Source organism: Pleurodeles waltl, chromosome 3_1, assembly GCF_031143425.1.
Source record: "Pleurodeles waltl isolate 20211129_DDA chromosome 3_1, aPleWal1.hap1.20221129, whole genome shotgun sequence".
Taxonomy (NCBI): domain Eukaryota; kingdom Metazoa; phylum Chordata; class Amphibia; order Caudata; family Salamandridae; genus Pleurodeles; species Pleurodeles waltl.
This window is the reverse complement of record NC_090440.1, coordinates 543,867,030-544,155,387: the sequence shown is the minus strand read 5'-3', so window position 1 is coordinate 544,155,387 and position 288,358 is coordinate 543,867,030.

Sequence of the window (288,358 nt, the reverse complement as noted above, 5' to 3'; positions counted from 1 at the left end):
CTTCGATGCTGGGGATTGAAGTACACTGTGGGGAAGAAGGGACTGCTGCTCCCTTTAAGAAACAAAAAGGAATGAACTATGGCCAGTAACTGAGGCTGGATATATGATCCCACAGCGCCTCATCTTTCCCTGCAGCCGTGTAACGCCATATATTAAGCACTTTTAATTCTCATCATACGTTATAAGCTGATTTCCCCTCCATAGGCAGACGATGATCAAACCGTCCTAAAAACCTCTGAGGGTGAAACATTATGATGATCTTGTTGGCAAGAAATCGAATTGTGGCTGCACCAAAGCTAGTTGGAGTTGAAAGCCACTAAAACTGGAGTTATATATTTTAGCACCAAGTCATGCTTCTTGAACTATAACCAACCATACTGACATCTTGAATTCGTGTTTCAACCAAAAATGATCTCGGCTCACAACTAAATAAAACTGTTTTTTGGTTTGGACAAAACTCTTTCCATAGATTTTCATTACAAATATATTGCCATCATTTCTTCTACAATCTTTCATGACTGACATAAGTTTTCCCATAAAACTAACCATCCTCAACGGGCCTGTGGTTCACTCCTGGCTTCACGTCACTGATGCATTGTACGTGGGCACTCCCAAAGGTGCATAAGAAATAAAAACCTGCCCCAAGACTTTGTTTCATTACCCTCTTGAGTAAAAGGGAGCAAGCACAGAGAGCTCTCATTTTTTTTTTTAGAATATATTTTTATTAACATTTTGCTATTACAACGTTACATATTTATTCATTTCACATGCACTTTTATATCTGCTTCTTATTTTGTACTTTTTCGCTTATTGCTCAATCTTTATTAACAGTCGTTTTATTTCTCTTTATTCAACCCGTTACTCTTTTACTTATTCAATCACTTTTCTTTGTTACAGCTCTTTGTTCTGCATAAGCAATAGTCAAGCAACAGGTTTAAACCCCTTCTTCCTTGTAACTTGGAATAATGATATAGAGGGTTAGGTGCCACCCAATTGGGTGTGGGAGGAAGGAGGAAGAGGCGGGAATAAAAAAGAACAGGCCACACAGGGCCAACCATGCGGCTATGTGCAAATGATTTTTATAGTTGTTGAACTGAAGGTGCTATGTCAGATCCACTTTTTATTTTAATTTTAAGCAGGGGGTGATATCGACCCAGGGCGCAGGGACGCGCCGTGTAGGCGGAGGGGCACGCACACTGCCTATCATGTTCGATGGCGAGGTGGGGATCCACGGCCCAGCTGTCTTCAGGCCTCTACACTTAATGAAAGCCACGTGGAGGTCGGGTTTGTTCTGGGCGCCTATCTATGTGCTACAATCGCCTGGCTCCGACCTCGGCGTGGGTTGGGAGTCGCTGGTTTCTCTTGCTGGGTTCACCAATCTCCTAGTTATACTCTCCCAATTCGTCACTAAGTTCTCCCACCCCGGAGCTATGGGAACCCGGCGGATACTCCTGGCTTCTTCTGCTTTTAGGACCTGTAATTCAGCTCTAGCCCACGTTAATGTATCATTCTCCCAGACAGTCAGTAAAGGACAACCCGCAGCTTTCCAGCCCCTCGAGATTAGTCTCTTATATAGTGCCAGGGTGAGGTCCAAAAAGCGCCCCTTCACTTTTCCACGGAGTGCCGTTGGTCCAAGGCCCAGCAAGCACATCTCGGGGCTGGGTCTTAACTCAACCTCAAGCAATTCAGTTAAGGTAGTCAACATTTCCTTCCAGCCAGTCTGGATCACCGGGCAAGTCCAAACCATGTGGTCGAAATTCGCCCCACCCCCCCCGCACCTCGGGCAGGTCGCTGGAGATCCACCGTATATACGGAACAGCCTGTGGGGTGTGAGGTATGTTCTATGCAGGTAATTATATTGAAGGTACCTTAAGCGTGTATTACGGGACACCATCCGGGGGTAAGCCAGTATCTTTTTCCACTCTGAGTCTGTGAGTTCTCGACCAACCGTGCCCTCCCAGCCTCCTCTCAGTGAACGTAGGGGGTCTAAAGCTGCCTCAACCTGGGACCGATATATCTTGGTGATGAGACGTGTTTCCTCACCTAATGTCATCAGTGAGTGCAAGACCCCGTGTGTGTCAGGTTCCGCATTTGCCGTGTCCCAGTGAGCCCTAAGGGTATGTACCAGTCTCCCGTACAGTAGAAACTGTCCACCGGGAACACCCTCTTCCATCAAGTCAACAAATCCCCTCAGGACTCCCTCTTTGAAAAGTCCTCCCACTACTTCTATTCCCGCTGCTAGCCAATGACTGAGTCCCATACTTCCCGGCCCCCTCCCCCTGGGTTCTATAGCAAGTACTGCCAGCGGCAGAGCTGGAGAATACGGGTGACCAACTCCTACTCTTTTCGTGCATCTTTTCCAACATCCTATTGCCACTTTTATCATTATGTTGTTCCCAGGGAGAGTTATCTTCCTGTTTGCCATGTTTGCCGCAATCCACGCCGTATCAATCACTCCTTGGGCCGTATATAAATCCAATTGGCCCCGACCCGTAAGCCACCCGGCTATCCACTGCAATTGGGATGCAAGGTAATATGCCTCAAAGTCAGGTGCCCCCAGGCCTCCCGCTTGGGGAGGCCTGCAGATGGTCACGAGAGTGGTACGTCTTCGCCCACTATCCCAAATTAGTTCTCTAAGCAATGTGTTCAGATCACGGAACCATGCCCGGGGTATTAGCAGCGGTAAATTGGCAAAGTAATAGAGCAGTCGGGGGAGCATGATCATTTTGGATAGCGCCACTCTAGCCATCACTGACAATTTTAAAGAGCGCCAGAATGTTACTGATGATCTCAGCGAACGAAGCACTCCACCTAGGTTACCCTCTCTTAGGTCAGCCATACCATGGTAGATCTGGATCCCCAAGTATCTAAATGTACGCGGAGCCCATTTCAGGTCCACCGGGCACGCTATGGGGCGACCATATCCAGACGTCAGGGGGAACACATATGTTTTATTACGGTTAAGTCTTAATCCTGATACTAAACCAAATTCCTCAAGTACGTTCAGGGCCCAGGGGAGTCCACTCGCCCCGTCTCTAAGGTATATCAAAATGTCGTCTGCATATAGCGAGATAATGTGATCCCCTGGTCCCCACCGAATCCCTCTGCCCGCTCCTTCACCTCGCACCCACGCCGCTAAGGGTTCCATCGCCAACGCGAACAACAATGGGGACAGGGGGCATCCCTGTCTAGTTCCCCGATGCACTGGGTAAGCAGCTGAGACCGTCCTACCCGTCTTGACCCTTGCCAATGGGGACGAATATAACAGGTCCACCCAGGCAACCCAGCCACCACCCAGGCCCATTTTTAACATTGTCGCCCTCAAGTAATCCCATCTGATCGAGTCGAAGGCCTTTTCAAAGTCCACAGCTAGCAAGGTCCCGGCTGGTGGCTTCGCCTCATCAGGCATATGCATTATAGAGAAAATCCGCCTAAGATTCAAGGAGGTGCTGCGACCAGGAATAAAACCATTCTGGTCAGGGTGCACCAGGGTCGGCATAAGGGGCAGTAACCGATTAGCTAGTATCTTACTCAAGATCTTAAAGTCGCTATTTAGCATTGATAGTGGTCTAAATTCTGTTACCGATGGATCACTAATGTTTGTTTTTGGGAGCGGCACAACCAATGCTTCACGGAGCGTGGAAGGGAGCACCCCATTCTTTACCGCCTCCATATACATTTCCTTCAGTCTGGGAGTTAATAAGGATTTATACTTTTTATAAAAATCCATCGGAAGACCATCTGTGCCCGGGGTCTTCCCAGGAGCCAGCTGCGTGATTGCTTCGTTTATCTCTTCTGCAGTCACTGGACCCCCCAGGCCGGCCCCGTCCTCCGGGCTCAAAGCCGGCAGAGACATCCGAGTTAGGAAACCATCAAGGATCCCCACCTCCAAGTCTGTGGGCTTCCTATACAAGTACGTATAATAATCTTTGAATGCGTCGTTAATGGATTCTGGACTAATTCTGCGTGTCCCACCCCTGTCCAATACACTTGCAATAGGACCACTATCACCATTCGGGCGCACTAGCCATGCCAAAAGTCTACCGGATCTCCCCTCCTCTGATTGCATGGATACCAAGTATCTTTGCACACTGTGGCATCTAAGACGCTCTTCTATTCGGGAGTGCTCCCTACGCGCACTCTCGTACACTTCATCCGCTTGTCTTGTGGGGCCCTGTCTCAACTCCCCCTCGTGGATGACCTTCTCCAGTGCGTTTAATTCTCTCTCAAGTGTACGTTTTATCCCCACTGACTGTCCCAGACAATGACCCCGCGTCCCCACCTTGAGTGTCTCCCACTCTATGCCTCTGGAGGAAGTGGATCCCCGGTTATCCTCTATGTGTTCCTCTAAGTAGCTTTGTACCCCCTCCCTGTACGCTTGGTCCTCCAAGGCCGACGGAAGCATTCTCCATGCCGGTATAGGAGGTCTGTCCCGAGATACATTCAATGTCATCAATAGAGGATTATGATCAGATATTGTGCGGGCAAGGTACTCCGCGTGGGTCATATTTCGGGCCAGCCCTGCTGTGCAAACTATTCTGTCGATTCTAGTATGTACCTGGTGGAGGCCCGAGTAAAACGAATAATCCCTGGCAACAGGGTGTTGTAGCCGCCAAGCATCCACCAGTCCCCAGGCGTCCAGCCACTCTGCTAGTTTTTTTGCTGCTTTAATTGATGTTGCTCCCTGCAGTGGGGGGTTAGACCTATCTAGGTCGATATCAAGCACTGCGTTAAAGTCTCCTCCTATTAGTACTTCCCCCGTGCATTGACGAGTGAGATGCCCAGACAGGCCCGTCATGAATAATGCTTGTTCCTGGTTGGGGGCGTATATACAACTCAGGGTCAACTGGAGCCCCTGTAGTTTCCCTTCTAGAATGACAAATCTTCCCTCCCTGTCTATGTTGGAGGAATCTAGCACAAATGGAACTCCCGCTCTAATCCAAATTAGGGTTCCTCTTGCGTAAGCTGAATATTCTGTGGCAAATACCTGACCCCTCCATCTCCTCCGTAATTTCTCCCCCTCTCCGGGCGCGAGGTGAGTCTCCTGTAGCATAGCTATATGCACCCCTCTTCTTTTTAAAAAGGAAAGAATTCTATGTCGCTTACTCGGAGTGCCCATCCCCCTAACGTTCCAGGTCATAGTGTTGTAGCCCCCCATCGTATTCTTAGAACCCGTTGTACATGGAGTCTACGCGCCCCCGGCCCCGGCCAAGCCCCCCAGAAGCTTGCACCTTCATTATGATCAGCCCACATCGCACATATAGCCGGTATAACTAATAACAAAAAAACCCAACTCCCCTTCCCCAGGGCGCCTCCAAAACTGTAGGCTGCCCAGTAAGTCCTACAACACTGCAGATCACACAAACACATCAAGTCAATACTCGCCGGTCAGGGTTGACAGGCGAGAAACAGGTCCGGGGGGGCGGCCAGGTCCGGAGGGGCCACCGTACTTCTTATCTTGACTCGCCTTTCAGCGCCGGTGCGGGTTCTGTTTAGATCAGTTCATCAGCCGTTTGTGGGGTTACCTCCGGCGCACTAGTCGATCCCCCAGAGCCCTCGGGCGAGGACACCACTATGTCTTCTGATTCCTCTTCAGAGACCGCCGGCGGAGACGATTCCACTCCCATCTTGGCTGCCGCTTTTAGGGCTTCTCTCTTTCCAGTCTCCCTTTGTGCCTGCGTGGGTGCTAGCCGTCGGCCGCCCCCTGGCCTTCTCCCTCTCAGGGCCCGCCGGGACCCCCCCCCACCGCGGCCCCCCGGCGCAGGCCGCGCCGGGCCCGACCCCGAGCTCTCAAGCCACTCCCATGCCTCCTCCGGAGTCTGGAGGAAAGTGGTTTTCCCCTCCACAATCACTCGTAGTCTTGCTGGATAGAGCAATGAGTACTGTATCCCTTCTTCTCGTAAAGTTCTTTTAACGGCCAGGAAGGAGGCACGCTTGTTTTGGACCTCCAAGGTGAAGTCAGGGAACAGTGTTGCTTCGCCATTGGCCACTTTAAACGGACCCAATTCCCTGGCTTTCTGCAGGAGGATGTCTCTGTCACTATAGTGCAGGAGTTTAGCAATTACAGCCCGGGGCGGTCTGCCAGGGGCAAGCGGTCTAGCCGGCACCCGGTGTGCACGTTCCAATGAATAAAAGGGGGTCAGGCATCCTGGTGCCACAACCGTACTTAGCCATTTCTCCAGAAACTCCACCATGTTAGTCCCCTCGACCCCCTCAGGGAGACCCACCACGCGAATATTGTTTCTCCTGTTTCTGCCCTCTGCGTCCTCAGCTCGCCGTTCGAGCTTCGCCACTCTATCTGCCAGAGAGGTCACCTCCGCTGATACTTCTGCTTGTTTTGGAACAACTTCCTCTAGTGTTGCTTCTGCCTCCTTTACTCTGTCGGCCAATTTGTGGTGGTCGGCTCTCAATAGCCCAACCTCTATCGCCACCTGATTAATGTCACGCTGTAGAGTGGATTTGGTGTCCTCAATGGCACCCAGTATCTTGTCCAGGGTGTCCTGAACCTTGGTTTGTGACTGGCTCTGTGTGGTCAGCTCGTTGTCCGCCATTGGTATCAGTGTCATGGGTTCCATGGCTTTGTTCTTGTGTCTGCCCTTGGAGGGCATTGGATATGCAGAGGAGGGCGTCTCAGCGAGGCCGGCGAGCTGCGCAGGTAATTATGCTGCCTGCTGTTGGCCTGCTCGTTCACCCAATCTGTTGCCGTCAAGATCTCAGGTTCTGGTCGCTCTAGGAGGAGTCTCAGCCACCAAGCCAGTCATCTCCAGCTCGTTGGGCCACAGTAAGCAGGTGCGCCCAGGATCCTCGATGTCGCCGTGTAGCTCGCCTCCGCCGAGCGTCCCCACCAGCGGCGCAGTCGGTAACAAGGTGGTTTGGATCGGGTCGGGGGTGGCGCCTCCCCCAAGACCGCGCCGCCCTGCGCGGGAGGGGCAGCCGCGGCAGGCCCCCAAGGCCGCGCCGTCTCCAGCAGCCAGGAGGGACCCCAACCCCGGGCAACAATGGTGCGCAGTCTCAAATTTCGGATGATAACAGCAATCAGCACGGGGCGGACCCTCGCCGCCACACACCGCGACGGGCGATCAGCGTCCAACTTGAACCGTCCTAGGCACAGGGGGCCCCCCCGCCACCATACAGGGGGCACCCGGGCAACGGCAGTCGTACGGCCCCCAGGGGGCACAGGAGAAGCGGGCTCCCTATCAGTCCTCCTCGGGGCGCCTCTTGTCCCCTTGTCTCCTCACCGTCCGTGCCCCCGCAGCCGGGAAGCACCAGGCCCCGTCTCCCGGGTGGGAGGCCAATTTCACTCCGTCCGGCGTCCCCACTCGGCACTCCGATCTGCCCCTCACACCTCGGGGCGGGCCCGCGCACAGCCTCCGCGCCCAGCGCGGCACGCCACATGTCCCAGGACCGCGGCCGCAGCCCGCCAGCAGGCCCCCGGGCACGATCCCCGCCGGGCCACACGAATCCGCAGGGGGCCACCCCCGGGGCAACGGCCCCTCGCCAGTGGCCCCACCCGCAATCGCCGCTCACCTCCTCCTTCGCTCCGAGCCAGCGGCACCTCAATTCAGCGCGGGGCGGCCCCGCCCGTCAGCTAGGCCGCAGCCGCTCCGCAGCCCCGATCGGCCCCGGGAACCCAGGCGCTCACCCCGGGGGCCAAGCCGCGCCGCCACCGTCTCCCCACGTCTTCAGCAGTCGTTCCGCTCCACTTTGAGCGCGACACTGCCCGCCCCAGCGCGTCTAGGCATACGTTTGAAGTCGGCCCCTCCGGAGCCGAGCGGTTAAGCGTGCGCCATGCTCAGCTCCGTGGCCACTCCTGCACAGAGAGCTCTCATAAAGCACCTTTGGATCCCCGCAGAGACCAGACTTAAGCCACAACTACCCCCAGACATGCATTTACGCACTCATGATATACACATCCACTGCACTGTCTATTTCTAATTTACAGCCAGAGCTCAGCTCACACGTACAGTCCCAAAAGCAATGCATGGGAGCTAACTTCACTCATTATTGGAGACTGGCACTTATTGTTTTCCGATTGAATACTTTCTGTGAGCAAGAGAGGGAGAAACAGACAAAGTGGAAAGACTGTGTAACAGAAAGATGGAAAAACCATCATAAAGGTAGAAAGCAGGAACCTGCACGAGTGAGCTAAAGGGCCAGGACGTGTCTTGTAGTGGATTACAGAGGCATGAGGTGTATTTAAGACTCACCAGCCCTGGTATTCGGTCCATGACATTTAGTTGCACTGGCCCTGGACTGTTGAGCGGAACTTTGGTCCCCAGCAGTAATTATTTTATAAATTATGCACTGCCCAAAAGACCAACAATCCTTTCCCAGCTCTTTAAGCATTCCACACATACCAAGAAAGAGACATGGACATTTCAAAGTTGACAGTCCACAGAGGGTAAAGCATCTTCATCAGCGAGCTCTGGTCTACAACTCTGCCCTGCGTGCAACTATGCACTGTCATGACTGTGATGTACACTATGAAAGTGTGAACACCTCTCCCTTGGGATGCTAGAAACTTTTGAATTTTTGTTTTCTTGATGATTATCACAACGTTATATGTTGATGGACTGTATTACCCTGTTAGGAATGCCACAGTTCAGCAAGGAAACCAGGTTCAAAGGATTTGAAGGTTAGTCTTACAATCTCCCTGAATGGATGTCTCCAGAGGTAAATGACTGTATACAGCGCCAAGTGAGAGTCCCGTACAGGTACAAAATGGGCACAGGTTAAGGGAAGGGAGAGAAGATAGAACTCACCTGCAGTGTTCCATCACAGGAGGGACCTCTCAGCACTCGTGCAGATAACCACGGTATCTGAGTAACGTTGGGGCCTGAGCTGTTCCTTAAGTTAACGAGTATTATAACGCCACTAATGAATAAATTAGCCCAGAACACAACATATATGCAGTGCAAAGTTGTTAAGTGACTTGTCAGTTCCTTCAGAAGAATAAACAATTCTGAACCCCAGCAAGTACCATGAGATACTCCAGGACCTGAAGGGAATAGGCACTATAGATGCCATCAGACCACTGCCACGCAGTCCAGAAATTCAGAATCTTTGTAGGCAAGCTTTCTAACTGCCTTCCTTTTACAAAGTATGATGAATGTCCGTCAGACTGAGCAAAGGCCAGCCTCACAGACACTCGTCAGGTCAGGGTCAGGCAGCCAGGCAGTGGCGTCACGAAACTGGAGGGTGCCTCCCTCCCAATTCACTCAGGCCAAGTGCTGTGCAGAGGGAGGCCCCTGGAGCTCAGGGCACCCCTGCACCACAAGGGCTGTGGGGGCCTTTGTTATACCACTGCAGCTAGGCACTTTAATGTACCAAGGCGCAGGCCCCTGGCATCCTGAGCCAAGTTTTGTGGGGCTGAAGACTTCACAGCCCTCAGTTCTCATGACAGAATCAGACCTGTGCTCTTCAGGTTTAAGCCTCAAAGTGCCCAGGGCTGACTGTCTATTAATGTCGGCTTGTCACAGAGTGGGGTGAGGCCAGCAAGTCTCACTGACCCCATACCACTTTGAGAGGAGTTGCCATCCCATCAATGACAAGTCTGACCCACCAGTGACAAGGCCAGCCAACCCTCTAATGACAGTCAGCCAATGAGAGGAGGAGATGGGATCTTCTGTGCAGCCTTCCCAATCTCCAAAGCCTTTCTCTTTCCCGCTGTCACTCGGTAAGTGTTGTTGAATTTGGATGCATGTCTGTATCTATGTATCAGTGTATGTGTATTTGCACATGTGCCGTGAATCGATCTGTATAAGAGCTTATGAATTGTGGGTGCATGTGGTGCGCCTGTGCATAAATGGGTGTGAGTGTGCATGTGGATGGGTGGGTGTGGGTATATGTGTGCAGTTGAAAGTGGATGGGTGAGTGTGCACTTCTGTACCTCTCCCACTGCTCTTCCACGTTGCGGGCTGCCACTGAAGTTAATGGGTAAGAAAGGCTCTGAATTCTCAAGAATAGGGGAAGGAAAATATATACATGAACTGAGAAAGGGAACCCAAAAACAATAAAAGTGGGGAGCGCAAAGCCAGTGGCAAACAAAACAAGACAATACCCCTACAACAAACGCAAAGGTGCAAGGCATCATCTTCCTAGTTCTGGCTGTATTTATTGGAACCTAGAACCAGTATGAGTGCTGTTCTGCCCATACTGCCTTGCCCGTGACAGAACATGTCTCCAGCTTTGCTTATGTATTACCCTGCTGCCGAGGGCTGATCCTCCGTATTCTCCAGCCTCTCTTAAGAACTCAATCGTTTGTTTCCATCCTGTATCTTGCTGAACCCATTTCTTCTCTTTTGTGTTCTTCTAAATGAAAATCTGGGATAAATATTTACAGGGAAGCCAGGAACTACATGGAGGTGATTTAGGCAATATCAGTGGCTATAGCCGGTCAGTGAAATGAATAGTCATGTCATTTCTTGTGACGCAATTAGGATCAAAGGTCATGGGAAGTCACTTCCTGTTATGCCACCAGGAGACCGAAGAGCGTAGTATGCCGCGCCTGCTATTCCTATGTTTTGACAAAAAGGATGTAAATGATGAACTAAGAAATTGTCGAGCGTTCTTGGACAGCATCGCCTTTGGGATAGTGGTGTTTTTGTTCTCTGTTTACTGTCCCCAGAGTACATCTTAAACAGCAAGACCTTCAAACGGGGTTAATGTTCCTGCCTCAGATCTGCAGTGCGATACAAAAAGAAGAATTCTGATGACATTTCCATAGCATATCTACCATGCTATAAAAAGACTTCGAAGGCTGGCTATTTGTGGAGCACGGTTACCATTGACCAGAAGGACATGGTAGCAGGGCCTGGTGTCCCTTTCACATAAGAGCAGTAAATTAGCTGCGATGTTTTACCTCCACTGGCCAAGATAGTGTTGGCTTTGTCGCCGGGTCCTGAGTTCTTTACACTAGGCCAGCCTGAGCCACAGCTCCTTCCCCAGCTCTGCTTTCTGTTGTGCTTCTGTTGCTGTGGAAATTGTGAGCTCACGTTTGACTAAATAAAAATCTACAAATTACCCTGTCAGATGACCTCATTCTCGGGAGCCAGATTTACAGACCCTGGTGTGACTGGAAGGAAAAGTGTGAAAGCTGCTGGAATGCTGTCTCTATGCAGGAATGTTATTCTTGGACCCTTCGTCTAAGACTTGCACCAAGGAGGGGGCCAGCACGCCACAGCCTCACGCCATCCCCCAAGGCCTTCCGTACTTCAAGGCGGTTTGTGATGTCATGGCTGACAATGGGGATACTTGTGTGCCCGTGTGTTTCTATAGCGCTTATCTAGTCAAAGGCACTTCAAGGTTTCTTGCAGCTGATTCAAACGCGACAAGATGGCAATATGAGCGAGTACACTTCCACAGCCTGTTAACTGATCAACCTCGACACGTTTCAGGGGTAATACTTCTTTTTCAAATAGCATGTATCACAGGTGAGTAGTCTGCTTCTTGGCACTCCAGAATTTGGCAGATTCATTAACCGATGGACAGGTAGCTAAAGTGCTTTTCTCGGGGCCACATAATTTAATCAAGTGTTAAGGTTAGCATGGGATCAGAATTTAGGATTCTTGTTTATATTAACAGACATTTATCCACTAGAATAGCTCCGCTTCCGTCTACAGAGATTAGGTCATGTGGGAAGTTCAACTCGCTTGATTAAACTACCAAACTATTACAGAAGTCCTGCAACATTCAGCAGTCTGATTAACAGGTTCGAGATGTAACCTTTGAACCATATAATGTCATTAGCTGATTTAGGAAGGCGTTTGTCTAAAGTTCCCTCATTCAATGCTTGTTGGATAGTTCAATAGGCACCTGCTTGCGGGAACACATGTGTAACTTGATGGTACCGTCCTTCTCTTTCCTGATATTCCTATAAACGTTATCACTGAGGTGAGTATTATTTTGAGTTCCAAGAGACAATCTAGTTTGCAGCTTTTTCATATATATATTTACTGCTAACGAGCAGAAATTATGTGTATTAGGGCCAGATGTATCATCACGGCCCGTTGCGATTCGGAAATAGCGATTTTTAAGAAATCGCTATTTCCGACTCGCAAAGTGACATGTATCACATTTGCGAATCGGTAACAGCGATTTCTAAAAAATCGCAAATGCTATTACCGAATCGCAAATTGCGATACCAGCCCCATTCGCAGCTATGGACCCATTGGCCCATATCTGCAAATTTTTTGCATTTCCAAAATTGCGGTTTCTGAACCAGAAATCGCAATTTTGGAAATGCAAAACCCCAGGGTGCCGGGGGCCTAAGGCCCCTCTGCTGCACTCCCAAAAACATTTTTGGGGACATGTAAGGTGCACAAATGCCAAAAGGGCATGTGTGATTTACATGTACAATTTAAAAATGCATTTTAAATGCATTTTTGAATTTTGCACCAGGTTACCATCTGGTTTCTTTTCATTGTATTTTGCATGTGCAAAATGCCATTCTGCAAAAAATAGCAATTTGCGATTTTTTGCAGCATCTCCTTGCAATTTGGATTTTGCGAATCGCAAATTGCGACTTGCAAAACCAGGTCGCAACGCAAGAAATCGCAAATTTTGCAATTTCTTATTTGTGGTCTGCAAATGCCTTTCATGCATCACAGACCACTTTTTTGCACTTGCAAACGGCCGAATTTTGCGATTCGCACCATTTGCGAGTGCGAAAAAATGTCATACATCTGGCCCTTAATGTTTTAAGTGGTGTCTGAGAAGTAGGTTTGTTTGAGTCAAGGAATTAGTGAGCAAATTTACAAGTTGTCACTTTCGATTTTAATTGGGACTTTGCAGGGGTGGCCTAAATATCATTTTTAGAAAACGATGCCAAATGGTGCATTCTTGGAGTATTTGGCTAAAATGTGATACGTTTGGATATTGCGTTATAATAATTTGGGGAATGCATGAATACTTACCTCATAATGGCCTACATCTATATAGCACTTACTCTCATTTTGTAGAAAATATTTTCACAGGTAAGATTATAGAAATATTTGAGTTGTTTTGAGAAAATGTACTGCAGCTTGAATTCATTTCTAGTTAAAGAACCTGCATGTACTCAGAGAGAAACAAAAATCTGTGAATCAAATGGCAGGTTTAAAAAACACACAATTTGCGGATTTGACTAGTTGCAACAACAGTTCATCGCATAGAGTGTTGCAGAGTATAGTGGCATAGAGTGCAGTGACATTGAATTCATTGGCGTACAATGTTGCGTCATTGAATGCAGTGGCGCAGATTAGAGTGGTGCAGAGTAGAGTGGAGTGGCTTAGAGTGGTGTAGAATTCAGTGATGCAGAGGGCAGTGGCACAGAATAGAGTCGAGTAGCATAGAGTGCAGTGTCGGAGCGTGCATAGAGTTGTGTGGCATAGAGCACAGACGCATAGAGTGGTGCAGAGCAGAATAGCATAGAGTGGTGCAGAGTAGAGTGCAGTGGCATAGTGGCGTAGCATAGCGTGGAGTAGTGCAGAGTAAAGTGGCGTAGAGTTCAGTTGCACAGAGTGTATTGTTGTAGAGTAGAGTGCAGTGGCATAGACTGCAGTGACATAGAGTGCAGTTGTGTAGCATGCACTGGCATAGAGTGCAGTGGTCAAGAGTACAGTGGTATACAGTGCAGTGGCATAGAGTACATTGTTTCAGAGTAGAGTGAAGTGGCGTAGAGGGGAGTGGCACAGGGTAGATTGCAGTTGCATAGGGTGGTGTTGAGCGTAATGGCGTAGAGTAAAGTGGCATAGAGTAAAGTGGCATAGAGTGCAGTGGCAAAGAGTGCAGTATTGCAGAGTGGTGTTGATTACAGTGGAGTAGAGTGGAGTTGTGCTGAGTAGATTGGTGTGGCCTAGACTGGAATGGCATACAGTGCAGTGGTGAAGAGTGCAGTGGTGTAGAGTAGAGTGGCAAAGATTGCATTGGCATAGAGTAGAGTGGTACAGGGTAGAGTAGAGAGTTGTAGCATGAAGTGGAAGAGTGCAGTGGTGTAGAGTGGAGTGGTGCTGAGTGCAGTGGTGTGACGTGGTGCAGAGTAGAGTGGAGTGGCATAGAGTGGAGTATTCATGGTGTAGTAGCAGCACACTGCCATACAGACAACATAATTTAATTGAAATGGCCATTACATTTGCACAGACATACAGTTTTACTAATAAAACTATACAGTGCACGGACAAAATTGTGTGGAAATTGCATCACCTAGTGTCTTGATTAGTTTTGATCATGTTAAAGTATTTGTTTCCAACACACTTCAGAAATAACAAAACATTGTGCTTCATTTGTGATCCTAATTCTGATATATTCTGTAATACTTGCACATTTCATTTAAATGTTGTTGTGTGCTAGAACAAAATCTCTTTCCTACCCACAGCATCCAGCAAGATTGTCACATAAAATCCTCTTAGATGTTGCAGAAAGAAAAGTAAATAAGCACCCTTGGAAGTCAGCGTCTGACATTTGACCTTGTTGTTTGCATGCACTGCAAATGTGACGAGATAACAAGATTTACAGGCCTGTTTACAGAAAGGGAGCACTTGGAAGAATACTGTAAATAAGGTTTGGGCAAGGAAAGGTAAGAACTCAAGCTGGACAGCCTGAAACAAATTAGGCCAGCAAATGGAAAGCAAGAAAATATGAGTTACAAACCACAAAGCCAATGTAAGGCAATTGGCAGAATGCATTCCTAAGTCAGCTTTCTGAATGTCCCCAAGATATCTTTAGCAAACTGCCAGCTACACTGTCTGGTAAGCTACGACCCAAGGATTTTGGCCTTGTGTATTGTAACTGGTGCTCATGTAAAGAACTCCAATACCTGTGGTTCGAGTTCGTGCTATGTATAAAAATGCAAAAAAGTAATATGTGAATGAAATGAATCAGGAATGGGTGTTATGCCTATTACATTTTATTTGCATGCAGAATGTCAGTTGAGGGCAAAGTCAGCCTACCTACTCCTAATTTATCATAGAGCCTTTAATAGCTTAGAGCATGAGTGAAGTCACCACATCCTGTTAGAACAGAGAAGTAGGATCATTATGTTTATTCAGAAACTTCAGCAAAATGTAGAGATTCCTCTTTTCCAGAATACCAACAAATTAAATATATCTACAGGGATTCCAAAGAGGGAAGGACCAAGGGGTTAGCAATTTGATGGGAAAGGGAATTAATCATGAAATACACGATTTTTGTATCCAGAGACACTGATGCAAAAAGGTAAGATATTATTTTCAACATACTAACAACATGGCACCAGTCAAAAAAGTATTTGTCTGTTCAGAGCATAGATAGTAAACTATTGGCAAGTGCATACAGGAGGAAAAGCTACAAATTGCTACACCAAATGTAAACAGCTCAAGCAAGAATACTGCAACCATGGACCTACCCTGGTTCAAAAAGAAGTATTGGTCATGTAGGGTTGGCAAAAGATGAAGCCATTGCACCTGATTAAGAAAAGGTATTTAAAAAGGACTTCATTCATTCTGTTAAGTCGAATGCATAGAAGTCAGATCTATTTAGAGCTGCAAAGGATGCAGCACATACATAGAGAACTATGAAATAACTTTAGAAATAGTGGCACAATTAACATATCGCACCAGACTAATAAAAGGAAGTATTTGTGATGCTTACCTATTTACTTGAAAATACTTTACCAATATTTCTTTTATATTTCAAAATTGGAAAGTGTTCTGCAAACTTATGAATAAGGAGGAAACACTTTATAACCATATTAAGAAGTTAATATAGCATCGACTCTTTTAGTGCACCGTTAGTATTCTACACAATCAAGAACAAGTATTATACTAACCTTTATAAGATTCATTAAACGTTTTGAACACTTCAGGGTAAACCTATAGTGCAGATTTGATCAGAATAAACTGACATAGTCAATCAATGAATTAATCGATCCATCAAAGAGACACTTTAGTCAAATTGCCTCCCTCGGGCCTGCTAAGTACTATACAATAAGATCTAATAAAACTGTATACAATAAAATGAAACCCTTTATATTCGATCTGTACCTCAAATACTAGTTCAAAAAACCGTAGAGAGGCCTGTGTTGAAACAAAAAGACAAATTGATTACCTCACACGTCCTGCTGCCATAATGAAAAGATGACAACAGTCGTTGACAATCACCTACACAGGATGTGGAGAGATGAGACGACCCCACCTCAAGTATTCTCCTGTGCAGTTAGCTGTTGGTTGAAAGCTGATTATGAACCTCCCTTCTTTGGGTCAGTATAACAGTACTTTTAATAGCTTAACATTCTGCTTTCAGTGTAAGTGTGTGTTTATCTAGGCAAGTAGTATCAAACCCATAATCAAACTAAACCCTCTTAGTAGCTCTCAGTTTGCTTAAAGAAGGCACTTTCTTTGAGGCCACAAAATTGAATTCTAAAAGTGAAATCTGTATTTTGAGATTTTGAGATACTCCGTGGTAATAGCACGGGGAAGGTCCCTCGATGAAGGAAGAAATTGAGAATATGATTACATCTGTCTAGATAAAAGAGGGTGCAATACCACAGGGAACATGGAGCTGACCCTAGAATTCTTTTCCCCATTATACTGAAAAGATGAACAATGCACCATACTTCTGTATATTTGCAGCCCTTACAGTCCCCAATTACCTTACCATGACAGGCATATGTCTTATTAACCGCTGATTTTCCATAGCGCTACATAAAATGGCCTAAGGAATATTGGGTAAGGAATTCAGTTATCTCAAGTACCCCAGTGTGAAAAACAATTGTTGGTTTGTTGTGACTTACCTCTCATTCAGTGAACAAATTAATGCCAAGGCAAAGATCACTACTTTTCTGCTCATAGTGTTGAGAACGTTTTTATCTCTATTACATCTGGACCATAACAATGAGCTCATAAGAGTCCGGTCTAGGCTGGACTACTGAAAAGTAAACTAGATCAGCACTCCAAAAAAGCCAAGCAGTAGGACTGTCTCAATATAATGAAACTTGACTACATATCTCCAACCATGACTTCCAGTGGAACAAGGGATAAGATTCAAACGTATGAGCCCAGGTTTCATTTAGTTCGAAAAGATACCTGGAGGTCATCCAAGCTGTGAGCTCTCCCAACACACTAGGCCTTGACCTCCGGTACAGCAATGAACATTTGTCTTCCCACCTACAAATACAAGAGTAAACCACTAGAACTTGCTGGATCCTCGTCTGAGATTAACAGCCACCTTAAAATGTTTCCAAAAGGCTCGGAAATCCTATTTTTTCAAAGAGACATTCAAAATCATAATCAACCGTCTTTGTTCCCCTTGTTTTTAGGTCTTGCTTAGCACACAGCTTAAGCTGTCTGGCTGTGAAAGACCTTTTGTAAGCTTACCAAAAATGTACAGTCGGCTTAGAGCCTACTGTGTGCTTACTATTAGTTGGCTTTATTACCAATTTGCTTTCTTCTTATTCTGTATCTTGCCTTCTTCTTGTGTTTGTCCAACTACTGGAGAATAGCCTCTTTACCATCCTTTTGATTGGCTGACTTGTATCCTTCTACCACTCACTTTTCAGGAACCATTTTGTTTCTTTTTGGTTAAGCACTCTTTGAGAGTGCATGTGTTTCCCTTTCTCTATCTCATGTACTTCTCTCGTTAAGCAGTCCAAGAGAGTGCCCGTGTTTTCTAACTCATTCTCAAGAGCATCTTCCCCGGCAACGCTACCTGTTTCTTTGCACTTTCGTTTTTTTTTTTTACGATGGGGCATAGATTTGGCTAAAAACATTGGAATATCCAATAGTTCTACAAAACGAACAATGCATGTTTGGTTAAAGCGTGACAGCATAGCTGTCTGCAGTACCTATTGTTAAAATTTCTTTGAAATATTAATTGAGAGAGCTTTTGGCTCCACGCACAGGAGTATGTCCCTCTCACAAAAATGGTATTGGATGTTCGGTTTCTTATTCTGCCTCTTATGGAATGCTCGCTTTGACGCCTGCTTTATTTGTGCTCCAAATATTCAATTTTTTTTCCAGCCTCTTCCTATTGAATGTAAAAATTTAAATTAAATATTGCAAAAAAGTGTAGTTTTTCCAGTTTTTCACCTGCGATTAAAAAAGTGGTTCTTTGCTTACCTTCTCGGAATAACCTGAGGTTTGGTTTTTGCATAATTATGTATCACATCGCTTTCAATGATGAAAATACAAAGGTGGTCATTATAACCCTGGTGGTCGGTGTTAAAGCGGCGGTAAAACCACCAACAGGCCGGCGGGAAAAAAAATGGAATTATGACCGCGGCGGAAACCGCCAACATAGACAGCCACTTTAACACTCCGACTGCCACGGCGGTACAAACAAACACCGCACGGGAACCGCCAACAGACAGGCGGAGGACAATGTACTGCTCACACTTTTACAACCCACCAATGCGCCACCTTTTCCGGGGCGGATTCACCGCGAACAAAAACACGGCAGAAACAGGACTTCAAAGGGAAAACGCTCACCTCTACACACCCCACGAGGAACCAGGACGCCATGGAACCGGAGCTCCAAATTCTGTCAGCCTTTATCTTCCTGCTCCTCTACCAGGAGCATGAACGCCGGCGGCAAAGACAACGGTGAGTACTGCACCTACAACACAGGGGAGGGGGGAGGGAAAAAACAGTGACAAACACACGCAACATACAAACCCCCCACCCCCAACATCACCCACTACAACACACACACAAGTACATGTTGATACATCACAGTTACACCCCCCAACCCCCACTGGAAGAATGCAAGGACAAAAGGAAATGAGTCGAATAATTGTGATATATTCAAAGACATGAATGAAAATATATACAAATATATACATTTATACTATATACAATTATATACACCAAGAACACAAGTCCAAGGGATTCCACCATCATAGTCCGTGGATCACTGGGCCCAAAAGGCATGGGCGAGGCCCACACAAGATACCCGAACAAGACAGAGAGAACACTGCAGGGGCATCAGTTGGAAATAAAACAGGCACCTCAGGGGGAAGGGAAGGGGGAGCACCTCAGCCGGTTGAGTGCATGACGCCAGATCCACGAGGGGGCTCCATGCCCGCAGTGCAATCCTGGGGAGTGCAAAGCCGCAGTCTCTCAAGTCTCTACAGTGGGTGGTTTGCCCACTGTTCAATCCTGGGGAATGCAAAGCCACAGTCTCTCAAGTCGATAACATTCTCCACTGGTTCTGGAGGGGGCTTTGTGCCCAGAGTGCTTCATCCTGCCAAGGACAGAGGTAGTGGATGTAAATCTCCACTGGTTCTGGAGGGGCTTTGTGCCAAGAGTGCTTCATCCTGCCAAGGACTGAGGTAGTGGATGTAAATCTCCACTGGTTCTGGAGGGGGCTTTGTGCCCAGAGTGCTTCATCCTGCCAAGGACTGAGGTAGTGGATGCCTTTCTCCACTGGTTCTGGAGGGGGCTTGGTGCCCAGAGTGCTTCATCCTGCCAAGGACAGAGGTAGTGGATGCCTTACTCCACTGGTTCTGGAGGGGGCTTTGTGCCCAGAGTGCTTCATCCTGCTCGTGGCGGTCTCAGTAGCGTCAGAGATTTTGGCGCTCATTGTCCTACGGTGCTGGTGGCGGCGGTGTCCTGTTCAGCGGTGCTAGTGGCGGCGGTGTCCTTGGCAGCGGTTCAGTTGGTGGCGGTCTTGTCCTGGCCTGCGGGGCTGCTGGCGGTCTTCTCCTGGGTAGCGGGGCTGCTGCTGGTGGTCCTGTCTGTGGCAGCGGGGCTGCTGGCAGCCTTCTCCTGGGCAGCAGGGCTGCTGCTGGCGGTCCTGGTTGTGGCAGCGGGGCTGCTGGCGGTCCTGTCTGTGGCAGCGGGGCTGCTGTCGGTCTGCTCCTGGGCAGCGGGGCTGCTGCTGTTGGTCCTGTCTGTAGCAGCGGGGCTGCTGGCGGTCTTCTCCTGGGCAGTATGGCTGCTGCTGGCGGTCTTCTCCGCCGTGCTGATCTTCCCAGACTTGCCGGTTTTACTGTGTCCCTTCCCCACCTTGGATGGTGTCGCAGCTGTCTCCACACTCCCAACTGGACCCCTGGGAGCAGCTTTGGTGGCTGATTTCTTTCCCCTCTCCCGCCGGGCACTGGCCAACTTTTGATGCTTGACAGGTGGGGGACTGTCCATGCTTTGGCTCCTTGCCACACTGGCTGCCCTGCTGCCTGGTGCACTCTATAATCCGGTGACTACTGGCACCACTGGTCCCGCCGATGTTGTGGCTGAGGTGCTAGGTTGGGACCTGTTGAGTCAGGCCCTAGGAGACTGAAGGGGTGGGGGAGGTGAGGGAAAGAGGTCAAGGTTGGACAGGAAACGTTTTTTGGACACACTGGGACGGGTAGCTGGAGGGGGTTTGGGAGTGGAGGAAGAGGTAGTGGTTGTAGGAGGTGTTTGTTTGGTGACTTTGGGTGAAGGTGCATGGGCTGGAGGGTGTCGTGAGGTGGATGGCTGTTGGGTGGGTGTGTGGCTGCGTTTGTTTACCTTGGGAGGTGGCCTCACAGACACACTGGGAGAGGACACAGGGGATGTGTGAATGGTAGTGGGGGTGGTGACTGCACGTGAGCGGGGTGTGGTGGTGTGTGTGCTGGTGATGGACGTAGTGGCTGAGGATGTAGTGCATGCAGGTGTGAGTGGAGACGAGACAGGGAGGGAGGAGGGAGACGAGGAGGAGGGGACACAGTGGAGGCAGTGGATGTTGGTTTGTCTGCATGTGTGTGATGCTTGCGTGAGTGCCTGTGGGATGTGTGGTGCTTATGTTTGCCAGAGCTTCCCTTGTGTGTTGAGGTGTGTGCATGCTAGTCTGATGGTGTGCTTGGCATAGGCTGAGGTACAGGGGTGCGGGTCTGGGTGGAGGAAGTTGGAGGGGGGAGGCTAGAGACAGGGACAATGGCTGCCATCAGTGCTGAGGCCAGAGTCTGAAAAGCTCGCTGAAGGGCTGCCTGACTAGAGTGAATGCCCTCCAGGAATGCATTTGTTTGGTGCAACTGCCTCTCTACACCCTGGATGGCATTCAAAATCGTAGACTGCCCAACAGTGAGGGACTTGAGGAGGTCAATGGCCTCCTCACTGATGGCAGCAGGGGTGATTGGGGCAGGGCCTGAGGTGCCTGGGGCGAAGGTGATGCCCACCCTCCTGAGTGAGCGGGCACAGGGCAAAAGCTGAGGGGCTGCTGGGAGGGCGGTGCTGGTAGGGGGGGGTGGCGGCTGTACCTGTAGATGCGGGGGGCACAGATGGGGCCATCACCGCAAGGGGGCTCCCATCAGAGGAGGAGTCTGTTTCGCTGGTGTCAGCTCCTGTCCCCGCCGTGGAGCTCCCCTCGCCCTCTGTCCCACTGGTGAATTCGGAGTCTGTAGTCTCGCCCTCTAGGGCCATGTGGGATGCAGCTCCCTCCTGCTCCGGTGCCACTGCTCCTCCGCCAGATGGTGCTAATGCACACAAGAACAGGGAGACCACAAAAAGGGGGGGGGAAGACAGAAGAAAGGCATGTTCAGCAGTGCATGCAATACCGCTACCGTTGGCGGACACGACAGACACAGAAGCCCCCTGCACTACGCCGCGCACTTGGGGGCCACTATATAATCCCTGGGACATGGCTTACAAGGCTATAGCCGATTTCTGCACACATGGATGTCACAGGAGCCTGACTAGGTGTAGTTGGCACTGTACACAGGTGGGGTGGGGTGCCACAGGGCCTGGCTGAAGAAGGGAACTTAACTATCAAACTCGCCCTGGCCTAAGGGAACCCATAGCCCACCTCCCCCACCCAGGCACCTCCAATGCGAGCTGAATCAGAAGAATGAGAGTGTACTCACTCCCTTGTGGCTGCTGTGATGCCCTCAAGCGCCCATCCAACTCTGGGTACGCTACCGCCAGGATCCTGAACATCAGGGGGGTCATGGTGCGATGGGCACCCCTCCCACGTTGGGAGGCCATCCCCAGCTGGGCCTCCGCCGATTTCTTGCTCCAGCGGTGAATGTCCTCCCATCTTTTCCGGGAGTGGGTGCTCCGTCTGTGGAGACCCCCAGGGTCCGGACTTGGCGATGTCCTTCTTCTGGTGGGCGCTGACCTACAGGAATTGTACAGGTGAAAAAGAGTAGTAATTACCAACTGCACCGTCACAGTCATTGACCCGCATCCCTACCCTTGCCATAACGCACATGCACTCACCGTCGTTTCATGCACGCCTCATTCCCACCCCCCAATCTTTCATCCACACCACTCCACACAGGCATTGCCCATACACCATGCTCACAGTGTACTTACCTGTTTGTCTGGAGGACCGTAGAGTAGCGTGTACTGGGGGAGGACCCCATCCACTAGCTTCTCCAACTCCTCCGTGCTAAAAGCAGGGGCCCTTTCCCCAGACACACGAGCCATTGTCTCTTCCAGACTGAGGTCACAGCAGCACTTGCAGTGTAGGTCCTCTCCTGTCGAAGATCAGGTATCGAGTGATTGAACAGAGAGAAAATGGTGGTCACGTCCACGGCTGGCGTACATCGTCATTGGCTCCTGGGACCCATAGGGTCCAATGTTAACCAATGCAGGATTGCGCTGCGGTCTTCGACCGCCTACCGCGACGGTGTACAACGCCAGCGCAGTTACCTCATATCCCCTGTCCCACCTTACAGGTCAGGCAGCCGCCATTTCAGGGGCCCACATGGCTTTATTTTTGACTGCATCACACATACCTAGGCCTTGCCTTACCACTCATACAGGCAAATTTCAATTTATGAATATGTTCAGAGTAAGCTGTGTTTCCGTACCTCTGATTTGGTTGACTCTGTGCTTGCTGTTCTCCTCCATAGGCACCATCCGCTGGGGCATCCTCCGGTGTACAGACGGCTGGTGGACCTATCGGCAATGGAGGAAAGACATGTGATTATCACCTACAGGCTTGATCATGCCACAATCCAGGAACTGTGTGCCCAGTTGGAGCCAGACCTGATGTCAGCTATCCGCCATCCCACAGAAATCCCCCCTCTAGTGCAGGTGCTGTCAGTACTCCATTTCCTAGCAAGTGGGTCTTTTCAAACAACAGTGGCCATAGAATCAGGTATGTCCCAACCTATGTTCTCAAACGTGTTGTCCAGAGTGTTGTCTGCCGTGCTGAAACACATGCAGAGCTACATCGTTTTCCCTCACGAAAATTTGCCTACAGTGAAAGGTGACTTTTATGCCCTGGGACATATCCCCAACATCATAGTTGCAATTGATGGGACACATGTGGCCTTGGTACCCCCCCCCCCCACCCTGCAGGAGTGAACAGGTGTACAGAAACCGGAAGAGTTACCATTCGATGAATGTGCAGATGGTGAGTTTGGCAGACCAGTACATCTCCCATGTGAATTCCAAATTCTCTGGCTCAGTACATGACGCTTACATCCGGCGGAATAGCAGCATCCCTTATGTGATGGGGCAACTACAGAGGCACCGGGTGTGGCTATTAGGTGACCACCTGGACCCAAATCAGTAGGAATAGTTGTCTGGGTCTGTGGATGTCCCTATGAGTTAGTGTGTGTCTAACAGTTGTCCCTCGCCATTTGCAGTTACCCCAACCTGTCATGGCTACGGACCCCAGTGAGGAATCCCAGGACATGGGCAGAGGAACGCTACAATGAGGCCCATGGGTGAACTAGGAGGATTATATAGCGGACCTTCGGCCTCCTGAAGGCCAGGTTCAGGTGCCTCCATGACAGGTGGTTCCGTATTCTACTCACCAAAGAAGGTGTGCCAGATCATCGTAGCCTGCTGTATGCTTCACAACTTGGCTTTGCGACGACAGGTGCCTTTTCTGCAGGAGGATGGTCCAGATGGAGGTGTTGTGGCAGCTGTGGAGCCTGTGGACATTGAAGACGAGGAAGCAGAAGAAGAGGACATAGACAACCGGAACACAGTGATCCAGCAATACTTCCAGTGAGACACACGTAAGAAGACAAACCTACCTGCTACATCTAATTTACATCTACTACCTCTCTACTGTCTGTCATTTTCACCCAGTGTATGGTCACTGAGTTGACACTTTCCCTTACGATTTCACAGATGTGGTCCCACTGTGTGACATCTGCTTCGTTTCCTCATGGACTAGAGCTGTGTGACATAGGTATGTTGACATTACATTTGAAAGAGCATTTTGGCACTGTAATTGCTAATACAATATTTCGAAATCACAGACAGACTCCAGATTGTTTTGTGCTGTAAGGGTGTTTATTTAAGTGCTCAATATTGGAGGGGGTTGTAAAATGGTGAGGGGTGATGGCAGAGGAATGTCCATGGCAGAGTCCAGTCTATTAGTCTCACAGGTGCATTGTCCAAAGGGGCACAGGAAGTGGAGCTGGGGCAGTTTAAGTATGGACAGGGTGACAAGGTGGGACAGAAGGATGACAATTAGGGTGGTCTCATTTCTTGGTGGGTGTCTTGGCATCGTTCTCTGTCTTTATCCTGGATCTCAGGGACCGCTTGCGGGGTGGTTTTCCCTCTGCAGGGGGTGGGGTGCTGGTGTGGTGGTCCTGTGGCGGTGCCTCCTGTCCAGTAGCGCCGGCGGAGGTGGTGGGCAGTTCATCGTACAGGCTAGTGTCAGGGGCCCCTTGTAGTGCCACAGTGTCCCTCCTGGTGTCGAGGAATTCCTTCAGCACCCCTACAATGGTGCCCAGGGTGGAATTGATGGATTTGAGTTCCTCCCTGAAGCCCAAATACTGTTCCTCCTGCAGCCGCTGGGTCTCCTGAAACTTGGCCAGTACCGTTGCCGTTGTCTCCTGGGAATGGTGGTAGGCTCCCATGATGTTGGAGAGGGCCTTGTGGAGAGTGGGTTCCCTGGGAATGTCCTCCCCCTGTCGCACAGCAGCCCTCCCAGTCCCATGAACTGTGTGCCCACTACCACTGCCCCGAGGTCCCTGGTGTTGTTGGGGTGGTGGGTTAGCCTGGGTTCCCTGTAGTGGTGGACACACTGCTGCTTGACGTGTCCTGGGGACAGAGGTATGGGCCCGCTGGGTGGGTGCTCTGCTGGTGTTTCCAGAGGGGGGAAGCGCTGTAGTGGCCTGTGGCTGTGTGAGAGGAACCAACTGTCCCGAGGTCCCAGATGGGCCGGGCTGGTCATCTAGATCCAGTTGGACAGAGCTGCTGTCATCACTGTGGGCCTCTTCTGTGGGTGGAGTAGACATGTCTGGACCCTCCTGTCCGGTGACGTTGGGTAGGGGTCCTGCAGGAGTGTAAAAGCATGATTATTGCATCTGTGTGTGCCATGGTGTGCAATGGGTGGGTGACCGTGTACCCCAGTGCTTGCATTCCTGTGTAGAACCTTGTGTGATGATGGTTTAGTGGGGTGTATGGGTATGTGCAGTGGCCATGCTTTGGTGATGGGTGTCCATGCTTTGGTGTTACATGCAGGGCTTGATTTTGAGATGGGTGGTTTGTGATATTGGGACATGTGTGTGAAGTAGGAGTGATGGGGTGAGGGCGAGGGTGGGGGTATGTGATGGCATGCAGGTAGGGTGGGGGATGTAATAGTAAAGATTTGACTTACCAGAGTCCATTCCTCCAGCTATTCCTGCGAGGCCCTCAGGATGCAGAATAGCCAAGACCTGCTCCTCCCATGTTGTTAGTTGTGGGGGAGGAGGTGGGGGTCCGCTGCCAGTCCTCTGTACCGCGTTGTGGTGTCTTGAGACCACGGAACGCACCTTCCCCCGTAGGTCATTCCACCTCTTCCTGATGTCATCCCTATTTCTTGGGTGCTGTCCCACTGCGTTGACCCTGTCCACGATTTTTCGCCATAGCTCCATCTTCCTAGCTATGACGCATGTTACACATATTAGTTTTGTCTGGGATACCGTTTCTGGGGTGAATGGTGTCCGGGTGAGGGTGTGGGGGGCGATGTTTGGTAAATTCGGCAAAACATTCAATGGCTCTGCAACTACTTTTGTTTATCTGTTAGTCCGGGGTCCCTGCTTCCTTAAATGTTAGTGGGGAATATATATCCCTGTTCTGCCAGACAGCAGTATCTGCTGTACAACAGTAGCGGAGCATACTTGGACATTTTTACCTAGGGCAAGCCTCGTGCAGTGAGTATACAATACCTTTCATTCGTATGTGGTGTGTCAATGCATGAGTACTAATGAGTCTGTGCGTATGATTAGCCAGGTGTGTATATGTGCGTGAGAATCAGTGTGTTGGTGTGTGTATGTCCAGAGATGTAAATTCGGATTTCACTATTGCCAGGCCTACCTCTCCCATTGGTTAACTTAGGGATTGCCTTGAAATATTTTTTAAATGTAATTACCCATTGGGAGCAGATAGATATTTGGAATTTGGGAGTCTCTGAACTCACAATTTTAAAATACATCTTTTGGTGAGGTTGGTTTTTGAAATGTAAGTTTAAAAATGCCACCTTTAGAAAGTGGGCATTTTCATTTCTGTGCCTCTACCTGTCTGTGAAATATATGTCTTGGTCAGGATGACACGTGGGCTGTTTGTGAATTCACTCTAGACAGTCACACAAAGATAGCTGAGGAGTGCCCTGCATTTCCTGATGGGTCTTCCTGAGCTAGCGTGGTGGGAGGAGCTGACACTTGCACCTGAATAGGGCTCTGTCTGTCCTCACACAAAGCAATCTCCAACCCCCTGGAGTGTGACTGGGACCAGGGCAGGGAAAGGAAGGGTCTTCTGGACTGCAAAGGCTTCTCTTTGAAGTTTGCTTATTTCAAAGACCGAAAGGGGGTATACGTACTGAACCTCTGGCACCACATAGTTAGAATCCCTCAGGACTGATCAAATTCTGTCAGGAAGAAGAGCTGGATGCTGTAAGATGGACTGCCACTCTGCCTGTGGCTTTTTTGTGCTGGCCTGATGCTTGCGGCTTCTGTCCTGGAAGTCAAAGGACTGGGCTTGGCTTCTACATCCTGCTTCCAAAGGTTCTGCAAGGGCTTGGACTGAGCTTGCCTCCTGTTAAGAAGCCTACCAACGCCTGAGATCTCTTGCTGAGAATCCTGACTTGCCAAGTGGTGCCAAATCCAGTTCCTGGGCCCTTGGGAGTGAGTTCTGGTGCAACAAGGAAGAAACCAGTGCATCGATTTCCAGAATTACTTTGGGACCCATGCCGCTCTCCAACTCCACCCCGTCACCTGCACTGGAGCCGTGGTCCCCACTGAATACAACAACAGCGACCTACAACACAGCCCCGATGCCACTGCAGCACCTCTGAAGTCCCACCACAGCGTGAGTCCTGAGTGCCGCGGCCCCAGCGTCTAGGACACTTGACTCTGCCGCAGCACCTGTGACCTGGTGGTGTGAACATGAAACTGCAAGTCAACGCCTTGTATCTTGACCTGCTGGATTGGTCTACCCCGTCAGGTTGTAAGGAACTGACACCTCGCCATCACCGCATCACATCCCCTGCAACTGTAAGGAACCAATGCCTCACCTTCCCTGCCTAGCAGTAAGGAGCTGACGCCTCACCTCCCTGGCAGCAGTAAGGAACCGACACCGCACCGGCTTTGTGCAATGTCTTTCTTTCATCATTGTTTCCCAAGGTACTGTACCTGGGGTCCATGCAACTACATGACTGACCTGCAGTCTCTCGCGAGTGGTGTTGGACTGTTGGGAATGACTCCGTCAAAGCACCATGTTAGCCTCAGTTGGAGCTATTGTGTTTCTAGGCGCTATCCTACATTTAATCTTTAAAGGTTTGTATCTTTGCTTGTGTATGTTGGATTTTTGTTGCTTTGGTCTCGTTTCACTCAGATAAATATTGGCTAGTTCTCTAAACTAGTGTGGAGAACTTTTGTGGTGTTTTCACTGTGCTACTGTGTGTGTGTGTACAAATACTATACACAGTGCCTCTGAGATAAGCCAGGCTGCTCATGTCAAGCTACCAAGGGGGTGAGCAGGGGTTATCTTTGGTATGTGACTCCCTTGCCCTGACTAGAGCAAAGGTCCCTACTTGGACAATGTGCAAGCTACTGCCAATTAGAGAACCCATTTCTAACATATGTCAATGCATGTGTGTTGATGTTTACACAGGGATCTGTAAACATTGGCTGGGCCTAAGTTCTACATGTACATGGATGATATGGCTTGCACACGACATTTCTATGACTTCATCACTTTGTCCACACTCTACACCTTGGCCCAGGTTTATAACAACTTTGCTTCTGGTTTGTGTTACTTTTTTAATTCAGACCTCTACACAAAGTCTGGATTGGCCTTTAATGTCCAACACAAAGCACAATTTGCATTAGAATATAACACAGAACACCTGCAAGGAGGAAATTGCCTTTCAGCATTGTTTTTGTGCAGGAAGGACTCCTTTCTGCATAAAAAACTACAGCTGAGAGAGCTTCTACACTTTTGCCTTAACGAATACTGCTTGCAGCTTTCACTCATACCAGACCTTTTAGGGAAATAGGAAAAGGGCATGTGACAGGTGGAATTTACTTCTTTGGAATGGTTGAGCCAGAGAGTTATTCAGACCTCATGCTTTGCAAAGGAGACTAGTTCTTGCACAGGACTAACCTGGTGTCTTCTGATTCAAGTGGTTGCATTAGGATGCAGATCATCCGTCCTTAAAAAAAACACAGAGCCACTACTTGGAAATAGACTGTGTGTGTTTCACTTGTACTATCCCTGCAATGACCCATGATGGCAAGTATAATGTGCCTTCACAAAGATGGGACCCACTGTCCGCCGGGAAAGCTTAACACAGGCCAATTGCGGAGTTTTTGTTTTGTAGACAAGGGAGACTGAGCATTCGGACAATTGGAGACATCCCTGCAGATCGATGGCCATGGCAGAGTCTGACACATTTGGCTTTGTGTGCCTAACATACTATATATAGACTCTGCCGGACCCTTCCGGCGTTTCAAAGGCCCGTCCCTTCTTTTCGGGAAGTCTTTGTGGGCAGAAGAGTAGCAATGACGCTACAGGTCGTAGTGCAGGCAAGGAAAACGCCCTCTAAGTGCCAGTTTGATACTAAAATACACCCAGAATCACCGATCCCCGATGCCACTGCACCTGCTTTACAATCTATAACCACGCCCCTGTTCATGAGCCAGTTCACCATCTGATATTGACAATGGACTTTGAAAGCAGAGCGTTAGACCAGCTTAAACCCTGGGCCTCAAGCGAAACGCAGCGGCCCATGCATGCTTTCTGCCGAATTGGGTTGTGGAAAAGGGGTCCTTCGGACGACCTTTCATTGGGGCCCTGCTTTCACCTGCTGAAATAAGGGGGTAAGATATTTTCAGTCACTTCCCCCTTTTTTGGCCCAAATCCTCCTCGGCAGCACACGGCCCAGCTTGTCAGCCCAGTTTCTGACACCCTGGGCAGTTCCTTTAATGAGCACCATTAGGTAGTTCTGTCCACTAATGGGATTGAGAGCTGGAAATGCCATGTAATATCACTTCATCAGCTAAATATCAACAAACAGCCCTGCACAGAAACCTCCGGCTTCTTTTGATGTGGCCAAGGGCGGCTGTCACTTCGGAATGGGACTTGACAGGCCGCACGCAGGGGGACAGGCTTGGTCTCTGCATGGGAGGGAAGCGGCCCGGGCCTTTCCGGGCCCTCTTGCGTCAGGCCTACTAAGATCTCTGACTGAAAGGCAGGGCCAAGGCTGGGTGTGGAAAGTGAGTTGCTTTAATGTCACCCGTGGTGTACAAAAATGATTTATCAAACTAGGTCTGGGGTGCCGGGGATAGGGCTGTTTTGAAGCTTCAAAAGAACTGCGATCCAGGAACAGAAATGAATCAAAAAATAAGTAGGCAGGGAAATAAGTTCGGAAAGAAGGGAGAAGCAGAGCAAACAGAAGAGCAAATGTGCAAACAGGAAAAACTCTGGTGCCTTTTCAAAAAGGTCGGATTCAAACGAAAATTTCTTTTTTTACGACTACCAGGATTTCAAAAAAGTTGTTCCAGACGGGTGTAAATGCACTAACTACCGTGGATTTTTCTGCCACTAGTCGAAGAGCTCTCTGCGGAATTACATCCCAAAGGGTGGGAAGTGGGTCTCACAGGGTATGAATAGCCTTGTGTTTGTGAACACCCCAAAACATGTAAGTTTGAGCACTCTGGAAATGGTCAGAAATTTACCCTAGCCATGAGCGGAAGTACTTCCTTTTCAGGATGTGAAGTCAAACTGATCAACCTCAGATGTGGTAGGAAGGTGAGGGCTTTTTCCAAGGGAAAAATGTTTTCACCAGACAGAAAAAAATGGGCGTTTACACAGTGGGCTCCATATCTCTGTGCTTAAATAAACTCAAATGGGAACAGGAGCCTGTTGGAATTTCACTTGACATTCCAGGTATTGTACATGTAAACCTGCATCTAGTGCATCTTTCCAGGTGTACTACTAGAAATATTTGTAAAAATTGAAAAAAAAAAACAAAGACACATTCAGGCAGAGATGTGAATCTTTGCATGTACTTTAACAGTTTTTTTTGGTGAATCACCGTTTTGTGTTATGTGCACATTGCTAGGAAATATAAAACATAATTGTCAAAGCAAATTTGCATTTGTTCTTTGTCAGTAGACGTTGTCAGCATTGGTAAAGCATGGCCATCCCCAGTGCAAGCCTCATGAACACAAAGACCAGAAGCAGTGCACGTTGACTGTCTCTCTTTCACACACACGCCTCCCCCCCAACACACACATTTAGTACCGCATGTGCAGCAGCAGGGCAAACCGCCCTCACATACTCGGGGCTATACATCAAGTTTACCAGCAATGTACGTTTTCCTAAGCCAAAGAACATGTACGGCAGAGGTGGCGCCGCAGCAGAAGTGTAAGATTGCTTCATATGCACAGAATAGGAACAACAAAGGCACAAGGGCATGTTTACTGGCACACAAAACACAGTAGTGGAATCTTTCAACACATATTCAAAACAGTTACTGCACAGGCAGAGCACTGCACACTTCCGTTACAGAGGCAAAACAGTCTAGCAAAATCAGCATCAGAGTCTATCCTTGTGCTTTGGCATCTTTGAATGTCTCTACTGGATGACCTCAAGTGGGGGGACACTATGACAAAACAGCGGGAGCAAAAATAATGTTGGGGTGGAGAGCGGAAACAATAAGACTGTCAGGAAACTAAGGGCCTGATTTCACAACGGTGATGAATTTCCCACCCATGGAATTATAAATCCCATTATATCCTATGGGATTTATATTTCGGCAGACGGGATATCCGACACTGTTGTGATGGAGTAACTCGTCCGCCAAGATCTAAATCAGGCCCTAAGTGTGTGTTTCAGCTGTGCAGTTTACACATCAGTAATAACTGTACTGCATAGCGCTCTGAGGGTCTTGTTCGGAACATTGTGTGCAGTTCTCAATTTCTTACCTGGAGAGTTGCTATTGCATTTAAAGGCCACTTATGTTTTTTGCATTTCAATCAGGAGATCACATGAGAGGTGCTGTGTCCAGTGCTAGAAAGCTCGTTTGGGACATTTGTACAAAAATACCCAAGACATATAGGGCAGTCATGGCTCACGGGTGTTGGAGGGGCAGGGTGGGGTGGCGCACATGGGTGGGAGGGCAGGGCAGTGCAGGAGGGTTATTAATAACATTTAAAAAAAATAACAAAATAAACTTACCTTGGTGCCCGCGCCGCTCGCTGGTCCTCTGCTAGCTGGAGGCAGGCACAGGCTCCCAGCCTGCCCCTCAGCCAATCCTGACGATGCTCAAAGCAGCATCAGGATTGGCTGGGAGCGCCCAGTCAGGACGCTCCCAGGCAGACTGAGAGCCTGTGCAGGCTCTCTCCAGCCCAGAAACAGTGTTGCTGGGCTGGAGAGAGCCCTGTATGCATGTATGTTTGGCCAGACTGAGACAACACGTCTCCCTCTGAACACGTCACCCCATTGTCCCCCGCCCCTTTACAAGGAAAAAATAACAAACACTGTTTGTGATCGTTTCCTTGTAAAGGTTTTGCAGCTGTCACTGATGGCGGGGGGATGGGCAACGCTCCTCCGCCCTCATGGAGGAGCCGGCTCTGATATAGGCTGTGGTACAAGAACCCTTATAAGTGTTGCATTCAGTTCTCAAGGACAAGGCTTCTCTATAGAACATATTTTTATGTCAAGTTCTGGAGGCTACCTCTTTTGCTGTGTCAGAATGGATAATCATGCATGGTAAACGAGTGGTGAATGGTGAAAGATGGTGATGTCTACGTGGTAAGTAAGCACCATGTTAGTGAGGGACAAAGGGAAGAAGGGGACCAGCATGATCAGGTGGTGGGGTTAAATCAAAAGTTACATCAGCAGCAGAAGGACACTGGATGGAAAGAAACATGAAGATGTTTTTGCTGAGAGTAATTGTGATGTTGAGGAATGGTAGTGAAGCAGACAACCAGCATGAGGTGCGACGGGGATTAACTTAACAGTTGCATGCTCGTTGGGGGAGGAGGACAAAAGAGAAGAGTTGTAGGTGAGAGTGAATATAGGTGGGAGGGATGACAGGTACCTCGTGTCTGAGGCCAACTCTGAGTCATGAGGCAGGGCAGGGTGACTAGCATGTGTTGTGGCGCTGGAGGTCTTAGGAGCTTCAGGGACTGGGATGACTTAAAGAGCCAGTGGCAGAGAGAAATAAGATAAGGTGTAAATGGTGAGGAACCAACTACTTGTCAGGGATGGTCAAGAATTAGGAATTTCAAAGCCTGGAGGGCACAGAGTTGGAGCAGCACTTCCAGCATGAGGGCAACATCCAGCTGGAAGACGGGCAGGTTTATCAATGGAAGTCACAAGCAGTTGAGAGTGATCGTTTTGGTCAGACCCCTTTCCTGGTGCTCTGCTATTGAAACCCCGAGTCCTAATAAAAAGCTAAAATGCTGCCTTCTCTCACAGAATGTGGCTGTGCCGGGACTCCTGCTACTGGGGCACAGCTTCAGGCTTTTGCATTTTCCTAGGCTGATGGCTACATTTGTCGAGAGAACTATGGGGGTCATTACAACCTCGGCGGTCTTTTAAAAAAGACCACCGAGGCTGCAGGAGTCAAAATACCGCAATTGACGGCGGTATTCCTGGCTCCCTATTATGACTTTTCCGCTGGGCCAGCGGACGGTAACAGTGTTACCGTCCGCTGGCCCAGCGGAAAAGTCACATCAACATTGCTGCCGGCTCGTAATAGTGCCGGTGGCAATGCTGATGTGCAGCGGGTGCAGTAGCACCCGTCGCACATTTCACTGCCCGAAATTCGGGCAGTGAAATGCACGACGGGGCTATGCCTGGGGGCCCCTGCACTGCCCATGCCAAGTGCATGAGCAGTGCAGGGGCCCCCAGGGGCACCCCAAGTCCCCTTTCCGCCAGCCTTTAAATGGCAGTGTTTACCGCCACGGACAGGCTGGCGGTCGGGGACTCATAATCCCCAGGGCAGTGGTGCTTGCACCGCTGCCCTGGGGATTATGACCGCCAGGCGGAAGCCTGGCGGTATGGTGGAGGGGCCGGCGGTATGGCCGTGGCTATTGCACCACGGTCATAATAGCTGGCGGAACACCGCCAGCCTGTTGGCGGTGTTACCGCCAACTTACCGCTGGCCGCCAGGGTCGTAATGACCCCCTATGTCTTTCCAAAGCTGATGCAAGTTTCAGACATATGGCAGCTCCAAAACACACCTTTTATTGATTAATCACAAACGTTACAATTGCTTTCAATCTTTAAATATTGTTTCAACTTAGAATTCCATTAGAGATTTCATTGTATCTTCATGCAATTGCCATATTGTTCAGAATTGCACTGGTATGATTCTGTTGCAGTGAGCTCGCTTATGAACATAATGTGGTTTTAAGAAATTTCTTATGTGCTCCCTGTTAAATTAAGTACTCGGCTATGTATGTGTAGGTATTTCAAAATATACAGTCAACTTTGCTGAAAGCAGCAGAACACTGTAAATTCAGATATCAGCATGCAAGAATTGGGAGTGGTCAAATGTGTACAAAGTCAAGAATAAAGAGAGGCATATCCACCACTCCAAGGGAAGACTGCAACACATGCTACTCATCATTGCTGTACGATGTATGGGTTCTTATAGCTGATGCAGTTGCCACCTAGTGGAGGGCCCTCAAGGTGGAGCAAAACATGGTAAATGTCTTGAGACATTTGACGGGAAGTACTGGAGTGGTGATGAGGCTTGTCATCAGTGCTACAGTCGAATTAGAGTTCCTGTGAGCAGGACATTGCTATCATGTTTGTGCGAGAGGATCATGTTGGTAGGTAGTGTATACCATTGTGCAGGAAAAAGTTGGCACTATGCCTGTATTTTCATTTCAATGTCAGTGGTGGATCGCGGGACAGAAAAGGGGCAGGGTGGCACGGCACGTGGAAGGGGGTGGGACAAAAAACAAAATATAATAATAATAATAAAAAATTATCCTCAGTCCTTGACTGCAGTGCAGGCACAGGCTCCCAGCTTGCCCTGCGTCCAATCCTAATGCTGCTTTCATGCTGCTGGAAGCATGAAAGCAGCTTAAGGATTGGACAGAGCACACTTTCTGGGCGCTCCGAGTGAAAGTCTCTGCCTGCTGTCTCCTAACCAGCAATGCAGGCAGTGCGCATGTGTGTTTGGCTGGCCAAACATACATGTGCACTGAGGGGGAATGCTGTGCACTCCTCCTGTGTGCTCGTCAACAGCCCGTGGCCCTGCCCCTTTTACAAGAAAAGAATAATAAACACAGTTTATTATCGTTTTCTTGTAAAAGGTTTGCAACTGCTGCTGCTGATGGGTGGGGCGAGTGGGGGGGAAGGGGTGAGTCAGGGGTGCGGAAGTTGGGCGATGCTACTGCGCCATAGTGGAGGAGCCACCCCTGTTCAATGTGAATATGGGGATGAAGGACCAGTACAAACAGGGCCTCACTTTGGTTGGAGTCTTTGGGGATTTAGGCAGATATGTGCTTACTGATGTTGACGGTAACTAAGAGATGAAGGTGGATGATTTTAGTTTTTGTGCTGGTGTGTGGTCTCATAGGTTTTGAGTCTTAAAGAATTTGTAGTTGTGATCTATGGATATGGTGCTGGACTGGTCAATCAACTCTTCAGTAATAGTATTAATGTTTCTGGGAGGCCTATCAATGTGATTAAAATTGATGTTTTGTGATGCATAGATGTGGATATATAATTTGAATACTTGTCTGGAGGAGGGTTTCGAGTTTTTGGATCATGCAGTCTTGTTGATGACCGCAAATTATTTATTTTTCTTCAACTTTCTTGGAAGATTCCAAGGAATGACATACAGAATTGACACAATCCTCCAGATGCGGCCTTCCAAACCGTCCCAAAACACCAGCTGAGATAACCAGAACTGGACACTAGATTCAAGATAAAGCATTGAGATCTTGACAGATCACTCCAGATGTGGCCTCCTGAATTGGAAAAACAACACTCTTGTTGATGTCTCTAGAACTAGACACAGTACCCAGAGGTACCATCCATAATGGTACACAATACACCAGGCAAAATATTCAGAACTCAAAAGAACACTTCAAGCTAGGCCTACAAACCTTGACACAAAACTTAAAATAGGTCCTCTAAAAATAGCTGCAACACAGTTGGGGTAAATATTGATGATGTGGCTATTAAAATTAGGGGTGTTTCTGTAGTCTACACAGGGTTGGCAGCAGGCTTCTTTAAAAGTGGTGCCTCTTTTAAAGTAGTCTTCTGCCAATCATTCAGACCTGTGTTGGTACATTTTTCTGTTGCCTTTCTCTATCAAAGTCCAGGAAAATACAATCAACAAACAGTTGTCTAGGGACAAATCATATCCTTGCCATAGCTCAGTTTGGGTTTCCTCATTTCCGTTAATCAATCAGGGGTTCGTGATTCTTCTCTAACCTCGATACTTGATGACTTCTTCAATTCTTGTGGACCAGGGCAGGTGCAGTGCTTTAGTCCTTCTTGATCTCTCTATGGCCTTCCATACAGTCTCAACAACAGACTCATTGACTTCCCTTGTGGAATCTGAGACTCTTGTCTGGATAGCCTCTTAATTTTCCAATATGGCTCTGGCTACTCATCTTCCCCCCTTTTGCTCTGATTTAAACATCTTTTATGGGGGTTCCACTGTGTAAATCTATAAACCTTACTCTTTTCAATGTCTACATTCTTGCCCTTGGCCAACTCATCCACTCTGCCACGATCTATCTCAGGTGCTACTCAGTTGACTTTCAGATTATGGTCTCCCTTGACAAGCAGTCATCAGCCAGGGGTGTATCGGAGGCCTTCGCAGGCCCTGTGGCACGTTGGGGCCTGAGGTCTCCTAGTTTTGGAATGTGCCGTTCAGCCCTTAATCCATACTTTTGCATGTCTGGCAGCATGTGTGCAATGTCATGGAATAAGAAACAGTTAAATACTTGGGAAAGCCACTTTGCTTCCCCAAGCAGAAAGGAACAGAAAAGCAGCACTGTTCATTTAATATCACCGGCTGACAGAGGCCCACAAAAGTTACCTCATATCCTCATGGCAGGGGCGTGAATGCAGGGCCCTGTGGCCTACAATCCCGAATCCATCAGCCCCCCCTCCCCCTCATTTGAGCCCCAAATTAATAAATAACTGTGTGACTTGGGAGACACTGGAGCCCTCATCACATTCTACAGGTGGGCCTGTCATTTTGCGTTACGCCACTGTCTTCAGCAGCCAGGGAGAAATTCAAAAGTGTATTTTTTTTTTTACAATTCTGTTTATTATTTTCAACATGAGAGCAACACTGCCCAAGAAAAAAACATAAAATAAATCATATATTGCCATTCAATATTGTTGAAAGCCAGAGACATCAGTCCACTCCTTTGCAGTCGGTTATACATTGCCCACTTCACATCCGCCCACCACTCCCACATTTTCAAATATAGCTGGACTATCACAGTTGCATACTATTTTACATTGCCCCTGCAGTCATTCCACTTACTTCAGATCTTTTCCCATTTCTGTGGGCATCCTCTCCCTTCGTAGAACACCCTCTCAGCAGACATGCACCAATTCATGTTGTTTTCCCAGTCCCGGAATTGTGGCCGCTGTTTCGCCCCCATAAATGTGCGCTATTCCATTTAGCCACTAATAGTCCCTATGTGACACATAGTTGGTATATGCAGTTCAAGTCTGATGCGTTCCAGATATTGAGAAAACACCACTTAGCATCAGGTTTCAAATTACATTCACAGACAGTGCTTATACATTCAATCACAGCAATCCAATATTGTTGTACCACAGGGCAATCTGATATAATGCAAAAAAAAAAGAACTCATCTGACTTCAGCATCTACGACACTAATCACTGGAGGCACTGCCAGTTTTCGCCAATGTAGTATAGGAATAATCTCTGTGCAGTATTTTAAGTTGCACTAAGTGGAATCTAGACCGTATCGCCACTTCCCTGGGAGAAGACAAAGCCTCCTGCCAATCATCATCCTCAAGATTCTCAAGATCCCTCTCCTGCTGGGCCTTCAGGTTGATCAGGGTATCAGGTGAATTATTGAAAAGTTTCTGGTAAGTAAGGGAGATATGCAAAAACAACAAGTGATGGACGGAATGCTGAACATTGTCGAACATTCACCCCCAGTCACAGATCTGGGTTTAATCCATCGTTTTTTTGCTGCCCATGCCATTCCAGTTTGGACCCAGCCATATGCAAATCAGTCTTGACCCTGTTCCCGATGGGAACAGTCCAGCCCGAACTGCTAGGCCAGGTCTTCCCTGGACTGGAAACAAGCATCCTGGGACTGGTTTCGGGGTTTCACCCCCTCATCAGCCAGGCTAGCTTGAATCCAGTGGCATGGGAAGCACGGGACCCACGTCTGGGCATACCCTTCCCACTTAGGGCGAAAAATGCAAAAACAACAAGTGATGGACGGAATGCTGAACATTGTCGAACATTCACCCCCAGTCACAGATCTGGGTTTAATCCATCGTTTTTTTGCTGCCCATGCCATTCCAGTTTGGACCCAGCCATATGCAAATCAGTCTTGACCCTGTTCCCGATGGGAACAGTCCAGCCCAAACTGCTAGGCCAGGTCTTCCCTGGACTGGAAACAAGCATCCTGGGACCGGTTTCGGGGTTTCACCCCTCATCAGCCAGGCTAGCTTGAATCCAGTGGCATGGGAAGCACGGGACCCACGTCTGGGTATACCCTTCCCACTTAGGGCGAAAAATGCAAAAACAACAAGTGATGAACGGAATGCTGAACATTGTCGAACATTCACCCCCAGTCACAAATCTGGGTTTAATCCATCGTTTTTTTGCTGCCCATGCCATTCCAGTTTGGACCCAGCCATATGCAAATCAGTCTTGACCCTGTTCCCGATGGGAACAGTCCAGCCCGAACTGCTAGGCCAGGTCTTCCCTGGACTGGAAACAAGCATCCTGGGACCGGTTTCGGGGTTTCACCCCTCATCAGCCAGGCTACCTTGAATCCAGTAAGGGAGATAGCCTTGCGAAACATGTATGTGTCAAGGAGTCTGTCCTCTAGTGGCAAGGACTCTGGAAGGATCATGCCTGCTGACAACCCTGTCTGTAAAGCATGTCTGATCTGTATATAGCGACATGTCTCAGTCGGCGCAAGCTGATAATCATGTTGCAAATCTGTGAAAGGTATAACCCATCTCTGTACCCAGAGGTCTCCCATTCGCGACAGGCCAATGAGGTCCCATTTATCAAAGCTGGGTTGTGTCCCCAGGGTACCTAAACTCACTGTAACCACACAAGGGGTGGCTTGGGTTATTGTATCTTTCCATCCGAGAGTCCGGATAGTTGTATGCTATACACCTAAAATTACTGCAATTGGGCCTTTAAAAGTTGTGTGTCTGGTTTCGCCATAGAGTTAAAAGTGTTTTTTTTATGTAATCCCTGGATGGGAAGCAGTTCCCTTTAACTCAATAGAATAACAACTGAAAACCTGATCAATATCCTTTATAAACCCCAGGCCTGGTGTTTTAACTTCTGCTCCTCTCATTTTGACCCTTCTCTTCTTCCTGCTTTGTCTTTTCCCCATATTGGGGTATTTGTCATCAGGGCCCCTCTCTTATCACTTAGGTTAACCAGTCACCTCCTATTGCTTTCTCCATATGAGGCTTCTTTGTAATATCTGCAGTTTCTTCTTTTTGGTTCATGCCATTTTCTAGTACAGCAGTCATTTTAAGATAGATTGAATATTGCAGTTGTTTATTTCTTGGGTCGCCTTACTTTTTTCTGCTCCATTTTTAAAGCAATTTGAATACTGTGGTGCCTATAAGCTCCAATATGCTTTCCTGTTCCTCTCCCTTTCTTCACATGAATTCTCTTCACTGGTTTTCTGTCCCTTAAAGGATAATCTTCAAATTCTTGTGCATGGTTCACAGGGCCTTTTATCAAACCAGAGCACTCTATTTTCAATGCCAGTTTATACATACATTCCTTCCCTTTCTTTGAGATCTTCATCATACAATCTGTTTGTTAACTGGTATTCTCGTGCAAGTAGTTGAGCTTTCTCTGTGTTAGTGGGCAAACATTATAATTCTTTCCTTCAGGATCTCTGCTTCATCAATCACATCCTACCCTGTGAAGCATTTTAAACCTGGCTGTCTTTCTCCTAGATACTGCCCCCTGGTTTCCGCAGTATAGCGTTTGGTTCTGTTTCTGTTCTCTTCCTTAGTGCCAGTACACATTTTCAGGTCATTGGACACTTTACAAAAAACCTCAAATCCATAATAAAATCAGATGAACAACAAGAGGTTAACAGATGGGCTTTTGGCACTTGATGCAATGTTCCTGAACTAGGCACAATACGCCAGGTGTAGCTTCTTATCTGGACGCAATACACCAGAGGTTGCCCCAGGACATGACACAATGGGGGTCATTCTGACCCTGGCGGTCCATGACCGCCATGGCGGAGGGCGGCGGAAGCACCGCCAACAGGCTGGCGGTGCTTCCTGGGCGATTCTGACCGCGGCGGTAAAGCTGCGGTCAGAAAAGGGGAGCCGGCGGTTTCCCGCCGGTTTCCCGCTGGCCCAGGGTATCCGCCATGGCGGCGCTGCTTGCAGCACCGCCATGGGGATTCCGACCGCCTTCCCGCCAGCCTGTTTCTGGCGGTGTCCACCGCCAGAACCAGGATGGCGGGAACGGGTGCCGTGGGGCCCCACAAAGATTTTCACTGTCTGCTTTGCAGACAGTGAAAATCGCGACGGGTGCCACTGCACCCGTCGCACCCCTGCAACTCCGCCAGCTCCATTCCGAGCCGGCTTCATTGTTGAAGGGGCTTTCCCGCTGGGCCGGCCGGCGGTCTTCTGACGGTCGCCCGCCAGCCCAGCGGGAAAGCCAGAATGGCCGCACCGCGGAGCGGTCTTTCGGCGGGAACCGCTTGGCGGGCGGCGACCGCTGACCGCCGCGGTCAGAATGACCGCCAATGTTCCAATGGGGTGTCTCTAGAACTGTGAATAATTGAAACCTCCTGAGCTGGTCACAGCAATACAGATAAAGGTTTCAGGACTGGACGTAATACCCCAGAGGTGTGTTACATCTGTTTGAAGGCCAGTGCCAAGAACATAGCAGAGGCCATGTGGATTCAAGAAAGGAAGAAGCTCTGCATGCCCCAAGTTGCTGCGCTGAGTAAGATGTTCAGACAAAATATCGATTCAAAAATATCAAGGTACAGAAATATTGAGTTTTTAATATCGTGACACAGAAATATTGTGCAAAAATATTGTTTACAGAAGTATCGATGTTTTAAGGTAGGATATCATTTTGTAAGATTCTTTTTGTTTCTAAATTATATTTTGTCTATGTTTTATATTGTTTGTATAATTATTGTTAATGTTTGTAAATATAGTTTGTAATTTTAAGTTATTAAAATTTATAATTTAATTGTAAAATAGTAATTTATAGTTTTGTAGTGGGTTGTTAGGTTTGTAGGAGTACAGGATGGAAAGTTAATTAAGTATAATTAATTTATATATTTTTTCAATTAATATTAATTATTTATATGATTGTAAGTAAGTAAATTGTGTAAATATTTTTAAAGTTATATTTTGGGTGCAGGTTGTTGGATTTGTAAGGGTATAGGTTAGGAAGTTAATTACATTATAATTAATTAGTTATAAATTAATTATTTATAACTAATTATTTGTTAAATTATAATGTAAAATTGTGTAAATATTATATTTTTTGAATTTACATATATGTTTAAAGTGCAACAATAGTTTGGGAATTTAATTAAATAATTATGAAATGCCATTTGTTCTTATATTAACTTTAAAAAATATTTATTTTCTAATTGTTTAAGTTTTTTAATGTATATATTTAATTTTATGTTAATAGTTTTATAATTTGATTAAATTTATACTTGTATTAAAATAAGGTATGCGTTTGAAGTGAAGTACTTTCCCTACTGTTGCACAGACTGGAGTGGAAATAGTTAAATTTGATCTCTCATGAGCCCAATGCTCTCCCTACTGTTGCACCAACTGGAGTGGGAATAGTAAATTTTACCCCTCCTGATTCCAACGCTTTCCCTACTATTGCACTGACTGTAGTGGGAATAGTAAATTTTACCCCTCTCGAGTCCCACGCTTTCCCTACTGTTGCACTGACTGGAGCGGTAATAGTAAATTTGACCCCTCCTGACTCCAACGTGTTCCCTACTGTTGCACCAACTGGAGTGGGAATAGTAAATTGTACCCCTTCCTAGTTCAACACTCACTTCTGTTGCACTAACTGGAGTGGGAATAATACATTTTACCCCTCCTGAATCCAACGCTTTCCCTACTGACTGGAGTAGGAATAGTAAATTGTATCCCTACAGAGGGCCACTCATTACCTACTGCTTCACTGACTGTAGTGGAAATAGTAAATTTTACTCCTCCTGAGTCCAACACTGTCCCTATGTTTGCACTGACTGGAGTAGGTAAAGTAAATTTTACCCCTCCTAAGTTCAACAGTTTCCCTATTGTTACACTGACTAAAGTGGAAATAGCACATTTTACCCCTCCTGAGTCTAACGCTTTCCCTACTGTTGCACTGACTGGAGTGGGAATAGTAAATTTTACCCCTCCTGAGTCTAACGCCTTCCCTACTGTTGCACTGACTGGGGTGAGAATAACCCCTCCTGAGTCCCACGCTTTCCTTACTGTTGCACTGACTGGAAAGAGAATAGGACATTTTTCCCCTCCTAAGTCCAACGCTTTCCCTACTGTTGCACTGACTAAAGTGGAAATAGTACATTTTACCCCTCCTGAGTCTAACGGTTTCCCCAATGTTGCACAGAGTGGAGTAGGAATATCACATTTTACCCTTCCTGAGTTCAATGCTTTCCCTACTGTTACACTGACTGGAGTGGTAAAAGTAAATTTCATCCCTCCTAAGTTCAACGCTTTCCCTACTGTTTCACAGTCAGGAGTAGGAATAGTAAATTGTACTCCTCCGGAGTCCTACACTTTCCCTAATGTTGGACTGACTAAAGTGGGAATAGTAAATCTTGCCCCTCCTGAGTCCCACGCTTTCCTTACTGTTGCACTGACTGGAGTGGAAATATTTAATTTGACCCCTCCTAAGTCCCATTCTTTACCTACTACTGCACTGACTGTAGTAGGAAGAGCAAATGTTACCCCTCCTGAGTCCAACACTTTTCCTTATGTTGCACAGACTGTATCGTGAATAGTAAATTTTACCCCTCCTGAGTCTAACGCCTTCCCTACTGTTACACTGACTGGAGTAGTAATAGTAAATTTTAACTCTCCGGAGTCCAGCGCTTTCCTTATTTTTGCACTGACTGGAGTGGGAATAGTGAATTTTACCCCTCCGTAGTCCAACAACTTCCCTACTGTTGCACTGACTAAAGTGGGAATAGTATATTTTACCCCTCCTGCGTGCACCGCTTTCCCTACTGTTACAATGACTGGAGTGGTAATCGTACATTCTACCCCCAACTCTTTCCCTACTGTTGTACCGACTGGAGTGGGAATAGTAAATTTTACCCCTCCTCAGTCCAACACTTTCCATACTGTTGCACAGACTGGAGTGGGAATAGTACATTTTACCCTCCTGAGTAAAACACTTTCCCTACTGTTGCACTGACTGGAGAGGGAATAGTAAAGTTTACCATTCCAGAGTCTAACACTTTCCTTACTGTTGCACAGACTGGAGTGGGAATAGTAAATTCTATCCCTTCTGAGTCCAGTGCTTCCCCTACTGTTGGACCAACTGGAGTAGGAACAGTACATTTGACCTCTCCTGAGCCCAATGTTTTCCCTACTGTTGCACACACCGGAGTGGGAATATTTGACCTTACTGTTGCACAGACTGGAGTGGAAATAGTACCTTTTACCCCTCCTGAGTCCAATGCTTTCCCTAATGTAGCACCGACTGGAGTGGGAATAGTACCTTTTACTCTTCCTGAGTCCAATGCTTTCCCTAATGTTGCACAGAGGGGAGTAGGAATTTAAAATGTTATCCATCCTGAGTTCAATACTTTCCCTACTGTTGTACTGACTGGACTGGGATTAGTAAATTTTACTCCTCCTGATTTCAACGTTTTCCCTACTGTTGACCAACTATAGTGGGAATAATAACTTTTACTCCTCTTGAGTCCAAAGCTTTCCCTACTGAAGCAGACTGGAGTGGGGATATTATATGTATTATGGGAGCCGAGGCTAATGCAGAACACCAGCACGGCACTCAGCACCCTCAGAATGCGCACGGTCTGCGCATTCTGAGGATGCTCGCAAGGGGTCCCGTGTACTGCCCACAACACGGTTGGGGGCAATGCCGGGGCCCCCTGTGGCCCTCAGCACTGGCTTTCCGCAGCCTTTCCATGGCAGTGCCTTTGGCCATGCGCAGCAGGGGTGGGCCCCAGGGCATGTCTCTCTGGGTGTAAGAGTAGGTGTGAGATGGTGTCTCTGGGTGTGAGAGTGGCTTTGAGAGTGTCTGATTGCATTCCATTTGACGAAAGATGCATTCACCTCCACGAAGAATTTCAGATCGTTTTTCAGTATGGAATCATGGAGTAAACACACTTGCTTTCCCTTCCCCAAGCCTAGGAGTTAGGATCATTTGTCCTTTCCAGAAGTGGAGCTTCAAATGGGACACCTGCTATGTTTATATTTGTAAGTGCTTCCTGTTGAGGTTTAATTTCTGAAAAATGAGCATCATGGCCAGAATGGAAGCTCACCTGTTCATTCAAGAGTCCACAGTTTTGCACAAAATGTCTATCCAATTGTAGTACTTTCTACTGGTTAGTTAGTAAGTGTTACTGTTGAAGGAATGGCCTGTGTGGGGGAAGGCGGCCATGCTGCCCCCCTCCTCTTGCTGATTTTGGCCCCGGGGACCCCATCCTCGAAGGCTCACTACAATTCATTGGGGGGCGTGGCCCCCCTTTCCCAGGCCGATCTTGGTTCCAGCTACCCAATCCCTCAGGGCCAGGCCATCAGTAAATAGAGGCGGGCCATGCTGCCACCCCACCCCTCACCAATTTTTGCCCTGGGGACCCCATTCCCTGGCCTAACAATATTTATTTTTCAGGGAGGATGGGGCATGCACGGCCTCCCTCTGTGGGCTGCTTTTAGCCCAGGGGATCCCATGCCCCAGGGCCCGGCCATCTGCCTTGTGTGCCTAACAGGGCACCCAGTGTGCAATGGGACCGCGAGGGAGCTGGAAGGTTCCTGTGGTACCAGCCAGTTCCCCACCTCCTGCAGGAGCAAGAATTGCTCTCACAGACAGGGAGCTGCTAAACATGCAGCTACCTGTCTGTGAGAGCAAAGGTTTCCTATGTTTACCTGCCCGCTTCTCTGTGGCCAGGAAACAGAGTTTTAGAAATGGTGTCTCTCGTTGGCAGTGATTTACACCCTATCCAAGTAGGGACCCTCACTCTAGCCAAGGTAAGGGAATCACACAGCTAAGATAACCCCTCCTCATCTCCTCGGTAGCTTGGCACAAGCAGTCTGGCTTATTTCAGAGGCAATGTGTAAAGTATTTGTACACACACACACACACACACACACACATAGTAACACAGTGAAAGCACCACAAAAGTACTCCACACCAGTTTAGAAAAATAGCCAATATTTATCTGACTAAAACAAGACCAAAGCAACAAAAAAACAACATACACAAGCAAAGATACAAATTGTTTAAGATTAAGGGGGTCATTATGACCCTGGCGGTCGGTGATAATGTGGCGGTAGTACTGCCAACAGGCTGGCGGTACGTTTTTTTGGTATCCGTAGCTGCGGTGGTAGGCGGCATTTACCGCCAATCTTAAAATGAGGGCCTATATGTAGTATAGCAGTTAGAAACACAAAAGCTCCAACTGAGGTTAACGCAACACCTTAACGAAGTCATTCCCAACAGTTCGACACCACTCGCGAGGGAGTGCAGGCCAGTCATGTAGTTGTATGGACCCCAGGTACAGTACCTTAGGAAACAATGAGGGAAGAAAAATGTTGCATGAAGTCGGGGAGGTGAGGCGTCGCTGGTGCGGTGCTGGTTCCTTACTGCTACCAGGGATGTGAGGTGTCAGTTCCTTACTGCTAGGCAGGGGAGGTGAGGCATTGGTTCTTTACAGTTGCACCCTGTCCAAGTAGGGACCCTCACTCTAGTCAGGGTAAGAGAATCACACAGCTAAGATAACCCCTCCTCATCTCCTTGGTTGCTTGGCACAAGCAGTCTGGCTTATTTCAGAGGCAATGTGTACACATACACACACACACACACACACACAGTAACACAGTGAAAACACCACAAAAGTACTCCACACCAGTTTAGAAAAATAGCCAATATTTATCTGACTAAAACGAGACCGAAGCAACAAAAATCCAGCATACACAAGCAAAGATACACATTTTTTAAGATTAAGGGGGTCATTATGACCCCGGCGGTCGTGATAATGTGGTGGTAGTACCGCCAACAGGCTGGCAGTACATACCGCCACATTATGGCAGCCAACCCACCAATTTTCCACTCCAGCCGCCATTGCGGTAGCAGTCGCCGGGCCAGAGATAACAATCTCCAGCCCGGTGGCCGCTAGTGTACCGCCGGTGGTATTTTGACCTTGCCTACCACTATGGTTTTTGTGGCATTCACAACACCACGAAAACCATGGCAGTAGGCCCTACCAGTGACAGGGAACTCCTTCCCTGTCACTGGTAGGAGGCTCACCCACCCCCCAAACACTCCCCAGACGCCCCCCACATCCCTCCATCTACGCTCCCCATTCCAATCCCTCCCCCATTCACGCATACTCGCAAACACGCACCATGCATATACACACTCACACAGACATACACGCATACATTCACACATGCATCCATTTATTCTCGCACACATCTGTACACACATTAACACTGACACTCAGACACGCATTCACATTTCCATTCTTAAACGTATTCTCACACATGCATACACCCACGCACACAACACTACACACACAGTTGTATTCACGCACTCACTCACACACTCACACATTCATGCACACAACCCCACCTCACAACCCCCTCCCCTGTCTGAAGCCCAACTTACCTGAATCCAGGGGGTCTTCCAGGAGGGAATGGGACGCTGCTACTGCCAGCAGCGCCTGCCAGCAGAACACTGCCAGGCCGTATTATTTGTCATAATACGGCCTGCGGCGGTCTACTGGCATGGCTGGTGGTAGCAGCACCACCTTAACACCATCTGCCAGTATGGCCACAGCCAGATTTTTGCCCTTCTTGTGTCGGAAATCCATCTGTGGTCATAATTTGGCAGACGGATGTTAGCTGCGGTGACGGTTTTTTGGCAGCTGTCGCCGTGGCGGTAGGCGGCATTTACTGCTAATCTTAAAATGAGGGCCTATATGTAGTATAGCAGTTAGAAACACAAAAGCTCTAACTGAGGTTAACTCGACGCCTAAACAGAGTCATTCCCAACAGTTCAACACCACTTGCAAGGGAGTGCAGGCCAGTCATGTAGTTCTATGGTCCCCAGGTACAGTACCTTAGGAAACAACGAAGAAAGAAAAATGTGGCACGGAGTCAGAGAGGTGAGGCGTCGCTGGTGCAGTGCTGGTTCCTTAGTGCTACCAGGGAGGTGAGGTGCCAGTTCCTTACTGCTAGGCAGGGGATGTGAGGCGTTGGTTCTTAACAGTTGCACCCTGTCCAAGTAGGGACCCTCACTCTAGTCAGGGTAAGAGAATCCCACAGCTAAGATAACCCCTCCTCATCTCCTTGGTAACTTGGCATAAGCAGTCTGGCTTATTTCAGAGGCAATGTGTAAAGTATTTGTGTACACACACACACAACACAATGAAAACACCACAAACGTACTGCACACCAGTTTAGAAAAATAGCCAATATTTATCTGAGTAAAACGAGACCAAAACAAAAAAAATCCAACCAAACACAAGTAAAGATATTAATTTTCAAAGATTAAATATTAGTATAGAGCTTAGAAAAACAATAACTCGAACTGGGACTATCACGGCATCTTGACGGAGTAGCTTCCAACAGTCCGACACCACTCCAGAGGGAGTGCGGGCCTGTCACGGATTCGCACGGACCCCGGGTACATTACCTTGGAAAGTGATGAGGAGGTAAAGATGTTGCACGGAGTCGGGGAGGTGAGGCATTTCTGGGACTGGCTTACTACTGCTAGGCAGGGGAGATGAGGTGCGAGTTCATTACAGCTGCAGCGGAGGTGATGCAGCATTGGTGGTGAGGCATTGGTTCCTTACAACAAGGCGGGTCAATGAATCCAGCAGGTCAAGATGCAAGGCATCAACTTTGCGGTGTCGCGATCACACCAGGGGGCCACAGGTACTTTGGCGGAGTTGGGTGTCACGGACATTGGAGACACGGCACTTGGGAACCATGCTGTGGCGGGACTTCGAAGGTGCTGTGGTAGCGTCTGGCGTGTGTTGCAGGTCATGGGTGTTGCACTCAGAGGGGACCGCGGCTCCGGTACAGGCAGCAGCGCAGAGTCGGAGAGCAGTGCCGGTTCTGGAGTCACTCTGGAGGCGATGTGCTTAGTTTCCTCTTTTTTGCACCAGAGCTCACTTCCAAGGACCCAGGAACTGGATTTGACACCACTTGGCAAGCCAGGACTCTCAGAAGGAGAGCCCAGGTTCTGACTGGTGAAGCCACTGATGGCCCAGATACTTCTTAACAGGAGGCAAGCTCAGTTCAAGCTCTTGGAGTACCTTGGAAAGCAGGATGTAGAAAGCAAAGTCCAGTCCTTTCACTCTTAGGACAGAAGCAGCAAGCAGCAGGCCAGCACAACAAAGCAACAGGCAGAGTGGCAGTCCCTCCTACAGCATCCAGCTCTTCTTCTTGGCAAAATGTCCTCAGTCCAGAAGTGTTCTAACTTTGTGGGGTCAGAGGTCCAGTACTTATACCCATTTCTGTCTTTGAAGTTTGAAAACTTCAAAGAGAAGTTTTTTTAGTGTACAATACCCTACCTTTCCCTGCCCTGGCCACAGGCACACTCCAGGGGGTTGGAGACTGCTTTGTGTGAGGACAGTTACAGCCCTATTCAGGTGAAAGTGTCAACTCCTTCCACCACCCTAGCTCGGGAAGACCCATAAGGAAATGCAGGGCACACCTCAGCTTCCTTTGTGGGACTATCTAGAGTGAATTCACAAACAGCCTGTCCTGGGGTCCTTTCCTCGGGATCTGCACATTGCTGGACAAAAGGCCCACCTCCCGGCGTCACCAACTCAGAAAGCTATTATAGCACAGAGTTATGGTGAAGCCAGTTGGGGGGAATGGAATTAGGGAAGGGAACAGCAGGGAGAGAGATCTAAAAAGGAAAGGTTAGAACAATATGCATTTACTCATTCATAGAAACGTAAATCATTTATGGACTCCTGACTAAATGTGTCTTCGAGATATCAGGTGGAGACCTCTTCTGAAATGAGGGCGAAGCCCCTTGTAAAACACAACCTCAGATTCAAGAGATGGCAGGAACATTGAACTATGATTATACACAGAATATCAATCCTGTAACATTTACGTATTCACAACATAAACCTTTGATCATGACCTGGAAAATCTCAAAGACTTAAATATACTCTACATATCTTAAGTTATTCAAAGAACAATGAAAACTTTGATTGTTTTTATCTCCAAAATACTTTCACATTCATATTAAGAATGCCAAAAGGGTTTTACTCATTAAACCTAAAGCACCTTACTTAATGACACCAGGAAGCACTTTTACTCAAGTCTAAATCACTTAGATTATTGTGCCAAGAACCTTTTCCTCCTGTGAATTCAATCACTTTATATCTGGGAACTGAAGCGCCTGAATTATCATGCCAAGAGCGCTTTACATCTAAGAACTGGAGCTCTTTGAATTACTGTGCCAAAAGAGCGCTTTACATTTGTGAACGGAAACACCTTGAACTACTGTGCACAAAAGCGCGTTAACTCTGTGAACTGAACCGCTTTGAATTACTGTGCCAAAAGAGCGCTTTATATCTGTGAACGGAAAACACCTTGAATTACTGTGCACAAAAGCGCGTTACATCTGTGAACTGAAACACTTTGAATTACTGTGCCAAAAGAGCTTTTTACATCTGCGAACGGAAACACCTTCAATTACTTGTGCACAAAGCGCGTTATCTCTGTGAACTGAAATGCTTTGAATCACTGAGCCAAAAGAGCGCTTTACAACTGTGAACGGAAACACCTTGAATTACTTGTGCACAAAGCGTGTTATCTCTGTGAACTGAAACGCTTTGAATAACTGAGCCAAAAGAGCGCTTTACATCTGTGAACGGAAACACCTTGAGTTACTTGTGCACAAAGTGCATTATCTCTGTGAACTGAAACGCTTTGAATTACTGAGCCAAAAGAGCGTTCTACATCTGTGAACGGAAACACCTCTAATTACTGTGAATGAAAGCGCGTTACCTTTTAAAAGTAATAACTTCCTCCAAACTTGGATTCAGCAAGGCCTTACTGCTACGAGTACGACCTACTCGTTTTAGAATGCACCATTGACTTTAGTTAGACGATACTCTGCCATTCAGAAACTTGGAAATTCTCCAGAGAAACCTCCATGCGGTCTGGCTGCATCGAAGTCTTCAAAATAGTGAGCAACGTGCTTGGGTGTGGCTGGGCTTTATAGGCCTGCCACACCCCAAGATGGCCCCCACCTCTAAAAACATGGGAAATGTAGTCCCTTCATAGGATAACAGTGATAAGTGCATCTTGTCCACCAATGCCCTGAACCTGCAGCTACGTGAGCTTTGCCACTGGGCAGACGACGCTGATGGCCATTCTTGGAACAAGCGGGGATGACCAGTGGTGCGCATAAAGCGCCGCAGATTTGCGCAGCGGAATTTCGGGCGAGACCTGGACCGCGCCTGGCCTTATTCCTGACATTACACCCCTCTCCCAAGCGCCGTCCATGGCCCGGTTTATTAGGATGGAGGAGGTGAAATTGTCGCACCAAACGTGGTGCATGGACATGTCTTGCAGGTTCTCAAGAGTCATTTTCTGGTCCGTATCCTTTCCAGGACACCAAGTACCAAAGGGAAGAACCCCTAAATTTAGAGTCTAGAATAGATCGCACCTCATGCTCCCAATGACCCTGAACTAATAGAGGAGCAAGTTGTGTGACGCTTGAGGGCAAAGCTGGTTTAAGAAGCGAAGTATGAAACACTGGATGAATTTTCAAAGATGATGGTAATTTTAGCTTATATGTTACTGGGTTCACTTGTCGTATTACTTCATAGGGACCTATGAAGTTTGGATGAAACATATTTTTGTGTTTGAATAAAAAGTTTTTTGTGGACAACCAAACTCTATCTTTGGTTGTATACTGAGGACCAGGCTGGTGTTTTTTGTCATAATGAATTTTATATTTTTTCTTTTCTTGACAAAGATTTTTCTGTAATTGTGCATGTATCTTTTGCATGTGTGTTAGCATGTCCTGACTGCTGGAGTGGCTTGAGTAGATGTAGGTAACGTAACTGGCAAAGTATGCGGATGACGTCCATATAAACCATAGAAAGGAGTTGAGTTTATTGAAGAGTGGTGAGAGTTATTATAAGCCAGTTCGGCAAGCCATAAAAGATCCAGCCAGGTTGTTGGAGACTTTGTTGCATAACATCGTAAATATTGTTTCAGAGTTTGGTTTAGTCTCTCTGTTTGACCATCTGTTTGTGGATGATACCTAGTAGATAAAGTTGAATCAATTTGTAGAGCCTTGCACCATTGTTGCCAAAAATCGTGCAGTAAATTGTGTTCCTCTATCAGAGAGGAACACTCTTGGAAGTACATGAAGCCAAACTATATTTTTTAAGATGATAGTCGCTAAGGTATCAGAAGTTGGGAGTCCTCTACAGGCAATGAAATGTGCATATTTGGTAAGACTGTCTATTACCACTAGAATAGTTGTAAATTGTTTTATTTGCGGAAGATCAGTGATAAAATCCATAGAGATATGTTCCCATGGATGATTGGGAACAGGTAGAGGTATCAATAGACCTTTGGGCTTGCTATGTTCGCTTTTGCATCTTGCACATACTTCACATGATTGTAGCATTTGCTTAAGGTCGTGAACCAATGTAGGCCACCAAAAATACCTTTTCATGAGTTCTATTGTTTTTTGAGGACCTGGGTGACCTGCCAGAGGATGCTTGTGTAACCAATGAAAAGCTGTCTCTCTTAACTCTTCAATAGGCAGAAATACTCGAGATTCATGTAGAGGTAAGCCTTGTTGAATAGACCTCTTGGTGTCTTGTTGTAACCACTCTTGCCACTTAGTGATGTGAAAATGATTACGAATGAGATTGAAAAATTTCTCGGCAGCTACTAAATACAACACTTTTGAAGATGTTATAGTAGGCATGGGTTTTTGTTCAGTAGGTGTGATTGAAGAATCTTGTATAGATAATGCATCGGCCTTACGATTATCTATTCCTGATCTAAAAGTCACTATGAAATCAAATTGTGCAAAAAAGAGCATCCATCTTAGTTGTCTTGGAGTTAGTAGCCAGGCAGAGCTCATAAATTGTAAATTTCTATGATCAGAATATACAGTTATGGTGTGTTTCGCTCCCAACAGATAATGTCTCCATTCTTTAAAAGCATTACGAATTGCTAGTAATTCTTTTTCTGCTATGGTGTAATTCTGTTCCACTTCATTCAATTTTCTTGATGCATATGCTACAGGGTGCAATTGTCCAGTTTCTCGATGACGTTGAGACAGGATGGCCCCAACGGCAACATCAGATGCATCAGCTTCCACGATGAATGGTTCTTCCACATTAGGGTGAGCTAGAATGGGAGCGGTAGTAAAAGCTTTTTTTAAATCTTGAAATGCTTTTTCTGTCTCTTGGGACCAGTTGAAGACGGCCTTTTTTCTTAACATCTTGGTGATTGGGGCCACCTTTTGAGAGAAGTGATGGATGAAACGTTGATAAAAATGTGTAAAACCCAAAAAACATTGAACATCACTTACTGATTTTGGTGTGGGCCATTCGGATACAGGTTGAATTTTTATTTCAGTCATTTGCATGCCGCCAGGTGTTAGAATGACTCGTAGAAATTCAACTTCTTTGGTATGGAATTCACATTTACTCAGTTTAAAAAACAAATTATGTTTTTGCAGAGTTTTTAACACTTTTTTAACATGTTCTTCATGTATATTTTCAGAGTTTGAATAAATCAAAATATCATCAATGTAAATGATGACAAAGATGTCTAGATATTCTCTCAGAACATTGTTTAAGAAATATTGAAAGGCTGCTGAGGCATTACACAGACCAAACGGCATCACTAAATACTCAAAAAGGCCATATTGAGTCTTAAAAGCTGTTTTCCACTCATCTCCCTCTCTAATTCGAACTAGGTGATAAGCACCTCGTAAGTCCAGTTTAGTATAGATGATGGTGGATTTTACCTGGTCTAACAAGACTGGTATGAGAGGTAGTGGATATTTATTCTTAACTGTGATCTTATTAATTGCTCTAAAGTTAATACAAGGTCTCAAATCGCCATTTGCTTTTGGTACAAAACATAGTGGAGAAGTCGCTGGAGATCGTGATGGCCGGCTTAGCTTGTTTGCTAAACATTGATCAAGGTATTCTCGTAGGACTTAATTTTCTTTCTCTGTTAGTGCATAGATCCTACAATTTGGTATATTGGCACCAGGTACAAGATCGATCTGACAATCGTACGGCCTGTGAGGTGGTAATGAGCTTGCTTTCTTTTCACTGAAAAAATTGGTAGATTCAGCATACTGTGATGGTAAATCAATTTCCTTCTCAACTGCAGTAGCTATGGAGTGTTAAAGATTTCCTTCATTGTTTCGTTTTGATTGAAAACATTTCTTTGCACAAGAAGAAGAAAAACGCAAAACCTGGTTGCGCCAGTCTATACATGGATTATGTAACATTAACCACGGCATTCCTAGGATAAAATCATATTGAGGTGCTTGGATTATATCAAAACAAATTATCTCATAGTAGCTCTGATTTTTCTCAGCTTTACAAATCATTTGTATTTGTGAGGTTTGGTTAGTAATGGGGCCTCCTGCCAACTCACTTCCATCAACTGCATACATGACTTCTGGAACCTTTTTCTTGACACTGGGTATATGCAGTTCTAGTGCAGTTTGTTGGTCCACAAAATTTCCTGTTGCCCCTGAATCAATTAGAACTTGAACATTATGGTGGTCATTACAACCCTGGCGGACGGTGTTAAAGCGGCGGTAAGACCGCCAACAGGCCGGCGGTAAACATTTTGGAATTACAACTGTGGCGGAAACCGCCAACAAAGACAGCCACTTTAACACTCCGACAGCGGCGGTCACCGCCAACAGACAGGCGGAGGACAATGTACCGCCCACACTATTATGACAGGCCAATCCGCCACCTTTTCCGGGGCGGATTCACCGTGGATAAAAACACGGCGGAAACAGGCATTTCGAAGGAAAAACGCTCACCTCTACACACTCCATGAGGAAGGAGGACGCCATGGAGCCGGAACTCCATTTTCTTCCTGTGCTAGTCTTCCTGCTCCTGTACCAGGAGCACCAACGCCGGCGGCGAAGACCACGGTGAGTACTGCACCTACGACATAGGAGAGGGGGGAGCCAAAAAACAGGGACACACACATGCAACACCACAACCCGCACCCCCACCCTCACCCACTACAACACACACACCAATGCATATCCAAACATTACGGTAACACCTCCAAACCCCCCGGAAGAATGCAAAGACAAAAGGAAATGAGTGTAACCATTTCAATATATCAAAATTCAGTAAGCAAAAATATATATATATACACTTTTAACAAAATATACACTACGATTAGTAGTCCAGGTGTTGCACCATTCATAGTCCGTGGACCACTGGGCCCAAAATGCATGGGCGAGGCCCACACAAGATACCCGAACATGACGGAGAGAACACTGCTGGGGCATCAGATAGAAATACAACAGGCACCTCAGGGAGAAGGGAAGGGGAGGCACCTCAGCCGGATGAGTGCACGACGCCAGATCCACGAGGGGGCTCCATGCCCATTGATGTATCCTGGGGAGTGCAAAGCCACAGTCTCTCAAGTCTCTACAGTGGGTGGGTTGCCCACTGTACCATCCTGGGGAGTGCAAAGCCACAGTCTCTCAAGTCTCTACAGTGTGTGGTTTGCCCACTGTTAAATCCTGGGGAGTGCAAAGCCACAGTATCTCAAGTCTCTACAGTGGGTGGTTTGTCCACTGTACCATCCTGGGGAGTGCAAAGCCACAGTCTCTCAAGTCTCTACAGTGGGTGGTTTGCCCACTGTTAAATCCTGGGGAGTGCAAAGCCACAGTCTCTCACGTCTCTACAGTGGGTGGTTTGCCCACTGTACCATCCTGGGGAGTGTAAAGCCACAGTCTCTCAAGTCTCTACAGTGTGTGGTTTGCCCACTGTACCATCCTGGGGAGTGCAAAGCCACAGTCTCTCAAGTCTCTACAGTGGGTGGTTTGCCCACTGTTAAATCCTGGGGAGTGCAAAGCCACAGTCTCTCAAGTCTTTACAGTGGGTGGTTTGCCCACTGTACCATCCTGGGGAGTGCAAAGCCACAGTCTCTCAAGTCTCTACAGTGGGTGGTTTGCCCACTGTACCATCCTGGGAAGTGCAAAGCCACAGTCTCTCAAGTCTCTACAGTGGGTGGTTTGCCTACTGTTAAATCCTGGGGAGTACAAAGCCACAGTCTCTCAAGTCTCTACAGTGGGTGGTTTGCTCACTGTACCATTCTGGGGAGTGCAAAGCCACAGTCTCTCAAGTCTCTACAGTGGGTGGTTTGCCCACTGTACCATCCTGGGGAGTGCAAAGCCACAGTCTCTCAAGTCTCTACAGTGGGTGGGTTGCCCACTGTACCATCCTGGGGAGTGCAAAGCCACAGTCTCTCAAGTGGATGCATGTCTCCACTGGTTCTGGAGGGGGACTGGTGCCCAGAGTGCTTCATCCTGTGCAGGACAGACGGAGTGGATGCATGTCTCCACTGGTTCTGGAGGGGGACTGGTGCCCAGAGTGCATCACTCACCCCGTGACGGTCCCAGTTGCGTCACTGCCCCTGCCGCTCATGGGCTAGCGGTGCTTGAGTTGGCGGTCCTTGCCCTGTTCAGCAGTGCTTGCTCTGTTGAGCGGTGCTTGACTTGGCGGTCCTTGCCCTGTTCAGCGGTGCTTGCCCTGTTCAGCGGTGCTTGACTTGGCGGTCCTTGCCCTGTTCAGCGGTGCTTTACTTGGCGGTCCTTGCCCTGTTCAGCGGTGCTTGCCCTGTTCAGCGGTGCTTGACTTGGCGGTCCTTGCCCTGTTCAGCGATGGTTGACTTGGTGGTCCTTGCCCTGTTCAGCGGTGCTTGCCCTGTTCAGCGGTGCTTGACTTGGAGGTCCTTGCCCTGTTCAGCGGTGCTTGCCCTGTTCAGCGGTGCTTGACTTGGCGGTCCTTGCCCTGTTCAGCGGTGCTTCACTTGGCGGTCCTAGCCCTGTTCAGCGGTGCTTGACTTGCCGGTCCTTCATTGCCCAGCTGGGCTGGGGCTGGCGGTCCTTCATTGGTCAGATGGGCTGTGGCTGGCGTGGTCCTTCTGGGCAGCTGGGCTGTGGCTGGCGGGGCCCTCCTGGGCAGCTGGGCTGTGGCTGGCGGGGCCCTCCTGGGCAGCTGGGCTGTGGCTGGCGGGGCCCTCCTGGGCAGCTGGGCTGTGGCTGGCGGGGCCCTCCTGGGTAGCTGGGCTGTGGCTGGCGGGGTCCACCTGGAAAGCGACGATGGGGCTGGCGGTGGCGTCCTGGGAAGCGATGATGGGGCTGGCGGTGGCCTCCTGGCCATCGGGGATGATGGCGGTCTTCTCCGCCGTGCTGCTCCTCCCAGACTTTGCGGGTTTCTTCTGCCCCTTCACCACCTTGGGAGGAGTCACAGCTGAGTCCACACTCCCCCCGGGACCCCTGTGAGCGGCTTGGGTGGCTGGAGTCTTCCCCCTCTCCCGCTGGGCACTGGCCAACTTCCGGTGCTTCACGGGGGGGCTCACTGGCTGTGCTCTGGCTCCGTGACACACTGGCTGGCATGGTGGCCGGTGCACTCCACATACCTGTGACAACAGGCACCACTGGTCCCGGAGATTTTGTGGCTGAGGTGCTAGTACATGACCTATGAGTTGGACTGGGGGGGGTGGTGGGAAATAGGTTAAGGGTGGACAGGAAAAGTTGTTTGGAGACACTGGGACGGGTAGCTGGAGGGGGTTTGGGGGGGTGGAGGAAGAGGTGGTGGTTGTAGGAGGTGTAACTTTTGAGGCTTTGGGTGCAGGTGCATGCGCTGGAGGCTGTTGTGAGGTGGATGTATGTTGGGTGGGTGTGTGCCTGCGTTTGTGTATCTTGGGAGGGGGCGTCACAGACACACTGGGAGAGGACACAGGGGACGTGTGAATGGTAGTGGTGGTGGTGAGTGCACGTGAGCGGGGTGTGGTGGTGGGTGTGCTGGTGCAGGACGTAGTGGCTGTAGTGGTGGTGCATGCAGGTGTGAGTGTAGACGAGACTGGGAGGGAGGAGGGAGACGACGAGGAGGGGGACACAGTGGAGGCAGTGGATGTTGTTGTGTCTGTATGTGTGTGATGCTTGCGTGAGTGCCTGTGGGATGTGTGGTGCTTATGTTTGCCTGAGCTTCCCTTGTGTGGTGAGGTGTGTGCAGGCTGGTCTGATGGTGTGCTTGGGATAGGCAGAGGTACAGGGAATTGGGTCTGGGTGGAGGAAGTTGGAGGGGGGAGGCTGGACACAGGGACAATGGCTGCCATCAGTGCTGAGGCCAGAGTTTGAAAGGTGCGATGAAGGGCAGCCTGGCCAGAATGAATGCCCTCCAGGAATGCATTGGTTTGTTGCAACTCCCTTTCTACACCCTGGATGACATTCAAAATGGTAGACTGCCCAACAGTGAGGGACCTGAGGAGGTCAATGGCCTCCTCACTGAGGGCAGCAGAGGTGACAGGGGCAGGGGCTGAGGTGCCTGGGGCGAAGGTGATGCACACCCTCCTGGGTGAGCGGGCACGGGGCGAAGGCTGAGGGGGTGTTGGGAGGGCGGTGCTGGCAGGGGGGGTGGCGGCTGTACCTGTAGTAGTGGGGGGCACAGATGTTGCTGCCAACCACAAGGGAGCTCCCATCGGAGGACGAGTCCGTGTCGCTGGTTTCAGCTCCTGTGACCACCGTGGTGCTCCCCTCGCCCTCCGTCCCACTGGTGTATTCAGAGTCCGTAGTGTGGTCCTCCCTGGCCATGTGGGATGCAGCTCCCTTGTGCTCCGGTGCCACTGCTCCTCCGCCTGATGATGCTAATGCACACAAGAACAGGGACACCGCAAAAAAGGGGAGGAAACAGAAGAAAGACAGGTTGAGTGCATGGCTTACCGCTACAGTTGGCGGACAAGACAGACACAGCAAACCCCTGCACTACGTCGCGCTGTTGGGCTCTACAGTGCAATTCCTGGGAAATGGCCTACAAGGCTATGGACGACATCTGAATGTGGTGCGGGTCCCTTCTTGTGATACAGAAAAACAGGAATATTAAGTGAACACTTCACAAAAAAATATTAATTTCAATACATCAGTCCATAATATATCACAATGGTCCTGGAGTCAACCAGTCAAGTTAATTGATGAATCCAAAGTTTTTATTCCGAATCTGATTCACATTTCACAGTCTGTAATCCACAGGTTATAATCCTTCCAGCCAACACGTGTTTCGTCTTGGGAAATAATTATATCCCTTACGACTTCTTCAGGGCTTCTTAATTCAGGCACTAATCATCAACAGTCAAAATTGTGAATTCCTCCACTCCAAATTTTGATCCATAACACCGGTAGTGTTTCAATAACCCATTAGTCCGCAACTCCTTATTTTATGGCTACAGCGTCTTCCAGTACGGACGCCTTGCGAGTACGCTGCGACATCTGCACACATAGATGACACAGGGGCATGAATACATGTACTTGGCACTCTACAGAGGTGGGGTGGGGGGCCACAGGGCCATGCCTTACAAAGGGGCCTACCCTACGGAACTCACCCTGGCCTAGGGAAACCCAGAGCCCTCCTCCCCCACCCAGACCCCTCCACTGTGCGCAAAGTCAGCTGAATGAGAGTGTACTCACCCCCTTGTGTCTGCTGTGATGCCCTCAAGCGCCCATCCAACTCCGGGTAGGCTACCGCCAGGATCCAGAACATCAGAGGGGTCATGGTTCGACGGGCACCCCTCCCACGTTGGGAGGCCATCCCCAGCTGAGCCTCTGCCGTCTTCTTGCTCCAGCGGCAAATGTCCTCCCATCTTTTCCGGCAGTGGGTGCTCCGTCTGTAGTGGACCCCCAGGGTCCGGACGTCCTTGGCGATGGCACGCCAAATATCCTTCTTCTGGTGGGCGCTGACCTACATGAAATGTACAGGGGAAGAAGAGAAGTCATTACCAAGACGCACGAGCCATTGTCTCTTCCAGACCGAGCAGCACTTGCAGTGTAGGTCCTCTCCTGTCGAAGATCAGGTATCGAGTGATTCAACAGCTAGAAAATGGCGGTCACGTCCGCGGCGGTGCGTACCATCACCGCCGGCCTACATCGTCATTGGCTCCTGGGACCCATAGGGTCCAATGTTAACCAATGCAGCATTGCACTGCGGTCTTCGACCGCCAACCGCGACGGTGTACAACGCCAGCGCAGTTACCTCACATCCCATTGTCCCACTTTAGAGGTCAGGCAGCTGCCATTTCAGGGGCCCACATTGCCTAATTACCAACTGCATCACACATACCTAGGCCTACTCTCAACACACATACAGGCCAGATTTTGTGTATGAATCGTGTTCTGTGTAGACTGTGGGTACATACCTTTGACTTGTTTGACTCTCTAGTCGCTGTTGTCCTTCATAGGCACCGTCCGCTGGGACATGTGAGGAGATGGCGGAATCCTCCGGTGTACCGAACGCTGGTGGACCTGTCGACAATGGAGGAAAGAAATCTGATAATCACCTACATTGCCACAATCCAGGAACTGTGTACCCAGTTGGAGCCAGACCTGATGTCAGCAATCCGCCAACCCACAGGAATCCCCCCTCAAGTGCAGGTGCTATCAGTGCTCCATTTCCTTGCAAGTGGGTCTTTTCAAACAACTGTGGCCATGGCATCAGGGATGTCACAGTCTATGTTTTCCAACGTATTGTCCAGAGTGTTGTCTGCCCTGCTGAAAACACATGCGTAGCTACATCGTTTTCCCTCAGGTGGAGGACTTGCCTACAGTGAAAAGGTGACTTCTATGCCCTTGGACATATCCCCAACATCATAGGTGCCATTGATGGGACCCATGTGGCCTTGGTCCCCCCCCCACAGGAGTGAACCGGAAGAGTTATCATTCCATGAATGTACAGATGGTATGTTTGGCCAACCAGTACATCTCCCATGTGAATGCCATGTTCCCTGGCTAAGTGCATGACGCCTACATCATGCTGAATAGCAGCATCCCTTATGTGATGGGTCAACTCTAGAGGCACTGTGTGTGGCTATTAGGTGACTCTGGTTACCCCAACCTGTATTGGAATCCCAGGACCAGGGCAGAGGAACGCTACAATGAGGCCCATGGGCGTACTAGGAGGGTGATCGAGCGGACCTTCGGCCTCCTGAAGGCCAGGTTTAGGTGCCTCCATATGACAGGTGGATCCCTATTCTACTCACCAAAGAAGGTGTGCCAGATCATCGTGGCCTGCTGTATGCTTCATAACTTGGCTTTGCGACGACAGGTGCCTTTTCTGCAGGAGGATGGTCCAGATGGCGGTGTTGTGGCAGCTGTGGAGCCTGTGGACAGTGATGAGGAGGAAGCAGAGGAAGAAGACATTGACAACAGGGACTCAGTCATCCAGCAATATTTCCAGTGAAAGACAGGTGAGAATACATTCCTGCCTACTACAAGTACTTTTACACTTCTACCTCTATCCTGTCTGTCGATTTCACCCAGTGTATGGTCACTGAGTTGTCACTTTCCTTTACGGTTTCACAGGTGTGGGTCCCAACGTGTGTCATCTGCTTAGATTCCTCAGGGACTAGAGCTTTGTGACATAGGTATGTTGACATTACAATTTCCTGAAAATTTTGTCACTGTAATTGCAAATACACTATGGGGGTCATTCTGACCCCGGCAGGGTCGGCGGGAGCACCGCCGACAGACCGGCGGTGCCCCGCAGGGCATTCTGACCGCGGCGCTTTGGCCGCGGTCAGTGCAGGAAAACCGGCGGTCTCCCGCCGGTTTTCCGCTGCCCGTCAGAATCCTCCAAGGCGGCGCAGCATGCTGCGCCGCCTTGGGGATTCTGACACCCCCTACCGCCATCCTGTTCCTGGCGGTTCGCCCGCCAGGCACAGGATGGCGGTAGGGGGTGACGCGGGGCCCCTGGGGGCCCCTGCAGTGCCCATGCCAATGGCATGGGCACTGCAGGGGCCCCCGTAAGAGGGCCCCGCTTGTATTTCACTGTCTGCATAGCAGACAGTGAAATACGCGACGGGTGCAGTAGCACCCGTCGCACCTTCCCACTCCGCCGGCTCGATTACGAGCCGGCTTCATGGTGGGAAGGTCGTTTTCCCCTGGGCTGGCGGGCGGCCTTTTGAAGGCCGCCCGCCAGCCCAGGGGAAAACTCAAAATACCCGCCGCGGTCTTCCGACCGCGGTACGGTATTTTGGCGGCTCCCGCCGGGCGCGCGGTGACCGCGCCCGGCGGGAGTCAGAATGACCCCCTATTTCAAAATCAGAGACAGACTACAGATCTTTTGGTGCTTTAGGTGTGTTTATTTACATACAAAATATTGGAGGGGGAAGTTAAATGGTGAGGGGTGATGGCGGAGGAGTGTCCATGGCAGAGTCCAGTCTATTTGTCTCATAGGTGCATTGCCCGTATGGGCATAGGAAGTGGAGCTGGGCAGTTTCAATATGGACAGGGTGACAAAGTGGGACAGTGGGTTGACAATCAGGGTGGTCTCATTTCTTGGCGGGGGTCTTGGCATCGTGCTCTGTCTTGTTCCTGGATCTCAGGAACCGTTTGCGGGGTGGTTCTCTGTCTGCAGGGGCTGGGGTGCTGGTGTGGTGGTCCTGTCCACTAGCGCCGGCGGAGGTGGTGGGCAGTTCATCATCCATGCTAGTGTCAGGGGCCCCTTGTAGTGCCACAGTGTCCCTCCTGGTGTTGAGTATTTCCTTCAGTACCCCTACGATGGTGCCCAGGGCGGAGCTCATGGTTCTGAGTTCCTCCCTGAAGCCCAAATACTGTTTCTCCTGCATGCGCTGTCCTGAAACTTGGCCAGGACCGTTGCCATCGTTTCCTGGGAGTGGTGGTATGCTCCCATGATGGAGGAGAGGGCCTCGTGGAGAGTGGGTTCCCTTGGCCTGTCCGCCCCCTGTTGCACAGCAGCCCTCCCAGTTCCCCTGTGTTCCTGGGCCTCCGTCCCCTGGACCGTGTGCCCACTTTCACTGCCCCCAGGTCCCTGTTGTTGTTGGGGTGGTGGGTTATCCTGGGTTCCCTGTAGTGGTGGACACACAGATGATTGACGTGTCCTGGGGACGGAGGTATGGGCCCGCTGGGTGGGTGCTGTGCTGGTGTTACCAGAGGGGGGAAGGTCTGTGGTGGCCTGTGCCTGTGTGAGGGGAACCGACTGTCCTGAGGCCCCCGATGGTCCGGGCTGGTCATCTAGATCCAGGTGGACAGAGGTGCTGTCATCACTGTGGGCCTCTTCTGTGGGTGGGGTGGAGATGTCTGGACCCTCCTGTCTGGTGACGTTGGGTAGTGGTCCTGCAGGGGTGGAAAAGCATGATTATTGCATCTGTGTGTGTCATGGTGTGCAATGGGTGGGTGAGCATGTACCCCAGTGCTGGTATTCCTGTGTGGGGGCTTGTGTGATGATGTTTTAGGGTGGTGTATGGGTATGTGCAGTGGTGCATGCTTTAGTGATGGCTGTCCATGCGTTGTTGTTGCATGCAGGGCTTGGTGTTGGGATGTGTGGTTTGTGATATTGGTACATTTGTGAGGAGTTGGAGTGATAGGGGTGGGGGTATGTGATAGCATGCAGGTAGGGTGGGGGATATGGTAGTTAAAGGTTTGACTTACCGGAGTCCATTCCTCCACCGACTCCTGCGAGGCCCTCAGGATGCAGAATCGCCAAGACCTGCTCCTCCCATGTTGTTAGTTGTGGGTGAGGAGGTGGGGGTCTGCCGCCAGTCCGCTGAACCGCCTGGTGGTGTCTTGAGACCACGGAACGCACCTTCCCCTGTAGGTCGTTCCACCTCTTCCTGATGTCGTCCAGATTTCTTGGGTGTTGTCCTACTGCGTAGACCCTGTCAGCTATTCTTCTCCATAGCTCCATCTTCCTTGCAATTGAGGTGTGCTGCACCTGTGCTCCAAATAGCTGTGGCTCTACCCAGACGATTTCCTCCACCATGACCCTGAGCTCCTCCTCAGAGAACCTGGGCTGTCTTTGCCGTGCCATGGGGTGGTGTAGGTGATGTGTGGGGTGGTGTGTGTGGTGATAAGTGTGGTGATATGTAGTGGTGTGTGGTGTTTTGTGCGTGGAAGTTGTGTGGGTGATGGTGTTGTGTGCCTGTGGCTGCTAGTTTGTGGATGGTGGTGTCTCTCTCTGGCCTTCTCTCTGTAATAGTGGTCGTAGGGATTTGTGGGTGATGTGTGTGTGTGTTTTATATTGTATTGGGTGTGTGTATGTGTATCATGTGTGTGTATTTCGATTTGTCCAATGTGGCGGTGTTTTGTAGAAGTGTGTGTATTTTGAGCGCGGCGGTGTGTACCGCCAATGGAATACCGCAGTTGAAAGACCGCCGTGTGGATTCGTGTGTATTGATAGTGTGGGCGTATTTCTGTTGGCATGACGGTGTCGGTTTTGTTATCGCCAGTTTATCACTGACCTTTGGTGTGGCGGACTTGTGTGGGTGTCTGAATTTTGTCCGATTTCGAGATGTGGGTCATAATAGCTGTGGCGGATTTCCGCGGCCGCGGCGGTGTGTTGGCGGTCTTCTGCACAGCGGTAAGCGGCTTTTACCGCCAATGTTGTAATTACCCCATATGTCTTTGTCCCCGCACAGTCATTTGTACTAAGATTCGGAAAAGTTTAACATAATGATTTGTGCAAGAGCATACTGAAGGGATTGTCCGTTTGCCCAAGAGGTCCCCTTCATTTTTTCTTGGGCACTTTAGTTTTCCTGTGAATTTTCTAAAACAACTACTATCTTTTTCTTTGCCACAATTGTTGGATCAATCTTGCCTTTGGGTTTCTTTTGGCACTCTCTTATAAAATGACCCTTTTTTTCACAATACAAACACTGACCATTTTTTCGTTGCATGTCTTTCTCCTCTTTGGTCAGTGGTGGGCGAACAGTTCCGATATCCATCGGTTCTATCATGGAATCTGAAGACAATTGAAAGTGTCTGGATCTTTCCGTTCGCCAATTTGTTTTTTCCCATTTTTTCCTTGCTCCTTTTCTTTCAGAAAGTCTGTGATCTATCCGTAGGGTTAGATTAATTAAATCAGTACAAGTTTCTGGTTGTGATTCAACTTGGGCCACTACATCTTTTAGTTCGTCTTTTAGCCCCTGATAAAATACTGCTGACCTTTTTTCCTCATGCCAAGGAGTTTCCACCACTAACCGGTTGAAGTGGGACAAATACGTTATCAGGTCTTTATTTCCTTGACGTAATTCTAACCACTCTTTGTCTGCAGTCATAGTGATTGCGCGTCTGTCAAAAACCTTTACAAATTCTTCTACAAAGCAACGCTAGTTGTATAAAAGAGGACTGTCTAATCGGACCAATGGCACTGCCCAAGTAGCTGCATCACCATTCAGATATGATATAAGGAATGCAATTCTAGATTGTGCATTTGGAAAAGGACTAGGCCGACATGCAAAATGTAATCCCACCTGTGTCCAAAAAAATTGAACCTTATTGGGGTCCCCAGAGAGTGCTTGCTCTGTTCAGCGGTGCTTGACTTGGCGGTCCTTGCCCTGTTCAGCGGTGCTTGCCCTGTTCAGCGGTGCTTGACTTGGCGGTCCTTGCCCTGTTCAGCGGTGCTTTACTTGGCGGTCCTTGCCCTGTTCAGCGGTGCTTGCCCTGTTCAGCGGTGCTTGACTTGGCGGTCCTTGCCCTGTTCAGCGATGGTTGACTTGGTGGTCCTTGCCCTGTTCAGCGGTGCTTGCCCTGTTCAGCGGTGCTTGACTTGGAGGTCCTTGCCCTGTTCAGCGGTGCTTGCCCTGTTCAGCGGTGCTTGACTTGGCGGTCCTTGCCCTGTTCAGCGGTGCTTCACTTGGCAGTCCTTGCCCTGTTCAGCGGTGCTTGACTTGCCGGTCCTTCATTGCCCAGCTGGGCTGGGGCTGGCGGTCCTTCATTGGTCAGATGGGCTGTGGCTGGCGTGGTCCTTCTGGGCAGCTGGGCTGTGGCTGGCGGGGCCCTCCTGGGCAGCTGGGCTGTGGCTGGCGGGGCCCTCCTGGGCAGCTGGGCTGTGGCTGGCGGGGCCCTCCTGGGTAGCTGGGCTGTGGCTGGCGGGGTCCACCTGGAAAGCGACGATGGGGCTGGCGGTGGCGTCCTGGGAAGCGATGATGGGGCTGGCGGTGGCCTCCTGGCCATCGGGGATGATGGCGGTCTTCTCCGCCGTGCTGCTCCTCCCAGACTTTGCGGGTTTCTTCTGCCCCTTCACCACCTTGGGAGGAGTCACAGCTGAGTCCACACTCCCCCCGGGACCCCTGTGAGCGGCTTGGGTGGCTGGAGTCTTCCCCCTCTCCCGCTGGGCACTGGCCAACTTCCGGTGCTTCACGGGGGGGTCTCACTGGCTGTGCTCTGGCTCCGTGACACACTGGCTGGCCTGGTGGCCGGTGCACTCCACATACCTGTGACAACAGGCACCACTGGTCCCGGAGATTTTGTGGCTGAGGTGCTAGTACATGACCTATGAGTTGGACTGGGGGGGGTGGTGGGAAATAGGTTAAGGGTGGACAGGAAAAGTTGTTTGGAGACACTGGGACGGGTAGCTGGAGGGGGTTTGGGGGGGTGGAGGAAGAGGTGGTGGTTGTAGGAGGTGTAACTTTTGAGGCTTTGGGTGCAGGTGCATGCGCTGGAGGCTGTTGTGAGGTGGATGTATGTTGGGTGGGTGTGTGCCTGCGTTTGTGTATCTTGGGAGGGGGCGTCACAGACACACTGGGAGAGGACACAGGGGACGTGTGAATGGTAGTGGTGGTGGTGAGTGCACGTGAGCGGGGTGTGGTGATGGGTGTGCTGGTGCAGGACGTAGTGGCTGTAGTGGTGGTGCATGCAGGTGTGAGTGTAGACGAGACTGGGAGGGAGGAGGGAGACGACGAGGAGGGGGACACAGTGGAGGCAGTGGATGTTGTTGTGTCTGTATGTGTGTGATGCTTGCGTGAGTGCCTGTGGGATGTGTGGTGCTTATGTTTGCCTGAGCTTCCCTTGTGTGGTGAGGTGTGTGCAGGCTGGTCTGATGGTGTGCTTGGGATAGGCAGAGGTACAGGGAATTGGGTCTGGGTGGAGGAAGTTGGAGGGGGGAGGCTGGACACAGGGACAATGGCTGCCATCAGTGCTGAGGCCAGAGTTTGAAAGGTGCGATGAAGGGCAGCCTGGCCAGAATGAATGCCCTCCAGGAATGCATTGGTTTGTTGCAACTCCCTTTCTACACCCTGGATGACATTCAAAATGGTAGACTGCCCAACAGTGAGGGACCTGAGGAGGTCAATGGCCTCCTCACTGAGGGCAGCAGAGGTGACAGGGGCAGGGGCTGAGGTGCCTGGGGCGAAGGTGATGCACACCCTCCTGGGTGAGCGGGCACGGGGCGAAGGCTGAGGGGGTGTTGGGAGGGCGGTGCTGGCAGGGGGGGGTGGCGGCTGTACCTGTAGTAGTGGGGGGCACAGATGTTGCTGCCAACCACAAGGGAGCTCCCATCGGAGGACGAGTCCGTGTCGCTGGTTTCAGCTCCTGTGACCACCGTGGTGCTCCCCTCGCCCTCCGTCCCACTGGTGTATTCAGAGTCCGTAGTGTGGTCCTCCCTGGCCATGTGGGATGCAGCTCCCTTGTGCTCCGGTGCCACTGCTCCTCCGCCTGATGATGCTAATGCACACAAGAACAGGGAGACCGCAAAAAAGGGGAGGAAACAGAAGAAAGACAGGTTGAGTGCATGGCTTACCGCTACAGTTGGCGGACAAGACAGACACAGCAAACCCCTGCACTACGTCGCGCTGTTGGGCTCTACAGTGCAATTCCTGGGAAATGGCCTACAAGGCTATGGACGACATCTGAATGTGGTGAGGGTCCCTTCTTGTGATACAGAAAAACAGGAATATTAAGTGAACACTTCACAAAAAAATATTAATTTCAATACATCAGTCCATAATATATCACAATGGTCCTGGAGTCAACCAGTCAAGTTAATTGATGAATCCAAAGTTTTTATTCCGAATCTGATTCACATTTCACAGTCTGTAATCCACAGGTTATAATCCTTCCAGCCAACACGTGTTTCCTCTTGGGAAATAATTATATCCCTTACGACTTCTTCAGGGCTTCTTAATTCAGGCACTAATCATCAACAGTCAAAATTGTGAATTCCTCCACTCCAAATTTTGATCCATAACACCGGTAGTGTTTCAATAACCCATTAGTCCGCAACTCCTTATTTTATGGCTACAGCGTCTTCCAGTACGGACGCCTTGCGAGTACGCTGCGACATCTGCACACATAGATGACACAGGGGCATGAATACATGTACTTGGCACTCTACAGAGGTGGGGTGGGGGGCCACAGGGCCATGCCTTACAAAGGGGCCTACCCTACGGAACTCACCCTGGCCTAGGGAAACCCAGAGCCCTCCTCCCCCACCCAGACCCCTCCACTGTGCGCAAAGTCAGCTGAATGAGAGTGTACTCACCCCCTTGTGTCTGCTGTGATGCCCTCAAGCGCCCATCCAACTCCGGGTAGGCTACAGCCAGGATCCAGAACATCAGGGGGGTCATGGTTCAACGGGCACCCCTCCCACGTTGGGAGGCCATCCCCAGCTGAGCCTCTGCCGTCTTCTTGCTCCAGCGGCAAATGTCCTCCCATCTTTTCCGGCAGTGGGTGCTCCGTCTGTAGTGGACCCCCAGGGTCCGGACGTCCTTGGCGATGGCACGCCAAATATCCTTCTTCTGGTGGGCGCTGACCTACATGAAATGTACAGGGGAAGAAGAGAAGTCATTACCAAGAAGCACGAGCCATTGTCTCTTCCAGACCGAGCAGCACTTGCAGTGTAGGTCCTCTCCTGTCGAAGATCAGGTATCGAGTGATTCAACAGCTAGAAAATGGCGGTCACGTCCGCGGCGGTGCGTACCATCACCGCCGGCCTACATCGTCATTGGCTCCTGGGACCCATAGGGTCCAATGTTAACCAATGCAGCATTGCACTGCGGTCTTCGACCGCCAACCGCGACGGTGTACAACGCCAGCGCAGTTACCTCACATCCCATTGTCCCACTTTAGAGGTCAGGCAGCTGCCATTTCAGGGGCCCACATTCCCTAATTACCAACTGCATCACACATACCTAGGCCTACTCTCAACACACATACAGGCCAGATTTTGTGTATGAATCGTGTTCTGTGTAGACTGTGGGTACATACCTTTGACTTGTTTGACTCTCTAGTTGCTGTTGTCCTTCATAGGCACCGTCCGCTGGGACATGTGAGGAGATGGCGGAATCCTCCGGTGTACCGAACGCTGGTGGACCTGTCGACAATGGAGGAAAGAAATCTGATAATCACCTACATTGCCACAATCCAGGAACTGTGTACCCAGTTGGAGCCAGACCTGATGTCAGCAATCCGCCAACCCACAGGAATCCCCCCTCAAGTGCAGGTGCTATCAGTGCTCCATTTCCTTGCAAGTGGGTCTTTTCAAACAACTGTGGCCATGGCATCAGGGATGTCACAGCCTATGTTTTCCAACGTATTGTCCAGAGTGTTGTCTGCCCTGCTGAAAACACATGCGTAGCTACATCGTTTTCCCTCAGGTGGAGGACTTGCCTACAGTGAAAAGGTGACTTCTATGCCCTTGGACATATCCCCAACATCATAGGTGCCATTGATGGGACCCATGTGGCCTTGGTCCCCCCCCCCACAGGAGTGAACCGGAAGAGTTATCATTCATGAATGTACAGATGGTATGTTTGGCCAACCAGTACATCTCCCATGCGAATGCCATGTTCCCTGGCTAAGTGCATGACGCCTACATCATGCTGAATAGCAGCATCCCTTATGTGATGGGTCAACTCTAGAGGCACTGTGTGTGGCTATTAGGTGACTCTGGTTACCCCAACCTGTATTGGAATCCCAGGACCAGGGCAGAGGAACGCTACAATGAGGCCCATGGGCGTACTAGGAGGGTGATCGAGCGGACCTTCGGCCTCCTGAAGGCCAGGTTTAGGTGCCTCCATATGACAGGTGGATCCCTATTCTACTCACCAAAGAAGGTGTGCCAGATCATCGTGGCCTGCTGTATGCTTCATAACTTGGCTTTGCGACGACAGGTGCCTTTTCTGCACGAGGATGGTCCAGATGGCGGTGTTGTGGCAGCTGTGGAGCCTGTGGACAGTGATGAGGAGGAAGCAGAGGAAGAAGACATTGACAACAGGGACTCAGTCATCCAGCAATATTTCCAGTGAAAGACAGGTGAGAATACATTCCTGCCTACTACAAGTACTTTTACACTTCTACCTCTATCCTGTCTGTCGATTTCACCCAGTGTATGGTCACTGAGTTGTCACTTTCCTTTACGGTTTCACAGGTGTGGGTCCCAACGTGTGTCATCTGCTTAGATTCCTCAGGGACTAGAGCTGTGTGACATAGGTATGTTGACATTACAATTTCCTGAAAATGTTGTCACTGTAATTGCAAATACACTATGGGGGTCATTCTGACCCCGGCGGTCTCAGACCGCCGGGGCCAGGGTCGGCGGGAGCACCGCCAACAGACCGGCGGTGCCCCGCAGGGCATTCTGACCGCGGCGCTTTGGCCGCGGTCAGTGCAGGAAAACCGGCGGTCTCCCGCCGGTTTTCCGCTGCCCGTCAGAATCCTCCAAGGCGGCGCAGCATGCTGCGCCGCCTTGGGGATTCTGACACCCCCTACCGCCATCCTGTTCCTGGCGGTTCGCCCGGCGGTAGGGGGTGACGCGGGGCCCCTGGGGGCCCCTGCAGTGCCCATGCCAATGGCATGGGCACTGCAGGGGCCCCCGTAAGAGGGCCCCGCTTGTATTTCACTGTCTGCATAGCAGACAGTGAAATACGCGACGGGTGCAGTAGCACCCGTCGCACCTTCCCACTCCGCCGGCTCGATTACGAGCCGGCTTCATGGTGGGAAGGTCGTTTTCCCCTGGGCTGGCGGGCGGCCTTTTGAAGGCCGCCCGCCAGCCCAGGGGAAAACTCAAAATACCCGCCGCGGTACGGTATTTTGGCGGCTCCCGCCGGGCGCGCGGTGACCGCGCCCGGCAGGAGTCAGAATGACCCCCTATTTCAAAATCAGAGACAGACTACAGATCTTTTGGTGCTTTAGGTGTGTTTATTTACATACAAAATATTGGAGGGGGAAGTTAAATGGTGAGGGGTGATGGCGGAGGAGTGTCCATGGCAGAGTCCAGTCTATTTGTCTCACAGGTGCATTGCCCGTATGGGCATAGGAAGTGGAGCTGGGCAGTTTCAATATGGACAGGGTGACAAAGTGGGACAGTGGGTTGACAATCAGGGTGGTCTCATTTCTTGGCGGGGGTCTTGGCATCGTGCTCTGTCTTGTTCCTGGATCTCAGGAACCGTTTGCGGGGTGGTTCTCTGTCTGCAGGGGCTGGGGTGCTGGTGTGGTGGTCCTGTCCACTAGCGCCGGCAGAGGTGGTGGGCAGTTCATCATCCATGCTAGTGTCAGGGGCCCCTTGTAGTGCCACAGTGTCCCTCCTGGTGTTGAGTATTTCCTTCAGCACCCCTACGATGGTGCCCAGGGCGGAGCTCATGGTTCTGAGTTCCTCCCTGAAGCCCAAATACTGTTTCTCCTGCATGCGCTGTCCTGAAACTTGGCCAGGACCGTTGCCATCGTTTCCTGGGAGTGGTGGTATGCTCCCATGATGGAGGAGAGGGCCTCGTGGAGAGTGGGTTCCCTTGGCCTGTCCGCCCCCTGTTGCACAGCAGCCCTCCCAGTTCCCCTGTGTTCCTGGGCCTCCGTCCCCTGGACCGTGTGCCCACTTTCACTGCCCCCAGGTCCCTGTTGTTGTTGGGGTGGTGGGTTATCCTGGGTTCCCTGTAGTGGTGGACACACAGATGATTGACGTGTCCTGGGGACGGAGGTATGGGCCCGCTGGGTGGGTGCTGTGCTGGTGTTACCAGAGGGGGGAAGGTCTGTGGTGGCCTGTGCCTGTGTGAGGGGAACCGACTGTCCTGAGGCCCCCGATGGTCCGGGCTGGTCATCTAGATCCAGGTGGACAGAGGTGCTGTCATCACTGTGGGCCTCTTCTGTGGGTGGGGTGGAGATGTCTGGACCCTCCTGTCTGGTGACGTTGGGTAGTGGTCCTGCAGGGGTGGAAAAGCATGATTATTGCATCTGTGTGTGTCATGGTGTGCAATGGGTGGGTGAGCATGTACCCCAGTGCTGGTATTCCTGTGTGGGGGCTTGTGTGATGATGTTTTAGGGTGGTGTATGGGTATGTGCAGTGGTGCATGCTTTAGTGATGGCTGTCCATGCGTTGTTGTTGCATGCAGGGCTTGGTGTTGGGATGTGTGGTTTGTGATATTGGTACATTTGTGAGGAGTTGGAGTGATAGGGGTGGGGGTATGTGATAGCATGCAGGTAGGGTGGGGGATATGGTAGTTAAAGGTTTGACTTACCGGAGTCCATTCCTCCACCGACTCCTGCGAGGCCCTCAGGATGAAGAATCGCCAAGACCTGCTCCTCCCATGTTGTTAGTTGTGGGTGAGGAGGTGGGGGTCTGCCGCCAGTCCGCTGAACCGCTTGGTGGTGTCTTGAGACCACGGAACGCACCTTCCCCTGTAGGTCGTTCCACCTCTTCCTGATGTCGTCCAGATTTCTTGGGTGTTGTCCTACTGCGTAGACCCTGTCGGCTATTCTTCTCCATAGCTCCATCTTCCTTGCAATTGAGGTGTGCTGCACCTGTGCTCCAAATAGCTGTGGCTCTACCCAGACGATTTCCTCCACCATGACCCCGAGCTCCTCCTCAGAGAACCTGGGCTGTCTTTGCCGTGCCATGGGGTGGTGTAGGTGATGTGTGGGGTGGTGTGTGTGGTGATAAGTGTGGTGATATGTAGTGGTGTGTGGTGTTTTGTGCGTGGAAGTTGTGTGGGTGATGGTGTTGTGTGCCTGTGGCTGCTAGTTTGTGGATGGTGGTGTCTCTCTCTGGCCTTCTCTCTGTAATAGTGGTCGTAGGGATTTGTGGGTGATGTGTGTGTGTGTTTTATATTGTATTGGGTGTGTGTATGTGTATCATGTGTGTGTATTTCGATTTGTCCAATGTGGCGGTGTTTTGTAGAAGTGTGTGTATTTTGAGCGCGGCGGTGTGTACCGCCAATGGAATACCGCAGTTGAAAGACCGCCGTGTGGATTCGTGTGTAGTGATAGTGTGGGCGTATTTCTGTTGGCATGACGGTGTCGGTTTTGTTATCGCCAGTTTATCACTGACCTTTGGTGTGGCGGACTTGTGTGGGTGTCTGAATTTTGTCAGATTTCGAGATGTGGGTCATAATAGCTGTGGCGGATTTCCGCGGCCGCGGCGGTGTGTTGGCGGTCTTCTGCACAGCGGTAAGCGGCTTTTACCGCCAATGTTGTAATTACCCCATATGTCTTTGTCCCCGCACAGTCATTTGTACTAAGATTCGGAAAAGTTTAACATAATGATTTGTGCAAGAGCATACTGAAGGGATTGTCCGTTTGCCCAAGAGGTCCCCTTCATTTTTTCTTGGGCACTTTAGTTTTCCTGTGAATTTTCTAAAGCAACTACTATCTTTTTCTTTGCCACAATTGTTGGATCAATCTTGCCTTTGGGTTTCTTTTGGCACTCTCTTATAAAATGACCCTTTTTTTCACAATACAAACACTGACCATTTTTTCGTTGCATGTCTTTCTCCTCTTTGGTCAGTGGTGGGCGAACAGTTCCGATATCCATCGGTTCTATCATGGAATCTGAAGACAATTGAAAGTGTCTGGATCTTTCCGTTCGCCAATTTGTTTTTTCCCATTTTTTCCTTGCTCCTTTTCTTTCAGAAAGTCTGTGATCTATCCGTAGGGTTAGATTAATTAAATCAGTACAAGTTTCTGGTTGTGATTCAACTTGGGCCACTACATCTTTTAGTTCGTCTTTTAGCCCCTGATAAAATACTGCTGACCTTTTTTCCTCATGCCAAGGAGTTTCCACCACTAACCGGTTGAAGTGGGACAAATACGTTATCAGGTCTTTATTTCCTTGACGTAATTCTAACCACTCTTTGTCTGCAGTCATAGTGATTGCGCGTCTGTCAAAAACCTTTACAAATTCTTCTACAAAGCAACGCTAGTTGTATAAAAGAGGACTGTCTAATCGGACCAATGGCACTGCCCAAGTAGCTGCATCACCATTCAGATATGATATAAGGAATGCAATTCTAGATTGTGCATTTGGAAAAGGACTAGGCCGACATGCAAAATGTAATCCCACCTGTGTCCAAAGAAATTGAACCTTATTGGGGTCCCCAGAGAGTGCTTGCTCTATTCAGCGGTGCTTGACTTGGCGGTCCTTGCCCTGTTCAGCGGTGCTTGCCCTGTTCAGCGGTGCTTGACTTGGCGGTCCTTGCCCTGTTCAGCGGTGCTTTACTTGGCGGTCCTTGCCCTGTTCAGCGGTGCTTGCCCTGTTCAGCGGTGCTTGACTTGGCGGTCCTTGCCCTGTTCAGCGATGGTTGACTTGGTGGTCCTTGCCCTGTTCAGCGGTGCTTGCCCTGTTCAGCGGTGCTTGACTTGGAGGTCCTTGCCCTGTTCAGCGGTGCTTGCCCTGTTCAGCGGTGCTTGACTTGGCGGTCCTTGCCCTGTTCAGCGGTGCTTCACTTGGCGGTCCTTGCCCTGTTCAGCGGTGCTTGACTTGCCGGTCCTTCATTGCCCAGCTGGGCTGGGGCTGGCGGTCCTTCATTGGTCAGATGGGCTGTGGCTGGCGTGGTCCTTCTGGGCAGCTGGGCTGTGGCTGGCGGGGCCCTCCTGGGCAGCTGGGCTGTGGCTGGCGGGGCCCTCCTGGGCAGCTGGGCTGTGGCTGGCGGGGCCCTCCTGGGCAGCTGGGCTGTGGCTGGCGGGGCCCTCCTGGGTAGCTTGGCTGTGGCTGGCGGGGTCCACCTGGAAAGCGACGATGGGGCTGGCGGTGGCGTCCTGGGAAGCGATGATGGGGCTGGCGGTGGCCTCCTGGCCATCGGGGATGATGGCGGTCTTCTCCGCCGTGCTGCTCCTCCCCGACTTTGCGGGTTTCTTCTGCCCCTTCACCACCTTGGGAGGAGTCACAGCTGAGTCCACACTCCCCCCGGGACCCCTGTGAGCGGCTTGGGTGGCTGGAGTCTTCCCCCTCTCCCGCTGGGCACTGGCCAACTTCCGGTGCTTCACGGGGGGGGGGCTCACTGGCTGTGCTCTGGCTCCGTGACACACTGGCTGGCCTGGTGGCCGGTGCACTCCACATACCTGTGACAACAGGCACCACTGGTCCCGGAGATTTTGTGGCTGAGGTGCTAGTACATGACCTATGAGTTGGACTGGGGGGGGTGGTGGGAAATAGGTTAAGGGTGGACAGGAAAAGTTGTTTGGAGACACTGGGACGGGTAGCTGGAGGGGGTTTGGGGGGTGGAGGAAGAGGTGGTGGTTGTAGGAGGTGTAACTTTTGAGGCTTTGGGTGCAGGTGCATGCGCTGGAGGCTGTTGTGAGGTGGATGTATGTTGGGTGGGTGTGTGCCTGCGTTTGTGTATCTTGGGAGGGGGCGTCACAGACACACTGGGAGAGGACACAGGGGACGTGTGAATGGTAGTGGTGGTGGTGAGTGCACGTGAGCGGGGTGTGGTGATGGGTGTGCTGGTGCAGGACGTAGTGGCTGTAGTGGTGGTGCATGCAGGTGTGAGTGTAGACGAGACTGGGAGGGAGGAGGGAGACGACGAGGAGGGGGACACAGTGGAGGCAGTGGATGTTGTTGTGTCTGTATGTGTGTGATGCTTGCGTGAGTGCCTGTGGGATGTGTGGTGCTTATGTTTGCCTGAGCTTCCCTTGTGTGGTGAGGTGTGTGCAGGCTGGTCTGATGGTGTGCTTGGGATAGGCAGAGGTACAGGGAATTGGGTCTGGGTGGAGGAAGTTGGAGGGGGGAGGCTGGACACAGGGACAATGGCTGCCATCAGTGCTGAGGCCAGAGTTTGAAAGGTGCGATGAAGGGCAGCCTGGCCAGAATGAATGCCCTCCAGGAATGCATTGGTTTGTTGCAACTCCCTTTCTACACCCTGGATGACATTCAAAATGGTAGACTGCCCAACAGTGAGGGACCTGAGGAGGTCAATGGCCTCCTCACTGAGGGCAGCAGAGGTGACAGGGGCAGGGGCTGAGGTGCCTGGGGCGAAGGTGATGCACACCCTCCTGGGTGAGCGGGCACGGGGCGAAGGCTGAGGGGCTGTTGGGAGGGCGGTGCTGGCAGGGGGGGTGGCGGCTGTACCTGTAGTAGTGGGGGGCACAGATGTTGCTGCCAACCACAAGGGAGCTCCCATCGGAGGACGAGTCCGTGTCGCTGGTTTCAGCTCCTGTGACCACCGTGGTGCTCCCCTCGCCCTCCGTCCCACTGGTGTATTCAGAGTCCGTAGTGTGGTCCTCCCTGGCCATGTGGGATGCAGCTCCCTTGTGCTCCGGTGCCACTGCTCCTCCGCCTGATGATGCTAATGCACACAAGAACAGGGAGACCGCAAAAAAGGGGAGGAAACAGAAGAAAGACAGGTTGAGTGCATGGCTTACCGCTACAGTTGGCGGACAAGACAGACACAGCAAACCCCTGCACTACGTCGCGCTGTTGGGCTCTACAGTGCAATTCCTGGGAAATGGCCTACAAGGCTATGGACGACATCTGAATGTGGTGAGGGTCCCTTCTTGTGATACAGAAAAACAGGAATATTAAGTGAACACTTCACAAAAAAATGTTAATTTCAATACATCAGTCCATAATATATCACAATGGTCCTGGAGTCAACCAGTCAAGTTAATTGATGAATCCAAAGTTTTTATTCCGAATCTGATTCACATTTCACAGTCTGTAATCCACAGGTTATAATCCTTCCAGCCAACACGTGTTTCGTCTTGGGAAATAATTATATCCCTTACGACTTCTTCAGGGCTTCTTAATTCAGGCACTAATCATCAACAGTCAAAATTGTGAATTCCTCCACTCCAAATTTTGATCCATAACACCGGTAGTGTTTCAATAACCCATTAGTCCGCAACTCCTTATTTTATGGCTACAGCGTCTTCCAGTACGGACGCCTTGCGAGTACACTGCGACATCTGCACACATAGATGACACAGGGGCATGAATACATGTACTTGGCACTCTACAGAGGTGGGGTGGGGGGCCACAGGGCCATGCCTTACAAAGGGGCCTACCCTACGGAACTCACCCTGGCCTAGGGAAACCCAGAGCCCTCCTCCCCCACCCAGACCCCTCCACTGTGCGCAAAGTCAGCTGAATGAGAGTGTACTCACCCCCTTGTGTCTGCTGTGATGCCCTCAAGCGCCCATCCAACTCCGGGTAGGCTACCGCCAGGATCCAGAACATCAGGGGGGTCATGGTTCGACGGGCACCCCTCCCATGTTGGGAGGCCATCCCCAGCTGAGCCTCTGCCGTCTTCTTGCTCCAGCGGCAAATGTCCTCCCATCTTTTCCGGCAGTGGGTGCTCCGTCTGTAGTGGACCCCCAGGGTCCGGACGTCCTTGGCGATGGCACGCCAAATATCCTTCTTCTGGTGGGCGCTGACCTACATGAAATGTACAGGGGAAGAAGAGAAGTCATTACCAAGACGCACGAGCCATTGTCTCTTCCAGACCGAGCAGCACTTGCAGTGTAGGTCCTCTCCTGTCGAAGATCAGGTATCGATTGATTCAACAGCTAGAAAATGGCGGTCACGTCCGCGGCGGTGCGTACCATCACCGCCGGCCTACATCGTCATTGGCTCCTGGGACCCATAGGGTCCAATGTTAACCAATGCAGCATTGCACTGCGGTCTTCGACCGCCAACCGCGACGGTGTACAACGCCAGCGCAGTTACCTCACATCCCATTGTCCCACTTTAGAGGTCAGGCAGCTGCCATTTCAGGGGCCCACATTGCCTAATTACCAACTGCATCACACATACCTAGGCCTACTCTCAACACACATACAGGCCAGATTTTGTGTATGAATCGTGTTCTGTGTAGACTGTGGGTACATACCTTTGACTTGTTTGACTCTCTAGTCGCTGTTGTCCTTCATAGGCACCGTCCGCTGGGACATGTGAGGAGATGGCGGAATCCTCCGGTGTACCGAACGCTGGTGGACCTGTCGACAATGGAGGAAAGAGATCTGATAATCACCTACATTGCCACAATCCAGGAACTGTGTACCCAGTTGGAGCCAGACCTGATGTCAGCAATCCGCCAACCCACAGGAATCCCCCCTCAAGTGCAGGTGCTATCAGTGCTCCATTTCCTTGCAAGTGGGTCTTTTCAAACAACTGTGGCCATGGCATCAGGGATGTCACAGCCTATGTTTTCCAACGTATTGTCCAGAGTGTTGTCTTCCCTGCTGAAAACACATGCGTAGCTACATCGTTTTCCCTCAGGTGGAGGACTTGCCTACAGTGAAAAGGTGACTTCTATGCCCTTGGACATATCCCCAACATCATAGGTGCCATTGATGGGACCCATGTGGCCTTGGTCCCCCCCCCCCACAGGAGTGAACCGGAAGAGTTATCATTCCATGAATGTACAGATGGTATGTTTGGCCAACCAGTACATCTCCCATGTGAATGCCATGTTCCCTGGCTAAGTGCATGACGCCTATATCATGCTGAATAGCAGCATCCCTTATGTGATGGGTCAACTCTAGAGGCACTGTGTGTGGCTATTAGGTGACTCTGGTTACCCCAACCTGTATTGGAATCCCAGGACCAGGGCAGAGGAACGCTACAATGAGGCCCATGGGCGTACTAGGAGGGTGATCGAGCGGACCTTCGGCCTCCTGAAGGCCAGGTTTAGGTGCCTCCATATGACAGGTGGATCCCTATTCTACTCACCAAAGAAGGTGTGCCAGATCATCGTGGCCTGCTGTATGCTTCATAACTTGGCTTTGCGACGACAGGTGCCTTTTCTGCAGGAGGATGGTCCAGATGGCGGTGTTGTGGCAGCTGTGGAGCCTGTGGACAGTGATGAGGAGGAAGCAGAGGAAGAAGACATTGACAACAGGGACTCAGTCATCCAGCAATATTTCCAGTGAAAGACAGGTGAGAATACATTCCTGCCTACTACAAGTACTTTTACACTTCTACCTCTATCCTGTCTGTCGATTTCACCCAGTGTATGGTCACTGAGTTGTCACTTTCCTTTACGGTTTCACAGGTGTGGGTCCCAACGTGTGTCATCTGCTTAGATTCCTCAGGGACTAGAGCTGTGTGACATAGGTATGTTGACATTACAATTTCCTGAAAATTTTGTCACTGTAATTGCAAATACACTATGGGGGTCATTCTGACCCCGGCGGTCTCAGACCGCCGGGGCCAGGGTCGGCGGGAGCACCGCCGACAGACCGGCGGTGCCCCGCAGGGCATTCTGACCGCGGCGCTTTGGCCGCGGTCAGTGCAGGAAAACCGGCGGTCTCCCGCCGGTTTTCCGCTGCCCGTCAGAATCCTCCAAGGCGGCGCAGCATGCTGCGCCGCCTTGGGGATTCTGACACCCCCTACCGCCATCCTGTTCCTGGCGGTTCGCCCGCCAGGCACAGGATGGCGGTAGGGGGTGTCGCGGGGCCCCTGGGGGCCCCTGCAGTGCCCATGCCAATGGCATGGGCACTGCAGGGGCCCCCGTAAGAGGGCCCCGCTTGTATTTCACTGTCTGCACAGCAGACAGTGAAATACGCGACGGGTGCAGTAGCACCCGTCGCACCTTCCCACTCCGCCGGCTCGATTACGAGCCGGCTTCATGGTGGGAAGGTCGTTTTCCCCTGGGCTGGCGGGCGGCCTTTTGAAGGCCGCCCGCCAGCCCAGGGGAAAACTCAAAATACCCGCCGCGGTCTTCCGACCGCGGTACGGTATTTTGGCGGCTCCCGCCGGGCGCGCGGTGACCGCGCCCGGCGGGAGTCAGAATGACCCCCTATTTCAAAATCAGAGACAGACTACAGATCTTTTGGTGCTTTAGGTGTGTTTATTTACATACAAAATATTGGAGGGGGAAGTTAAATGGTGAGGGGTGATGGCGGAGGAGTGTCCATGGCAGAGTCCAGTCTATTTGTCTCATAGGTGCATTGCCCGTATGGGCATAGGAAGTGGAGCTGGGCAGTTTCAATATGGACAGGGTGACAAAGTGGGACAGTGGGTTGACAATCAGGGTGGTCTCATTTCTTGGCGGGGGTCTTGGCATCGTGCTCTGTCTTGTTCCTGGATCTCAGGAACCGTTTGCGGGGTGGTTCTCTGTCTGCAGGGGCTGGGGTGCTGGTGTGGTGGTCCTGTCCACTAGCGCCGGCGGAGGTGGTGGGCAGTTCATCATCCATGCTAGTGTCAGGGGCCCCTTGTAGTGCCACAGTGTCCCTCCTGGTGTTGAGTATTTCCTTCAGCACCCCTACGATGGTGCCCAGGGCGGAGCTCATGGTTCTGAGTTCCTCCCTGAAGCCCAAATACTGTTTCTCCTGCATGCGCTGTCCTGAAACTTGGCCAGGACCGTTGCCATCGTTTCCTGGGAGTGGTGGTATGCTCCCATGATGGAGGAGAGGGCCTCGTGGAGAGTGGGTTCCCTTGGCCTGTCCGCCCCCTGTTGCACAGCAGCCCTCCCAGTTCCCCTGTGTTCCTGGGCCTCCGTCCCCTGGACCGTGTGCCCACTTTCACTGCCCCCAGGTCCCTGTTGTTGTTGGGGTGGTGGGTTATCCTGGGTTCCCTGTAGTGGTGGACACACAGATGATTGACGTGTCCTGGGGACGGAGGTATGGGCCCGCTGGGTGGGTGCTGTGCTGGTGTTACCAGAGGGGGGAAGGTCTGTGGTGGCCTGTGCCTGTGTGAGGGGAACCGACTGTCCTGAGGCCCCCGATGGTCCGGGCTGGTCATCTAGATCCAGGTGGACAGAGGTGCTGTCATCACTGTGGGCCTCTTCTGTGGGTGGGGTGGAGATGTCTGGACCCTCCTGTCTGGTGACGTTGGGTAGTGGTCCTGCAGGGGTGGAAAAGCATGATTATTGCATCTGTGTGTGTCATGGTGTGCAATGGGTGGGTGAGCATGTACCCCAGTGCTGGTATTCCTGTGTGGGGGCTTGTGTGATGATGTTTTAGGGTGGTGTATGGGTATGTGCAGTGGTGCATGCTTTAGTGATGGCTGTCCATGCGTTGTTGTTGCATGCAGGGCTTGGTGTTGGGATGTGTGGTTTGTGATATTGGTACATTTGTGAGGAGTTGGAGTGATAGGGGTGGGGGTATGTGATAGCATGCAGGTAGGGTGGGGGATATGGTAGTTAAAGGTTTGACTTACCGGAGTCCATTCCTCCACCGACTCCTGCGAGGCCCTCAGGATGCAGAATCGCCAAGACCTGCTCCTCCCATGTTGTTAGTTGTGGGTGAGGAGGTGGGGGTCTGCCGCCAGTCCGCTGAACCGCCTGGTGGTGTCTTGAGACCACGGAACGCACCTTCCCCTGTAGGTCGTTCCACCTCTTCCTGATGTCGTCCAGATTTCTTGGGTGTTGTCCTACTGCGTAGACCCTGTCGGCTATTCTTCTCCATAGCTCCATCTTCCTTGCAATTGAGGTGTGCTGCACCTGTGCTCCAAATAGCTGTGGCTCTACCCAGACGATTTCCTCCACCATGACCCTGAGCTCCTCCTCAGAGAACCTGGGCTGTCTTTGCCGTGCCATGGGGTGGTGTAGGTGATGTGTGGGGTGGTGTGTGTGGTGATAAGTGTGGTGATATGTAGTGGTGTGTGGTGTTTTGTGCGTGGAAGTTGTGTGGGTGATGGTGTTGTGTGCCTGTGGCTGCTAGTTTGTGGATGGTGGTGTCTCTCTCTGGCCTTCTCTCTGTAATAGTGGTCGTAGGGATTTGTGGGTGATGTGTGTGTGTGTTTTATATTGTATTGGGTGTGTGTATGTGTATCATGTGTGTGTATTTCGATTTGTCCAATGTGGCGGTGTTTTGTAGAAGTGTGTGTATTTTGAGCGCGGCGGTGTGTACCGCCAATGGAATACCGCAGTTGAAAGACCGCCGTGTGGATTCGTGTGTAGTGATAGTGTGGGCGTATTTCTGTTGGCATGACGGTGTCGGTTTTGTTATCGCCAGTTTATCACTGACCTTTGGTGTGGCGGACTTGTGTGGGTGTCTGAATTTTGTCCGATTTCGAGATGTGGGTCATAATAGCTGTGGCGGATTTCCGCGGCGGTGTGTTGGCGGTCTTCTGCACAGCGGTAAGCGGCTTTTACCGCCAATGTTGTAATTACCCCATATGTCTTTGTCCCCGCACAGTCATTTGTACTAAGATTCGGAAAAGTTTAACATAATGATTTGTGCAAGAGCATACTGAAGGGATTGTCCGTTTGCCCAAGAGGTCCCCTTCATTTTTTCTTGGGCACTTTAGTTTTCCTGTGAATTTTCTAAAGCAACTACTATCTTTTTCTTTGCCACAATTGTTGGATCAATCTTGCCTTTGGGTTTCTTTTGGCACTCTCTTATAAAATGACCCTTTTTTTCACAATACAAACACTGACCATTTTTTCGTTGCATGTCTTTCTCCTCTTTGGTCAGTGGTGGGCGAACAGTTCCGATATCCATCGGTTCTATCATGGAATCTGAAGACAATTGAAAGTGTCTGGATCTTTCCGTTCGCCAATTTGTTTTTTCCCATTTTTTCCTTGCTCCTTTTCTTTCAGAAAGTCTGTGATCTATCCGTAGGGTTAGATTAATTAAATCAGTACAAGTTTCTGGTTGTGATTCAACTTGGGCCACTACATCTTTTAGTTCGTCTTTTAGCTCCTGATAAAATACTGCTGACCTTTTTTCCTCATGCCAAGGAGTTTCCACCACTAACCGGTTGAAGTGGGACAAATACGTTATCAGGTCTTTATTTCCTTGACGTAATTCTAACCACTCTTTGTCTGCAGTCATAGTGATTGCGCGTCTGTCAAAAACCTTTACAAATTCTTATACAAAGCAACGCTAGTTGTATAAAAGAGGACTGTCTAATCGGACCAATGGCACTGCCCAAGTAGCTGCATCACCATTCAGATATGACATAAGGAATGCAATTCTAGATTGTGCATTTGGAAAAGGACTAGGCCGACATGCAAAATGTAATCCCACCTGTGTCCAAAAAAATTGAACCTTATTGGGGTCCCCAGAAAACCTCTCTGGTGCAGCTAAAGAAATCTGTGTCGGCACATTAACAGTTATGTTAGTAGATGCGGGAGGCGTAGGACGAGACTCAGATTCAGAACCATCTACTTTACTCTGTAACTGAGTTACTTTATTCACTAAATCAGCTATAACATTTTTAGAGTCTGTCAAATCCCTTTGCATCTGAGTTACTGCTTGCATAAGGGTATCTAGGGTGACCATTTTGCACAGCTCCCGTACAGACCAAGAGGAAAGTATAAAACTCGTGGGCTCACTATTCTGTCACGGGGTCCTTTCCTCGGGATCTGCATGTCACTGGACAAAAGGTCCACCTCCCGGCGTCACCAACTCAGAAAGCTATCATAGCACAGAGTTATGGTGAAGCTAGTCGGGGGAAGGAAATTAGGGAAGGGAACAGCAGGAAGAGAGATCGGAAAAGGAAAGGTTAGAACAATATGCATTTACTCATTCATAGAAACGTAAATCATTTATGGACTCCTGCCTAAATGTGTCTGCGAGATATCAGGTGGAGACCTCTTCTGAAATGAGGCCGAAGCCCCTTGTAAAACACAACCTCTGATTCAAGAGATGGCAAGAACGTTGAACTATGATTATACACAGAATATCAATCCTGTAACATTTACGTATTCACAACATAAACCTTTGATCATGACTTGGAAAATCTCAAAGACTTAAATATACTCTTCATATCTTAAGTTATTCGAAGAACAATGAAAACTTAGATTTTTTTTTATCTCCAAAAATACTTTCACATTCAGAATGCGAAAAAGGTTTTACTCATTAAACCTAAAGCGCCTTACTTAATGACACCAGGAAGCGCTTTTACTCAAGTAGTCTAAATCACTTAGATTATTGTGCCAAAAACCTTTTCCTCCTGTGAATTGAAGCGCTTTATATCTGGGAACGGAATCGCCTGAATAATCATGCCAAGAGCGCTTTACATCTGAGAACTGCCAAGAGCGCTTTACATCTGAGAACTGAAGCGCCTGAATTATCATGCCAAGAGCGTTTTACATCTAAGAACTGAAGCTCTTTGAATTACTGTGCCAAAAGAGCGCTTTACATTTGTGAACGGAAACACCTTGAATTACTGCGCACAAAAGTGCGTTACCTCTGTGAACTGAAACGCTTTGATTTACTGTGCCAAAAGAGCGCTTTATATCTGTGAACGGAAAACACCTTGAAGTATTGTGCACAAAAGCGCTTTACATCTGTGAACTGAAACACTTTGAATTACTGTGCCAAAAGAGCGCTTTATCTCTGTGAACGGAAACACCTTAAATTACTGTGCACAAAAGCACGTATTGAGCCAAAAGAGCTTTTTACATCTGTGAACGGAAACACCTTGAATTACTTGTGCACAAAGTGCGTTATCTCTGTGAACTGAAACGTTTTGAATCACTGAGCCAAAAGAGCGCTTTACATCTGTGAACGGAAACACCTTGAATTACTTGTGCACAAGGCGCGTTATCTCTGTGAACTGAAATGCTTTGAATCACTGGGCCAAAAGAGCGCTTTACATCTGTGAACGGAAACACCTTCAATTACTTGTGCACAAAGTGCGTTATCTCTGTGAACTGAAATGCTTTGAATTACTGAGCCAAAAGAGCGCTTTACATCTGTGAACGGAAACACCTCGAATTACTGTGCATAAAAGCACGTTACCTTTTGGAAGAAATAACTTCCTCCAAACTTGGATTCAGCAAGGCCTTACTGCTACGAGTATGACCTACTCATTTTAGAATGCACCGTGAACTTTAGTTAGACGATACTCTGCCATTCAGAAACTCTGGAATTCTCCAGAGAAACCTCCATGTGGTGTGGCTGCATCGAAGTCTTCAAAATAGTGAGCAACGTGCTTGGGTGTGGCTGGGCTTTATAGGCCTGCCACATCCCAAGATGGTTGCCGCCTCTAAAAACATGGGAAATGTAGTCCCTTCATAGGATAGCACTGATAAGTGCATCTTGTCCAACAATGCCCTGAACCTGCAGCTACGTGAGCTTTGCCACTGGGCAGAAGACGCTGATGGCCATTCTTGGAACAAGCGGGGATGACCAGTGGTGCGCATAAAGTGCTGCAGAGTTGCGCAGCTGAATTTCGGGCGAGACCTGGACCGCGCCTGGCCTTATTTCTGACACAGCCCAACTGTCATCCAGACTGAGATGTGTATTCCACACACAGTCAGAGGCACGGAATGGTTAAGCAAGAAAAAAACTGTTCAAAAACCAACTTCAGCAAAAGATGTATTTTTTAGATTGTCAGTTCAGGGATCCCAAATTCCAGATCTCTAACTGCTACAAATGGGAAATTACACTCAAAAGGTATTTCAAAGCAACCCCTATGTTACCATATTGGAGAGCCCTTGCAAAAGTGAAAAACGAATTTAGCAGTACTTCACTATTAGGACATGTAAACCACACCAGTACATGTCGTAACTTTTAAATACATTGCACCTTGACCATGAGACTGCCTTGGGTCTACCTTAGGGGTGACTTACTGTTGTGTCAATAATGCTGCACACAATATGTAGTTGAACACAACTTTATTGTCTAAAGCTGTAAGTTTATACACGTCCACCCTGGATCGGTGTCTACCGTTGTCTGCTGATATTCTATGTTCCACATAGAACATACAGCTTACATGGCAACAGTAGAACCCCCTCATGAAAACATAACACATATCCTTCCTTTTAATAAAAAATAAAAAATAAAATAAAAAAAGGTACATGTATATATGTACATAAAAGAACAGTACTATTTATGCTATACCATGAAAACCTAATAAACCTATGAACTATAACATTATATGAATACTACTTAACTTTACGGAAAACGTAATAGTCATAACTTGTATATATATAACCAATTCGGATTATACTTTGATCTGGATTTACGCCCTCCCATAATTACAAACGGCGACAACCCTGTGACATTGTTCCTCATTACTCTATAGGCCCATAAAGTCTTGTGCCCTTGCAAATCCCAATCCATGTCTTGAGCTGTAGCTGACTGAATCACTCCCTTTACCACTCAGTAAAATCTCTCAACCATACTGTTATAACTTAGACTGTACAGGGATTTGGTTTTGTGTTGCACACCAATCCTCTTAAAGTAATTCTTCGATGCATTAGACATAATTTTAACTCTGTTGTCACTTAAAATAGCTTTTGGAAGCCCTTTGGATACAAAAACCCTGTCCAAAAAGGTGGGGATAAATGTGGTGGAAAATATTTTTGCACCCTTTAAGGCACATAACCATTTAATTTATTTTTGGTAAGGGAAAACGATCAATTACTATCTTATCATTCACATGACGCAAATCTACACATAAGCAGATCTTTTCCATTGCTGCGTCTGGCTACCACCAACGGAGATATCCACTGGGAGGATTCGATTGGTTCAATCAATCCTGACATTACCAATTTAGCCACCTCCTCTGACACTTCATCTCTGATCATAATCTGAATGTTCCTAACCTTGTGCACCTTGGTGCTGCATTGCTTTTTAGAATAATTCTGTGTTCAAATCCCTTCAGATTACCAAATGTAATGTTGAGCACTGACGGAAATTCACATAACATTTTCTTAGCGATATTTGATCCCTTGTGCACAACTTTCACCTGTTCATCACTATTTGGGCCAAGAATGATATGCAATTGTCCCTGATCAAACCACCCTAGTACTGGAGGACCTTTCTTAGCAATGTACAATTTGCCTCGTGTGTATCTGTTCTTGAACCTGAATGTTAACCACCTATACCCCAACATCTCAAGTGTTTCACCACTGTATCCTTGTGGTTCTATATATGGCTCACATAACTCATTACCAATTTTCCCTATACATTTTCCCTTCCACATTTCTTCATTTATAATGGTGTATGGTGAACCAGAATCTGCAAATATTTTTATTTTAGCTCCACCATGCTTATCCGACACTAAGGTTTGTTCACCATGCATTCTTAACTGATATTTAAAATCAATGTGTTTGACAGATATATAACACTTTCGTATCCTCTATCACTACATTCTCCATTCTCTACATCCTCCTCCTCAAAGTTTTCAATGATGCACTTGACATTGCTCTGTTTTTTCCTGCACACTTTGGCAAAATGCCCAAAAATACCACCATTACTACATTTCTTTTTTAAGTGCTGGGCAGTACTTGCTGTAAGCAAAATGATCTTTATCTGTTACATTTATTTTTGTCTTTTGAAAAAGACTTTGATTGAGCATTGAAATTCCTTTTTGTGGGCATAGGATTTACTTTACAGACTAATTCCGTTACCTTATCACTTGCCAGTAACTCCCTAGAGCAGCTACAAGAAATATCTGCTTTACACACTATATTCATTACATCCTCAAGTGATAAATCTCCATTAACCCATTAGCGTTCTTGAATTCCTTGGTTTTTGACATGCATCACCACTTGATCCCTAATTAGTTCATTTTGTAATGCCCAACCTTACAATCAATAGCTAATGTTTGTAGTTCAGCTACATAATTGTCCACTGTCTCACTCTCATTTTGCTTATGTTGGAAAAATTTATATCTAGTTATGGCGATGTAAACGTTTGGGGCAAAATAAATGTCAAGATCTTTTAATGCCACCTCAAAGAGATTTAAGTCTTCCCCTATAGGAGCCTTCAACATTTGATTGTACACTTTTAATCCATAAGGACCTAAAGAATGTAACAAAATTCTCTTTTTTGGGGCTTTCCACTGGTAGAGATCAATAGCAGGTGTATTGGCAGCCATGTATTCGGAGAGGTGTGCTTATCGCTGTTAAAATGTAATTTTCAAAGGAGCAGGAACTTATTCTATGAGGTGTGCCTATCACGGTATAAATATCGATCCTTGATTCTGTTGTAGGCATTAATGAAGTTATCCCAATCTTTTCAAATGGCCTCTACATCGTATCACGCAATTTCTATGGGAACATGGCTTCCTCAGTTGTTTCTGCGGGCGGTAGATGCAGGGAGGAGATCCATCAATATCTTGTACTTGAGCTCACATGATTAGAGCTATGCTTGTGCACAACTTGCGCTGAGGCACATGCATCATTCCTACTCCCTACTTCCAGAACTCACCTACAAGGCTGCAACTTTAGAAATCTGTGTGCGACGGTGCCTTCAGCAACATTCGTTCTAATGGTAAAAGTGACTTACAACAAGGGGGCATGTCCAAGATGGCAACTGAGTGAGTCATACGATTCAGAGCTCCGTGGCCCTTCGCCCTCAAACATGACATCCTGACGGGGGCAGGCAGGCTTTACTCTCAAAGGAGGTGTAAACCACCCTAACAAACCTCAGGCGGTCACTAGCGGCAGACTGAATCTCCCACGTGCCACTCCAACTGCAAACTCTACAAGGCCCGGAACGAGCAGTCGATCGAGGCTGGGCTAGCAGCGGAAGCAGCCGACACATAAGCAGCCCGGAGTCTGATCCTGATATCGGAATCGAAGAGTGGAGGGTCATACATCAACGCCCTGTGGGTAAGCAGCTCCTCGACCTGCAGGAAGATTAAGCACACACTCCCTGCCCGCCCCAGCGCCCACCGCAGCCTAGAGACTAAGCCTGGCGCGCAGTCATATTGTGGCCTACAGAGGAACTCAGCGGCGATGCATGAGGAGTGCCTGGAGCTGCACCGGGCACCACAAACGCCGCGAACAACAGAGGGACAGCTTAAATGGAGAGAGCCCTTCCCCACTGCTTGTCTGAAACCCAGAGCATCCCGGAAGGCCAAACCTCGGGCAAGAGCAACAGCCTGAAACTTGCTCATAGTGGCATTGGAGTGCTCTGCAGTTGAGAGGCCCCTGTTATTACCCAGCAATGCGGAGTAAACACCATCCCAGCATTGGATGCATGACTGCCCAGTAGGCGGGGTCAAAGTGGAGCAGCAGGCACATCTCCCCCCCCAAGTACATAGCCCCCTTCTGATGGCCTGTGACGTATGTACTTGGCAGCAGAGAGCTGTACCCACCCCTTCTCAGGCCTCCCGACAATGCAGTGCCCACAAGGGAGGGAGGGTTCCACACACAACACTTCAGAGACAAACAGAATGGGTCTACCAGGTCCCTCATCAAGCAGCAGGGCCAACACATAAATGCAAATGCTGGATGCCTTTCCAGGAGACAAACAAACAGCTGAAAAAAACCAGAGATCTGAGCGAATTATATAACCCCCTGCCATGCACGCTTAATGACCAGCAGCGGGGGCAGCGACCCTGGCAAACTATTGACTGTTCTTACTTTGGTGGCTGCCAGCGACACCGCCTCACAATCTCCACACCTGGCCCGCTGAAGGTAAAAACACAAACATAGTAGAACATTTCTTCAAGTATTGGAACCGCTATTGGGGGGCATCTATAACTTTGGTACTCTACACCATCCCCGGGGGGGAGACACAAATCTAGACAGAGCCTACAGGGTGCCCGACTTCCACAAGCAGTACTCTCCTGCAAGAACTCATGAGCAATGGTGCACACAAAGCATGACAGAAATGCCTCAGGGGCAAACGGGGAACCCTCAAATGCACCCATACTTCAAAATACTGAAGGGGGATCTCTGGACAGCACCCTGGCAACACAATCCTCAGGTTCGATGAGATATTTATTGCGGTTGCTGATGTCAAGACCACGGTGGGCCCAAAAATCAATGCCCTGAAAAACAATATGGGCATCCTTCGGGAAGAGCATAAAAAAAACTAAAAGATCATTTTGCAGACGTGTAAACATCTCTGGCGACTCTGGAACAATCTGTCAAAGAGGCTTCGGACCACATCAAGATACTACAGCCCGAAATGAACTACCTCCGACAAGTGGATGAACAGGAAGGCCATTCAAGGTGCAACAATGAGTGGATCATGGGCCTACCAGAAAAGATAGAGTGCCCCAGTATGGAGGAGTGGTTTTCCAAGACCATTCTACAGGGAAAACATTCAATGTTTTTTTCAGTGGAACGCGCACACAGGGTCCCAGGGAGACCCCTACCTCCTGGAGCCCTGTGTGGGCCGGTGGTCGCCAGACTGTTAAATTATAGAGACAGAGACCACATACTTAAAGTAACCCGTGCTAAGGGCCCCTGGAAGGTGGACAACGTGCAGGTAAATATATAACCGGAATACACTGCGGAGGTACAACTCAAGCCTTCCTCCTTTCCCCTGGTGAAGAGGTGCCTATGCGATCATGCCATCAAGTATGAGCTGCACTTCCCAGCCACCAATCATGATTATACATAAGGACAAGTCTACCTTTTGCACCTCGCTGGAACAAGCCTGGCACTGGGTTGAATGGAATGGCATAGCTGCTAAACCAAGTGACCAAATAGATGTCTTGGATGGATGAAGGCAACCAAGGCACCACAAAACCCGAAAGGTCCACACCCGATGGGCCCTACAAAAAAACAGGCAGTGGTGGAGAGAGCACAAGCAGTAGCAGAGCTGAAGAGCCGCAACTCGACTACCTCCCTCATGCAGATGGGATGGGATGCACCCAGACCTGATCAAGACCCACCTGAAGTTCAACCACTACTCGGTGGGGGACCAGATGTAACCCCACAGATGGCAAAGGAGATATTATAACTGCAAACTCAACCACACGGACCCACTTGGGGGTAGAACAAAGGCCATTGCAACAGGCCAGCCCCCTGCCACAGTGAGACACAATGTTGGACATACCAGGCGGAAGGCCGAGGGGTTCCCACGACAAGATACTTTGATCCGCTTACTACACACCTCCCTCGAGCACCTACGATGCCACCATCCAGATGCACTCAACTTTGACTTGTTTTTAAAAAAAAAAAAATTTAAAACTTTTTTCTCTCTAGGGCAGTTCAGTGCTACTGGTCAGACCCCCGTTGGTGTACTGGCCTGGGATGGGACATTTGCAGACTGTTACATATTTGAACAATTTAGTTAGTCAAACTAACTTGCTTGTTGGTTATATTACAGCACATGCAATGTTAATGGCTTGGGGGAGGGACAAAACGAAATGGGGAGGAAGCCTCAGAGTGTGTGACACCAGTCTACATCGGTACACATGGCTATAAGGAACACTCATCAGGGGACACAATATGCACTCATGATGTGGAATGTATGGGGGCTGGACGGTTATACGAAACAGTATAGGCTATATCAATACCTACGAAGGTGCCACATACAGGTGGCTCTCCTGCAGGAGACATACCTGACAGAGGTGGACATCAATAATATGCGTAGGAGATGGAGGGGCACACTAGTGGGCACGACTTACTCCAGATTTGGACTCATATGGATTGCCCCAAGCACCCCGATAGAGATAACTCTAACTAAATTGGATGCTGAAGGACGGTTCACAATAGTAGAGGAGATCTTAGATGGCTACCCATCACTTTTATATCACTATATGCCCCCAACACTGATCAGGCCCACTTCTTTCATTCCCTCACTCCAGCTCTTCTATGTAATGCAGGGACACCGTGCTTCTGGGTAGGGGATTATAACTGTGTGCCCGATGTCCACTGACTGATCCCACCGATCAGTGCCTGGGGTGCAGGTAGGTACCCTATCTCAGAACCTCAGAAGCAGGGCCACACACACACAAGTCACAGAGGCATTGTGCAACCTTAATCCTCTCTCCAGAGAATACTCCCATTATTCAGGACTTCATGATCTCCATACTAGGATAGACATGGTCTACTGTGGTCCAGTAGCACTGGCGACAGTCCAACATGCCAAATACTTGGGGTGCACCACATCAGACCATAGCTCGCTGTTGCTTCAGTTAGCTTGGGGTCGCAGATGCCCCACCATACCTATCTGGCCCCTCCCCATAGAGGCCCTGAGTGATGACTCCTTCCGAGACTTCCTTCTGTCACATATCACTACTTACTTCACTGAAAATGAGGGCACGGTATCACATCCAAATATAGAGTGGGACGCCTTCAAGATGTTCCTACGGTGGATCATGCGATCACAATGATATACGCCACTAAAATAGCGTTGAGACAAGTGCTAAATGAAATGGAAACAAGCATTCACACATACAAGCAACAACTGCCCAAGGATCAAACAGTGGTGGCTCCCTTGGCGCACACGAAGAGCACGAAGAGACAACAGAGAAGTCATGTAAGCTGGCTTATAGGGAATACCAGGCAAGGAAGCATTTTGAAAGCCATTCTGTGCCTCTTCCTGCTTGTGTATTTCACGTTTGGGTCAGACTGACAGTTGAGCTGTTTGTTAATTCCCTCTAAACAGTGACACAAAGGGAGCTTGGGCATAGTCTGCATATCCTGATGAGTCTCCTGGGCTAGAGTAGGGGGGGAGGAGCCAACATTTACACTTGAAAAGGCTGTGCCTGTCCTCACACAATGCAGTCTCCAACGTCCTGGTGTGTGTCTGAGTCCAGGCCTGGGCAAGGCAGAATCCTGTCAACAACAGAGTCTTTCCTTTGACGTTTGCCTACTTCAAAGGCAGAAAGAGGTATAAGTAGCGGACCCAAATCCCCAGAATTTTAGAACCGTTCTGTATCACGAGGAACCTCTGCCAAGGAGAAGACATGAAGAGCTGGAGGAGGAGTACTGCACCTTTGCTGTGCGTACTTTGCAGGGTTGGCCTGCAGTTGCTGCTTCTGCCTTAAAGAGGGCAAAGACTGGACTTTTCTGGGAATCCTGATTGTGAAGTTTCTCCAAGGGCTTGGACTGAGCTTGCCTCCTGTTGGAAGTCTCTGAGATATCAAAGACTAGAGCTTTATCTGTCTACAGCACTGGGAACTGTGTGTTTTGTGCTGCAACAGAAGAAAAAACACTGCGATGCTGTCAATGACGCCGCTGACTGCACTGTGACCTGATGACACCACACAGAGTTGTGCCCAACGTAGCACCACCACCCTGGTCTCACTGCCGCCACCACCTAATGCCGCCACGAGCTGCTGCTTGCATCGTGACCTATGGGCCCCACACTCTGCATCGCCTTGCTCACACTGCACCCTTGGCATCCCCGTCGCTGCTTCACACTGACACTAACGCTGCTGCCTGCACCGTGGCCTGAGGACACAGCTCGTGAGATACACGACTCACTGTCCCATCCCGCACTGCAGCCCCGGTCCACCGATGCCAGTGCCATTGACTCCAGTGTCATCAACAGACACCCATTTCTGCACCGTGACCCGTGGGCGCCTCACGGAGCCCGCTCCTCGCTGCTGTCTTGGGCCTACCAACGACAGAACTTCAGCAACAACGCCGCTGCTGCCTGCACCATAACCTGGAGACACTGCACGTTGCACCGCTCCACTTCACACCGCAGCCCCAGTCTCACCAATGCCGCAGGGCACAGTGACCTGTGGGCACTGCACTTCCCATCGTCCTGCTTCGCACCGCAGCCCTGACACCATCCACGCCAGCGCTCCTGACTTTGTCCTCAGCCCGGAGTTCAATCTGCAATGCATGTGAATTCAAGGGCCTGACGACCCTCGCACTGACCTGCGGAACCAACGCCAGCGACGCCGCTCTCCGGATATCATCGTGTGGATCATAATGCCCTACATTTCCAAAGTACTGTTTGCGGGTCTTCCTGACACTGTAGCTGGCCAGCGATGCTACGGACGGCCTGAACTGTTAGATTTGTTGATTGCAATGCCGTGATAGCCCCAGACGGAGCTATCGACTTCAAGGAACTGTATTTTTAAGTTAATTCCTGCAAAAAAATGTATTTCTGTATGTTGGATTCTTCTCATTTTAGTCTTGTTTTACATAGATAAATATTGGCTATTTTTCTAAAACTGGTGTGGTGTCCTTTTGTAGTGTTTTGACTGTATTACTGTGCGTTATGTGCAAATGCTTTACACATTGCTTCTGAGATAAGCCTGACTGCTGGTGCTATGTTACCAAGGGGGTGAGCAGGGGTTATCTGATCTGGGTATCTCCCTTATCCTGACTAGAGTGAGGGTCTCCACTTGGACAGGGTGCAAACCGACTGCCAACTAGAGACCCCATTTATAACATGCATTATGCACTAAAAAGATTTTTTCACAAGAGAAATAAGTTGATTACTGGACAGTGTCCAACATCACTTAAATCTATGGGCAGTGCCTTATACTCATTGTGTTGCTCCATGTGTTCACAGAATTACATTGTAGCCATGTTATGGGGAAAGATACCTAAAAAATAACAGCAGCGTAATTGGCAACTGTATACCAAAGCACATAAAAACAAAAGTCAATGTCCTTTGGAGCACGAATCCATGCACATATTGCTTGAGACAGATTTGTGTATGGATTGACCCTAACAGACATCTCTAGCTGTGTGTTTGTGAAAGACTTTGTAAGCTTACTAAGAACATACAGATGCTTGCGGCCCACCCTTTGCTTACCATTGGTTGGATTTACTGTGACTCTTATTTGCTTGCTTTCTATTGGATGGCTTTTCTTGTTTCAGCCTGTTCATCTGCCCCACCATGACGTTTATTGTTCTTACCAACTCTTTGATTGGCTGACTTCTATGCTTCCTTTGCTCGCTTATTGGGAACAACATTTTTTCTTTTCACAACTTTTTTTTATTTTCATTTAAGCACCCCATAAGAGTGCGTGTGTTTTTCCAGCTGTTTGCCTTCTGTTCTTTTCTCCACTCTTCATGGTACTCTTTCTAGCCCATGTGCTTCTGTCCCCCAGCCACACTCATTTTGCTGTCTCTGGTCCATGTGCTTCTCCTCCCTGCACTTCACTGTCTTTCACTCTTGTTCTCGCCCTCATGTTGCTTCAACCACAGCCTGCTGTGTTGCTCCGCTCCAATTGCTGTGTTGCTCCACTCCCACACCCTATGCTCCCGCAACCCATTAACATTTTTGAAAGACATTTAAAAACTACATTATAAAAGACTGCTCTTGAGCTACTTTTTAGAGTCGAGCCTGCAATGCGTATTGCTTGCGAGACGCTGTAGTAGTTAGAAAAGGGCTCGGGACCCTCCCACGTCACGGCACACGCATGTATGTCGAACTCATGCACGCACCTGCAAATTGATGCGGAAACTGTGCCATTGCATCTTCTTTTTTTAACATGACGATGCACTGCAGCTGCAATGCTCTACAGCATGGTTTAAAAAAAACACAAGCAAAGCCAATATGTTTTATAGATGAGACCTATTGGCTTTGCTAATCCTTGTTGCTTTCTGCTCCTTTTGATGTTAAGGTCTGGTGAGGATTTCAGCACTGTGGTACTTTTTGGTGAACAGTTTGAGCTTTTTAAATAACCAAAAAAATAAACAAAATATAATCCAGTAAAATCTATTACCAAACAATGTGCTCACTGTGCCACTGGATTCAAGCTAGCCTGGCTGTTGAAGGGTGAGCGCCTGAAACCGGTCCCAGGATGCTTGTTTCCGGTCCAAGGAGGACCTGGCCTAGCAGTTTGGGCTAGACTGTTCCCATGAGGAACAGGGTCAAGACTGATTTGCATATGGCTGGGTCCAAACTGGGGTGGCATGGGGAGCAAAAGAACAATGGATTAACCCCAGATCTGTGGCTGGGTGTGAGCGTTTGCGTCCATCATCCTTTTGTGGTGCATTAGAATGAGTCAGAGTGACTGAGTCAGAATAAGTAAAAATGAGTTAGATTTAAAATGTTTGAAGCAGTAAGAATAAGAGTGAATGTGAGTGAGACTTAGTGAGTGTGAATGAATGGGTGAGTCAGAGTGGGAAAAAGTGAGAGTCGGTGAAAATGAGGGAGTTAAAATAATAGTGAATGCAAGTGAGTAAGAATTAACGTGTAAGTGAGTGAGAATGAGTTAAAGATTTGTGTTAAAATGAATGTGACATAATATACATGAGAATGTGACGTTATGCTTGCTAGTGTGCTGTTAGCCCTTGCACACTGATGGGTAACACTTGGGTCACAAAGGTACCTAGGAAACGGTTGTAGAGGGTATCCTTTAGGACTTAAAGTGCTGGGGGGCAAAGGTTCCAAGTACCACCAGCAGTTTGAGTTTACCTGTCCTGGAGTGTCCAGGTGCAGAGGTGCTGGTCGCATTGGTAGCCTCCAGTGCTACAGCAGTAAACGTTTAAAGGAACCTGTCAAAACAAAAGAATCTGCAACTGAGGCTTGGAGAGAAGTCTGGCAGAACGCAATGGGGGGGTCGGTTCGTGGGGACTCCTCAGCCAAGATGATGCAGGCAGAAGTCTTGGGCTGGGGCTAGGGCTAGGGGGCTCGAGTGCAGAGATTCTTACTGGCTGGTCACTTGGAGTTACAGGCTCCTACAATCCTACAGTTCTTGGTCAACCTGGAGAGAAAGGAAAAACAAAACAGCAGGGCCACTGGATGTGGAGCTCATCTGTCCTGAAGTCCCTCAATGTGCAGGTAAGTCTTGGCGGCATTGTGTCTGGACTGGACATAAACAAGCCTTGGTCCCGATAGTCAGGGTATTAGTGCTGGGGGGGCTTTTGGAGGTTCTATCATCTTGAAACTCACCAGAGAGATGGGGCTGATCTCCAAGAGCCTCAATAACTTCCTCCTGTTGTGCTGCTCCCTTGGTGGGCACTTTAACCAACAACAAGGGTTAACCATGGTAAAATACTAGTGCTGACAAACTCAGTGAAACATGGAGTATTGGGCACCCAGGGAAAATGTTGTGGCTGGCATACCTGAGGTCATTCATGGCAACATTCAGATGGAATAGGTACATTTTGCCATAAGGGTCACCCATGGTATATGGAGGGCATTCATAGCAAAAGTCTGGCACTGATACATTTATATGTCATTTTTGACACAAGGGGGCATCCATGGTATATTAAGGTCACCCACAATAAAATACTAGCCTTGTCGAAATGGAGGTATTTTTGGCATATAGGGCACACACAGAACATTTTGAAAAAAATGGGTCAACACTTTGTGATCAGGCAGGTTCAAGTGACTTTGCACACTATGAAATACTTATGAAAGGCTTTGATATTTCACAAGTGTACTTTCTGAGACTACAGCTTTTTAGCAAATTTACATCAGTACTATGATTTAAAATGCAACAGTTTTTTAAACTTTTTCTCGGGGGGAGGGTGAGAGCTTCTGAACGTCCTAAGAAGAGGTCTGTCTCACTTCCTTTGCTTGCTACAATTCAAGGTAAATATTACTCTCCGCCACTGTGAAACATTATTTCAGCACCCTAAAATAGGTTAACACAGACATTTTGCTGTATTGTGCAGTTATTATGGAATTTCAGCCATGTCAATTATTGTGATGCTATCATGGTTAGTCATGTGACATCACTTCCTAGGAAGATTCACAGTCAAAGGTCATTTGATGTCACTTCTTGTGATGTCATAAAGGTCAAGGGGTGTGTGATGTCTCTTCCTCTGCCCCTGACATTTGACATTTTAATGAATTAATGTCTATGGGCCTAAATTAGACAATTATTTCAGAAAAAACAGCACTTTTCAGCAAAGGCAATACAAGAAGTTAGAAAGACAATGAGGTCTCAAAAGCACAACCAGTCTGAGGTTTCATTTTCTATTTGGGGGGGGTAAATGTTTGAAGTTCAGCTCACTGGCCTGAAAGGTATATTTTCATTTTCTTGTTATGTGCTTTCTTGAACTCACTGTGTTAAAGTGGTTTGCAGGATGATGTAAGCTTTTTAGGTTGAGCCTACTAAACATTAAGTTGTCTGGTTGCAAAATAACTTACCCAGAACTACAGGGGCTTACAGCCTGCACATTGCTTCCATTGGTTGACTTTATAGTCACTTGCTTGCTATTATTACATGGCTTTACTTGTCCCAACTTGTCCATCTTGTGTTTGTCCCTCCCATGGAGCATAGCCTCTTTTCTATCGCTCTGACTGGAGAGTGTACATATTTTCCATCTCGCTCCCTTGTGGCCTTTTCCCCACCATGTTTTTTTCTGGAGAGGAGACCTTGGCGGCAACGTTCTGTCAGTCTACCATCCTTAAAAATGATTTTACACTACTGTTTTGTTTTTTTATTTACTGATTCATCTTGGATCAGTAAATTAAAAAATTGGCACCTGCCTGTAGGCGTAATGACGTATGCGTGTCCTTACAAAAATGATGGAGCCACTGTGCCTTTGTTTTTTTGCTTTTTTAAACTTTTTAACTTTTGACCATGATGCACAGCATCCTGCCTATGCTGTGCAACATTACAAAAAGTAATTGTCCAAATGCCCCATTCGGTGAGACCTATTGCCTTTGCCAATTCTTGTCTCTACAACTCTGAGGAAAGATGAGGGTGGCTGTGTTCTGGCATGGGTGTGTACCATAATTTCTGAGCTCTGTACAAGCTTGGTCGTCAATTGGCTCATCCTCCTGTAGTGTGCAGTGTGTTAGTTCACTGCTTCACCCATCTGAGTACATTGCATTGGGAGATCTATGGGACCTAGTTGGGCGAAAAATAAACTTGACGATCTCTACTCTGTGGGGCTGAAGCAGAGGAATACATTTTGAGAAGTGCTGATTTAACACGACCTCATCAAAGCTGCTGAACGCATGAAAATTGCATGGTTCTCTTTCAATGGATTTAAGTTTTTTTTCTAAGACCTTGAATTTGTAGCAGCAACCTAATAGTGTCAAGGCTTAGTCTGCATGTGGAGCTTATTACCAAGATGCTAGGATCTCGGTCTAAGATATAGGCCCTCATTGACACTGGTGGTAAATCCCACTTACCAACATGCTGACTGCTGCCAACATATCGCGCGGCGGCAGATATCTGTTCACCATATTATGACACACACCAATCTGTCACTATTCAGCCACAAACACAAGTCCGCCACACCAAAGGTCAGTAATAAACTGGCGGTATCAAAACCCACACCGTTACGCCAACAGAACAATGCCCACCACATTATGACCCACGAATCACCATGGCGGACATTCATTGGCAGTAAACCATTGGTCAATTTAATACAAAACAACACCACATTGGTCAATTTAAATAACACACACCTGATACCTATACACACATCACACCCACACCACTATAAAACACCCACCCACATTACTCACAACCCCTTATGAATACAAACCATTGGCACGAGACAGACACCACGACTACAGACAAAACCAGAGCCACACACCACCTACACCTATACACCACCCACGCACCTCACATCACACACTCCAACACATCACCCTACATACCCTCACCTACACAACTCACACAACACCCACGGCACCACAAAGACACCCCAGATTCTCAGAGAAGAAGCTTAGGGTCATGGTGGAGGAAATCATCCGGGTAGAGTCACAGCTATTTGGAGCACAGGTGCAGCAGATATCCATTTCGAGGAAGATGGAGCTATGGCGAAGGATCGTGGACAGGGTCAGTGCCTTGGGACAGCACCCCAGAACAAGGGACAACATCAGGAAGAGGGGGAACGACCTACTGGGGAAGGTACGTTCCATTGCAGCAAGACACCAACTCGCTGTACAGAGGACTGGTGGTGGATCTCCACCTCCTCCCCCACAACCAACAACATGGGAGGAGCAAGTCTTGGGAATCATGCATCCTGAGGGCCTGGCCCGAGGACTGTACTCTGGTAAGTCAACTCTCTACTACTATCACCCCCCTACCTGCATGCCATCACATACCCTCACTCCCATCACTCCACCACCTCCCCCACCATCACATCTCACTCATCCCAATGCCAAGCCCTGCATGCCATACCAATGCATGGACCCCTCTCACAGACCTGCATGGACACCTATCACTAAAGCATGCACAGTAATCATCTCACCACACACCAGTGTACACAAGTGAAAGCTTCCAGGGCAAATGCAAACAAAGAGGGCAACCCACTGATGCACAATATGTCACACACAGAAACAATAACACAGCATTTACATCCCCACAGGTATCCCAGCCAATGTCAGCGGAGAAGAGGTGCCAGCACTATCCAGTCCCCCAACTGAAGAGGCCCACAGTGATGACAGCAAATCTTGTCGCATGGATCTGGATGAACAACCTGGCCCATCAGGGACCTCTGGACAGTCGGGTACCCAGCCACATTCACACACCACCACAGAGCCTCCCCCAACTGGAAACACCACCACAGCACCCACCCAGCATACCCATACCTCTGTCCCCAGGACACTTCAATCAGCAGTGTGTCCACCACTACAGGGACCCCAGGGAACACCTCATACCCAAGACAATCAGGGACCTGGGATCAGTGGCAGTGGGCACACAGTTCAGGGGACAGAAGCACAGGACAACAGGGAAACTGGGAGGAGTGCTGTGGGCCACAGGGAGGACAGGCCCAGGGAACCGACTCTCCAGGAGGCACTCTCGGAGATTGTGAGAGCCTACCAACATTCCCAGGATACGATGGGCCAGATCCTGGACAACGTGAAGGAGAACAGGCGGCTGCATGAGTGACAGTACCTGGGGATCAGGGAGGTCTTGCAGGCCATCAACACCACCCTTGTCTCCATAGCAAGTGTGCTGGCAGACACGGCCAACTTTATGAGGGAGGCAGTCTCACAACAGTGGGCCCCTGCCACTAGCCAGGCATCTGAACTGCCTTCCACCTCCACTGCCGCTTGGACAGGAGGCCCCTTCACAGGACCAACAGGCCACCAGCACACCTCCCCCTGCAGAAGGTGAACCAACCTGCAAATATTCCCTGCGATCCAGGCAGAAGCCAGAGACTATTACCAAGACCCCTGCCAGGAAATGAGACTCTCCTGATTATCACCCTTGTGTCCCACTCTGTCACCCTGTCCACCTTGAATTGCCATAGGTCCTCTTCCTATGTCCCCTTGGACAATGCACCTGTGCACCAAATAGACTGAAACTATACCCTGGACTTCTCTCCATCATTACCCCATCCCAATGCACTTGCCCCTCTTCTTCTTAGCACTTCAATAAACAACCTTTGAAAAAATACAAGTATGGAGTATGTCAAACTTATTTAAGTATGTATTCATTTAATCAGGTTCAAACATTGCAATTCAACTGTTTAGTAATGTTAACATAGGAAATTCCTGTAGTTGGCTGCAATGATCACACCAGGAGTGATAGGGGGGCACCAACATCTGCAAAATGAGTTGCCAAAGGGTACAGTGAGTGGGCATAGAAGTGGGAAATCACAGCATGCCTGTACCAAAGATAATCTAAATAATGACAACGAAATGTGAAGTAACACTGTCTTAAATGTGTGTAATTGGAAGTATTCCACTGCTGTTCTGTTGTCCTCATCCTCATCCTCTGTCTCCTCATCCTCGCTGTCCACAGGGTCCACTGCTGCCACACGGCCATCTCCAGCCTCCTCCTCCTGCAGAAAAGGCACATGGTGTCTCAAGGCAAGGTTGTGCAACATGCAGCATGCCACGATTATCTGGCAGACCTTCTTGGGTGAGTAGCACAGGGATCCCCGAGTTAGATTGAGACACCTGAACCTGGCCTTCAGGAGGCCAAAGGTCCGTTTGATTATCCTTCTTGTTCGCCCATGGGCCTCATTGTAATGTTCTTCTGCCCTTGTCCTGGCATTCCTCAGAGGGGTCAGTAGCCCTGATAGGTTGGGGTAACCTGAGTCACCTGCAAATATTGAGGGACAACATTTAGGCGCACACTATCCCATTTGGCTCACACCATACCCATACACCAACAACTACTGGGTGGGAACCAGGGCTCACCTATTAGCCACACCCAGTGCCTCTGTAGTTGGGTCATCACATTATGAAATGTTGCTATTCCTCAGGATGAAGGCATCATGCACTGACCTAGGATACTTAGCATTTGACATGAGAGATGTACTGGTCCACCAAGCACCCCTTCTGTACATTCATGGAGTGGAAACTCTTTCGATTTCTGAACCCCTGTTCATTTTGCTGGGGGAAGGGCAAATGCAATATGAGTTCCATCAATCGCACCAATTATGTTGCGGATATGTCCCATTGCATAGAAGTCAACCTTCACTGTGGCTAAATCCTCCACCTGGGGGGAAACAATGTAGCTGCACATGTGTTTAATCAGGACAGACAACACTCTTGTCAGCACTATCGAGAACATTGGCTGTGACATTCCTGCTGCCAAGCCCACTGTCACTTGGAAAGAACCAGTTGCCAAGAAATGGAGCACAGACATGACTTGCACAAGACGGGGGATCCCAGTGGGGTGACGGATAGCAGATATCAGGTCAGGCTCCAGTTGGGCACACAGCTCTGTGATTGTGGCCCTGTCAAGTCTATAGGTGAGGATAATGTGCCTGTCCTCCATTGTTGCCAAGTCCACCAGGGGTCTGTACACAGGGGTATGTCTCCATCTCCTATTCATCTACAGCTGTTGCAGTCTAAGGGACAAAAGAGTGAGGAGCCGGTCACAAACTGAACATCGGAGCCACAACAGTACAATGCATGATGTTAATTTGTAATGGTTAAATGATATTTGTCCTATATGTCCTATTTTTAACTGTGATGCAGTTATCCAGGGCCTGCCCCCCCCAAAATGGCGTCTGCCTGTCCTGTGTGGAGGGACAGGTGGGAGTGAGGTAATTCAATTGACGTTGTGCGCCGTTGCGTTAGGCGGTCGGGAACCGCCGTGCAACTCCTCATTGGTTAACATTGGGCCCTATGGGTTACAGTGGCCAATGGTGATGTACGCTGGTGGTGATGGTATGCACCGCCGCGGACGTGACCGCCATTTTCTATCTGATCACTCACTTGCTACCTGACCTTCAGCAGGAGAGGACCTACACTGTATGTGCTGCTGTGACCTGTGTCTGGAACCTACCATGGCTCGTGTGACTGGGGAAAGGACCCCTGCCTTCACCTCAGCGGAATTGGAGCGACTGGTGGATGGGGTCCTACCCCAGTACGGACTGCTGTATGGGCCTCCAGACCAACAGGTGAATACACTGTGAGCACGATGCATGTGACATGAATGCATGGAGTGGTGTGTGTGAAGGCCTCGTGTAAATGTCCTCTGGGCGGCGTACAGGTTGTGTGTTGGGCCATGTGTGTGCAAATGGTGATGTGAAGGGTTATGGTGGGTTATAAGTGTAACAGGCAGGACGGTCTGACTGATCCTTTCCTGTGTGAATATTCTCTGCAGGTCAGCGCCCATCAAAAGAAGGGTATATGGCGTGCCATCATTTAGGACGTGCGGACCTGGGGGTCTATAGCAGGCGGAGCACCCACTGTCGGAAATGGTGGGAGGACCTGAGACGCTGGGCACGGAAGCCGGCGGAGGTCCAGCTGAGGATGGCCTCCCAACGAGGAAGTGGTGCCGGTTGAACCCTGACCCCCCAATGGCCCGCATACAGGCAGTGGCCTATCCGGAGCTGGATGGGCGCTTGAGGGCATCACAGCAGCCACAAGGGGGTGAGTACAGTGCACATCATTACAACGTACTCATGGTAGGGGGGTACCCGGTGGGGGATGTGTGTCAGTGGGTGCCCCTAGGCCAGGTCTGACATGGCAGAGTAGGTCCCATGTTGGGCCAGGGTTCTGTAGTGATAATTCTGCTACCTAGCTCGTAAGCATATACAACTGGTCAGGGCTGTGTGGGTCCCAGGTGTGCTACATTTGGAGGTATGTGCCCCTCCTCATGTGTTGGTAGCTAGCATTATAACTGGTAGTGCAATGCATAGTGCGTAGGGCTGTTCCCTATGTGTGACGGTGGTGTGTACGCCAACGGTGGTGTTGGTGCAGCCATTGACCCAGTGTATCCTTTGTTTCTTCCCCCCTTTTTGTTTTGTCACCCTGTCCTTATGTGCATTAGCATTATCTGGCGGAGGAGCAGAGGCACCATCACGGAGGGAGCTGCATCCCACAGGACCCAAGAGGCAGAGTCTACCGACTCTGAGGGTACCAGTGGGACAGAGGGCGAGGGGAGCACCACGGCAGAGACAGGAGGGGACAGTTCAGACACAGATACCTCCTCCGATGGAAGCTCCCTGGTGGTGGCGGACACCTCTGTGCCCACCCCAGCTACAGGTACAGCTGCCACCCCCTGCACCAGCACTGCCCTCCCAGCAGGCCCTCAGCGAGTTGCCCTTGCCCGCTCACCCAGGAGGGTGGGCATCTCCTTCGATTCATGCACCTCGGGCCCTGCCCCAATTAGCCCTGCTGCCCTGAGTGAGGAGGCTATTGACCTCCTGAGATCCATCTCTGTAGGACAGTCAACCATTGTGAATGCTATCCAGGGGCTGGCAGGCCAGATACAACAGACTAATGCATTCATGGAAGGCATTCACACTGGCTTGGCGGCCCAACAGAGATAAATCCAGGCTCTGGCCTCCTCTCTGATGGCAGCCATTGTCCCTTTTCCACCCTCCAACGTCTTCTTCCCAATCCCATTTCCCTCAACCCCAACCTATCCCAAGCACATAGGCAGACAAGCATGCACACAAAACAACACGCAAGAGTGGCACAGGCAAACACAAGCACCCCACATCATCCTACAGGCACTCACACAAACACCATCCAGATGCAGACATACCAACATTCACAGTTTCCACTATCTCCCCCTCCTCCTTCTTCACCTCCCTACCAGTTGCGTCTACACTCACACCTGTATGCACTACATCCTCATCCACTACCAGCATCACCATCACACTTAGCAGAACACACACCTCACTGGCAGACACCTCCACAACAGCCTTGCACACGTCCCCTGTGTCCTCTCCCACTGTGTCTGTCCCCTCTCCCAAGGTACACAAACGCAAGCACTCAGACACCCAACAGCCATCCACCTCACAACAGCATCCAGCCCATGCACCTGCACCCAAACACAGCAGACAGACACCTCCTACAACCACTCCCTTTTCCTCCACTCCCAAACCTTCTCTGGCTGCCCCTAAGAAGCTTTTCCTCTCCACCATTGACCTCTTCCCTACCCCTACCCCCATCCTTCACATCAGGCCAGGGTGGCAAAAACCCAGGCAAGCATCTCAGCCACCCAGTCCACGGGCCCAGTAGTCTCCACACCCACTCGTGGTGGGAAAGGATCCAGGCCACCAGGCAGCCTCAAGGAAAGGGTGCCTGCCCCAGTTGCGGGCCGGAAGACCAAGGAGCCTGCCCCAGCTGCTGCCAGGAAGGGCAAGGAGCCTGCCCCAGCTGCTGCCAGGAAGGGCAGGGAGCCAGCACCAGCAGGCAGGAAGGATAAGGGGCCTGGTGCAGAGACTCAGATGGAGCCCCCACCACCAACCATGGTTGTGCAGCTGTCCGAGGCTGCAAGGGATGGGCAGGAGCTTCCCCCCCCCACCACCACCAGCAGCAGCACCACCACCACCACCATCAGTGGGCAGCCATCCGAGGCTGCAGGGTATGGGCTGGAGCCTCTCACCACCAGCAGTAGCAGCAGCAGCAGCACCACCACCACTACCAGTGGGCAGCCGTCAGAGGCTGCAGGGGATGGACAGGAGCTTCCCCCCACCACCACCAGCAGCAGCATCACCACCACCATCAGTGGGCAGCCATCCGAGGCTGCAGGGTATGAGCTGGAGCCTCTCACCACCAGCTGTAGCAGCAGCAGCACCACCACCACTACCAGTGGGCAGCCGTCAGAGGCTGCAGGGGATGGGCAGGAGCTTCCCCCCCACCACCACCAGCAGCAGCACCATTACCACCAGTGGGTAGCCGTCCAAGGCTGCAGGGGATGGGCAGGAGCTTCCCCCCACCACCAGCAGCACCACCACCACCACCACCACTACCACTAAGAAGCCATCACCGCCAGCAGACGGTATGTAGTCCTGCCTCCATGGGCTGCTGTGCGGCCTGCCCCCTGCAAATCCAGCGGGTATGACACCCACCTGAAAGACTGTGACCTTGCACTCCCCAGGATGAAGAGCACAGGGCACGATGCCCCCCCCCAGAACCAGTGGGTAAGACACCCACCAACCCCAGCCTCCCCAGGATCAAGAGTACAGGCCACGATGCCCCCTCCAGAACCAGTGGGTAAGACACCCACCAACCCCATCCTCCCCAGATCAAGAGCACAGGGCACGATGCCCCCTCCAGAACCAGTGGGGAAGACACCCACCAACCCCAGCTTCCCCAGGATCAAGAGCACAGGGCATGATGCCCCTCCAGAACCAGTGGGGAAGACACCTACCTGAGTGACTGTGGCCTTGCTCTCCCCAGGACCAAGCACAGGGAATTTGCCCCCTCCAGAGCATGTGGGCAAGTCACCCACTTGAGAGACTCTGGCCTTGCACTCCCCAGGACCAAGTGCAGGGCATGTTGCCCCCTACAGAGCATGTGGGCATGTCTCCCACTTGAGAGACTATGGCCTTGCACTCCCCAGGATCAAGCATGGGGCATGTTGCCCACTCCAGAACAAGTGGTGTTGTTCCATCTGCCAACTGAGGTGCCCCCCGTTCCCCGCCCCCTTGAGGTGCCTGCCTATTTTCCATCTGATGCCCCTACGGTGTTATCTCCTTGTTGGTGCAGGTGACAAGTGTGGCCTTGGACTTTGGCCTGTGGCCCTGTGGCCCACGCACAATGAGGACTGGGCAGTTTCCTTCGAACTGTACATATGTATATACCATTACATTGCATTTTCGTATTTCTACAGTGTTGTTATTATTACACTCACTTTTGCACATTCCTGTTGTCCTTGCATTATTCCTCAGGAGTACGGGTAAATATGTTTTATTACCGCAGCTGTATGTGTGTATGGTGTTGGGGCTGGAGGTGTGTGTGTTGCTTGTGTGTGTCACTCTCTAGGCGGCTGTACTCACTGTGCTCGTCTTCACCGTCATTGGTGTTCATGGTGGAGCAGCACATAGAAAATAATTGGAAATATTTGCAGTTTAGGCTCCATGGCGGCGTGGTTCTTCCCTGTGTCTCCAAAGGTGAGTCCTTTCCCTTCTGTGCAGTGTTTCCGCCAGGCTTTTGATGTCGTTCGTAATGCCCCGGAAAAGGTGCCGGTTTCTTGTCTCATAATACGGTGGGCGGAACATTGACTTCCGCCTAGATGTTGGCGGCTACCGCCGTGGTGGCTGTTGTTTCCGCTCTGGCGGTCAGTGTGGTAAAGTGGCTGTCTATATGAGTTCTCACTGCCATGGTCATAATTTGGTGGTAGTTACCGCCAGCCTGTTGGTGATATTACCGCCACTTTGATACCAACTGCCAGGGTTGTAATGAGGGCCATAATGTTTTGCCTTCACAACATCCTAAACTATGCAAAGGGACCTAGACAAACAATAAAAGCTCTCCTGATCTGAGATGGTACGAAGTAAGAAATGGTATAAACAAACACATCTATGGCACACCTTAACATTGTAGGATAGTGAGAATGATACACATCACGAAAGTCTCATGTCCTTATATCTAACTTCTAAAAAGGATAATCACAGAAAAAGCTTTATGTACCACAGCCTACAGTGTCTTTTCTGGAGACAATAGATATGTACTTCCACGCCCCACATAGGGGCAGTAAGCGCCATACAAATGCTCTAAAACAATACAATACAATACAATGCAACACAGTACTCGTTTATGTCAGTTCAGCTTACTGTTTCATGTTAGGAAACTCTCATAGGCTATAATGGACTAATGGTATTGTACTAGAACTGAGGTCATCAATAGCCATCATTAGCCATGAAATTGTTTATTATAGGAGCACATTACACCGGCTATGACAATAATTATCCCTCCTTTTAGAGTTATGTTAATTTTTAGTTCGCACTTAGGCCCTCATAACTTTTTGTCCACATAAGCTACCAACGCCAAATTTGCGTCCTTTTCTTCCAGCATCCTAGGGATTCTAGAGGCACCCAGAGTTTGTGGGTTTCCCTGAAGGAGACTAAGAATTTAGCCAAAATACAGCAAGAATTTCGGTTTTTTTTTTTAAATGAGGTAAAAGGGATGCAGAAGAAAGTTTGTGTTTTTTCCCTGAAAATTGCATCAACAAAGGGTTTGCAGTGCCAAAATCACCATCTTCCCAGCTTTCAGGAACAGGCACAGTTGAATCAGAAAACCACATTTTTCAACACAATTTTGGCATTTTACTGGGACATATCCCATTTTTACTATTTTTGATGCTTTTAGCCTCCTTCCAGTTAGTGACAGAAATGGGTGTGAAACCTATGCTGGATCCCGGACAGCTAAACATTTCTAAAAAGTAGCCAAAATTCTGAATTCAGCAAAGGGTCATTTGTGTAGATCCTACAAGGTTTTCCTACAGAACATAACAGCTGAAAAAAATAATATTGAAATTGAGGTGAAAAAAACAGTCATTTCTCTCCACTCTTTACTCTGTAACTTCTTCCTGCCATGTCAGATTTTCAAAAGCAATATACCATTACATTTGATAGGCTCTTCTGTTTGTGGGGATATATAGGGCTTGTAGGTTCATCAAGACCCCTAGGTCCCCAGAGCCAATAAAGGAGCTGCACCTTGCACTGGGTTTTCATTGTATATTGGGTATACAGCAATTCATTTGTTGAAATATAAAGTGTGAAAAATAGGTATCAAGAAAACCTTTCTTTTTCCAAAATGGGCACAAGATAAGGTGTTGAGAAGCAGTGGTTATTTGCAAATCTCTGAATTCCGGGGTCCCCATGCTAACATGTGAATTACAGGGCATTTCTCAAACAGACGTCCTTTTTACACACTGTCTTACATTTGAAAGGAAAACATTTAGAGAAACACAAGGTGCAATAACACTTGTTCTTCTATTTTGTGTTCCCCCAAGTCTCCCAATAGAAATGGTACCTTACTTGCGTGAGTAGGCCTAATACCGGCGACAGGAAACACAACATGGACACATCACATTTTTACATTGAAATCTCACGTGTTTTTTGGAAAGTGCCTAGCTGTGGAATTTGGCCTCTAGCTCAGCCGGCATCTAGGGAAACCTACCAAACCTGTGCATTTTTTAAAACTAGACGTAGGGGAATACAGGATGGGGTGACTTGTGGGGCTGTCGCCAGGTTCTGTTACCCAGAATCCTTTGCAAACCTCAAAATATGGCAAAAAACACTTTTTCCTCATATTTCGGTGATGGAAAGTTCTAGTATCTAGGGGGAGCCACAAACTTCCTTCCACCCAGCATTCCCTCAAGTCTCCCAATAAAAATAGTACCTCACTTGTGTGGGTAGGCCTAGTGCCCGTGACAGGAAATGCCCCAAAACACAACGTGGACACATCATAATGATCTATTACTACCTCTTTTTCCAAGGAGGGGTGCACCTGGTTTTTGGTCCTGGGTCGCGGCCTTCCTCTAGGGAAACCTACCAAACCCAGACATTTTTGAAAACTAGACACCTGGAGGAGTCCAGAGAGGTATGGCTTGTGTGGATCGGAGCAAAAACGCAGGTGTCCACCCCCTGGAAAAAGAGGTAGTTTTGTAACAGATCATTTTGATGTATCCACATCCTTCTGTGATGTTCCAGACACTAAAATTGTGAAAAGAAATGCACTTAGGTTATGTTAAAAAGATCCCTCACCCACCAACCAGTTGGTAGCATGCTTCATTATCGGGGTCCCACCAGAAACACCTAGCATGTCACAGGTGTGCTGCGACACCTGATTACAGCGGAGCAGGTTTTGTCATTTTTACCACACATACTAGTTGGATTTGGCCCGAGGGTGATTGATGGTTCAGGAGATTAAATTTTATTAACAAGAGATTTCACAAAAAAGAAATGCACTGTTATAAACTGATAGGCCAAAAAACTGAACCAATAACTCACAGCTCGTGAGCTGTAAAGCCACATCAAGGCACCAACAGCTTTATTGTCCATTCACACACCTTTCATACATGACAACCACAAGACGATTCCCGCCGCCAGCTGTGGGCCCAGCACATTACAAGACTCACATCAACAGACAGCGCCATTTAAGGGCCCCTCACTTTCGTACGTCCACATGCCTGATACAGCAATCACACCAGCAGATGGGAGTGTGTGGACTGGCATTTGGCTGGCAGCGTGTTGCAGTGGCCAACAGCAAGTCACTATTTACACTGCCAGCCAAGTGCCACTCCATGCACACCGCCAGCCAAGCACCACTCCAGGCACACCGCCACTCAAGCGCCACACCGCGCACACCGCCATCCAATCGCTACTCCACGCACACCATCACTTTTCTTTTTTAAACAACAAAGAAACCACGAACTAATTAGAAATAAGTACAAAACTACAAACACAAAAGCTCTAACTAAATACATGACAGAAATGCCAACTGTGAAACCGAACATGTGAAAATATAAAATAGACAGTTTACGCTCACGGTAGTTCCCAGTTATTCTTCTGGGTGTGGTAATTCCTGAAAAAGCCAGCCACGCACAGCCCAGGTTTTGAAGGACAGTCGGGCAATACATCCGGCTCTCCCTCTGGGGCCTTTTCGGGCACAGACTCTACATTTCTTAGTGGACAAGTCTTTTTTGGGATTGGGAGGAATGTGATCAAGAAAGTGGCAATCTTTCAATCTAGCCACATCCTCCACCACTGCTACTGTAGGAACTATTGGCTGTTCCACCACAATAAGGCTCTCTATCTCTGACTCCTGAAATTTAACAAATTTCATCCTTGACTGACGGGAACAATCCTTGAACACAATAAAAGCATTAAAAGTTGCTAAATGAAACAAATGTTTGGCCAACTGTTTATGCCACACATAAGACTTACGAAGAGCAGTGTAAGGTTCCAACCTCTGATCTACTCTATCAACACCACCCATGTGCTTATTGTAGTCCAAAATGCACGCAGGTTTGCGAACTTCCGGAACGTGACCCCAAACAGTCACAGGGGAAGTACTGTCATCATGGATGGTAGTTAGCATGCACGCATCCCTCCTGTCTCCAAATTTTCGAGCTAGTAGCTCATTATTACGCAAGGCATTGCACTGCCCCTCTCAAGATTTTTACAGACAAGCTACCTTGGATAGCCTTTCCGGTTAGAACAGATTGTGCCACAAGCAACAGTGTCCACTCTGAACAATTCCTTGAACAACTGCACTCCAGTGTAGAGGTTGTCTATGTACAAATGGTGACCTTTGTTAAACTGTCGTCTACCAAGTTCCCACACAATTTTCTCACTTACTCCAAAAGTTGGCGGACAACCGGGGGGGAAGGAGGGTCAATACTGGAATCCCTACCAGTGGAGACCCGGAAATTATACACAAATCCTGTATTACTTTCAGACAGCATATACATCTTATTTCCATACTGTGCCTTCTTGCTAGTGATTTACTGCTTAAAAACCAAACGCCCCTTGAACAGGACCAAAGACTCGTCCATACTTATTTCTTTGCCTGGAACATAGACCTCTGAAAACCAATCTACAAAATGATCAAGGACAGGCCTAATCTTAAAAAAACAGTCATGATCAGGGTGATCTTGTGGCAAGGCTAAAGCATTGTCAACAAAATGCAGCATCTGAAGAAGAAGCAAATACGGATTACGAGTCATGGTTGCAGGAAATATAGCCGTTGCCATCAAGGGACTAGTAGACCAATAAGAAGCCAGTGATGGCTTCCTTATCAACCCCATCAAAAAAGTCAAACCCAGGAACTTTTTCAACTCTTCCAGATTTGTGGGAATTCACTGGGTAGCTCTAGACTGAGGCCTAAGTTTGGCAGCGTTGTCCCTCAAATACTGCTCTGCATACAAATGAGTCTGCTCAACAATCTCTTCCAAAAATAGATCGTCCATAAACAACTGAAAGAAATTGACAGGCAATAAGTTTTCTGTATTCACTCTACACCCTGGGAGACCAGTGAAGGCAGACAACTGTGGCTGCTCCATGTTTGGGGCAATCCAGCTGTCAGGTCTTCCAATGGGAAAACTTTGAGCCCCACGCTGCTGCACTATTGGCACATCAGTGTCCTCCTCTACAACAGGCCCTTCATCTGCACTGAGAGTTGCTTCCTCATCAGAAGATTCCTCTCAGACAGAAAACTCACTGTCAGGATCTCTCACGTCCTCTTCTGCCTCACATGCAGAGTCAGTCTCATAATCATGGTCAGAAGACGACTCAAAAAGCATGCCAACAATGTGCTGAGCGGTCACTCTGTGGCTAGCCACGATCCTTCCTAAGAAGTGTAACTTGTCAAATGCGCCAACAATAACCAGCACTGTCTAAAATAAGTAATAAACAAAGTGTAGCTTTATCATAAATAGCTATGTTCTGAAAAACTATACCACTCAATTGCCCGAAAAAGCTAGGCTCACCAGCAACTACTCCGCACAGACCCAGCAATCACCAATGATATCTCACTAAAAACAAAAAAAGAAAAGCAAATTAGACATAAGACAACACAAATATCATTGTGCACAAATCTAAGGACAATTTCACACACAATGCTGCATTTAGTACACCACATACAAACATGTCATTCATGCATCGCAACAATACTCCTTTGGAGTAAATTGTTTTTACTTACCTAAAACATGAAACTATGCAAACCGCAGGTCAACCACTGCCAAAACCGCAAGGAGCCACAGGAAAGGAAGCGAAAGCTTTGAACTAGAGACAAAAATGAGAAATAAACTATTATAATCACAAATGCAAGTCCTTAGTTAGTTGACAAACACCCCGCCACCAAGCATTTAGAAATTTTCCCTGGTGCCTAAGTGGATTCTGCCCTCCTTGGGGGCAGATGGGCCTTAAAAAATAGGCTGATTTGCCCCCAAGGGGGGCAGAAATGGCCAACAGTTCTGTGCCCCCTTTGGGGGGAGACCCTTGCCAAAGGGGGCGCCCCCTCCAACACAAAATAAAACAAAGGAAAAAAACATTCCTGGCGTCTTGGTGGCTTCTGTCCTCCCTTGGAGAGAAATGGCCATCTGTCTTATATGCCCTTTGTGGGGGGCAACCCTTGCCCAAGGGATCCCCCCCAAAAAACAAAAAACACACACACAAACACAACAATCCCTGTGGCCTAGTAGTTTCAACCCCCGGTGGCCTGATCGGCCAAAAACATTGCCAATCTAGCCCGGGGGGGGCAAAACATACACAAAAATCATGCCTTCAGGACAGTGACCCGTCCCCAAGGGGTCGCTGCCCTAAAATATGAAAAATAAAGTGATCTTGTGGTGGTGTCTAGTGGATTTCGACCCCCCCCCCCCGGGGTCAGATCGGCTGAGATAATGGCCGATCTGGCCCCCAGAGGGGTCGAAACATGGATACATTATTACCCCCAGGGGAGCGACCCTGGCCTAAGGGGTCGCCCACCAAAATACACACATAAGCAACCCCTGGTGTCTAGTGGGTAGATTCCTGCTCCACGATTGCGGGACTCAAAACAGGCACCCCTGTGTCTGTTTTGCCCCCCAACCTCCACCCCACCTCCCCCCAGGAGAAGGAGTCACCTGTTTTATGTCCTCTCCGATGGACGCACTGGAAGCAAATGGCTTCCAGCGCATCCCGGCAGCATTTGATGATGTCGGCGCACTCTGAGCGCACCAACATCATCAGATTTCTAAGGGGGGTCGGGGTGGAAGGGGAAGCGATTCCCGGTCCATCCCCGACACGAGAACCGTGGCCAAAGATGAGGCCACCTTGCCTCAGGCACCCAGAGGGTTAAAGGAACCTGTCAAAACAACAGAATCTGCAACTGGTGCTTGGATACAAGTCCGCCAGAATCCAATGGGGCGATCGGTTCATGGGGACTCCTCAGCCAAGATGATGCAGGCAAGTCTTGGGCTGGGGGGCTGGAGTGCAGAGTTTCTTACTGGCTGGTCACTTGGAGTTACAGGCTCCTATGGTTCTAGGTCAACCTGCAGAGGAAAGAAAAACAAAACAGCAGGGTCATTCTGGATGTGGAGCTCATCTGTCCTGAATTCCCTCAATGTGCAGGTAAGTCTTGGCGGCATTGTGTCTGGACTGGACACAAACAAGCCTTGGTGGGCACAAGTGTCCTGGTAGTCATTGTATTAGCGCTGGGGGAGCTCTTGGAGGGTCTATCGTCTCGAATCTCACCAGAGAGATGGGGCTGGTCTCCAAGAGCCTAAAGTACTTCCTTCTGTTGTGCTGCTCCCTTGGTGGACACTTTGGTCAAGAAAACTGGTTACTGGACAGATGTGATCGGTACCTGCAGATGCAGAGGTATGGCTCATTCACCCCCAAGGGTGATGCTGACTGGTTGTTGAAACTCTTGACAGTTCTCCACAGCTTTAGGATGATGCACAGCTTTTGGATGAGTCGGGTCGGTGCAATTGTCAAGGTTCCAGCAGCAGGGCAGGGTTTGGCACCAAGTGGTGGTTAAGTCCTCTATTCTCATGATGACTGCTCTTTTTATGTCGTTCTTCAGTTCCCAGTAGATTACTTTGAAGCCTGGTGTCAGGAGGACCTCTAAATACTGAATACAAGGGTATTTAAGAGAGTGTAGAGTAGTAGCCAATGGGCTACTTACCCCTGGGGTGACTGCACCCCCTGTATGACCACTTCCTGTGGAGAATTAGCATATTCCTGACCCAGGGTTCCTAGTTTCAACAAAAAGAAGACGGTGACCCCTCCCTTGACTTTGCACTTCAGGTACTCCACCTTGGGCGTGTGACTAGCCTAGAAGTTCAACACACATCCTGAATATCCAGTTTCCCTCCTGCTCTGGTGCCAAATGGGCCTCAGTACCAGAGGTGCTTTCCCCAGGTCTGGGAGTAAGCAAGGTTCACATATCAGAGATGGCAGGGGCTTTGAAGCCCCTGGCTCTGATATGCTAAATCGCTAGCCATACTGCTGGAGGAGGTAATACCACCTTCATCCAGAGCAGGCATTGTTTTGGCCTCTAAGAGTCTGACCCTCCCAAGCAGGGGGTCAGAAATGCATCAGTGGTGGCAGGCTAAACTGTACCAGTCAGCCAGCACACTACATTGCTTGTTTGGTTTCAGGGGGCACATCTAAGGTGCCCTCTGGGTGCATGTCAAGATTAAATCTAATATTGCATCAGTATGACTTTATCAAGATCAGGTGTTTGATATCAAACACCAGTATCTTCAGTAAAGTCATCATGGAGCTAGGTAACTCGTAATGACCAGTATCCAGTACATGGTCTCAATATGGCTTCCTGAACACTTGCAATGCTTAGCACTAGAACTAGACATCACAAGGATATGTCTGCTCATGGAGATAGGCCCTTACATGGAATATGATGCACCATGCCTTAGGTCTCTAAGGCCTGCTGTAGGGGTGACATATATATTACACGCAGTGGTTGTGGGCATTGCACCCAAGGGATGTGCAATTATGTGTTTTTTAAATGGTCTGCACCATTGATTTGGGTGTTGGACCCTTCAGGTGGTATAATACATGCTGCAGCCCTTAGAGACCATCATTAGTACCCATGCCCTAGGTACCAGGGGTACCACTTACTAAAGACTTACCGAAGTGCTTAAGTCCTTGCCAACTAAGTTACAATTAGACATTTGCCTTGTTTTAGGGAAAGAGCACTAGAGCTTGGGCCTGGTTAGCAGGAACCCAGTGCACTACCAGAGTCACAAACCAAGAGCTAGTAATCCAAATGGAGGCTGTTTGAAATGGCCCTTTTTGCAGGGTTATCCACAAACTTTTTACCTTCTTCCTCCTATTTCTTCTGATCTGTTTTTGCTGGTATTAGGACTTTGGTCACTTTACCACTGGTGGCCAGTGCTAAAGGGCAAGTGCTCTATTTCTAAATTGTATTGGTAATTGTTTTATCCATGATTGACATATTTGATTTATTAGTAAGTCCCTAATGCAGTGCACAGTGTGTGCCCAAGGCCTGTAAATCAAATCCTACTAGTGGAACTACAGCACTGATTGTGCCACTGATATGAGTTTTCCTCTAAACATGTATCAGACCTGCCACTGCAATGTTTGTATGGGCAGTTTTGACTGCCAGTTCGACCTGGCAAGTGTACCCACTTGCCAGGCCCCCAAACTTCCCTTTTAGTACATGTAAGTTGCCCCTAAGGTAGGCCCAAGGCAGCCCCATGAGGATGGTGCAGTGTATTTAAAAGGTAGGACATGTAGTGATGTGTTTTACATTTCCTGATAGTGAAATACTGCCAAATTCAATCAGTTTTCACTGTTGCAATGCCTATCTCTACCATAGGTTAGCATCAGGTTTGCCTTTAAATATATTTTAAGTGTAATGTCCTATTGGGATCAGATAGAGATATGGAGTTTGGGGGATCTCTGAATTCACACTTTAAAAATCCATCTTTTGGTGAAGTTGTAAGTTTGAAAATGCCACATTTAGAAAGTGGGCATTTTTTCTTGCTTAATCATTCTGTGTCTCTGCCTGGCTGTGGAATACACGTCTGAGTCAGGATGACAGTTAGGCTGTTTGTGAATTCACTCTAGATAGTCATACAAAGGGAGCTGAGGACTGTCCTGCATATCCTGGGCTAGAGTGGAGAGAGGAGCTAACACTTCCACCTGAATAGGGCTGTGCGTGTCCTTACACAAAGCAGTCTCCAACCCCCTGGAGTGTTTCTGGGCACAGGGCAGGAAAGGCAGAGTCTTCTGCAACACAAAGACTTTCCTTTGAAGTTTGCCTACCTTAAAGGGAGAAATGAGTATAAGTATTGGGCCTCTGAGACAACAACTTCAGCATACGTCTGGACTGAGGACATTCTGCCAGACAGAAGAGTTGAATGCTGTAGGAGGAACTGCCACTCTGCCTGTTGCTTTGTTGTGCTGGCCTGCTGCTCTGTCCTGGGAGTGAAAGGACTGGACTTTGCTTTCTACATCATGCTTTCCAAGGTTCTCCAAGGGCTTGAACTGAGCTTACCTCCTGTTAGAAGTCTCAGGGACATCAAAGACTTCATCTGCCAGTGCCTGAACTCTTCTGCTGAGAGTCCTGACTTGCCAAGTGGTGTCAAATCTAGTCTCTGGCCCTTGTAAGTGGGAACTGATGTCCTGAGTAAGAAAATCCATGCCTTCGGATCACTGCGGCTGACAATCAACGCATTGCCTGGCTTGCGGCAGACGAATCGATGCAGCGCCTGCCTTGTAGTGGAAGAACCGACGCAGTGCCTGTAGGACTGATGCGGGACCTGTTCCATCGCAGCTCTATCATCACCGTGCATCTTGATTTTCCCACACATCATCCCTGGGTGTCATTTTTGCATCATTCCCGTACCACAGCAAAGAACAGAGGCTGCGTGACTGGAAAGCAACTCATCACCTCTCCTGCGGGGAGAGAACTGATGCATCACCTCCCTTGCCCGTAAGGAACCAACGCATTACCTCTCCTTCAAGTAGAGAATCGATGCATCACCTCCCCTGTCAGTAAGGTACTGGCGCATCACCTCACCTGCGCAGTAAGGAACCGATGCATTGCTTTGTTTTCCGGTGTCTCTGATCCTTTGTGGCCCACAACGTTTTTGTTTTTTATACCTCCTAGGTACAGTGTGTTAAAAAGAGACAACCATTGATTCCTCTGGATTAAGACTCTTTGCAACTTTTTAAAAGTGCTATCTTTGCTTGTGTATGTTAGGTTTTTGTCATTTTGGTCTTGTTTTATTTAGATAAATATTGGCTATTTTTCTAAACTGGTGTGGAGTACTTTTGTGTTTTTTTCACTGTTACTGTGTGTATGTGTGTGTGTGTGTATACAAATACTTTACACATTGCCTCTAAGATAAGCCTGACTGCTTGTGCCAGGCTACCAAGGGGGATAGCAGGGATTAACTTAGCTGTGTGACTCCCTTAACCTGACTAGAGTGAGGGTCCCTACTTGGACAGGGTGCAAACCCATGCTAACTAGAGACCCCATTTTCTAGCAGGGGTAAAAAGTCGGGGCATACCCTGCAAAAAGCCTGTTTTCCTACAGTCGAGGCCGGTTGAAGACTTCTCCTCTTCTCCACCAGCTCTAGCCCATGGGGCCCCATCTTTAGATGTGTCATGTATAATGTCCCCTTCCAAGACTATTAGCCCTCAAACTGTCCCATCAGCCCTTCCCTGTATGTACCAGTGGTGTGCATTAGGGAAGCACAGCTTGGTAAAAAAAAAGGCACTGGATATTGTTTTTTGCTTTGCCACTTGGTCTCTGCTGGGCATAGACTTGTGTAGATTGATTTGGATATCTAATCACAAATGGAGGAGCCCTTAGTAATCTGCCATAAATATCCTCTATATACCTTCTACAGTGAGAGCATATACTTTTAGAATATGAGCACTCACAAACATTTTCCCAGGAGCCAACATGTATGGTTTGTAGTGTAACCGAGGCATTCACTTAGGCTAGTAGGGTGGTGGGATCAGGGTGGTGTAGGGTTGGCATAGGGCAAACCCACTATGGCAATGTTTGTATAGGAAATAGTGAATGTGATCACCCCATAGTACAACATTTTCCCTACTGTGACTAAGGGCCTGATTTAAAGTTTGGCGGAGGGGATTATTCTGTCACAAACGTGACGGATATCCTTTCCTCTGTATTACAATCCAATGGGATTATGGAGATCATAATACAGTGGATGAGCCATCCATCACATTTGTGACGGAATAACCTGTCTGCCAACCTCTAAATCAAGCCGTCGGTTTTGAATGGAAATAGTATAATCCTCAAAAAGTCACCTGCTAATTATTAACATTTTTCTAATATTTATGTTTTCTTGCATTAATTTTAATAATGATTTAGGTGCCAGTTAATTTTACTATATTTTATTTGCAAATTATACATTGAAGATTTTGAAAAAAGAAAGTGTTTTGAATTTGCATAACGTAAAAATATAATTATATATTTTTGACATATAGTAATACAATATTCTTATCACTGTATTAGTATATTTTTAATAATATATTTTCAACATAGTTTTAATTCACATGGGGATTGCTCTTTTTTTTCTCTAACTGCAAGGTGAGGGACATATGTAATGTGAACTAAATTAACAACTATTTACATTTTGTTGTATGTTAAAAAACATTTGACATCTCATACTCTTTTATTTCATCCCCATTGTAAAGCATCAAGATTGTCACTTAGTTCATTATATGTTGTGCTGTGTTTACTTGAGAGTAGTACGTATGTCAATTGGACCCTTGTGTTTCAGTACTGTTCATGTACTGTATACATCTGTGAGGATGGTGGCGGACAATATTTAAACATTCGATCCATCATCCATTTTGGCATTGAATACGTGTTAATAAGTTCAGTCAATCAATCAATCAAATACATCTTCATTTGTTTTTTGTCTTTAAAAACAATACAGATTAAACAACATTATAATGCCATGCATAGAAACTAAAACAATAAATCTAGAATAAGATGCAGGTTTGCAAGTCAATAGCAATTCACGTTACCAGCCAGCCCTCTCCTTGCAAGCCCTTCCCCCACACTTAAAGCAGGCCAGCCTGGGAAGTCTCAACCCTCCCAGGCACACAGCAATGCAAACATGTTTGTGGGTCCACTAAAATGGGAAGTAGAGTGGTGCTTGAAAGTATTGGGTGGGCTCCTCCTGCTCCTCATTCCCCTTGAAGCAGGGCAGCCTGGGAATAGTAGTGTCATCCATCCCAGGCCCACACAGCAGCACAAATGAGATTGTGGGTTTAATTATGTTGTATTAGAAAATTATAGTATGCATTTGTTTCAGGACTTCAGGGATTTCTATTTCTTTGATTGTTCTTAGGGATCCTGGGGTTTGCCGTGCTACTGTCCAGGTTGTTGCTATTAGTCTTTTTTAGATTATTATTTAGTTCCTTTCTGGTGTCCTTTCATTACCAGTACTTTCTTCGTTATTGGTGTATCCCCTGTAGCTTAACAGAGGCTTTCCTTTTTTGTATAGTTTCAGACATATATGTGGGTTGAAGGGTATGAAAATATAAGGTACATTAATTACTGTTATATAGGTTATTACACGGTTAATACACATTTTACATTATATACATACATTTTCATATTTTCTTCTTTTTTGGGGGTTGTTGAATCTTCTGTTGAAAGTTTCTTGTGCTCTCTCTTTTAGTTTTTTCTTTTTTTCAGTTTTACTGTTAAATATATATATATTCATGAATCCTCTGTACAAGGAAATACCGGACTCTCTTGAATTACTTCAAAATAATATTTACTCAGGAAAAAGCTTTCCCCTCCAACGTGTTTCGGCTGTAGCCTTGTTCACGGATGAAGTGGGTATTTCCAACACATTCTCATATATCAAAAAACATAGAAAAGGGACAAACAAACCTCATAGTATACTGAAAAAAAAAAAAAGCGGCTGCCATATTGGAATATACTGAAACAAATACATTGAACTAATACATACTCACTGACCTATTTCTCAGCAAATATTTGAAAATGCACACCTATGAAAATGAAGGTTAGCCTAATAAATAATTGTATCACTATTTAAGGAGCAAACCAGTAATTTGATGTTTGATATTAGTATTTTCTACTTCTATGTTATGCCTCACAACAGGTACATAGGACATTTTTCAAAATATAATCTAAATGCATAACATCTTGCTGGATACTCCATCACAGCACAACATATGCTGGGTGTACCTCAAGAATAGGAACAAAATACTAAACAATATAGAACGACAATCCCACCCAAGTGGGCTCACAATCTCGAGGAATAAACAATTCAGCCCCAATGGGCTTGTATCCAAAAAATATATGTCACCCGTTCAAAGATAATCCCAAATGGAATAGAAAACTGGTATCTCACAATCCTACTAAAGTACAATCTGATGTATGTAGATCAATTCAGCTCGGCATATAGTATCATCACCTGTGTACACATAATAAACAAAAACAAAATGGTTGTTTTACCGACCCATGTCTCAACCTATGAATATTTCAATCAAATCAATACAAGAATACTATAAAAACTGCATTACATTAATAGCTCCTTATTAACCTATTCCAGCAAAGAATGTCTATCCCAAATGAACATTGATTTCTTCACTTTAATTCAAACCAGAGGGGGCAAGTGTTTCAAAGTCCACTATATAGCTGGACTCTAATATTCTCAACATATGTTCTCTATCACCTCCACATATATTAACTCTAACCTTATCTATCATCACAAACCGTAACAGACTTTAATTGCAAAAGTAAAGCTCATGAAAATGTCTCTCAACAGGATAGTTATTGTCATGATGTTGAACAGCCCTTTTATACTCCAGCACTCTCTTTTTAGCACAATGGACCGTACTACTGACATAGATCTTCTCACATGGGCATATCAGACAATACACACACAATTTTGTATTACAATTGTAATGAACCCTGATCAAATAGTCTTGTCTCCCATAGGCTGTGATAAATCTCACTACCTCAGATTCTTCCTGCCTTGTGTGACCCTGGTGGAGTAAACTGTCTCTGGAGATTTTATCAACCTTCTGCTTGGCCTAAACTATAACATCATTACTATACCCTCTCTCCTTAAACCTCTCATGCATAATCATGCTCTCATGTTGGTAATCTTCCATGGTGCTACAAATATGTCTAGCACATAACAGTTCTCCATAAGGAATGCTCCTTATTAGGCTAGAAGGATTTGCGCTCTGAGCATTAAGTAGACTGTTTCCGACTGTCTGTTTCCTGTACAGTCTTGTGAAAAGAGAATCATTCTGAACCACAACCTCTACATCAAGAAACTCAATACATGTCCTGCTAAGATGCTCCACAAATTGAAAATTATAATTATTCTGGTTCAAAGTAGACACAAATTTCCTAACTGATACCTCATCACCCCTCCAGATCACAAAGGTATTGTCTATGTAGTGACACCATAAAATAACTCTTTCCTCAAGTCAGTGACCTCGACGGACACCTGTTCCTCCCATCATTCCATGAATAAGTTCGCTTAACTGGGGTCGAAACAGGTGCCAATCACCGTCCCCTGAAGCTGCCTGTAAATTTGATTGTCAAAGAGAAAGCAGTTATTCCTCAGACAATATCTAATCATGTCACACAACATCCAACATCTCAGTATAATGATGGATCTTGCTCGCATATAATGTCTAACTGCTATATATATATATATGTATGTATATATATATATATATGTGTGTGTATATATATATGTATTCTCTTTTTGTTCAAACTTATTAATATGTTTTATTCTTCTTTTTTGTTATTTAGTTATTTCCTTCTTTTTTGGTTGTTGGCTTTGTTTTTTTCAGTCTTGGTACGTGTATTTTGAAAACAAAAATAGGTATTAGTGATGTTTCTGTGTTCAGTTGGTTTTATATATTTTCAGGTTGATTTTCGGTATTTACTTTGTAGTTGTTGGAGCTTTTTATTCTTGAGTTTGGTGCATTTCTTGTGTATTGAGCTTTGGTTGGTCAGAGTGATGCTCCCCAGCAGTCGCGGCTTAATGTGCAATAGTTTGTTGCATGTTTCTTTCTCTATTTTCAGTTCTCTTTCTTTTTAATTAAGAGTGTGTACCTATTTGCTGTTTTCCATTTGAATTAAATTTGTTAAATGGCTAGTTAAGGGTTTTTGTTTTTGCCACCTTAAATGGTGGACACAAATTAAGGTTTCTTTGGTTTATTTTTATATGTACATATTGTATACATTTATTTGTTATATGTTATTTCTTATATAAATATGGATTTTTAATACATCTTTACCAGCATTTTGGTTACAAATATGTTTGTTATCATTATTAAGATGATGTTTAATTGGTTTCTATTTTGTTATTTTTAATATATTGTTTTCTTTATGTATATATCATAAGATTTTTGTAGTCAATATTATAGTAGTTTCCGCTCAGTATATAGAAAGTTGATTTTACATTTTCTGATATTTTTTAAATTACATTTCTGTAGTCTGTATTGTGCCATAGAAAAGCTTCAATGACAAAATCCTTTCAATTCTTTCACAAAAAGTATTCAAGTCCAAAACAAACTAAAAATAGTTCTCAAAGTCTTTGGATGTAAACGTCTGATCTAAGGAACAGTTTAAAGTTTGTTTTTTCTCAAACAACTTGGCTTCCAGTCTTGTAGAAAAGATATCCATGTTACCCATTTGTGACATAGATGTCTTCTCCACAGAGTATTTTGAAACAAATTATGCAAGGATTATTATTTTTTTTTTAAATATGTTTTTACTGTTTTACCAGCCGAGTGTCAACATTTAAATGAAATACAAGAGGTTACATTATGTATCAACATACAGTATACATGTAATTATTACTTATACACATTCTGTAAATCCAGTATGAATGTACAAGTACCCGAATTGGGTTCTGAGAGTTGTGTTTCTACACACAAGGTGTATTCAACATGTGCGCAGTAATTCAAGAGTCAAGAATACATAGAAAAAGAGAAAAAGATAGGAGCTGGGGCGGTTCCGGAGGGCCTAGACCGAGGGGATGGGGGAGGAAGGGGGACCAGCAGGGGAGGGGGGGGCCCAGGCAGGGGGGAAGAGCCAGCCGCCATAGGGGCAAGAGGCACACTCTTCGGCCCATGCAAAGCGATTACGTGTTCATGACTGCGACAACGCTCCACCCACGCGCAACCGAATCGACCCTAGGTCACAGGGGACCAGCCCGCTGTTAGCCGTGGGTCGCCGTACATGAGCAGAGGGTCACAATAGTAAGGACCAGCAGGGTACGAAGTCCCACTTCCCCAGTGTCCGCCGGAGCCCGTCAGGACTCGGAAGATGCTCCTAGGGGCACCTGCGAGGGGCATTACAGTTTTATATTGGTTCATCTTTTTTTTTTTTTTTTCCTCCGCTCTTCCCCCACCTCCCCGTGTTCCTCCGTCGGTCTATATGGTACTGTTTTACTGTGATCATTGATGTGATATCTACTATCTCTTGCACCTCTGTTTAGGGGGGGCGTTCATCGTCTTTGTTTTCTGCGGCTGTCAAGAATAGGTTCCATACCTCTAGGCCTTTAACTAATATACCCTTATCCAGTAAATTCTGTAGTGTTTGTGTTTCTGCTTTAGTCCATCGTATTACCTCTTCTCGCTACAAGGCAATACTAGGAGCGCCAGGGGCTTTCCATTTCATGGCAATGAGGCGTCTATACAGCACCAAAGCCAGGGCAATGCATTTATATGTGCGTTTGCGTTTCTTGGGGTGGGGTGTTATGTCCAACAGGCATACCTCAGGAGTAGGAGATAGTGCGGTGTTTGTCCATTCGGCTAGTAACGATACTATCTCTATCCATGTGTTCCGGATCAAAGGGCATTCCCATGTCATGTGATAGAAAGTGGCCTCCTCTGTGTCACATCTAGGGCATGTTTGCGGTGATCGGGGAAACATGCGTGTTATGCGGTGTGGTGATAGGTAAGTCTGGTGCACATAATTGAACTGTGTGTATCGGAAGCGGGGATTACGTGAGACCTCACGAGTCATTTTCATTGCTTGTTCCCATGCATTGGGGGATAGTAGTTCCGGTAGCACACGATCCCATTTATTTTTTGCTTGTTCCTGTTTGTGTTCCGCTTGGGTTGTGAGGATGTTGTATATGTTCGATATATTTGATGGAGTATTCGTAGTCCCCAGCAGCTCATGGAGCAGAGGGGAGACATTTGGTTCTGAGTTGCCCTTTCTCCAGTATTCTCGCATTACCTGCCTGACTGCTCCGTAAGCTATAAATCCTCCCCGGCCCAGAGCATGCCTGTTGGTTAGTGCCTCATAGGTTTGAAGTTGTCCATCCTGATAAATATCTCCCAATGTATGTATGCCCCTGCTACCCCACGCATTCAGGCCCACCTTGGCTGCTATTTTTGCTAATGTCGGGTGAGCCAGTAGTGGAATCCTCGGTGAGTATTGCGGATCTTTTGCGTTTTGCAACGCGTATCGGCCCCAAGCCCAATGCGCGGTATACAGCAGCACGTTGTTAGTTTGTGCTGGATCGGTTCGATTCATGAGGTATTGCATTATTTCTGTGCCGCCGAGTTCTAGCGACACTCTCTGTGTTTCGGCCCCGGTTGGATTACCGACCCATGTAGATATCCATTGTATCTGGGCAGCTGCGTAGTATGCTTCAAATCTGGGGGCGCCCAGTCCCCCCAGCCTAAGCGGTTGGAGCACTTTTGTTAATGCAACGCATCTGCGACCATTGCCCCATATTAGATCCGTTAGTAAGCTATTCAGTAGTCTAAAAAAGGAGCTCGGGAGTATCAAGGGCAATGCCATAAAATAGGTTACCATCTCTAAGGTCTTGATTGTAGTGGTATATATTCACACCTAAATATTTAAATGTTGGGTAACACCATTTCAGGCCGCTCTGGCCCGTTAGTGTTCTCGATGCCTCGGGGATCGGGCGCATAGGGAATATGCAGGATTTTGTCCAATTCACTGTTAACCCTGCCACCAAGCTAAATTTTTCCAGGAGTTCCAACAGGCCCGGTAGGGTTCCCGTGTGGTCTCGTAGGAAGATCAGCGCATCATCCGCATATAATGATACTATCTGGTGTGTCTGGCCGTCCAATATGCCCCATGCGGGGGCCATTATGTGAAGGCGGGCGGCCAGCGGTTCCATCGCTAATGCAAATAACAGTGGGGACAGCGGGCATCCCTGTCTAGTGCCTCTACTAATGTTGAATTTTTCGGATATTGTGTCGCCCGTCTTAACCCTGGCTGTTGGGTCAGTGTATAGTATTTTCACCCAGCTAATATATACTTGCCCAAAGCCCATCCGTTTGAGTGTCTCTGTTAAGAAAGGCCAACCCAGTGTATCAAACGCCTTTTCTATGTCCAATGAGACTTCTCTACCGGGGAGTTTCTCATTAGACGCAGCAAATTCCTGATGTTGTGGAATGTGTTGCGACCGGGTATGAAGCCTGCTTGGTCTTGATGTACCAGCTCTGATATATATGGGAGCAGGCGATTGGCTAGTATTTTGCCAAGTAACTGACAATCTGTATTTAGTAATGATAGTGGCCTGTATGAGCGGACGTCCAGAGGGTCGCGGCCTGCCTTTGGTAATACCGCTATCAACGCCTCACGACATAAGTCAGGAAGTATGCCTAATTCCAAAGCTTCCTTTAGCATTGCCAAGTATGGGGCCAAATTCTGCGGCTGAAACGTACTATAGTATTCTATGGGTATACCATCGCTGCCGGGTGCTTTGCCGTGTGTTAACTGCTGCAATGCTCGTTGGATTTCAGCTATCTCTATCGTGCTGTCTAGTTCTGTAGTTTGAGCAACGGTCAGGTGGCTCAGGGTGACTCCGTCGAAGAAGCTATTTAAATGGGCATTGGAGGGCGGAGGGCGTGCCTGATACAATGAGCTATAGTACTCTTTGAAAGTGTTATTTATCCCTGCCTGTGTATTAACTATCTGGCCTGAATCCAGTCGGATAGCGCCTATGGGGGTGTTACGGCGTTCGTTTTTTATAAGCCACGCTAATAATTTACCGGATCTGTCGCCCTCCGCGTGTGTGCGGGCCATGTGATGACGATAATCAAAGTGTCTAAGGCGGTTATCTGACTCGGTCCATTTGGAGCGCATGTTAGTAAGCGTTTTCAATGTTATGGAACCTTTAGCAAATTCGTCCTCAGCCACCTGAATTTCTTGTTCTAATACTCGGAGTTCGCGCGCCAGTGTTTGCCACACTCCTACTGTGGTTGCTATGCATGCCCCTCGTATGACTGTCTTGTGTGCGTCCCATTCGATGGCCCTTGAGCTGGCCGTCCCTTCGTTCAATGTGAAATATGCTGAGATGTGTGTAGCAATATCCTTCCTAAAAGGGGGGTCTTGTAGTAGGTGCGTTTGTAATCGTAGGAATACATGAGCGAGGTCTGCCCCATCTTATTTGTACTATGAGTGGGCAGTGATCTGATATTACCCTGGCGGAATACTCCGCACTCGTTATTTTTTGTGTTAGGTTCTGTGAGGTGAGGATGATGTCTATTCGGGTATGTAAAAGGTGTACTGGGGAGTAGTAGGAGTACACTTTTTCGTGTGGGTGCAAGTGCCTCCATATGTCCATCAGTCGACGTTCTTCCATCCATGCGTCCAGTATTTGGGCGTTTTTCATTGTTTGGGCGGACGTGAGCGGGGGGTGTGATCTGTCTTTGTCTATGTGTGGGACGCAGTTCATGTCCCCCCCCCATATACATGATGAGGTTAGGTCATTGGTTAATTGTGAGGCCTTGGTTTGTAAGAATTCACCTTGTTTGATGTTGGGGACATATAGTCCATTTATCATAAGTTCCTCCCCACCCAGCAGCCCCCTCAATTGTATAAACCTGCCCTCCTTGTCTCTTGTGCTGTGTTGTACTGTGTAAGGGACAGCCGGCGCTATCCGGATCAGTACCCCTCTGGCGAAGGAGGAGTCGCCAGCACTATATATTGAGCCCAACCAGCTCTTTTCTAGTCGGGCAGCCTCTGTGGGTGTGATGTGCGTTTCCTGTAGTATTGCTATATGTATGTGATGTCGTTTTACGGATGCGTGTATTCTGTGACGTTTATTAGTCCCGGCCATACCCTTAACATTCCAAGTCATGAGATTATAACTGGGTTCCTTATTCATTGTGCTGTGTTGAGGTGTAGAGAACTCCCTGCGCTGCGCCCGGTGCCCCCCCCCCCGCACTGCCCCCTTTGCCCCACCCCCAGCCCCCCACCCCCACCCCACAAGCCCCAATGAGTGGGGAGTAAGCCCATAGTGGACTAAAGATAGAAAAGAGAGAGAGATAGATATAACAACAAAAAGGATATTGCGGACTGAATGCGTCCGTTAAGTAGAGTGGCACAACCGGTGCCTAAAAAGTCTTCCAAAGGGATCAGGTCCGTTCGGATACCGTTCAGGTATAGGGGGTCGTGGGTTCCTTGATGTCGGGCCTTTGGGTGGCCCACCTACAGGATATTTTACGTTTCTACAGTTCCATTCGCCTTGCGCAGCTTTCGGAGAGTCAGTCATTTGTACTCGTGTTAATGGCAGTCACTCGCTGTGGAGCTCGGGGGCAGCGGCCCGGTGCTGGTGGCCAGCGACACCCCAGTCACTGCCGCCAACGAAAGGGGGCCATGGATGCCAGATCTACATGTTTAAAGTTTGTCTGCCGATCGCGGTGTGAGGTCCGGGCCCGCCAGCAACGGTGAGGGGGATGGACTCGTATCTCCCCCATGTGAGGCCGAGTCATTGGTGTCCGTTTCGCTCCTGGCATCCAGCGCCCCACGGGCGAATGAGTTTGTGTCTTTTATTATTTGCGCACGCTCCAATACCATTTGCGCTTTTGTGGGGCGGGAGGATGTTTTGGTGTTTTTTTTCTTTTTCTTCCTGGAGTTAGCGGTAGTCCATTCTTCGGATACTGTGTCTTCCTTGGCCGGGTCGGCCAATCCTTTAGCATGGATCCATGTCCATGCATCTTCAGGGGTGGGAAACATTAGGGTTTTCTCGTCCATGACGATGCGTAGTCGCGCTGGGAACATGAGGGAGTAAGTGATGCCTTTTTCACGTAGCAATTGCTTAACCTTGTTATACGCTATTCTTCTGCTTTGTACCTCCATTGTGTAATCGGGGTAGGCAGTTATTCTGTTGTTCTCGAGCATGGTCTGGTCAGACGTTCTGAAGTGCTGAAGGACTAAGGGTGTGATTCCGAGACCGGCGGGCGGCGGAGGCCGCCCGCCAGTCTACCCCCGACAAAATACCGCTCGCGGAGGGTATTTTGAGATTTGCCCTGGGCTGGCGGGCGGCCGCCAAAAGGCCGCCCGCCAGCCCAGGGCAAATCTACCTTCCCACGAGGACGCCGGCTCCGAATGGAGCCGGCGTAGTGGGAAGGTGCGACGGGTGCTGTTGCACCCGTCGCGTATTTCAGTGTCTGCTTTGCAGACACTGAAATACTTTGTGGGGCCCTCTTACGGGGGCCCCTGCAGTGCCCATGCAATTGGCATGGGCACTGCAGGGGCCCCAGGGGCCCTGCGGCACCCCCTACCGCCATCCTGTTCCTGGCGGGAGACCCGCCAGGAACAGGATGGCGGTAGGGGGTGTCAGAATCCCCATGGAGGATTCACCCGAGCAGCGGAAAGTCGGCGGGAGACCGCCGACTTTCCGTTTCTGACCGCGGCTGAACCGCCGCGGTCAGAATGCTCGAGGGAGCACCGCCAGCCTGTTGGCGGTGCTCCCGTGGTCGGTGACCCTGGCGGTCACCGGCCGCCAGGGTCAGAATGACCCCCTAAGTCTCTGTCCCTATAATTTAGGAAGCGAGCTATTAGAGGTCGGGGTGGTGCTCCCGGTCTAGGCGGTCGGCCCGATATTCTGTGTGCCCTTTCGATCACTGGTGTTGTGTTGGGGTGCTGCTCTTTAAGAATGTTCCTCAGCCAGGTCTCTAAGAACTCCTCTGCCTTAGGTTGCTCGATTCTTTCTGGGATTCCAAGGAATCTGATGTTGTTACGTCTGGAGCGTCCTTCAGCTTCCTCTGCCCTGCGTTGTAGTAGTGTTATATCTAGTTCCATTTTTTGCATTTTATTTCTCATTTCTACTACTTCTGGCTGGATAGTTTCTAATGTCTTTTCAGTGTCGTGAACCCTTCCAGTTAATTTGCGGTGGTCGGCCCGCAGCAATGAGACTTCCTGCACTGCGGCGTAGATTTTCCCTTCTAGCGAGGATTTAGTGTCCATTATAGCTTGCATAATTTTATCGAATTGTAGGGAGTGCGTACGTAATGTTTCATTCAGCTGCAGCTGTGTGAGCGAGTGCGTTTCTGCTTGGCCAGACGGTTGGGGAGGATCTCCTTCTCCCGTGGACCCCATTTTGGGGTGTTTTGGTTTGACCATGATTTTCCTGTTGACCTGTGCCAGTTCGTTACTCCAGGATTGCCGGGTAGCCGCCTGCCAGGAGTGACCGCTCACGTCTTCGGTCTTCCCTCGGCGCGTCCCCCAGTTCTTTTAGACTGTAGTACAGGAGGGAGTTACGTGCATCCGTTTTGATATTAGTGTCTGTTTTAGTTTCTCCGTTTTCTTACTCCGTTTTTATAGTTTAGAGCCCAGTCCGGTGCCCAGCCGATCCACGCCGCGCGGCAGTTGCCGTTCCCGGCGACCAGCAGGACCCGGTTGGGTCCGCTGATATGTGTGGTACCCCTCGTCAGGGGGGGACAGCCCGGAATTCAATGCTCCCGGAGATTCCCAAGTTGCAAGCACTGATGATACCGTTAGTGATGCCAGTGGACTGGTCAAGTTCGTCGCAGTCCCACGTGGCGCAGCCCGGTAGGAGCACTAGTTCTGTCAGGGAGCCGCAATACCACCCCCAGCTCCCGAGTCAGCGGAGCCCGGGTGCCCAACTCAATGTCAGGTCGACGGTGTGACCAGGATGTGAGGAGTTCACTGTGCGGGTGAGGCAGATGGCGTGTCTACTTAGCTTTCCATTATATTATAACTGCCGTGGACCAACGGCAAGGGAGCAGGCCGGGAGCGCGCAGGTCGACGAGGATCCAGAGCAACGCCACGCGCCCACCCAGCCAGTAAAATCAGGGGTGGTGTCTCCCACACCCCTATTCCACTGTTGTCCACTTCGTTTGGGCAGGTTCCTAGAGGGAGAGAGCAATCTCCCTACACACCGCGACTCAAGTTATGTTGCCGAAAGAGGTGCAGCACTACGACGCTCCGATAAGCCCGGACGCCCAGGGCTCAGCAGGGGGATTCCTAAATGGTCTCATCGGACAGCGCGAGCCCGGTGGCTACCCCGCCACCGCGGGCCGTCCGCCGAGCCGGGTCAAGCGCGGTCCCAGGGGCCCCAGCACAATTGGGCCGCGCCCGTGTTAAATGCAATGTTCCAGCACGATGGGGGGCCATAGCGAGTGATTCAGATGCCGTCCAGTAGATGTTTGTAGAGCTGGTGTCAAATTAATAGGAATACAATGCAGGCCGCGGGGTCCCGGTTCAGCCGCGGTCCGCTGAGCAGCGCCGCGCCTGGCGCCTCGGCAGGCCCGGCACCGCAGAAGCAGCTCTGGTCCGGACGACGGGCCGCCCCCACTCCCGCCTCAGCGGCGCATCCCCCAGGGCGGGGATCACCCTGTTCTCCGGCTCCCCCCGGACTCCCGAGGGCCCCTCCAGAAAAGCGCCGAGCGCTAAAGGCCCAGGGGAGGAGCCGGCCCGAGGCCCCAAGAAGCCGACTCACCAGCCGTGGCCGCTGGCTCCGACACTGCAGGCCGCCAGCTCCTCCTCGGCGCTCGATGGGACCCCGGCGTCGCTGAAAGGATCACTGCCTCTGCCAGTGGTCCTGAGTAGTCGAGTAGACGGCGCCCACCTCATAGAGGGTGGTGGGCGCCGTTTTCAGGATGTTAATGTGGGCCAGGCACGGAGCTGCAGTATTATCCTGCCCCTCCGGTAGCCATGTTGGACCACAAATTATGCAAGGATGCCGTGAACACCAGGTAAGTTATATCCCCACAACACTAGATGGACGGCGATGTCTCAAAACCTTGTGAGAGTTAGAGGAGTCCTGAAAGTTGTAGTTCATTTACAAACAGTATTGCCTAGTGCACCTAACATGAGCACAAAGCGTTTCAGCAGTCCATGTCGATACTCGATGCACTCTGCCAGCATCTCTTCCCTCAGAAAGCACTCAGCTCTGGTGGGCCTGGGGCACAGTATCTCTGATTGTGCAACTCTAACCCCTGCCTCCTTGACACCATGGAGCAGGAAATTATGCTGGATGGAGCAGGAAATGGGGATGGATTTTCCTGCCTTTGTAATCCACCATTTCCTGTCCATGGTGTCTCTGGGAGAGACAAATGGGGCAGGAGGTGCTGGAAGCAAGGTGCACTGTCCCAATGGGCCCTAGTACGAATAATGTTACATGTCGCAGAGGGCATATGGGACACTCTTCATGATGAGTTGCTTAGTTAAAGTGAAATCAGGAAACACCCCTTAGAACTTGTAGCCAGAACATCCTGATTTTTAATCACTGCACATGTGTAGTTCAAAAACCTAGTCCTCACACCATCTGCTTACTTCCGAAAAGTTTTGCTTTCTGACGTGAGGCACTCTCATTCCACATAAACCCAACGCCGTGGTGGACATACCCCAAGAAATACATCTTCAAGTATGACTGTCCTTTTATACCCTCGACTCAGCGTGCCTTGACTGTGCTGCTCACTCTCTATGAGGATGAAAAGCAGGAATCGCAGCCATTTTCCTACAAAGCTTAAACTCCTTCTAGATACTGTAAATCCTATTATTATCTTTCAAAATCATTGTTGTCATTAGAATTATAAAACATATTTTGACAAAAGCCAATTGATTTTCCTTCTGTTTTGTAGAAACGCCATCTTTAATGATACTGTTTCTTGTAAATAAACCAATAGCTATCATGTCACCTTAGTTATGTGTGATTCTTTTAGAAAGTCCTGTCTTTCTAATAGTAGTTTAATTTCTACTGTCCATTAAATTGCGCACTTAACGCTGCAAAGGCAGCAGCCTTGCGGGGAGGATAATTTACTGTTTCAAATACAGTCCTAGAAGATTTTTAGGAAGTTAAATTCAAACACAACTTCTATTGCCCGTAGAATATTACTAAAGGCACGAGATTAGGAATATCTTTTGATTAGGTACTTAAATATTTCAGCATTCCAAATGCTATTGGGTGAAAAGCCATGCCTGGGTAAAAGTGTCAGACTGGGTTGGGCATGAAGCACACTTAGCCACTATCGTTACTTTATACATTCACAATCTTGCAAACACACAAAATACTTGACATACTAATTGTTTCCCTTAAAATGTAAAACCAGTCATTGTCAAATCTTGTTGTTTCAAGATCAAACTCTTATACTGTATCATTTATATAGCTCTTCACGTATCTAAGTTGAGTTTCTAAAAACATATTTAGACGTATAGAACGTTAAACCATGGAGGAGGGTTGGCTGGCAGTGTTGTATGTGTTGTCATGCTTTATAGGAAGGATTTTGATGTCGTGTAAGAGTGACCAGAAAGGTGCTCTTATCTTGTTTTGGGAGAATGCACCTAGCAGAGTGATCAAGGAGGAGGCGTGAGAGGTAGTTGTGCAAATTATTATTAAAATTGGGACTGCCAAGTGTAATGAGAGATGGCCATATACTCCATATTGCAACAAGCGCAAGGCTGTCAGATAAGCAAAATGATGCCAAAAGTGCAAATATTGGGAATTGGTGACAAGCAGTAGTTATTCACCATTTTTAAAGGCAGGGATATTTACTATTGCTGTACAGAATTCCTCTCATGAATAGGGAAGTGGAAGAGCAATTAGGTTTGCTACTTGAGCAGAAACTACACAAACTTTAAAAGGCCCGGATTCCACCTACTCCTGCTAAGCCGAAGGAAGCCAAACTTTTGAGCAGGGGCTCACCCACAAATCTCATCCCATGCTCCCAAAGGCTCCCTAAAGGGGACAAGCATCACTGAGGTGAACCCTAGTTGGGTCATGACTCAGAGTCTAAGCAGACTGGCACGGGCAACGGTAATTACAATGCGGTCGGAACCACGCGTGCCTTTACCATTCAGGCTTCACAACGCAAGCGTCTTCACCACACAAACTTTGACAACGAGTATGTCTTTACCACACGTCTTTACAACGAAAATGTAAGTATGTATTTCGTAGTTAAGTATAACACACACACACACACATATATGTATTTTTAGGGTTTAGGGTGGGTAAGGGTACTTGGGTTGTATAGGTAACTTTTAGGGTTTAGGGTAGGTATGGCCTTTTGGGTGACAAGGGTATTTTTTAGGCTTTAGGGTGGGTATGGGTTTTTGGGTGGCAAGGACATTGTTAGAGTTTTGGATAGGTATGGATTTTTCAGTGGCAAGGGTATTTTTAGGGTTTAGGGTGCATGTGGGTTTTTGGGAGAAAAGGGCATTTTTAGGGTTTACGGTGGGTGTGGGTTTTTGGGTGTCAAGAGCATTTTCAGGGCTTTGGGTGGGTATGGCTTTTTGGATGGCAAGGGTATTTAGAGGTAAGTATAAACCCTTTATATATATATCTGACAGGCTTGTACTTACCTGTAAAATACTTAAATTTTTGTTGTAAAGGCATACCTGGTAAAGGCATATGTGTAATAAAGTTTGCATGGTAAAGGCATGCGTGGTAAATATGCATGCATTGCAATGACACCGTTGTCAAAGCATGTGTCATAATGGCATGCGTGGTTCCGCAATACAACTGACTGGCATCAAGACAAAGTTCTTGGTAAGTTTTTGCCTGGACCTTGAAAAAGCAAATTGGCCTGTCAAGTGCTACCTTTGTCCTCATTTCTGTATTTGAGCTCAGTACATTTCTCACAACCCAGAGACTCTTGCTTGTTCTAGGTAACATAAGAAGGAATCCTCCTAGAATTCCTTCCCAGACATGTTCTACTTTCATTATTTGTAGTGAATTACATTTTAGGGTGCAAAAGAAACAATGTGATGAAAGGAGTCTTGCAATACTTCCATTGTTTCAGCTAGGACAGAACCATGGTGCACATTTGGTAGTTCTCTTTTAATCCAGCTCTTCTCTGACGTCTGAGTCCTGCGAAAACAATTCTTTACAAGTAAATTTTCATTCCAGTCTCCCCTGCCTGGTCCCCTTAGCCCAATAACTCAGCCCTCACTTCTAGCAAGAGGCCCTTGATAAAAATAATTTTTTAAAAAAAACCAGCAGCCAGCAGGTGTAATTTCCCATTATAGACAACTACTAATTCAAGTTCTCTGAATGCTAGCTCAAACAGAACAGTGTGTTAAGTGTGGTGGACAATGCAGCTCACATCTGCCCTTGAAGGAGAGAAGCTTTTTACTTACACATATCATTGCATTAAATAGTAGCATTTATATAGTGCTTCATACCTTATTGTTAGGCAGCAAAACATATTAAATTGGTTGCACACTGCACCATGAGGTGTGGGGTGCATTATTGGAAGAGTGCCATCTTTGTAAGGTTGGGCGGTAAACTCCACTCCGCCCACGGAGTTCTTGGAGTTTTGTATACTTTGAACTCTGCTTGGAGCGCAGAGTTTGACAAAACTCTGCCGCCCATGGCATGGCCGACTTTACTGCCCAATGGGGGCAATATTTCTGTGGAGCAGTTTCTCCATAGACCCAGGGTTTTGAGGTGTACCGAAAGAGTTGTGCTGTCTTCTCATCGCTTTGTGGGTTGGACTTATTTGGGGCTTTTTCGAAGACAAGGCAGCTTGTTGTGTGATTGTCTTTTGGAGGCCTACTTGGCCGTGTGTATCACATTGTATGCTTCGAACTTGGGTGTGCACATTACACAGTGCGCTCCCCACTTCAAAGTGCACATCACACTGCCTGCTACTTTCATGACTGCTGATATAATTGATACATGTGGAGATGGGTAGTTCATACTGGGATGTGCACACCCTGGTGGGTAGCCCGTTATTTGATGTGCAACTCTTACTCTAGGTGGGTAGCGTGCAGTGTGATGTGTGCACACCCACATGGGCAGCACAGGGAGATTTGCATGCCCACATGGGTAGAGCGCAGTGTGATTCCATACGCCCACTTCCTTCGGTTGCCCGCTTTGTACTTTTACTTGCAGCCGTTAGCTGTGTTGCAGTGGTTATGCCATGCCTTTTCACCGCTCCCCCCCACCAATGCCATCTGAATCCGATCCTAACAGTAAGAAGCGGGTGGCACTAGACCAACACACATGTGGTGCGTTGTGGTACACAAGCACACATATTGGTAGACAGCAAACCTGCACTGAACAGTGTGCACTGGGCAGGGGCATACACAGGCAGATCCAGGTTCTCGAGAACAGGCAAAGGAGGGGTGGGGCAAGGGGGAATGGAGTGGAGTCCCAGCTGAGCCTCACCCAGGTGTACAGGCACAGCTCCTGGCCTCACAGTGCTGCTGAGGCTGCCAATGATGCTGATGCTACAACACCTGCCCCACTCACCACAGCTGTCCCTGTTTCAATGCTTGCATAGCATTAGAAGAGCAGTGTGATGGAGGCAGACGAGAACTGACTTTCAGCTACAGCTGAAAGTCAATTAGCTGAAAGCCAGTTGTACAGCGGAACTCCACGGAATTCCATAGAGTTTGTAGCTAACTCTGCAGAATTTCACGGAGTTGAACTCTGTGAGCTTCGCCCACCCTTACAACTTTGTTGTAATCCTATGCAGGATATAAAAACAGTAGAGCTATTGATCTATTGTAAAGACAGTTGACCTACTTGCAAGACCTACGGTCTTTCTGATAAGTTTTCAAGTCAGCAGAGCAAATGTTCAAATCACTCCATGCTTTCAAAGAGGGCAGGGCTATTGTTCAGGTCAAATAGGTATTGAAGTTAGAGTGTCAAGGCTGCAGAGCTATTGCTTAGCTCACAGTGATTTTGCCAGTTGAGAGTACAACAGAGCTAGCGCTCAAGTAACACAGGTTTTGCATGTAAAGTATCCAGGCGTCAGAACTATTGCCCATGTCACAGAGGTCTTACAGGTAGGGCTTATAGACAGAAGAGCTACTGTGGTCACAACAGATTTGCAGGTAGGGTGTACAGACATCAGAGCTAATACCTAGCTCACACTGGTTTTGAGGATAGGATACAAAGGCAGCAAGCAATGTTGTTGCCCCCCACCGCTGCCACGCATGTCTTCACTACGCCGCCGCCACCCTCGACTCCCTCAACACAGGCCACTCTCCCACCTGCCTTCAAGCCTCCCTGCAGACCACCTGCGGACCCTTCTCCTGCCGGAACTGCACCTTCACCAGCCTCCACGCCAATGATCCACCCACCAAGGCAGGATGCAACCATCTCAGAAGTATCCTCCTCAACACCCGCTCCGTCCACAAGCACGCAGTAGAGTTATGGAATCTACTCGACTCAGCCTCCCCAGACGTCGCCTACCTGACCGAGACATGGATGAACCCCTCTTCAGCACCTGACATCACCATAGCCATCCCGGACGGCTACTAGATCACCCGAAGGGACCGCACAAACAAACCAGGAGAAGACATCACCATCATCCACAAGAACACCCTCAGGATCACGACCAACCCCGAAGACACCCTCAGCACCGCCAAAAACCTACACTTTCAAATCCACACTGACCCAAACACCACCCTCCGTGGGACCCTCGTCCACAGGCCCCCTGGCCCACAACAGCAGTCCAGCGACTTCATTACCGACATCATCAGCACGCACGCTCTCGCATCCACTGACTACATACTCCTCGGAGACTTAAACTTCCACCTTCGAGAACAGCAACGACAACAACACTGCCACCCTGCTCGACACCCTCTCCAACCTCGGCCTCAAACAGCTCGTCATGACACCAACCCACTCTGCAGGACACACACTCAACCCTATTTTCTCTGCCAGCAATCATGTCTCTTTCAGCCACACCACCGAACTCCCCTGGACAGACCACCGCTGCATCCACTTCTCCTTCAAGAAACCCACAACACACCACCCCCCATTACGGATCACTGACCGTAATGGAACAAGGTCACCGAAGATCAGCTTATTGCGACTCTCTCCCAGAACCCACCCATAGACACCACCAACACTGATGCAGCTGCCCATAACTTCAGGCAATGGGTCAACACCTGTGCCAATATTCTCGCCCCAATCAAAAATCCCTCCAACAGACACATGAACAGAAAGGCCTTCTGGTTTACCACCGACCTCCACGAATCTGAGCAAAGCTGCTGAAGACTCGAAAGAAAGTGGCACCAAGATCAGGCTCTGGACAACCTCAAAGCCTTCAAAAATGCCATCCGCAGACACCAAAACTCATCCGAGCTGCCAAGAGAACCGCCTTCAAAGACCGAATCAACAACAACGCACACAGCCACATGGAGCTCTTCAACATTGTGAAAGAACTCTCCAACCCCAGCTCCAACGCCAACGACATCCAGCCATCCCAAGACCTCTGCGACTCCCTAGCCTCCTACTTCCACCGCAAGATTGCAGACATCCACAACAGCTTGAGCACCCAGACCTCCCTGGAAACCAACAACACCACAGATTCACTTCCGACCAACCTCCTGCTCTCCTGGATGCCCGTCAACAACAACTACACAATATAAAATCATGAACACCATCCACTCCGGCTCTCCATCTGACCCCTGCCCTCACCACATCCTCAACAAAGCAAGCTCCGTCATCGCACCCCAAATAAGGAAGATCATCAACAGCTCCTTCGAGTCCGCTGAGATCAACGCCCTCCTCAAAAAACCCAAGGCAGACCCAAAGGACCTCAAGAACTTCTGGCCTATCTCCCTGCTCCCCTTCCCGGCAAAAGTAATTGAGAAAGCTGTCAACAGACAACTAAACCGCTTCCTCGAGGAGAACCGCACCCTGGACCCCTCCCAATCAGGATTCCGCAGCAACCACAGCAACCACAGCACCGAAACCGCCCTCATCGCTGCCACCGACGACATCAGAACCATACTGGCAGCAGCAAATCTGCGCCCCTCATCCTCCTGGACATCTTGGCTGCGTTCGACGCCGTCTGCCACCACACCCTACGCTCACGCCTCAGCAATGCTGGAATCCGCGACAGAGAACTGGACTGGGTCACCTCCTTTCTCACCGGCAGAATCCAGAGAGTCCGTCTCCCCCCATTCCGCTCGGAGGCTACCAAAATCATCTGTGGCGTACCCCAGGGTTCGATCCTCAGCCCGACCCTCTTCAACGCCTCCATGGCCCGCTCGCTAGCATCGCCCAATCCCACAACCTCAACATCATCTCATATGCCAACGACACCCAGCTGATCCTCTCCCTCACCAAGGACTCCACCAAGATCTACCTCCACGAAGGAATGAAGGCCATAGCCAAATGGATGGAGAGAAGCTGCCTCAAACTAAATTTCGACAGGACGAAAGTCCTCATCTTCGACTCCACCCCCTCTACAAGGGATGACTCCTGGTGGCCTGCCACTCTCGGAACCACTCCGACTCCCACTGACCATGCACGCAACCTAGGATTCATCTTGGACCCTTCACTATCCATGACCCAGCAAGTCAATGCCATCTCCTCCTCCTGCTTCAGCACCCTCCGAAAGATCTACAAATGGATACCCACTGAAACCAGAAGAACAGTCACGCAAGCCCTCCTAAGCAGCAAGCTGGACTATGGCAATGCCCTCTACGCAGGAACCACGGCCAAACCCCAGAAGAGGCTGCAACGCATCCAGAACGCCTTTGCACACCCCATCCTGGACATCCCCCGCTACTGCCACATCACAGACCACCTGAAAAACCTGCACTGGCTCCCAGTCAACAAGAGAATCACCTTCAAACTCCTCACCCATGCTCACAAAGCACTGCACAACACCGGACCAGAATACCTCAACAGATGACTCTCCTTCTACACCCCGACCTGGCATCTCTACTCCACCGACCTCGCCCTCGCAACTGTCCCACGCGTCCACAGAACCACAACCGGCGGTAGATCATTCTTGCACCTCGCCGCCAAGACATGAAACACTCTTCCCACGACCTGCGCCAGACCAAAGACCTCCTTACCTTCAGAAAACTTCTCAAGACCTGGCTGTTTGAGCAGTAGCAGCACCTCCTCCCTTTTCTCCCCCCTCCCCTCTTCAGCGCCTTGAGACCCTCACGGGTGAGTAGAGCGCTTTAGAAATTCCTGATTGATTGATTGATTGATTGAGTTTACTCAGGTCTTGCAGGTAGGAAATTAAGGCAGCAGAGATTTTGTGGCAGTCCCACATGTCTTTAGGTACAACCACACAGGTGCACATGCATGTCAGGAACTATATTCAGTCTGCTCCATCACATGAGAGCAGCTATCATTAGTTCAGCAGATGCAGTGGAACTGGATCCCAGGGGTTTAGGAACCTATTACAGGGCCCAGTGATTTGAGGTGTCCATTGCTGCCTGCTCCTAGCACGGTGCGCATCAATCAATAATGATGCAAGTGCAGTGGTGCTGGGGCAACATCTGAAATGACATTATTGAAGGCGACACTGTGTATGGTGGGGGTTCGAGTCATTGTTACGTTACGGCACAAGTTATAGTTACTTGAGATAAATATAATTGGTGAATATCAGTGGTTTTACTAATTTGAAACATTATGGCCCTCATTATGACATTTGCGGTAAATCCCACTTACCGCCACGCTGACTGCCGCCAACATACTGCCTCCGTGGCGGATATCCGTTCACCATATTATGACACACACACCAATCCATCACTATTCAGCCACATACACAATTCCGCCACACCAAAGGTCAGTGATAAACTGGCGATATCAAAACCCACAGCATTACGCCAACAGAACAACACCTACCACATTATGGCCCACAAATCACCACGGCGGACATTCAATGGGGATAAACCATTGGAGGTACATACTGCTGCGCTCAAAATACACACGCAAAAAACACCACCACATTGGACAATTCAAACAACACACACCTGACACCCATACACATACCACACCCACACACTCACACCACTATAAAACACACACCCACATTAGCCACAACCTTTCACGACTACAAACAATTGCCACCAGAGAGAGACAGCAAGACCCCTGACTCACCAGAGCTACACACCACTCACACCTAAACAACACTCATGTACCCCACATCACACACCCCAACACATTACCCTACACACCCTCACTTACACACCTCACACAACACCCCCGATTCTCAGAGGAGGAGCTAAGGGTCATGGTGAAGGAAATCATCAGGGTAAAGCCTCAGCTATTTGGAGCACAGGTGCAGCAGATATCGATAGCTAGGAAGATGGAGCTATGGTGGAGGATCGTGGACATGGTCAATGACGTGGGACAGCACCCAAGAACTAGGGATGACATCAGGAAGAGGTGGAACAACCTACGGGGGAAGGTACGTTCCATTGCAGCAAGACAACAACTCGCTCTACAGAGGAGTGGCAGTGGAACCCCACCTGCTCTCTCACAACTAACAGCATGGGAGGAGCAAGTCTTGGCAATCATGCATCCTGAGGGCCTGGCAGGAGTAGAAGGAGGACTGGACTCTAGTAAGTCAACTCTTTACTACTATCACCCCCTACCTGTATGCCATCACATACCCCCACGCTCACCATCACCCTCACTCCCATCACTCCACCGTGTCCCACACCCCCCACCATCACATCTCACTCATCCCAGTGCCAAGCCCTGCATGCCATACCAATGCATGGACACCACTCACAGCCCTGCATGGACAACTTTCACTAAAGCATGCACACTAGAGAGAATCAGCTAGCCCACCACATACCAACTTACACAAGTGGAAGCTGGCAGGGCAAATACAACCAAAGAGGGCAAGGCACGGATGTGCAATATGTCACACACAGAAACAATAACACGTAATTTACATCCCCACAGGTATCCCAGCCAATGTCACCGGAGAGGAGGTGCCAGCAATATCCAGTTCCCCAACTGAAGAGGCCCACTGTGATGACAGCAACTCTGTTTGCCTAGATCTGGATGACCAACCTGACCCATCAGGGACCTCTGGACAGTCGGTTACCCAATCCCAGTCACAGACAACCACAGAGCCTCCCCCATCTGGAAACACCACCACAGCAACCACCCAGCGTACCCACACCTCTGTCCCCAGGACACATCAATCAGCAGTGTGTCCACCTCTACAGGGATCCCAGGGTACACCTCAAACCCATGACAATCAGGGACCTGGGGTCAGTGGCAGTGGGCACACCGGTCAGGGGACAGAGGCACAGGGCAACAGGTAAAGTAGGAGTACTGCTGTGCGCCAGGGGGAGGACAGGCCCAGGGAACCGACTCTCCAGGAGGCACTTGCAGAGATCCTGGGAGCATACCAACATTCCCAGGACACAATGGGCCAGATTGGACAACGTACAGGAGAACAGGCAGCTGCAAGAGGGACAGTACCAGGAGATCTAGGAGGACTTTCAGACTATCAACACCACCCTGGTCTCCATAGCAGGGGTGCTGGCAGACATGGCTGTTATTTCGAGGGAGGCAATCATACAACAGTGGGCCCGCCACTAGCCAGACATCTGAACTGCCTTCCACCTCCACTTCCACTAGTGAACAGGAGGCCCCGCCACAGGACTCACAGGCCACCCGCACCCCTCCCCCTGCAGAAGGAGAATCACCCCACAAACGTTCCCTTCCGATCCAGGCAGAAGCCAGAGACTACTGCCAAGACCCCACCAGGAAATGAGACTCTCCTGATTGTCACCCTTGTGTCCCACTCTGTCACCCTGTCCACCTTGAACTGACATTGCTCCCATTCCTATGTCCCCATGAACAATGCACCTGTGCTACAGACTGGAACTATACCCTGGAATTTCCTTCATCATCACCCCATCCCATTGCACTTGCCCCTCAATATCTTAGCACTTAAATAAACACCCTCGGAAAAAATAGAAGTACGGAGTATGTCAATTTTTTTTAAGTATGCATACGTTTAACCATGTACAAACATTGCAATTCAACTGTACAGTAAATAAGCACATATGAAAGACCTGTAGTTGGCTGCAGTGATCACACCAGGAGCTATTGTGAGGCACCAACATCTGCAAAATGAATTGCCAAAGGGTGCAGTAAGTGGGCATAGAAGGGGGAAATAATAGCATGCCAGTGCCAAAGAATTACAAAATAATGTCAATGAAATGTGAAGTAACACTGTCTTATCTGTGTATAATTAGAAATATTGTCTGATCACTGCTGTTCTGTTGTCTTCATCCTCATCCTCTGCCTCCTCATCCTCACTGTCCACAGGGTCCACTGCTGCCACATGGCCATCTCCAGCCTCCTCATCCTCCAGAAAAGGTACATGGCATCTCAGGGCAAGGTTGTGCTACAGGGAGCATGCCTCTATCATCTGTCAGACCTTCTTGGGTGAGTAGCACACCTGTTAGATGGAGGCACCGAAACCTGGCCTTCAGAAGGCCAAAGGTTCTTTCTATGATCCTTCTGGTTCACCCATGTGCCTATTGTAATGTTCTTCAGCCCTTGAAATATTGAGGGACAACATTTAGCCACACACTATCCCATTTGGCCCATACCATACCCACACACCAACATCTACTGGGTGGGGACCAGGGCTCACCTATTAGCCACATTCTGTGCCTCTGTAGTTGGCCCATCACATTTGGGATGCTGCTATTCCTGAGGACAAAGGCATCATGCACCGATCAAGGGTACTTACCACTGGCATGGGAGATGTACTGGTCCGCCAAGCACAACATCTGTACATTCATTGAGTGGAAACTCTTACGATTTCTGTACACCTGTTCATTTTGACGGGGGACAAAAGCAATATGTGTTTCATCAATCGCCCCAATTATGTTAGGCATATGTCCCATTGCATAGAAGTCAGCTTTCACTGTGGCTAAATCTTCCACCTGGGGAAATACAATGTAGCTGCACATGTGTTTAATCAGGGCAGACAACACTCTGGTCAGCACTATTAAGAACACTGGCTGTTACATTCCTGCTGCAAGCCCACTGTCACTTGGAAGGAACCAGTTGCCAGGAAATGGAGCACTGATAGAACTTGCACAAGAGAGGGGATCCCAGTGGGGTGACGGATAGCAGATATCAGGTCAGGCTCCAATTGGGTACACAGTTTTGCGATTGTGGCCCTGTCAAGTCTATAGGTGAGGATGATGTGCCTGTCCTCCATTATTGCCAAGTCCACCAGGGGTCTGTACACAGGGGTATGTCTCCATCTCCTATTCATCTGCAGCGGTAGCAATCTAAGGGACAAAAGAGTGAGGTGTAGGTCACAAACTGAACAATGGGGCAACAACAGTGCGATGCAAGCTGACAATTTGTCAAGGGTCAGTGAGAATTGTCCTGTATGTCCAAATTTAAACAGTGATGCAGTGATTTACTAGGGCCTTCCCCCCTCCCCTCCCTGAAATGGTGTCCGCCTGTCCTGTGTGGAGGGACAGGTGGAAGTGAGGTAATTCCGCTGACGTTGTGCGCCGTTGTGGGTGGCGGTCGGGAACCGCTGTGCAACTCCTCACTGGTTAACATTGAGCCCTATGGGTTACAGTGGCCAATGGTGATGTATGCCGGTGGTGACGGTCATTTTCTATTCGATTCCTCACTTGCTACCTGACCTTCAACAGGAGAGGACCTACACTGCATGTGCTGCTGTGACCTGTGTCAGGAACCTACCATGGCCCGTGTGACTGGGGAAAGGGCCCCTGCCTTCACTTCGGTGGAGTTGGAGAGACTGGTGGATGGGGTCCTACCCCAGTACAGACTGCTGAATGGGCCTCCAGACCAACAGGAGAGTACACTGTGGGCACGATGCATGTGGCATGAATGCATGGGGTGGTGTGTGAAGGCCTCGTGTAAGGGGGGTGGGTGGATGTCCCCTGGGCGACATACAGGGTGTGTGCTGGGCCAGGTGTCTGTAAATGGTGATGTGAAGGGGTATGGTGGACCATAAGTGTAACAGGCAGGGCTGTTTGACTAATTCTGTTTTCCTGTGTGTATTGCCTCTGCAGGTCAGCGCCCATCAAAAGAAGGGTATATGGCATGCCATCGACACGGACATGCGGATCCTGGGGGTCTACGTCAGGCGGAGCACCCACTGTCAGAAACAATATGAGGACCTCAGACGCTGGGCACGAAAGACCGTGGAGGCCCAGCTGGGGATGGCCTCCCAACAAGGAAGGGGTGCCTGTCGAACCCTGACCCCTCGGATGGCCCACATACTGGTGGTGGCCTATCCTGAGCTGGATGGGTGCTTGAGGGCATCACAGCAGCCACAAGGGGGTGAGTACAGTGCCCATCATTACAACCTATGCATGGTAGGGTGGTATCTGGGTGGGGGATGTGTCAGTGGGTGCCCCTAGGCCAGGCCTGACATTGCAGCATAGGTGCCCTGGTGGTAAGGGTCGAGAAGGCATAATCCTGCTACCTAGCTCGTAGGCATGCACTACAGGTCAAGGCTGCATGGGTCCCAGGTGTGCTGGATTTGCCGGTGTGTGCCCCTCCCCATGCCTTGGTGGCTAGCAATATCACTGGTAGTGCAATGCATAGTGCGTAGGCCTGTACCCTGTGTGTGAGTGTGCTGTATACGCCAACGGTGGTGTTGGTGCAGCCATTGACGAAGTGTATTCTTTGTCTCTTTCCCCCCTTTTTGTTTTGTCACCCTGTCCTTATGTGCATTAGCATCATCTGGTGGAGGAGCAGAGGCACTGGCGACGGAGGGAGCTGCATCCCACAGGACCCAGGAGGCAGAGGCCACCGATGGTGAGGGCACCAGTGGGACGGGGACGAGAGGAGCACCACGGCGGAGACTGGAGGTGACAGTTTGGACACAGATACCTCCTCTGATGGAAGCTCCCTGGTGGTGGCGGACACCTCTGTGATCACCCCAGCTATAGGTACAGCCGCCACCCCCGTACCAGCACCGCCCTCCCAGAAGCCCCTCAGCAAACTGCCCGTGCCCGCTCACCCAGGAGTGAGTGAGGAGGCTATTGACCTCCTGAGATCCATCTCTGTAGGGCAGTCAGCCATTGTGAATGCCATCCAGGGGCTCGCAGCCCAGATGCAACACACTAATGCATTTCTGGAGGGCATTCACACTGGCTTGGCGGCCCAACAGAGATCGATCCAGGCTCTAGCCTCCTCTCTGATGGCAGCCATTGTCCCTGTTTCTACCCTCCAACTTCCTCTTCCCAAACCCATTCCCCTCAACTCCAGCCTATCCCAAGCACACAGGCAGATGAGCATGCACACAAGACAACACACAAGAGTGGCACAGGCAAACACAAGCACCACACTTCATCCCACAGGCACTCACACAAACACCATCCAGATGCAGACATAGCAACATCCACAATTTCCACTGCTTCCCCCCCTCCCCCTCCACCTCCCTCCCAGTTCCGTCAACTATCCCACCTGCATGCACTACACCATCATCCACTACCAGCATCACCAGCACACCAAGCAGAACACACACCTAACTAGCAGACACCTCCACAACAGCCATGCACATGTCCTCCGTGTCCTCTCCCACTGTGTCTGTCCCTCCCTCCTAAAGTACACAAACGCAAGCACTCAGACATCCAACAGCCAACCACCTCACAACAGCATCCACCCCATGCACCTACACCCAAAATCAGCAGACAGACACCCCCTACAACCATTCTCTCTTTCTCCACTCCCAAACCTTCTCCCTCTTCCCACCCCAATGTCTCTAAAAGGCTTTTCCTATCCACAATTGACCTCTTCCCCACCCCCCCTGTCCTGCACCTCTGGCCAGGGTGGCAAAAACCCAGACAAGCACCTCAGCCACCCAGTCCACGGGCCCAGTAGTCACCACACCCACTCATGATGGGAAAGGATTTAGGGCACATGTCCTGAGGGTGAAGGAGCCTGCACCAGGCAACCTCAAGGGTAAGGAGCCTGAACCTGCTGCTGCCAAGAAGCCTGCCCCAGCTACTGCCAAGAAGACCAAGGAACCTGCCCCAGCTGCTGCCAAGAAGACCAAGGAGCCAGCACCAGCAGACAGGAAGGGCAAGGGGCCTGGGGCAGGAACTCAGACGGATCTCTCACCACCAACCATTTTTGTGCAGCCATCCGAGGCTGCAGGGGATGGGCTGGAGCTTCCCCCCACCAGCAGCAGCACCACCATCACCAGTGGGCAGCCATCCAAGGCTGCAGGGGATGGGCTGGAGCTTCCCCCCCACCAGTGGCTGCAGCATCACCACTACCACCACTGAGCAGCTGTCACCGCCGGCGGATGGTATGTAGTCCTGCCTCCCTAGGCTGCTGTGCGGCCTGCCCCCTGCCAATCCAGTGGGTATGACACCCACCTGAGAGACTGTGACCTTGCACTCCCCAGGATCAAGAGAACAGGGCACGCTGCCCCCTCCAGAACCAGTGGGCAAGACATCCACCAACCCCAGCCTCCCCAGGATCAAGAGCACAGGGCACGATGCCCCCTCCAGAACCAGTGGGTAAAATAACCACTTGAGAGACTGTGGCCTTGCACGCCCCAGGACCCAGCACAGGGCATGTTGCCCCCTCCAGAGCTAGTGGGTAAGTTACCCACCTTAGAGACTGTGGCCTTGCACTTCCCAGGACCAAGCACAGGGCATGTTTCCCCCTCCAGAGCAAGTGGTCTTGTTTCATCTCCCAGCTGAGGTGCCCCCTGTCCCCTGTCCCCCTGACATGCCTGCCTATTTACCAACTGATGCCCCTGCAGTGTTCTCTCCGTGTTGATGCAGGTGACGAGTGGGGCCTTGGACTTTGGCCTGTGGCCATGTGGCCCACGCAAACTGAGGACTGGGCAGTGTCCTTTGAACTGTACAATTCTAAATATATGTTACACTGGCTAAATCTTTATTTATACTGTGTTGATCTTATTAAACTCACTTTAGTAAATTTATTTTGTCCTTGCATTATTCAGCCCATTTAGGGAGAAGAACTTTTCTTGTGCAGCTGGCTGTGTGTATGATGTGTGTGTACGGGGTGTGCGTTGTGCGCATGTGTGTCACTCTCTTTCTCTTTTCCCTCCCCCTCCCTTGTGTGCTAGGCGGCTGTACTTACCGCCATCTTCTTTGCCATCGTTGGTGTTCGTGGTGGAGCCGCACATAGAAGATCATGGGGAAGACATGCAGCTCAGGATCCATGGCGGTGTGGTTGTTCCCTGTGTCTGAAATGGTGAGTCCTTTCACTTCTGTGCAGTGTTTCCGCCAGGCTTTTGATGTCGTTGGTACCGCCCGAGAAAAGGTGGTGGATTGGCATTTCTTAATACAGTGGGTGGAACATTGACTTCCGCCTGGCTGTAGGCGCCTACCGCCGTGGTGCCTGTTGTTTCCACCCTGGTGGTCGGTGTGGTAAAGTGGCTGTCTATCTGACACCTATCCGCCATGGTCTTAATTTGGCGGTAATTACCGCCGTCCTGTTGTATTTGGTGGTAATTACCGCCGGCCATGTGTATTTCCGCCACTTTAACACCAACCGCCAGGGTTGTAATGAGGGCCTTAATCTTTTTTAAGTGATATATTTGCTTGTGTATGTTGAATTTTTGTTGTTTAGGTCCTTTTTTACTCAGATAAATATTGCCTATTTTCCTAAAATGGGTACCTGTTCAGAACAAATGTTACTCCTCATCAGCTGAACTATGAACACCCGTATTTATTAAAAGTACACGTCTACGCCGTCAGTGCTCCCTCTCCAGCCACCAGCCAACGGCCAACCCTATGCATATTCCACTTTTCTCCATTCTCCAAAACGATGAATGACTCATGTACCGCTTTCACCTTGTATGGACCTCAAAATTTGGTTAGCCCACCACTAATCCTACCAGGTTTCACTTTCACCTAGTCCCCAATTTCAATTTTGCTTCCATTCTCTCTTTGTCTCCTATCTCCTCTGCTTCCCTTCTCTCTTTATTCCTTATCTAAATCTCCTTGACCCATCACCCTCTTCATCCAGGCTGGACACATTTTCATGTTCGCTCTCCTCCCACTTGTCACCTCAGAAGGTACCTTTCCTGTAGAGCCATTAATGGTCGTACGATATGCCCACACTTAGTTGCACACCATCTTCCTTACATTCCCCCTTTTTGCTATAGCTGTTTCAACCACCCCTTTCACCGACGGTTAGCCCTTTCCACCATACCATTTGCCTGAGGATTATACAATGTGGTGCACGTTTGATAACTCCCACTATGTTCCAAATATCTAGTCATTTGCTCAGATACCAACTGAGTTCCATTGTCAGTAACAATTTTACATTGGTATCCCTCCCTCTTGAACACTTCTTCTAGTGTCCTAATCGTACTCTGAGTTGTGATCTCATGGATGAACCTCAGCCACCAATCGTCTGCTATGGACATCCATCATCACTAGGGCATATCTCAAATCACAATTCACTTTCCCCATGGGTCCTATAAAATCAAAGCAAACCGTGTGCCACGGGATACCCGGATCACTTATAGCACCCGTCATGGGTTGTTCTCCCACTCTCAATCTTTTTTCCCCTTCCTTGCAGTCATCACATCGTTCTACCCACTCATTCACCTTCTGATTCATACCCGGCCACCAAAAATGATCTCTCAGTCTCTTTTTTGTTAGAGTCTGACCCAAATATCTCTGATGTGCAATTTTAAATAATACGTATCTCAAATCTTCAGGTGGCAATATCCTATCGCCCCTTACCATGACTTTATTGTCAAACACCACCAACTCATCTATTACCTTCATATATGGTCTAACTGAAGACGCCACCATACTCTCTCTCTCCTTATCCTCTTGATCATAAATTTCATGAACTGTTGCAACACTGCATCTTTGTCCATGCAATCACACCACATTTTTTCCTTCACCGCTCCCTGAGCCCACTCAATCACATCTTCTATACTGGCAACCGCACCCTCACCTTCTCTCGCTTCCACTTCATCCCTGTCTACCTCATGCCATGGCAAAGGTGACCTTGACAACCCTTCTGCTTGGATATTCCTCCACCCCGGGATATACTCCACTGTATACTGGAATTCCTGCAAGTGTGCTGCCAACCTAGATTACCTTGCAGACACCTTCCCAGTTCCACCCAGTACCAAAACTCTTACTAACGGCTTGTGATCTGTGAGAATTATTATTGGTGACCCCCACACATACATTCTGAAATATTCCACAGCCCACAATACCGCAAATGCTTCCCTTTCTATGACAGCATAGTAGTGTTCAGCATGTGTCAACGAGCGTGAAGCAAACGCTACTGTTTTCTCCGCATCCCCGTGCTTCTGCGTTAGTACAGCTCCCAACCCCACTGCACCAGCATCCACAGTTATTATGGGTGTGCATCGCGTATCAAATGGAGCCAAAATTCCTGCTGAACATATTTCATTCTTTATACCCTCAAAACCCTTCTGTTGGTCATCCATCCACTAAAATTTCCATCCTTTCCGTAACAATGTCTTCATACTGGGGGAGGCGTGGCCAGCAGCTGATGAAGCTGCACGTGTAGAGCGGCTCTCCGGGGCCGAGAACGGGACCCGAGCAAAACCTAGCCCTAAATAAGCCCAGAGAACTCAATCAAAGGCGGTCCCAACACCAGCGGACCCCGAGCAGAAACCAGAGCAATAACAACGCCCCCGATCGGGTAAGAAGGAAGAAAATGCAAACGAGCTCTGTAACTCCTAAAACCCAAGATGGCGGCCGCATCGGGAAACCGGCTCGCTTAGATGAAACAACAAAGCTCTCCGACTTGGAACCGCGCTCTTGAGAACACGACCCCTCTTGCCAAACTGAAGCGGAGACGGAACTGTGACCCAGCAGCCAAACTGAGCGGGAGGCGAGGAACAGCGGCACGAACGTGACAGGTGAGGACGCGGAGCTCGGCGGATCGAAAGTTTGAGGCAGAAAAAACACAAGGGCGGCGGGGCGCGCTGCGAACCGCTAGTTCAGGGACACTACGAACCTGGGGATGACAGCTCCCCCTTGGACCCCCCGCTCGGCACAGCTGGGAGTTCGCGGCCACAGCGAGGGGCCCCTGGCTGCGAGCTCAGCGGGAGCTGGTGGAGAGAAGCGGGGACCCCTTGCGAATGAGAGCTGAGTCGCTGCCTTGCCAGGGGGACGTGGAGAACCTGGGCGACTGACCGCCCGAGATCGGAGAGTTGGCAGTGAAAACCGGGGCAAAAAGCATCTAGAAACAGGAGTCAAGAAGGGCATTTATCCAACTCCAGCGCAGTGAGTAACAACTGATCCAGCCACTATCTAGAAGCGTCAAAACCCCTCCGGGGGACCATTCCAGAGATACTACTACTAGAAACTACAGAAGCGGCTGTGCACCAGAATTACAAGCTGAACCCCACCTCGCACACAGGAACGCACCGGCCTAATCACCCCTGCCGAACCAAGATCATAGACGTGGTCCCCAGCCACGCTGCGATCGTTGTCTCCCGGTCCACCGGAGAATTACGTACCGACAGCAACCTACCTTGTCCTCCGGTGCCTAGACGTTGCCCGCGCCCCGGCGGGAGGCCCCGCTGCGATGAAAGTGACACTGAGAGCTAACCCTCCCGCTCATTAAAACCTTATTCATCGGTCTATTACCTGACGCAAAGTTGCAACATACCCGAGGTGAGCCCATCGACGACAATACCCAGACATCTGAACACCAGATTGCTGCAACTAGAATCCTTTGCCTCCGCCAACCTACGATAAACTTAACAAAATGGGCATGCCCAAAAAACGTGATGGACAAGACCAAGAAGAATTGACGACCAACAAGATGCCCGGACAACCTCCTCACCTGGCCTCCCAGAATGCATCAATTCAACAAGAAACAACCCTGGATACAGTCCTACAAGCCATAAGGGAATCTCGCGAAGTTCTGGAACAGAAAATAGACAATCTAACCGTGGACTTATCACTGCTGCGAGACGACCATCGTAAACTTACAGAAAGAGTGGGGGCCACAGAAAAAACTTTACGTCTGGTGACGTCCACACAAAAGACAATGACCATAGAGACATCCGAGATAACGTCCCAAATCAAAACACTGGAATCCAGAGCTGAGGATGTGGAAAACCGCTCCCGCAGGAGCAACCTGAGACTAATCAGAGTACCGGAGGGTGTGGAATCCTCTGCGGCAAATACGGAAACATTTCTAGAAAATTGGCTCAAAGACACAGTCCCACCTGAAGGCCTCTCAGCATTCTTTGCGATCGAAAGAGCCCACCGAGTCCCCGGCAGACCCCCCCCCACCGGGATCCAGACCACGCCCGATAGTGGCAAAACTATTGCACTTTAAGGACAGGGACTACATCCTCTCGCAAACTCGTATTAAAGGGGAAATCATACTAAATAACCAGCGTTTCATGATATTCCCCGACTTCACCAAAGAAACTCAAACCCAGAGAGCCTCTTACAATGACCATAAACGTACTCTACGTGAGAAAGGCATCAAATATGCAATACTCTTCCCAGCCAGACTTAGAGTTGAGCATGAGGGCAAGACACACTTTTTCTCAACCTCACAGCTGGTAGGAGACTGGCTGGAAACCCTAAACTTTACATCTCTAGACACACCGAGCAGATCCTCCCGCGCACCCGGCAGGAAATGTGGTAGATCCTCCAAAAGGGCACTGGAAATAGCATCCCCCAGACACCAATCACTACAAGAAATGCGCGAAGCAGAAGACGCAGCAGCGGCTTTGAGCAGAGGTGCTTCGCATCACTCGCAAACCTCAGGAGATGCCTCAGACCACGACTCAAGCTGCGGGAGTCTATCAATCTCATCGCAAGACACTTGCACTAATCTACCAAAAGTGACCCCCAGAACGGCAGAAGAAATCATCTAACCCCCCAAGAGCCAAACAGCGATCACCCAACTTACCCAGTGAACATTACCTACTCACAACTCTTGCGGAGGTGAACTAGCCAGGCAACTACAAGGGAATAGTAAACTCCGAATACTCCTTCACGGGCAGCAGATATGCTTCAGCCGGGTCCCTGGAACGGCCCGGGGTGTAAGCTCTTGGCCCAGACGCGCCACCCACCACCAATAGGACTTAAGATAAGTTAAATTGTTTGGACGGGGAAAGTTTTGTTATCCGGTCCTGGGTAGAGGGAGTTGGGGAAAGTTTTCGTTAGAGTTGGGAATGGGACAATTCATGCAAACACAATCACCTTAGTTGGCGGAACTCAAACCAAACATAGGTCAATAAGCCAGACCCCACGCATCGCAAAGCTCACGATCAATCCTGTCAACACAGTCAAGATCAATCAAGATAATGACTACACAATATAAAATAATAACCTGGAATGTAAGAGGCTTAAATAATATGTGCAAACGATATAAAGTGCACAACTTTCTCAAACGAAGGGGGATTCACATAGCCCTATTACAAGAAACCCATCTGATAGAGCAGGAAGTTAAAGCCCTCAGCAAAAGATGGAGAGGCCAAATAATTGTCACTAACTATTCAGCCTGTGCTAAGGGGGTACTAATGTGTATCCATCCCGGGGTCCCTTTCCAAATACTCCACAAGGTCATTGATAAAGAGGGAAGATATGTATGATAAATGGAAGACTAGGAGGAAGAGAAGTGACTATAGGAGGTGTATACGCTCCAAACCACGACCAAGGCAAATTCCTCGACAGATTGTCTCTAGAAATAGGCCCTCTTTTCTTTTAGCAGGCCTAAATATAATTGGGGGGGACTTTAACTGCATAGCTAGCAACACCCTAGATAGATCGCACCCACCAGTGTAACAATCCCAATCGCTGAAAACTGCGAAACTGTTCACGGAATGGCAACAACACTGGCAACTAATAGATAGCTGGAGAACACTTAACCCACACTCTAGGGACTATTCATATTACTCACCGGTACACGATCTACATGTTAGACTCTACACCATTTTGGCGTTCCCCCGAACTACAGAGCGACATGGTAGCAGCGGAATATCTTAGCCGAACGATATCTGATCATGACCCCCTGATATCTTCACTATCCTGGGGCAGAGAGAGAACGACAATCCCAACCTGGTGCCTTAGAGGAGAAATGCTCGAAGACGAAGCGTTCAAACATACACTACATACAGCTATAGGGGAATTTTTTTAACACAATGAGGGAACTGCGTCTACCAGGTCCATGGGAAACTTTTAAAACAGTAATCTGGGGAAAGTGCATTGTAGCAAATATAGGTGCCCAAAAATCAATAGAAGCAGAACTTCTACAATTGGAAGACTCTATTAGAGACTTGGAAAGAAGGCGCCCTACACAACCTGACTCACATCCCACATTAGTGGTAACCAGGACGAAAATCCACGTGGCAGCTAATACACTTGCTCGCTTCGATTATAAACAACACTTAACCAGACAACACTCGGAAGGGGACAAAGCTAGCACTTTACTAGCCTGGCTTGCGCAACCCCCCCCAGAAAGAACCGTCATAGTCGAAGTCGAAAACTCACAGGGCACACACGTATACACTCAAAAAGAGATCAATTCTGTCTTCCACGATTACTATGCACTTTTATATGCACCTCACACTGTAACATTGAACTCCACCCAGTTACGTGAATTAGAAGCCCTCACCACCCCCAACTTGACAAAAGAAGAAAATTCCACCCTAGCGACACCTATATTGATCGCTGAAATAAAATCTCCAATCCAAAGTATGGCAAGGGGTAAAGTCCCAGGAGCGGATGGGCTCCCATTAGAAGTTTAGCACCAGTACCAAGACTTGCTAGCCCCCCACCTTTGCACATTATATGCAGAAGCATGGAATAGTAACACCCTCCCCCAATCGACCAATGTAGCCATCATGATCCCCTTGCTGAAACCTGATAGATCTGCCACAGATGTTCGCTCTTACCGCCCCCTATCCATGCTCAACATAGACTACAAAATACTAAGCCGGATCCTAGCTGACAGACTACTTTCCCATATGCCTTCATTGATACATCAAGACCAATCAGGTTTCATACCCAAACGCAGCACATCCCAAAATATTAGACGCCTCATATCAGTACTCCACTCCTTGCCCCCGAATTTACCACAACCGGCGATCATTTCGGTCGACATAGAGAAGGCATTCGACAGCTTAAGATGGGACTATCTGGAGCAAGCTATGCTAAAATTGGGACTAGGTGAAGGGTTTGTAAGATGGACCAAACTATTATATGCTAACCCGACCGCAAGAGTAAGAACAGGCAATTACATATCCCCTCCATTTCAGGTCGGAAGGGGCACCAGACAAGGATGTCCATTGTCCCCCTTCTTTTTGCAATCGCAATAGAACCACTAACCCAAATGGCAAGATCCGGCCTCTACTATAAGGGCATCCCAATTAATAACTGGTCTCACCACATCGCCCTATATGCAGATGACCTGCTGCTCTTCCTACAAAACTTAGAAACAGACCAACCAGGGGCCATGAGAATGCTGGAAAATTATGGAGCTGCCTCCGGACTCCGGATTAATTGGAGGAAGTCCTCCATTTTCCCACTGCACAAACAAAACCCAGAACCTAATGATACAAGAGGGCGTCCCTGGTCACCTAACACATTCAAATACCTAGGAGTAAAGATTTACCACTCAGTAAATGATCTACTAGAGGGAAACATACAAGGAGCAGTCAGAGGGATCAGAGCCAGTATGCGCTTCTGGGAAACACTGCCTCTAACAGTCACAGGTAGAATTGCTCTTCTTAAAATGATTGTGCTGCCCAGATTGCTGTACTATTTTTCAACCATCCCACTCATAATCCCGAAAGCAATGTTCAAAGAAATAGAGTCCATGTCAACAAATTTCATTTGGGGTCCGAGTAGACACAGAATGGCAATACGATCTCTTCAGAGACCTACAGCCGAGGGAGGCCTAGCCGCCCATGACATGGAAATATATTACTGGGCAGGACAACTACAATGGATCGCAAAATTATCATGCAACCCTCCAACTATCGCTGAACTATGCCTTCTCTTAAACTGCTCCATAGACAGGATAATGGGCATACTACTGAACCCCCAGAAATCCAAACAACTGCTCCCGATAGAGTGGGAGTCGGCTAGACACTGTTGGTCCCAATATTTAAAACGCTCTCGCACTAACACTCCATATGCTCCAGAAGTTCCACTGTCCTGTCTGACCCATATCTCAGGGAAGCAAAATATCCCAGGTCTCAACAAACTGATATCACATAATATTACTGAACTAGGAGACCTATACGGTGGAGGAAAACTTCACACCTACACTGAACTACAAACACAATACAACCTCCCCCCCGGTTTATTCATCACCCAAAATGCCATCATTAAAGTCGCCCAAAAAACATGGAGAACTGGGACCCTTGAACCACCCACTCATAATAGCTGCAATATTATTTGCTCAATAGAGATCAGAAAGGAGTGGTATCAGGGATATGCTAGCACACGCTTGCCTCTAGCAATCCAAATGGCAATCGGACTTAGACATCACATGGGAAGAAGCGCAATGGGACCAGATCACTTCACATGTCTACTCGGTATCCAGAAATGCCAGGTTCAAATTAATAAACCTATACCCCTAGGGTAGGCCGCTTCCCCGCCACCGCAGCTCCACCGGCCCAGGACCCTGCCACTGGTTTGGTAAGTCCTAGGCTCCTCTTCTGCTCCGCTCCAGTCCGTCTCCTTGTCTGTGCTTTTTCCCTTCTCTGTGCTCTTCCTTGCTCCGTTTTCTTCTCCTGCTGTGCTCTTCTTCGTTCCATTTACCTCGCCTGTTGTGCTATCTTCGCCCTCCCTTTTCTTCTCCTGCTGTGCTCTTCTTCACTCCGTTTTCTCCTCCTGCTGTGCTCTTCTTCGCTTCATTAACCTCTCCTGTTGTGCCCTCTTCGCTCCGTTTTTCTTCACCTGTTTTGCCCTCTTTGCTCCGTTCTTCTTCACCTGTTGAGCCCTCTTCGCTCCATTTTTCTTCACCTGTTGTGCCCTCTTCGCTCCGCTTTTCTTCACCTGTTGTGCCCTCTTCGCTCCGCTTTTCTTCACCTGTTGTGCTCTTCTTCGCTTCATTAACCTCTCCTGTTGTGCCCTCTTCGCTCTGTTTTTCTTCACCTGTTGTGCCCTCTTCGCTCCGTTTTTCTTCACCTGTTGAGCCCTCTTCCCTCCGTTTTTCTTCACCTGTTGTGCCCTCTTCGCTCCGCTTTTCTTCACCTGTTGTGCCCTCTTCGCTCTGCTTTTCTTCACCTGTTGTGCTCTTCTTCGCTTCATTAACCTCTCCTGCTGTGCCCTCTTCGCTCTGTTTTTCTTCACCTGTTGTGCCCTCTTCGCTCCGTTTTTCTTCACCTGTTGAGCCCTCTTCGCTCCATTTTTCTTTACCTGTTGTGCCCTCTTCGCTCCGCTTTTCTTCACCTGTTGTGCACTCTTCGCTCCACTTTTCTTCACCTGTTGTGCTCTTCTTCGCTTCATTAACCTCTCCTGTTGTGCTATCTTCGCTTTCCCTCTTTCTCTCCTGCTGCACGTTATCTCTTTTTTTTTTCCATCTATTCTGTTGTCCTTTCTCCTTCCCGCCCGTTTCCGCTCTCCGGACACCCCCTATCCCCTGCTCTCACCCCTCCCGCCTTCCCGCCGCTGCCTCCCGTGCGGCCCCGCCCCCGCTTCCATTCCCTACTCCACCTCCCGCCTCCCAGCTGACCCCGCCTCCCCCCCTTCCCTCTTATGGTGGCCGCTGCGTGGCCGCACACAGCGGGCGCGCTGCTGGTGCGCCGAAGTCGCGCCAAAGGCAAGCCCGTCTGCGCCCATCTGCGCCTGGACCGCGCCCAGCGCCAGAACCCCTGGCCCCCGGCTCTCCCAAAACCCCCAGCTTTGCTACGACGCCGCCTCCCTCCACGCACTCAACCCCGGACGAACTACCACTCGCTACCAAGCCAGCCCGAAATGCACCCATGGGCCCTTCGCCTGTCATACATGCAAGCATACCTTCCACTGCAACTTCAATCCGTCCACCAGCCCACACTCCAACAACCACCTCAAGTGCATCCTCATCAACGCACACTCCGTCCACAAGCACGCCATTGAACTATGGGACCTCTTGGACTCAGCTGCACCAGACGTCGCCTTCATCACTGAGACCTGGATGAACGCCTCATCGGCCCACGACATCGCCCTAGCCATCCCTGACGGCTACAAGATCGCCAGGAAAGACCGCACCAACCAAATTGGAGGAGGAATCGCCATAGTCTACAAGAGCTCCATCAACGTCACTACCTCCACCGACGACACCCTCCTCGCAGCCGAACACATGCACTTCCTGATCCACACCGACCCCAGGACCACCCTCAGAGGAACTCTTGTCTACAGGCCCCCTGGCCCATGCGCCCAATTCTGCGAATCAATCACAGACTTCATCTCCCCGCACACCCTAGCCTCGCCAGACTACATCCTCCTCGGAGACCTAAACTTCCACCTGGAGAAGAATAACAACATCAACACCACCACCCTGCTCGACAACCTCGGACTCAAGCAACTGGTGAACACCCCCACCCACACCGCTGGACACACGCTCGACCCCATCTTCTCCGCCAGCGACCACGTATCCTTCAGCCACTCCTCCGAGATACACTGGACCGACCACAGATGTGTCGACTTCACCCTCAGACGCAAGATCCACCACTTTCGCACACAACCTACCACCCGCAGACCCTGGAACAAAATCTCCACAGAACAGCTACTCTCCACTCTCAACCATAACCAACCTGCCATCACCTCCGACGCCAACAACGCAGCCCTCAGCCTCACACAGTGGATCACCAACTGTGCTGACAACCTCGCCCCCTTCAGAAGCCACCCAAGACAGACCAACATCAGGAAACCTCCTTGGTTCACAGACGCCCTCAGAGAATCCAAGAAAACCTGCCGTACCCTGGAAAAAACCTGGTGCAAAGAACACACCGCAGAAAATATGTCAGCCCTCAAAATCGCCACCCGTGAACACCACCAGCTGATCCGCTCCACCAAAAGAGCATCCTTCAAAGAGAGACTGGACAAGAACTCCCACAACAGCAAAGAACTCTTCAACATCGTCAAAAAGCTCACCAATCCCAACGCCAGCTCCAACTCCATCACGCCCTCACAAGAACTCTGCAACTCTCTCACTCCCTTCTTCCATCGAAAGATCACCGACCTACACGACAGCTTCGGACCACTGATCCCGCCGATCACCACGGAACTCACAGCCCCAACCATCACCCTCAACGCCTGGACACCCATCAGCACTGAAGAGACTAGAACCACCATGAACACCATCCACTCCGGCGCCCCCTCGGACCCGTGCCCACATCACATCTTCAACAAAGCCGACGCCATCATCGCCCCCAACCTCCAGAGCATCATCAACAGCTCGTTTACATCTGCCACCTTCCCCGAGAGCTGGAAACACGTGGAAGTCAACGCTCTCCTGAAAAAACCTACGGCAGACCCCAACGACCTGATGAACTTCCGCCCCATCTCGCTCCTCCACCTCCCGGCCAAGGTCATCGAGAAGGCCGTCAACAAGCAACTAACCAACTTCCTCGAAGACAACAACCTGCTCGACCCCTCCCAGTCCGGCTTTTGAGCCAACCACAGCACGGAAACCACCCTCATCGTAGTCACCGACGAAATCCGAACCCTGCTGGACAACGGAGAAACAACCGCCCTCATCCTCCTTGACCTCTCGGCTGCCTTCGACACCGTCTGCCACCGCACACTAATAACCCGCCTCCGCTCCACCGGTATACAAGGACAGGCCCTGGACTGGATCATCTCTTTCCTCTCGGACCGATCCCAAAGAGTCTACCTCCCGCCCTTCCGCTCGGAACCCACCGAGATCATCTGCGGCGTCCCACAAGGCTCCTCGCTCAGCCCTACGCTCTTCAATGTCTACATGAGCCCCCTCGCCGACATCGCTCGCAAACACAACATCAACATCATCTCCTACGCCGACGACACCCAGCTGATACTCTCCCTCACCAAAGACCCAGCCACCGCCAAAGCCAACCTACAGGATGGAATGAGAGACGTCACAGAATGGATGAAGCTCAGCCGCCTGAAGCTGAACTCAGACAAGACGGAAGTCCTCATCCTCGGAAACTCCCCGTCCGCCTGGGACGACTCTTGGTGGCCCACGGCCCTGGGCACCGCACCGACCCCTTCAAACCACGCACTCAACCTCGGATTCATCCTGGACCCCCTTCTCACCATGACCAAGCAAGTCAACGCCGTCTCGTCCTCTTGCTTCCACACACTTCTCATGCTCCGAAAGATCTTCCGCTGGATCCCCGCCGACACCAGAAAAACCGTGACCCACTCCCTCGTCACAAGCCGCCTGGACTACGGAAACACCCTATACGCAGGAACCACCGCAAAACTTCAGAAACGTCTTCAGCGCATACAGAACGCTTCTGCACGCCTCATCCTCGACGCACCCCGCCACAGCCACATCTCCGCCCACCTGAAACACCTGCACTGGCTACCCGTCAACAAAAGGATCACCTTCAGGCTCCTCACCCACGCACACAAAGCCTTCCACAACAAAGGCCCTGAATACCTCAACAGCCGCCTCGCCTTCTACACGCCCACCCGTCAACTTCGCTCTACCAGCCTTGCCCTCGCCGCCGTCCCTCGCATCCGCCGAACCATCGCTGGAGAGAAATCCTTCGAATACCTGGCAGCCAAGACGTGGAATTCCCTCCCTACCCACCTCAAGACTACCCAGGACCACTTCGCCTTCAGGAAGCGCCTCAAGACCTGGCTCTTCGAGCAGCAGTGACACCCCCCCCCAGTGCCTTGAGACCCTCACGGGTGAGTAGTGCGCTCTATAAATACCATGATTGATTGATTATACATCTTTCACAGCGCCTACCTGACCCCACAAATGATCACCAAAATCTACGGCACAAACACCCCAGGCTGCCCCAGATGTGCGGAACCCGCAGCAGGCTTCATACATATGCTCTGGAGCTGCCCCCAACTTAACGCATTCTGGAAAGAGACTTTTGCAAACATTTCAGCTTGTACTGATAGATCATTGAATAAATCTCCAACAGTGGCTCTACTAGGGGACTTCCCACACCCGACAGCCCTTAAAATAGTCAACAAGTTTATAGACCTAGCCCTGATCCTGGCTAGATGAGAAATCACCACAAACTGGAAGTCCCCAACAGGCCCACAAATAACCAGATGGCAAAACTCATTAGAGAGATGGGCAGACACAGAAGGAACGGTATTGCTACATGAGGCACTACAAGAGCTCAGACCCAGAGACGACGCCTCTCAATGGGACTCAATTCTGGAAAAACTAAAATCAACAAATGCATCCACCATAGAAGCAAGTATCCCTACCTCGGATTCTGACACAGACTCAAACTCTGCACCTGAATCCTAATGCTTTGCAAGAGAGGAACCTAGCAACCAACCCTATTGAGACTTGCCAACTGTGAACTATATTATGTAAAAGTTGAAGCATGAGGGGAGGGAGGGGGGAGTAGCAGTTTAAGTAAAGTAACCACTATATCAATGTTATTGCTATGTTTAAAACTATAATAAAACTTTTTCAAATAAAAAAAGTGATCCTCACATGTAATAAAAAAATAAAAAATAAAAATGTCTTCATACTTTCAGCTTTCTCTTCAAAGTCTTTCCCAAATTTCGAATAGAATTCAATAAGACCTAGAAGAGATCTCAACTGATCTTTATCCAAAGGACGTAGTGCCTTTCTTATCACTTCTAATAAGTCTTGCTTTGGCCTCACTCCAGACGAAGACAATGTACTCCACTTCTTCAACACAACATTTACATTTTTCTTTCTTAAGCATTAGTCCAGCTTCAATTATCCTATCCAACACCCTTTTAAGAACTATGTTATGGTTTTTGGTAGTATCTGAAAAAATCAAAATGTCATCTTGAAAATACACGACACCCTCGGTCCCCTTCAAAATTTGACCACTCATTCTTTGAAATACTCCTGCTGCAGATGCCAATCCAAAAGGCATTCTAGTAAATTGGAACACCCCTTCAGTTGTTATAAATGTCGTAAGTTGTTTGGAATCATCGTGTAGCCTTATCTGGTGTTATGCACTTCTTAAGTGTAATTTGGAAAAATACTTCCCCCCTCTAAGCATCAAAAGTAGCTCATTGATATTGGGAAGTGGAAAGTTGTCCGTGACTATATTCTGATTCAAAGTGCGTAGGTCCACACAAAATCTGAAGGTACCATCCGATATTTTTGTGATGACAATTGGAGAAATCCAACTCGACGTCTCTATTGGTTTAATAATACCTTGGTCCTCCATCTCCTGAAGCATCCTTTTAACTTCCAGCCTGGCTGCTATCAGAACTCTCCTCACTTTATGTTTGATTGGGGTTGCAGAATGTTTAAGTCTTATTCTGTGTATTCAACCCTTGAGCTCTCCAATTTTCTCCGAAAACGCTGCACTTGCCCCTTCCAGTACCCGTGTTACCGTAATCTCATCCACTACCATGACTTGACTTGGTGACCTGGGATTGATTATCAAATGCAGATCATACTGATGTTCCCATACCAGTATCGGAGGTCTACTTTCTGCCACATATACCTTTCCTTGTACACATCGGTCTTGAAACTCAATCTTGGCCAACATATAACCCATTATTTCTATTTTCTCTCCTTGTTAACATCCCAGATTAATATGCTTGGGAAGTAAACGTACTTCAGGCCAAGGCAGCTTAAACAAGTCTTTTGGTACAATAATATATAGAGATCCCGATCCACCATCAACTAAATTCTTTTATTTCTCACAGTGAACATAGCTTTTGGTCTGTTGTGCCTCCCTTCCTCTGCCAGACCATCCAATATACACAAAATTATGTCTTCATTCACCTCCTCCTTCCCTCCATCATCTTCAATTGTCGCAACTTTGGATCTATTATTTGACTTGCACATGCTTGCCAAGTTCCCTATTCGCCCGCACTTCCTACAATCTTTGCCACAGCAAAGCAACTCTTCAACTCAGAGCTATGATAACTACTGCCAGACCTCATGCAGGTTTTTTCTGTCTTCAAATTAAGGTTGTTTCTCTTCCTGTAAGAACCATTTTATTTGGCTCACAGCATATCCTTTATTGGTGCCTGAACTTTTCTTCTTGTCCTTATCCACATATGACACATTATTATCAGTTGTTTTTCGTTCCATCTCTTTCATACATTGCTCTGACTGGTCAACCACCTTTGCAATTTCTATAGCATCTTGTAGCGAAGGATTCTTAGCAGCCACACATTCTCTCATGCATCTTCTTATTTTTGCATTGAAATATCAGCTGGTCATGTATAATTTCATCTCTCATATTCCAAAATTTACATTTTAATGGCAATTCTCGTAGTACCGTTTCAAATTGATCGATAGTTTCTTCACTCCTCTGCGGTTGGGTATAAAATGTAAACCTACACATCACTACATTCTTGTCCTTCACAAAATTCTTCTCCAATTGTGTTTCAGTCTCCACGTATACGTCAGTCAGTGGCTTACCTTCCTCGCCCAAGGCTGTAGATAAGTATTTAAATATGTGTTGGCCTTCCTTGCCTAAAGTACTCAATAATAATGCTTTCTTCTTCGCTGGTCGAAACTCTCTTCCATCTAGAGCTTCGATATAATTCTCAAAAATCTCCACCCACTCCTCCCATTCGATCTGTGGAGTTCCTGGTTGTGCTAAGAATACAGACTGGAGAATGACAGTCCCTTCCATAATTACCCCAATCAACTTGTAATATTGTTTCAAAACAGTACGTAAAGCACTCTTCCTTTCCTTGTATTATTATTTCAAAACAGCACGTAATGCACTCTTCCTTTTTGTTTTTCTACCACGTTCAAAAATGTCTTTTCTTTTTTTTCCCCCTTTTTTCCTTTTATAGTACTTAGCCGATGTAAAAAATAACTCATTTAGTAATATAATACTTAATAACAATGTATTGTTCCATTGTTTCCTCTACCGGTGCACCACTGGAACATCATTGTCCCATAATATATATGAAGTGAATTCTTTCTTGTAATTTAGAAAATAGCGTTCTGGAGACAGCAATATAATCTTGTTGATGAGTTTATTCTTCAAGATATCCACACAGGAACTCCAGCCTCACCTCCAAGCTGCTCCACTCATCTCCAACTGACAACTCGCATATTCCAGAATCTTTCATGTCTGGAGCAGCATGGGGGGAAGCGGAACATACCAACAACCAAATAATAATATAACAATAAAAGTAATTTAACGATAGACAATTGTCATGTAATAAGATAAAAATATGAACTAAAAAATATGAACTATACTACACTACCTCCCTTTTCAAAACAAGAAAAGCACACAAAAAAAATGAATAATAAAATAACAATTCATCTTAACTTAACAACTCTATTTAAATTCCAAATGCGCCCATCATCAACCTTTATCGCTCCTCGGAAAACTTTAACAACTTTAAAAACTTTACTATAATGTGACTGTCCACCACCTGTTTTTCCAGGTAGTTTGATTTTAACAGAATCCCCCACATCAACTAGTACCTTCTTCACAGATTTTCGCAAGTCATAAATGCGTTTTCTCTCTTTTTGACAGTACACATTTTTCTCAACAGCAATCTTCTTTTGCAACTCACAATCAAGTTCCTTTTGAGTATATTTTTTCATCCAAGGAGGATCCAACCTGGTATGAGGAAAACGTTTCTTGAACAGAACAAACGGAGATTGGCCTGTGCTTGAATGAGGAGTAAAACGATAATCCTCAACTTTGCGTCTAACCATACTCACCCAATCTTCCCCCAATTGCCTGGCTAATTGAACAGTTTCTTTTAAAGTTCGGTTGAATCGTTCTACCATACCATTAGTTTCTGGATGATATAGTGCACACCTCTTATGCACTATACCTCTAGAGTTTAAAAAATCACACATTAACCTTGACGTGAATTGGACCCCATTGTCAGAAACAATACATTTCGGGTTACCTTCTCTACCAAATACTTCAGATAAGAAACGGATAACAATCGTTGAGGTAACTTCATGCGTGATCAATACTTCTGGCCACCGTGACAATACATCCATAACAACTATAACATATTTTGAAGATGTACCAGAACCTATTGGACCCATTATATCAATGGAGATTTCCTCCCACACTTCTTCAGGAATTTCTTTCAAAAACATTGGTTGAGTCCTAAGTTTCAGACTTTTATCTGCAACTCTGCACTCAACACACTCACGAACTCTCCTCTCAATCTCTAGATCCATTCCAGGCCACCAATACACACATCTCATTCTTTCCTTCGTTTTGCAAATTCCCTGATGACCTTCATGAGCCAGATTCATCAAACATCCACGCAAACTTTTAGGAGGTATTAATCTACTACCCCTCATAACTAGATCATTGCAAACAGAAAGTTCATGCCAAATTTTCTTAAACTGTTCACCATACCTGTCTTTATTGCACCAAGTCTTACCACCAGACAACATACTTTTGATGTTTTTCAACTCATCATCCTTGTCAAGTTCTGATTTCCACTCATCTTCAGAAACACAACCCTCAGTAATATTGCAAACTTTCACTTCCTCATCCACCCACCAAGTCCCCTCACAATCATTCTCATCTAAGTTTCTTACTCTCATCCTAGATAAACAATCTGCAGTCCTGTTATCACACCCAGGCACATACTTAACAGAGAAATGAAAATCCTGCAGACCCACAATCCATTTACATATACGAGATGAAATATTATCCAATCCTTTCTTCTCAAACACTTCACGTAAAGGCTTATGGTCCGTATGCACTTCAAACCTAGTTCCCCAAAGAAACTGTTTGAATTTTCTGATGCCCCAAAATATTGCCAAAGCTTCCTTTTCAATAGTGGAGTACTTGCTCTCCGCCCCACGCAGACTGCGTGAAGCAAAAGCAATATTGTTCAACTTGTCATTGTCTACCTGCTTCAAAACACATCCTAAACCCCTCTCAGAGGCGTCAGTAGAAAGGTAACAAGGTGAACCAGGACGGAAACTGCTGAGAGACTGAGCACTAGATAAGGCTTGTTTTAAGTCTTCAAATTCCGTTTGACAATCAGCATCCCAGACAAAGTCAACACCTTTCTTGAGCAGGTTCCTTATGGAAGAGCTTCTTCTGGCAAAATCAGGAATGAATTTAGCATAAAACTCTGACATTCCCAAAAAGGCTTGAACATCGCCTTTACATTCTGGTGCTACTAGATTCACAATAGTAGTCACTAATTCCTGTTTAGGTTTAACCCCATCCCTGGAAATGACATGACCCAAATATGAAATTTCTGTTTTGAAAAATCTGCACTTATTACCTTTCAATGTAATACCACGTGACTGAAATATTCTGAGTACTTTCCTGACTAACTCTTTGTGCAATTCAAATGTTTCTGAAAAAATCAAAACATCATCTTGAAAAAATTTTACACCCTCAATGCCCCCCAAAATATCATCCATTAATCTCTGAAAAACAGAAGCTGCAGAACACAAACCAAATGGCATTCTATTGAACATGTAAACTCCAAAAGGTGTAATGAAGGAAGTAAGAGGTTTGGACTCATCACACAACTGTACTTGGTGGTAGGCCGAACTTAGATCAAGTGTAGTGAAAAACTTAGCATTCCCAAGAGAACCAACCATCTCTGATATATTTGGCAGAGGAAATTTGTCTTCAACTACAGCCAAGTTAAGGTTTCTCAAGTCCACACACAATCGGATTTCTCCTGAACCCTTCATAGCAACCACAATGGGAGCAATCCATTCTGCCGCCTCCACCTTCTCAATAATGCCTTGAGATAACAATCTCTGCAGTTCCACCTTAACCTTATCACGAATACAAAAAGGAATGTTTCTAACTTTACAAATTTTGGGAATGACATTATCTTTCAAAACAATACAATGCTTATACCCCTTGATGCAACCAACTTCGTTGTTGAAAACACAGGGAAATTCTTTCATGAAATCATCACTAACATTTGTTATTTCCTGCACCTGCACCTGAGGATTCGAATTAGGATTCAATATGATTCCCAACAACTTCTGATGGGGCCAGCTTAGTATTGTGTCTCCTACAACTGGAACATAAACTTTGCCTACAATCCTGTTTCCTTTGAAGTTAATGTTCGCATTGAAATAACCTTTGAGCTCAATGGGCTTGCCGCCATAACCAAAAGGTGTAACATCTGGAACATGTAATGTAACTTTTCCCAAGAAATACTTATCATAATCAGATTGTGAAACAAGGGTCAATTTCGCTCCAGAATCCATCATCATAGAGATGTCAACACCACCCACCTCCACAATATCTGACGGATAAGCACAATGATGATCAGAAATGCAATTGACGTCATTAACTATTTGAAGAACAAAGCTATGCTCTCCCTCCTCCCAGTCCGTACATTCAATTTCATTGACCTTAGCATTTTTCTTTCCCATGGCCCTACAGCATTTAAAAAAATGTCCTTTTTTCCCACATTTGTTGCAAACAGCATTGAGAGCTGGACACATTTTGTTGTTAGCCAAATGTGAAGGTGAATTACATCTGAAACAAAGTAATCTTTCTTTCACCGAGGAGTTTTGTCTCACTTTAGATTTAACATCCAAACTATGCACTGTGGAATCCGTTTTCTTAGATTTCCTTAGTTCTTCGATGCAAGACTCAGAGTGTTCAATCTGTTTAGCCACCAACAAGACCTCTTCCAGCGTAGGATCTCCTTTAGACTACAAAGCTTCTCTTACTTTGTCACTCTTACACTCTAACATGAACTGATCTCGAATTCGTTCGTCCAAGTTGTTGTCGAATTTACACTGTGCTGCTAATTTCCGTAGATTAGTAACAAAGTCTTCAATAGATTCTGAATCACCTTGTTTACACTTTCCAAAATAAAATCATTGAAGAATAATCGAAATCTTTGGTAAGTAATGTCTGTCCAATTTAAGTAACATTAGTTCAAATTCATTTAAGGAAGAGTCTCCATCAGCACCATCAGGGTGTGTAATATGTGGCAAAGTCTCTAAAAGTTCCTGTCCTTCCGCACCCAAACAATGCTGAAGAAGCGAAGTTTTCCTCTCAGCTGATAAATTACTTCCACAAACTCGTATATAAGTGAGAAAAACTTTTTTCCATTTGTTCCAGGGAATAGATGGATCACCCGGTACGGAAAGAAAAAATGGAGGAGGCGAAATGTTCTGCATTTTGACAAGGAAGAAAAAATAGCGTGCCTCCCAAGAAAATAGATGAACTTTTCAGTGTACTCCTAAAAATTCGGAAAGTTGGACTCTTTCAGACAAGAGTCTGGTAGGTCCAGACTAAGCCTGATGAGTTTAACTGGTACTTTGTCTGCTTCCGAAAATGCTTTTTGTACATTGAAAATGCATGGAGATACAGAGATCGACGAGATGTACTCACCGCGAGTACAAAAGAATTATATTGTTACACCACGAAACTAAAATAAGCCTTCATTCATGACACACGCGCGGTGTCCAGCAAAAAAAATATTTACATAGAATGCTTTCATTCGCAGCACTGTTACACAATTGTTTAATTAGCGCGATGTCAGAAAACATTCAGGGAGTTGTTACGAGACGCTGAAGGAAGCGTTTTGTGTTTATGTAGAACACTTTAGTTCGCAGCACGGTCACGCTGAAGGAAGCGTTTTGTGTTTATTTTGAAAGCTTTCGTTCGTGGCACGGTCACACTGACGGAAGCGCTCGAGGCAAGCGTTGCTATGGCAACCAACTCTCGAGTGAAACGAAAGGAACAGAATTTTTATTATTATTAAATCAGTAGTAGTAAACAAAGTTAATAACGATGTAGCAGCGCAGTGAAGAAATGTCACAAGGATCAAAGGCGTGGAGACATTACCTTTGAATGTGACACGAAGTAAGATGAGTTGAAGTTCCAAGATTAGAAGAGGTTCAGCTCGTCGCCAAAATGAAGTGAATTCTTTCTTGTAATTTAGAAAATAGCGTTCTGGAGACAGCAATATAATCTTGTTGATGAGTTTATTCTTCAAGATATCCACACAGGAACTCCAGCCTCACCTCCAAGCTGCTCCACTCATCTCCAACTGACAACTCGCATATTCCAGAATCTTTCATGTCTGGAGCAGCATGGGGGGAAGCGGAACATACCAACAACCAAATAATAATATAACAATAAAAGTAATTTAACGATAGACAATTGTCATGTAATAAGATAAAAATATTAACTAAAAAATATGAACTATACTGCAATATATTAATGCAAACCATCCCAATCTGCTAAAATGGCAGCCACCATATCGCATTCTGTCCTGTTTCTATTGGAATTGGGGCTTGTTTTCTCCAAAATGGCCGCCCCCTACAACGTGACGCGTCTTTTTTTGGAAAGTTAAGCGCATTCCCTCCCAGAATCCCCTGGTTTCACACGTGAAAACTGTGATGAACAAGCTCTTTGAGGCACTGGGTTTGGCTCACGTGCACTCGGCTCACACCAGTCAGTATCGCCCCAATCTTATCTTCCCTGCCGAATGTGCAGTCATGTCACTTGTATTCTCCGCTCCTCTGTGGGTTCTCAACACTGACTATGTTGATGCTTGAGTCTGGGGCCAGAGCTCGTCGCCAGTGTTAAGAACAAATGGCACTCCGGGTCAGCTAAATGATGAACAGCCGTATTTATTAAAAGTACACGTCTAAGCTGTCAGTGCTCTATCTCCAGCCAACGGCCAACTGATTGGAGAGAGATCGCTCACAGCACCTTGGAATGCTGAACGCGGCTCAGCATCCCACATAACAATTCTACATTATACAATTCCACATTACAACAGTACCTTTGTGGTATTTTCACTGTGTTCCTGTATGTTTGCACAAATACTTTACACATTGCCTGTGAAATAAGCCTGACTGCTCATGCCAAGCTACCAAAGGGGTGAGCAGGGGTTATCCTAGCTGAGTGACTCCTTTACCCTGACTAGAGTAAGGGTCCCTACTTGAACAGGATGCAAACCACTGCCATCTAGAGACCCAATTTCTAACATGGCACGGTGAACTCAGCCAAGGTGATAGTTCAACAAAAACCGATGTCCTGGATGCAAACATAACTACCAGTAAACCCCTCTCACTCTTGACAAGGCGAACCAGTGATAGCGGGGGTGGAGAATTGAGAAGGACCCACAAAACTCTCCCTGGAAGACTGGTGCTGACAGACCGGAATTGTTCAGTTCCAGGAGGGGCCAGTCAGGCTGGAGAGATGGACCTCATTCCCCCCACATCCAGTGGTGCGGGGGACGGACTCAGCCCTCACCCACTGGTTTGTAAAAGCAACCCATCGTTGCTCTAAGTTGTTTGCCATTTATACCTTTGAGTTGCTTGTGGATTACTGTTTACTTTTTGGTTTAGGAATATTACTGAGCGACTGGAAATCTTCTGATGAGGGATCACCATTTCATCCACCTACAACCACTTTTGATTAACCCTGTGATCAGCTACACATGCATATCACTAATTAATATGGATCAATGATTACCCTCTTTCACTCAGTGCACAGGGGCTGAACTTGCTGAACAAGTGAGGAGCTGTTTGCCGTGAACTCTAGAAAGCTAATCCATACATTACATGCCTTCAGGAAGCCCACCTTATGCACAAGGATCAGGGGAAAATAAAACATACGGCATACTCCTGAGTTACCTCTCTTTGGCCAGTTCTAGATAAAGGGGGGTGTTGATATACATGAGATGTAACCTCCCCATGACATTCACACAGATGCACATTGACAGGGTGGGCAGACACCTCATTTTGGGAGGGGCACTGTCTAGTCGACCTCTCCCTGTGGCCACAAATTATACCCCTAACACTGCTTAAGACTCATTTATAGTTGACTTCTTATGAAAACTGGCTGTTTTAACTAGAGATTACATCATTCTCACTGGGGACTTTAATATGGTACGCAACTCGTGTACTGATGGAGGTGGGGGCACAATGCCCAAAAAGGAGCTTTCTTCAAAAAACTGAAAAAGAGCATTGGTGACCTGGGCCTTTGGGATGACTGGTGGGAGCTAAATACAATGACCAAGGCTTACACTTTGTGTTCTCACATGCACCATACTCATTTGCGGATTGACTACATACTATTAAGCAATGCTGTGTTGGGTCTGACCAAAACAGCATAAATCGGGCCCATCTTACTATCTGACCATGCACTGGTCAAGGCCCAACTGGAGATAGGATTCAGGAGACCCCCAGGGAACTGGAAGCTCCAACCCTTCCTACTTGTAGACCCAATTATCAAACATGAAATAGCACATCAGATCAAAGCATATTTTAAACATGAGGGAGAAGAGATTTCCCATCCCTGGGGTTTGGGATTCATTTAAAGCAGTTATCAGAGGCCATTTCATAGCAATAGTCACCGACCTCAGGTGGAGTCACAGACTAGAAATACAGAAACTTGAGGAAGAAATTTTAGAGCTTGAACAAAAAGTGCTGCAGACCACTCGAGTACTAACTGTGGCCAGAGGCCAATTGCGAATGCATTATACTAACAAAGCAGAACTCTCTCTACGCCATCTTAAGGACCAAGTGTACCTAATGGAGGACAAAGTGTCCTGGCCTGATTCTTGAGAGGCAAAAAGAAAAGAGACTATGGCCCTCATTATGACCCTGGCGGTGTTGCACCGCCAGGGCCAACGGGGGCGGGAGCACCGCCGACAGGCCGGCGGTGCTCCCTTGGGCATTCTGACCGCGGCGCTTTGGCCGCGGTCAGAAATGGAAAATCGCCGGTCTCCCGCCGGTTTTCCGTTGCCCATTTGAATCCCCCATGCTGCGCCGCCATGGGGGATTCTGACACCCCCTACCGCCATCCTGTTCCTGGCGGTTTGCCCGCCAGGAACAGGATGGCGGTAGGGGGTGTCGCGGGGCCCCTGGGGGCCCCTGCAGTGCCCATGCCAATGGCATGGGCACTGCAGGGGCCCCCGTAAGAGGGCCCCGCTAGTATTTCACTGTCTGCATAGCAGACAGTGAAATACGCGACGGGTGCAGTAGCACCCGTCGCACCTTCCTACTCCGCCGGCTCGATTACGAGCCGGCTTCATGGTGGGAAGGTCGTTTTCCCCTGGGCTGGCGGTATTTTGACGGCGGGACTTTGGCGGGCGGCCTCCGCCGCCCGCCAAGGTCCGAATGAGGGCCTATATATGGGAGATTTCCATGACTTCTCGGTTGAGGTTAGTAGAGGATGTGGGAAAGGTTAACAAATTTCCCACTTTTTACAAAATCCTCCGTAGTGTCCTTTCCCTCCACAGTAGACAAAGGGCCCTTGCTAGGCAAGATACAGCTGTCTAGACTTAGAGGTGCTCAAAGGGGATCACTGAAGGGCCCAATCCTCCCTGAGGAGGCTTGGCTAACAATTAAAACCCTCAAACTAATACAACCCCAGGCATGATGGCCTTTTGGACCAATTCTACAAAATCTATTCCTCCAGGCTGATTCTGAAACTCACTACCCAAAGGAGATCACTGGAGGTCCCAATCCTCCCTGAGCTGAGGAGGTTTGGCTAGCAATTAAAACCCTCAAACTAATAAGACTCCAGGCATGATGACCTTTTGGCCCAATTCTACAGAATCTATTCATCAAAGCTGATTCTGAAACTCACTGCTCTGTTTAAAAACTGTGCCACAACAGAGGCCATAACCCAGAAAATGGGAGAGTGATGACTCTCATCCCTAAACCTAATAAAGATATGAAGCACTGTGCCTCTTAGCAGCAAACAGCCCTATTGAATATCAATACCAATCTTTTCACGAGGATCCTAGTGTCTCGCTTAAATTAGATATTCTGTGTTCTAATACACCCCAATGAGAGAGGTTTCATTCAGGGATGCCAGACCCATGGAAACATTCAGACAGTGATCCCCTGATAGAGAAGACCTCTCTTAAAAGCATCCTAGAGATACTACAGTCAATGAATCAGAGAGGGCCTTCAAAAGGGTTGACTGGATGTTCCTGCAGCTAATTTTTTTTTAATGGGACTTGGACTCACATTCCTCAGGATGATATTCTTCAACTATACTTACCCAGTGGACCAGATCACGTTGAATGGACCTCTATCATGCCCATTTCGAGTAACTGGAGGCCCCAGAAAGGGATGTTTCCTGTCACCACTTTTTGTTTGCCCTACTTATAGAACAACTGGAATGCCTAATCCAACAGACAGGTGTGGTAACAAGCGTTACATTCGGACCTCAAGAATTATGAATGTCAATGATGTTTCCCTGATGCTGGGAGCCCCAGACATTCCAATTTGAGCAGAAGAGAACCTCTTAGAGGACATTGAAACAGTATCTGCTATAAGAACAATTATGATAAATTTGAAATCCTTACTTTACCCTAGTGACCAAGCATGCAGAAAGACTGTGGACCTGCTTTCAATTACGGTGGGCCAAATCCTCAATCAAATATTTGGGAGTCCACCTTATGCAAACTGTGGGGGACCTCTATGCCTCCAGCTACCCGTCTTTGGTCACTGCCATCACAAATGTGATACTCTCATGGCTCAGTTGCATCAATGCGATTAAAATGACTGTGCTACCATGGCTGCTACATGTTCTACAGGCATTTCTAGTATAACTAGATCCTCTCATCTCAAACATATTCAGCGATATATTGGCATTTATCTGGAGGAGTGGGGAGCTGAGGCACCTGCAGAAACGTATAACCCAACTGAGAGTGACAGGGAGCCTGACAGTTCTGAGCATCCCACACAATTGTGACTGGTTGTGGACTGGTCCACTATGCTCTATGGGAAAAACTGGTGGTGGATGAACCATGCCATAGTCCAGAGATCCCTATGGGACCTAGTGTTGCTGGAAATATGGCAAAGAACCCCAAATGCCTACATTAGCACCCCTGTAGCCATGGCATTAAAGACATGAGACAGATATGTACATGCACAGGGCTTGGTAGACTACTCCTTCCTCTATACCCTTAGCCACTATTACCCAGCTTTCGTGCCCACTCTTGCGGAAACAAAGACATTACACATAGTCAGGGAGGTGAGGTGTCACTGGAGCAGCGGCAGTTCCTTACTGCTACTGGGGAGTTGAGGTATTGGTTCCTTACTGCTAGGCAGGGGAGGTGAGGCTTTGGTTCCTTACGGTTGCAGGGGAGGTGATGCGGCATTGGTTGTGAGATGTCGTTCCTTATGACAAGATGGGGTAGATAAATCCTGCAGGTCAAGATGGAGATGTCGACTTTGCAGTGTTGCGTTCCCACCACAGGGTCACAGGTGCTGCAGCGGAGTCAGAATTGGGTGTCACAGATGCCAGTGACATGGCACTCTGGGACTCACACTGTGGGGGACTTTGGAGGTGCTGTGCCGGCATCGGGACTGTGTTGTAGGTCGCGGTCATTGCACTCAGCAGGGACCATGGATTTGGTGCAGGCAGCGGACGGAGACTGAGAGCAGTGCTGGTTCTGAAGTCGCTCTGTAGTTTATATGCTTAATTTCTTCTTGGTTCCACCAGAGCTCACTTCCAAGAGCCCAGGAACTAGATTTGACATCACTTGGCAAGTAAGGACTCTCAGCAACAGAGCCCAGGCACTGGCAGATTAAGTCGTTGATGGCCCTGATATTTCTTAACCGTAGGCATGCTCAGTTCAAGCCCTTGGAAAACCTTGGAAAGCAGGATCTAGAAAGCCAAGTCCAGTCCTTTCACTCCCAGGACTGGAGCAGCAAGCAGAAGGCCAACACAACAAAGAAACAGTCAGAGCGGCAGTCCCTCCTACAGCATCCAGCTCTTCTTCCTGGCAGAATGTGCTCAGTCCAAAAGTGTTCTAACTATTTGGTGTCGGAGGTCCAGCACATGTACTGCCTTTAAAGAGAAGTCTTTGTAGTGCACTGGGCCTTGCCTTCCCCTGCCCTGGTCCCAAACACACTCAAGGAGGTTGAGGACTGCTTTATGTAAGGACGGGCACAGCCCTATTCTTGTGCAAGTGTGATCTCCTCCCACCACTCTAGTTCAGGAAGATCTTTCAGCATGGTGATGGGCCATCAGGATATGTAGGGGCACACCTCAGCTCCCTTTGTGTGATTGTCTAGTGTGAATGCACAAACAGCCCAACTGTCGCCCTGATCCAGACGTGTATTCCACAGACAGGCAGAAGCACAGAATAGTTAAGCAAGAAAATGCCCAGTTTGTAAAAGTGGCATTTTCAAACCTACAATTCAAAAACCAACTTCACCAAAAGATGTATTTTTAAATTGTGAGTTCATAGACCCCAAACTGCAAATCTCCATTTGCTCCCAATGGAAAATTATATGTAAAAGGTATTTCAAGCCAATTCCCATGTTACCCTATGGGAGAGACAGGTGTAGCAATAGAGAAAAAATAATTTAGCACTAAACACACCAGTGCATGTCCTACCTTTTAAATACACTGCACCCTGACCATGGGGCTGCTTTGGGCTTACTTTAGCGGTGACGTACACCTAGTAGTAAAAGGGAAGGTTTGGGCCTGGCAAGTGGGTGCACTTGTCAGGTCAAAATGGCAGTTTAAAACTGCACACACAGGCACTGTTATGGCAGGCCTGAGACATGCTTGCAGGGCTTGTCATGTGTGTGGCACAGTCAGTGCTGCAGGTTCACCAGTAGCATCTGATTTACACGCCCTGGGCACACATAGTGCACTTTACTAGAGACATACTAGCAAATCAAATATGCCGATTATGGAGAAACCAATTGCCAATACCATATACATATTGAGCACTTGCACTCTAGCACTGGTCTGCAGTGGGGGAGGGTCCAGAGTCCTAGAGCCAACAGAAACGAAATTCAGCCCATGATCAAAAAAAGAAGGTCAGAAGCAAAAAGACATGGGAAACCATGCCAAGCACTGACAGGTATAACAGTATGGATGGTACTACACCCCCTATGAACTACACCACATGTACCACAATGCCTTCTCTAGAAGCTGGAGGGGGTGGGGGCTCTAGGTGAAGCACTTCACATATGGTAGGAGTGTCCAGTGCTCAAACCATCTTGGAAGTATGTATGTAAGCTACTCCACAAGCACCACACGTGATGTTCTTTAGCCTCAAATGCCTCAATTTGACACGAATGTCCAAAGATGAATAGTACATGTGCTTACAATGTCTTAACCACAACTCACCCCTGGAAAAACTGAATGCCCTCCGCTCATACAGTGGCACCAGAGACTCTGAGCTACTTTGGCTATGAAGTGCCTGACTAGTAATACTCTGGGGGTTCCACTTTGCCTTCAAAGTGAAATGGAGACCACTAGATCATCACCTGTGCTAAGAACCTCCTATTCAGGCCCAACCCCTCAGTTGGATGGTTCTAGATATCATTCAGTGACACTCACAAGGGGAGCTGCTATAATTAGACTATGGTAGGAACGGTCATTGATTGGACCTACTAGGATATTCAGGAACATAAGACACACTATCTGGGCTGATTTTACCTCCAGGTGGATGTGATGGGACAGTTCATAGTTCTGTAGTTCAGGAGGTGGGGGTGGGGTTTGGGGGAGTTGGCAAAGAAATAGATGTACAGAGAGAGGGTAACAGGTGCCCATTATATAGATTGGTATGTAGCGCTCTCTGTAAACATCTTTAGATGACTGTGCGGTGTCCCGCGTTGCTCTCTTGGATAATGCATAACTGTACTAGAATATGCTTATCTTGTTTAAAAATGCTGATCAAATGATCTAAAACTAAAATATCATGAGTAATTTCAGCATACTGTCTGTCTAATGTTATGCGCATTCATCGAGCAGTGCCAAATTATAATCAAATCAACAAGTAGCTTTTCAGCCCAGAAGATAGAAAAAAACTATTAACCCTTTCAAACACAACTGGAACCTTATTCAAGTGCTAATATCTCAGAAACTACTGAACTGACTTTGCCAAACCAGGAAAGCATACTTCCTCAGTAAAGTTATACTTTCATGCCAAGTATGGTGTAAATCTGTTAAGGGGTTTTGTCTGTAAGGGCGAACAAAATTTCCTATTGGAGTTAAAATGGAAAAACGCATCCTTTTTGACTCTTTGCATGGAATATAGCATGCCAGACTTTAGTTGGCTTTGCTTAGCAAGTGCTAACTTTGCTGCAGATCCATCAGTGAGGGTGAAAGTTGTAGGCAAATTCAAATGGCTGAAGCCTAGACCCTGCAACAGGCTTTGGACTGTGTGAGTTGTTTGTTCACTAGATCATCACCTGTGCTAAGAACCTCCTATTCAGGCCCAACCCCTCAGTTGGATGGTTCTAGATATAATTCACTGACACTCACAAGGGGAGCTGCTATAATTAGACTATGGTAGGAACGGTCATTGATTGGACCTACTAGGATATTCAGGAACATAAGACACACTATCTGGGCTGATTTTACCTCCAGGTGGATGTGATGGGACAGTTCATAGTTCTGTAGTTCAGGAGGTGGGCGTGGGGTTTGGGGGAGTTGGCAAAGAAATAGATGTACAGAGAGAGGGTAACAGGTGCCCATTATATAGATTGGTATGTAGCGCTCTCTGTAAACATCTTTAGCTGACTGTGCGGTGTCCCGCGTTGCTCTCTTGGATAATGCATAACTGTACTAGAATATGCTTATCTTGTTTAAAAATGCTGATCAAATGATCTAAAACTAAAATATCATGAGTAATTTCAGCATACTGTCTGTCTAATGTCATGCGCATTCATCGAGCAGTGCCAAATTATAATCAAATCAACAAGTAGCTTTTCAGCCCAGAAGATAGAAAAAAACTATTAACCCTTTCAAACACAACTGGAACCTTATTCAAGTGCTAATATCTCAGAAACTACTGAACTGACTTTGCCAAACCAGGAAAGCATACTTCCTCAGTAAAGTTATACTTTCATGACAAGTATGGTGTAAATCTGTTTAGGGGTTTTGTCTGTAAGGGCGAACAAAATTTCCTATTGGAGTTAAAATGGAAAAACGCATCCTTTTTGACTCTTTGCATGGAATATAGCATGCCAGACTTTAGTTGGCTTTGCTTAGCAAGTGCTAACTTTGCTGCAGATCCATCAGTGAGGGTGAAAGTTATAGGCAAATACAAATGGCTGAAGCCTAGACCCTGCAACAGGCTTTGGACTGTGTGAGTTGTTTGTTCACAGATTGTTGGGCACAGGGTCTAGTCCTATAGGTAGCCCCCGCAAATGCAGAGTACTGATACCTCTGGATGCTGTCATCAGTGATGTCATAAATGTGACTTGAGATGACATCAATGATATTTAACATGCCGCGAGTAATGCTATGTAAAGTCATAAGGAGTGTGTGATGTGGGTATGTGTTATGGTTAATTTACCTAACCATTACTGGCAAATTACAGTGTTTTTACATAGTTTTGTAACCATAACTGAATTGTATCTGTCATTTTTCAGTGAATTCCTGAGGCTTTTTAAAAAATGTACATCACCATATACTACATCCAAATTTGGTTGTGCGTAACCACTTATATACAGCCAACTCCCACTGCCTTTGGCCATGTACATTGGGAGTTGGCTATAGGACTTTGTGTATCACCAATCCCTGCACCCATCCCATTGTGGGCAGCCTAGCCTTACTGCACAAGGTTTTGGGCCTTTGGCCACGTGCAGCAAGGGTTGGCTGCGGGGCCTAGCATTTTCTAGGCCCGCTCCCAACTTGTTGCAGGAGACAATCATGCTATGTGCAGCCAAAAGCCAAAGGCCACCACAGGGGTTGGCCCAGACCTCATACCCAACCCGCAACAGTCAGCTAATCCACACTTTGCTTGGCAAAGGCTATGCTCAGTGGGTGATTGTCCTATGGTGATTTCCTGGTCCAATCCCTCCATGGACAGTCAGCAATACGCAGAGCCTGGCCTATGCAAAGTTTCTTGCAGATTCATTGAATGGCCCCAAAGATAATAGCAAAAGAAAAAAATGACCTTTCAGTGGAAATTCTCATCTCACTATAATTACACAGAGGCTGTTGCAGTCTGTGATTATCTATCTATCTATCTATGAAATGAAAAATAGATTTATAAAGCACATTCAACATGGGGGTATCTAAGTGCTAAACCAGAAACAGGTCTCAACCACAGTAGAACTAGGAGAATTAAGATTAAAACGCCATGTTTTTTTAGGATTTTTCAAACATGGTAAGAGAATCCAAATTGAAAATATGAGTAGGTAGGGAATTCCAGAGCCTGGCAGCAGCACTGGAGAATGACCGACTGCCCAAACAAGCTTTTCAAAATCTGGGAATACTGACTTTCCTACCAGAGGAGGATCTGAGTGAACTGCCACATGTATGCCAGTTAAACAGGGCTGAGAGATGTTTAGACCCTTTATGTTGGAGGGCTTGTAAGACTAAGCAAATAGCCTTGTAGGAGATGCGCTTCCTCTCAGGGAGCCAATGCAACACCTTGATACCCTCTCCAACAGACGCACGCTTAGGGATATCAAGAATATTGTGAGCAGCCGCATTTTGAGTCACTTGTAGTTTGTGCAATGAGGAGGCTTTGATAGTCAAATAAAGGGCATTCAAGTAGTCAAGTCTAGACGAAACTAAAGCAATGACCACCACATGGCACAATTCAACAGAAATAAAAGGGAAGATCTTCCCAAGAGTCATATTAACATAAAAACAGGTGCTGGTGGGACGATTGACTTGCAAATCAAAATTCAAAAGGGTATCAAACACCACTCCAAGATGTTTTGCAGGTTTAACTGGAATGGGTAATGGGCTGCATTCCACAGGGAAAACTAAAATCTTTGGCTTTAAAGCCACCACAATTGACCACTTGCACCCTGTTAATGATAAAGTAATGGAGAATATTAAGAGCTTTCCCTCAACACCTGCCTGATGGAAACGCTGTGCCAGGCAGGTGGGTGAAATGGTGTCAAAGGCTGCTGACAGATCCAGCAGCATAAGGACAGCCGCCCTAACCCTGATCAACCTGGCGCCTTACGCTAATATACTAATAGTGGTGGCCACAAGTGAAGTTTCAGTTCTATGACCACCCCTGAAGCCATTCTGTGTGGAATCAAGACTGTCCCAGGTAATTCACCCCATCTAACCTACCCCACTCCAATCCCCCTCAAACCATCCCTCTCCAATCCACCCCACTCCACCCCAATTTACCCCACTCTACTTCACTTCAATCCACCCCACTCCAATCCAACCCACCCCACTTCGAAAAGTCCACCCCACACCAATCCAATCTACCCCATCTAATCCACACCACACCACTCCAATCTAATCCAACCCACCCCAATGTACCCCACTCCAATCCACCTTAAACTTCCCCACCCCAATCCACCACACTCCAATCCAATTCACCCCACTTGAACTCAGTCCACCCCACCTCACCCAAATGTACCGTACTGCAATCCACCCCAGCCCAATCCACCACAATCCTATCCAATTCACCCATCTGAATCCAATCCAGTCCACCTCACCCAAATGTACTCCACTCCAATCCAGTCCACCTCACTCCAATCTAGTCCACCCCAACCCACTCTGCTCCATCCCACCACACCTCAAATCAGTCCACCCACCCAGTCCAATCCACCCCACTGCAATCCACCCAATCCAATCCAACACATTCCAATCAAATGCACCCCACTACAATCGAATCCACCCCACTCCAATCCAAACCACCACACTACAGTCAACTCCACCCCATTCCAATCCAATTCACCCAACTCCAATCCACTCATTGGAATCCAACCCACTCCACTCCACCAATTCCAAGCCATTCTACCCCAGTCTAATCCATCCCAGTCCAATCCACTGCAATTCAATCCACCCCACTCCATTTCAATCCCCACCTCACTCCAATACACACAGATCCAATCCCCCACCCCACTTCAATCCAATCCACCACACTCAAGTCCAACCCACCCCACTTTGAAAAGTCTACCCCATACCAGTCCAATCCACCCCATCAATTCCACGCCACTCCAATCCAATCCACCCAACTCCACTGTACCCCACTCCAATCCACCCTAATCAACTCCACCCCAATCTACCCCACCCCAGTCCATCACACCTAATCCAATTCACACCACGCCACCCGAATCCAATCCACCCCGCCTCACCCCAATGTACCCCACTCCAATCCACCCAACTGAGTCTATCTCACTCCAGTCCACCCCAATCCAGTCCACCCTACTCCAATCCAATTCACCGCACTACAACCCACTCTGTTCCAATCCACCCCAATCTATACCATTTCACTCCAATCCACCCCACTCTACTCCAGTCCACCCCACCCCACTCTACTCCAGTCCACCCCACTCCAATCCAATGCACATCACTTCAAATATCCACCCCACTCCAGTCAAATCCACCCCTTCCAATCCACACCACACAATTCAAATCCAATCCACCCCATCCCACTCCACTCCCCCAATATACCCCACTTCAATACATCCCACTCCAATCCAGTCTCTCCCAATCCACCACACTCCAGTCCAACCCACCCCACTTCAATAGGGATAGGGAACAGATTTCTATTAAAACATCGTTCCTAATGTTTGTTAATTGAAAATGGCTGCAAACGGCTTGTCACACAAAAGGAGAAATCAAAACCACTAGCTAGCTGGAGGGCAATTGATCAGAAAGTAATAGAAATGAATTGCATATCCAATTACACAGCACAAGAGTCCCACCATGAGTACAGAAGTTATCCGGTAAACACATGCACTGTCAGTAATATAGTAATCCGTCCCAGTAAACAAAGACATGTCTAATAAAATCGCATCGTAATGGACCAGTGCACTCAAATATAAATCGGTTATACAATGGTATCAAATATGAAATATATATATATATTACACAGCGGTGGTCACCACTGTGTAATTAACATTTGGACCCTGTATTTATAGGAAATGGATATTTTGATTTGTTAATAATGTTGACGCCGTTTGACGAATATTCACAAACTTCTAAAAAAAAAAAAAAAAGAGTAAACCAACTCAGTTCCTTTCTTGAAAGTATCAGGTGATCTGTCAATCAGGGGACAAGAAAAAACGGAAGTTTAAAAGCCACATAAAAAAGGGGTATGATAGGGGAACCCTGACCCCCTGGGCCATGTAGGGGGCGGGAGGGTGGAGGTCCTAAAGGGACCCTTGGGGCTAAAAGTAAAACAAAAATGCCATTTTAAGGATCCGCACATCCTCTGCGAGCTCTAATGTGGACCGTTGTGGATACACAGATCCGGGGCACCAAAAAAAAAAAAAAAAAGTTGAATAGCAATGTCACAAAACGGCTGAACAGAATTATACCATATTTGGCAGGGGGCCAGATTTTGGTCCCCAAATTTTGCTTTTTGTGATGTGGGGTAAATCCATTCATTAACATTTGAGAAACTAAGGTTAAAATTGTATGTGTATATAAAGACACTGTACTTTTGCAGAGGATCTGTGGACACCTGTGGTTGAAATAAGCAGTCTCATCGGCTGGCCACAATCTGAAGGAAATGTTTCAGCCGCCACCTTGGGACTTGGGGACTAAGATCCCATATCCTAGAATTAATTTAAAAACAACATATATTATGGGGGGGGAGGTAGGAGTAGCATGACCTCTTGGGCCATGTGGGATGGATCCCAAAAGGGGCTAATTGCATACATATTTCTTATTTTTGGTGTTTGAAGGATCTGTGAATCCTCTGCAGGCTGAAGCGTGGCCTTCCCATGTATATCCATGAATCCAGGGTACCACAAAAATATAAATAAAAGGGTGTTTGTTGTCCATGGGGGGGGTTAGGCGGTCAGGCCCTGCTCACTGCAGCATATCTATAACTCACAGCCTGGTGACTCAAAGTTAATATTATTTATTTGCACTTAATAATATGTTAAATTGTAATGTGCATAACCATTACTTATACACACACACACTATTTTACTCTTAGATTTAGTGAAAAGAGTGATTTATATGTTTTCTGTTAATTACAGTTATAATATGTGTATCTTAAATTTTACATGAGTTGACATAGGAGCTAGGCACTCAACTCCATATTAAAAATAAAATGTTGAATTTCTGTTTTCTGTGCATAACTTCCTGTTTCAGGCTGCAGAGTCATCGTGTTTTAATAAATATAATATTATTTTGTTAGCTTACTGTCTGCAGGGTATGCTTGTTGCAATTAATTGGTTGGAAGATGATTCTCAGCACCTGTACTGGATGGGAGGCAGAGGTGGCGAATATTTCTTAGTGAGATATCGTGAATGCCACGATGATGGAAGAATCTGGCATTGTATTATCTGTGAGAAGGAGGCCGACGCCAAGTACAGCGGGAACACTTATTTTTGAATTTCTCTTGCTCTTTGGGAACCTGTGCAATGTATCACTTAGATGACATTTTGGCCCGTATTTATACTTTTTGACGCTAAACTGCGCTAACGCAGTTTAGCGTCAAAAAATTTTGCGCCGGCTAACGTCATTCTGAAGCGCCATGCGGCGACGTATTTATTGAATGGCGTTAGCCGGCGCAAGCAGACCGGCGCTGCCTGGTGTGCGTGGAAAAAAACCACGTACACCAGGCAGCGCCGGCGTTGGGAAAAGTGGCGCTAGGGCGTCTTAAAAATGGTGCAAGTCAGGTTGACGCAAAAAATCGCCTCCACCCGATTTGCGCCATTTTTAACGACGCCCAGACGCCATTTACATGACTCCTGTCTTAGTAAAGACAGGAGTCATGCCCCCTTGCCCAATGGCCATGCCCAGGGGACTTATGTCCCCTGGGCATGGTCATTGGGCATAGTGGCATGTAGGGGGGCACAAATAAGGCCCCCCTATGCCACCCAAAAAAAAAAAAAAAAAAAAAATGTATACTTACCTGAACTTACATGAATGTCCCTGGGATGGGTCCCTCCATCCTTGGGTGTCCTCCTGGGGTGGGCAAGGGTGGCAGGGGGGGTCCCTGGGGGCAGGGGAGGGCACCTGTGGGCTCATTTTGAGCCCACAGGCCCCTTAACGCCTACCCTGACCCAGCCGTTAAAAAGTGGCGCAAATGCGGGTTTTTTTGACCCAACCACTCCCGGGCGTGATTTTTGCCCGGGAGTATAAATACGACGCATTTGCTTCGCCGTCATTTTTTTAGACGGGAATGCCTTCTTTGCATCTCATTAACGCAAGGAAGGCGTTCACGCAAAAAAATGACGCTATTTGCCCATACTTTGGCGCTAGACGCGTCTAACGCCAAAGTATAAATATGGCGTTAGTTTTGCGCCGAATTTGCATCGAAAAAAACTGCGCACATTCGGCGCAAACGGAGTATAAATATGCCCCTTTATGTTTTAATTGTGCTAGCTCATTTTAGTTAGTATTTCCCCCCCGCTTACCTTCGCAGGTGGACTTCCCCATTCTCTCCTTCTCTTGAGGACCAGTGCTCCTTATATTTCTGCTTGTAAACTTACTTTCTACAGCAAGTACATTTCTCCTTTTCTTGACTGAAACCTTCATTTTGTTCTACATGTAATTTTATATTTGCAGACAACTGCTGCTTTTAAAATTCCCCCATTTGCCCACAACCTTAGTTTAGCATTAGAGGGTGTCTGATTATACGAACAGAGTTTTATCTCACTTTGCATATTCTATCTTTAATTATGTGTACTCACGTTTGCCGAAATAAATTGCCTGGATTATATTCATACATGCGGTATTCAGATGACTATTGATTTATGCTTAGCTGATTAGATTTGAGATTGTAACTTTACTCATTTAATAAACCTTTATGGTTTGCTCAAGCCCTAAGGTAAATATAACTTGCGCCCCCGCCATCCACAGTTTTCTCATCAATAATTTTATTACAGATGTTGCAGTAATAATATCTTTGATGCCATAGAAGGCGTCATCAATGATGTAATATGTGGAGTTACCAGCTGTGTATGGCAAAGGCGCACAGTATAGTTACCTTAGGGCACAAGTTATAGTTATTTAAGCTAAACATAACTATAACTGCTGAATTTCCCTGGTTTTGTGCGAGCAAATTCAGAAGATAACTACACCGTCCCTGTAACCTTTGTTTTTTTCAGTGAATTTCTATGTTTTTTTAGTTATCACCGACGTAAATATAACCAGCACCTATGGCCACGCCCTGTGGTCAACCCTTCTGCATTTACCCAAACCCAAGCTGCGCATGTCCTTCGGCTGTGCGCAGCATGAAGGTAGAGGCAGTGGATTTTTTTTTCAATTTTTGTCTGGATCATTGGATCCACTAGTGAATCCGCGTGACCATGGATCTGTGGATTGGACAAAAAAAATAATTGGGCCATTTTTTTGGACCCTTCTCTGTTTCCTATGGGGTCAGGATACCTGTATCCTGCCCCCTTATGGGTTTTTGCACTCTTTTACCACCTCTGAGCAGATGGGGCAAACAAAATGGCGGCCGCAACTTTTCTGTCAGATTGTGGCCAGCCAATCAGGACCTTGCTTTTCCCCCAGATCCAGGCCCGAATCTTGTCAACATCAGGGCAGTGCGCGCTCTACGGGCGACAAGAATGCAAAAACCCAGCAGTTTCAAGCTAACATAATTTATGCATTGTGATGATATGATGTTGTTTAACCTTTTGCATTGCAGAGTTTAATCTTAAGAGACGTATGTTTAGCATGCATATAAATACTGTTCACATGCTAAGTACTGCTGCAGGTTTCCAGACTGTGTCAGGGTGTGGTCCCCTTCCAGGGCCTTCTAGAAGCTTTCCCTGCAGCATGCCTGGGTGTGGTTTGTGGCCTGGTCCAAGACACTATATAAGGGAGCCAGCCCAGCTCCACGTGCTCACTATTCAGAGGTCCCGGTGCAGAGCAGCAGCAACTTCCTGTTCCGGTGGCCTACTTTGATCTTCCAGGCCTCTGCCCTTCATTCTACATTGGTGATCCTTAATCAGGGCGGTAAGACGGAGGTTGGGCTGGGCCCCCGACCCTGTTATCGAGGACGCTCGAATTCTTGGGCCTAATTCTTGCATGATAAACAAATTACTCTTGCGCGTGTGAATGTGCGCTTGGGCGTTTCTTGGCATTTGCATGCTGTTATTCGAATCTGCAAGACGCGCAATTCTTTCCTCGTGCTTAATTCATGTTATTCAATGTGCGCTACCATTCCTTGGCATTTACATGGTAGCATTCGAATCGCCAAGACGCGCAATTCTTTCCTCGTGCTTAATTCATGTTATTCATTGTGCGCTACCATTCCTTGGCATTTACATGGTGGCATTCGAATCGGCAAGAAGCGCGATTCTTTCCTTGTGCTTAATTCATGTTATTCATTGTGCGCTACCATTCCTTGGCATTTACATGGTAGCATTCGATTCGGCAAGACGCGCGATTCGTTTTTCTTGTGCTTTAACCCTTGATATGCATTGTACGCTACCATTCCTTGGCAGTTACATGGTGGCCTTTGAATCGGCAAGACGCGCAATTCGTTTTCTTGTGTTTTAACCCTTGATATTCATTGTGGGCTACCATTCCTTGGCAGTTACATCGTGGCCTTCGAATCAGCAAGACGCGCAATTCGTTTTCTAGTGATTTAACCCTTGGTATTCATTGTGCGCTACCATTCCTTGGCAGTTACATGGTGGCATTCGAATCGGCAAGACGCGCGATTCTTTCCTCGGGCTTAATTCATGTTATTCATTGTGCGCTACCATTCCTTGGCAGTTACATGGTGGCATTCGAATCGGCAAGACGCGCGATTATTTCCTTGTGCTTAATTCATGTTATTCATTGTGCGCTACCATTCAAAGGCATTTACTTGGTAGAACTCGAGTTGACAAGTCATGTGATTTATTCCTTGAACCTACGTTGTGTTGTTCATGGTGCACAATCCTTCTATGGTGTTTACTACCTATGTGAAAATCTGCAATGTGCGCAATTCATGTTCCAACATTTTGAGAGAACAAAAGGACAGAGTTCTAGATGTAATATTGTGTGTTCCTAATATGTATTCTCAAAAAGGATTCATAAGATGATTCAGAACTCATTCAGATTGTTTTCCTGATTCTCATGCAATGGAAAGTACTTGAATTTGAAAATTTCATTTAACCTCTCTTTATTCCCTCACAGGTATCCAGTCATCTTGAAGCCTAGTCATTTTAAGTATATTCTTAGGTTGTTCATGTTTTCAGAATGATGATACTTAGAGTCATAGCCTAGTACTGATTTCATGAGATGTAATTTTGATGTTGTGTGTTTTAACATTTTGCTTCCTACAGATCTCCTTCCCAGCTGTTCCCTTCCTAATCCCCTTTTCCCCACTTGGACTCTCTCTTAGACTCTGTGACAAATCTAATCAGAGTATTGGAGCTGTCTTATGGTGGAAGTGTTGGGAACATGCACAGACCCCGAGGATCTGGTGACTCTGACAGATCTGCAATATTTTTTAAACTCTAATGTCTCAGAAACTACTGAACGGATTTACACCAAATCACAAAAAGCGTGCTTTGTGGATCAAGACCTAGCTTTCTGCCAAATTTGGCGTATTTTGAGGTATTAGAGAGTAAAAAATATAGATATTTAGGGACGCGGATCCTCCGCAGATCCAACTGTCCCCGTGATGATATCTGATTGGCTGCCAACACTTCAATAAGGAAGAGTTGGCAGCCATTTTGACACTTGGCTTCATCCGACTCCCAGAAAAAAAGGTTTTAAAAAAGAAAAGGGGCCAGGGTAGGGTCAGCCTGAGCCCCTAGCCTAGGGGTCCATCAAGGACCCACCAGAGCTATAAAGCATTTTTTTTTAAATCTCAGAAAAATCTGCGGATCCGCAGATTTTTACAAGATATATTTTTTTTTAAAGGGATGTTTTCCGCCTTTTATTAGGCCACCGGGTGGGCTCGGTCCCAGGGGCATTAGGGGATTGAAAAAGGAGGGGGGTGCACAGGGCCCCTCTCATATTAGCCCCGGGGACCACCACCTCCCCAGGGCAATTAGCCAGAAAAGTGTGGGGCCGCATGGACCTCTCCGCAACCACAGGACATCCACCTCCCCGGGGCAAAATCTTCATTTAAAGCAGGGAATTCCTGTACAGCCTTCCCCACTGCCCTGGGGACCACCACCTCCCCTCGCATAAATGTAAAATGTATGCAAAGGGGCCCATGTGCCACCCCCCACAGCCCTGTGGACTGCCACCTCTCTGGGGCTAAATACAGAATTTGTGTAGGGGCCCACGTGGCCCCCCTGGGAATCACCACCTCCCTGGGGCAATTTGCTGTAGTGAAGGGGGCCGTGGGCCTCCCCACCCTGCAGCCCCGGGGACAGCCACCTCCCCAGAGCCATTAAAATAATGATGGGGGTCAGTTGTGGACCCTGGGCTCCGGGGACCACCCCCTTCACGGGACTGTTAAAGGATGGTGGGGGGAGCATGGCCCCCTCGTGTAGCCAATAATGGCCCTGGGCACCTCTCCCCCCCCCCCAGGGCCTGCTCCTGCTATGTCCTGCGGGGCCCACCCCGGGATATAGCTGTTTCCTCTGACTTGGCGAGAGCGTTGACAACTCCCACCAAGTCAGAGCAAACACTCTGCTTCCAGCGGGCGAGAGCTTTCAAAGTGCTCTTGCCCACTGGTTTCCCCTGTTTCTCTGCCTGCAGAGATGTGAGCATGGAAGAAGAGCAAACAATTGCTTTTGCAGACAGGGAGCTGCATGTTTAGCAGCTCCCTGTGTGCAAACGCAGTGCTGACTCCTGCAGAAGGCGGGGAGCGGCTGGGACTGTGGGGGCCCTGATGCTCCCTCTGTGCTCCCATTGCACACTGGGTCCCCTAGGGGACACCCAGGACAGATGGCCAAGCTCTGGGGATGGTGGTGTGTTTTTGATGCCGAGGAATATGAGGACTTCTCCACAAAACAAAGAAGCACTTACGTCAAATAGATAAGAGGAAGGACCCTGGTTGGTGGAAATTTACATTCTTTGTAGTCTTGTTGGTGTCTCTATAGCAGGATTCATGTTATCACAGAATTCTGGAGAAAGACTTGTGTGGAACAATCACATTACTAAATGCACACAAGGTCGCCTGGAGACAGTTAATTGTGGTTCATTACGCAACTGTAGTGTAGAATACACACTGGTTATTTACCCAATGAGAGAGCACTTTCTATCTAACCAGTAGAAAGAACTTTAGTTAGGTAAACATTTTGTGCAAAACTGTGGACTCTTGTTGGATAAGCAGGCAGGTGCGTCTCCTTTGTGACAGAGTCACTCGTGCAGCTACTGACACACAGACACTCACAGATCCATTCAAGGTCACGCACCCACTAACAGACGCACTCAGAGACTCATGCACTCACAGACCTACTCAGAGACTTATGCACTCACAGACCTACGCAGAAACACATGCACTCACTCACAGATGCACTCAGGCTCATGTACCCACTCACAGACCCACTCAGACACTCATGCACCCACTCACAGACCCACTCATACTCAAGCACCCACTCACAGGCCCAATCAAAGACTCATGCATCCAGTCACAGACCCACTCTGAGACTCATGCACTCACTCACAGACCTACTCATAGACTAGCGCAACCCCTCACAGACCCACTCAGAGACTCACAGACCCACTCAGACTCTCACACACCCACTCACACTCTCACACACCCACTCACAGACCCACAAAGACACTCACACACCCACTCACGGAGACACTCTCACACCCGCTCACACCCAGAGAGTCTCTCTCACACCTACTCTCATACACAAACAGACCCTCTCACACCCACTCTCACACACAGAGATACCCTCTTACACCTATTCTCAGTCCCAAAGAGACAGGCCCTGCGGCCAACACTGGCCCCACATGATAGAAGGCCATGCAGGATGCGGGGTTGGGTGGTTATAAGGAGTGGGCTGCAGGCCCTGTGGCCAACATCAGCTGCGCTCGGCCAAAGGCCGTGCAGGCGGTAGTTGGATTAATGTTAAAGTGTGGGAGTCCACACTTGTTTTTAAAAAAAACATTTTACCATGGATTAGCGACTCTGTTTCAAATTCGCAGTAAAACTTTTTTTTTAAACACTTTTTAGCCCTTGAGGTGAAGGGGTCCCTTTGGGAACCCAGCACCAGACCTAAGGGGTCAGGGTGTTCATACCCTGACCCCTTTTGTATTTGTTATTCTTTTTTTCTGGGGCTCAGCTTCAGCCAAGTCCCAAGATGGCTGCCAACAGATCTCGGCACGAAATCTGGAGGGGTCGCTAATCCTTCGCGTCCCTAGATATACACGTTTGGATTTCTTTATATTTCTCAAAAGCTACTGAATGGATTTACATCAAATAACAAAAAGGGCTCTTTCTGGACCAAGAGCTACCTTTCTGCCAAATTTGATGTAATTCTGTCCAGAGGTTTTTGCTGTGTCGCTGTTCAATTTTTCCCATGGGAATTAACATTGAAAACGCTCTAAATTTCACGCCTTCTTTATCTCTTTATGATCACCCCGAAACTTTCCAGGCAGCAGCACATGTGACTGTCGAATTCTTTTGGAAACTTTTGTGAAGATTCGCCAAGCGGTGCCAAAGATATTGGCAAGCAAAAAACTGCTTTTTCTATAGAAACTAGGTCTTAACTATACCTACCTATGTGTGTGTGTGTGTATATACACACACACACACACACACACACAATGTTATAGTTAGGGAAATATGTCAGTTAAAAAATACAATTTTAAACTAAAAAAGCAGTGAAATTCAACAGTTATAGTTACCTTAAGTAGCAATAATTTGTGCCCTAAAGTAACAATAACTTACTTGTGTCCCCACCATGCACAGTTTTCTCATCAAAACTGTCATTGCAAATGTTGCAATGATATTATTAATGATGTCATACAAGATGTCATGAGTGATGTAATATGTGTGGTAATTAGCAGTGCATGGCGAAAGCGCGAGTTATAGTTAGTTATGGCATGAGTTATAGTTACTTAAAATAATTCTAACTGGTGAATGTATGTGGTTTTGAGAATTTTAAACATTATGTTACTGAATATTTCACATAACTATAATGTTACTTTAACCTTTGTTTTTTTCAGTGAATTTCAAGTTGTTGTTTTTTTTACTTAAAGTAATATTTTATCACCATACGTAAAGTCAACCTCCAGCAGCACATGCCCGAAAGCCATAGGTCCTGGTCTGGTGCTAGGGTCCCAGAAGGACCCCACCCTGGGCAAAAAATAATTAAAAAAAAAATCTTTGATGGGAAACATGGTGGATCAGTTGATCTGCCGAAAATTTAGAAAAAAAACAAGCACAGGCTCTAGCGCTAGTTTCACTAAAACCCCTAGGGGGCCTAGGTCCTGGGGGCATTTACATTTTGAATGGGAGGGTCGCCTGCCTCTTACCCCCCCCCCTACAGACCCGGGGACTGCCACCTCCCCAGGGTCAAAAATGTAGATATGTGCGGGGGCGCGAGTTACAGTTAGTTATGGCATGAGTTATAGTTACTTAAGATAATTATAACTGGTGAATTTCTGTGGTTTTGAGAGTTTAAAACATTATGGGGGTCATTACGACCCTGGTGGCCGGCGGTATGTTGGCGGTAACACCGCCAACAGGCTGGCGGTGTTCCACCAGCAATTATGACCGTGGCGGAAAAGCCACGGTCATACCGCCGGCCCCTCCACTTTCGAGGCCAGGTTTCCGCCTGGCAGGCATAATCCCCAGGGCAGCGGTGCAAGCACCGCTGCCCTGGGGATTATGAGTCCCCGACCGCCAGCCTGTCCGTGGCGGTAAACACCGCCATTGAAAGGCTGGCGTTTATGGGACTGGGGGTGCCCCTGGGGGCCCCTGCACTGCCCATGCACTTGGCATGGGCAGTGCAGGGGCCCCCAGGCATAGCCTCATCGCGCATTTCACTGCCCGAATTTCGGGCAGTGAAATGCGCGACGGGTGCTACTGCACCCGCTGCACATCAGCATTGCCGCCGGCTCTATTACGAGCCGGCTGCAATGTTGATGTGACATTTCCGCTGGGCCAGCAGACGGTAACACTGTTACCGTCCGCTGGCCCAGCGGAAATGTCAAAATAGGGAGACAGGAATATTGCCGGCAATGGCGGTATGCTGTCTCCCGCGGCCTCGGCGGTCTTTTTGAAAGACCGCTGAGGTCGTAATGACCCCCTATGTTACTGAATATTTCACATAACTATAATGTTACTTTAACCTTTGTTTTTTTCAGTGAATTTCAAGGTTTTTTTTTTTTTACTTAAAGTAATATTTTATCACCAAACGTAAAGTCAACCTCCAGCAGCACATGCCCGAAAGCCATAGGTCCTGGTCTGGTGCTGGAGTCCCAGAAGGACCCCACCCTGGGCAAAAAATAATTTAAAAAAAAAACTTTTTGATGGGAATCATGGTGGATCAGTGGATCTGCCGAAAATTTTGAAAAAAAAACAAGCACAGGCTCTAGCGCTAGTTTCACTAAAACCCCTAGGGGGCCTAGGTCCTGGGGGCATTTGCATTTTGAATGGGAGAGTTGCCTGCCTCTCACCCCCCTACAGACCCGGGGACTGCCACCTCCACTGGGCTTTATAGAAAATTGATGTGGGGGGGACCACTCAGCCCCCTCACAGCCCGGGGACCGCCACCTCCCCGGGGCACAATTTGAGATCGAATGCGGGGCCATGTGGCCTCTCCCCCCCCCCTCCCGCAGCCCTGGGGACCACCACCTCCCCAGGGTCAAAAATTTAGATATGTGCGGGGCGCACGCCCCTTCTCCACAGTCCCGGGGACTGACAACTCCCCATGGTGAAGATAGCAGTAAATGTGGGGGTGCACGGTCTCCCTGCAGTTCCAGAGACCACCACCTCCCCGGGGCTAAAATACAATAATGAGGGGGGTCCATTTCAGGGCCCCAGGAACCACCATCTTCCCAGGGCAATATTCGTTGGATGGGGGCCACGTGTTTCCCCCTCAAGGACCCACAGACAGCCCTGGGGACTGCCATGCCCCAGGGCTGGCTCCTGCTATGTCCCAGGGTGCCCGCCCCAAGGACATAGCTGTTTGCTTTTGCTTGGTGGGAACTGACAGCTACGTATGTTGTAGTTACATTTGGATGCAGAGTAGAACAGAGTCACTTCTGGGCTAACTGTCAAGGTCTTGTGATGTCACTCAGTAGGCTAAAGGTTCAAATCATAGTATCACTTGGCAATGTGTTTGTTTATTTACTGGTGTTGTGACTGTTAAACCATCCTAGTCATAGAACATTAACATTTCTTCACAATCAGATGCGTGGATTGCGTCATAGGTATGTCTAGAAGCATCACAGTAAGGAGTCACCTATGGCCTAAAGGTTAAGGTCACAGACCTTCACACTGAAAGTTGGGGGTTCTACTCTAGGTGTATCAGTTGTCATTTTCCTTCTTTAATTTATTTTAAACTTCAAATGGTTAAGGTTCATACTGAATGGTGATCCCATTTTTTTCAAATACATTTTTCTTTACAATTTGTCCCAAAATATCTCATTCTAAGTATATCATTTACCACAGCCTAAAAACTCCCTCTCTCTCTCTCACTTACTCTTGTTCTTTCAATTTCTTTTTCAGTCTATTTTTCCCACTCACGCACCCACTCAGACCCTCGTGCACTCACTCACAGACCCTCACAGACACTCACCTACCCACTCACAGACCCACTCAAACTCTCACACACCCACTCACAGACCCATTGAAACCCTCACGCACCCACTCACAGACCCACGAAGACACTGATGCACCCACTCACAGGCGCACTAAGACACTGATGTATCTATTTTCACACCCAGAGAGACAGGCCACAGCCAGCTCCCATCGCACACAGCCAAAGATAATGTGCAGCGTGGGGTTGGGTAGTCAGGGAGTTTGGCTGCAGGCCTGGCCCTGCTGCCAATCCCCGTCTTGCCTGGCCTTTGATCGTGCGCAGCGAAGGGTTGGGTGGTTATAGCGGGTGGTTGCAGGCAGAAGGCTGTGCGCAGTAGTGGTTAGATTAACGTATAGTAATAACAATTACTTTATGTTAAAAAAAACATAGAAATTCATTGAAAAAAACAAAGGTTACAGGGATGCTATAGTTAGGAAATAGAATTTAAAAAAGTAACATAGAAATTCATTAAAAAAAACAAAGGTTACAGGGATGTTATAGTTAGGCTCACATTTTAAAAGTACAAAACCATAAAACTTCACCTGTTATAGTTAAAGTTATCTCAAGTAACTATAACTCACGCCCTAAGGTAACTGTAACTCGTGCCCTCGGCATGCACTACTAATTACCCCACAAATTACGCACTCATGACATCTTTGATAACATCATTGATAATATCAATGTAACATTTGTAGTAAAAACTGTGCATGGCACACGTATCTACCTTAAACAGGTCGTGGGATGGGGAGGCAGGAAAGCCTTTCCTCAGTAAACGATTCTTGTTCGTTGGCTTGAAATACATTGAAGTTCTGCACTCCCACAGCCGGCCAGTTCCTCACTGAAAGGGCACAAACATTCCATTTCAATGACAGTCTTGTTTGCTGCACGAGACCCTGAGCAACTGTACATATAGAAACTGCTTTTATAAGATTATGACATCAGGTCGTTAAAATGTCAAATGCGCCCCCACGGGGACACGAAAAATCGGAGTGAAGAGATGGTTTACATGGCGAACCTGTCACAGCGGGTCGGCGTCAAGGGGGCTCAGCAGTAGAAATGGCGAACACCAAGGGTACTTACCGAGTCGTTGACTGCTCTGTCCGCGAAGAATAGGGACTTCTCTGGCCAGGACGTCGCAGGCTTCCTATGGAACTAAAGGCCCATTCATGAGCCTGTGGTGACTTCACCCGCACCTGCAGCGGGAGTGGCGGCAGGGTAGGCAGGCGGATGGGTACCAGAAGCTGCTTGCACCTCCATGCGGCCAACCGAGAAAGGCAGCCCTCTTATAGACACGGCGGAACTCCTACTGCACCTAAGCAATTGAGGCCGCTGCTGGGTCGACATGTCAGCAACTGTTCACATTCAGCACATGGCTTAGGCTGGCAGCCCAACAGGAGAAGATGCGAATTGAATGGGCCACTGGACTGTATCTTTGTTACACTGCCCCGGGTGTCTTTCCCCAGCTTCTCGGCGCTTCTACCTCCAGACTGTAGGCTCTGCCTTTGGGGCCTAAGCCATCAAAGACCCCTTTAAACGCCTCGTCTTGCAGCCACTTTCAGGACGCAGGCTTTGCTTTTGGGTTTAGGGTGACACCGGTCCTGCTGGACCTGTTTACACATTGTTGCAGCTGCATCTGCACAAGCTGCCGGGTGCTCTAAATGTGACCTTGGCAGGAAAGCCTTGGGGGCAAGCGGTGGGAGTTCGGTACCGGACCCTACAACCAAGAATGTCCCAATCGCTGCTTCGTCACTGGCCTTTCACCGGCAGCTGCGTGGGTTCCCCAACCTCATCTTGCGATTTTCTAAAGTACAGTGTGGAATGAGTTTGGTGGTATCATCCGAATCTCTGTGAGTAGCTTGTGCCAACCTGGCATTGGCAGTCCCGTCGCTCGCGTCACTTTGAAGTACCACCACAATTTCAGTCGTCCATAGCGCGAAATGGCACTTTTAATGAGCGACTCGTTGTAACTAAGCAGCCCCTAGGCCCTAGGCAGATAGGCGGGATGCTCGAAATACTGCAGGTGGTTCTCAGCCTAGGGAATAGAAACCATAAACTTCGCAGACATGGGTGGTTGGTGGGCTGACCACTGGGCTCCAAATACACCCTTGAGTCTTTGTTAAGGATAGAAAAAGTGGAGGTAGATTGTGGAGTGATAAAACGTGAAACCAAACAAGCAGTGCTTTAAATGGAAAAATAGAAGTGCAGGTACTCTGTGCCAGAGTACCTGCTTGTTCGTGAGAAGTGCCGGTACTCTCCAATTAAAAGTATTACGTTTTTCTTGAGATGTGCCGGTACTCTCCCTCTCAAAATAAAAAAGTGTCGGTACTCAGTACCGGACAGTACCGGCCCATTTAAAGCACTGCAAACAAGTAAATTATAAGAACTATTACGATCTCTTTAGGAGTTACCATATGGAGTTGATGGCTGATGTGCAGCGAGTATTTCCTAAAAACCTAGGAAGAGTAAATTATATAGTTTCCTATCACCAAACATGTTCGTGTAAATTTTGTTTCCTGTCACAAAAGATTCTGGTCCCAAAACTGTGAAACACTCTTCCTCTTAATATAACTTTCAACTCAAATCTGCTCCAATTGAGGTGGAAAATCAAAACCTGGTTATTTGTTCAAAAGATATATGGCTTGATGTACGGTTTGGCGGCCAGTACTCTGCCCGCAGCGTGGTAGAGGATGTTACATCTGCTACTCTAATAGACTACTGACTGCCAAATTTAGATTGAAAGGAACTGCCATAATTATTTTCAGCGCTCAAAAAGTTAGTGGATGCTCACTGTCAGTTTTGACTGCGGATCACTAAACTTGAATCATTCTTTTGTTTTTCAAAAACAAACTCACAAAGCCGGAGTTTTTTTTGTTGAAAAAAAAAAAAAAAACGAAATCAACCCATACGTTCTGGGTTTTTGTCCTTGAGTGCGGGGTCATTTTTTTTTTCTACCCCTCACCTCCTGTTTGTTCTTGACGGTGACAGACAGGAAAAAAGAGATTACACTGACTACGGGGCTCTGTCTGCCCCGTAGCCTGTCAGCCAATCGGAGGAAGTTTCCTTCAACAAAACATTTAAGGTCTTCCTGTTTCTAAGTAAGCCTGGAGGACCGAGAGTTTGATGGATAGGGTAGTCCGTTGTGTTTGCAACAGAGAACCCCATCCTGCAAACTCTAACTCTGGCCCATTGTTTTCTTCTATTTATATGAATAGTCCGGATAGTTCAGTCACCCTAGGCACAATTCTTATGGTGTATATTCTGTACTTCAAAATATACTTTTCAAATTGAATAGATGAAAAAGAAGGCCAGAAAGAGGTATGATGATTTGGAAGAAGGTGGGTCTCAGGTGGAACACCCTATGGTCGGTTAAGCATGAAGAAGCCTTAGGAATGGGAATAAGAGAAGATTAAATTACATTAGATTTTCAACATTTTGTCATCATCTGGCATTATGGCACCAAGGGGAAGTACTGTGAAAAGAAAGTCTTAATTGAAAATATCCTGTTTATTCAAGACCACTGTAAAGACTGCATGGTAGAATGCTGCTTCAGAGAGGTCATGCAAACTGGTTTGAGCCCATGAGAGGTGCTGGTGTACGAATGTTTTCATTGGTTGCTGAGAGAGAACCAATAGAATGTTGGGAGTGTGTCAGTGCTGATGGGGGTTAAAAGCTGCCAGGAAACAATCCCAGACATTTCTTCCACCGGATCAACTCCACTCTTCGTGATGCTAAAGTGGATGACCAGATTGACCCTGGACTTCAGGAGTCCTTTAAACACCTGGTGGTGGGAAGGGGCTGGGATAGAGGCCATCCAGACAGCTGCACTGTAGATGGTGGTGCTGGGGGCGTAGCTTGGTCAATATGATTGGGGGGTAGCTTGAGATTTTGCAACAATCACGCTGGGACAACTTGTTAAAACACGTTATCTGAGAAGCAGGACTTGAGGGAGGCTTGAGGGGCAATGGGAAGAGACAAGAATGTAGATTGTTAGGGATACTTAATACACAATATTTTTCAAAGACATCAAAATTTTTAAAGATCTTTAAAACAGACAAGAGTGAGTGTGTGTGCTTTTATCAGTGTGGGCTTGTAAAAATCCCAGGTGAAAACTGACAGACACTCACATTAGTCGACTGAAAGCACTTGTAACCAACTATTTACTACAGGATACATTTTTTAGGGGGGTGTAACACCCCAAACATCCCCATGGAGCAACGCCCGCCCCTAGGTGGTGCATTGAGACACACTCTGAGTAGGAACACTTAAGAATGTTGGTGGCCTCTGAGCCTATGCAATGTAACTGAGTCATATAGGTTCTATTGAATATTGAAAATATCCACTCAATCCCAGTGACATAGAACAGGGCTGTCCAATAGAGGTCAAAGTGGACCAAATCTAGGTCATGTGTGTAGGATAACTATTGACTATACTTTATTTTCATTAAAATTCGTATTTATTTATTCAGGCTTTTTAAATAATTTAATATTGAGCTGCTTTACCCCTTAGAGCAGTGATCTCCAAACTTTTTAATGTCGCGCCCCCCTCGAATTGAAAAATAAAAATCATTGGGCCCCCCTCATTATTTTTCACAATTATTTTATAACGGTGGCAATGTGTAAATATGTCTATACCTATTTAAACATTACAGTTAAGCATGGTTACCTTTTTTTAAATGCATTAACATGCTTCTGTTTTAAACAAAGGCCTTTTATATGTATAATGCAGCTTTTGGCCAGAGTATGGCGCACCCCCCGGGATCACTTGAGGCCCCTTTGGGGGACCCACCCCCCTCTTTGAAGACCTCTGTCTCAGAGCGTCAGAGCAGTTTACAGAGGCAATTTATCAAGTGGCAAAGTCTAAGAAATACATTTGTGCATGAACAACTACAATTGGAAAATAAGAGAGAACAATAATAAGTAATAGGAAGGATACAGAGTTTACTATATGGAAAGGTATATAGTCCATTCAGAGAGAGGGGACAAGTGTCTTAACTATGCATGAGCAGCAGGGGTGGCTTCTTCGCAATGGCGAAAGAGCGTCCCCCCCCCCCGGCTAAGCCAGGAGCTGAAAGATAAAACAATATTTCTTCATTGTTTTATCTTTCAGCTGCTGGCTCATGTGAAGCGAGGGGCGGGGCTGGGTCATGGGAGGTAAGAGAAGGAGAGAGTGCACCTAAGTGTGCGTGTGTGTTTTGCTGGGCTGTCTTAGGCCAGCCAAACACACATGCGCACTTAGGTTTTTCCAGCCCAGCTCTGTTGGACAGCTGGGCTGGAGAAACTGCACAACCCCTAGGGTTGTGTCTGAGCGGCAGTCCAAACTGCTCAGACCAATCATGACACTACTTTCATGCTTGGTTTAGCATGAAAGCAGTGCCAGGATTGCTGGGGAACCTGTGCTCGTATCCCATTGAATGCTGGGACACAAGAAGAGGATCAAGGTGGCAGGTGGCAGCAGCAGCATTGGGAAGAGGTAAGTTTTTAAAATGATTTTTTTATTCCCCCACACCCGCCCATCTCCTTGAAATATGCAGCAGCTGCTGCTCATGAGCAGCAGCAGTCAGAAACGCTTAGCATTGGAATGATGTAGTGTGTAACAATGAGAGGAACGGAGTTGATTAGAGACACTGGTAAAACTAAAGAGGAAGGGAACAACAGGTACCGTATGCACAGGAATCCGAAGTATTCGTTCAAAAAGGGAGAAAGAGGTGCATGTTTAAGGGCCAGATGTACAAAGCATTTTTCCTTCACAAACGGCCTGATTCGCAGGCCATTTGCGATCGACAAAATGCTTTTTCCAATGTGCACAATGCAAAATACGATTCTGTAACTTGTCACCAAATCGAAATTTGTATTTGCAATTCGAGATTTGGAGGGAGCGTGTTTTGGGAAACCCTTTCAAATACCGAATTAGTATGGTATGTATTTCTTGTTTGTGACCTAATTCCTATTGCAAAAGAGTAATACTTTATCATCATTTTAAAAGTCCAGGAAACACATTTGCAAATTGGATGAGGTCTCCTTAGGTCTCCTTCCCCTTTGAGAATATTGAAAAAATACTTTCTAAGAGCAGGCAGTGTTTTCACAGACCATTGTCTACTCTTTAAAAATAAAGCTTCAAAGTTTCATTTTTTTCTTTTTAATTGCATCCTATTTTTCCTTTAAGGATAAAGGGTGCATTTAAAAAATAAAACATAAAAAGACTACTTTATTAAAAAGCAATTACAGGCATGGTGGTCTGCTGACCTCAGCAGGCCACTATCCATGTGATGGCTATGATTCCTAATGGATAGCAATTTGCAACCTACCTCATTCAATATTCATGAGGTAGCTCGATTTGCAACCTACTAGGAATCTCAAATTAAGAAAGAAACATTTCATACATTTAGAATAGATTACCAAATAACGACTCAGAAACATCGCTATTTGGGAATCGTTATTCTAAAGGTTGGTACATCTGGCCCTAAATATTTAAGCACAGGTTAGATAGTAGATTTCTGAGCTTCATCTGGAAAACGCCAACGTCTTATAGATGCCTGATGTCCTGTGGGAGAGATTTCCATAAAAGGGTGGGGCGGAAGAGGCACCATCGGACAAGAATTTTGGTGCAGCTGAGGTGGATTCGAATTCCTTGATTTGGGGAGTGAGGACTCTTTTCTCCTTATAGTGTTTGTTTCCCCAGCGATAAGAAGGCAGGAGTGACAGTAGGTGGCCTGTTGAAGTTTTAGAAATCAAAACTTCATACAGTTAAAATGTAATCTTTGCTTCCAAAAGGTACCTGGTGAAGGTGTCAACACCAGAGGTATGTTGGCATCTGCGGTCAGTTGTGCAGCATGGGCCCGACTCTTTTGGACTGACGTTGGTCCACCCTGACCGAGGGTGGTTGCATTGTGACAGGCAATGCAGGATGCACATGTGATGGCAGTCTCATCCCCCTGCATGTTTGGAGCCAGATAATTTAGTAAGCACTAACCACAAGGACACTTACTACACAATAACAGAGTTGAAGCATCTTAACCAACAAGTAAATAGAAGATATCAGCACTCCGTGGACCCACTGTATGGGCTGACGAGATGCCAAGAGTTCAGGTATTGTGTAGACACATTCAAGCTTGAGGACTCAAGAGAAAGTGGGACATCACTGAAGGCAGAAGCTAGATGGCACATGTATTTAAAAACTGCAGGTCTCTTGCAAAGCACAATTTAGACATGTTTACCTTTATAGATGAAAAACAACCGATAGCTGTGTTTCTAACAGAAACATGGCTTAATGAAGCAAGTGGTCCTGACATGATGGAGGCACTGCCTCAAAGGTATGTAATGGCAAGGTGGGACTGGGACCAGCAGAAGGGAGGGGGAATTGCTTTAATTACAAAAAAAGAACCTCTCTGTACATTTGAGGCAATTACAATCCCCAGTAGTGAGAGTTTGACTTGTTCAATGAAGCTGTCTCACAATTTTATCTTCTCTGGGGTATTGATATATCGACCACCAGGGATAGCAACAAAATTCATGAAAGAAGCTCCAGATATTCTGTCAGGAATGAGTCTTCAGAAAGCACGGTTCTAGGTGACCTAAACATCCATGTGGAGAAATTGGAGTGTGTACAGACAATACATTTTGTCCAGAATCTATCAGTTATTCACCTCCCCCAACTGGTGAAACATCCAACCCACGAGAAAGGGCACATCCTAGACCCTATTTTTTTCAAATATAACAGAAAGAAAAGTTGAGAGACCCTAACCAGTAGTTTGATCAGACCATTAGTCAATCCCTTTCTCAATCCCTATAAAATGAAAGCAGGCTTCCAGCACTGAACAGTCCAAAGCCTTGCAACAATGGTCAAAACTAGATAAAAATAGCTGGGAATATTTATTTATTGTTTTATTTTACAGCTGCTGGCTCAGCCAGCAGCATGTGCAGAGAGGGGCGGGGCTGGGCCATGGGAGGTGGGAGAGGGGAGGAGGAGAGAATGCAGCCAAGTGCACGTGTGTTTGGCCGTCTGTCTTAGGCCGGCCAAACACACATGTGCACTTAGGTTTCTCCAACCCGGCTGCATTGGGGAAACTGCACAGACCCCAGGGTTGTGTCTGAGCAGCAGTCCAAGCCGCTCAGACCAATCGTGATGCTGCTTTCTTCCTAGGTTTAGCATGAAAGCAACACCAAGATTGCTGGGGAGCCTGTGCTGGTGTCCCAGTGAATGCTGGGACACCAGAAGAGAAGAGGAGTGTGAGGCAGACAGTGGCGTCCGTGAAGGAAAGTTTAAAAAAAATATATATTATCATTTTAAAAAAAATTCCCCATCTGCATCCCCATACCCCGACCCTCCCCTTGAGATTTCCGTCAGCCGCTGCTGAAAACATCTCTAAAGAAATATCACCACCAAATTATCTCATAGAAAGGATCAAACAATTGGGGAACTCTTCTAAAGAGATACGTTTTATACACACAAAACCACAGACATTCAGCAGTTATGGTTATACTTATCTCAAGAAACTATAACTTGTGCCCTAAGGTAACTATAACTCACACCCTCACCATGCACTGCTAATTACCCCACATATTACATCATTCATGACATCTTCTATCACATCATTGATAATAGCACTGCAACACTTGTAGTGAAAGTATTGATGAGAAGACTGTGTTTGGTGGGGGCGCAAGTAATAATGACCTTAGGGCACGAGTTATAGTTTCTTGAGATAAGTATAACTATAACTGCTGAATTTCTATGGTTTTGTGTGTGAAATCTGAACCTAACTATAATGTCCATGTAACCTTTTTTGTGACAAAAAATATATACATACATATTTATGTATACATTTATGCATGTATGAATGCATGCACACATTTACAAGACAACACATAAACTGGGACAGGCCAGACATAGAAGTAATACTATAGGCTTAAGTCCTACTTTTATTTCTGTCCTATCTCGTTTTTCAAATTCTGGTCAACCTAGTGGAGGCGAGTGTGCAAAGACTCAGAAGCCTCACTGGTTATCCAGATTAGGTGATGCCGCCAGTGGGCCACTTTCATTTCAACCCAGATGACCCAAATTTCAATAAGTAACTTACTGACTTAACTACACATGTTCCCGTTTTTCGCATAGTGACAAAGGTACTTGCTGGAAAGATCTGTGCTTTATCCAGAAACAGTTTTTATTAATAGTAAGTTAGCACAGAAGCTTAATGTGCCTGCTGCAAAAAAAAAGTGGAACATGCAGATCTCAGATTTGTATTTTATGTAGATAGATCAGTGGGTTATTGCGTTTATCACAGGGGTCCTTTTGTTACTTGCAGTTCATAAGTTACAATCCTTCCACTGCAGCACAGTGAGCTATGAATTAGCATCAAAGCACTGCATACAAAGTGCAAGGCATAGCAAGAGAACCATAAAAATGTTTTCTTAATATTCATTCTAAGCTTGATAAAAAATATTCTTTGGGTTATTATAAAGTCTTAACAGTAGTGAGTAATAGCTTATTATACACCACTGGTTGTATTAAAAGCAAGCATTGCAAAGCCAATACGTGAAATCCATGCATGCTATAGGCTTTGTCAATATTGCTGTGCTGCATGGCTGAAATTGGAGAAAAAAACACTGATGCAGCCAATGGTGTCCTCTTCATTGTGCTTTATTGTTATGGCGGCGGTTGAGGGGCAACAAGGACAATGGAAGGAGGACAGGAGGGGCAAGCAAAAAGACAGAAAATAGTGGAAGGCAAGCAACAAGATGGGGTGGACAAGAGCAATAACATTGAGGGTGGGAGGGGGCAAGCAACAGTACAGACAGCAGCAGGGGGTAAGCAGCAACATGGAGGATGGAAAGGGTCAAGCAGCAACACTGACAGCGGGTGGGGTAAGTAAACAACACAGAGAGAGCTGGGGCAAGTAACAACATGGACAGCTGTAGGGGGCAAGCAACAACAGCAAGGAGACAAAAGCACATGGGTAAAGGAGCGACACAGAGGAAGAGAATCACAGGAGTAAGACATAGGGCCTCATTACGAGTTTGGTGGTCAGAAGAGTTGACCGCCAAGCTCGTGGAGAGCGGTGGCACCCTCCCCAACCGTATTACAATGTTCCCACCGGGTTGACTTGTGGGAACATTGCATTACGCCATTCCCACCAGGCTGACTGATGGGAACAGTGCTACGGTATTGGTCTCAGCTCCCTTAAGGGAGCCAAGGCCAATACTTAGGGCACCAGCTCCAAAGCAGACAGTGCGCATTTCGATGGTGCTGGGCAGGGGGGCCGCTGGCACTGGCTTTCTGCTGTCCTTTCCATTGCAGTCATGGAAAGGATGGCAAAAAGCTGAGTTGTAATTAGCACGGCGGTACTGAGTTCAGTGCAGCAGTCACTCAGTACAACTCAGACCGCCATCAGCCCATTGGGAATGATGATCCTGGCGGTGATGGCAGTTCCCTGGTGAGTCCGCCTGCCAGGGTTGTAATGTGGCAGTCGGATTGCCTGGAGTGTGGCAGTCAGACCGTCACCGCGAGTGTGGTGGCCTTTGGACCGGCGCACTTGTAATGAGGCCCATACTGTCTTATGGAGTGCTTGAACAAAAAAGAAAGCATGGTTTCGAAAGTTTGAGCAATTGAAGGACACAAGTGCTTGGTCATCCTTCAGGGGAGGAATAAACACAAGGAGTAAGGGAAGCAGGACATGCTGACCAAAGAGAAGGAAGCAAATGAGAATGACGATGAAGCCAACCAATGGTAACCAATTGGCGAGCTCTAGGCCTATTCAAAGTTAACAAAATATCTCACAACAGAGCAAGCTCTGTCTCAAGTGAGACCCAAAAAAGTGCTAAAAACAAAGCAGAGCTGCCAGAGAAAATGAGAGCTATTATTCTCTGAAGTCCCTTTTTGTGAGTCATCAAGAGTAGACATTCCAGAGCCTTTTTTTTGTCATTGTAGGTATTTTTCCCAGAGAGCCTGAACTAACTCCTTTTCCCTTTGTGTTCAATTTGTGACTTATGTGATAATCTGGGTCAAAGACACAGTTGATTGGGAGCGGGCATCTATCTACATTGTACAAGGTGTTGAAACTGCTATAAATACTCAGGTTTAACATCTGGAGTACTTCTACTCTTGGCCAATAATACTTACCCTGCACGTTTTAAAATGACTCATTTACCCTACATTTCGCCAAAAATGGAATGCCTGATATTAGCCAAGCAATGTTTTGTGAAAGGTTGCCCTCCTTAAATGTGGGACCTGTTTTTTGGGCTGCCCGGGCCTATTTTTGGTCGATCTGACCCTGTCTTCCCACTCTGGAAGATGGTTGTCTGATCCTTAGTCATGTGGTTTTAGACACCTTTGTCTCTCCTGGTGTTACCATAAGACATCACTGCCTCCCCTGCTGCCAGACAGGCATGTACCCTCATCACACCTCTTTCACGTACAAAGTGGTGAAAAGCTGGTATCACTTTATTGGAAAGGACACTCACCTCCCAGACAGTCCTGGGTGACCTGTGATCCATGTTTATTGAAAATCAATACAAATACTCATTTTACAACCTTGGGCAAAACGTTTTCCCTCCACCGTAAATTAAAATCTGTGAGACATCATTCCACTACATATATGCATATGATTGCTTGGCTCCGCTTCTGGGGAAGTACACCACCATTCATGCAGGACACCTAATGCCATTTCTATTATTAAGAAAGGTAAATTAAGCTGCCATTTTGGGGTCCTGTTCCCTGTCTATCTCCAACAATGGATGCCACACGCTGTCCTTCTCTCAGATGGCCTTGCCTTGCTACAATACCAATTCTAATTCCAAACCATTTATAGAGCACATGGGTACCCGAATTTGGGTTTCACAGTGCTGAACGAAAGGGTAGAGTGAGAGACCTAACCAGAAAATTCAGGGAAAATGAAGATCTTTTTCTGAAACTCAAGTGGTTGTTGTCCTCTTGCAGACTTATGGTTAATGCAGTTCACATTGTGGGTGCCAGGTTCATAAATGGCCTCCCCCTCACTTCTTGGTCTTTGAATTTTTTGAATAATCAGCAGCTCTTGCTTGTTGGACCTCGAATCCCTATTCGCCTTATAGGGCATTGTCACATGTTGCAGGAAAGTAGGGCCTACTCTGTGCTTTGCCTGGTGCAAAATGGAGAGTGCCTAAATTTTACTCTGCACTTTGTGTGTATAAAATCTGAACCTAACTATAACATCCCTGTAACTTTTGTTTTTTTAGGGAAGCTCTGAGGTTTTTTTTAATTCTATTTCCTAACTATAATAATGTCCCTGTAACCTTTGCTTTTTTCCAATGAATTACTAAGGTTTTTTTTCACATAAAGTAATACTTAACTACCATACATTAAACCAAACACTGCCGTACACAGCCTTTGGCAGTGCATGGTGGGGGTTTGGCCGCAGGTGTTACGACTTGGTCGTCCCATTTCTAGGGGGCGCTGTAAGGGGACTGTCAGAAGCCTGGGAATCACCTTGAACACCTATCTAGAGTCCCTTGCTGACTCCTGTTTGTTTCTCTTTTCTCCATGGTACACTTGTGTAGGACTACATTTGCTTCTTGGGACTGCAAATCCCATAATGCACAGCTTGGTAGTCAGGAAAACCCGGATTCTGTTTCCCATAGTTTTCAATGGGAGAAGTCCAGTTGCTCCTTTTCACTGGATCCTCTCCTCCAGGACTTGCAAGTGTCCGAAACCACACACACCTGAAACCTCTCCTGTGCAGCCTAGCTTGGAACTGCTTATAAGCAGCCATTTCCTCAAGCTCCCCGTCGTGCATTGGACTTCAATTCCTTTGTGTTACAGACCCCTTGTCGGATGGTGTGCCAGTTTTGTTCCTGTTCTGTTCCAGCCTGATCCTGTTTCCTGTTTCTCTGCCCTGCTCCTGATTGTTCCAGCCAGAGTCGGCTCCCTACTTCTTAGCCTTGTACCTGTTTGTTTCTTCCAAAGCCTGCTCCCTGTTTCTCTGCCCTGCTCCTGCCTTGTTTCAGCCTGAACCTTCTCTCTGTTTCCCAGTCCTGTTTACTGCTCATTTCCTACTCCCTGTATTCCAGTCCTGTCCTTGCCTGTTCCAGCCAGAGCCTGTTCTCAGTTTCCCAGTCCTGTCTCTGTCTGTCCCAGCCAGAAGTTTGCGCCCTGTTTTCAAGTCCTAGACCCGCCTTTGCTTCAGCCTGAGCCTGTTCCTAGTTCTTGCCTCTGCCTCTTTGTTTGTTCCCTTCTGTTTCTGTTTCTTCTTGGTTCTTTGTGTCTGGTAAGTGTTCTATCAGTCTTCACCAGTGTATACGTATCCTCCTGTGCACTGGGGTTGGCTCCTGGTTTCCAGGAGGCAATTCCAGCCCCCATCCTTGTCCAGTGTTATACGTTGTATTTCGTGCCTAACAGTGACAGTGTGCTATTGCTGTTTTCTCAGGAATCGCCACTGTGTTTCCAGCTGGACCCACAAGAGCGTGTCCTGTGTATGTAAGTACTAACCTTGTTTGTGCTCTAGGGTCCAGAGACAGAATCACTTCTGCTGCCTCCTTTCTATGGGGCTGGCAGGGTGACTATCTGTAAGAGCAAACTGCACAGAGGCATTGAGATTCCCTGTCACTGTGGGAGGTTCTGCGCCTTACTCTGTGTACAAGAGTCCTGATCAGACCCGTCCGAAACCGTGACAGCAGGGCGACCAACCCACCACATGCACCCAATCCCACCCTGTGGGTATGTGAGAGGGTGTGTGAGTGGCCGTATGGATGTTTGACTGACCGTGTGAGAGGTTATGTGGTTGTATGAGTGGATGTGTGAATGGATGTGTGAGTGGCTTTGTGGGTCTGTGATGGGATGTGGTAGCGGTTTTGTGGGTCTATGAGTGAGTGAGTGTGTGTATGAGTAGTTGTGTGGGTTTGCAAGTGGGTGGGTCGGTGAATGGATGTATAGGTCTGTGAGTGGGTGTGTGAGTGGTTGTGTGAGTGGCTGTGTGGGTCTGTGACTGGGTGTGGTAGTCGTTTTGCATGTCTGGGAGTGGGTGTGCGTGACAAAGTGTGTACGTGGGTCTGTGAGTGGGTGTATTTTTTTTTTTTTAATTGGGGTCTGGATTTGTCCCAGATTCATACGGGGGGGGCATGTTGAGTGCTGCAGAGGATCTGTGAATCCTTGTGCCTCCCCAAAAAAAGATTTTTGGGCAATTTCTTGCCCATGAGGGGTCCCTATGCGGTCAGGATACCTCTATCTTGACCTCTTATATCCTATTTAATGTTTATTCCCCTGACACCCACCCCCCAGGAACCGTGGGTCAATTGACAAATTGGCGGCTGCAACTTTTCTCTCAGGTTGCGGCCAGCCAATCACGGTATTGCTGTTGGTGCATGGATCCACAGCGGTGGATCTATGTCTCTAGATATACAATCTTTTTTCTTGAATAACTTCAAAACTACTGAACAGATTTACACCAAATTACAAAAAGAGATCTTTCTGAACAAAGATCTAGCTTTCTGCCAAATTTGGTGTAATTCCGTTCAGCGGTTTTGACTGTAGTTGTATCTAAAATCCCTAAGTGAAATTGTATGGAAAAAACGTGTTTGGGACACCCCCTTTTTCTCAGACCCCGCTTGATGAATCCCCCTGAAACTTTCCAGATGGTAGCAGAAGTGAGTGGCAAACGAGTTTTGAAAATTTCTTGACAATTTGTCAAACAGCGGCAAAGTCATTCGCAAAATAAAAAATGCTTTTCCTATGGAAACTATGTGCTAATTATAACTACCTACGGGTGACCGCCACTGAAAAAAACAAAGGTTACAGGCACATTATAGTCAGGAAATGGAATTTCAAAAAATCATAGCAATTCACCTAAAAAAAATTAAGAATACAAGGGCATTATAGTTAGGCTCAAATTTTCAACGTACAAAACCATAGAAATTCAGCAGTTAAAATTCTTCCAAGTAACTACAACTTGTGTCCTAAGGTAACTATAACTCATGCCCTTGCCATGCACAGTTTTTTAATGAATAATTTGACATCAAATGTAACAGTGATATTATCAATGATGTGATAAAAGATGCCATGAGTGTTGTAATATCTGGAGTAATTAGCAGTAGCATGGTGAGGACATAAGTTATAGTTACTTGGCATAACACTGATTATACCTGCTGAATTCACGAGCCTAACTATAACCTCCCTGTAACCTTTTGTTTTTTAAGTAAATATATATACACACACACATTTAAAAGGCTATATTTACTAACATTAGCCATGGCAGGACCTCCATCCTGAGGTCTCACTGCCCTCCTCTCCTCTCTGTCTGCTCTCTGCATGGAGCATGCAGCCGACCTGCCCTGCAGGAAAGAAAAAGTTACATTATTTTATATTTCGGAGGGCCCCAGCGGTGGTTTGAAGGGTTGCTTGACCTACCACAAACCGGGACTGTCCTCTGGAAACCAAGACTGTCCAGTGAAATCCGGGACGTCTGGTCACCCTCGACAGCCTGGCAGAGAGGAGACGTCAGGTAAAACAGCTTGCTTCTGGACTGGGCTGTCCTATTGGGGCTGAGGTGAGAACAGGCCCGAGAGAGAAAGCAACACCTGGCCTCTCGGCGAGACTTCGTGTCTGGTTAAGATGGCCCAACTACACCCACAAAACCGGCCTCTCTAGGACGCCGCTGCAAGGTATCGCGAGTCCGCCTTTAAGCACAGCACTCGTTCCTGCAGCCCACCTGCACATGCCAGCTCTGTATAAAACAGTGGTCTGGGCGGCTAGGTTGGGTAGCTAGGAGGACATTGTGGGCGGTTGCCAAGAAACCGACCCAGTTCTTGCTGGCAGTCTGCCACCGGCCCATTGTCCGGCAGTCGATTGCCCCTTTTGCCAATCCAACCCTGTGGGGGCGCCAAACCATAGGTTAAAAGCTGATTATCCACAATGGGGAAAGAGCGCGACTACATCTTCGGGTTATGAAACACCTCTCTTTATTGTGCGCACTGTTTTGTCATTATGACAGTAGAAGTGTTGTTAATACTGCACGGGTCTGGGTCTAAGAAGTATGTAACGAATTCTGCAACTTTGGATCTTTCGATGTGGACACTGGCAGCTGAGGCGAGCTGTGCTGCTGCCAGACGTGGGGTGCCACCTTGGAGGATAAATAAACCCCTTTTTACAGCGCCTCTTTGAACAGCCATCAGCTAGTGATGTCATTACACCATGACAGCATTGCGTGGCGGAAGGCCTGCTGTGGGCCCCTTTGCTCTCGCTCTCATGCGTCGCAGTGATGAAAAATGCGCGGTTTCTCTGCACAGGAATTCTTTCTCTCAAAAGGTAGACATGTCGGGCCTGTTTTTTTTTTTCTTGGCGTCGGTTATTGCTGTGTATTTTGGCACGGGGTGGCCATACGTGTAATGTGTGGAATGTTATGACCCGGCGGGTACATATACATCAGTGTGCACTGTACACCCTCAGCCGGTTGCCCTAACTTTGAACTATCGCTCCCGGGGCCTCTGGGAAACGTTGGCTTGTAGGGTGCTGATCCTAACTGCCTAATGGCCGGTGTGTTGAGAAAGAACGTTGACAAAACCACGCCTCTTCGCCTCAAAATGGGGTTAGAGAAGCTCTGTGAAAAGCCGATAGAGTTGGCAAATGTCCGTTACAATTCATACACAACGCCTATACTCGGACCTCCATCAGATTATTGTAATAGTAATTATATAGCGCCTACTACCCCTGACGAGGCTTTGAAGCGCTTTATGCTGGGCAGCACACGCTGCTCCTTTAGGCATCATACGTTTGCAAGGTTATGACTTTGAGTGGAAGGAGGAGAGGTTGTGACCTTGTAAATTAGTTGTGGGCTGTCTCCACAACAGTAATAGACATTAAAGGGAACATATATGGTAGAATAGGTTGTGCTCAGAGAGAGGAGGCATGCAGAGGATGGAAAGGAAGGAGAGGGCTGTTTAAAGAAGAAAAAGGAGAGTCGACTATCAGAAGTTTTAATTAAAAGTTCAGTTTTTCATGACCCACTTTAGGGATGTACGGATTATTTTGAGACTACATACAACTTCGGGATGCAAGAATGAAGAAAGAAACATTATAGGCACTATACATTATTTGATTGTTCTACGTTAGTTATTTTTGATAGGTGCTAGAAGGTGCTAGAATCAGGCAAACCATCTGTCAGCTGCTGGGCAAGTGCTAGACCACCACTCCATCCAGGTCAATTGATCAACTCAAGGGTTGGAAGTGAAGAATAATAGCTGGCACAGATGTGAGGAAATATAAAGACCTTTAGACTGTACTGAGAGGAAACATTAACTTCAAGATCATAGCAGCATATTAAAATACATAGGCGAATGGTGCATGCATTGAAAAGGAGATTCCCCGTATGATGGAGCAGATATCTTCAGGCCTTCATCTTCAAGTTTGGCTCAAGATATTAATTACAAAGCAGAGTAGGGTCCATTTGAATGGCTCGGGTTTGCACTGGAGGGTGAGGACAGCTTCACAGACAGTGGAAGTGTATTGCCCACATTGCAGTGGCTGGAGGGTGGAGCTGCAGACACTGGTGTGAGTGTGAGAATGGTGATTGGGCTTCCTTTACAAATTCAATTGAAGTATTTGTCAGCAAAGGGCTGCATCCTAGAGATACCGAAGAACTGCCATTTGATTTATGGTAGAGGGCAGGGTGGGGGTGCAGATTCTGTGTGCAGGTTAAGGGACCTTTCACATGAGGCCCAGCCTTTTCTCTTTCTGGATCAGACTTTCAATGCAAAAACCTCACATCTTTTAAGCATTTGTTGAGGGTGTTCATGGCAGGAGACTATCCTTTTGTGAGGGGCATCGCTATGCAAACTATGTGCCTGGAGAGCAGCCTGCATCCTGTAATCCAGCAGCTCTTATAATACCCATCTGATTATAATACCCATATCACTCATATGGGTTGGTGTATGCAAGCTCATGGTCCGTTTTCCCTTCATTAGTCACCCCTTAAAACAACAAGTATTCTACACACGGCAAGTGGTGAGTCTGAGTAAAGGGTGGATGGAGTGCTCTCACCTGCTTGGGTCCCTCTGTACAAACCAGACAAGAACCTCAGCCAGCATTGTACAAGAGCAGAAATTACTCTGTGCAATGCAATCAGTATAAAGAATTTACAGCAGCACATAAATAATTTTACAGTCCAAACTTCATATTTTCAAATGAAGTAAATGGTGACAAAAACATCAAATTGAATAAAAAAGATCTTTTAAACACAAATAAACAAAATATCCACTGGGGGCACTTTGCACTCACAGAACTGCATATGGCTATTGGTGCCTAACTTTTTCCATTCCTACTTTGATAGTCACGCGGGCACACAGAGTCCTATGTTCATAAGACTGCAAGTGAAAGTTTCCATGTTTTGGGGGGAGGAGGCTTAAATACTGGCTTCCCTGTAAAAGTCTGAGACTTTATGTGGAGCACTTTGAGCAGCAAGCTGAAAGTTGGTCACCGTGGACTAACGTAACCAACGCGAAGCTTTAACTCGGTGGCCCTGCACCTTTTGGAGAAGAGATCTTGCTGTACCAAGCAAATGTGTCTGAAACGCCAACCCTTATGGTTTCACAAAGGTAACTCAGAGGTTTTAGTCAAATCCAGCTCTGAGTTGAGTGTGCTGTGTAAGTTTGGTGTGGTGGCCCTGGATATGCGGTGGCTATGGTTGATGTAGTGCACGGGTTAGGGAAAAGTGTAAAATAGTACCAAGTGTTGCTGTAGGATATTGGCCAGGGGTGGTCCAGTGGCCAGGGATGGTCCAGTGGCCAGGGATTCCTTAATAAAATGCCAAAGGATGGTGCAGTAAAGTCATCAGCTCAATGTGGTGAAGTAATTGTGGCTGGCATTGACCAGAGATTGTCTAATTTGGTGCCCACTCAGTGCCGTGCTCTGTCTTGCTTTAATGCAGTGCCCAATGCCAGCCTCGTGCAGTGTGCTCAAGGATGGACTCTCTCATTTGGATAATCCATCCTTGCCTCCAATGCCTAATTTGTGAAAGAAAGTGTGCTGGTGCCCGCAGTTCTGCTAAGAATCTGGTGGCCGGTGCAATTAAACTTTGGCACGGCAAATACCAAGGCTGGTATTCTTTAATTCACTTCCAAACACTCCTTGTCCCTTTATCACACTCTTGCAGATTCCTTCTTTCTACCTCTGTGACAGTTTTACAATTTTTCTCTTCCTCTATCTTTCCAATCTTCCAACCTGTGTGTTTTTATCTCTCTTGCAGTCAGTAAATATCTGGTGCGGAAAAATAAGTGCTGCTCCCCACAAAAAAGTGCCGGTGGTCCCCACCGCCAACTACTGCACTGATGCCTCCCATGTTCACCCACTTCCCACGCTGCTCCCACCTACCTAGAGCCACAATCTCTGTCTGGCGAATGCCACCACAGCCATCCTGATTACATGAGTCCTGGTGGAGACAGTGAAAGTGGGCCACTGAAAGTTGGGCTCCTGGACATGGGCAGCCTTTGTGAAGCAATCGAAGCCCAATTTACCTTAGATAGGGAGAGTTGGAGCAAGGAACTGGCATCTTCCTGATGCTTATGCCTGCAGGTCTGGAGGCACGTTCATAACTTCGATATGCATCAAGGAAAGAAGGACTGTCCTGACCCAGTATATCCCTCAGTTGCCCATCCTTTCAAGGACAATTGTTAGACAACATAATTTCCCTTGATGCTTACAGAATCTAATGAGCCCATTGTATCTTTATGGGCAACAACAACCTAATCTAAGCTACCTGTCCAGGCACAGCCTTCAAGAAGCCATGCTTAGACATCACGTCCTCTGTGGCCCTTGTACAGTGGGTTCATTTTTAACTGTCCACGTTCAATTACCTTTCCCTCAGCCAGTCAGCATTCGAGCAGAAGCAAAATCAACTCAAGCCGCATCATACTCTGGTGCGGTGTGGTGCCATTCGTGCTGATTTTTCGTTGCTGAACAAACTTTTGGCTTAAATATCAATGCGAGCAGTGCGAAGTGTCAATTTCCGCCCGTTCGCAGTACTCTGCGGAATGTCACAGAGTTTGATGTAAATCCTTGGAGCGAAACTTGGTGACTTCTGTCCTCCCCTACTCAGAACCCTGGATTCCAGTACCACTGAACCTTGTATACTAATTGTAACTATTTCCAGGGCTTAATTTGAGCTGGTGGTTGCCAGTGCTCAACACCAGCATTTATTTTGTGTTTGTGTTCAAGTATGTCGGTTAGACAGGAAGTACAGCTGTGTGTGCCTGTGCCTACGAGGGTATTAACAAGTGCTTTAAATGGGCAGATACTGCCCAGTACTGAGTACCTGTACTTCTGTAGTTTAAAGGGGTGAGTACCAGCACTTCTCAGGAGCAAACAGGTCCTCTAAGTAATGAGAATCTGTACTTCTATATTTCCATTTAAAGCACTGGTGTTAACGCCTAGCTGTAGGGGACATCCCCACATCTCATGGCCACCACTGGCACCTGGGGAATACCATTGTGAAGAATGGGGATACATGATATCTGGGGATCACCCCTGACTTTAGGTGGCCATCCTGATATGATGGCCATTTCTGGATTATACTTGTCATCTAATGGCTTCCCCCAGAATAGGATGTGCTTCCATGGCATAAGGTTGGGTGGGGTCCCTAGCTTACCTGGCATCTGGTGCCCACCCCAGTCAACGGGTGACTCTCCTGCATACACTGGCATGTCAGGGGTCTAAGGTATGGACAGAAGAGACTGGGTGGAAACTTAGGTTATGAGGCTATATGACTTGCTTTGTAATTGGAGTCATCTAATGAAAAAGCAGCTTAAGTGCTGCCAGAACTGTCACGTCGGACCCGAGGGGGCGAGGCACAGTAACGAACGTCCACCCGTGCAAAGGACATAGGAAATTGGCATTACTTGAACGTGGTAGCCCGGGACTGGCACGGACAGAGAGGCCAAGAGCTGCACACAAGTGCGCAGTACAGCCGGGAGTGGCTGACCACTATGATAGGTACGTAATGTTTGGATATTAACACAAATGTCATCACGCAATAAAAGTATGCCAGATGTTGATATTACAGAGAAAAAAACATTAGTGGTGTAACGAAACTTGAGCCCCCTTCGCACCCCCCCCCCCCCCACCCCCCAGCACAGTACATGGAGGACCCCCCCTCTCAGGACTCACTCAGGAGGTGTCAGGCCAGTGTATTGTGGCAAAGCCAATAGGTTTCGCGTATGACTCCTATTAACTCTGCAAACTTTTTTTAGTCATGGTGTACAGCATCATGGCTGCGGTGGGACATGGCTAAAAACACACAACAGACGAGATGCTGCATCCTTTTCTAATGACACCCATTCATTCAACACGTATGGGCGCCTCTCTAAAAATATACTTTATTTATAGATCCGAGATGGATCGGGAGATAAAAAAAAAAAGTAGCACAAAGGCGCCTTTTCAAAACATGGAGTGAAACCACTTAATTTTATTTTTTCCTTTAAATATGCATTCTGGGACTTATAGACATTATGGGATAACTGGACCTACAAATGAAAACCTTGAACTGGACCTGAGTAACTTTTCCATTGCAGAAATTATACTGACCGCAGAATCAGGGGCCCCACCTAAACCACCTGGCACTACAGAGAAGACACTTCAATGTACATTCTTCCCAAAAATGAAAACCAGTTGCTGATACTCCCCTCCCACATAGGATAATTACCACCCTCACACCCCTGTTGCATTTATGTGACTACCCCCGATATCTGGGAATCAAGCAAGGGCCCATCTTCTTGGCGCTTTGCTGCCTGCCCCATTTCTGCATACGGTTCCTGCAAATCAAGGGTAGGGTGCAGTGTGGTACTATGTGATGTCATTGACGAGTCTGTCTCGAGCAATGGAAACCATCCCTTATAGGGCTCCATTATATTAAACAGCATGGATGAGACTGTTCACAGAACCGGGAAGTATTCCAGTTACTACACTATGCTTAGACCCAAACTTATCTAAGGCCCCACTGCACCGCGTGCATGGGGAAGTATAGCACAGTAGGTGCAGTTCTGCTCACAACTTGCCCCCGCCCTTGTCCATTGGTGGTGGAAGTATTTCTGAGGGTGCCCCAGAGTACAAGAGAGTTTGGTGATCCACCAGTGTTGTCACCTCATAAAAGTTAATCTGCATCCCAGAAAAGACCCTAGAATGCATTGTTTGATGTTCCGTCACACCTGAATTGTCATCTATTTCAGATCCCCTTCTGCAATCACCCACACACACAAACAGGGTTTCAACCAGCTCCTTATCAAAGCATTTTCAACACAATGCTACCCTGAGCAGCACAACGACAATTAGTATCCCCTAAAACCAAAATACACCAACTCAGGCCATCAACACCTCAGTCAGTACAATTAACATCAGTCCACTCAGACATGCGACACAGACACAAGTTACCCATAAAAAGACTCTTACTTCTATCCTTATCTAAGGCTTCTTATAGATATTTCACCTCCAGTACATCTTCTCTTCTTTATCTCTTCCTCCCTTACTCACCTTCCACTCCTATCCTCCTTGTGTTCTCCTTTCAAGCTCATTCTTTTCCTGCTCACCTTTCTGTCATAGACTAATACTTTTTCCTCTCTCCTTCTTAATTCTTTCTACTTTGGATCTCTTGTTTCTCTGTATTTCCTACTTTCTCCTTCATCTGCACACACTCTAACTCTTCTTTGTCTTCTTTTTCTTACAAGCTCTTGATTTTTTATTGTCCTTTTTTTCTATCCTCCTTTCCCCACCTTGTTCCATCTCTACTTCTTTAGCTTCTGTCTCATATCTTCACCCTTCTACTTTGGTCCCCCTTTACGCTGCTCTGTCGCTTTGCTTCTCCTACCCTTCCTTTCCTTCCTCTCTTTTTTTCCTCATTCTTTTCTTTTTATCTCTCTACCTTGTCTTTCTTTTCCCCTCTATCCCTTCCATTATTTCTTTTCTCCACACTTTATTTCTCTTTCTCACTTTTGCTCTTTCTGACTCTTTTGGTTCTTCTCTTCCATTTTTCTCTGTTTTATTTTTGTTTACCTTTCTCTTTTTCCTCTCTTGTTTCTGCTCTGTATTCTCCCTTCATGGGAACATCAGATCATCCTGACCCCATGTTTTTTTTAGCAAGTTTAACAAACAATTTGGCTGCATAATGCACCAATATTTGATACCATTAAAAAAAAATAGGCAGTCTCACTTCGCTCAGTGCAATCTATCTTTGGCCATTGTCAATGCAGGCATCAGGCAGTGCTGGTGAGGGATGTGGGTTGCTCCAGTGGTAGATGTGGATTGCAGCCTCTTAAGAGAGGTTTTTGCATACCTGCACAAATGTTTATTATGCAGATATAAACATTAAGCAAGGAAGATGTGGATACCTCACATCTGATGTCCACTTCAGGCATTGGGGCAGGAATTTTTAACATAAAGTTGAGTTCCTTGACATCTGCTGACTAAAGTTTGCATAAAGCAGGTGTTTCTGATATTCGGGCACTGGTTCATAAACTATACCTTAGAGTAATTTTACACTTTTAAGTAAGTTTACTGCTTTTCGGTATTCACAAACTACACCTTTGTAATAACTTACACTTTTGTAGTAAGTTTACCACTACACATGGCCAGCCACAAGTACTGAAATACTCGCTCATCAAAAATAATGAGGGGAAGGATTGGAAATAAACTACCATATGAAATGATGTTACATTCAATTAAATTATTTAAAATAGTTACAATGTAAATACATATAAACAAATGTTGAAAAATATACACAAGTACAGATTTTTTATTTAATTGATTGAATTGTAAAACAGTTTACTAACCTATTTCAAACTCAACTGTTTTTAACAATAAACTTAATTAACAAATAATTAAATTATTTTTAATTAATTCTATACATCACTTTAAAACATTTTCTTTAGCTTGAAATGTATTTTTAATAAAAAATTGCAGAATTGTGTTTAGTTTAATTCAATATAGTTCAATTAATTACCAATTTATTTCATAGCGCTGTAACACTTTTAGAAATGTTGTCTACATTTAAAGTACATATATAAAACGAGCTTTGATTAATATTTAACCTAAACATATTTTTAATATTTATTTTCGAGCCAAATAAATTTTTTCAGTGTCGAGATTTCTGCATGGCAAAGCATAGAGGAAAATAAAAAAAGTTTATTGAACTTGAAAATAAATTCTAATGATATTTGTACGTTAAATTTTAATGTAAAATTGTTTTTTTATATAATTACTTTAAATGTAGAATAACATTTACAACAAGCAACAGCACTATTAAATGAATTAAAACTTTAATTAACAGAAATATATTGAATTAAATCAACATTTTTTCTTGAAATTTAAATTGAAAAATAAATTCCTACATAAAGAAACAAAATATTGTCCATTAATAAATACTATACATAATGTATAGAATTATTTAACATTAATTTAATGATGTTTTAGTACAATGTATTGTCATGTTAGTTTTTCAATTCAGAATAGTCTTTTAAACTATTTTACAATTGAATAATACCTTTGTACTATTTTTATATATTAGGAACAGAAATTCATGTCTTTTTATATTTTTAACTACTTTAGATAATTTTATTTATTTTAACATTATTTCCTATGGGGTTTTTATTTTATGTCCCCACCTCTATTATTTTCTATGGGAGGGTTTTACAATACCAGTGGTCGGCCGTATGTAGTGCTGAACCAACTACTCAATACCAAAAAGAAGTCAACTTACTCAAAAGTGAAAACTTAAAAAAAAAATGTAAGTCACTTTTGTGAATCAGGACTTTGGTGTCCGCAACTAGAATAACATGAACATCTGAGGCGCATGGTTGGCACTCGTGACATCTGATGGCCTCCACTGGGATTTTCTAACTCCTTGGCATTCTAAGGCAATATCTGACATCAGGTGGGGTTGTCTGGGATGTACTGTGACACGTGGTAATGGGAGGCAGGTGAAATTATAAAAGCCAATATATGATGGAAATTATACATCAATATTTGGGGATAAAAGATGTGTATTTTTCAAAACTGAGCAGGAATGGTGTAAAATGTCTGATGTTTAGAAAATGGCATCAGATGTTTGTGGAAAAATGAATGTGTTTATTAGAAAAGAAAAACTGCTTAAAATTAAATTAGTTAAAACTAAACAAATAAAAATACACTTTTTTAAACTTGTTTCCACGTTTAATTAAAAATAATATGTTTAAACAGAACCGTCAAGTCTGTCCTCCACAAGTGTAATAGTTTATTACAAGTGATTATATATAGAAATTTATCAACAATGATAAACAATAAATCAACCAACAACATAGTTCATATGCAATATATGGTACCTACAAATGAAATACCAACTGACCTAACCACTATGTTTTTAAAACAAATCTCTTGTCATTTCCTCTTGATTTAGAAGCACATTTGATCTTTTAAGTGTACACTAGATTTCAGTGACGTCATTTATTTTGTTGTCATCAAATTCACATCTTGTGGCATCACTTCGGGGACTTTAGGGTCAAAGGTCACATGACGTCACTTCCTCTCATGTAATTGAGGTCAAAGGGTGTGTGATGTCACTTCCGATAATACTGGCATTGTGGAGAATCGATTCCCATGCAAGTTTGCTCGGATATCCTTTACTGTTGCCTTCCAGCTTCTTAGGGATCCCAATTTCGACAGATAATTGAGACCCACAGAGACAAATGATTTGTCCAGGTTCACATGATTTTGTCAAATGGGAAAGCATGGACTACACTCCTGTTATCCCGGTTTCACAGATGATGCCCTAATCATTTTCTGTGCTTTGGCATTCTGATGATATACACATTTTTGCACTTCTGATGACACGCTTCTAGAATGAACCAGATTTTAGGACTCCTTCGGATTTGTAAGGCCACATATTTGGCTCCACGGGGTGATTAAGCCATGGGGAGCCATGAAGACCTACCTGATTAGATTAACAGTTTTGAGGACAGCACAGCAAAGATATCTCATGTGTGGCATGTGTCTAACGTGATTGATTCCATCTTGGTAGGTTTTTAGAAACACAGACCTGCAAACTGGGATCATCAGCTCCACTAGTCACTAACATCTCCCCATGCGATAGAAAGTAAGATTCAGTCCTACAGCAAATCCTGAAAAATGTACCCTCTCAAAGTCTGGTGTGCAAAATTAAAAAATAACAGGATTTCACAGGAGGCAAGTCAAGAGTACAGGACCTGGGGAGGCACTTCTAGGGGATCAGGAACTCACCCTAGCAGAGACCAGCCAGGTTCAAGCAGGTCCAGTTGCAGGTCAAGCTAGGTCCAGTTACAGAGCCAGGGAGGGCCAGTTGCAGCAGGCCAGCTGAGCAGTTGTATGGAGGCCTCTGGAGCTTGCTGTTTCCATGTAGCTCAGAACAGGAGATCAGTTAACTGACTTTTGGAGTCACTCAGGTTAGCCTGGGATGAAGGGAGGAGGTCCAGTCTTCTTTCTCAGAGAGCAGGGCAGGCCTCAAGCAGCAGGGCAGTCCTTTGGAGAACAAGGCAGGTCACAAGGAGCAGGGCAGTCCTCTGGGAAACAAGGAAGGCCTCAATCATCAGGGCAGTCCCTGAAGAACAGGGCAGATATCAAGCAGCAGAGCAGTCTTCTGGAGAACAATTAAGTGTGTCTTCGGTAATGTCCGCAGGTCCAATAGTTTACTGCTGAGTGACTCGGGAGGTGCTACCCTTTGAAGTGGGGGAAACCTTTAGTCCACCCTTACATCTGTTGTGGGGAAGCGTAGAATAAAAAAGACAAGACTCCTCTTGGCAAGGCAAACAAAGCTTTCTACTGTTGCAGCAGGAAGAGTAGCTATGTCCATACAGGTAAACAGCTTATCTCAATTTGCTGCCTCACAGGCAGCCACCTATATAGCAACATGAACAATGCTTGTTACAAAAGGTCAAATAATAAGTTGCTTAGCAGTTAGATGTCTTTAGCAAAACATCACATCACCGGTGTCACTAAACCTTTAACCTATTTCTTAAACATTCTTTGTTGCAGTTCTAACAATGCTTAACAAACACATTATTCACTACTCTTGAAATGCATGTGCATTTGCATGCATGTTTTATCACTCTGCTCCCAAGACCTCTCATCAGATTCTGTGCTTCCTTGGCTAATTCAGTCTCCTGCTCCCATTCTTCAATCATGTTTTTAATTTACTGGGAAAACAGAATACGTGCCTGTCTGCTTAAGACCATAAATTCCTTTAAGCTTGCTAACACAGGTTTTCCTTTAACTAAGACCTTGCTTGTCATAAATTCTATTTTCAAGTGAACTCTTCACTTCTCATGCATTAGCGTGAATTTTAGGCCTACAATGCTCTTTCACCACGTATAATTTTGTATCGTTTTCTACAGATGTCTGATGTAGCGCAATTTCTTCACATTTCCTTTCCTCTGCAACACATCTGGTTCTGGAACATTATTTCTTACACTTCCCCAGTGCAGGCTCCAAAAGGTCTAGGGTGACAATAGACTGGTATTAAGTTCCTTTTTAAGTGTGCTGGAGGCAGCCCTTTCAAATATACGTGGGGCAGGGAACAGCTCCAACCTTTCCATTTTTGCAGGATGGCCACCACCCAGCTACATCCAGGCTGTATTGTTTACTGTCTGTGCCCAGTATGCATTCCTGATAGTAGAGCAATTAACAGGCCCGGGCAGCTGGAAATTCCCAAAAGAACTCAGAAAGTTTAGGGCAGGAAAATTCCAACTTTCTAAAAATGGCATTTTCAAAATTGTAATCTAACATCAGACTTTACCATTAAAGAAGATTTTAAATTACAACTCATTTGATTCCAAATACGATAGTTCTACTTTCCATCAATCTAAAGTGAGCACTTATTAAAAGAAATGAGGTAACCCAATGTTATCCTATGTGAGAGGTAGGCCTCACAGTTGTGAAAAACGAATGTAGGAGTTTTTCACTACTAAGACATGTAATACTTAAAAACACATGCCAGGAGCTTTTATTACCACATACCCTGCCCTATAGGGTGTTTAGGGCTGCTTTAGGGATGGCTTATTTGCATTAAAAAGAAATGTTCAGGTCGGGCAAAAGCTTTATTTTGTCCAGTCAATTTGGCAGTATAAAACTGCACTACAGGCTTTAGTGGCAGATCCGAGACATGTTTATAAAATGCAACTTTTAGTGGGTGCCACAATGAGTGCTGCTGCCCACTTGTAACATGCAGTTTAATTAAAGGCTCTTGGTACCTGTGGTGTCATATCCAGGGGTTTACAAATAAAATAAATGTACCAGGCAGGCGTAAGCCAATTGTACCATGCTTTGTGAGAGAGCACTTTAGCAATGGTTAGCAGTGGTAAAGTGCACAGAGTCCTAAAAGCCAGCAAAAAATAATTTAATAATAACAGGAGTCATGAAGGCAAAAGATCTGGGGGTGACCCAGCAGAGGGTCCAAGTCCAACAGGACTCAATAATCGAGAATTCTTTATTTTAAATTGTAGTAAAAAGTATGCAAAGCCATTACATAAGCAAACTCTTGTGTAGTTCCTATTTTTAGTCTGTTAGTAGTTTGTGGGGGGGTTCATGATTTTCCTGCATCCAGGCATTTGCATAGTTTTCCCCTCAAACTGGTAATATTTCCTTGCAAGTGCTAGTTAGTGCTATGAGACTGGGTAGATGTTGGTGATCTTTTTTCCCTCTACATAACTTAAAAGGCACATAAGCGTCCTCATTCTAATGTGAAACATCACATGCAGAACAATTTGTGAACTACAGACAGTTAAGGTTGTTACGTTAAGGTAATATTCATGAGAATTAAGGGAAGTTTGCAAGAAAAATCTTTGCAGGATGCTAATTATTATCATCCAAGTTATTATACTGATGAGTGAAAGGGTGTGGGAAGTGTGGTACTTTTATAATGTGACTTTAGAGGCAGCCTCTCCCTCTGGGCCACCTACCAATTATGGCCATTTCCAATGTGTGCAAGAACTAGGGAGTGGATAACAAATCCAGAGGTCAGATTTACCACATGGGCAACTCTACTAATGACTTCCATTTGAAGGTGAAAATCAGGAATGGTTGCTGGATTTTTGATGACACAATGGCGCTTATTAAAAAAATTTTAAAAACGGGTTCTTGAAGTCCTCAAAATATATCCCCGAGAATAACAACTCAACCCATTCCAGAAGTCGGGAGGGGGGACACAGTCACCGAATGTACTGATGCCTCCTTTAGAAATTTCTAGTGAAAAAGTGATACTTCTTGTTCACATTCTAATTCATTTATTTGTGTTTTCGTTCAATATGATTTTATTAGGAATTCAAATATATCACTAACATACTCCTAAAGCAACCCATTTTAAATCCGGATGAGTTGAATAAGTCCTGCCTCATCTTGAACCTGTGCTACCTGGCTACGTTGCTGGAGGGGGTTGATACATGTCCATCACCAGATTTTCTGTTGCACTGTGAGCTTCTTTGCAGGTTTTAGCATTCATGTCTGGTGAGGAACAGAATGAGTGTTGTTTGCGACCATGGATGAACTTCACTCAGCACTAGTGTGTAGATGGTTATGGCGCCTGTGCTTTCCTGCTCCATGATCTCCTGGTTGCACTTTACTCGGTGAATCATTCGTTTCTCTGTTGCACGCCTTTACAGGAAGTGGATGTCATGATATTAAAGTGAGTAAAGTCTTTTGCCCATGACAGCACAGAATTAGTATTGCTCCCCCTTTACTTCTGCTGCACACTTGCTAACTAGTGCTGTGTGATGCATCTGTGCCTTAATTTCTACTCAAGCTATCTTTTATGTCAGCTGTATACCTTTGCTGATTGAGCTACATGATCTTCTTGTGGCAGCGTCATGGCTAGGGCAAGGATTGACTACTGGAACATCAGTTATCTAGGGATAATACTCCATAGGCTAAACATACACTTGCAACACCTACAGCAAACACAGCTCCTAAAGCAGCGGTGTCAACACATCTGTCTGTAAAGCTTACATTGGCTTCCTGGAGCCATCTCTGGTGGCAGCATACAAGTATTGAGAGACAAACCTTTAAATCTCAAATTCCCAAAAGGAGTTGCCCCTCCCTTCTCAGAAGGGGATGATAGAGTAAAATGGATTCCTGCCTTTGAAAGAGCCTGCATTGGGTGGGAAATTGAAAGGAAACATTGGGGCATGCTGCTGTGGGAGTTATTCGCAGAAAAGTGCAGGGATAGGCTCCTGACATTGAATGAGGTAGATTCTAAATCCTATGACTTTAAAAAGGTACCCTGATTGAGGGCTTTGGATTTAAAACTGAAGAGTACGGCATAAAGTTCAGGGAAGTTCGAAAAACCCAGAGCCAAACTTGGCTAAAGTTTGTGGACTAATCAGTAAGAATGCTGAATGGTTGATTGACTGGTAACTAGGTACAAGATTATTATGGGCTGCGTAAACTGTTCATGAAAGTACATCTGCTAAGTAATTGTTACAATGAGCAGCTACATCAATACATGTTAGACCTAGGTACACTTTCTCCTCTAGAGTTGGGGAAGAAGGCAGACCATTGGGCCAAGATAAGGGTGACCAAAACTACCACTTGTGGGGTAAACCAAAAGAAAGAGTCCAAAAAGCACCCCCAAGGGAAAGGGGGACCCAGAATAAAAAATAAAGAGTCTTCTCAATGACCCCACAAATCTGCACAGGAGGGTGGGCCCAGAAAGTCCTCACAACCGAGGGGTGAGTACAAAGATATGAACTTTGATCCCAATGAGGCTTGGTGTCATGACTGCAAGAATAGAGAGCACCAATCTCTGGACTCTAGCTGTAGAAATAAGACAAATGCCTCTAGCCAACCTGCAGTAAATGCAGTTGCTAATCTCCAGTTGGGATCACAGTTGTGGCCTGACCATGTCAGTGAACCCAGAGAGGCAACACTAGTCACAGAAGGTGGGGTAGAATTATCCTGTATTGCCTGGCCTAGTAATATGCAAAAATACAGGCCACACCCTTTGATAAATGGAAAAAAAGTTGAAACCCTGAGGTACATAGAAGCTAGTGTCACCATGGTGACCCAGCCTTTGGTCCACTCAAATCAATTCCTGATTTGGAAGTCTTATCCTGTCACTAATGCCTACAATGATACAAAGTTCCATTCCATGGCTATGGTAACATTTGACTGGGGGAGTGGATGGACAGAAAGAAGTGGTTATGTCCCCATCCATCCCAGTAGATTGTCTGCTTGGAAATGACTTGCAGCATCCTCCCTAGGCTGAAGTAGAACTGAAGACCCATGCAGCTGTGCTTAGAATCCCAGAATGGGCCTGTATTAAGACTAGGGCACAGAGCAAGCTTCGAGAAAAAAACCGAAGTGTTGGATCCTAAAATAGTGAACCAACCTTCCAAGAGAAAAGGCAAGAAGACTGGGGAACAAGCTTCTATACAGATCTCAAGTCAGAACCCCTCTTCTCAGGAAGAGGACTTGTTATTTCTAGAGGAAACTGAGCTTGCAGAGCTTGGGCCTTACCACCCAGAGCTCTTAGGCCCAGTGGGACCCTCCAGGGAGGATCTCTGCCAGGGACAAAGAACCTGTCCACTCTTGAAGGCCTGAGGAAGTAAACTGCACCGGAAGAGAAGGGTAGTGTCGGTGGTACCCACGGGGTTTTTTGGGAGGATGGACTCCTGTTCACTGAGGCTAGAGACCTCAGTCCTGGTGCAACCAGGAGGGTGGTGGAGCCTGAGCAGTACAGAGAGTTTCTCCTCACTCTATCCCATGACATTCCCCTAGCTGGGCATTTAGGCCAAAATAAAACTTGGAGCAGGCCAGTGAATAATTTTTACTGGACTGGAATGTCCCAGAAGGTGGAGGGCTTTGGCCATTCCTGTGTTAACTGCCAAGCCAGTGGCAAAGCAGGTGGCCACCTAAAGGTACCCTTCATCCTACCACCTGTGGTTGAGGTCCCCCTTGTGAGGGTAGGGGTTGATACTGTCAGCCCCTTGACCCTCAGACAGCATAAGGAAAGAGATGTAGCCTAGTGGTAATGGATCATGTCATTAGATATCCTGAAGCAAAATCCCTTAGGACCATCACTGCTCCTCCAGTAGCAAAATCCTTCCTGGGTATTTTACCAGAGTTGGGTTCCCTAAGGAGGTAGTATCCGACAGATGTTCTAACATCATGTCTGCATACCTCAAAACATGTGGAAGGAATGTGGTGTTACCAATTGACTACCCCATACCATTCACAAACAAATGAGTTGGTTTAACCAGACCCTAAAAGGCATGGTTGGAGGACTCCCTGAAAAACACAGAAGGAGATGGGATGTCTTACTTTCATGTCTGCTTTTTGCCTACAGGGAAGTGCCACAAATGGAGTAGGATTCTCTCCATTTGAGCTTTTGTTCGGGCATCCTGTTAGGGGGGCACTGAGTCTTGTAAGGTAAGGCTGGGAGAAGCCTCTCAAAGTGCCCAAGCAAGACATGGTGGACTATGTACTTGGCCTATGTTCAAGGATGGCAGAGTACATGGAAAAAGCAAGCCAAAACCTTCAGGCCAGCCAGGAGCTGCAAAAGCACTGGTATAGCCAAACATCTATCTGCTATGGTGGAATTCTAACCAGGGCAGGCACTTTGGGTGTTCGAGCCTGTGGCTCCTAGGGCTCTCCAAGGCACGTGGTCTGGGCCGTTTCCCATGCATGAAAAGAAAGGGGAGGTTACTTATTTAGTTGACCTAGGCAGTTGCAAAAACCCCAAGAGAATAATCCATGTCAACCACCTAAAACCCTACTATAACAGAGCTGATGTGACCATGCTCATGGTTACAGACGAGGGATAGGAAGAAGAGAGTGAACCTTTCCCTGATCTCCTCTCCGAGCAACCCACAAGATGGTTCTGTGGATGGAGTGGTTTTATCAGACACCCTCACGGAGCAACAGCAGGCTGATTGCAGGCAAGCACTCAACTAGTATGCTGAGTTATTCTAACTGACCAATTGTAACACAGATTGGTGTACACATGATGTGGACACTGGAGACAGCTTGACTGTCTATGATAAAATTTACAGGCAGACCATGTCAGAGAGAGTATCCAGAAAGAAGTCAGGAAAATGTTGGATTTGGGTGTCATTGAACATTCAGATAGCCCCTAGGCTATCCCAGTAGTTTTAGTCCCCAAACCTCACTGCAAAGGAGAGAAAAAGGAAAATAGGTTATGTGTGGATTACTCAACACAGTAACTAAGACAGATGCACACCCAATTCCAAAAGCTGGTGAGCTCATAGATAGACTAAGGACAGCAAAATATCCGGGTACTATTCATTTAACATCTAGGTACTGGCGGATTGGCCTGACCCCAGAGCAAAAAAGAGGTCTGCATTCTTCACTCCAAATGGGCATTATCAGTTTACTGTTATGCCTTTTGGATCAAAGTATGCCCCTGCCACCTTCCAAAGGTTGGTGAACCAAGTCCTTGCTCGGCTGGAATCCTTTAGTGCAGCTTATTTGGGTGACATAGCTGTCTACAGTTCCTCTTGACAGGATCACCTGATCCACCTAGGAAAGGTCCTTGAGGCCCTGCAAAAGGCAGGCCTCACTATCAAGGCCAGTAAGTGCCAAATAGGGCAGGGTAAAGTTGTTTACTTGGGCCACCTGGTAGGCGGAGGCCAAATCCAACCCGTTTAACCCAAGATCCAGATCATTCTGGCTTGGGATGCTCTCACAGTTCAGACTCAAGTCAGGGCATATCTTGTCTTAACTGGGTATTATAGGAGATTTGTGGAGGATTATGGCACCATCGTGCCCCCCCTCACAGAATTGACCTCCAAGAAAATACCTAAAAAGTGTAACTGGACAGTGAGTTGTCAAAGGGCCTTTGACTCTCTGAATAATGTTATGTGCTCTGCTCCAGTTCTACATGCTCCAGACTACTCCTCATAGTTTATTGTCCAAACAGATGCCTCAGAACTGGGTGAAGGAGCAGTCCTAGCCCAGAAACATAATGAGGGACATGACCAACCTGTTGCCTTTATAAGCAGAAGACTACTCCCTAGGGAACATCAATGGAGTGCCATAGAGAGGGAAGCCTTTGCTGTGGTCTGGGCCTTGAAGAAGCTGAGACCATACTTGTTTGGCTCTCACTTCATAGTTCATACAGACCACAGGCCTCTCAGATGGTTGCAACAAATTAAATGTGAATATCCTAAACTGTTTAGATGGTCTATGTCCCTACAGGTAATGGACTTTCAAGTGGTACACAGTCCTGGGACTGCCCCTACCAATGCAGATGGCCTTTCTATGGTTTTCCACTTAGTTAATGAAGACTCACTAGGAAAGGATAGTTTCATCCACTTAGATGATGAAGACTCACTAGGAAAACAATAGTTTAATCTTCTTTCACAGGGGTGTTCTTTTGACATGGTAAGCCCCCACTTTTTGCCTGGTATTTAATGTGGGTTTAAAGGTGTTAGTGCCCAGGGCCCCTGCTAACTAGGTTCCCTGGGCCAGATCTCTTCCCCAAGACTGTTGTGATGTATTGGCAATTTGGCAACACATTTAGCTACCACTATAACTCCCTAGTAAATGGTACTTAGGTACCCAGGGCATTGGGTATTAAGGGTAGGCCCCTGAGGGCAGCAGCACAGATTGTGCCACCCACAGGGACCATGCATCCAAGTGCACCCAGCACTGCCATTGCAGGCTGAGTTTCCTGGTGCAATCTCAAGTGCAAACTCGACATGGAACACAGCCTGTGTGATTTGTCCACTATACACTGCATGCTAAATAGGTAAGCCACCCCTCTGGCAGGCCTTCCTGGTCTATGGCAGGTTGTACTACAGGGAGTGCAGAATTATTAGGCAAATGAGTATTTTGACCACATCATCCTCTTTATGCATGTTGTCTTACTCCAAGCTGTATAGGCTCGAAAGCCTACTACCAATTAAGCATATTAGGTGATGTGCATCTCTGTAATGAGAAGGGGTGTGGTCTAATGACATCAACACCCTATATCAGGTGTGCATAATTATTAGGCAACTTCCTTTCCTTTGGCAAAATGGGTCAAAAGAAGGACTTGACAGGCTCCGAAAAGTCAAAAATAGTGAGATATCTTGCAGAGGGATGCAGCACTCTTAAAATTGCAAAGCTTCTGAAGCGTGATCATTGAACAATCAAGCGTTTCATTCAAAATAGTCAACAGGGTCGCAAGAAGCGTGTGGAAAAACCAAGGCGCAAAATAACTGCCCATGAACTGAGAAAAGTCAAGCGTGCAGCTGCCACAATGCCACTTGCCACCAGTTTGGCCATATTTCAGAGCTGCAACATCACTGGAGTGCCCAAAAGCACAAGGTGTGCAATACTCAGAGACATGGCCAAGGTAAGAAAGGCTGAAAGACGACCACCACTGAACAAGACACACAAGCTGAAACGTCAAGACTGGGCCAAGAAATATCTCAAGACTGATTTTTCTAAGGTTTTATGGACTGATGAAATGAGAGTGAGTCTTGATGGGCCAGATGGATGGGCCCGTGGCTGGATTGGTAAAGGGCAGAGAGCTCCAGTCCGACTCAGACGCCAGCAAGGTGGAGGTGGAGTACTGGTTTGGGCTGGTATCATCAAAGATGAGCTTGTGGGGCCTTTTCGGGTTGAGGATGGAGTCAAGCTCAACTCCCAGTCCTACTGCCAGTTCCTGGAAGACACCTTCTTCAAGCAGTGGTACAGGAAGAAGTCTGCATCCTTCAAGAAAAACATGATTTTCATGCAGGACAATGCTCCATCACACGCGTCCAAGTACTCCACAGCGTGGCTGGCAAGAAAGGGTATAAAAGAAGGAAATCTAATGACATGGCCTCCTTGTTCACCTGATCTGAACCCCATTGAGAACCTGTGGTCCATCATCAAATGTGAGATTTACAAGGAGGGAAAACAGTACACCTCTCTGAACAGTGTCTGGGAGGCTGTGGTTGCTGCTGCACGCAATGTTGATGGTGAACAGATCAAAACACTGAGAGAATCCATGGATGGCAGGCTTTTGAGTGTCCTTGCAAAGAAAGGTGGCTATATTGGTCACTGATTTGTTTTTGTTTTGTTTTTGAATGTCAGAAATGTATATTTGTGAATGTTGAGATGTTATATTGGTTTCACTGGTAATAATAAATAATTGAAATGGGTATATATTTTGTTTTGTTAAGTTGCCTAATAATTATGCACAGTAATAGTCACCTGCACACACAGATATCCCCCTAACATAGCTAAAACTAAAAACAAACTAAAAACTACTTCCAAATATATTCAGCTTTGATATTAATGAGTTTTTTGGGTTCATTGAGAACATGGTTGTTGTTCAATAATAAAATTAACCCTCAAAAATACAACTTGCCTAATAATTCTGCACTCCCTGTATACTGCATGTGTGGGCATAGATGCATGAGCAGTATGCCCCTACTGTGTCCTTGCCAAACCTGGAGCATAGTAAGTGAACAGAGCAGCCATTTTAAACACATGTACTGGACACTGGTCAGTATGAGTTTCACAGCTACATGATGGCCACTCTGAACCCTGGGTTGTTTGGTATCAAACAACTCAGATCAATAAATACAAACTGGTACCAGTGCTTGTACTGTATTTATTGCAAAATGTACCCAAGGACCACCTTAGAGATGCCCTTGAAAAAGCTAACTAATCCTGGCATGGTTGCTGACCAGTCACAACCAGCCTGCCACCACCAGACAAGATTCTAGAACCCTGGGGCAAGAGTCCTTGCTCTCTGGGTTCGGAAAACAAAGCACTTTCTGAGCAGAGGTGTTACACCTCCTCCAACAGGAATGTGCACTGCCCTACCAGGGAGCTTCAAAGGGCTTGCCGCTTTTGAAACTCGACCCCCGCCAGCCCTGCTGCTAGCAGCAGATGGCCGCCCCCATTACAAACTCCCACTTTTGGCTGGTGCAACGGCGGGAAAATGCATAGAGGACAGAAGGAGTGGCCACCCCCAGCCTGCACCACCCCTAAGGTGTTGCTTGCAAGGTTACCCCTCCATTTCATTTTCCTCCATCATGCATGGTAGGAAAATAACCAATCAGGGTTAGGGAAGTGACCTCTGCCCACAGGAAGTTGTCACATAGTGGGTGTAGCCATCCCAAGGTAGATGACCAATTGGTTACTACTAGGGACTCTCATAACTGCCCTCTAAATGCAGCATTTAGTGGACACCCCTAGTTCTGCAAATCAGATACAAAGGACACAAGAAAGTCAGCAACAAAGAAGACCCAAGCCTTGAGAACTGCATTACTGCTGCACAAAGAAAAAGGCGCCAAACCCTGCCTGCTGCACCCAAAACTTGACAATCACCCATGAGGGATTGCATGGACATTGGACACATTCTACAAAACCCCAGAGGACCTCTACCCTTCTGAAAATCACCAAAGATCTCTCTTCAGTGTGAAGGCATCACTCCCTGTAACAAAGAAGCAAAATACCAGGGAAGTCCAGTTCACTGACCAGCTACTGACCAAGGAACCAGACAAAGCAGCCAGACTGCAGCTGATGTGCTCGGAAGACAAATGCTAAAAGTGTGCCAAGTTTGGTGGCACTGAGACTTCCAGTGACTGAACCGTGCAATAGCATGGGGTACTGGACCTCCAACATTGGACACCCAGAAGAAAAGTCCACTCTAGGCTCTCAAAAGACCAGAAGCAAGCCCCAGTCCAGGGTCTTCAGGACACATACAAACCACCCCCAGAATGGCCCTGCTGACCTGCAATCCACCCTCAAAGTGATCTGCCTCCTGCTTCCAAGGACACCGTTGCGCACAGCTCTTGGTTCACCTATGTGCTCTGCACCCGGCCTCCCTGGGCTCTGCAGCAGAGAGCCAGCTGTGCTCTTAGGGTCCCCCACCCCTTGCAACCCCTACACTCCAAGGGGACAGTCCTGACTCACCTTGAAGTCCGCATGTGCATTGCTTTTCCAAGTGGCCCCCCGCAGTAGTCCTGCACCAGCTCCAAGGACTTTTCAGCAGCTGTTCCCAACAAAACTGCCCGAACTTCCCCCGGCTAGTCCACAGGACATCTTGATGACCAGGACCTACAAACAAAAGGAGACATTGGTAAATGCACTGCCTGATTTTATATGTATTTTTAAAGTTTTCTCCCACCGATTCCTATGGTACATGCTACATGGCAGGTGCCAGGGCTACGTTTTTGTGAAGGGAGTGCCTGGGGCACCAAGTTGGCGGTTAGGGAGATGTGAGTGTTTTGTCTGATACAAGATGATGTATAAGGGTGGAAGATTTGGGTCAGTTTGAGTTAAGGGGATGGACAAACACAATGCATAACTTAAAAAATAAATAAATGATTAAATAAATAAATACATTAATTAATTTAATGATATGTGTAGGGCCCCAAAGGAACAAACCTCTGGTACTGCTGAATGCTGAGGTTGGCGAAGATGATGGCAGCATTCATTACTTCCTCCTACGCGTTCTCTTTATCTTACTCTTGCAGGTGCTTTTTCATCACTGCCTTCACCCATTGTCACTGTTATCAATCTTTCTCTACCTCCTCTCTTCTCCATCTTTGTCTTTCTCTTTCTTGCTCCAAGTCAAAATGTGATGATGACAAATAAGTACTGGTTCCCAAACATGAATGACAGGGGCAAGCACCTGTTAGCATACAATAGTTAAGTGCATGGCTAGCAGTGACTGGGGTGTGTTAAGAATGGGTCATGGTGCTAGGAATAGTGAACAGAGCAGTTGTTTGCAAGAGAAAATGTTGGGCGGTGAATGGTCTATAACTGTTACAGAGATGGAGGCAGTTGCACAGGGGCAAAAAAAAGTCACAGAAAAGATTAAGGGGGTGATTCTAACCCTGGCGGTCGGTGTTAAAGCGGAGGCCAACCCGCCAACAGGCTGGCGGTAAAAAATATGGAATTCTGACCCTGGCGGGAACCGCCAACACAGACAGCCACTTTAACACTCCAACCGCCACGGCGGTACAAACAAACAGCGCAGCGGTCACCGCCAACAGACAGGCGGCAGACAATGTACCGCCCACACTATCACAACTCACCAATCCGCCACCTTTTCCGGGGCGGGAGCACCGCCGATAAAAACACGGCGGAAACAGACTATGAACGGGAAAACGCTCACCACTACGCACTCCAGGAGGAAGGAGGACAGCATGGAACCCGAATTAAACATCCTACCTGCTCTCGTCTACCTTCTCATCTACCACGAGTACGAAGTCCGGCGCAGACGACAACGGTGAGTACTGCACCTACGACACACGGGAGGGGGGAGGACGAAAGGTCACGGGCACACACATATGCGAACCCCTCCCCCCCCCAACTATGTACACACCAATGCAGAGCAACAAGTCACAGTGACACCACCCAAACACCCCAGAAAAATGCTAGGACATAATCAAATTTGGAATAAATATTTATGTACCAAAAAGCTCCTGAAAATTATCGTACAACCATGAAAGATATTCACAAGAAAACAAATGACATACACATCAGTGTATAACTGAAGTAACAAGTCCTGCACATCCTACGAATACATCATGTCCGTGGGCCAAAGTTTTGAGAAACAAGGGCAAAGCCCACACAGGAGACCTGAGTCCTTTGGAGAGAACACTGCAGGGGCATCAGATGTAAAAACTACAGGCACCTCAGGGGGAAGGGAAGGGGGTGGCACCACAGCCACATGAGTCCACGACGCCAGATCCACGAGGAGCCACCATGCCCACTGTACCATCCTGGGGAGTACAAAGCCACAGTCTCTCAATGTCTCTACAGTGGGTGGCTGCCCACTGTACCATCCTGGGGAGTGCAAAGCCACAGTCTCTCAATGTCTCTACAGTGGGTGGGCTGCCCACTGTACCATCCTGGGGAGTGCAAAGCCACAGTCTCTCAATGTCTCTACAGTGGGTGGGCTGCCCACTGTACCATCCTGGGGAGTGCAAAGCCACAGTCCATCAGGTGGATGACAGTCTCCACTGGTCAAGGAGGAGGCATGGTGGGCACAGTGAACCATAAACAGTGATTGAGACGTCGGTGCCCAGCGGAGCGGTGCTTGAGAGGAAGGGCCCAGCGGAGCGGTGCTTGAGAGGAAGGGCCCAGCGGAGCGGTGCTTGAGAGGAAGGGCCCAGCGGAGAGGTGGAGAGACAGCGGGGCCCAGCGGAGCGGTGCTTGAGAGGAAGGGCCCAGCGGAGCGGTGCTTGAGAAGAAGGGCCCAGCGGAGCGGTGCTTGAGACGGCGGGGCCCAGCGGAGCGGTGCTTGAGATGAAGGGCCCAGCGGAGCGGTGCTTGAGACGGCGGGGCCCAGAGGAGCGGTGCTTGAGATGAAGGGCCCAGCGGAGCGTTGCTTGACAGGAAGAGCCCAGCGGAGCGGTGCTTGAGACGGCGGGGCCCAGCGGAGCGGTGCTTGACAGGAAGGGCCCAGCGGAGCGGTGCTTGAGATGAAGGGCCCAGCGGAGCGGTGCTTGACAGGAAGGGCCCAGCGGAGCGGTGCTTGAGACGGCGGGGCCCAGCAGAGCGGTGCTTGACAGGAAGGGCCCAGCGGAGCGGTGCTTGAGACGGCGGGGCCCAGCGGAGCGGTGCTTGAGATGAAGGGCCCAGCGGAGCGGTGCCTATCCTCACGGCGGGGCCCTGTTCAGCGGTGCCTATCCTCACGGCGGGGCCCTGTTCAGCGGTGCTCTTCTGCACCGCGGGCCCTGTTCAGCGGTGCCTATCTTCACGGCGGGCCCTGTTCAGCGGTGCCTATCTTCACGGCGGGCCCTGTTCAGCGGTGCTCTTCTGCACGGCGGGGCCCTGTTCAGCGGTGCTCTTCTCCACGGCGGGCCCTGTTCAGCGGTACTCTTCTCCACGGCGGGCCCTGTTCAGCGGTGCTCTTCTCCACGGCGGGCCCTGTTCAGCGGTGCTCTTCTCCACGGCGGGCCCTGTTCAGCGGTGCTCTTCTGCACCGCGGGCCCTGTTCAGCGGTGCCTATCTTCACGGCGGGCCCTGTTCAGCGGTGCTCTTCTCCACGGCGGGGCCTGTTCAGCGGTGCTCTTCTGCACCGCGGGCCCTGTTCAGCGGTGCTCTTCTCCACGGCGGGCCCTGTTCAGCGGTGCCTATCTTCACGGCGGGCCCTGTTCAGCGGTGCTCTTCTCCACGGCGGGCCCTGTTCAGCGGTGCTCTTCTCCACGGCGGGCCCTGTTCAGCGGTGCTCTTCTCCACGGCGGGCCCTGTTCAGCGGTGCTCTTCTCCACGGTGGGCCCTGTTCAGCGGTGCTCTTCTGCACCGCGGGCCCTGTTCAGCGGTGCTCATCCAGCAGGTCAAGGGAGCCAGACCTGGCCTGGACTCCCTGCTCAGTCGCCCTCGGACCGTGACGTTTCTGGACCCTTCGGGGACGGACTCCTGGCCTCCTCAGTGTCCTCCTTCCCAGCTGGGATGTGACATGTGGGGTCCACCTTCTCTGCCCTCCTGCTGCCCTTCCGCTCCTTTGATGGGGCTCTCGGGCCCTTGCCTCCCCTAGATGGTGTGGGTGGTGAAGTGGCCGCACATTGCTCCTTGGGGGCAGCCCTGTCGGTCCTCGCACGGCGGCCCTTGTTTTTGCGGGTCCTCTTGCCGGGGGGGGGGCTGGACGTGTCCTTGCTGCTGATCGATGTGTCACTGCTGACAAAGGGTGGGCTCCAGAACCCATGCACAACAGTGACACCCGAAGCTGGGCTGGTGGTGGCTGCGGTGCTCTTGGGACTCTTTGAAGATGGAGGGGGGAGCTCATCGTGGGGAAAGAGGTCAAGGTTAGCCATGAAAAGTTTTTTAGGGCCAAGGTAAAGGGTAGGAGAAGTGGAGATGGAAGTGGAGGTAGAGGAGGTGGTTGTAGGAGAGTCAGGTGTGCTGTCATTGGGTGAAGGTGCTGGTGCTGTAGGCTGTCGTGAGGTGGTTGGCTGTTGGGTGGGTGGCTGCCTGCGTTTGTGTGTCTTGGAAGAGGGGGTGACAGACACAGTGGGAGAGGACACAGGGGACGTGTAAATGGCAGTGGGGGTGGTGACTGCACGAGTGTGGACTGTACTGGAGGGTGAGGTGGTGATGGAAGCACTGGCTGATGTTGGGGTGCATGCAGGTGTGAGTGTAGACGTCACAGGGAGGGAGGAGGGAGACGAGGAGGAGGGGGACACAGGGGTGGCAGTGGCTGTTGGCATGTCTGCATCTGGGTGTTGCTTGGGTGAGTGTTTGTGGGATCTGTGGTGCTTGTGTTTGGATGAGCTGCTCTTGGGTGTTGAGGTGTGTGCAGGCTGGTCTGATGGTGTGGATGGGATAGGCTGAGGAACAGGAGACAGAGAAAGGCTGGAGGCAGTAAGAAGAGGGAGGCTGGAAACAGGGACAATGGCTGCCGTCAGTGCTGAAGCCAGAGCAGTGAACGCTCGTTGATGGGCAGCCTGACCCGAATGAATGCCCTCCAGGTACGCATTGCTCTGTTGCACCTCCCTTTGCACACCCTGGATGGCATTCAAAAGGGTCGTCTGCCCAACAACGAGCGTCCTTACCAGGTCAATGAGCTCCGCACTGAGGGCAGCAGGGGCAACAGGGGCAGGGGCTGAGGTGCCTGGGGCGAAGGAGACGTGCGCCTTCCTGGGCGAACGGGCACGGAGCGAAGACTGAGGGGCTGCTGGGAGGGCGGGGCTGGTGCGCTGGGTGGCGGCTGTACCTGTAGAGGCGGTGGGCACGGATGTTGCCGCCACCGCTAGGGAGCTCCCATCCGAGGACGTGTCGCTGTCGCTGCTCTCACCAGCGGTCCCCGTCGTGGTGCTCCCCTCGCCCTCCGGATCACTGGTGCCCTCGGTGTCTGTTCCTGGGCCCACCGGGGCCTTGTGTCCTGCAGCTCCCTCGTGCTCCGATGCCAAATCTCCTCCGCCTGATGATGCTAATGCACACATGCACAAGAAGATGAAGAGAAAGGGTGGGGGGAGAAAAAAGAAGACCAGGTTGAGTGCATGCAATGTCAACACCGTTGGCGGAGAGGACAGACACAGGAGCCTAATGCACTAAGCCGCGCATTCGGGGTACACTACTCAGTACTACTGACTAGGACAACAGGCCAAGAGACGTCAAACGCGCACATGGGAGATGCTGGACCTTCAATGGCTGTACTTGTCACCCTACAGAGGTGGGGGCCGGGGGCACAGGGCCATGCCTAAGGGAGAGGACTACACTACAGAAAGCGCCCTGGCCTAATGTCACCCACAGCCCTCCTCCCCCACCCAGACGCCTCCACTGCGCAGAAAGATAGGAGAATGTGCTGATACTCACCCCCTTGTGTCTGCTGTGATGTCTTAAAGCGCCCATCCAATTCTGGGTAGGCCACCGCCAGGATCCGGGACATCAGGGGGGTCATGGTGCGACTGGCACCCCTCCTAGGTTGGGAGGCCATCCCCAGCAGTGTTTCTGCGGTCTTCCTTGTTCCGCGGCGGATGTCCTCCCACCTCTTGCGGCAGTGGGTGCCCCGTCTGTTGTGGACCCCCAAGTTCCTGAATTCCTTGGCGATGGCACGCCAAATCTCGATCTTCTGATGGGCGCTGACCTATTTGACATGTACAGGGTGGAAAGGAGGAAATCATCAATGACCTGCATTTTAGATGTGATTGGCCCCCCCCACCAACTTTGCCATATGGCACATGCTCTCATCTGTCGGGCGTTGCACTCCTCATTCGCCCCCCACCCCACCAACTTACATCCACCCCAATCCACACAGGCATAGCCCATTCCATGTGCACCCGGTGTACTCACTTGTTGGTCTGGAGGACCGTAGAGTAGCGCATACTGGGGGAGGACCCCATCCACGAGCTTCTCCAACTCTTCAGACGTGAAGGCAGGGGCCCTTTCCCCAGTCGCAGCAGCCATTGTATCTTCCAGACCGAGGTCACAGCAGCACTTGCAGTATAGGTCCTCTCCTGTGGATGATCAGGTCTCGAGTGATTAAGCAGATAGAAAATGGCGGTCACGCCCGCGGCGGTGCGTACCGCGGCGGTGCGTACCGCGACCGCCGGCGCACATCGTCATTGGCTCCTGAAACCCATAGGCTTCAATGTTAACTAATGCGGCTTTGCGCCGCGGTCTTCGACCGCCTACCGCCACGGTGTGCCCCGCCAGCGCATTGACCTCACATCCCATTGTCCCACTTCACAGGTCAGGCAGCCGCCATTTCAAGGGCCTACATGGCTTAATTTTGACTGCGACACACAGGCCTAGGCCTTGCATTGCCACACATACACGCCTTTCAACCCATTGCCATTCTTTAACTGTGCAAGCTGTCTGTACGTACCTGTGGTTTGGCTGACTCTGTGCTCCATGTTGTCCTTCCTAGGCACCGTCCGCTGGGACTTGCGATGAGAAGGAGGAATCCTCGCGTGTACCGACCGCTGGTGGACCTGTCGACAATGGAAGAACGCCATATAATACTTCGATACAGACTTGACCGTGCCACTATCCATGAACTGTGTGCCCAGCTGGAGCCAGCCCTGATGTCCCCCATCCGCCAACCCACAGGGATTCCCCCTCTGGTGCAGGTTTTGTCAGTCCTCCATTTTTTGGCAAGTGGGTCATTCCAGACCACAGTGGCCATGTCATCTGGAATGTCTCAGCCTATGTTTTCAAAGATTTTGAGCAGAGTGTTGTCTGCCCTGATGAAACTCATGCGGAGCTACATCATTTTCCCAGAGGAGGATGACTTGCCTACAGTGAAGGGTGATTTCTATGCCCTTGGACATATCCCCAACATCATTGGTGCCATTGATGGGACCCATGTGGCTTTGGTACCCCCAAAAGACGATGAGCAGGTGTACCGAAACAGAAAAAGTTATCATTCGATGAATGTCCAGGTGGTCTGTTTGGCTGACCAGTACATCTCCCATGTAAATGCCAAGTTCCCAGGGTCAGTGCATGACGCGTATGTGATGCGAAATAGCAGCATCCCCTATGTGATGGAGCAGCTACAGAGACAACGTGTGTGGCTAATAGGTGACTCTGGTTACCCCAACCTGCCTTGGCTACTGACCCCAGTAAGGAATCCCCGGACCAGGGCAGAGGAACAGTACAATGAGGCCCATGGGCGAACTAGGAGGATCATCGAAAGGACCTTTGGCCTCCTGAAGGCCAGGTTTAGGTGCCTGCATATGACTGGGGGATCCCTGATGTACTCACCAAAGAAGGTGTGCCACATCATCGTGGCCTGCTGTATGCTTCACAATCTGGCATTGCGACGTCAGGTTCCTTTCCTGCAGGAGGATGGTGCAGATGGTGGTGTTGAAGCAGCTGTGGAGCCTGCGGAGAGTGAAGAGGAGGAAGACTCAGAGGACGACACAGACAACAGGGACAGAGTAATAGAACAGTATTTCCAGTAGCACACAGGTAATAATCACCCATGCCATTTTACATTTCCTGAAAGCCTCCTGCATCTCAGCTTTGTCGGTTTCCCCCCAGACCTATGAACATGATGTTTGATTTTCCCTTCCCTTTTCTGTGCTGTATGAGCCACTGCGTGACCTCGGCTTGGTTGGCCCATGGACTAATGCTAAGTTACCTCGGTATGTGTAATTCACAATGTTAACAATACGTAATTGATATGTAATGTGACATACATTTGTAAATAAGACAGGCTGAGTCCTGATTGATTTCAGTGCAATGTGTGATTTATTATTAGTGCATAGATATTGGTACATGATAGTGAAACAGTGATGGGTGGGGGTGGAGTAATGTCCATGGCGGAGTCCAGTTCTCAGTCTCACAGGTGCATTGTCCATATGCCTGTGGCAGGATGGAGCAGGGGCAGTTCAAGGTTTGACAGGGTGGCAATGTGGAACAGTGGGAGGACTTCAGGGGGTATGTGATGCTGGCGGGGGACTTGACATCCTACTCTGTCGGTCTTTTTTGATCTCAGGCTCCTTTTGCGGGGCGGTTGTTGTTCAGCAGGAGGTGGGGTTCTGGTGGGCTGTCGTTGTGGTGGGGCCTCCTGTCCACTAGCGCCGGCGGAGGTGGTAGGCTGTTCCTGTTCCTGGCTAGTGACAGGGGCCCTGTGTGATGCCACATGGTCCCGAAACGTGTCCTCTATGCGGTTCAGGGCCTGGACTATGCTCCCAATAGCGGTTGAGATGTTGCTGAGTTGGTCGCTGAACCCCATGTAGCGTTGCTCCTGCTGTGCCTGGATCTCCTGGAACCTGGCCAGTACCGTCGCCATCGTCTCTTGTGAGTGGTGGTAGGCAGCCATGATGGTGGTGAGGGCCTCTTGGAGAGTGGGTTCCCTGGGCCTCTCCTCCCCCCCCCCTGTCGCACAGCAGCCCTCCGAGTTGCCCTGTTTCCCTGGGCCTCTGTCCCCTGGACGGTGTGCCCACTCCCACTACCCCCAGGTCCCTGTTGTTGTTGGGTTGGTGGGTTACCCTGGGGGCCCTGTAGTGGTAGACACACCGCTGCTTGACCTGTCCTAGAGACAGAGGCATGGGCCCGCTGGGTGGGAGCTGTGCTGTTGTTCCCAGAGGGGGTTGGGTCTGCAGTGGCCTGTGTCTGGGTGAGGGGAACCGACTGCCCAGAGGTCCCCGATGGTCCGGGCTGGTCGTCAGGTTCCAGGTCGACAGAGCTGCTGTCATCACTAGGGGCCTGTTCCGGGGGTGGGATGGACATTTCTGGTCCCTCCTGACCGGTGTGTTGTCGTTCGGGTCCTGCATGGGGTAAGAGGGTATGGTTATTGTTTCTGTGTGTGCATTAGCTTGCGTTTTATGGGTGCCCTTGTCCCCCAGTGCTGGCATTCCCTTGGGGGAGGTGTTGTGAGGGTGTTTTGTGGGGGGGGGGTGATGGGTATGTGCAGTGGTCATGCTTAGGTGATGGGTGTCCATAGTTTGGGGGTGGCATGCAGGGGTTGGTGTTGGGTGGGTTGTGCTGGGGAGACATTCTCAGGGAGGATGTGTGCTGGGGGTTTGGGGGTGAGGGTGGGGGTTAGCATGCTGGGGGGGGGGTGAAGTGGATGGCCTTGTACTTACCAGAGTCCATTCCTCCGTGTACTCCAGCGAGGCCATCAGGATGCAGGATGTTGAGTACCTCTTGCTCCCATGTTGTGAATTCGGGTGGAGTGGGTGGGGGTCCCCCGCCAGTCTTCTGCACTGCGATGTTGTGTCGCGAGACCATCGAGCGCACCTTCCCCCGTAGGTCGTTCCATCGTTTGCGGATGTCCTCTCGATTTCTGGGATGCTGTCCCACCGCGTTGACCCTGCCCACGATCCGCTGCCAGAGCTCCGCCTTCCTTGCTATGGTGGTGTGCTGGACCTGTGAGCCGAAGAGCTGGGGTTCCACTCTTATGATCTCCTCCACCATGACCCGGAGTTCTTGGTCCGAAAAGCGTGGGTGCCTTTGTGGTGCCATGGGGTGGTGTGTATGAGGTGTGGGGTGGTGTAAGTGATGATGTGTGTGTTGGTGTGTGGTGCTTTGTGGTGCTTTGTGCTTCTATGTGGTGTGTGTGATGTTGCGGTGTGCCTCTGTGTGTCTGGCTCTCTATTCTCTGATGTGTCTCTCTCTCTCCTTCATCTCTGGTTTTTGTTGGTAGGGGTTTGTGGGTGATGTGGGTGTGTGTTTTATATGGTATTGGATGTGTGGGAGTGGTGTGTGTATGTGTTTCAGGTGTGTGCCTTTCAAATTGTCCAATGTGGTAGGGGTTTGTAAAGGTGTGTGTATTTTGACCGCGGCGGTGTGTACCGCCAATGGAATACCGCGTTTGAATGACCGCTGCGTCGATTTGCGGGTCATAATGGGATGGGCGTATTTCTGTTGGCGTGGCGGTGGAGGTTTGGTCTTCTCCAGTTTACCGCTGGCCGCTGATGTGGCGGACTGCAGTGGAGGGCGGATTTTCGGAGGTTTTGCAGTTGTGGGTCAGAATGTCCGTGGCGGCTGACCGCGGCCGCGACGGTATTGTGGCAGCCTTCTGACCGGCGGTAAGCGGCTTTTACCGCCGAGGTCAGAATGACCCCCTAACTGTTTTACAATTACTGAATGACTTACTGGTGGTGGGGTAAGCAGAATGGCTAAGTCTCCATCAAACCTGGAACAGAAGGGGTTTAAACCTTTCAAGAATGGATAGATGAGCTAAGTGTGGGGCAGACACCTAAGGTGAACAAATGTGGTTGGGGTCCAGAGAAGCACCGTTGAACAAGAAGGAAAATGTTGAGCACTATGTGAGTGTATGAAGGGGGAAGTGATTGTGGCAGGTCACCTTTAATATATGAAGGGGAAGGGTTTGGGTGAGCTCTTTAATTTTACAAAAAAGAGCAGGATTCCAAAAAGATAAAAAGTGAACAGAGTGTCACAGCCTAGGTGAAAAGGAAGGGTCAAAGGGCTTAGTGAACCTGCTTGAGAGGTACCCACTGGGAAGGAATGGGGTTGTTTGACTATACCAACTACAGCCTGCCATCTTGGTACCAGTGGAATTCAGTGTGACTTAAACAGGAGACATCTGCATCTGTGAAAAAAGCAAACTATCAGATCTATTTATGTTCTGGCACCATCACATTGGTGCCAGCCTTCCTGTCCCTATCTTCAAGCAGCTGCCGCTTCAAAATGGGTAACTTGCAGACCATGGATGAAAGATGGGACAGTGGGTTGGACAAACTCATGCATTGCCTTGATTCCACATTTGCAGTGACAAACAGGCTAGTGATCTGTTTTGGACGCTGGTAGGAGACTTTTTGAGGAGCTGTAGGAGGATATCATGACATGCTGATTTAAAGTGGTGCCACAGAGACAAATTTTTTATTCACAAGAACACTGATTAGAAATGCTATACCGTTACTAAAGCCCATAGTGGACAAGAAAGATAAATCCATAGATGATTTTGCTGAAATGGTACATTATTGTGAAATCCAACACTTTGACAATAAAGAGGCCATTCAACTAGTGCTTATTGACGGGTGACACTCCAGTGCCTTAAGGACAAAGCTTTACAGAGAATCTGTCACACATTCACTGGCACTAGACATGGAAAGGATGGAAGCTGGTCAGCTCGCATGCCCTTCATATGGAAAAGGATAGGAATCATGATAATGGAAGAATGGCCAAGAGGCATACCAAACCCAATTGTCATGAAGGAGGACAGAACTCAGTGAAGATATTTTTAGAAGCAGCCTCATGCTACCCCATGCAGACCCAAGAGACAACATGAGTTAACTCTGTCACAGGTGTAGGCAAAAGTGACTTAAAGGAGATATAAAATATCTTGGAAGACACCTATTTATTAGATAAGAGCATGTGATACCAAGCAATACAATGGTGCATATTCATCCATGACAGAGGGCATTTACCCTGTGGTTGCTCAGCAGATACACTTTCAAGAGCACTATGGTGTGTTCATCTATTGAAAATAAATATCAGAAAAATAAAATGACTCAGTGATGCAGTAAATTGGTGACAACACAGGTTGACTGTGGAGTCACTTGCAACATAATGCGTGTCTGTCTTCTTGAGAAAATGCAAGAAAACGCAACCCAAACAGAACTTATAGATATCTCCCATATGTGGTGCCAAGAACCCTAAACAGTAGACAGTGCGCATTACAAGGTTGCTGGGCAGTGGACCGCAGCACTGCCCATGCCACAGGCATGGGCACTGCAGGGGCCCCCGGTGGCCCCCTGCACCTGTTCTCTGCCAGCCTTTTCATAGCAGTTTCACCACCACGAAAAGACTGGTGGAAAACAGGTTGCAATCAGTAGGGTAGCGCTGACTTCAGCACCACTCTGGCTGATTCCAACCTGCATCGCCGTCAGCCCGTAGAGGTCTCTGATCCCTCGTAATGTGGCAGTCGGACCACCATGACCACGGGGGTCCGAGGACTGCCACACTGTAATTAGGCCATTTATCTTTCTTATTAAAAAAATTGAATATTAGAATTCTCTGTCATTGACAGTACTTATGAATAAACGCATTGCGATTATTACCGTTATCACTATTCTTCTTCTTTTTGGTATTACTTCTGTTATTATTATTTATTATATATGTATTTATGTTACATATGTTTTTGTATGGTTTTAGCCCTGGAGAAGTCCGTAAGGACGAAACGCGTTGGCTATGGCTAGTTTGATCATCACTTGAATATATTTATGGACAATGAGAGTCATGAATCAATAAAGAATTTTTCTATGAAGATTTGATTGGTGGAATATTATAACATATGGCATCTCACAAGGATATGTGATACACTAGAAAATTCTCTCTGAATAACATTGAATAAATTTGAGTGCTGAGTCTTTCGTTAATTTTGTTGTACCAGGATTTTCCTGGTGTTTTGAGGATTAGGGGGTTGATTCTCAAGACTCGTGCACCATGCCTATTGATTAACTTTTCACGTAACTGAGTGTAAAGGTGCGGCAGTGATTGCCTCAGCCCCCTTCCTATTGATATACCTTACCAAGTGTGTACATCAACTATTTGTAAGGCATTAAGCTGCTTCAGCCAGTTGAAAGTGGCAGGTAATCCATTGACTCTGCACTGCTCACATAATGATTACTGCTACATCTCCAACCAAGTTGTGTGTTTACCTGTATCGTACGCTACTAAGGCGTGGAATAGCCAAATACACATGTTACTTCTCCACTGTGTTGGCTTAACTGTTTGTTAGATGTCATGTTCATTACTTCATCTAATATGCAACTCATCAGCACATCTAATGAGCTGCTCAATTCTAATGCAGTTTTTGTAACCTCTACAAATGTCTTGTCAACAACTTGAATACAATGGAAATATATCACAATACGAAACTCTACCTAATAACGTAATCCTAGGTCTCTAATTATTGTGACACAAAACATTTGGATGTAGATTGCATGCTTCCATCAATAACCATGTTCTCTATATCACAACAGGTTGATCTGGCACAGCACCTGGGCAGAGATTGTCCAACAAACAGACTCCCAAACCACCCCCAAATGAAGCCCTCAGGGATAACAACACTCCTGGACATGTGGACGTGGATAACGGACTTGGCACATCTGGTCAGCCTAGTCAGACGGCAACAGTGAGTCTTACTGTGCCCTCACCAACATCTCCCACCTCAGCTGCAACAACAACTCAGCCAACATAATTTCCCCCAACCTGTGTACCTATCACAGTTAGTACAATCTTATGCCCCCAGTCCCGAATCCCGAAGTACAAATCACCAGCCCTGACACAGAGGGACCAGGACCCAGTTGGAGAGGGCACCCTGGGCCAAGGTTGATCGGCCAAGTAGTTACCAAATTCCAGGAAATTAAGCAGCTGTAGAAGGACATGAACCAACATATAGAGGCCCATAACTCCAACATGGGCACCCTAACAGGGGTGTTAATGGACATCCATATAACCCTGAGCAGGGCTTTTCCACCACCATCTACCTCTTCCTGTAATGCAACTACAAAGTTTGGATATGCTGAGTCTCCTGTTTGTAATGAAGCATAAGTGCTACAATGAGTCACACACTTCTTGACATTGCACACACAAAGTTAGGACAGACGTTACTTACCAACAAGCCAGGCCCTCTCGGGTTGTAGTTGTGACATCAGCTTGGGTATGTGCTGTTCCGCATTACATGAATCTGCATCTGTAGCAGCCACAGGAGCGGAGGCCATGCCAGAGGAAGATAGACCTTCAGATGCCCCTGCCTCTTCAGCAGCTGAACCCCCTCTGCCCTCGCAAGCTGGGAGGTCCGTGTAAATATCCAGGAGATGCAGATGACAAGACACCCACTGCTGCCAGCAAGAAATCTCAACCTTAGTATCCTCCTTTATGTGTCACACATTCACTCTGTAGACTAATTCTGGACACTATTCCATTTCTGATGTGAAGAGTAATAAGGATTTTAGTTTTCAGATGATTTGACATCTACATCTATGGTTTCATTCACCCTGACTGACTACATCACTTTTATGTTTTTTTTTCGCACCAAGTATCTCTTCAACTTTACCAGTTTAATAAGTCACAAACTCTTTGTCTGCTGTAGCAAATTTCACATTTAGCAATGTAGATATGTAATACCATGCAAACTATACAATGGCAAATCAAGCTACTTGTGTAAGCATGGGTATGTTGCATGTACACAATGTTTAGCTCAGGATCACAACCATGCATGCCAACACATACATACAAGTGACTTGTCTAAGAACATTTTTATTACATTGTTCAAACCTCAGGCTGGCAAGATGTCATAAACATAGCACATCATACAGGATGAATCATACTGTGTTCAAATTTACAAGTACAGACCTCCAGAACCTGGAAAGAAGGGATATATCAAACATTGTCCTGTAGAACTGGCAAACATGGAATTGGTTGATGTCATCGGCTGGAGTCATATAGTCTACCTCAAAAAAGGAATCCACCGTCATGTAATGCAAGACAGATGGCAGTACAACAGTTCTGATCACAGGGTCATTACAATCCAGTGCTTCTGCATCTGGTGGTATGACACAAACAAATGTCAGTGGGGTGCCACAGGCACTTTGGCCTACAATGATGAAACACATCAACAGCTACACACAGTGCATACAAAAAGAGTTTTTAGCCAGCGTGAAGGGAACTAACAAGAATTCGGCCAGACCTACATATTGTCTGAGCAAATGATGACACACATAATGCATCATGGCCAACAATGCAACAAGGAACAAGTCCAATAGAGTCTCCTTATCTTCCATCCTATCAGTGTGCAAGCTGTTTTGGCACAGGTCTTGAACACCCAAAGTCTATGACAGACATTCCCAGGAACAATCCATGTCGTATCTCCCAACAGCAGCATATATCTGCTAATGTCACAACTCTGAAATGTGCAAATGAAGATGCCATGGTGAAGGTACCTAAACAAACAGAAAGACAACAAGAGTTCATTGTACATGCAAAGTCATGATATACACTCATGAGAAGAAGCTGTTGATGAGATCTTGTTGCAAGTCAGCTCCTTCCTCTTCACCACTATCATCATCATTTGGCATTTCAGGATTCTCACCCAGTTGCACCTCAGGCTCTCTCTCCTCTGTGATGTAAGGGATGTTCCTTCGCAGGGCGATGTTATGGAGCACACAGCAGGCCACGGTGATTTGACATACCTCCCAGGTGATTAGAGGAGGGATCCCCCAGTCTTGTCCAGACAGCAAAATCAGGCCTTCAGAAGCCCAAAAGCCCACTCCACTGGCATCTGTGTTCTTCTATGGACCTCAGTGAAGTGAACTTCCCCTGGCATAGTTGGATTCCTCAGCAGTGTTAACAACCAAGGAAAGTTGGGATATGCTGAGTCTCCTGTTTGTAATGAAGCATAAGTGCTGCAACGAGTCACACATTTCCTGATTATAGCGCTTGATATTGCACACACAAACTTAGGACAGACGTTACTTACCAACAAGCCAGGCCTCTTGGGTTGTAGTTGTGACATCAGCTGGGGTATGTGCTGTTCCGCATTACAGGAATCATTGGCTGGACATGGGAACCAGGCACAGATATTTGAAATGTACAAAGCTGGCAAGCAGCCAGCTTGCACATTGATAGAATGGAAGAGATTCCTATTCGATAGACTTGTTCACTGTCATGTGGTGGTACTAATGCAATATGGGTGCCATCAATGCCTCCCGCCACATGTGGGAGGTGACCAAATCCATAGATGTCAACCTTCATATTGGCTTAGTCCTCACATCTGAAGACCCTGTTATAGCTGTATTGACAGGTGTTTCGTCATTGCTGATAGCACGTCTTTTAATATACCACTGAATATAGGCTGTGACATACCACCAGGTATAGCCACTGTGTATTGAAATGATCCTGTGGCCACAAACTGTAATACTGCCATGAGTCTCACAATAAGTGGTATACATGTTAGATTAATGTTTTGAGGCATGAGATCTGGCTCCAACTGATGACATAAATCTTGTATTGTTTGCCTATTCAGACAAAACTTCTTAATTATACCCCTTTCTTCCATGGTCTGATGGTCTGGAAATGGATGGTACACTGAAGGTTGTCGCCTCCTCCCTTTTCCAGGGTACCTATGTGTGGAATCAAATAAACTGGAGCATTAGTCACAGTGTCCAGAGCAACATATTTGATGATTAAGACAAAAGTCATGTGAGAAAACATTACTGGCTGAAAAACCATTACACTCATTTCACATTACAATTCTCTACTACCCACAATCCAGTTATAATCCCCATTGTTGTCTACACATGTATCTACAACACATATGTGCATATTATACACCTAAATGTTCCTCATGTGCACCTTGATATTGAAAAGTAAGTTTGTCCTCCCAAAAAAACTTCATCAGCGGTGCACAGTGCACCACGGATATATGGCATTTATGACCAGTAACACACTACACTGATGACAGTGTAAAGGAAATTACAGATCAATGGAGTAGTACATATGTAAACATGTTACAGCACATTTGTAGTAGTAGTGATGCATTTACCAGTCACTAATACTGTAGTTTAAGCTGCTAAAATGGCAGAAGCCTGACCTTGCATATTTGACTTTTGGAAGCTGCCGTCATCGGCAGAAGTCGACCGCGCAGTGGACACAGCCATAGGCTGACGTTGACTGTGATGGCTGCGGCCCAATGGCTGTGCCCATCTATGCTGATGACCATATAAGTGCTGTACATGTACGCCGTGGTTTGAAGAATAACTCACTTGCCTCCTGACACTGCTGCATCAACACCTCCGCCTCTTTAGCTGCTGTCTGCCGCCTCTGGGAGCAATCATGCCAATCCAAGTAGGTGAGATGGCCCCGACCTTCTCTCCAGAGGAGCTAAAGCACTTGTTGAAGAGGTCCTTCCCCTGTAAGGTCAGCTCTATGGCTCACCAGAGAAACAGGTAACTATCTCATATACATATTTGACTCAGTTCAACACCATCCTCTCCTTTCTCATAGGCTACAATGTGCCTCTGAGTCCTAGAGAGTTTTTTGGATGACTGTAGTTAAATTTTGTGGGACGTGTACATGTTATGGGTTGTAGAGCCCTGTACTTTGTGTATTTCAAATAACCATTGTGTTGTGTGACATGTGCTAAGCTCTAGATCCTCCTTCTGTTGCATTCACTTATTTATGCAAGTACATTTTTCAGGGTAACAATGACATATTTGATGATCAGACAATGGTAAATCATAAAATAAATGTATTTGCATTCTAGCATGAGCTGCATATGTATACTGTTAAAAGCAGTTGAGAAGATGTTACCAATGTGTACAGTCCAACATATCACTCATCCCAGATCAGGTCTTGGCAAATTGTTGCCTGAGAGCTAGCTAAACCTCACTGACCCCTTCAGAGTGCCACACAACCTTAAGGTCATATATAGGATGGTCACAAGATGTAATGTTATGTATTGAAGTGATGGAAATGTGAAGTTCATGTTGGTTCAATGTGCTCGGGCTGCAGAGAGCATGGCCTGACAAAAGGTTGTGCCCATTATGGGCCATAGCCCAGGCTTGAGCAGAGTTACTGTGGCAATGCAACTGATAAACAGGGTAATCTCCCTGTAGATTTGCAGATCCTTGCTTGTTCCCAAAATGAGTCTTCTGATCCAATAGTACTCCTGAATGAGTTTACATTGACTACATTTGGAATGGTAACTGAGGTAGCCCCCTGACCTGGTACAACTTTCCATTGACCCACATTGAAGGTTGTGACATTTGCTAATGACAGGCCCCCTACTCCCACAGGTCACTTTTCCAGAAGTCATGTTTGCAATGTATAGCAGCGGTGGCCGCTGTGGAAAAAAAGTGGGGCAGCGCAAGGGGGCAGGGGGCAGCGCTGGGGGGAAAAAATACAAATTTTTTTTTAAAAACAATTACCTGTCTGCCGCCACCTTGGTGCTCTTCTGCACTTCTTCTCTCGATTCCTCGTAGTCCATGGAAGACTCCCAGGCCGCAACACCAATCCAGATGCTGCTCTGATGCTGGTAATACTATTTACCAACATGGGAGCAACGCTGTTATTGGCTTGAGAGGGCTGTTTTGATGCTCAGTCAGGCCCTGGGAACCTGTGCTTGGTCTCCACCAGACTGTGCACCACAGCTCTGGTGGAGAGATCTAAGTGTGCATGTCGATTTGGCCAGCCATCACAGGACATGCATACTTGCAGCAATGCTTCCCAATCCTCTCCCTGCTGTAGCAGCTGTCCATTAGGATGACCTTGCCCCACCCTGCCCTGACTCGACTCAGCAAGGAAAAATAAAATGATAATAACCTGCACTATCATCATTTTATTTTTCATGTTTTCACTGCTGAGAGAGCAGTGGGGCGATGCACCTCCACCTTAATGGAGGAGCTGCTGCTGCTGTACAGGCCTATTGCAGAAGTGACAAACATACAGTGCTCATAGTTGGTTAATTCTGAAGAGATCATTACATGTGAATCCCTGCCTTTGTTACATTCAACCAATCAGACCAAACATACCTTGGTTTGTTGAGTATCATCACTGTAAGAGTGCCACATATAGTAAAAGATGTATCCTGTGATACCAGTACACACCACACAAACTCAATCAGATTTAGCATGAGATTCCATTAGGTAGTCCACATGTCCACACATCCACAGAGAGGAAGGTCTCGGTGACACTCATGCCAGCCCTTTCATTGCCACCTAAGTTTTAGGGTGTAGTCTATACTATGGTACTAGCCTGTATGGACCGTATGCAACAGTGCCTGGTGTAAAGGTGTCTGTACAATCATGGACAAGTAGTTTACCCTTAGAAGGTCATAATGGTGTGTTGTATTTTCATAGTGGCTCACATCACAGTACATGTCAGTTGTTGCTGGGCTACATGATGTTAGTGGGCTGGCTTAATCAGTGTAGGCCATGACCAGGGTTGTAGATGACTGCAAAAGTGTGTATTTATGTCCCTGTAGTTATCAGCATGTAATATTTACACATGTAGTGTGTTAACAATTAAAAAATGCTTGTGCTAGGTGTCTACAAAATGTGTGTTAACCAAACAGATATACTAAAATATGCAATTATGATCTCTTTATTTGTCTATTGCATCCATACAGGTCAACACCCATCAGAACAAGTCATTTGAAGAGCCATCGTCTGGAAGGTGCGGACCCTAGGGGTCTATCGCTGACGCATCGTCAATTGCAGGAAAAGGTGGGAGGACCTAAGATGCTGGGCCCGGAAGATCACAGAGGTCCAGCTGGGGCTGTCCTCCCAATGAGGACAGGGCGCGTGCCAGACTCTGACCCTGACCCCCTTAATGGCCCACGTACTGCCGGTGGCCTACCCGAGCTTGATGGGCCATTGAAGGAATCACATCAGCTACAAGGAGATGAGTCCTGAGCAGAATCATACAAGTTACATTGCAAATTTAGAGCCAGGCACCTCCCCATCAATATTGGAGGTGGTCCAGGGGTGACGCACAGGAAGAGTAATTATTTGTGTAGGTCTGGTAGTAGCTACATGGTGATGTACCTTGCCTATTGTCCTAATGACTAGGAAAACAACAGAGTCCAGTCTACTACCAATGCACTCTATTGAGCAGACACATGGCTGAGTACAGTGATCAATCAGCTCATGTAGCTTGATGTTCTGGATGACATTTGTACCCAAAAGGCCACTTGTCTTCAGTGAGTCACCTATAACATCAAACAACAAGAGCTGATTGATCACTGTACCCAGCCATGTGTTTGCTCAAGAGAATATATTGGATTTGTATCCAACAGGCCACTTGTCTTCAGTGTGTCAAGAGTGATGCAACCACACTACTGTGTCTCATGTGATGGTGGCACTCTTACGCGTGACATAGCATACAGTGCACTTTGGGTGCAGTCACTGAGCATATTTCCCCTTGGTAAGTGGGGAATGTACAGTTACATGAGTTAGCAAACATCAATGTTGCCGTAAAGTATTTGTGCCTACATGTATGTACATGGCATGTGTACCTTTCACTTTTGTAGGATCATTTACACTAATGTTTCACACATGATCCTGTCCTCATAGGATGATGTCTCCTCTCATCACATAAGTGTGCATGCCAAAATGTATTGGAAAATAGTTGTGTGTGTTAAAATTAATGCGTTGCCACAGACAGGAGTGTGTCAACATAGGCTGGTGGGTCACACACACCCTAAGCCATTACTCAATGTTATTAGTCATGTCCAAGCAATGAAGGACATGACAGTAATTTCTCACAATGTGAATTTCCATGCAATTGATGTAGAATTATTAGGCTAATTGATATGCACAAGCTTATTGGTGAAGGTTCACTAACTGACTTTTGACACATCAGGGAGTGACATGGAGAAATGTGGGAATCATATGCAGGTGTGTACACTCAGTAACACAATGGAATTTGTAGTTGCATGAGAAAAGGTACAGTGATGTGCTTTCCCATTGAGAACCACCTTTTCAGGTAATGGAGATTCCCCGAGCCTCAACAACATTCAGTAGACTATTGACTTTTAGTTATGCAATGTTAAATCAATCAAGACTTGTGATTTCCCTAGGCCTAGCTGATTCATTATGCTCTGGATATTTGTAGACTAATCTCCCAGACATTTTCCCCAGGTTGTCTCCAGTCTACCTTTCTGTGCAACATGTGTTACATAGAGAACCTACATCAGTACAACTTTCATTCTATTCTGACAATGGATATATTAGGAAGTTATCATTGGGAAGTTTCTACAGTGTGACATGAGTTCCTCCATATCACCTTATTCCTGCCACTGTACATTTTGCTGCAGCATATCTGTATTAGTTGACCATCATTTCATCCTAATGTGGTATTAGGCATATGAACATTCGCTGAATGCAGGGTCTTGTGTGGAATCTGTAAGAATAAATTTGGCATTGCCATAGTATTTGATGACATCAGGTTACTGAGGTATGCTACAAGAGCCAAACCATTCAAGGTGATGAGGTCTCCTATTTAATACATGGGTATTGTGATTGCACACTTCATTCATACAATTGGAGTTGTCTGTGATTCTGATTTTACTGTGGGCAACTGTTTACAGGTCCTGTAGCATCTGTGCATGTGGCCTTGCTAATGTTGGAGCCACTTTGGTGGACCTTGTAGCTGGAGTCTACTATACAATATAGTAATGTTCTTTGATCAAAGCTGTTGGTCAAGGGTGTTCTGGCACATGCAATGAACCTATCTGTATTTGTCATTTCAGCATCATCACAGGCAAGCAGAGAAGAGAAGAAGACAGGGCCAACATCTGTGGGGAAGCAGCTTGCCACGGTACCTCCAGTCGTGACACTACAGACACAGAGTAACCAAAAGGCCCAGAGGGTGAGGGGAGTGTCATGGAGCACACAGACTCTATGTAATTTGAGTTAAGCTCCATTGGACACTTTCTAGTGGAGGGGGGACATACAGGACCAGTTCCCACACCATCCCTGTCCACCACCCCCACTACCATCTCCTCCCTCCCTGTTGCTCCCCAACACAGTTGGCAGGAGCTGCTCACCTAAGAAGGGAGCTGTCCCCTTCTCTCCATGCCCCTGTTCTCCCTGCTGCACTAAGTGGGGAGGCTATTGACCTCCAGAGAAACATCTCTGTCGGTCAGATGGCACTACTGAATGCCATTCAGGTGCAGGACAGCCATCTGCAACAGGCGGTGGCCTACCTGGAGGGCATCCACAGTCCTATGTCTGCCCTACGGAGATCTTTTCAGGCTCTGGCCTCCTCCATCATGGCAGCCTTTAATCCATCCCACACTTCCACCCCATTACCTGCCTCTTCCACATTCAATTTCCCTATTCCCACACCTGTGCCAAACACACTCTCACATAAGCATGCATAAACCTCAACAGCCAGAAGCAGCACACAAAAACAGAAACAGCCCAAAACACACGCATGCAACCACTCACCAAACACTCGCCCTCTCACAACCACCACCCCACCATTCCTCCATCCACCACTCCACAGACCCATCCACCACCTAACCATACCCCAGAAAACACACCCACAGACCCATCCACCACCCCACCATATCCCAGACACCACACCCACAGACTTATCCACCACCCCACCAACCCCACAAGACCCATCCACCCCCACCATATCCCCAATCTCTACACCCACAGACCCATCCACCATCCCCAATATGCTACCAGATACCATACCCACACCAACAGACCAATCCACCATCCCCAGTATACCGACCCCCACATCACACACCACATAAAAACACAAACACCCACACAACAGACACCTACAAAACACAGACATCATACTTCAAACACACAGACAGCATCATCAACAACACACACATCCACACCTGACATTTACATTCCCTCAACCTCCCAACCACTAATCCCTCCTTGACACCACACCCATTTTCCACAAAGAGAGTTTATTGTTTTCCCTTGCCCTTATCCCTGTGAAAACCACCCACCTCCCAAAGAGAAAGGGACCTCGTCCACACCCTAACCCATCCCTCTACATCCAAGTCCTCAACTGTGAAATCTGAGGCCACCCTCCCCCACGGAACTCAGCCATACCACAAAGAAACAAAAAAAGGACATCCCTCCTAAAGTCAGGCCCACCCCTCTAAAAACCAAACCCACCCATCCCAAAATCAACCAACCCTTCCCAAAGGACATCATTGAGATGCCGGGACTGCCCACTAGATGCCCTTTCCTGGGGAGGTCCCCATGGAAGTGTTCTGAGAGGAAAGTTCAGAGGCACAGCACGTATTGGACTGGTCATTGGCCTTTACTACACATGTTTATTGTTTTTCAATTACAGAAGATTTTGCTAGTTTTCTTACACATTAGTCCCGTCATTACTTTTCTATGATTTTGATGTTCATTGATAGTTTGAGATGTATGTCTGCAGTCATGTTTGTTTCTCCATGAATGATGATCCATTTGATGTGCTTGGTATGATCTGACCTTGGAACCAGTGCTGGAGTCATCCAGGACATGGGGAAATATCCAATGGATGGATATGTGGGATGTAATCCATTTGGGGCTGACATTGCATTGGGTGATATTTCACATGGTAAGTATTACATCTTGGCTTGGCTTGGCCATTGTCAACATCTATTGGGTTACCTCTCTCCCTATGATGTAGGTTGGACATTTGTTTAATATGTGCAAGATAGAGATTTGTTTCTCCACACATGCAGGGTGTTCAATTGTCATACTTTTGAATACATTTTAATGGACGTGTCCATTTTCATATGTGTATCTCACCCCTACTTTTTTTTAATGTGTGACCCACGCTGTTACTGCTATTTTTGCTTTCATGACTTTTACTTACACATTTCCGACATATGCATGGGTCTTGGTTATACTATTGGATGTCCCTGATATACATCAAGCCATAGTTCCTGTGCAAATGGGGGTTTTGAGGCATGTGCAAAGTGGAATTTGGCCAGGGCACCAGCCTTCCAGGGTTCCCCTGGTACAGGAATACCTATTTTGCAGGGATTCTTTACGTTGTGAGCTTTGAATGTTTCTCACACTACTTATTTTGCATCCCATTTACCTAACATTACCTTGAAATGTGGGTGATATGTGGAAGTCCTTAGAAGAGAAGGTGTGTTTCAGTTCAATGACACATTCATGCAGATGTATTTTTACATCACAACAGGCCATGGCATGTAAGCAATGTGAAGGTGTCACTTAGGTTAAGAGGTGTGAGACTGATGAGGAGTTGCTGTTGTGTGACACAGTTTAATAGACACATTACTGTCCCTGATTTTGGGATGTGCACACATATCAACTTTTGTTGAGTGTGGCTGTGCAGTGTCAGTGACCTGGCCAACAAGGGCATCATAGAGCTGTGATTGGGTCATACATTGAGTACAACTCTGAACAGGGGCCCACAACATATGTTTGGTACACAGACCACACGCCCCATGCAGGTCCTTGGCGGGGCATCTTTTTGCTGTGGAGTTGTTGGAAACGGGTAAGTGTTTAACTTACTGTCAGTTGCATCCACAATGGCGTTGGTTTTGGGCGTCATCGAGCAGCACAAGCAGCGGAAGTACATGTATGACTGGCTTCATGGCAGCACAGGATGTGTGAAGCTGAATACAGGTTCTGCCAGCTCAGATTAGCTGGATAGACTTACACAGTCACGTTGTGAGAGCTGAGATTTTCTTGATAATTTGTTTAGTTTTTATGTAAATGTGACTAATTGAATGGCCACCATGAAGTGTAAGGCCTCTATTCTGTTCTTCATGCTAACTTAAACGGATAAAAAATATTTTTTCTTTACAGAAGAGTGCGTTTCTTAACTAAAATAAATGGTAGAATTAGATGTGTATTTAGTGGCCTCTGCTGGACTGAAGTAGAAGCAGATGCAAGGTCACTGTAGTCACTGTCTAATGCAAACTGTATAAAATGTTTCTAGTGTGTTCCATAGTTTTGACTGACTTTATTGTTTGAAGATATGTTTCTAACTTGTATGTCTTTCCTCGAGGGAAAAGAAATGGTGTGGTAACCTATTTTGTAATCATTTTCCTGTGATTTCGTATTCCGGTGGAGTGGAAACAATCGATCCACAGATGAAGCTGAAGAAGAGGAAGTATAGGATACAAAATGTATTAGTTTAGTTTTCGTTAATGGAATAACAGCAAATAGAAGAGCTTGGAGTAAACTAATTGTATAATTTTGATATCTGTTAAAGTTCTGATTAGTCATAACTTTCTCATCTCATACTTTATCCAATCACTTTCATTTAACACGTTTAAGTTAATGATCAGTCACTATTGATTGGGGGGTCATTCTTCTTTGAGGTTCTCGTGTATTCTGAGTTATAGAGATTCTATTCTGTATGATGTGTCACTTTGACATTTCATGTTTTCCAGACAGTCTATTGGCATTGTGGTACTTTATTAGTTTATGTCTGTTCAATTCTGAATTTATGTTCAGATGGCTTAGTATATTTTTTTATCCAATTTTCTAAACCATTAACCGTACCCTTGTTCCTGTCCTGATGTTGGTGCCTGATGTTGTTGTCCCACTGAGGAAGTAGACATTGTTACTAACTACCGTAGTGATTTGGTAAAGAATTATGAGTTGTGAATTATTTGTATTTTGTGTTTCAGGTACCAGCTGCAATTGTTGATTTACTGTTGCTTATTTCTTATAGTGCCATAGCTAGATGTTTTTCTAAATTTGTGTTACTAAAACTTTTACGTGAAGCTCAACATGTTAATGCTAATTAGTGGTTCGTGAGGTGTTACTCACATGCTCATTAATTGTAGTCAATATTTTCTGTTTTATCATTATTCAGATGTATTCAATTTCTCTTGCTCATATAATTTATCTGATAAAACTTAGATATATCCAGCTTTCGAATCAGCCTTTGTTGTTTCTCTATATGTATCATTTGTGTTTGAGAATTATTTTAGTGACTTTAGTATTGTCAATATAGGGAAATAAATAATTAACTTCTTAATAAACTGGTGCGGTTATTGAGGTTGAATTCATTATCATATGTTTCTCAAAACAGATTCGGTTCGGTTCATCGGCCTAGTGTGTGAAATCCACTATCTAGTCTTTTGTAACTAAAATGTAGCTAGGGTTTCTCGGCGTCAACAGTTTTGGTAGCAGATTTCGGTTGCGTATCCTTTTGATGATGTCATTGCTTGCGTCATAATTTGTAAAAATGAATTGGGGTGTTTTTGATTCTTATTTTTGGAAATGTTGTTCACATTTGATAAAATGAGTTGCTAAATGCCTAAAGTGTCTTTCCCCGGTCCTTGGTGGTTCTTTAGGTTAGTAGGTTATGTTCTCAGTGTTCTGTTGTTAGACTGAATGAATAGAACATGCGCTTGCACAGCTTTAGCTAAATTGCAGTTGAATGAGTTGTTTGTGAGTTTTAGGGAGTTGGCGTACTCCAGAATAAGAAATGCTAAAAAGAGAGTTGGCGTACTCTGAAGTATGTGAGTGGAGAAGTTGGCGAACTTCACGTGTGTGTGGCGCTTGGTGCTTGGGTAAAGTTGTCCACGTGGTTGTTGATAAGACGGACCTGACGAAAAGCGGTCTAAGACTCCGGAGTTTACTGAAAAGTGTATTGAGATACTTGTTTTTCTTTTATTGTAATTTGTCTATTTAGTAGACCAATTGGACGTGGTTAGTAAATTCAGTTTGTGAGTTAAAATTGGATGTGTGGGAGTTTTCGACTGAGATTTGGTGAGTTCTATGTGCCCGTCTCCATTGATCAGTTGAGGGTGAAATTTGCAGATCGAATTTTGCTCACGAATCTGAGGAACTGAGAAAAAAGAATAACTGCAAGAGTGAAAGCCGACAGTAAAATTTAGAATGTTCCTGAAGCGATTGTGTCACCCTATGTGACGGGCCGACGCTATCTCAGTCGTACCCGTCGTACCCTGGGGGCATCAAAACACAGAGCACTTCCAACCCGGAAGTCCTCTGGGCGGAGACCAATCCAATTCTGCTTACGGGTGACGGCAGGCACAAACAGCCAATTTGCGCCATCACCTGGATAAAAAGGGAAGAGCAGGACGGATCGGGGGCACCCAACGCGGGAACTGGAGTACAAACCCTCGGCGAGGCGGCAGACGGAGAAGGAGACTAGGACTACAACGGAGGCGTTCCTGACGATGGGCATGGAGAGACAGGCGGCGAGGACCTAGGAAGCAGTGCCAAGACGGCAGGACAGTGCAGAGGCCCGGGAGGCACTTAACTCAAACTCCGGCCGCGCTCAGGGAAGAGCGTGGCCATCACACGTGCGTGGGACACACATACCAGAAGTGGGGAGATGGAGGGGATAAAGGAAGGAGGGGAGTAAGGACCGTAATAGAGAAGGTCCAGCTACATTTACTTTGGGGTTTTATTTTTTTGATTTATTTTGTTATTTTGTTTCCATTATTGCCTGCTTCTTTGGTTATATATTAAGATCCCAGGTTTGGAGCTTTTATGTTTAATTCGTTAAAGCGTGCATTAAGGAATACAGTGACACAAGACCCAGGGAAGGTTGCTTAAAAGGCAGAGTAGGAACGCGCAGAGAGCGCAACCTTAAGAAAGTCATAGGAGAAACAGAGGGAGAGCGATATAAATTTGTCATACAGCCGAGATACTGAAGAGAAAGGCACGATCAAGCGAGATAGGTCGAAAGAAAGACGGCAACACAGACAGTAGACAGAAAGAAAAGGAAAAGAAACGCCCTACAGAGAAGGCCGCAATACCCACGGGAAAACAGGAAAAGGAGAGAACAAGTAAGAGAGAGAAAACTCAAAATGCAAAGAAAGGAGCGGAAAGGGAAAAGAGAAAAAAAAGGGAAAAGAAAAAAGGAAGACAGGACTCAAATCAGACAGAAAACATATAGGAGAGAGAGAGACAGAACAGGAAACAGAACTAAGAATGGGAAGAAAAAAAAGCAGTCACTAGTAGATCACTTACCATTCTCTATTTCCGTTCTCTTTCCACATGCGCCTCCTGTGAGCCCTGCGAAGAGAAGACGACAAGAAGAGGATCAGAAGAGTAGTGACCACTTACACTCAAAAATCTAAAAGCACCTTGAAAAAACTCTTAACAAAAATAAACTCTACATATCATCTAAACCACGGGCTACTTGTCATTATTACGCCACCCTATTATACCCTACCTGTAGTAAATAGACAAATTTGTTTTTCTTGGTTTTGAAAAAGTGCTCGCGATACATTTTTGCATTAAGTTTGTGTTTTTTTCGAGTCTAGGAGGACAACCACAAGACTTTGCCAGCCGCTGTGTGTAAGTGTAGTGTCAGTTTTGTGCTGTGCTGGGATAAGCTGGTTAGTGAAAAGGGTCGCACATGGATTGGTGAGCAATCATAAAGCATAATTGGACAAGAAGGGTGTCAAAAAGTATTGTGGAATTGTAGTCACTTCCTGATCATTGATTTTTGAAGTAGATTTTATGAAAAAAATACGTTTTTCAAGGCTTCAAAGAGTGCTCTTAGAGGAGATGAGTATATTCTGGCAAGGGAAGGAGAAATTTGTCCGCCAGAAGGCATATATCGTGACTGAGGAGAAACGTGACCGGAGCATGTCTTTGGTTAATACACTGGATTAAGATCACAAAAAAGGAAGGTTTTTAACTTTTCCTGAAAATGGTACATTTAATTTGAGGATTTTGGAGAATTTGAGGCAGAAGATGTATGGTCTGAGACCTCCACCAAGACCAGCTCGGTTCGAAGCCTTAGGGATCTGGCAGCTAGTAGCTAGACAGCAACAGTCTTTGAAATTTGAGAGAAAAATGAGGAGGGCAGAAAAGTCACTAGCAGAAGCTACATGGTAAAGTGAGCAGAAACAGTGAGACTCAATAACTTACAAAGTGTTAGATTGTTTCCGGCAATGTCAAAAGACAATGAAAAAGAGGCAAATAAGGCTTCAAAGAAGTCATAAAAGAGTTCTTCAGCAGTCGAAGAGCAGACAACAAAAGAGCCTAAAAAGGTTTTGTTTATTGATAATGAATTGGATGATGACAGGTTTATTACACAGATTTTGAGAAATCACCCACCACCAAATGTGGCTCAAGAAGGTTCTAGTACTAATGGTATAAATCCTACTGCTCCGATATCATCTGTAGTGTCACAGAGTTTAGTTCAGAGTGATCATAACACCATCGAGAGTTCTGTACAGGCCGGTTACTTTCATAATCATACCTTTATTGCAGGAGGGGATCCAATGGACTGTAGTGTCTGAAGTATGTCACACTGTACATAATATTGAGTTTCCTGGCACATGCCACTTCAGTCATCAGTCATCAGTTAGCATTGTCACTGACTATAGACACCACATTACCAATTACACGGGTCATCAGTGAATACATCAACATCAATGAACAGTACCTTAGAGTCACTGGAAGTATAGGCAGATTACCTTGGTCCTGGAGTTGAGATCTTCCCCCTCTTCTTCCTCACCATCACTCTCATCCTCTTTCTGAGGTTGCTGGGCTGGTTGGACAGCACCCTCCTCTTCCAGAAGGGGAATAGCTTTCCTCACAGCCAAGCTGCGCAGCATGCAGCAGGCCACCACTATCTTACACATCTTGTCAGGAACATAGCACAGGGATCCCCCAGAGAGATGGAGGCAACGCAATCTAGCCTTCAGGAGACCTATAGTGCGCTCAATCACCCTCCTAGTATGTCCATGGGCCTAATTATAATTCCTCTCTGCATCTGTCCTGGGATTCCTCACAGGTGTCAGGAGCCATTGCTAATTGAGGTAGCCAGAATCACCTACAAAAGTGGGTGAAACAGGACCTTAACAAACTGACTTTACTTGCATAAAGCCTGGCTGTCAACTATGTACAGATCCAGTGTCATACACACTCACCTATGAGCCATCCTCTGTCCCCTTCAGTTGTTCCATCATGTGTGGTACACTGCTGTTTCTCAGGACAAAGGAATCATGGACTGAGCCTGGGAACCTGGCATTGACGTGATATGTACTGGTCAGCAGTGCACACTAATTGTACATTCATGGAGTGATAGTTTTTCCGATTCCTGTACACCTGTTCATTCACTCTTGGGGGTATGAGAGCTATGTGGGTTCCATCAATGGCATCTATCACATGGGGAATATTAGCAAAGGCATAAAATCCAGATTTGATGGTGGGACATTCAGCCCTTTGACGAGACTGGACCTATGTTTGCAAGTGTTGACCAAATGCACCCAGGAATTTTGACAGGATGAGGCTGAACCTTGGCTGTGAGACCCCTGCACCCATGCCCACTGTCACCTGAAATGAGCCCGTAGCTAAAAATGGAGTGCAGATAGCACTTCTACAGTTGTAGGTATGGCATGCTGATTTCGATTTGCCGGTTTCAGTACAGGATCCATTAATGCACAGAGATCATGGATAGTAGCTCTAATGAGTCTGTAGGTGATAATGATGTGACGTTCCTCCATAGTTTCCAGATCAACCAGGGGTCTGTATACAGATGGGGCCCTCCCTTGCCACATGGGTCTGTACCTAAAGGGGAGGAAAGAACACTATCTTAGTGTCAACTTACACTTGCATCCCATGATGTCACTGTATTTTTGTAAGTGCAACATGTAGGTAACACACACAAACGCAAAGTATGAAGTACACCGTCAGACAAATGTGTGCTGAGTTAACTCTGTCAAAATAGCATCCCAGTGTGGACCCACTTCCAAAGATGGGCACATGGGAGGGTCAGAGAGCTCATGTCAACAAGCGACTAAGGGCGGAGATTTAGAGGCCCTGGATGAGGTCCCTGGCCAGGCTATGGTTTTGTGGTGGTAGTAAAATGGTAGCCTCCTCCCATCCAGGTATGATAGAGTGGAAGTGACCTCATTCAGCTGCCGTTAGTTGTCATGGCCGAAGGCGGTGTTCACCGCCGTGCACCCGATCATTGGATTACATGGTTGTCAGTGGGGAACCTGGACCAATCATGATCGCAGTGACGGAGCACATTACCACAGTAGCTCTGCCATTTTGTCAGACCCTTGATACTTGACTCTTGATTCCCGTGCAGGGTGGTACTCCACTGCGTGTGCTGCTGTGTCCTGACCTGGTCCCTGAGATGGTGTGGGTTACAGGGGAATGAGCCCCAGCCTTCACCGCAGAGGAGCTGGAGAAGCTGGTGGACGGGGTCCTATCCCTGTATGCAAAGTTGTATGGGCGACCGGAGGAGCAGGTGAGTTGGCATCTGTCATCCTTAGATGTGTGTGATTGTGGTGGATGCCTGTATGCATGTGGGTTCGATGTGATACTGCCCAGCCGTAGACTGTCTGCATATACTGTATGTGAGTTGAAAACATGCCTTTCAACAATGCCCCTTCCATAGGGAACGACATGTCATCTGTATTCGGTGCACACATACTGACGTCTGTTTGTTTGCTCTGTGTGTCCCAGGCAGGTCAGTGCCAATCAAAAGAAAGGCCTGTGGCAAGCCATAGCCAAGGAGGTGTGGACCCTGGGGGTCTACAACCAGCGGAGCACCCACTGCAGGAAGCGGTAGGAGGACTTGAGGCGCTGGGCCAGGCAGACAGGAGAGGCCTTGTCGGACCCTGACCCCCACCAATGGTCTGCTTTCTGGCACTGGCCTATCCGGATTTGAAGGCAGCACAGCAGCCACAAGGGGGTGAGTACCAACAGTGTTGTGATACTGCTTTGATGGATGGATGTTGGTTTTGTGGTATGTATGCATTCTAGTGCCAGGCACTTGGACAGGTGTGTTCCTGCAGTCCTGCCCCCTCAAAGTCCCTGGGATGGTGTGAGGGCTAGTTTGGGCACTCTCTATAGGCCCATGGGGGATCCCCTTTCTGTCATCTGATATGCTTTGTGGCCTCATGGACTTGTAAGTGCATTGGCTAGGTATAGTCTCTCATGGGTGTACCTGACACTATGTATCAGGTCTGTGTTTCATGTGGGTTATGTGGTGTATTCTGGGGTTTTGGGCACTAGTCAGGGGCACAATCATGACGTATTTTGTATGTGCTGCGTGTACGTTTGTGACCTGGATGGGAATGTGAGTGAGCCAGAGATGTACATATATTCAGATTTTGACAAAGTTATCCCTTGTTTTGTCTCTCCACCCCAGTGCTCTTGTGTCCTTTGTGTACATCAGCATCATCTGGCGAGGGAGAAGTGGCACCGGCGAGTGGGGATGCAGCAGCCCACGGTTCCAAGGAGGCAGACCCCAAGGGAACCAGTGGGTTGGAGGGAGAGGGTGGAGTACCGTGGGGGAGGCAACTACCACTGGAGGTAGTAACTCTGATACCTCCTCCGATGGGAGCTCCCTGGTGGTGGCAGACCCTACTGGGCACACCTATTATATACCATCTTCCGCCAACCCCCATGCCATCACCGCCCTCCCCGTTGCTCCCCACCCAGTTGCCTGTGCTCGCTCACCCAGGAGGGTGGGTGTCTCCTTCGCCCCAGGCACTTCATCCCCTGCCCCAGTCAGCCCTGCTGCCCTCACGGAGGAGGCTATTGACCTCCTGATGACCATCTCTGTAGGGCAGACAACCATCTTGAAGGCCAGCCAGGGGCATCCCAGATGCAGCAATGCATACCTGGAAGGCATTCACGGTGCCATGTCTGGACTACAGAGATCGTTTCAGGCTCTGGCCTCCTCTTTGATGGCAGCCACTGTCCCTGGTCTTTCTGTCCCCCCCCACCACCTTTACCCCTTCCAACACTCCACTCTCTTCACCCATCCCAAGCACACGTACAGACAGCCATGCACACAGATCAACACACAAGAACCACGCAGACCTTCCCACCACAGACAGGCACACACTCAACATACCAAAGCACACACAACAACATCCACTTCCCCCAGTGTGTCAACCTCCCCACCACCCTGTCTGTCACCTCACCATGCACACCCACACGCACTGCACCCTCAGTCACTGCTGCTGCCCCCATTCATGCAGTCAGCACAACATCTGACATCCAGACATGCACCCCAGACACCACACCTGCACTCACAACACCTACATTGACAGACACTTGCAGCACACTCACCAGACCTGCAGACACACAGACAACATCCATGTACACTGGCAGCCTGTTTGCTCCCACTGTGTCCACCCCCCCTCCTCCCAAAACACTCAAACATTCACACACATCCACACCACACACATCCACCACACATCAGCATCCTTTACAGGCACCTGCATCCTCGTCTGGCACATCTACACCTGGTACAAGCACTCCCTCAACCTCCACTCCCAGACCTGCCTCCAAATTCCCTCCAACTGCCCCTAAGAAGCTTTTCCTCTCCTGTGTTGACCTGTTCGAACCCACTGGCCCACCCCGTCTTGTCCCTAAACGTGACAATCTCCTTGCCCAGTCCACACCTTCCACGTCCAAATCCACCCCAGTCCACCCTTCCCATTCCTGTGCCCCTTCCCCAGGGAGGAAGAAGCCCCTTGTTGCCCTAGGTCCCTCTGCCACCCCCCCGGTCCAAGTCCACTCCCCCTCCTTCCAAGGACAAGCCCAAACCCTCTCCACCTCCCAAACCTAAGCCCAAGCCCACCCCTCTCCTCCCTGTCCCTGTTTCCTGAGATGCCTGGCTGCCCCATTGATGCCCCATTTAAATGGAGTACCCTTTGCACATGTGGGAGTAAAGTTCGGCCTGTTTTGGCCCTTCAGGCTATTTCTATGGACTGGCCAATGGCCTTATTTGGACATGACGTAATGTCTTTGTAAATAAAGTTTCAGTGTCCAGTAGTACTGTTGGCACAATATGGTGACGTTGTACAGCATTTCACTTTCACTATGGAGGGGTGATGTGTACATGTGTATACTTTGATGCAGGTCTTTGTTAGCTTGTGTCTGGTTAGTACATTTTGTTATGGTATGTTTGGCTTGGGATGTGGGAGGGGTTGGAAGCGCGTTGCAGGCTGGGTGGGGTGGGTGTGTAACTGTGCCCTTTCTTCCCATGTGTACTAAGCTGCGGTACCGTCGTCGTCATCTTCGTCGGTGGTCACGGTCCTGGAGGTATATGGCAAGGAGCAGCACTGGCATTATTTCCATGTCTGCGTCGGCGTGTTCTGTGTGCCTCCAGTGAGTGTGTCCTTTTATATTGTTCATTTCTGCCCGGAACTGATGGCGGTCTTGTGTTTCATTATTTGGTGGGCAGGTAGGATCTTTCCCCCGGCCTGGGGACGGCCAATCAGTCCACGTCGGGACTACAAAGATGGCGGTGTGTGAATGGTCCGCTACTTGTTTTTCAATTGCTTCAGTGTTTGGCGGTCCAGACCGCCAGCCTGTTGGCGGTAGCTCCCCCACCGCTGGCGGGGCGGTGTTGACCTCCATGTTCATAATGACCACCTAAGTTGCGAGACTGAAGATTTTGAACACATGAGGTGTGCAGGGATGAAAACACATCTTAGAGAGTTACTTGAAAGAGGGCAAATCTGGAGAGCATTAGAAAAGTGGGAAGGCAGATGGGCCAAGATAAGAGAAAGGCCAAGGAAAGGTTCAGAAAATCCTCTTGTAGACAGAACGCAAACAAAAGAGCCAATGAAAATGTTACCAATGAGAGAGACTCCGGGAGGGAATCTTGTACATGTACCTTTGAGCAGGAGTGATATTTTGTCATTAACAAATGATTACCCCAGGTTGAGAGAGAAACCAGGGGAGTGGTATCAGCAGACAGATTGGTTTGTGAAACCTGCGAAATGCCTGTGGGAGGACTTGAAAACTCTTTTTGAGATTGTTGCTCCAGCAGATTTGTGGACTGAGTGTAAAAGGTTTGCAGATTGGCCTACAAGTGAACCGCAAAGAGTCAGAAGATGGGTTCATCATCTACTGAAGTCATGAAATATTACAATAAGGTTATTGAGTTCCTGAAGACAAGAATTTCACTGGAAAACATTGATTGGTTACGCATAGATAGAACAGCTCAGGAAGGGAAAGAATTCAGCGTACTATGAAAGGTTGTTAAAAGCGTTTAAACATTACAGTGGTACAGAAACAATCGAGCTGAAAGCCATGATTCATTTTGTGTTCAGGTTTGTTGAAGGACTGAGACCAGAGATTAGCCAGATGATTCAGGGTCTTTTGATTTGTTTGCAAGCAAAACCGATTGATGAAGTATTACAGTATGCAAAATACTGTAGAATTGAAACAGAGAAAGTTGAAAGAAAAGTATTGGTGATGCAGATTAAAGTTGCACAGACATGGATTCAAGGCATTTTCAGCACCAGCAGCCACAAGGAAATGGTATATTTCAGAATCAAGGCAGAGTTAGAGGACGTGGTGGAATGACACTTCCGGTTGTTAATCGAAGTGTGGATTTCAATTCTGTGATGGTGCAAGGAAAGCAGCAGGGAAAAAGAATGTTACCTTGTCACGATTGCGGGGCAATTGGACATTGGAAACAGGAGGAACTAATCAGAGACCAGCTGATAGTTCAATGCAATAGTAAAACAAATGCAGGAAAGTTTCTGGGCCGCAAGCAATCCCATGCTCAAGGATGCTTTCAAGATTGCAAAGGTGGTGGAAGAATCAGAAAAATGCAGGAAGGAGATGCAGAGAATGGAGAATAAATCTGAACAAGACATAAATGGAGAATCTGGCCTGGATAATGCTGTAAAGAAAAGAAAATGGTTGGCAGGTTCTGATCAAAAGGAAAGAATTGAGAAAGGAGTTAACGAAAAAAATGGATCATCAAACATACAACATTCACAAAACAATTGCTCTTGCTACAGATGTGGGAGCTATTCCCATAAGGGAGACTCAAAAAGTGGCTTTGCCATAGGTAAAGAATGCCAGATTTGTCGAAAAAAGGGCACTCTGTCCGTGTCTGCAGAGCTGTGACATGCAGAATTTCAGCTTTAGAAGAGGCCGATGATCTTGGGGACCACAGAGTACTGGCAGAAGGTGATGAATTGCAAAGTGACATAAACCAACATAAAAATGAAAAAAGAAAACCGACGCTCTAAGCAGAATTCAATACATATGAATAACAGATTGTTTTAATGGTGGACTCAGGTTCCCTGTACACAATCATACCGGAGCAAATTTACAACACTGTGTAGCCGGAAGGAACACTGAATAAGTCACATGTGATCTTGAAAGGGTATCAGGGAGCTGACATTGTTGTAATGGGCTTATTCTTAGCGGATATTGAATTCAAGGGGCAGACTACAAAGATAAAGGTGTATGTAGCAGCCAGCTGTCCACCAATATTGAATTGGTCTCATCAGTATGATCTCTAGATAGTAGTGAACCCACGAGCCACTGACCAGGTGATGGTGGTTGATGCAGGAGAATTAGACGTGCTACTTGGACATTTCAGAATTATTTCGGAAGACAAAATAGGAGAAGTGAAAAATTACCAGCACAAAATTGAATTACAAGAAAATGCAGTACCTGTGAGACATTCAGCAAAAAAGGTACCATCAGCTGTGTGTGATAAGGTGAAAACTATACTCAATCAGATAATGAAAGATACAATTATTGAGCTGTAAAGGCCACACAATGGTTGTCACCAGTGGTAGTTACAAAGAAATCAAATGGCTCTCTACATTTCTGTGTAGACTTATGCAGTTACCTAACATCAATGAGTTCATTTTTCAATAGCCACACTGCAAATACTTCTACAAAATGGAGCTTTGGACTGCCTACCACCAAGGAAAGTTGCATCGGGACTCTAAGCACCTAATTTCAGTTTTTTACCTCAGAAGGTACTTCCAATTCAACAGATTACTGTCTGGACCTTCGTCAGCAGCCAGTGCGTTTCAGAGACTGATATCTAATATTTTAGTCAGGATTAAGAATGTGGTCTTTTTCCAGGGTGACATATTAGTTTTGGGAGAAAATGTCACTGGCCATAGCTCTTTTCTGCAAGAAGCCTTGACTCACATTTCCCAAGCTGGGGTAATGTTGCATAAAAACTAAAGCAAGTTCCTAGTCAAGGAATTTGAGTACCTAAGTTATCTCATTACTCGTGAGGGAGTAAGGCCCATGAGGAATTTGGTCAGTTCAATAGTTAACACACAAGTTCTCAATGACAAGGAAAAACTGAGATCATTCATGGGACTTGTGGAATACTACACCAAATTTGTGTGAGACTTTGCATACAAATCAAATCCACTGAGAGAGTTGTTAAAGAAGGCAAAGAAATGTTGCTGCGGAGACACCCAACAAGCAGCCTTCGATCAACTCAAATTCGACTTTTCACATGCTGGAATATTGGTTCCATTTCAGTTTGGCCTAAGAATTGTAATTATTGTAGATGCAAGTACAATTGGAATTGGAGCTGTTGTTGCACAGATGCATGAAAGCATGGAAAAGACTGTCACTTTTGATTCTCGCTCTTTGTCGGACATAGAGGAAAACTATTGTGCCATTGAGCGAGAGGCTTTAGCTGCCACTTGGGCTATTGATTATTTCCATGTTTTTATGTAGGGTAGTACATTTATGCTCAGAAAGGATCATAAGCCTTTTTTTAAAGTAGTGGGTCCAAATGGGGCAAACAATTGTTCGGGCGATTAGCAAGATTGCCTGTTAAATTACAGGACTATGAACGTGACTTGGAGCACCTGGCAGGGTGGAAGTACTAAGTGGAAGACTGCCTATCAAGGTTCCCGGACAAAGCAGCTGAAGAATCCAGTTCTGACTCTGAAGAAGTAGCGGCTAATGTAGAGGATGCAATGGAGGGGTTGCAAGATTGTGTATCCATGAATGAGTGGATGGTTGCCATGAATGACTATTTGGTTTTCAAGCCCATAAGATAAAATGAGGTGAAATGAGAAGAGAAATTATCTTTTCCAATGCAGTTAAACCATTCCATAAGGTCATGTGAGGGTTGTCTTTGGTAAGAAATGGGCTGGTGATGGGGAAAGAAAGATTTGTGCCACTGTTTGCCGTCAGAGGAAAACTGCTAATATTAGCCCATGAGGGACACCTGGGACAAACCCTCACACTCAAAAGACTTAAAGAGAAATTTTGTTGGCTAGTCATGGATTGGCAAGTGAAGAACTGGATTGAAAGGTGTGAGGTACGTAATAATTATAAAAAGAGGTTAGGGGGCGTGGCCAAGTAAGATGGCAGCCTAGATATCCCTCGCTGGAGCTCCTGACCCGGATGGCACACTCCTTGAAAAATCATAGCAAAATTCCTGAGGCAAAATTGGCCTACTATGCACCAGTGAGATAGAGAGCGAGTTCCTTGTGCCTGTGGCAGAGCGGATGACCCATAGAAAGGGAAAGGTGCTGGAAGGAAGAGAAGAAAGATCGGAGGCCAGCACACATGATCTAAGATCCAGGACCTCGGCTAGAGAACCCTGCTGAGATGCCTCTTGTGCGCCCAAGCCTGGGAAGCTTACCTCTGTACGAGCAGGGACTGCAAGAACTGTCAGCAGCGGGAAAACAAATGGACAATGTGTGCAGGAGATGGAGAGCCAGTGTGGGGACCCTGTGGTGGTGAGTGTTTGGCCGGACGAGGCCTGTGGACCAGTGCAGATGCTTCCCACAGGAGCTCCAGCCGACCAGCAGTTTTCGCATCCAGGTGGCGGGCCAGTGACAGCGGCTGAAGTCAGTGGGTCGTACAGAGGGGGCAGAAAAAAGAAGATCGACCCTGTTTATAGGGCCTAGTGAAAGAAGTTATGGTCCTGTGATTGCCCCCGGCCCAGGGCGGGGATTGTGAATGGAGGGGCTCCCTGCCAAAGATGATCGCTCGGGCTGACGCATTTGCACAGCGAGTTATAAAGGCACCAGAACAGGGAAGCAGTCACGCCAGGGCACAGCAGAGATGACAGCCATGGGTTGTGAGCTAATGGAGTGAAACAATTAAGGAAGGAATGGCCCTATCATGTGGGCCCAACTGGGGGGATCTGATTCTGTCAGGCGCAGTCTGATTAGGCATATACATGGGCCAACAGCCTGAAACTAAGCAGCTGATTTCGGAGTAGTGTGGGAGCATCTGGACAGAGGCACTCGACCAAGGGCTCTTGGGAGAGAATATGTATCTTGGGAATCAATGTAGCCTGGCACCCTAAGGAAAATACCAGCAGAGCTATACTTGGGGAAGCTACGCCCGAAGCCTGAGTGGTGGGGCTCCCTGAAGGTAAATAACTACTGAAAGATATAAGGGGGGTGACCAGGCCACTGATGATTGTTCCTCCACACCTATCTGACGGAAGACTGAACTAGTGATATATCCCGTTCTTGGCCACATGTTCGGGGTGTGGTAGGGTCCTTAAAGAAGGCTCACTGGAATAATGGCACAGGATCAGGATTGTGCAGGGGGACACACCTTCAAGTCCTGGCAAATCACTGGATGCCCCCCCTGGGGTGAAGCGATCCTGCATAGAATCGCATTGATCGGGACACATGGGGAGAGAAGAGGCTAAAAAAGCTTGACACCTTGGGTTACGCTTCTAAGTAGGTAACAGAGCTCAGTCCCGAGGGGACGCAGTAGAGAACATAAGTAGCCATGGGGAAGGATAAACCTGCTAGAGGAGCCCAGTCAAACAAAAGTGTGCAATACACTGTGCCTGTTCGCGGACTACAGGACTTAAGCCAAGATGCTCCTCCACCTCTGGAGTGAAGAGAACCAATGCACGATACAGCTGAAATACTAGAAGCTATAAAGGGGTCCTGTGAGGCACTCAAAACAAAAATGTACTTAATGGCCATGGATATTAACCGAGTGCAACTGAATCTTAGAAAGTGGTAAAGTGAGTTACGACTACAGAGGAAGAGGTGGCCACCCTCCGGACCGCGGTTCAGGAACTACAGGCAACAATGGCAAGCCTGAAGTGCAGGGCAACCCAAATGGATGAACGCCATGAAGATGCAGAGGGCCATTTTAGATGAAACAATCTACGTTTCCTAGGATTTCATGAATGGGCAGATGATCCCTCATCAGAACTGTTCCTAGAAGAATGGATTTCATTGGTGATGCCTGCAACCTATCTCTCCAACTTTTTTACAATAGAGTGGGCATACAGGACTTTGAGCCAAAGGCAATTATAGCATGATTGTTTAATCATCGAGACAGGGACATCATTCTTCAGTATGCTCGTACACATGGCCCCCCGCAATATGAGGGCACAGATCTTTCTGACTTCGCAATGAGGGTGCAGGACCTCCGCAAAAGTTTTCTTTTAGTCAAACAGGGATTTCGGGAATAGCATATCAAATAAAGCCTGATTTCCCAAGTGTGACAGCGAGTCCAACATGAAGCCAGGGTCCACTTCTTTGAGACCCCACAGGAGGTAGCTGACTGGATGGACTCCCTGGGGCTGGGTAGAGAAGAACCGTTCTGAGAGTGGCAGGAGCCAAGACGCAGAGGCTCTCAGTGACCTAATCACCAGCGGAAGGGGTCCTTGCAGCAATGAGGTACACCCCGGGAACAGAATGTGGATCGAAATCTCATCTCAGAATATGGGACACTACGGACAGAAAGGATTCCTATAGAAGCTCAGAATCCTTTTACCAGACTGAGCCAGCAGCCAGAATCATTGGAACCAGAAGCCTTGTTGGGCTGATTGACCCATTGGACCATTTGACTGGACAATGTGGTCCGGGTCAACAGGTAGTGCAGAGGGGCGGGAGGGGTGCAAGGCACAACACAGTAATACCACAGAGCCTAGAACTTGCTGCAAGTAGAGAATACTTGAGCCAATGGGACCAAATACCAGGGAGTTGAACATAGTCTGGGTCAGAAAAATACGGGGCCCAGGCCTCTGTAGATTGGTGAGCTCTCACTGGGGGCTCGTGACGAGCGGGGACATGGGTCTCTGTCAGTATATTCATCAACTGCTCAATATTAAGCTAAGCAAAGACTAGTTTTTGTTTTTCTTTGGAAAGGGGTTAGGGGTGGGGTTTACTACCCTCTTGACCAATGGTTGAACAGAAGAGGTTCAGTGGCTACTGCCCGTGGGAGAGCAGGAGTTGGGTGATTATGATTTGTTGTTTGCTGTTTCAGTTTTTGACAACAGCAGATGTATTATTTGCTTTTCTATTTGATTAAATGGTGACTCTGCAGTTTTCTTTATATTACATATTTAGGGGAGAAGCTTCCATGGTGAAGATTATCGCACCACAAGCTACAGAAGCCATGGGGTGGATGCTTTTGTTGCCTGGTATTCCTACAATGGGCCTGGGAACAAAATATAAGATTATCACACGGAATGTGAGAGGCTTGAATAACCCATTGAAACGCAACAGAGTTATAGCTTACCTTAGACGGCAAGGGGTTGCTATAGCATTCCTTTAGGCAGCACATTTGTGGGGAGACTGTCTTAAATCCCTGCAGTAAAGGTGGCAAGGAAAGGTAATTGCCACGTCATACTCCAGTTGTGCAGGGGAAACGTTGATTTGGATAGCGCCGGGACCCCGTTCACTCCACTAGGGTCCTCATGGATACAGATGGGCTATACAGTATCCTGGAAGGAAGTTAGATGCTCATGCCATCTGCTTGTCAATGTTTACACTTCCAACACAGATGATGGGGACTTCATGGGATCAGTAATCCTTGCAGCACAGATTTCACTAACCACAAACATAATCCTAGCAGGCAACTTTAACTGTGCACTAAATTGGGATATGGATAGATACCACCTTGGGCAGGGGGTCAAGCCTTGCACAACTGCAGCGTTAAAACAGGCACAGCACAACCTGGGGTTGATTGACAAATGGCGCCAACATCACCCTCACACACACACACATATTCATGTCATACCCTAGCACAGGCCACCCATAGTTGTCTTGATAATATTTTCCTACAGACGACAGTGACCAGAGTTCATGATATACAATATGGTTGTACGACGGAACACCGATTTCCTAAACAACTAGAGCCTTAACAACGAGGTCGGAACACCGACCTCGTTGCTACTACTAATGATTTTACCACGAATGCCTTAACAACGATTTTCGTTGTAAAGGCATTCCTGATAAAAGCATTACCACCCACCCCCTCCCCAAAACCAAAAACGCCCCACCCCAAAACCTAAAACCCCCTGACCCCCCACCCCCTCCCCAAAACCAAAAACACCCCACTCCCCCAACCCCACCCCAAAACCTAAAACCCCCTGACCCCCCACCCCCTCCCCAAAACCAAAAACGCCCCACCCCCCCAACCCCACCCCAAAACCTAAAACCCCCTGACCCCCCACCCCCTCCCCAAAACCAAAAACGCCCCACCCCCCAACCCCACCCCAAAACCTAAAACCCCCTGACCCCCCACCCCCTCCCCAAAACCAAAAACACCCCACCCCCCAACCCCACCCCAAAACCTAAAACCCCCTGACCCCCCACCCCCTCCCCAAAACCAAAAACGCCCCAACCCCACCCCAAAACCTAAAACCCCCTGACCCCACACCCTCTCCACAAAACCAAAAACGCCCCACCCTCCAACCCCACCCAAAAACCTAAAACCCCCTAACACCCCACCCCCTCCCCAATACCAAAAACGCCCAACCCCCCCACCCCCTCCCCAAAACCTAAACCCACCACTTACCTTAGTCGACCCCTTCTCACCTGCGTCATCCTCCTTTGCCAACTCCCTTTTTTTACTTTAACCACTCATGTTCGTTGTTCAGAACATACGTAGTTAAGGCGCAAAATAACGGAGTCGTGGTTAAAAAAAGCGTTGTTGCGCTTTCGTTAACCACGACTTTCGTAAAAACAAAGTTGTAAAAAAGGATGTTTCCCATACAATATCACTCACCTCTCTTGCTAACATACTTCCTACATAGACCACCAACTAAAGTCCTGTTATCGCGCTTAAATGTAGATTTCCTGTCTGATACACCTTTTAGAGACACAATAGCAACCCCATTGACTCAATATTTCGAGGAACACTGGGAAATGCAGGGAATGGTGCCATAGAATGGGATGCCATGAAAGTGGTCATCCAGGCAATATGCTTGGCGACTTCAAATGGAGTGAAGCGCACATTAGAATAAGATATATCTAAACAGGAAGCAGAGTTGGAGAACTTAGAAAGGAGGCTGTTCACAGATGTGCACCATTAGAAAGGACTGGGATAGACAACAACATAAATTCTATGAACTATGGGACCAATTAGAAAACTACAACAGAAAAGGGGCTAGACAACGCTGGTACAAAGAGGGTGACAAGGCGGGCAGGCTATAGGCAAGGCCGATTAAATTGGAATCTGCACCACAGCCCATCCTATCTATAAGGGATCAAAGAGGCGGTGAGGTATATCCACAACATATGGGCAAAATCTATACAAAGCCACAGTTACCGAGAGGGGTGGAGGAAATGTTGGAATATTTGAACCAGCTCCCGTTTCCGACCCTGTCCCAGGAAGACCCAAAGATACTGGAATCCAAGATCAGTAAGACTGAAGTACTGGAGGCGCTGAAGTCCCTGAAACTGGCAAAGGCTCCAGGAGAGGAAGGCCTACCATCAGAATTTTACAAATATTTCCAGGCTATATTACTGGATAAAATGGTTAGGGTGTATGCCGAAGCATACGGACGGAGGGAACTTTCTCAGTTGATGAGTGCAGCCCTAGTTTCATTGATACCGAAGCCAATTAAGGACCATATGGAGATAGGGTCATACTGCCTCATATCGATGCTAAACATAGACCTAAAGTTCCTTAGTCATGTATTGGGTGCTCACCTCCTTCTGTATCTTTCAGGTCTAATACATGACGATCAGTCAGGATTTATTCCACATAGGTACACCCTGCATAACCTGTGGTGCCTGGCCCGTGTGATGCATGCATCGCACATGTAGGAGGGATGGTATGCTTTGGCCTTCTTAGATACTGAACAGGCTTTTGACTCCCTTAGTTGGGAGTACATGTGGAGGGTATATAAACTGGATCAGACTGCTTTATACACATCTACGGGAAAGAATCTGAATGGGCTATGTCTCGGATTAGATTGTTCTGCAATGCGGCACAAGACAGGGATGTCCCTACTAATTCTTGCTATAGCAATGGAGCCGCTGACATGTAGACTCCAACAGACCCTTAGGGAATGGGGTAAAAGTAGGCACTATCGAAAATATAGTATCATTATATACCGATGATACCATGGTATACCTAAGAGAACCCAATATATCAGTTTCGATCCTCCTGAACATAATGTAGGAATTCTGGGTGTTCTCTGGACTATGGGTGAATGTGTTGAAGTCAGTACTGTTCCGTTAGGCTGCCTGATGGGATGACCACCAGAGACCATGCCGGTGGCGGGCCTACCCTTAAAGCTGGATGTAGCCAGGGAACTAGGCATCAACATTGCCCATTATGAGAGGCAATTCTATGACCTTAGCATGGGTAGGGCGATAGCAGGACTAAACCCCTCTATACAATCTTGGAAAACTCTACATTTATTGCTAATGGGAAAGATAGTGCTTCTAAAAATGGTGGTGTTACCATGCTGTCTGTATGTGATGCAGGGAGCCTTCTTTGAAATCCCTAAAGAAGTCTTCCAGAACCTAGACAAATTGATAGTGAAAGTACTATTACGGTAAGGTAAGAGATGTAGAGTAAGTTTATCCATCCTCAGGTGTGAATGGGAAAAGGGAGGCTTAGAGGTCCCGGACCTAGAATTGTACTATATAGCTGCACAACTGCAGAATGCAGTGCATTGGTTGGATGGTGAGCCAAATTAGGAGAGGTTATTGCTAGAGGGATCCCATTAGGGACGTCCACTGGGGGAATTGTTGATGCAAGGAGCTGGAATCCCCCACACGTTCCCACATCTAATACAACTTATGTGCAGAATATGGGAGAGTATGGGAGAGACCTGTCAGGCAAGTATTTAAGATAGTGACTTATGCCCCCATCATGGATATTTGGGTTCTAACCCCTCCGCAAAAATTGCTCACACAATGACGATGGACAGGTGGCAGGACGGAGGCTGCACAATGCTCTCCCATCTTTACCTGGAGGGTAGATTTATTACCTTGTAAGAAGCACAGGAATTTTACAATCTGGGCACAGGTCAATTTCTATAGTATGTAAAGGTGGCAGTAACAGCTAGACAATTTTGGCCTACATTCTCTGAAGCCCAGAACCTGCTCGCACACTAGTGACAATGATAGCAATTGCAGGAAGACCTAGACTCATAACACATGTATATCGAGCACTGCGCTCTGACACACAATTACAACCACTAGCCATAGAAAGTATATGGCAACACCACAGTGTGGACCTTATATGTCCATGGGATTGGCTCATGATACATGCAGGAGTGAAAGTGGTGGCGGTTTGCCCCCAATTTAAACAGATACAATACAACTTAATGCATATGACCTACCTATCTCCCAAATGCCTACACGCTTATCAGAGGTGCCCAAAATGCCAGATGCAGATAGCAGATTTTATTCACATGGTTTGGCACTGCCATTGGTGAAGGTCTATTGCATGGAGATCCTGGTTCAACTCAGAAGGGCTATGGGTTGGGAGATCCCTCAAATGATTAGTCACTGCCTGCTAGGCCTCCTCCCGGAGAACCCTAAAAAGAAGCTCATCAGGCTGTATACTTTTTCAGGCCTAACCGTAGCAAAAAGATGCATCTCTATTCACTGGTTGAGCCCCTGTACCCCAACTAGGGAAGCTTGAGAATCAGACTTGGTGGAGTGGGTGGGAGCTGAAGAAGTTCATTTGAGGAGGGCTAGGAAAGACCGGAAAGCACAGGATGCTCTGACAGCCTGGGCAGAAATGACTAGGTCACTGATTGAATACATGTTTACACAGTGGGAAGGTTCACCATCACAGCAGGGGGAGAATGAGTAATGCCTGAAGATGGTGAGGATGGCTCCTCTTTGTTAAATGGCGCCTTGAAATTAGGGCCACCTGTGACCGGGAAGAAACAAATATGGCGGACATTGATGCATGATGGATAATGTTCCTATCTTAGAAGCTCTGAGAGGAGATGTGGAGGGAGAAGGAGGGAATACTGGTGACTATGGGTTCAATTAGACAAGTTGCTGGTTAATTGATTGAGAAACATGTTGATATAATTCCTTCAGTTGCTTATGGTGGGGATAGCGAATGCAAATATTTACCTTACGTATGTTTATTGCTTGATCAACTAATACATTTTTTTTTTTAATGAATAGAGATTAAGGGCCTAATTTAGATTTCGGCAGACAAGTTACTCCGTCACTGTCCATGGGAAATAATGGGATTTATATCTCGGCACATAGGATATCTGTCACCATTGCGACGGAGTTACCCATCTGCTGAAATCTAAGTCAGGCCCTAAGAGTTGCAGGGTGGGATGAAACATGTTCAATATGTGACTGAAGAGGAATTTATTGTGGGGGAAAAGTGTGTTTGGATTTTATTGGACCTTTTTATGTGTCGACCGTTGCATAAGAGGTATACAGCAGTACTGGTTGATGCCAGGTCTAGGTGGTTGGAGGTGGTTTTTATGAGATGTAGAAATACCAAAGCCACCATTCCAGTTGTGGGAGAAATATTCATAGGAGAAGGGATACCTTCTAAATTAATAATGGATGATGGCACCCAGCTCACTTTTAATGAGATGCAGAAGTTTCTAAATGATCTTGGAATTAAACATATATGTACCTTGTTATATATTTCATAAAGTCTGGTAAGGTCACAAGGTTGAATCACTTGGGGAAAGGCACCATGAAACTGGCTAGTATAGTTGGTTTAGATGTACAAGGTGCGGTCAAGGACATGTTGTGTGCACATCGTTCAACAGTGAGCTCTGCCACAGGAAAAACACCATTTGAGATGATGCGCAGCAGGCAACCTGTAACTAAGTTAGTCCCTTCACAGCTGCGAGAATGTGACATGAAAGGGTATCAAGGAGACTTTACAGGTGTAACAGCAAAGGGGAAAATTGAGTGAATGATTGACGTAGGCGGTTGGGTAAAAGTGAAGCCAGCCGGTGTGTATGGTAGTTTGCTCAAATTTGGGGGTCCTTACAAAAAAAGAATGGTGGGTGCAAATTGGGTGAAGCTGGAAAATAGACAGACATGGAACCTAAGAAGAGTTGCATTGTTTCAAAAACATGGGAGAAGTGTAGTTGATCCTGCAAGTAACACTGAGAGGTGTTCAGGTTGGTGCTAGATGGACGATGAGGATTTTCAAAGATATCCTGTGCATGACAGAGGGAATACAGGTGTAGTGGTTGATAACAGTGAGGGCTCTGGTGTACAAAGGGAGGGGATGTGTAAAAATGAGAGTTCATCTGACTGGAACACTGGGTATGTAATGTATGATGCACAGGAATTCTGGACTCTGAGGTCAGAGATTCTAGGACGGTTGAGACGGAGGGGAGATTGGGGTCTGATGCTGCAGTCACAGATTGTTCTCTTGCCATTAAACTACAAGAAAGAAGACTACACGTGTTGTGTCATGTTTACAACACTCATCTTGTTCCTTATCCCACCTTTTCTTAAGAACTTCTGAAAAGATTGGGTAACCTGGTAAAAATCATGCATAATATTGCCCTAATACCAAAAACGATCTAAGAGAATCCTTATCACAAGGATTATCTGCTTTTGAAATAGCATCTAACCAACATGTCTTAAGCTCAATATCATTGGGTGTAATTTGTGTCCCAAATAATCCATTTCTTTTTGAAGAAATTCACATTTTCAGTAATGACAGCCAAATGTCGATCTTCCAAGATGTACAATAGCTTATCAAGCAAGTCATTGTGTTTTTCAATTGATTCAGCGAAAACAAGAATGTTATTCAGAAATGTTTGTACTCCATTTATTCCACGAGCTTCTGGAAAACACTTGCTGCAGAGGCCAGGCCAAATGGTAATCTCAAGTATCTATAAACTCCAAATAGAGTGGCAAATGTTGAATTATCATGTGACTCTTCAGCTGAAGCAACTTGATGATGTGCTGACTTAAGGTCAATAACAGAAAAATACTTTGCACCATCTGTGGCAGCTACTAAATCTTGTATTCTAGGTAACGAATGACAATCCACAATAATGATTGTGTTCAAAGACCTTGAGTCAGCACAAACACATATGTCATCAGATTTCTTTAAAGTAATGACAACTGCAGAAATCCATTTGGAACTATCTGTTGGTTCAGTAATAACCTCCTCACACTACATACCCAGGTGTTTCTATAACTGTTCATGAACGCTAAGTGGTACCACTCTAACTTTTTATTGCAGTGGAATGGCTCCTTTTTCCAATTTGATTTTTTGTTCAAAACATTTTACCTGCCCAACCTTTGAGGAAAAATCATTTTTATGTTTATCAAAACATATTGAGCATTAGCACATTCAATATCAATATAGTTAACAGAGATGTTCCTCAAAGAAAAATGGCAATCAGTCACAGGACACAATTCAATCCCACGCCTTCCTAAATCATACCAACCCACAATGTCCTTACCATTAATCTTGGTACTTATTACCCTGAAAGTCGAGAATTTCATAGAAGAATTCCAACATTTCAATGTCAGAATTACCAAATGCCTTGAGATTAATATCATTTTAATTAAGAGTCATTCCTTTTTATTTTTATTTTCTGGCAAAATAGTAATTGGTGAACCTGAATCAGTCATCATGTATTACAGAACCATTCCCAATATTAAGCAGACCTATGGGTGTTTTAAAACTAGTATAAATAGCATACACACCAATATTTACACTTGTCTAAACAAGTATAAACACTATTTCAGTTTGCCAAAGCATTCACCCACATTTTCCACAGAACTAACTTTTAGGGTACTACTCTGTTTAACAGTTCTATATACATTTTAGAAATGACCAATCCTGTTTCAATGTTACATTTCCTATTTACAGCAGGACAATTTGGATTATTACTGAGGTGCATTTTTGAACCACATCTAAGACAACTATAATGTTTTTAATATTACTTTAAGCCAGGATCACTTTACATTGAACTGCACACACTGATGGAGTTAACACCATCTCAACTTTTTTTAAGCCCATGTATGACACAAGAGGCGAGGAGTGGATTATGAGGTACTGACAGCTATGGGCCAAGTACTCATGGAGAAGTCCTCGTTCAACTTTTCTTAAATGTTTCCAAAGCTGACTTTGTCTTTAATCCTCGGTAACAGTAATGTGAATAATAATTGTGACTATAACTTCCCAAGTCTTCTTTCAGACCCTTCACCGTCATGGATGCTGAAAATAACTAGTGCAAGTCTTACTCTCTTTTCATTATGTCTGTTGTTACCTTACCCACTTCCTGCCAGAAGAGTTGGATGTTCAGACACTGCCAGAATAAGAGGACGTTGTCCACTTGCTTCAGGCCGCATTTAGGGCAGCACCTCTCCTTTTGCACTCCCAGCTTCAACAGCTTCTTCGGGGACCTGTACGCCCTATGTATTGTAAATAAATGATTTTTCCTGAGAGATGCAGATTTTACAGAGACCCAGAGTGTAGACATAAGTGTGTTAGCTCCAGTGATTGCAGGTATATTCTCCATAATTCCTCTGGCAGTGTCAAGGGCCCGTCTTTGCCTTGCCCCAGCATCCAGTACCATTTTAAGACCTCTTTTTTTTCTGAGGAAAGGTGCTTTGCAGTTTCCCTTCTTATTCCCAGCTTCCTTCCTCTATGTTACCATGTTCTCGTGTGCAGCTCACCAATTGATACTTCTTAACTTTAGAAAACTTGTTGTCCGTAAGCCGAGATAGCATTTCCCTTGATGCTAGTGAGCCATACTCCATCAATTGACACCCACCTTGTTATCCTGGCATCTATTAAGGGCCTGGCTAGTGTGTCCTGCAGACCACACGGCGTTCCAGATGAGTTCCATATTGGCTCAAAGTCGCTATAATAAGGAATTCCTGGAATCCGCCTAACCTGTATCCAGAGTTTACAAACCTAACTCAAGGTCTTTAATCTAATCCTTTTAAAGCATTTTGAGTGTCCAAATTTGAAGAGAAAGTAACATATTATAAAGATCCTACAGAGGTTGGGAGTTTGGTGCAAAAGATTAAAGCAAAACAGAAGTAGTCGTCGGAGAGAGGAGGCTCAAGGGTACAAGGAGTTACCCAATCTGGAAGCCTGGAGGGTTCGCCAGAGAGGGTGGGATGGGGGGGTGGTCTCACTGGAGGCACAAAAGTAGATTGAAGAGTAGTTATGATGGTCACTGCGTCAGGAGCAGATAGAAAAAAAAGTCCTTGTTCGGGACAAGGGTGCTAACGAGATTGGAAACCTCCCTAAGCCCTAGAGCCATAATGACTGACGAGTAAAATATTTAGTCTGAGGGTCTTGACATGGAACGTAAACAGCCTTAGGGTATCAATTAGGCGGCGGATAATACTCAGATATTTAAAACAATCAGATAGCGATATCATAATATTGCAGGAAATGCACTTACTCCAGGAAGAATGGGATAAAAGAACTATAGAGTCATCTAGTGGAGGTCGGCAATCATATAGTGGCTGGAGGTGATTTTAACGTATTATTAGACCCCATATTAGATAAATCCACCACTAGACCTGTAGTCAAATCTCCTATGACGAGGGATTGTGTGCACCGCATGATGATGAAAGATTTAGGGTTGGTGGATGTCTGGAGGTAGAGGGCTGGCTCAGAAAAGGGCTTCACTTAATACAATAAAAAATATGGTCACACTTCCTGAAATGATTTGTTTTTTTGAAAGAACGAGATTGGGGCAAAAAGTAAAAGAAGTAGTACATCAGCTGGAACATCTATCAGATCACTCTGCAGTGAAGTTAGTGTTTCTGCTAGACAAGAGGTCACTCCCACCCAGATGGACCCTGGACAGGACATTACTAGGCGTCTTATCAATTACTAGACAACTAAAGAAGGACACAGTAGAGTTTTGGGAGGTACATAAAGACTCTGCTCCCCTACATATTGTATGTGACACTTAAAAAGCCTTTATCCAGGGGAGGGTAATCAGGTATGCAGCACACAAAAGAAAGGAAAACAAGCCTACAGTGATAGAGTTGAAACTGAAAATAGAGGGGATTCAAAGGGATTTGAACACCTGTAAAAAAAGCCCAGAAACAGGTAGCCTTAAACGACCAACTTAAAGATACAAGAAGTGAACTGGTAGACTATCTAGATGGAGCAGTGCAAAGAAAGTGGGAAGCTAGTATATTGGCTCATTAGCAATACAGAGAAGGTTGTGGGAAACTAATGGCCTGGAAGGCGAGAGTGGAGCGGTGTAAACATTTTTATCAAGGAAACAGTAATTATGGAGACCGGGAAACGTTGCACAGAAGATTGATATATATAACAGACCTTTGACAATTTTTTTCAAGAACTATATACAAATGATTTAAATGCCACAGAAGAACGGATAAACAGCTGACTTAAAGATGGTGCAATCCCTGTATTAAAATCAGGATATAAGTAAAGCAGAGCTTAAATCAGGATCTGTGTAGAAGTCAAAAAGGTGCATAGAAGACTTAAAAAAGGAAAGGCACCGAACCTGGACTGTCTACCAAACAAACTGAAGAGGCTTCTAAAAGATTAACTTACTCTGGTCCTGGCTAGACTATTAACTGCAATATGTTGGGAAGACCATGGCCAGTCACGTTCATGGGATGAGGTGACAATTAGTATAATTTTAAAACTCAACAAAGACCCCAAAATGTGTGAATCATACAGACCAATATTGTCACTGAACAATGGTTATAAGATTTAGACACATATACAAGCAAAAAGATTGGAGAAGGTGATTCGGGGGCTTGTCACAAAGACTAAAAGGGTTTTATGAGCTGTAGATAACTATCTGAATTGACTTACGATCTAGTGAGTGCAATTGATGTGGCATCACCCACAAATTCCCCTCTCACTGTTATGACTTTGGATGTGCTAAAGACTTTGACAGGGTGAGCCGGCCCTTCTTATAAGAAGTAATTAAGCAATATGACTTGGGAGAAAAGTTCCTTGGACCAATTATAGCTATTTATAGAGAGACAAGAGCAAGGATCACAGTGAATGGGAAATTAACAAAGCAGTGTCCAATAGGTTGAGGAACACAGCAAGGGTGCCCTCTGCCCAACTTACGCTTCAACCGGTACATTGAACCTTTAGCAAGCAGAATCAGGAAAAATCAGTAGATCATCCCTTTCAGACCATGATTGGATAAAAAAGTGGCACTATACACAGATGATCTTTTGATATATACACAAGATTTTATGAGCTCATTTCCCATTATCTTAGGCTCACTTAATGATTTTGCAAGCGTGTCAGGCACCCTGGTAAACCAGTGGAAAATGGAATTGATGACATGGAATGCCTCTTCCGATAGCACTTTGGAAAACAAGGAAATTAGATACTTTGGGATTCAGGTGGTTAAAGATTTGGGTACAATTGCCCAATTAAATTTTAATAAACTTATGACAGAAACCAAGAAACTTCTGAAATCAAGGGCTTATCTCCCTCTCTCAATACTTGGCAGAACTAATGTAAATAAAATGATGATACTTCCAAAGTTCATCTTCACCTTCAATATGATACCCTTGAACTTTAAGGCAGAATGGTTCAGAAAGATACAAGGGTAATTGGGTAATTTTATCTGGACCCACAAGGGAGTAAGAAAAGCCTGGAAGAAACTGTGTAAGTGCAGATTAGAGGAAGGCATTGCTTTTCCAGACTTTTAGTTATATTGCTGGGCCTTTCAACTGAAAAATATGAGGCTATTACTAATGGGAGGTTTCCAGCAGACTTCTCCTCTCTTCCGAGCCCTAACTAAAAAACTCCCATGCAAAGGTGACTATCACCTCATCTTTTGCTAAAACGTTTGCTGACCTTATAGACTTCTCTATTCCTTTGGCGATCTCCACCACTTCAGCAAGAGTAGGATTGCGACAACCCAACAATCTTTATTGAATTTTCTTGGATTCGCAATTAAAGACAAACTGATCTCTGATGTAAGTATTAAAAATTGCCCCAAACTCACAGTTAGACAATAAAACTCTTAATGGTGCCACTAATTCTTCAACAGCTTCATCACCTTACTGTTTTCTCCTAAGGAAACTGTAGCGTTCTGGTTCTTCTGTAAACTATTTTTCCAGATTATCTAATACCTCGAAGGCAGCTTTACCAAGGAAAGTAAATAAAAAGGCATGTTTCTTTTCAGCTACAATGGTTTTACCATCGATTGCTACCAAGTAATTCTCGAATGACAAAAAAAAATGTTTCCAATTTAAAACGTGCTTTCCCGGTGTTTGCAAACGCAGATTAGGTTAATTAAACAAGTTATTGGCAGCCATGGTTACATAACTCCCAAAAGAAATAGTTTCCTGACAGGTGATTAAAAAAACATAGTAGTACTACAATAAAAGTATGAATTACAATCGCACCTAAACAATTTTCCCGAAGATAATGTGTTCCTAATGGTGCGTCAGTCACTAATTAACCGACATTGAAATATATTCTCTGCGGTGTGCCGATCCCCGTTACAGGATCCAACAGTTCCCGTTACGGTTTGTTACCACAGGATGGGGTCTTCCGCGTAAACCAATACAGAAGTGCCAAAGTAAAATGGCCGCCGGTGTGGTTTACGTGGGCGTATTTAATGGAAATAAGGCACACTTTGCCTGGCGACACCTACTTCAAAATGGCTATTGAAAAAGTGGGAAATGTCACATATTGAAATGAACTTGCGCGCAGTAGTAGTGTTTCCAAACGTCATCATAGCCCCGAGTAGCTAGAGTGGAACTGGCGAGCCACTGCAGCAGTTAAATCAAAGGCCTCGCAAGCAAATACTATGTTGAAAACATAATACGCAGCGCTCTCCCGGCAGTAATTAAGTGGCACAGTGGGTTATTTCAAAATACTTTCCATCAAAGGTAATGAATCCATTCTCTAGTAACAATGTCTAAATAGAGAAAACAGTGTTGCCAAGAACCCGCTCCTTGGTGGTCCAAGGGGTGAGTAGATATATAAATCACGGTCAATTGTAGAGAAATGTTCCCAAGAATAGACAGACTCGCAGGCTTCAAATTAATAGGATTTAACTCACGACTGAAAAGGCCCATAAAGAATGAGGAGGAGAACTGGCAGGCTCCTTACAAAAGGTTGTCAACTCACTGAACCAGCTGCTTAGCCACACAGTAATGCACAATAAACATTCCACATTCTAATTTCACATGGAGAAAATCATAGTATGCATATTAGGTAAAGAAGATGTTTTGGAATAGTGGGGGCAGTTTAAGCACAAGATTTTAATTTATTGTTCTTTTCATGCTGGAGTTATCAGCATCCAGTCCTTTTTTGCAGAGCGTGATGCCAGAATACAAAACAACTCTGTTGCTGTTAAGGGGGGAAATGCCTCGTGTACATCCAAAGTCTGAGCCTGTATGGTCCATCTGCAGCACAGAACCACTTCCGAAGCCTACACCACAGCCATGAAAAATGGTAGCAGTAAAATATTAAACAGTAGTGGGAAAATCTGTCAGCAGTGCATGAAGAATAACTCAGCTTTACCGGTCTGAGGAACTGTTACATGTGTTTTACAGATGGCATGGTGAGTGTACTTCTGTAGAATTCCTGTGTGATGTCAAGGTATCAAGGACTAAGACATCTTGGTGGATGTTAAGTAGGAGCATAAGCAGGTCACGTGGAATGAGCTAAATCGGAAACAGAACAGAACATGTTTCTAGACCAACAGGGATAATCAGTGTGAGGAAAGGCGTTGCAGACACACTAGGGTCTGTTGTGATGCAGCAAGGAGACGCGGACACCATAGATCAGGGGTCTTCAAACTGGGGGGCGGGCACCCCTTGGGGGGCCTCAAGTGATCCCAGGGGGGGCGCCAAACTCTGGACAAAAGAAATATTATATAGATAACATGCCTTTGTTTTAAGCAAAAGCATGTTATTTCAGTTTTAAAAAGGTAACAATACTTAACTGCAATGTTTAAATAGGTTTAGACCTATTTAAACATTGCCATCTTTCTAAAATAAATGTGAAAAATTCTGAGGGGGGGCCCAATGATTTTTATTTTTCAATTGGGGGGGCGCGGCATTAAAAAGTTTGAAGACCACTGCCATAGATAAATAAGAAGAGAATAATCCAAACTTCGTTTCATAGATTTCCAGAGGAAGAGTACAGGTTTATCAGTAGGAATTCAGTATCCAAGTATAGCAGACACATGCACTTTGAATTTTTGCATTTCAAGCACTGCTGTCGTTTTAACTTAACCTGTTTTCCCCCCCATGTATGCCACATTTAAAGATCTGACTTCTCGAACTCGAGTGGCCCCTGTCCCCTGACAACCCCAGTTCTCTCTCCGTCAATTAAATTAGGAAGAGATGCATGATACGCCTGACTGTAAATTATTTCGAGAAGATGGGCAGCCTACTGCATCCCAAAGCCTCTCTCTGGCCTGTGCATCAATATTTCTCTCTGTCATCCCCTGGCTCATCTCAGTTCTACTGAACATCTCTACCTTCTTCCCTCTCGTGCTCTCTTCTCCCTCTCACTCTCTTTCTCCTATTTCTTCTCTTCCACCTGTTGCTCAGGACCTAAGGACAACATTGTATAAAGTACTATTCCTCTACCTGGTGAGAAAACAGTGTCCTGGGGACCAATGCTCCATTTACAAGGTTTCTTCCCCATCCCCTCTGCCTCGCCTCATTCATTCATTCATCTCTCTTTGTCCCACTATTTGTTTCTCTTGTCTCCTCCAACCTCAGCTTCTTGAGGTGACCTTTCGACGGCTTTAAGTGCTACATACATACTAGCAAAAACAATCTTACGTTATCCAGAGCCAACAACTAATAGCCCTCCGTAATGTAATTCTAAGTATAATAAGTAAAATGATTAATGGAACTGTTTGAAAGAATTCAACATTTCCTTTGTGCAGTTTATGCTGAAATTATGTGCAAGCCTCGAAGAAAAAAATACAAATAAGTACTAAGATTTTTGTTCTCAAGCCACGTAACTTGCTTTTATCTTTGGACAGCAAAGCCCTTCTCGTGTTGCTTTCATGTCGCTGTCTCTTCATCTCCTGTAATTAGATCCTGATGGCTGTCTCCCTTCTGTGATTGTTGCTGTGGGTGCAGTGCATGGCAGACTATTCCTGCTGTGTTTGCAGATGGCAGACCCTGCTGGACTCCAAATCCAACCCCAGGACACTCAGTGACCAAGGTGCACGCTTCATAGTATGTGATTATCATTGCGCGCCCTAAATGTTTGCACACAAATACAACATTCTGCAGAAAAGTGTTCTTTTGCGAAGCAGGCCTTATGTTGTAAGTTATTCGAATTGAGCTAGATACTGTGGTTCCGGATAACTGTCTACTCCTCTTTTCATCCCTATGTGACCGATAAAATGAGTACCTCTGAGTGGCTTCCCAGAGGCTGCTCCGTTCGCGCTCTCAGCGCATATGTTCAAGGCTGTCGGTGCTTTGCTGCAGACGGGCCCCTCCGCCCACAATCTGGGCACTGGGCACGTGGGAGGCAGGACATGGCAGCCGCCGATGCTGCGGTCGGGCTCTGGCCTTGCAGATGCTGAGGTTGGCCTCTGAGGAGATGGGGATGATCACTGTGTGGCTTCGTCTGGCTGCGGCCGCGCGAATGTCTTCTGCCAAACTGATTATTGTTTAACATGGGGATTGGAGTTTACTTACTTCTTTTCTTGAGTGGAAAAACGAGGAATTTTGTAATGTGCAGGAAGTGTTAAATGTTTTCTAATGCATAACAAAAATGTAAGTACTTGTTAATGATTTTTACAAATATTTCAAAATTAATCCGCAGCATGGAAGGTATAAATGAGGTTCATCTTGTTTTATGATTCCGACGTCTATTGGAAATACAGTTTTAAATATGATCAAGGCACTTTATATGGTGCACAAATGACAAATCGCACAGCAATCCAGTTTCTACATAGTACCGTTTGTGCGCCATTTGGTAGTAAAACTACTTGCCTGATACAAATTTAGTGGCCCTTTCAAGAGGCAATTTCAAGGGAAAAGGCGCTCTTTATAAAGCCACACCATGCTTAGGTCATATATTTGGAACAATCAACTGCAAAATTTGCCACTAGACACCCTCTGCTCCCTCGCCAGTTTCCGCGTAATGGGCATGACTCTTTTGGTTTACGAGTGCTTTGTGTAAATCTTTTGAGTTTTCGAACCCCCTATTACTTGTAACATTAACGTCAGCACCCCCACTCTAAAAAGTGTTCCTGTGTCATTGCTCATTGTGTCTGACTGCTGTCCCTGCTGGCACACCGTTGTGGGCTGTGGCATTCTCTTTACATGTCCAGCACAAAGCAAGCACCGAATGTGCTGTATAGTGCCCACACGTGTGGGCACTATACAGTTTATACACACACCATCGTTCTGCTCCTGAGCTCTTTAAAGCTTGTACATAAAATGGGGTTGTAGGAAAATTCCTCTATTGGCCTGGTTACCCCCTCACTTTTTGCCTTTTGTTGATGCTAGTTATGGTTGAAAGTGTGCTGAGACCCTGCTAACCATGCCACAGCACCAGTGTTCTTTCCCTAAACTGTACCTTTGTCTCCACAATTGGCACAGCCCTGGCACACAGATAAGTCCCTTGTAAATGGTACCCCTGGTACCTAGGGCCCTGTGACCAGGGAAGGTCCCTATGGGCTGCAGCATGTATTATGCCACCCTGGAGACCCCTCACTCAGCACATGCACACTGCCTCACAGCTTGTGTGTGTTGTTGGGGAGAAAAAGACTAAGTCAACATGGCACTCCCCTCAGCGTGCCATGTCCACAACCCACTGCCTGTCGCATGGGTAAGTCACCCCTCAAGCAAGCCTTACAGCGCCAAGGCATGTGCACTATACCACAGGCGAGGCATAGCTACATGAGCACTATGCCCCTACAGTGTCTAAGCCAATTCTTAGACATTGTAAGTGCAGGCTAGCAATAAAGAGTATATGGTCTGGGAGTTTGTCAAACACAAACGCCACAGTTCCATAATTGCTACACTGAATACTGGGAAGTTTGGTATCAAACTTCTCAGCACAATAAATCGACACTGATAACAGTGTGGGATTTATTGAGAAATGCACATAGAGGGCATCTTAGAGATGCCCCCTTTATACTAGTTCAACTACTAGTGTTAGGCTGACCAGTTTCTGCCAGCCTGCCACATCCAGATGGGTTTCTGGCCACATGGGGTGAGTGCCTTTGTCAATCCGTGGCCAGGAATAAAGCCTGTACTGGGTGGAGGTGCTGCACACCTCCCTCTGCAGGAACTGTAACACCTGGCGATGAGCCTCAAAGGCTCAAGCCTGGTGTTACAGCGCTGCTGGGCACTCCAGTTAATGGAGATGCCCGCCCCCAGATACAGCCCCCACTTTTGGCGACAAGTCCGGAGGACATAATGAGAAAAACAAGGAAGAGTCACCCTCCATCTAGGACAGCCCCTAAGATGTCCTGAGCTGAGGTGACCCCTGCCCTAGGAAATCCTCCATCTTGTTTTGGAGGATTACCCCCAATAGGATTAGGGATGTGCCCCCCTCCCCACAGGGAGGAGTCACAAAGAGTGTGTAGCCACCTTCAAGGACAGTACCCATTGGCTACTGCCCCCCAGACCTAAACACACCCCTAAATTGAGTGTTTAGGGGAGATCCTGAACCCGGGAAACCACATTCCTGATGACCTACAAAGAAGAAGGACTGCTGACCTGAAAGCCCCGCAGAGACGACGGAGACGACAACTGACTTGGCCCCAGCCCTACTGGCCTGTCTCCAGACTCAAAGAACCTGCACAGTGATGCATCCAGCGGGATCAGTGACCTCTGAGGACTCAGAGGCCTGACCTGCAACCAAAGGGTCAAGTAAATCCCGTGGGCAGCAGCTCTGTCCAAAACAGCAACAAAGAAAGGATCTTTAAAGGGACTCCAGCCTCACTTAGGAAGCGTGAGTCCCCAACACTCTGCACCCGGCGTCCCGGCTCGTGTCCAGAAGAACCAACACTGCAGAGAGGACCCCCAGGCGATTCCAACGACGTGGACACCCTGAGACGACCTCCCTGCAACCCCACAGCGATGCCTGCAGAGAGAATCTAGAGGCTCCCCCTGACCGCGACTGCCTGGTAACAAAGAACCTGACTCCTGGAAGAAGCACTGCACCCACAGCCCCCAGGCCCGAGAGAAACCAACTACGGGTTCAGGAGTGACCAGCAGGCAGCCCTCATCCTTGCCCAGTTGGTGACTGTCCTAAGTAGCCCACCTGTGCCCTGCCTGCATCACCAGAGTGACCCCCAGGTCCCTCCATTGCTTTCAACGCAAAACCCGACACCTACTTTGCACACTGCACCCGGCCGACCCTGTGCCACAGAGAGTGTATTTTGTGTGCCTGTTTGTGACCCCCCCCAGTGCTCTACAAAACCCCCCTGGTCTGCTCCCTGAGGACGCAGGTACTTTGCTAGCAGACTGGAACCGGAGCACCCCTGGTCTCCATCAGC